This window comes from Gordionus sp. m RMFG-2023, chromosome 3 (genome assembly GCF_954871325.1).
Source record: "Gordionus sp. m RMFG-2023 chromosome 3, tfGorSpeb1-WG-v2, whole genome shotgun sequence".
Lineage (NCBI taxonomy): Eukaryota > Metazoa > Nematomorpha > Gordioida > Chordodea > Parachordodidae > Gordionus > Gordionus sp. m RMFG-2023.
Window position 1 is genome coordinate 12,912,499 of NC_088777.1, and position 288,358 is coordinate 13,200,856.

The 288,358-nt window shown below is 26.0% G+C and overlaps 9 protein-coding genes and 6 long non-coding RNA genes across 16 annotated transcripts; 9 read left to right on the forward strand and 6 right to left on the reverse strand.

Moving 5' to 3' along the window:
• The first annotated feature begins 451 nt into the window (after positions 1-451).
• On the forward strand, positions 452-50,677 carry LOC135926740 (uncharacterized). The gene is made up of 21 exons (XM_065462670.1): positions 452-594; positions 2,738-2,846; positions 18,675-18,882; positions 21,020-21,124; positions 21,632-21,733; positions 22,176-22,331; positions 32,441-32,574; positions 33,252-33,590; positions 33,788-33,892; positions 34,135-34,275; positions 34,692-34,779; positions 37,850-37,940; positions 39,844-40,096; positions 42,022-42,214; positions 42,521-42,787; positions 43,125-44,561; positions 45,150-45,314; positions 45,468-45,651; positions 45,997-46,073; positions 49,144-49,288; positions 50,498-50,677. Exons 1-20 carry the CDS (start codon positions 452-454, stop codon positions 49,266-49,268), a joined length of 4,422 nt encoding a protein of 1,473 aa, XP_065318742.1. The 3' UTR covers positions 49,269-49,288; positions 50,498-50,677.
• LOC135925734 (uncharacterized) lies at positions 4,592-5,183 on the forward strand. Its single transcript, XR_010571721.1, has 4 exons — positions 4,592-4,629; positions 4,667-4,799; positions 4,842-5,090; positions 5,133-5,183. It is a non-coding gene; the product is annotated as an uncharacterized LOC135925734 (long non-coding RNA).
• Positions 6,355-7,131, reverse strand: LOC135925731 (uncharacterized). Its single transcript, XR_010571719.1, has 3 exons — positions 6,864-7,131; positions 6,713-6,822; positions 6,355-6,668 (listed from the first exon to the last, which is right to left on the reverse strand). It is a non-coding gene; the product is annotated as an uncharacterized LOC135925731 (long non-coding RNA).
• Positions 6,943-7,774, forward strand: LOC135925733 (uncharacterized). The gene is made up of 3 exons (XR_010571720.1): positions 6,943-7,265; positions 7,307-7,416; positions 7,461-7,774. It is a non-coding gene; the product is annotated as an uncharacterized LOC135925733 (long non-coding RNA).
• Positions 50,678-74,740: 24,063 nt separating the features above from the next.
• LOC135926741 (putative uncharacterized protein DDB_G0282133) lies at positions 74,741-142,858 on the forward strand. Its single transcript, XM_065462671.1, has 32 exons — positions 74,741-74,848; positions 90,146-90,263; positions 90,617-90,669; positions 92,658-92,730; positions 93,245-93,473; positions 102,409-102,992; positions 103,928-103,996; positions 107,246-107,467; positions 112,087-112,293; positions 115,324-116,108; positions 117,981-118,122; positions 119,545-119,796; positions 119,951-120,039; positions 121,409-121,568; positions 122,282-122,447; positions 131,941-132,144; positions 132,634-132,829; positions 132,938-133,607; positions 133,827-133,964; positions 134,058-134,116; positions 134,167-134,265; positions 134,318-134,510; positions 134,828-135,015; positions 136,450-136,586; positions 136,675-136,859; positions 137,275-137,973; positions 138,070-138,241; positions 138,296-138,643; positions 142,019-142,299; positions 142,386-142,522; positions 142,681-142,805; positions 142,840-142,858. The coding sequence occupies exons 1-32, from the start codon at positions 74,741-74,743 to the stop codon at positions 142,856-142,858; spliced, it is 7,107 nt and encodes a 2,368-aa protein (XP_065318743.1).
• A 35-nt stretch (positions 142,859-142,893) lies between these two features.
• On the forward strand, positions 142,894-144,476 carry LOC135926322 (uncharacterized). The gene is made up of 3 exons (XR_010571835.1): positions 142,894-142,950; positions 143,677-144,149; positions 144,402-144,476. It is a non-coding gene; the product is annotated as an uncharacterized LOC135926322 (long non-coding RNA).
• A 224-nt stretch (positions 144,477-144,700) lies between these two features.
• Positions 144,701-148,836, forward strand: LOC135927198 (uncharacterized). The gene is made up of 3 exons (XR_010571985.1): positions 144,701-144,805; positions 148,369-148,633; positions 148,682-148,836. It is a non-coding gene; the product is annotated as an uncharacterized LOC135927198 (long non-coding RNA).
• A 5,339-nt stretch (positions 148,837-154,175) lies between these two features.
• On the reverse strand, positions 154,176-155,108 carry LOC135926351 (adenosine 5'-monophosphoramidase HINT1-like). The gene is made up of 5 exons (XM_065462193.1): positions 155,002-155,108; positions 154,817-154,957; positions 154,670-154,774; positions 154,476-154,551; positions 154,176-154,391 (listed from the first exon to the last, which is right to left on the reverse strand). Exons 1-5 carry the CDS (start codon positions 155,056-155,058, stop codon positions 154,300-154,302), a joined length of 471 nt encoding a protein of 156 aa, XP_065318265.1. The 5' UTR covers positions 155,059-155,108; the 3' UTR covers positions 154,176-154,299.
• A 7,054-nt stretch (positions 155,109-162,162) lies between these two features.
• On the reverse strand, positions 162,163-169,414 carry LOC135925762 (uncharacterized). Its single transcript, XM_065461232.1, has 4 exons — positions 169,350-169,414; positions 166,907-167,052; positions 165,886-166,069; positions 162,163-162,568 (listed from the first exon to the last, which is right to left on the reverse strand). Exons 2-4 carry the CDS (start codon positions 167,040-167,042, stop codon positions 162,427-162,429), a joined length of 462 nt encoding a protein of 153 aa, XP_065317304.1. The 5' UTR covers positions 167,043-167,052; positions 169,350-169,414; the 3' UTR covers positions 162,163-162,426.
• Positions 169,415-172,297: 2,883 nt separating this feature from the next.
• Positions 172,298-195,195, forward strand: LOC135926219 (organic cation transporter protein-like). 2 transcript variants are annotated; one of them, XM_065462008.1, is made up of 12 exons: positions 172,298-172,565; positions 179,791-179,894; positions 182,885-183,011; positions 183,148-183,344; positions 183,411-183,599; positions 183,971-184,075; positions 184,262-184,393; positions 191,868-191,953; positions 192,319-192,436; positions 193,801-193,873; positions 194,176-194,332; positions 194,787-195,195. In XM_065462008.1, exons 1-12 carry the CDS (start codon positions 172,314-172,316, stop codon positions 195,038-195,040), a joined length of 1,794 nt encoding a protein of 597 aa, XP_065318080.1. In that variant the 5' UTR covers positions 172,298-172,313; the 3' UTR covers positions 195,041-195,195. The 2 variants fall into 2 exon arrangements, with proteins under 2 accessions (XP_065318080.1, XP_065318081.1); XM_065462009.1 differs by lacking the exon at positions 172,298-172,565 and adding an exon at positions 173,790-174,115.
• An 18,636-nt stretch (positions 195,196-213,831) lies between these two features.
• LOC135925778 (small ribosomal subunit protein uS19-like) lies at positions 213,832-214,778 on the reverse strand. The gene is made up of 4 exons (XM_065461251.1): positions 214,733-214,778; positions 214,596-214,681; positions 214,318-214,552; positions 213,832-214,028 (listed from the first exon to the last, which is right to left on the reverse strand). Exons 1-4 carry the CDS (start codon positions 214,733-214,735, stop codon positions 213,915-213,917), a joined length of 438 nt encoding a protein of 145 aa, XP_065317323.1. The 5' UTR covers positions 214,736-214,778; the 3' UTR covers positions 213,832-213,914.
• Positions 214,779-220,992: 6,214 nt separating this feature from the next.
• LOC135927440 (phosphatidylinositol 4-kinase type 2-alpha-like) lies at positions 220,993-237,820 on the forward strand. Its single transcript, XM_065463415.1, has 10 exons — positions 220,993-221,044; positions 221,101-221,327; positions 222,381-222,581; positions 228,689-228,820; positions 231,451-231,607; positions 231,652-231,870; positions 232,006-232,139; positions 236,358-236,417; positions 236,489-236,825; positions 237,173-237,820. Exons 1-9 carry the CDS (start codon positions 221,035-221,037, stop codon positions 236,792-236,794), a joined length of 1,446 nt encoding a protein of 481 aa, XP_065319487.1. The 5' UTR covers positions 220,993-221,034; the 3' UTR covers positions 236,795-236,825; positions 237,173-237,820.
• On the reverse strand, positions 226,805-231,877 carry LOC135927441 (uncharacterized). The gene is made up of 3 exons (XR_010572089.1): positions 231,429-231,877; positions 229,146-229,320; positions 226,805-226,969 (listed from the first exon to the last, which is right to left on the reverse strand). It is a non-coding gene; the product is annotated as an uncharacterized LOC135927441 (long non-coding RNA).
• A 985-nt stretch (positions 237,821-238,805) lies between the features above and the next one.
• Positions 238,806-240,223, reverse strand: LOC135926548 (2-aminoethanethiol dioxygenase-like). Its single transcript, XM_065462461.1, has 2 exons — positions 239,370-240,223; positions 238,806-238,882 (listed from the first exon to the last, which is right to left on the reverse strand). Exons 1-2 carry the CDS (start codon positions 240,157-240,159, stop codon positions 238,824-238,826), a joined length of 849 nt encoding a protein of 282 aa, XP_065318533.1. The 5' UTR covers positions 240,160-240,223; the 3' UTR covers positions 238,806-238,823.
• A 2,797-nt stretch (positions 240,224-243,020) lies between these two features.
• LOC135927284 (cytosolic purine 5'-nucleotidase-like) lies at positions 243,021-275,875 on the forward strand. Its single transcript, XM_065463244.1, has 20 exons — positions 243,021-243,084; positions 246,997-247,138; positions 247,586-247,659; positions 250,380-250,497; positions 250,730-250,825; positions 250,971-251,059; positions 251,283-251,340; positions 251,541-251,634; positions 259,279-259,358; positions 259,667-259,724; positions 260,526-260,558; positions 261,135-261,245; positions 269,050-269,116; positions 270,378-270,600; positions 270,868-270,928; positions 271,287-271,344; positions 273,808-273,926; positions 274,057-274,138; positions 275,066-275,322; positions 275,428-275,875. Exons 2-20 carry the CDS (start codon positions 247,005-247,007, stop codon positions 275,710-275,712), a joined length of 2,097 nt encoding a protein of 698 aa, XP_065319316.1. The 5' UTR covers positions 243,021-243,084; positions 246,997-247,004; the 3' UTR covers positions 275,713-275,875.
• The last annotated feature ends 12,483 nt before the right edge of the window (positions 275,876-288,358 follow it).

The window sequence follows — 288,358 nt, forward strand, 5'->3', positions numbered from 1 at the left end:
AATGATTTGATAGTTTATATCAATGATATGTTGTTATATATATCATTAGCTTACATGAATTTATGGGAAAACTTCTTGATAGAGGGAGAATGTTGAATAATTCGTTTCATATTTTTGTATTGAGCATTTCTTATTTTTGTGTATTTGAATAATTGAGCTTGACTTTATTTTTTTTATTTTTATAATTTTTAATTCTCTGTGAAGCTTTTAAATTGTACAAATAATTTTTGTAATGATATGTTTTACGAAGCAATATATATTTTAGAAATAATATAATAAAATTATTGATCCACCATCATTTAGCTCTCTCAATAATGCATTATTATCATATATTTATAAGTGACCAAATTAATAATTATCGCGCCTTTCTATAGATCGCACTATATTCAAAAGATGTTGTTTTAGCAAACAACTGATTTGAATAGAAAAAACGTAAATGTAAATATTAATAATGAGGAGAGATAGTTTAGTCTTGTCACAATTATTTGAATCATATATAAACGCCGATAGTTTTCTGGAAATTATATCTGTTTATAGGGAAATATGTGAACGTTTAAATTTATTCCCTAAAAGAGGCATACCATTTTATCAAAGGTTTACAATTTTGTTTAATATAATGTACTTTTACATTATAACTAAAAATAATATTAAATTTTTAAGCAATATTTTTTTGAGAGTTTATTGTTGCCTTTTCTGGTTTATAAATCTAAAAAGTACTTTTCAGGTCATTTTAGTGTATGAATTTTGGATAATTATTAAGGGTGGATAGATATCAATGAAAAAAATGCACAATTCATTTTGGCAATAATTAATATTGCTGAAAACCTATAATTAATATTGAAAGACAAAAACTAAAATATCTTTGGATTTAGCATTTTTACAAGTTATTCATGAGAATTATTTATTACATACTAGTTACATTTTAAAAGTTAGTTAAATTTCAAAAGTGACTTGTTGCAAGTTACTTTATAAATAATTTAATTTCATTATTTTATTATATAAAATTTTTACAAATTTTAATTACAGGAAATTAAATCAAAATTAACAAAAGAGAAATCATTCTAAAAAAATTTACCATATAATTATTTGCATTAAAAAAAATAATAATGATCCGCATTGAGCCTAATTTTTTGAGCATGTCCCAAAAAATTTATCTAGCCCGATCCCAAACATATTTAAACCTAACCAAGACCAGCCTGAATTTTTTAAAAAATAAGACCTTACACACCCTGAGCCAAATTATTTTTTACAGTTCTTCTAGCTAAGATTTGCAGATCCTTAAAAATATATAACACATAATATTTCTTTTTTTAAAATAAAAATATCAGCTTTGTATTTTTAATCTGACTGTAACTAAACTATTTTCAAACTTTTTGTCTAAATGTATGTTAGTTTTTCTCCAAAAATTATCTTCTCTAGACTAAACACATGTTTTGCAGGAATGCTTTATCTAGTAAGGCATTATAATAAATAGTGATTTTTTAAATTTGGCAAATCTTATAAAGATTATAAATGACATATATGTATCCATTATTTAACATATTTTTAAAAGTAACTTGAAAATAATCACTTACTACTTGAATATAAAAATTGTATTGAATCGGAATCTTATAAGAATTTTTTTTTACGATATTTTACCTTAAAAAATAATTTGAAAATAATATTTAATTTTGAGCCAAACTTGAATCAAGTTTAAACAGTTTTTTTCAATATTCCAAACAAAACATTAAAATTCTTGGTACAATCAAAATGCTGATATATTTATTTTATTAATATTATGGGTCATTTCAAGTCATTGCTAATCTGACTCCTTGAGATTTTGATATAATTTTATATGTAACCAAGTATGCTTAACTAACAGTGTTTATAAATTTTAAACTCATGGTCCTTATATTTTTGCAGATATCAAGTATCAAAGTATGAAATTATCCTTCATTAAAAATTTACTAAAAACTCCAAATAATATTAATTTTTTTTAAAAATATTTTAAATTTTTCTTAATATGGTGGTACATTTAACACCATTCTAAAACAAATCTCACTAAGCCCAATCCAATTTATATATATATCTATATAAAAAAAAATTTGAATGTCCAGACTATTTCATGAGGAAAATCGATAAAAATAAAAACAAGGTTTAATAGATAGGGTTAGAAAACTATTTTGGAAAATATGATATAATAAGATGTTATTTACTGTTTTTTAATAATTTTTTACCAATAAATATAATTATAGATTCTTAACTATAATAAGAAAATATAAAAACATTATAAATAATATTAGAACAATTGATTAAAAATTATGCTAAAAACAATATTTGTATTTTAATGTTTATATCGATTTCTTTCAACCATTAAAGTAATAACTTGGCATTTCAAAATTTTTATACAGATATAGATTAGTCTTAGTGATATTTGCTAAATTTCTTAGAAGAATCCCACTATTTTTTTATAAGGATTTCAAGCGTTAGAAAGGGGTTGAATAGACAGCCATAATAAATAAAAATTCAAATTAATTTTTCATGCTTTGATCCTTGATATCTCCAAGGATGCTAAAATTTTACAATGCTTTCGTTACGAATTAGTTTATATACAAAATTTCCTCTAAACTCCAAGTGATCCCGCCAAAATTATGTTATCTACTAATCGAATTCACATATAATACCCATATTTATCACGTTTTTTTTTCGAAAATAGATATAAATCAATATATTTTTAGATTAATTTATTTTTTTATAGATTGAAAAGCAAGATTAAATGCTGGAAAGCTTTAGCTCTATGGACGAAGCTTGATAAAAAATGTTCTCAAAAAGTTTACAGGCAACCTAATAGCTGCCAAAATATCAACGTAATACAATTTTTTTTGTGCAATTATGATTTTAAAATTTCCCTAAAATAGGAATATTTCTAATAATTTAATTTTTTGCTGATTTTAAAATACAAACAAATAATCACATAATGCTTCTGCATGTCAATATCATTACTAGAATTTTTTTATATTTATTCTAATTAAAATGACTTGAAATGCAAATTCTTAAAACAAATTACATTACCATTTAAAAGATGTCAATATCATTACTAGAATTTTTTTATATTTAATTTAATTAAAATGACTTGAAATGCAAATTCTTAAAACAAATTACATTACTATTTAAAAGTATAAAGGTAATATCCAATTATTTAATCCATATTAAATTTAGACAAAATTATGATATTTTGATATTGCCCACAGTTTAATTTAGGGATGTGTACCCTTCGGCAAAAAAATGGTTTAGGTTCGGGTGCAGTAAGAAAATTTAAAAAGGGTCCGAGTTCAGGGAACATAAAACATGACTCGACTTTTTTCCATTCATTCATTTTTATACTTCACATTCATAAATTACAAATAAAAAATTTAAAAGTGTGGCTAGATTTCCTCCAGAGGTTAGAGTTAGAGATGACTCTGGGGTAAAAGATACCATTGATCGTTCTCAGGCAATTGTTATAAAAGATTGGATGCGTCTTAAGTCGGTTTTGTTAGCTTCCCATATATCACCTCCGTATAATAAAATGGGGATGATCGTTGAGTTGAATAGCCTCAACCTCATAAAAACTGATATTTCTTTGGACTTCCACATTTTCATATACATGTAGAACGCTTTTTTCGCTTTTTGTGTTCTAATCTTCAATTCCTCCTTGCATTCGCCTTTGTAGTTGAGCGTCACTCCGAGGTATTTGATTTTGTCTACTTTTTTGATTACGTATTCACCTACCAGAAGACTTTGGAGTGGTGGTGTATTTGGCGAGGGGAGAATAACCGTTTTGTTGAAGTTTATCTTTAGACCAACTCTAAGGCTTAGTTTTAATCAGAAAAATCAGTCTCGGTCTCTTCAATGTTTTTTGATATCACGACTAAATCATCGGCATATGAAACAATCCTATTAGCAAAGTGAAGTTTTTCATTTGACCCGAGGTCTGCCAAATCAGCTGCAGCATTTACCTCTTTTATGATCTTATTTATTATGATATTGAAGAGAAGCGGTGATAGAGTACAACCCTGTTTTACGCCTTTTTTTGTTTTGAAATAGGGGGATACTTTATCATTTATTTTGATACACGATGTAAGTTTGGAGTAATGGTTCCTAAGGTGAAAATAATGTTCGATTCAATGCCGCAATCGGATACTGCTACCCATAACCCTGAATTCATAGTGAGAGCGATTGCTATCGCGATTTAAGTCGCGATTTTGCAGCGACTGATCAGCTGGATCGATCGCAGCGATTTACATTCATAGTTCTAAGCGATTATATTAATTCACAAAATGAGAGCCGCCATATTATTTCTCTTACCCTGAATTCATAGTGGCGCAATTGCGATTGCGATTTAGACGCGATAAATACAAAATACAGTAAATATGATATCTCATTCATAGTTACCGATCGCGCGATTTGATACGCGAAAGTAAATCGCCGCGATTTTTTCAAAACACAAATCATTTTGTGTTTATCGCGAAGATTTTGAAATATTGCTTCGTTAAATACACATTTTGGTTAATTTATCTTAAAATTTAAGATTTAGCGCTATTTTTAAATTATTTGAAATGAATTCAATGGTTACATTTTTTGATGATGTAAAATCAAAGAATCATCAAGGTAAAATTATGATTTAAATTAAAAAATTTTTTTTTAGAAAATAGATAAAACAGCTTTTATAGTATCAGTTAAAGAATATGAATGTTTTATAATAAACAATAATTTATATAAAAATATTATATACAAGAATAATATTTGGGAATTATTAGCCCACCAGTATAATATGCCCAGTAATAATTTTGCATATATATTATATTTATAAACCTTTTTAGATTCATCTCTCAAAGCTCTTTGGAAAAATCTAAGAGATTGTTTCATGAGAGAAAGACTAAAAATGACCAAACTTAAGAGTGGGTCACAGGCAGACCATCATATTTCATGGCCATACTACCAGGATATGCTATTCCTGGTATAAACTGTAACACCAAGGTTACAGTTATCCTCTTTAGATATGGGGGAAGGATCTATTCCAAAAGATGTAAATAATATCTTTAATGAAATTATTGGGGAGACAAATGAATGTAAAATATAACATTTGAATTGGTAATATATTTTTTATTTAGTTGATTGTATTGATAGTGATCTTATAATAGATACTATTATTCCTAAAGGACCCCATTACAGCTTAGTAATGAGTGTGGTAATTATAAATTTTAAAAATATACATTATTTATATTTAAGAATCTATTTTTTCTGACTCTATTATTTCATCTTGTAAATATCCTAAGAGAAGGAATAATGATATAGGTAATTTATATTTATTATTTACTTTATAGAAAATTTTAAAATAGATGAAATAAAAACTTTACTAAAATTAGAACATGAAAAAACGAAATTGGAATTAGAGATGACTAAAAATAGATATAATGAATATGCAATATGTCATGTAATGAGAGAGAAATTAGACAGATGCAGTATTCAAGAGAAGAAAGATCTTTCTGATCAAATGTATGATCTCATACGCAACTTTAATTAAATAAAATTATTTTGTATATATTTTTATTATGAAATAGATATTTTGTGTATATTTATATTATTTTAAATAGATATTTTGTATACATTCATATTATTTGAAATAAAATTATATACTATTGAACAGAGTTGGGCAGGTCCTCTGGAAAAAGAATCTAGATACAGATTCTTTGTGAAAAAATGAATCTTAGATACAGATACTACTATCTTTTTCAAAATATCAAAAAGATACAAGATAAAAGATACTTGTATCTTTTGCCTATTTAGAGTATCTTAAATATAAGATACTTTTAAATTATCATTACCAATTAAGTTAGAATAGTTTGTAAAATACAGTTTTTATTATTTATTTGTGAAGAACATAACATTACCATAATAAGAATAAATATTTGCAAGAATTAATAAAATATTTAATGATGAGTTGATTATAATAATCAGGCATTTTAATATTAGTATTAGTCCATTCTTAGCATAGATAGGGAAGGGAGACTAGTATTGGAGTTGAAATATTAATTTGCAAAAGAGTATTTAAAATAAATTCATTATTTTATAAGATAATCAAATTTTTAAAATATTTATAATTAGACCTTTGCCATTTTGGCATACTTAACATTGTGCCAAAACTAAATAACCTTTCAATTGGAGCTGATGAAGGTATTGCAATATTATATTTATAAAAAATTTCTTTAATGGAAGGATAATAATTAAACATTTATTTTTATTATAATATGTATAAAATACAAAACAAGATATTTATATAAAATAAGATTTGATTAAATTTATAAATATCTATAATATGGGATTTTTATATAAATATAAACATAATAAATTTCTATTAAACTTTGCAATATTTGTTGCTGATTTAATAGATTGTTGATTAAATAAGTGAATTAAAGGGGATAATTTTTTTTTAAGGTTGATAGGAATATATTTTTCCTTATCAATTATAAAGTTATGGAGTAAAGTACATGTTTGTATTATATTTTCTGTTAGCTGTAATCATATGTTGGGTCACCAAAGTTTGCCATATAGCTTTGCAAGTGGTCCTAACAATTTTTTGGATTGTAGATATTCCCATTTTGAATGAATAAGCTAAGGTAGGATATCTACAGCCTGTAGCTAAATATCTAAATAAAAAATATATTTAAATAATAAATTGCTTTATTTTTACCATAAACAAACCATTAGCTTTTCTTCAACACTTATTGGATATTTTATAAAATTTGTGGATGTTGTAAGCAATATTGGTTTTACATGCTCAAGTATGTAATAAAAGGTTTCCTAAATTAAAATGATTTATAGATAAAATAGAATAAAATTACTTTGGTCATCCTCATATAATTGAAAAATTTAACCTTATTTTATAAGAGTTTAGGAAAGAGAATGTAAAATTCGCCCTCTTTTCTTTTATTAATATTAAGATTGTTTAATCTCCTCCTCTTCAATATTATTTTGTATAACCCTGAATTCATAGTGAGAGCGATTGCGATCGCGATTTCGCAGCGACTGATCAGCTGGATCGATTGCAGCGATTTACATTCATAGTGCTAAGCGATTATATTAATTCACAAAATGAGAGCCGCCATATTATTTCTCTTATACAAAATAATATTGAAGAGGAGGAGATTAAACAATCTTAATATTAATAAAAGAAAAGAGACATTCTCTTTCCTAAACTCTTAAAAAATAAGGTTAAATTTTTCAATTATATGAGGATGACCAAAGTAATTTTATTCTATTTTATCTATAAATCATTTTAATTTAGGAAACCTTTTATTACATACTTGAGCATGTAAAACCAATATTGCTTACAACATCCACAAATTTTATAAAATATCTAATAAGTGTTGAAGAAAAGCTAATGGTTTGTTTATGGTAAAAATAAAGCAATTTATTATTTAAATATATTTTTTATTTAGATATTTAGCTACAGGCTGTAGATATCCTACCTTAGCTTATTCATTCAAAATGGGAATATCTACAATCCAAAAAATTGTTAGGACCACTTGCAAAGCTATATGGCAAACTTTGGTGACCCAACATATGATTACAGCTAACAGAAAATATAATACAAACATGTACTTTACTCCATAACTTTATAATTGATAAGGAAAAATATATTCCTATCAACCTTAAAAAAAAATTATCCCCTTTAATTCACTTATTTAATCAACAATCTATTAAATCAGCAACAAATATTGCAAAGTTTAATAGAAATTTATTATGTTTATATTTATATAAAAATCCCATATTATAGATATTTATAAATTTAATCAAATCTTATTTTGTATTTTATATAAATATCTTGTTTTGTATTTTATACATATTATAATAAAAATAAATGTTTAATTATTATCCTTCCATTAAAGAAATTTTTTATAAATATAATATTGCAATACCTTCATCAGCTCCAATTGAAAGGTTATTTAGTTTTGGCACAATGTTAAGTATGCGAAAATGGCAAAGGTCTAATTATAAATATTTTAAAAATTTGATTATCTTATAAAATAATGAATTTATTTTAAATACTCTTTTGCAAATTAATATTTCAACTCCAATACTAGTCTCCCTTCCCTATCTATGCTAAGAATGGACTAATACTAATATTAAAATGCCTGATTATTATAATCAACTCATCATTAAATATTTTATTAATTCTTGCAAATATTTATTCTTATTATGGTAATGTTATGTTCTTCACAAATAAATAATAAAAACTGTATTTTACAAACTATTCTAACTTAATTGGTAATGATAATTTAAAAGTATCTTATATTTAAGATACTCTAAATAGGCAAAAGATACAAGTATCTTTTATCTTGTATCTTTTTGATATTTTGAAAAAGATAGTAGTATCTGTATCTAAGATTCATTTTTTCACAAAGAATCTGTATCTAGATTCTTTTTCCAGAGGACCTGCCCAACTCTGTTCAATAGTATATAATTTTATTTCAAATAATATGAATGTATACAAAATATCTATTTAAAATAATATAAATATACACAAAATATCTATTTCATAATAAAAATATATACAAAATAATTTTATTTAATTAAAGTTGCGTATGAGATCATACATTTGATCAAAAAGATCTTCCTTCTCTTGAATACTGCATCTGTCTAATTTCTCTCTCATTACATGACATATTGCATATTCATTATATCTATTTTTAGTCATCTCTAATTCCAATTTCGTTTTTTCATGTTCTAATTTTAGTAAAGTTTTTATTTCATCTATTTTAAAATTTTCTATAAAGTAAATAATAAATATAAATTACCTATATCATTATTCCTTCTCTTAGGATATTTACAAGATGAAATAATAGAGTCAGAAAAAATAGATTCTTAAATATAAATAATGTATATTTTTAAAATTTATAATTACCACACTCATTACTAAGCTGTAATGGGGTCCTTTAGGAATAATAGTATCTATTATAAGATCACTATCACAATCAACTAAATAAAAAATATATTACCAATTCAAATGTTATATTTTACATTCATTTGTCTCCCCAATAATTTCATTAAAGATATTATTTACATCTTTTGGAATAGATCCTTCCCCCATATCTAAAGAGGATAACTGTAACCTTGGTGTTACAGTTTATACCAGGAATAGCATATCCTGGTAGTATGGCCATGAAATATGATGGTCTGCCTGTGACCCACTCTTAAGTTTGGTCATTTTTAGTCTTTCTCTCATGAAACAATCTCTTAGATTTTTCCAAAGAGCTTTGAGAGATGAATCTAAAAAGGTTTATAAATATAATATATATGCAAAATTATTACTGGGCATATTATACTGGTGGGCTAATAATTCCCAAATATTATTCTTGTATATAATATTTTTATATAAATTATTGTTTATTATAAAACATTCATATTCTTTAACTGATACTATAAAAGCTGTTTTATCTATTTTCTAAAAATTTTTTTTTAATTTAAATCATAATTTTAACTTGATGATTCTTTGATTTTACATCATCAAAAAATGTAACCATTGAATTCATTTCAAATAATTTAAAAATAGCGCTAAATCTTAAATTTTAAGATAAATTCACCAAAATGTGTATTTAACGAAGCAATATTTCAAAATCTTCGCGATAAACACAAAATGATTTGTGTTTTGAAAAAATCGCGGCGATTTGCTTTCGCGTATCAAATCGCGCGATCGGTAACTATGAATGCGATATCATATTTACTGTATTTTGTATTTATCGCGTCTAAATCGCAATCGCGTCACTATGAATTCAGGGTAAGGCGTCATGGTTTACGTTATCGAAAGCCCTGCTAAAATCTACAAAGCTACAAATAGCGTCTCTTAACATTCATGGAATGAAAAACAAATTGGCGGTTCTCCTAAGGATGTTAGCAGCCGAAAAATTGACTTGGCATTCAGGAAACACACTTTCCAGTGGCAAATATGGCTACTTTTAATGACTATAAAATGTTCGTGAACCACCCTGAATAGCTGGACCGGTATAGCGTTCCTTATAAAAAAACGCATGCAGAAACACATAATTAAATTCGTTCCAGTATCAGAAAGATGCGGACTGTTATATTTGAACACAAATTTCAGGCCCACACATTGTAAATTTATATGCCTCCCCCCCCCCAACAGGAACGAGAGATCTAGTTTCGTTGATTCCATGATAAACACGATACTTTCCCTACCTGGAAGATATAATACAATCATCTTAGGAGATCTTAACATGAAAATCGGCAAAGAAGATGAATATGTAAATAGTAATGTTATTGGACATGCTGCCATATGATTTCTGCAGAAACAAAGACTTCAAGGTTGAAAACACCTTCTTTAGCCACCGCGAAAGTAACACATACACTTTCGTGAGAGCTCGGCAAAAATTTCGAATCGACTTTTTCATTTCTAACGTTAACCAGTAGTTTGATGATGTAAAAGCATTAACAAATATTAACGTATAAGATCACAGAATGCAAAGAGTAAACATTACCGTTAAAAACTTATGGAGTTACCATAATGTAAGTAGCCAAACTCCAATCGGTCCAAATTCTCATCTCTCACGAACACTAATAACACGTAAACCAACTAAAGTACAAACACCAGAAGATGTGAGACTTTTGATCAAACATTAACCAGGAAAGAAGCTAACTTTGTAAATGCAATCAGACAGGTAAATGTAGAAGAATGTTGGAAACTTTTTAAAATAGATCTCACAGAATCATACAACGTTTTGCCAAACGCGCTCCTTTTGCTTGGAAAGAATGGATGGCTAGAGACACCTATAAAAAATAAATCAATTAAGAAGGGAGAACACCTCGAACAGTGATCTATGGAAGGATATACAGAGACTACTACGGAGAGATAGACGTATATACACGGCGAAAAAAGCCTTCGATATAGATAAAGATATGAAAGAGAATAGAATCTATGATGCCTACAAAAAATTAAAATATTTCTGCAAACCATGCAGTTTTAAGAAAATCCCCTCATTTGTTCTAAGAAACGGAAAAGTAATCATTGACCAGGATGAGCAAATAGCTTTGTGGCTCGATCACTATATGATGGTATTCGACTCGCGAAAAGCAACGTTACTCACAAATTTAAATATAAATATAGCCGCACCCCAGTCGGGTTTCTCCATAAACGAAATAGTAAAAATAGTAAAAAAAATTATGGAATAATAAAGCTCTGGGGTTGGATAATATTACTGCTGAATACCTAAAAATAGCACCCAGAACAACATCTTACTTTTTATTAGCCCTTTTCAACAAAATTTGGGAGTGCGGAAATACCCCGGAGGAATGGAACAAGTCATTTATATGTAATTTCCCCAAAATTAAAGATCCACAGAAATTCACTGATTACCGTACAGTCGCCCTTACGTCCTGTATCTCTAAGATTTTTATGGTGCTCTTAAAAAACAAAATCATATCATCCACGCCCCATCTATTTCCTAAATATATTTGCGCATACCGGCCTAATAAGAATATTTTAGAACCCGTTTTAGCGTTGAAAATAATAATGCAGAAATGCTGAAGATATAAGATACCATCGTACTATACCTTTGTAGATTTTAGCAGGGCTTTCGATAACGGTAAGCCATGACGCCTTATGGGTAGCACTATCCGATCGCGGCATTGAACCGAACATTATTTTCATCTCATTATTCCAAACTTTCATCGTGTTTCAAAATAAATGATAAAGTATCCCCCTATTTCAAAACAAAAAAAGGCGTAAAACAGGGTTGTACTCTATCACCGCTTCTCTTCAATATCATAATAAATAAGATCATAAAAGAGGTAAATGCTGCAGCTGATTTGGCAGACCTCGGGTCAAATGAAAAACTTCACTTTGCTAATAGGATTGTTTCATATGCCGATGATTTAGTCGTGATATCAAAAAACATTGAAGAGACCGAGACTGATTTTTCTGATTAAAACCCTTAGCCTTAGAGTTGGTCTAAAGATAAACTTCAACAAAACGGTTATTCTTCCCTCGCCAAATACACCACCACTCCAAAGTCTTCTGGTAAGTGAATACGTAATCAAAAAAGTAGATAAAATCAAATACCTCGGAGTGACGCTCAACTACAAAGACGAATGCAAGGAGGAATTGAAGATTAGAACACAAAAAGCGAAAAAAGCGTTCTACATGTATATGAAAATGGGAAGTCCAAAGAAATATCAGTTTTTATGAGGTTGAGGCTATTCAACTCAACGATCATCCCCATTTTATTATACGGAGGTGATATATGGGAAGCTAACAAGACCGACTTAAGACGCATCCAATCTTTTATAACAATTGCCTGAGAACGATCAATGGTATCTTTTACCCCAGGGTCATCTCTAACTCTAACCTCTGGAGGAAATCTAGCCACACTCCAATAAATATTACTTTAAAAAAACGTCGGATTCAGTTTCTAGCCCATATTATAAGGAATTCCTATCGCAACCTTGCACATGATGCTATCGTCTTATACACATACAAAGGGAAACAGTATACCAAATATAAATCGTTATGGTATTATAAAGCTATAAAAGACGTGATGGAGCTAAACGTAAACATGAAACAATTCATAAAGCCTAATAATTGTAAAAAGTCAATCAGGAAACTCTTTATCATCAAAGAAAGATACTTCAGATGAAAATGTTCCTTGAGTTTTTCTCGATTCATATTCTTACCTCTCTATTTTTGATTCTATCGGATTTATTCTATATTTAGAAGTATTCTTTTTCAATTTCCTAAAAACAACTAACATTAATACAGTAAACTTTAAAAATCATCCATACCCACCTTTAAAGTAATTAAAATTTTTAAATGCAGTTCTTGGGTATAGGCTCTTTTTTGGTCCCTTCCTTTTTTCCTTAAAGCCCATATACGTTTAAGCATCATTTTTCGAAATGGTTCGCGTATACGTGCGGCTTGCCCACAAACGTGTGGAGGGCTCCTCATATTTTTACTTTATACCCAAATTAAATTGTTCCAATTAGATGGAAATGAGGAAAACCTAGCGTAGCTCTGTTGAATCTTCAACGTTAGAGGGCAAAAGCGCTATATATCACGTATCACGTAAAAGAAATAATGAAATAATTTATGTTTTAAATTTTTATTCAATCGCACAATCATAATATCTTCTAAAATATCATGAGATTTCCACGTAAATTAGACAATATATTTCAAAGATAAAAATCCACATTGTTCTTGTGTCGCCGGTACAGCCATGGCGATTTTAGACAAGATATATATTTCTGGATATATTGAAGAATTTTCTTCCTAGAATTTTAAATACTTGTATATTTATTTATTCTCTTAAATTGTGAGAACTTTTCTATTAAAGATAAATAGGCATTTTTTGATCCTTCTTTCTACCTGATGATAATTTTATTTTATTTATCTAAAACTAAAATTTTAAGATCTTCAATGTTGCTATCATTATCATTATTATAACTACAACTTGTAGGTATTATTGTCGTAGCCTCCAATATATTGTAAATAATGGAGTTTTGCGTATGCCATAAATCCATAAGATGGCCTTTAGCCATTTGTATTTGCTCAATACTTAATAAAACTTGATATTGAGGGTCTAAATATATAGAAGCGTATACAACACTATTTTGCAAATATTGTTGCTCTTGAATTTGCATGTTTTCTAATATTTCATATGAAAAAGGACTAGTAAATCTTTCCACATCTAATTCATATGCCATAAAAATCAGATAAACATATTTGTTCTGATTACAATCTTATATTATTAAAGGAAGTAATATACTAATAGGTCCTTTATTGGCACCAATCATCTTCCGGCAAAATGACTTCACATGCTCCTATAATAAAATCATTGCAGAAATCGTTCAAACTTAATAATCGTTCTACTAGCATACAAATTGAGGACCAACGTGTTGCAACCTAATATTGTCTTGATCTTTTTATTGATTTTAATATGGGAGTTCTTAAATATTTTACAACATCCCTTGCTTTAGCAATGATGGTTTTAAAGTGTTTATTTTTTAGGCAATCATTAATAGCCAATTATAGAGTATGGGCTGCACATCTGATGCAATATATATTTGTGGGGAAATCTTTTAATAAATTTACATAATGAAATATTATTACCTACACCAGAAAATAATTTATTATATCAATTTCTAAATAAAATGGAAGTCCAGGAAGAAAATTGAAAGAGAAATGTAAATATAAAATAAATGATTCCAAGAAAAAAAGTTAATAAAATTTAAAAAATTTAATATTATTTTTTAAAAAATATTGGGTCCTGGTTCGGGTTCACATTCCTGGTTTAATTTCGATTAAATTTAAAACATTTCCTTTCAAATACCACCTCCTTCCCTAGTTATGGCTTTGGTTGATATTCCCCTGAATTCCAATTATAACCTTTTTTGCTCGTATATATTTTTGCATCTGGTGACAAAATATTAAGATTATGTTTATATCATTTAAAACCAACTTATTTAGACGTCAATATTCTAAAAAGTTTTGTTAAAATCTTAATAGCTAGAGAAGATTAAACGTCGGTTCCATTATTTTCACGAATTCGAATGAAGCTTTACTTCCGGCGGGGGGCATCAAATATACTAAAAACGGGAGCAACGAGCTCGGGTAGGATGTATACCCCTTTCCCTTAAATATGACAATCATGCCTTAAAGACCTGCAGGCCCGATCCGTATATATTTTTATACAAATATAGCCTGGAAGGGCTTAAAAAATTATGGGAATTTATTAAAAATAACAGAATTTAATCTGAATTCATATGTTTTTTTATATTTGAGCTGCACGACATTGAGGTTGAAATATTTGAATTAGAGCACATACATTTACAAAGTATAGACTTGATGCATTATTTTCTTTATTTGTGTTAAAAGCGTTTTATACTTGGTTCAGAGTAAAGATAAATCATCTTCACCTGAAAAAATAATAGGGAAAACAAAGGTAGGTTTGGAAAGTTTTGTTCAAGCCTGAATAAAATTAATAATATTAAACTAATCTGAATAAATAAGTTTTATCAATTCTCAAAGAATAGGCCATTTGAAATAATTAATATATTATTTTATTGAAACTATACATTTATACAAAATTAATTTGAAAAATAAAATATTTTGGGCCCAACCTTGCCGTACTCTGGGTTCGTTGGTTCAACAATAGGTTATAATTAGTCCAAAGAAATGATTGTCTAAATATAAAAATAATTATTTTTTTTGATATGATTACTAAAGATTTTAAAGGATATTAATTTATTGCCAATATCATAATACACAATAATTAAGTAAATTGAATGGAATAGATTTTAAGAAATTTAGGAATTTTTATAAAAATTATAAATATTATTGGTTTGTTATATTAAAAATTAATAATCTAGATTGATAAATATTAATTGAAAATTTATTTGCATTTTAATCAAAATGAAAATTATGTAATAGTTAATAGGACCAACCATGACCCAGCCCACTAACTTTATAAATATAAAATCATATTAATCTATGTTTTATGATTCTGAAAAATTGTCAGATTGAAAAAAAGGTTTTAAACTTTCCTATTAATTTATTAATATTTTAAAAGCTTTATTTACAAATCTAAACGAAGAAGTTTGCAATTACTTTTTGTTACTTTGGTATGCTAAAACCATTTTCTGTAAAAATTAAAATACTAAATTTTTAATAATTTTTTTTTAGCCAATCACGTATGATGTATTAATTTATATTATGTGGTGTTGTTAAGATGGCACTAAGGTTTTGGTAATATTTTTCTGGCTAGAATATTGAGTTAGCAATTTTAAAAAATTGACCCAAATCGAGCCATTTAACAACAATGATATTAAGCATAAATTTCCAATATAATTGGAGTGACTGACGTTCCCCTGTACTTAACGTGCCCCGGTTTCTTCTACCATTGACATTTTCTTTATAAATGTTAATATTAGAGAATGTAAATTAACATACCTTGATTTATTCAATATTAATTAGAATAGCAATCTTGATTATAAAATTCAACAACAAAATTGTAATATATAAAATTTAAATAAAGAATTTTGATGGTTGATCTAAATTAAAAACTCGGCTTAATTATTTATAAAAATTAATTTTTTATATTTTACAAGAAAAAATTTAAAATTAACGTTTTGAATAACCGTTACTTAGAAAAAATAAAAACATTACTCGTTACTCAAGTAACTAATGTTCCTTTTTTTCAAAAAAGATAATCGACATTACTTCAGAGAAATTTAAAAAAAAATGAAATAAAATTTACCTATCGCTATAAATAAAATAAACTAAGCATTGAGGTGCGAGTTTTTTTTATATTCTAGGTTGACCTATTCCAAAGCCGAGGTTAGTCTTTAACTAAAAACTTGGTTAGCTCTTCCCCGACCCTGATATTATTATGTTTTACTTCATATCTATGATTTTAATTTATTTATAATTTTGGGAATTTTTTTTATATTTAAATTCCTCTCTACTAAAAATTAGCCACCTTCCTCCCTAATCCGGCACCTTCAAGGGCGCCCGCGGCTAATAGGCCCCTAATAAAATATTTTCTAGTCTTTGGTTTTTCAAAAATATTTTTAATTAGCTTGGCCCTAAAATTTTTCTTATCTTAATTTAGTTTATTTAAAAACAGTTTTGCAAACAACGATTGCCTAAATACACTGAAATATTGCTTATTCTCATTGAATACAATATATTAAATTTTTAAAAATAGAATTTTTCTGGGCTAGGGAATTTTTTAAATATTAAATATGAGCTGGGTCGGGCTAGGGCCATAAATTTTTTTTATTACCTGGTCCGGGTCTGGTCAAATAATCCAGGCTAATGAAAGTCTGCCCCAAATCCAATTATTTCTTAGTCGAAATTATATTGGAAAAAAAAAATTTTTCTCCAATTATACTTATGAAAAAATATATTTGTAATCTTTTTATCAAAAAATTTTTTTTACCGAAATATGACATAGTTGCTATGTCATATTTGTTAAATAATTATATAAATTATAATTACATTTACATTATTAATATAATGGAGATAATATTAATATATAATTGGTTTATCCTTAATTTTTTTATATAATATTTTGATAAAGGGGTGAAAGCATTATGTGAAAAGATTAAGTAAGTAAGTAAAGAAATATGAAATTTTAATAAATGAGAACAGGAATTAATGAATGAAATGAAAAAACAATGGTAAAAGAAAGGAATAAATAAAGATGAAGACCAAAGATACAAAAGGAGATAATTATTATTAATCGTTCACATTTTTATATTTTTTTTGGAAGAAATTTCAAAATTGAAATTCTTTTAAAATCAGTTAGTTTTCTTGCGCAAATGTTTTTACAATTGTTATTTAGCACCACAATACATTCATTAGTAAAATTAAATCATAAATTTTCTTCCATCATTTCACTTAATAGCTTAAAATAAACTAAAGAAATTTTAAGCAAAAATGTTTTGAAGTTCACAAATTGGAGATTATTTTAAAAGAATATTAAGATATTTTTTTAAAAAATGTGATCATGAAAGTTTATTTTTAATGCATAAAAAATTACAAAAGACTTACTCGTGAAAAAATTTTAATTTTAGGGAAAATTTAAATCAAAAATATTCTTTGAACAATCTCAAATAAATCTTCATAAATATTTAAAGATTTTTTAGCATTTAATTTTCTACATAAATTGTGGATATTTTTATCCAATTAAAGTTCTAACTAAAATAAAATTCAGAGTATTTTTTATTAAATCTCTAAAAAGCGTTTTTGGTCGCGCGCAACCATTCTTATTTTGTTTCTGATTATTAAATTATGTAAATTTATTTTTTCCCATATTTATATGCTAAATCATATTTTTATAAATTTATTTGAAATTAAACATTTTACCTTATTAGTCGAGCGTTAAGGAATGAAGAAATATTTATTTTTAAAAAAAATAGAATAATTACGGAAGGAGAGAAAGAAACGAACACTGCATAAAATCTATGAATTATTTTAAAAAAAAATGGAAATGATGATTTAAAAAGAATTAATAGAAAATTACCCAATTCGAGAGCACATAAAAATTTTTAATATTGTAAATCATGGCGGATTTTGATGCATCTCCCAAAGTCGAAATTGAGCCTTTCTTTAGCCGAAAACTATAACTTTATCCTCGAGGGTTTTATCTTAAATATATCTCAATCTCGAGGAACAAGGCCTAGGGGTTTGGTAGGCACCTATAAATCGAACAGAATTATCTCATTATACGCCACACCAACACTAATTTGGGATCCTAGAAGATTACTTTTTTACTTAAATTATTTGCCATTTAGGGGTTTGCATTTTTTAAAAAAAATGTTGACCAATTAATTATAAAGTTGACAATTTTTTTTAAAATTATTAATATTAATTAATAAAATCAAACCTTTTCTCAGTTTTGTTAATTAAGTGTAACTGGGGTTTGTGATTATTAATAATAAATAAATACAATTTTGTAAAAGGTTCGAATCTTTGTCTGTTCCTCCCTTGGCCACTAATCTTTCTTTTCCATTGTAAAAAGTAAAATTTACCCGCCTTTTTTTTAAAAAAAAACTCGAATTACTTTTACTGTTGTAAAATTCAATGAACCTTATATAATAAGATATGAATGTTAAAAAAACAAATGTTTGCTTGAATTTAGGCTCTGGTGATAGGTGCAGGACCTTGTGGCTTACGAACGGCCATCGAGTTAGCCCTACTGAATTGCAATGTGCTTGTTGTCGAGAAGCGAATCCAATTCTCTAGGCACAATATGATACATCTCTGGCCCTTCGTCTTGCACGATCTTAAATGTCTCGGGGCTAAAACATTCTTCGCTCAGTTTTGCGCCGGTTCCATCGATAACATAAGTAAGCCATTTTTAAAAATTTCCTCTTCCATCTTTATTTTCCTCTTCTATTTTTTTGTTTCATTTACCTATTATTTATGTTCCTTACTTAATCATATTCGCACTTTTTTGCGGTGGAGGGGGGTGAGGGTTAATATAACCAATTTTTTTATCTTTTAAACTTTTATTTTTTTAGATTAGAGATAGGAGTTAACAAAAATTGTAAATTTTTTTAGAAAAATCGAAAAAATTGATTTAAAAAAATTTAAATAGCGAATTTAATCAAATAATAACTAATATTTTAATTAAAGGACTATGATTGGTCGCTTGAAAAATTATTTTTCTTACGATACTATATTATTACCTTGCAAATAAAGACTTCAATAGAACCGGTCTTATTGTAAAAAGACGCAAACTACGATCTAATTTGATATTTGCCAACCAAATATAAGGCCGAATGTCAAATATATAGCAAATCTAATCAGTCGATTATTTGTATTTTAGTCAGAAAAAATGTGAGTCAATATTTTTTTGCTAAAACGAGTTCTATTGTGGAATTCCCTGATGCAAATCAAATTGTTAAAATTTTAAATTATTTTTTTTGACTAATAAAAAAATAATTATCAGTCGAAGTATTAGCCCTATTTAAAGTTGCTACACTAAGAGAATATTTGTTATGACAATTGTTTATAATAAAATATCTTCTATGTTCTAACCCTAAAATATGTTTCACATTTAACTACCAAGGAGACAGTAATAGCATTGAAACACTTTGCAAATTTCTATACCCAATAACACCAATCTTTTATCTATCTTGGTAAAACTCCAAGCTATATGACTCATTCAATTACATTTTGTTTTCAAATTATAAAACGAGTGGTTTTTGCACAAATAGTATTTAATACTTGATTAGAATACTGTAAAAATTGTAAAAATAATTATTTACATAATCAGCATCAGTAGTAAAAGTATTTTTATCATTTGGAGTGGTTCATTTCAAATTGAGGAATCGTTAGAACTGAAAAAACAGAAAAAATTATTTTTCTTATATCAACGATTAAATTCAAATACCAATATTATATTGCTTGTAATAAAAAATTTGACAAATAAATTTTAATTATTCATAATTTTTTTTTTAGTAAATATTAGAATTACTAATTAATTTTTGAATTTGCCAATATCCGCCAATAATTTTTTTAAATCAAAGCCATTGTAATCATATATTTTATATCTCTTGCCACTTGCGGTTAGTGTTGTTAAACGGCTCGATGTTTAAAAACGAGTAACTTAATACTTTAACCAAAAAATTACGCAATCCTGGAGATTTTGCATAGTGGTAGAAGTGAACATTTATTAACAATATTTCGAGGCTTGCGTAATATTATTTTAGCTGATTTAAAATTGGCTAAATCGAGCCCTTTCGCAACCCTCCTTTGCTGTTGTGATTTTTATTTTACTGAAAAGTGACTTGTTTTAAAAAACAAAATATAATTGTTAAGATTATGCAATGAGAAGGAGGATCGTATAATAGGGTTCTTCTACATCTTGTGAGAGTCTATTTTTATATAAACACAAATATGAATTACAAAAAATAGAAATATCTTTAGGAAGAAACAATTAGGAAAACTTTATACCCGAAAGAATAGCTTATTTTTATATTTATATCTGTTTTTTTTAAAAATCGAATTATTCATAATGTATTTAGATTGGTACGAATACGAATTATACATTTATTCGATTCATACAGATACCATTACTACGAATCGAGTACGAATATTTTATTCGATTTTCTGGAGATCTAAGTTTGTACAATGACAAAATTAAATAAAATAAGATAAAAATAAGTCAATTAATTACATTTTTTTTTAAAATAAACAAATGAGTAATAATTACTATTGCAGCAATTTGCTACATTTGATTTTGAAAAACATATTAAATTTTATTAAATATTTTGGTCAAATTAGTTAGTCAAATAGTAGTAAAAATATGATTTAAATCACAGATTAAAAAAAATAAAAATAAGAATGTTGATCGCGATCTTAATTATGTAGAATTTTTAGCCAATCCTAGAAGCAGGTCGGCTCGAACCAACCCGTTGAAGGTTTTTAGAGAAAAATATTTGTTTAATGCATGACCTATATTATTTTTTTAAAAATAAGGTATTCGTAAGATGCAATGCATTTTATTGAAGGTGGCTTTGTTACTTGGTGTCAATATCCACGAGGGAGTAGAGTTTTTAGATACAGTTGAGCCCACAAATCAAAGTAAATCTTTTTGACATTTTATTTTCTCTATAAAAAGCACTTTAGTAAATGATAAACAATGCCATTAAAATAATATATTTGCTTATAAAGCATATGCTTTTGGGATGAGGTGGGGATTTTATTTTTCATGAATGGTAAAAGCTGAAAGTAAATCCCTTTTCTAACTCAATTTTGCCAGAAAATTTAGAATATGACGATTATTGAGCTGGAGATTTTATGATTGGTGTTTTTATTATTTTTTTGGTAGATGGTATGCTAATATTAATAATTTAAACAAATATTAAATTCCTACTAATATTTTGGTATAGTATTTGGATGATTTGTAATTTTAAGTTGTATTCAGTCATATTTATTTTATTGTAAACTAGAGGCAATAATTCTTTTAATTAGACTTTATTATAACAACCAAACTAATAACAAGGAGTAAATTATTTGAATTTAAGTTTCCGAATAAGTCTAATGAATTAAATTTTTATGACCAAATAAACGCCATTTTACATTTATTAGGCGGAGGATGGAAAGGAAGATTCGAACCTGCTGATCACACTATCAATCAATACGAATTCGATGTTTTAGTCGGAGCGGATGGTAAAAAGAATACTTTGCAAGGTAGAGACATTATTTTTTTTTAATGTAATATATTTATCTATTAATGGTAAAAATGATTTAAATACAGGAACAAATATAAACCTATAAGGCATAATAATTAAATGAACCTCATGTTGAAGTTTACGCAAACCAAATTTTACCTCCTAAGGTTCAGCTTACCTAGATATTTGTAATTAGTCAATCCCTTCTAATATTTTAAGTTCATATACTTTAAGAAGTTAGAAAAAACCCAAAATCAATTTTAAAAAAAAATTAAATATTACTTAATTACTTGGGTCAAAATTTAAAATTATACCAAATGATTTCTTTACTACCCATTTCTTATCTAAAAAACCCGAATAATTTGCAGTCTTTAGAAAAATATGCATTGCGATGTGATCAATTATAAAATGCTTAATATTGTAATAGAGATAGAATACTTTAATGTTTATATCTTCCACAGGTTTTAATCGCAAAGAATTCAGAGGAAAACTGGCCATAGCTATAACTGCCAACTTGGTGAATCACAAGACTGATTTGGAAAATAGGCTTGAAGAAATTAGCGGGACTTCTTGTATTTTTAACCCTTCCTTCTTTGCTAAACTCAAAAATTTTACTGGTAAAAAAATTAACTTTTCTGTAACTTTATTTTGGTGGATTAAAATTCAAATATTTTTGATATATTTTATTAGACTAAAATTAGAGCGGGGTTTAGTTTTTCCTCGGGAAAGGGATCAAATTTTTATTTTGCTATTTATTTTTCCCTTATAAGAAAGAAAGTTGCGAAAAAATAATTTATATATTAATAAAAAAATATTGCCAAAAAAATATATATATTAATAATAGTGATGACTCGCAAAAAATTATTTACAAATAATTTCCCAGTTTTATCACTGTTTAACAACTTTCCCGGTTTAACCGTTTTCTATAAATTTATATATCACTGATAATTTCCCAGTTTAATCAATTATAAATTTAAATTTTATTTCTTTATATTTTTCTTTACTTTTATTTCTTGAATATATATTTTTTTCCTGCACAAGATGAATAATAAAAAAATGAAAAATTGATAAAATATGATAATGATAAATCGTTTTAAATCTATAATATATATTAAAGCCTTGTCACAAAATCATGTCACACTTTTCATATCACACTAATATATATTCAAAAATCGTTAATTTTGAAAAGTGCCTATGGCCCAATCGGGCAAGAACTTCGCTTACAAATCTAGATGGATTATTGGACTTTGGTTCGAACCCCGGCAAATTTTTTTTCTTCTTAGTCTGGTAAAATATTTTTTTTTCTTAATCTGACAAAATTAATCTATAAGATATGTTAATAAAGTATATATTTAGTAATTTTAATTTATGTGTACAATTAAAAAGTCTTTTAAATTAAATTTTTATTCATTTGTATTTTATAATCTAAAAATTTATTATTGCTTGATGAGAGTTTTATGTTAAAACCCTTAAGAAGGATCCATTCCACATTGAATTTTATACAACTTTATATCTCTAATTAGGTAATTTTTATGCATAAGTAATATTTGCATCTCTCTTATCTTTTCTGAAATTGGCCTTTCTACATGCATTCCATAGTTTTGTATATTTTCTCATAACTTCATAATTTAATTGTAGAATGTATATTTTTCATAACTTATAACATTTTCGATTAAATGTATAACTTTTTTGTTTTACTTATATATAATTTGACTATGATTAAAGTTAACCTCCTATTATATGTTAACTTAGAATATCTTTTTATTTTTTCTATTGTAATTAAATAACAATGTCTTAAATTTATATTTTGTAACTAAGTAATAAATCATTTGCAAGGGTGGTGGTTTGTTTAAAATTTTAGGATGAACATATTTTTAGCTTGGTAGATTTAATTCTTATAAACCCCTACATCACACTTATTTTTCTGGATCCAAGGAAAAAATAAATTATTTTGAGTTTTCCTGGGTTTGGGAAATATTTTTCACAATTAATATGGGCTTGGAAGTAGATTGGGAAACATTCTTTAAAATTAATATAGTCTTAGATTCCTGAAAATTTTTTAATTTTAAATATGGGTTAAAAATTGGCCTGAAAATTTTTTTTGGAGGCCAGGCCTGATCAAAAACCAAGGCCCATGCAACTTTCATATTCTGATTCTGATTGTATTTTTAAATGCATTGTGACTTTTTATATATTTTATTTCAGTTCTCAACTATCAAAATTATTATGGTCTTTTTGCGAAAATTTTCCCAAGTGCGAGGACCTGGCTTGTGAATTTTTTTAATATTAGGCATAGATGTAATATTTAACACAGAATATTTATATGGCCCTCAGGTAAAAGCTAATTTAAATATATTTTTATTCAAAAATAGTATTCATTCTCAGTATTAATGGGTTGGCATTTGTCTGAAGTAGGGGTATAAAAAATAGATATGGTTTTTAGAGATTTACCTATCTCCCGGGTTGGGAAAAAATTTTGAAAATTACTATGGGTTGGCCAGGCTTGGGAAAATTTTTTTTATAAAATTTTTATAGGTTGGGCTGGGTTTGAAAAATATTTTTATAAATTATATTAGGCTGGGCTTGGGGAAAATTTTTCAAAAATATTATGAGCTAGAATGCTCGAGAATTTTTTTATTATTAACTACGAGTCATTGGGCTTGGCCTGATAAAAAAACCTAGGCCCATGAAAATCTGATTAACATTATGATTATTTAAATATTTTTTTCAGTTCTCAACTACCAAAATTATAATATTCATTGGGCTTGGAAGAATTTTACAATATTATTATGATTTTGTACTTTTTAATATTAAATATTAGGTATAAATGATCAGTAATATTTAACAAATAATATTGGTATTATTAAGTAAAAGCTTTAAATTTAATTTTACTAAACCATAGTATTTACACTTAGTTTTAATGGATTAAACCTGGCCTGAAAGGGGGGGGGATTAAAAGAATAATGATTGGATATTATTTTCAAATAAGAGGTATCAACTATCATAAAAGTAAGAAGAAAATTCTCATTCCCCGTCATTTTTGACGGGCTGTCTTCTAGTTAGTTTTTATATTTTTGATAAAAAAATAATAATGATATTGCGAAAAAATAATTTATATTTGAAAAAAATATTGCCAAAAAAATAAATTTATAATAATAATAATGATGAGCAAAAAAATATTTACAACATGCCCCCATTAATTGAAATCAAATGTACTATATATTTTTTTGAAAATACAGTTATTTATTAATCTCATAATACATATGTTTTTAGTTACACATAAACAAAAACAAAATTATTATGTTGGAAAATATATATTTTTTTTAACTTAAAACAAATCATATATATATATTTTATTATCTAATAAAAAAATTGCACGCCAAAAATAAAATTAAAAACTGCCTTACTATCCCCCTAACAAGTCCTCCAACTCCTCGACCGATAGATCTACTACCGGCCATTCTTCCAGATATCCTCCTTTGAGATTTATATCCACTGTTGACTCATGTGACGGCTCCACTACCGCCACTGGTCGATCGGTCCCCGTCTCCCCTGAAATTATCGCTTGCGGATTTTTCCTCCTTATCAAAGAGGGTAACATTGCCCGAATTACATGCCTTACCTCATGTCTTACTATTGCTTCTTTCTCTTCTATGTCCCTGATGATATCGTCTTCGAAAATTCCCTCTCGTTTTTGCATTGTTTGGCCCACGAGGGCATCGAATTTGTAAGTGATCAATGACGCCACAAACATAACACAATCTAATTCTCCTCAATGAACGTATCTCAGTATTGCTGGGTTTTGGCAACTCAGACTCGTGATCCCGTCCATTAGCCATTTCCATACGAATCTTTCATCTAACTCTAGGTTATGAGATTCAAAGTATTAAAATAAACCTAGAACAAATACCATGCTAAATAGATACTTAACATGTAACAGGCTAGGTTCAAGAAATATTAGATGAGTAAAGATTAAGTGAATGTATACTGGATATATTTTACAAATTAGTATAAATTTTATATAAGTTATTGTAAATTTTTTTTATAAATATATTATATGATTGTTTATTTAAAAAAGAATATTTAGCCTGCTCTTGATTAAAAAACTATTATAATTCTATATTATGTTAAAAAGTTGTATATTTTATATTCATAAATTTAATTTAATTTTTAAGTGGTCCTTTAGCCATTTATTCTATGACGTCATTTGGGGTGGGTTTAATATTTCTGTATTAGAAGAACCAATCCATTAGTTCTCGCCTGACCAGAGGTTGCCCTCATATAGCTTTTAAGTCTAGTTAATGGAGAAAATGACCGCTCATTAGTGCAAGTGGTGATAGGAAGTGTGGTGGCCAATATTACTAAAAGCGTTTTAATATTGGTTAAGTTTAAAGTGTGTTGAAATAATTGTAATGCATCAACAGGATTGCTGGGACGCTCTGATGGAATGATAGCACTTAAATTATAATACCAGGGTTCGGTATCTGATTTTAGCTGCTCATAACCTCCGATAATGTCGGATTCATAATGCTTAACATTTTTTTTATTGGTAATAACCAATTGTTGAGAGGATGTTAATAATAGAAAATTGAAATATTTATTATTTTGCTATACCCAGCAAATTTTAATTTAAAATGAGTTATAACTGTTTTTAATAATGGTAAAATAATTTTTTTTTATAATGATCACATATTGATCTCAAGGCTAACGTGTCATTAATGTAGCCTAGGTTTATCAATGTTATGCACCCAAATTAAACAACTATTAAATATTGGTAGAAAAATGTTTGTGGCATTTACCTCAGTATCTTCAAATAATTTAAGAAGTCTTGGCTTCATATTAAATTAAATATATAAATATAAAATATACACTTTTTTAATATAGTATTGAATTTATAATAGTTTTTTTAATCAAGAGCAAGCTAAGTAATTTTTTTAAATTAGCAACCATTGAATTTATAAATTTTTTATAATAGCTTACATAAAATTTATATTTTGTTATATTTGTATAAAATTTTTTTACAATATTGCATAAAATTTCTATTTTATTATATATTTAGCATTTGTAATATCTACACAATTTATATGTGTAATATAATAGTAATAATTATAAAATATATCATTTATAATTAAGCAATATAATATTTGTATTTTAAATAATCCCTCATTTTATTAATAAATTGATTTTTAATATTTAAATCGTTATAAAGTAAACCTTAATCTATAACAAAAATTATTAGGTGTCGAAATGTGTTATTTTAATTAAAATGAACAATATTTCTATGAATTTTTTATTATGAGAAAATGAAATATGATTTTCAGGCTTTTACTTGTATCGGCCTCCCAAAGAAAATCACTAGCTACATAGCTGTGTTTACCCCTTAAGGAATGGATATCCCCAATCGCTGAATCCCAAATCTTCTAATTAAGGGTAGAATCACCAAGATAATGGAAAACCATCTAAAGGCTTCTGACAGACAGAAGAAATATATTTCAGAACTAAAAAGATTGATTCAGTGAGCGGAGAAAGATTTTATAATGCCTATAAAAAACTAAATTTCCAAACTCTCAATCTTTAAATTTACCTAGACTTAAAATCAATTATTATTATCTATGATACAGAGGAGCAGATGAGATTATGACTAGACCATTAGATGTTTAACCCTGAACGACACCAAATATAAACAAGGACACATGTTTAAAAATTAATTATACTTTTTATTAATTATTACGCCATCTAATGGATATTAATTCATTAAAATTTTAGATTACAATGTTAAAGAGAAATTAATTACCGAGTATGTCATATTTTAATAATTATGAAATTAATTATACACGTATTTATCTTGGTATATAATTAGAATTTATTATATTACCAACGATAGTTAATTTAAAAACATGGTTTTGATATAAAGAAAGGACGATTTAAAATCAATAAACAAGATTCCATCACTAAATATATTTTTTTACATAATTTGGTAACCAATACCTTAAATCGTCGCTTGAGTATTGGAGTGCTCTATTTGATATTTTTAAAATTTTTGAGTTTAACAATAAGATAAAAGCTGATATCTTTTGATTTTGGCTGGTTATATGTTAATACCGCAAATGTTTTGGCGCGAAATGCATTATTATGAATGCCTTGTCGCGAATTTCAATTATCCCATAAAGGTTAAATTAAAAATATTACCAAGAGAAGATATGTGATGTGCCATGAGAAGAATTCCCGAATTCTCTAGGAAGTGGAATATTCATCTAGTGAGTTTTAAACAGACTTCGAAATGCGAATTTAATATACCGAATCAATGGGCTACTTACTACCTTTTGCATCTCAAAATCGATGAAATATGGCCTTAATTTCGCAAGGAATATTCAAATTGGCTTTGATTGTTAGATGTTATACTAGTAAAAATATAGGATAGATTAATATAATTACTACATTAATTATATTTATTATTTAGATAATTCACTAAGATCTCAAAGTATGTTTTGTGTTTTGCATTAAAATTTATAACTACGAAAAAAAAATTTAAAAAAGGCGAACTTCCGGCAATATATAGGAAACCCGTCTCCACATTTTTAAATAGGGTTTCTGGTTTTTTGAAAAGGTTTTAACCTGTTAAATGAGTTAGTATATAGCAGTAGAGAGTTTAAAGAATTTTTTTAGAAAAATAAAATTATAGGGTTGTCACTCCCTGAAGGTAACAAAATTATAGTTTCCATTCGGAAATATTAAAAAATAGAAATATTGATGATCTCCTTTTATAAAGTAGAAAAAATGTACGTGTAACAAAAGATTTTATTGGCCGTATTTTAATTTTTTAAATATACCTAGGGCTCGGGCCTAATTTTTTTTATTAATACCGGCCCTAGCCTTATATATTAAAACCAAATATTTAAAATCGTCATTATTAACTATAAAAATTAAAAATAAACATAATATATTTTAAAATCCAGGCCGGGGCGAGAAATTAATTTTTAAAATTAATCTGGGCAGACCGGGCCTGAAAATATAAATCCGGGCCTGACCGTGTAAATGGTACCTCTGTAGGTCTCTGATATTAATTATATTAACAATTTCTCAAATATAAATTAAAATTTATGAATTATTGCATTCGCGATAATAATATTGCTGTAATGCATTCGCAATATTATTTTCGCGGTAATACATTTGCGATAATGCAATCGCTATAATTCACTCGCAATGTTTTCGCGGTAATGCATTCGCTATAATGGATACGCGATATTTTTTTCGCAGTAATGCATTCGCTATAATATCTGTTAACGGTAATGCATTCGCGATGATTTTCGCGGTATTGACTATAGATACCAGCTGCTATATTAATCAAGGGATTTCTAGTTCAATTTAATCTACGCCTAAACTAGCATCATTATAAACAAAATCATCTTTTTGGGTAATTGGGGTTCAAAAGGTATTAGACCTGACAGTAAGCTATTTCGACCCGGGTTCAATCCCTTGCTTGGAACAATTTTAAAAAATAAAAACAACCATGGACGCGTTAGTTTAGGAAAGATGGTAAGATTTAAACCAAAATGTTTGAGTGGATTGGGGTTAATGAGAGCTTATTTAGTCACATAATGTCTTTTCTCAATTATGTTTTTAAAAAAAATGCAATAGTTCTAAACTTATCGTGAGATAAAAAAAAATTTAATGAAAAAATTAAAACGAGTATGGTTACTAATCCGCTAAAAAAATTAACCGGGTTCGGTTCAGGGCAATATTTTTTGAACCCGCGTTTTGATTTACAACCTTGCACGAGACGGGGGAGTATTTTTGAAAAAATTAGAAGCCCTTATCATATAATTGAAATTTATCTATTGAGTTAAGAACTATTCTTAGAGGTTCCCTCCATCCCTTTTTTCTTATAAAACTCCACTTTCACTCACTCTCAAGCATATGTTTTGAGACTTTACTTATATCGATAATTTAATCTACCTCCGCCTCCCCCACCCTCACACAACATTTACGATCCACCTGGAATTGCTGAGAGAAAGAAGTCTAAAGCACATTTCTGGTAATAATATTCATCCCATAAGTCGTAATAACTTCCTGTTCTTTACATCCACAATTTCAAGATCATTTAAATTAAACAAAAAAATAACCTTTGAGGTAATACCGTTTAATTTTTAATTTATTTAAGATTTATGGCCAGTACTTTATGACGGCGAAAACTTATAATAATACTCTTTTTCGGAAAAATTTAATATAGTTTTTATATATGTATTGTTTTTATTTTACATATTTTTTATATTCTATTTTGTAATATAGTTTTATATGTGAATTTTTTAAAATAATAAAAGTTTTAACAATCTCGCACTATCTTCTTTTACCTAATCTCCATTTCCTTATCAATATTAAATTTTATTCCCCCTCCCACCTCTGAAAAAAAATTAATCTTCACATTTACTCACTCTGAACTCTTTTTCGCCCCTCTTTACCAAATATTTACCTCCTTATAGAAATTTTATTTTGCATTCCCTATATTATACCCAAAGCCCACCTTCATACTTTACACACACTTTTATTTATCCTAATATCCTTTCTCCCTTAACTGAATTTATCTATTTAATTTGACACTGAATCATAATAATGCCCCTTTTCATTCTACCCATAACCCAATTGGATATTTATATTTGACTTAATTATTGCTAGAATGACTCCCAAACTCGATAATATTGTCAAAAATATATCTTTTCAGTTATATGGATTTTTTGATCCATAATGCGTCAAAAATATAAAAAACGAACATTTTTGACGAAAAAGGGCTTTTTTTAGAACTATATATAGTATTATAAATGATACATCTAAATGTAAAGCTAAAGATTATGATTGAATTAAATTGTTATGAGAGTGTAAGATTCTAGGTAAAATGAATCAACATCAATAAATGGATTTTTACCTGTATTTATTAGATCTTTTTAATTAACGATTAGACTATTAACTACTCAAGTTGGTGTAGAGAGATATTTTTCAACAAAAAAAATGGATACTTTATATAGATGTAATTTGACTGAGGTGGATCTAGAAAATATTACAATTCTAATAATGTAAGTTTGTTTACAAAAGAGAACCCGTTTTTTAGAGATTCGAACCGAACCAGAACTAAACCGTTATTTTATCTGAACTCGATGAACCGAACCGATATTCGGTTTGGATCTCTTGTTTTACCCTTAGAATAGAACCTAAATAAATTTTTTTTTCACCCTTACTATACTATAACTGACGACAACGTTATATATATACTTTTCAAAGCTGGTATATAAAATCATTTATTCTAAAAGGAAAACTTTTATTAGCCAAAATTCATTTTTTTATATTACTGAAATTGCATTTAACCAATATTCCTGCCCATAAAAATTGGAGTTTTAATAAGTGTAGAATTTGTTTAGCTTTTTATAGAATATCAGAACCCCATCGAACGTTATTTGTTATCACCTGAATTAAGATTAAGGAATCACTTTAGAATGATAAATCTTCAACACAAATCTCTTAATATTTTTTCTGACTTCTGTGTCCAATAGTTTGATCTCAAACGAAACGTTATAGTTGAAAGTGGGAACTTTGTGTTATACAAAATACCAGTTATATTTTTATTAGCATAAAAGATATAGCGAATATTGCTAATATGGAATTGTTAATGTAGTCAATATTTCATATCTTAAGGGCATTTGGATTTAAGGTGATTTTTTATTGTCGATTAATTTTTTATTATTTCTTTTTTTTTGTTAACATTACATTTTTACAATACTATCTAATAACTTAAATTATACATTTAGATATTTTTTTGTTAAATTTATTTTGATTGATTGAATCAAGTTAAAATTTTTAGTATATAAGGAAAATTTGATTTAAAAAATAGAATGCAATAAAAATATTTAAACTATGTGTATTCTATCCAAGAACTACAAATTCTCATAAGTACTTGATGGTACAATACTCTCAACATCTATTTAGGAATAGACGGTTATGATTATTTCGCACTTCCTATAGTTAGAGGGTGGTCTATGCAATCAAATCATTTTAGACTTAAATAGCTAATTTAATATTGCGACTAAATTGTTATAATAATTCTAGAAATCATATAAAACTTAGTTAATACCCAATAATTGATTTATCTATTCCTACCTAATTTTATCAAGATAGATTAAATTATTTTTACCCTTTAAATAGCCTATGAAGTCAGTAAGCATAGTGATATTAAGTTCACAAGAAACTTATAATAATTCTTTTCCAGCCTGTAGAGTTAATTTTATGCAGTCTCCTTTTAAAAATAACCACGATTTTGTCATCACTAAATCGGAAATAACTCTTCTTGTAATTGGCATATACCGTAATATTCGCGTTAAGCTCGTAAAATTATGTTGATATAAAAAGCTATTTATTTTGGAAAATAAAATTGAAGTGCGCTATATAGCGTTTAAATAAAGCTATTTATTTTGGAAAATAAAATTGAAGTGCGCTATATAGCGTTTAAAAAAAGTTAGAATATGAGACCTCTAGTTATAGTTATAAGAACCTAATGTTCTATTCTGCCACTAATTTAAAAATATACCTAATAACAATTTTTAAGTTTTTAGCAATATTCAAAAAAAAAATAATTTTAAATGTTCAAGTTTTTATTTTTAAAAATATAATTAAACTAATTCCTACAAGTACTATGTAGTTTTCATAAAATTTATTTTGTTTTTTATATTTATCATATAAGATAATGGGGAAACGGATGGTGGCAATGGAGGACAAATAGACCTAGAAAATTTGGTATATTACAAAGACGACACCCATTATTTCGTCATGACTGCTAAAAAACATTCTCTCTTAAGCACCCGAGTCTTGAAACAGGTTTTTTTAAATTTCATTTTTTCGCTTTAAAAAACCAATTTTATTTTCATTCATCATTTTTCCAATACTGTTCCTCTCTTTGATTACCTCCAAAAAATGATTCGATATTTATAATTTTATATTTAATTCTATTCATGATAATAATTTAAGAATTATTGATTTTAATAAAGAAAAATTGATTCTCATAAAAAGATTTATAAAATCGCTCAGCTGTTAAATCAGTTCGGATCAAACCGTGAATCCCACCTATGAGGTAGGCGATTCTATATTCTGTTTAACAATTTTCTAAATAGTTCGAGGTTTTTTCGACGATAAAAAAAATTTGAATATATTTTGCTTGCTAGTGGTATGGCTTCGCTTAGCTCTTATTATTTAAGCTTTTCTAAGAACTCGCATTATTTTTTAGACGTGCTCAAAAAATAAATTTTATTTTAAAGTCGTTATAAAAATATGAATCAATTGATTTCTTACTTAGAGAGGGAAGGTTCTAGGTCCTTGAACAATTTTTCTTCTACTTATATTGTCTTTTCATTCATTTACTTTACTCCTTTATTTATTATGTTTCTCCATTCATTTATTTTGTTTTTAGCCTATATCTTATTATCATAATTGATTTTATTTAAGGTCTAGAAAATATACTTGTAAAATATAAGCATATTGTTATGTGTTTGATTCAGGATTATTCGGAACCTTCTAGGCTCCTTTCTCCGTCCAACATAGACAGGTCAGCTCTTTTATCGTATGCCTTGAGAGTTGCCCACTTTTGCACGGACGGAGTTTTACCTATCGATAGTAGGGAAGGGAGTAGAAAAGACACTTACAATTGGAAAGAAGAAGTAAAGAATGAAACGAGGAAAAATAAAGAAAGGAAAGTTTGGGCAGTCAATCATAAAGGGCAAGCCGATGTCAATGTTTTCGACTTTACAAGTATGTTCCAAGCCGAATCTAGTCTGAGAATTATTGAAAGAATGGACAAATTATTGCTCATTGGACTTGTGGGAGACGCTTTACTAGAGGTATATAAAGAAGGGATAGATGAAAAAAGGTTATCAATATTTATACTAGAATAGAAACTAATTCATAATATAAAAAAGAAAAACATTGTAATAATATGGATAATAATAGAAAAAGGGGAAATGCTATTAATCTATGAATATTATATATCAATTAATTTTAGTTTTTATTTTATTATAATTATGCAAACGCTCCATAGCCTTTTTGGCCACTAGGTACGGGTTGTCCTAGAGGGTTTTTGAGTTCAATGGATATGGCCTGGACTGTCAAACAATTCGCTTCTAACAAATATACACCTCTTCAAGTTAATCGTGTTTTCATTTTATATTTTGGAACTGAACATAAAAAGAATTTGCCACTCCTAAAATGTTATAAGAGCAATTAACATAATATAATCAATTTCCTTTAAAAACATTATCTTTTTTTTATTTTTGGTCGTCTTTCTTTTTATTTTCAGAATTTACTTCATTATCATTTTTTTTTCCTTCTGGTATTTGTGTTAAAAAAATTTATAACTTAAATTTGTTGATGATTTCACCTAAAAAGTTATTGGCTGAACGGGAAAGCGTATACAAATTACTTAGTCAGACATCTCCCGAAAATACATGCAAGAACCTAGCACTATACTCTATTCACCCCAAAACCAGATATACCAATTTGGACCTGAATTTAGTCAAGCCTTTTCAAGTAAAGTATAAAACTTAATTTAAAAAAATATATATTTCTTATATTTCAAAAAATATATTAATCCTCTAAATAATTAGTTCTTAAAATGAAATCCTATTTTTGATCATATCAATATTATGTTTTTTTTTAAAAAACAATTATCAATAAAAGGAATTGCCAATTAAAGTTTATAAATTAAACGCTTTAGGTTCATATTGAGTTAAGGCAAACTATCTTGACCACATATTTGATTTTAGATATGTTTTTATGTATGTTTTCTTTTTTTTAAAAAAATGACTCGTGGATCCAAATGGGATTATAAACACCACAATAATTAAGGGAATTAAAAATAAGCAATCTTATTTTATTTTTATTTTTATTTGAATTTTTGTTTTAAATATTAAAAATGCTTTAAAGGATATTGATTTTTATATTAGGTGAGACATTTATACGACACTGAAAGCCAGAACGGGAATGCCGAAGATAAGATTATTCAAATCATTCCCAAGAAATTCCGAAAATCTGGTAAACGTTTTTCTTTTATAAATAGAAATATTTATAGGAATGTATAAGATAACGAATAGAATAATCTTTTTAAAAAAAGTTTGGTCCCCCTCCTTGCTTCTGTCCAAAAACTGATTTAAAATGTTTTTACCTCAAAATCTCGTTTGAGACTTCAAAAGAAAATTATAACAAAGGCCTCGATTATAGTAAACGCGTTATGTTCAAGCGTTGCGTTATTACAAAATTAAGCCAATAAATAGGAATGAATTTATAAATATAGAGCGTTATTATGATGACGCAATGATAAAATTTGAAAAACATATGTTGCGATACGTTGATAAAATGTATGCGATACTAATAACGAATTCGATGAAAAGGTATTTGATTTTTCTTAAATATAATTCTTTATTATAGCTTTATCATAAATTAGTTTTTAAAACTGAATCAGCTTTTAACGCAACGTTTGAAGATATAGCATTTACTATAAATGCAGCATAAGACAAAAAATATCCTTCAAGAATCGATAACTAATATAATGACTAATTATTGGGATGCTTTTGCAGTTATTTTCCGGTATCGGGCCAATATAACCGTTCCCTGGCATCGATACTTGAATTTGAGATTTTTTTTCGCTTTTGGGATTATGATCAGTTTAAAATTTTATTTCTTAATAGAGGGACGAAAAGCAACAAAAAAAGTAAGTTTTAATTAACTTATAAGTTTGAAAAATAAATTTTTTTTATTAAATTTAAAAATAAGTATGAAAATACTAACAATGATTAAATAAATTGATGGAAAAGAGCAGCAAAAAATTTATTGGGTTGAACTAGCACATGGTATCTGCAAATAATAAAAATATGTTGTAAACGAATGAACTTTTTTTGAAAAAAATGATGAATGACGTTCCTTTTATTTTTGGCGAACTTTGAACGTGAACTCGTTTCTTTTTTCTGATGAACGGGTTCGATTTTTACGTTCGTCCAATTTAAAAATTTTTTTTTTTATTTGAAAATAAAAAATATTAATTTAATATATCCAAATTTTTTAATAAAAAAGGGTTATTTTTTAATCTGCTGTTTCCTTTATCACATATAAAATTTTTTAACCAGCCGCTATTTCTGTCTTATAAGTATAGTTTATAAACTTGAATATTATTATTTATAAATTAGCGTAAGCACGGATGTTGTTATTTTCTGAATTAACATTACCATGGTCTAAATATAATAAATAATAATAATACATCATATATTCAATAAACTAATTCCATCTTTCCCAAATGTAAAACATGTCCGATAAGTATAATATCGGTGTCAAAATTTTCAAGTTCTAATTTAAAGAGATACCTGATTGTAATATTTATTATTTTCTAATAATTTATTTTAGATTGTTGTATTTCATAGGCTTGTTAAATTATGATGATTATTATTAGATACGTTAAGTAAAAATCATTAAATATATATTATATACATGGCTATAAAATAGTTAGCATCTTTTAGAATTTATTTATTTTTAATGTTGACTATTTGAAATTTCGTTATTATTTTTAAGTATTTATTATTTACCAAGGGTTTTATATTTTAATAGTTGAACTCAATTTAAAGTATTATAAATTTTTATATTTTATAAATAATTAAATTTTATTAGTGCTGTAAACATTTTTATAAAAATCGAACGCGTTCAACGTTCATTGACAAAAATCGAACACGTTCACGTTCAAATTAAAAAAAAGGAACGCGTTCAAGTTTATGAACGCGTTCATATATTCAAAATTTTATGATAAATTTTTTTTTAAATTTAATTTGATATAAATAAATGCCTTATATTTTTCAACACAATATATTAGCCATGATAAAAAATAATAGTTTTATTTTGATAATATAATTATAAATACAATATAATAGAGCGATAAAAAAAGAAATTTATAAAAAAAATTTCTTATTAATTTTTAATAATAATTGCTTTTCAAAATTTTCATCTGATAGGCATGAATGCTTGTCAGTTAATACAGCGTTAGCTATACTAAAAACTCTCTCAACAGGGGCAGATGAAGGGATTGCGGGGTTACACTTGATAAACAATTCTTTTAAAAGGGGGAATTTATTAAAAACATTTAATGTTTTATCCATTGTTTCAAAAAATTGAGCTATGTTATCATCTTCCAATCTGCCTTCTTCTTCCTCGTCAAAAAAAAGGATATCTCGGAATTGATTTTAAAACAGTGAAATATTTTTGATATTTGAGCCATGGTAATTCTAATTCATCTAATATTGAATTTTGATTTTCAGAATCTGATGATGAAATATTTATATCCATGCAAATGCTAATCTATTAAATTAAAATATAAAATATTCAAATTAATAAACTTTAATCTTATCTTCTCTAGCAGTAGCACTATGGTACGTTAATTGCAATATGAAAGAGGAAAAAGTAAAAACAGCTGATTAAAAAATATAAGACTTTTTTGTTAAAAAATGCGTAATTTTTCAAATAAATAAAAATAAAAAGTGTTTTTAAAATTGAACAAACGTAAAATTGAACAAACGTAAAATTGAACGCGTTCATCAAAGAAAAGGAACGCGTTCACGTTCAAAGTTCGTCAAAAAAAAGGAACGCCGTTCATCACCTTTTTTCAAAAAAACGAACTTCGTTCACGAACGCGTTCTGAACGCGTTCGTTTACAACACTAAATTTTATATACATATAAAAGTTTTTATATATTAAAAATTAATAAGAATTATTTTTTTAATTTAATAAAATATTTATTAATTTTAATGGCTAATATATTGTGTTAAAACAATATAAGTTATTTATTATATTAAATCAAATACTAAATGAAATAAAAAAAAATTTTCATAAAGTTTTGAACAAACGTGAACGCCTTCCTTTTTTTGAAGTTTGAACATGAACGCGTTCGATTTTTGTCGATGAACGGTGAACACGAAAGCATGATTTTTTTTAAATATTCAACACTAAATATTATTGATACTTCGTTAGGCGTTGTTTAATTAATAAAAAGCAATTTAAAAAAAAATTATTATTTATTAAAAAAAATTTTTTAATAGATTTTTGTTTAATGTATTATATTAACTAGATGGTAAAATGAATGATCTTTACGCGTCAAACGACCATTACGACATTGATAAAGAGAACAATCCTCCTATCTACGAAGAGGATGATTATAGGTTTTTTTTATAATAGTTTGCTTTATTGCGCATCTTTTTTTAAAAAATATCTTTAATATTATTAGTAAAAAATTGTTTTCTTTTATAAACTTAAGAAAAATTTGCCCTTTTTAAATATTTGCTTTAATATACTACACACTTTTAACGTAAGTTAGTTTAAAATAAAATCTTAATCCCATTTTTTGATATTCTCATTTGAATATAATTATAGTGAAATATTAAATGATGAAGTATAGGTGTCGAAAGCGGTTGAATATTAATGAATAGCCATTGTATTTAATCTTTCGTTGAATACAATTTGGGATGTAAAAATTCCTCATTAAAACCATGACAAGAAATATTTTTTTAGACGTAAAAATTGCGAAAAAAAAGCCACAATTTCCCAAATTTTTAATTGTGAGTACATGATGCTGGTCTGTCATATAAAACATATGGATAAATATTTAAGCGCGCAATTGCCGCACCATGACTGAATCAATAAAACTGGTACAAATGTTGATAAAAATACCTTATTTTCTATTAATAATTTTGTAATATTTATTTTATGTTTTATGTATTTTTATATTTAAATTTAACATTATATCCAGAATTTTTAAAAAGTTTAAAGGCACGTTTTCTAAGAATGCTATATTAGTTAAATCAATGGAAAACAACCCTACGTCTTTCCTTATTGAAAATATGACAAGTACATTTTTAAAAAGTCTCCTGTTATATAAATTAAATTAAAAAAATTGTGCTACTTCAAAAAATAGCAATTTGGGTACCTTTTTTTAAAAAGTAGCCGTAGCGCACTATAAAGTAGCGTTTAACAGCAATGGTAACTTGCCCTATTACAGTCAATGAATGACTAATAGATAGCGTCACCTTTAAGTTGGGATACATATAAAAAACATCCATTTCATATCTTTGATGGCCTAAAAATGGACAGATATTTATTACTACTGCAAGCAAAACACTCTAAAAAACAAAGGGAAATAGCTCCACTATCAAAACTAAAATAAGTTTCACAATTCCCATTTATCTATAATACCCCCACTCCACTGCATTCAACATAGCCTTATGCTTTAAGGTACATAGGTAGTAATTGCAAAAATCTCTGACATTTATTAGATGGTTATATAATATTATGCAATCCGGAACAATTATTATGCTGATAGCATACCACCCAGATTCAGCCCTGAACAAACGATCTAACACTAAGAATACGCTAGCCTCTCACCTTGGTTTAATATCATAAAAACCACGAATATTCCCTCCAGCCAATTGTAGACAGGATGGATGCTATATATATTGCTATATTATATTTACGTGCAAAATAGTGATTAGTGCCTCTTCATTTTAAAACTTTAAAACGAATTTATCTGAGACAACTCTGATATTTTATTTATTCCATTTTAATGCGAATTTTTACATCCAAAACTTAATTATGTAAGGCAACTTTATAGGACATTACTTGATTTATGTGAAAATTTGCGTGATTCATTTTTGCTATATTAATTATCAGAGACCTGCAGGCCCGGCCCTAAGCTCGGATTTAAAAGATACCCGAGCCGGGCTTAAAATTTTTAATTTTTATAGTTAATAATGGCGATTTAAAATATTTGATTTTAAAAAATCATTATTAACTATAAAAATTAAAAATAAATGTAATATATTTTAAAAAAATCTGGGCCGGTTCGAAAAAAATCCGGGCCATGCAAAGGTCTCTGATAATGATATTAGTTTATGATAATTTTATTTGTAATAATGAAAATATTAAAAATGTTTTGTTCTTTGAGTTATTGACTCTTAAAAGCTTTCGGCACCCATAATTTATCAAGCAGGGTATATATCTTTTTTTAAAAATTAAAACATAAGATGTAAAATATTCTCTAGATATAATAAACTATTTTTTATTGTGTAGTGGGTGCACTTTGCGACGTACCCATCTTAGGGACCTATCTCCATTTACCAATAAGGTTGTGAGACCTATCTCTTTGAACATATTGCCTTCAACGAATTTTGGTTCAATTGAAACGAATTGTGGTGTGATTGATGATTTAAAAAAGAAGAAAGGTAAAGATGATAATTGGAAAGGGAAAAAAAGGAATGAAGATTCTTCAGTTAAACCTCTGTTCTATTCACCTCAACATGCAACTCTGTCCTTGGTTGAAAGAGTATGTTTTATATTCAATCTAATATATTCTTTTTATTATATTAAATTTTTTTTTAAAGCTTACTTCTATGAAATACTTTTAAATTGATATAAAGTTTTAAAATATGGGATTAATTTTTAATACCGTGATCCAGTTCAGCAGGGGCATATAGTAGCGAGGGAGGGGGCAGTCCCCCCTTGTAGCAAAAAATGCTGATAAATTATTTTTGATTCCTTATTTTTTCAGAAGATTTGAGCCTTCCACATGCATTCTATAATTTTGTACATTTTAATTACTCCATAGTGAATCAAGATTCCTTGAGTTTAATAGTGCAGAAGGACTATTTATGATGGCAATTAAACAAAGTGTGGCAGGTACACTTGATGTGCCTTACTAATATTATTTTGTTTATTTCATTTAAAGATAAACATTTTAAAAAAATCTATACTAACCATCATTATTTCATTAATAGATCATCCTCATCCTAAAAGTCATTGTTAAGATCATTTAATTTTACACTATATTCAATAAATGACTTGACAAAATTGGATACAATATGTAGCAATTAGTTTATCAGAAATTCCATACTCTCTAAGGACTTTTCCAATAACTAATTTTATCTATCAAATGAATGTGTTCCAAGCATTCATCTACATGCCAAGTATCTTGTCTTGATTGCCTTTCAAGGTTTTATCGTGTTTTTTAAAAATAATATAATACCCAGTTAGCTGATATTCTCATAAAACTACTGGTTTTTGTAGACCACAAATCTGCCGAAGTGCAGATATTTGATTGTGCCTTTAAGATATCTTTTATAGTATTTACTTGACTCTCAGAAATTTCCCCTATTCTTCTCTCTAAAGACCTCCTTAAAAATATTTCAAATGATCCAACATTACTAAGAATATCTAGAATATCTTATCAATATTTATCTATATATAAAAATTATATGACTATACATCAATGTAATTAATTCAGGCTGCTCAAATAGGCTCGGTGTAAACCCTTGACAATAAATGTACATATCAACTTATCAATTTTATTTTGTATAATTAATAGTTTTATTTTATTAATGGCATTAAATGACGCTGATATACTAAATTGAATAATTTTTTATGGTGGTGGAGTTTTCTGGGTTTCTTCTATGCTCTTTTAGATATAACATATACTGGTATAAATGTCTAAATGACATCTCTAATTTAAAAAATAAATATATAATTATATTGTAAGATAAAATTATCATATAAATAATAAAATTTAATAAGTTTAACAAAATTTGTAGAGGAGTTTGTTGAACCCTTTATCATTTCTTATTTTGTACAGGTTTGACATTCAGCCAGTACATTGTCTTTTTTGACTTGAATTATTTTAAAACAATTTCCATCTAAAATTTTAAGATTGGGATGTTGTTATTTTTTATCAGAGGGCCGGGTATTTTAATTTTTTCGGGTCGGGCCGGGGCCATTATTAGCTATAAAAATCAAAAATAAATATAATATATTTTAAAAAAGTCGGGTCAAGCCAAGCTTGAAAATATAAAACCCGGGCCGGAAGAAATTTTTGAAAAAAACCCGGGCCGTGCAAATGGTACCTCTGCAGGTCTCTGTTTTTTATCTATCTATCTTGATGTTAGTTATAAATTTTTCATAATTTTGGTTGTCAATATATTTAAAATATGGCGGTAAAAAAATATGTAAATTAATACAAGATTCGTAATAAAATAAGGTTATATTCTGTTCTTTTCAGAATGAAGGATTTTAGATACAGATACAAGTATCTTATTAAAAAAGTCGATAAGATACTGAGTAAAAGATACAAAAGGATCTTGTATTTTAGATAAAAGTATTCGCGGTACTGCCCAACTCTGCCTTTAGGTATCCCAATTGTCTATCAACACAAATTTATTTTTTATTTTTCACATATTTTTTTAATGTCAAAAAATAAAGTTGAACAAATTAAGGCAATCTAGCACCCCGAACTCTGTAACATCCAGCAAAAATTCCCAATGCCATTTTTGCTCGCAAACAATATATATGCTCGATATATATAGGTTAGAAGGAATTTCTTTGCACAAAGATTGCATGAAATGTCAGCTATGCCAGAAAGCGCTCAATCTCAGGAATTACAAAACATCTATAGGTTTGTAAAAATAATGTTAAATGATACCCTGGCAATGGCCTGTAATAAGAGGACCGAACATTAAAATTGATGGAGGGTGGGGGCAATCTAATAGGTTTTTCTTCCTCCTTAGAAAGATCCTTCTAACGCCTAAAACTAAACTATTCGCCGGAATAAAGATTTAGATTTATATAGGTAATTTTGTCATAATCTATTTAATTTAATAAAATATTTCAAAATTTTAAATAAGGATATAGAGTAGACAGGTTCCAATATTCGACTGACGATATCATATATAATTACTTCTTCTTTCTTTTTTTTTTACAGATTCTAACGCTAAAGTCATATTCGCTTGTCGCGATAAGTGTCGCAAACTATCCAGAAAAATATCCAGCAACGAAAATATATTTGTGGGGGATATTTGTCGAGACTATTTTTCTAGAAATGAGGATTTATCTAGTGACGTTTTTTCGTCTGGTGTTTGTAAAAACTTAAAAGAAAGGATCTACAATACTCAGGGCTTAGTCAACGAGACTAAAGATAAATGGGAACATCTTCTCAGTTCACCTAACGCTTTCGTCGATGCGAAAAAAGGTTTACGAAATATTTTTTTACAGTATTGTCTTTCTTTCTTTTTTTAAATGTTTATTCCTTTTATTTCTTCAAATTTTATTTTTGTTAAATTATGCTAAAAGTTATAGAATAACATTTTATTTATTTTTTAACTATATTTTTTTCAATGTAAAGTTGCTTCATTCATTTGGAAATTATTAAACTTAATAAAATGTAAATTTAACAAATATTTAGATCAATAGTTTTCGTGTTAGTGATTGGTTTAGGATATCGATTCTAAAAACAATAAATAACAGTTTAAAACTTTATATTACCACTCATTGAAAATGTGATTATTATTACAACTTTTTAATTTTAGCCCAAGAAAAAATCAAAGGACCTTATAATGATATTTTTGATGATGATTTATATCAAAATGACACCAAATTCCAACACTACTCTTTATACAATGATTTAGGTAATGACCAAAATATTTCATCAAAGACCATAGAAAACAATGCAAAATACGCTACAATTTGCGAAAATAATAAAAATTATGACAAGATTTACCAAGATATCACATTCAAAAATGAAGAAGCCGGCAGGGAAATCAGTGATTTAGCTCAAATTTTAAGTCTTTCTTATCAAATTAATAACGAAAATCCCGAAAATTCTAGTAGTGAAATTGTCAATAAACGTTATTCCATGAGACGCAGTTTATTAAAAAAGAGGGCGCTATTGTGTCTTAATCGGAAATTTAGTAGTTACAACCACATCCGTCCTCATACGAATGTTTACTCTTGTAATGTGAATATAAATAAATGCAAGGATAAAATTTTGATAGATAAGACAATTTATGAAAAAACTGAGAACGAAAGTGCAGGATATTGTAAAGGTAAAAAGGTTAAATTTTGCAACGAAGTCATAAACGACACCAACAGTTATGAGAGTTCTGAAAGTTTAAGTGATCATCATTTTAAATGTAAAAAAACTTATCGACACGACATCAGATCTAAAAAACAAAAGCTAAGAAAGACTAAATCTAAATCACCCCTTAAGCAGACTTTTGGGTGTTCCAAATCATACTGTCCTGATACATATAGTAATGATAACTGTATTCCTGTGTTTGGTACCCAAAATGAACCCCATACATTACCAACCCTTCTAAAAGATTCTAAATTACACGCTAGAACACCAACACAAGATGTACCTAGTACCATTTTTACCAATTTTAATTACGAACCACACAGTAATATTTCCGATTTGCACGTGGATGATGATTTAGTTACAGAAATTTTAAACTCCAATAGCGCATACAAATACTCTCCGAGAGAGGATGGAACTTGCAAATACAAATCAACCAGGGCTAAAATGCTTCAACCTAATAACATTATGCTAAACACCTTACCATTAGCTACTCTGGCAAATACAGACTCCACCATTCCTGTTCATAAATCAGATGGGAATCATTTTTTTACTACATTATCAACTGGCGAAATAAGTGAGATTAAGGTTGAATGTTCCACTAGTTTAGTGAAATCCTTAAAATCAACCCATGACGTCACCATTTCGAAAAGTGGGCCCAATAATATGAATGCCAACCATTCGAATGGTCACTTTATTACGAGTCCTATAAAAGTTTTAAATACTAAATTATGGTTGCCGTCGGATCATTATCTGCCACCTGAGTCCTTTATTTCCCTATCCGTCCATGAAAACAACTTTCAGGAATGCGAGCGGGATTTGATTGAGGTCCGGACTGTGTTTAACGAATTTCTTGACAAGATACAATGTTTTTCGAAGATTGAAAACGAAAGTAAATCCTTATTAAATACACTACATTTTATGGGATTAATCATATTCAGTTAAATAAACTATTCTCAAACGCTATTTATTTTAGCATGAACCTTTCGGCGGTAATTTATCGAAGAATATTTGAGATTGATAATATCATTGCTGCTAAAAAAATTTTTGGATTTAAACCCAGCCATGGCCAAAATTTTTATTTATTCTTAAGCCCGGCCTAAATGCTCATTTTTTTAAAAAAAATTTGGATTCGAGCATTGGGCCGATTTAGAGGCATACAGATGCCTATTCGTTTTATTCTACAAACTGAAATCGGTCGGACATGAACATTTTAACTACTTTCTTTCCAAGGAAAACACCATTTTTTAATATTTTCTTAAATTTTTTGAAAATTCATATTTTATTTCGGATTGGATATTGTTCGGATGCAGGGTGTGGAAATAAAAATAAATTGGTTATTCTTTTAGATTAATTTTTAAACATAATAATTTGAAAAAATAAGTCTTATTTTTATGCAGGGCTCCAATATATAAGTTTAGATGATATACTGGATATGCCAATTTCTGACATTTAAAAATCATCAATTATGACCTTACAGATCAGTTAACTATTCCATTCATCGATGACGTGATTCCCGATGGCATAACGAAAGATTCGAATCATAATCACGCGATTCAGACTCCATCCCTGGAAAGTGATGCTACAAAGGTTCTCATTGAAGTTCTCGAATATGTTTGGCGCAATAATATGGATTCCTTTATAGGTAACATTATTAATTTTGTAATTAGGTTAAAGCGCTTGGCACAAGACTTTCTGCATTTTTTCAAGATGGCGCTCAAATTCTTTATTCATTTTTATGTCCGAACCCGGCACATTTTTTCTACATAAGTTAATTGTTTTTAAATATATATAACAGATCTCTCCAAATCTGCCTCACCATTTAACCTCCCACTGATTCCTTATGAAATCAGCATAAATCCTTTGTGCCAGAGTCTTACTCTCAAAGTGCAGAAAAGAGCCATCGAATTAGAGTGCCTCAACAGACATAAATTAAAAATGGCTGCCAATCTGGCAAGGGATAATAACGATACTTTACACGAGTAAATATTAAAAATAGAGACATTCATTTTAAAAAAAATATTTATCTTAATATTGTAAAAAAATGGGAGAGAATAAAAATTTGTTTATTATATATATATAAATACTCTATATAATAAACTATTTTTTGTTAGAATGTATGTAAGTGATAAAAATTTAAGCCTAGTTTAGGGGTAAAAATCACTATTAATATAATATTATGATTCTCTTACTATTATGAGACGGATTAATAATTGAGATAATATATAATCGTTTTTTACATTATAAAATATTTAATTACATAAATAAAATATTTTAATAGATTACCATGTCATTGTTTTCTCTTTTTTTCCTCACAATTTACTTAGATATGGGGGAATAATATTGGAATGCTGCAAAGGATTTGTTAAGAGAGAAATCAGGATTTTACTGGCATCCGTTGAAGGTTTTTTTTATACTATTGATAGAATATTTTCTTTTTTAAAACTATTTTAATATCAAATTATTTTCAACTCTAAAGCTTTTAATAATTTTCAAAAATCTTAAATGCCACATATTTAAAAAGCGAGAAAATTAGAAAACCAAATAGAAGCTATGGACGTTGCTTTAAAATTGAATGTTGTTACATTTCGTTATACTTTTTGCTTTACTTGTTTTGAAAATTAACGCCTTTATATTGATTTTAAAAATAATTTAAACTATTTTAACGGTGATAACTTTTTTCAAAGTTTTTAAGATCGTTTATTTCGCAGTGCCTCTTTTGCTGTCTGAACCGTCTAATATATGCTGAGGATGATGGCAGGGGGTAGTTTATATTTTGTAAATTTGGTTTTAATGTTTAGATTGTAAGGTTTTATTTTCTAAAAATATATTTTTTTTCACTAGAAAAATGTTGATAATTCCTCATCCGTTGTATCAGACATATCTTCATCCGAATAAGGTGTCTTTATTTGTTTTTTAATATCTTTCCTGAAAAAAAAAGAAACCATGTACTGCTTCTTTTATTCGTTTGACCCTTAAGATAATGGTAAAGATGATTTACATAATATTATTCTTACTAGAACTACTCTCAAATATAATGGAAGTCATCCAATATAGACCAATAAAATTAACAACTGAAAGAAAAACTAAATGAGATATCCTTATGATTTGTGCTAAAAACTCAGTTTTACTTTAAAATAACGAGTAATGTAAAACGTAACTATTTACTTTAATACGTTTATCTTTACATAGCGCAGTTACCTGATTATTTTTTGAAAAGGTAACACTTACCGTTAGTATTTACTTTTGTAACGCAATTTTAACACTTCATGAAAGTGATTAAATCAAACACTAATATGTAGGGATAAGAGAAATCTATTTTACTAAACATATTATTTAATATTTTTTAACTTTTTCGAAGCCCATTTCTTTCACAACATTTAGCTAATAAAATTTTTGGGCAGTAAATTAATCAAAATGGACGGTATTTTAAATTATCAAAATAATCTTTTGGACTAAATTTATCAAGATAGGCAGTATTTTTATTATCAGAAAAATAAATAAATATTTAATTAAAACTTGAATGATACTTACAACATGAGCCTTTTTGAGTATTTATTCAAATATCTTTTTTATCAAGTATATAATATGAATACAAATATAAAAAATTAGTGAATTAGCAAATAAAATATCAAAAATGAGATCCCTTATGGAATTGCAGTTTATATTTAACATTGTGTCATTGAGCAAATCCAAAAAATGGAAAATAATTTATAAATGTTTATATAAATAATTACATGCTACTGTACAAGAGTCTTAAAAGGCAGCATCTTCAGAATTTGATAATAACTATATTTTAGTAAGCTATTCTTCCAATTTGCCTAAACTTTAATAAATTTTTAATTGATCTATTGAAGGTATTATTAAAAAAATTGTGAATTTTTCCAATCATTTAGGTTTGATGAGGCCATTATAAAGTTTCTATCTGTAATTTTACATCATAAGGCATTTCGAGAATTTTAGTTTTAATAAGTTCATTAGTATAATAAGATGTGTTTAATGGTACATATTATCATCATTAAAATTATTAAAAAAATAAATTCTTGCTGCACATTGTTATCCTCCTTTTTTAAAAAATACTAAACTGCATCTAAGGTAAATTTTCTTACAGTTTCATGTATCATTTGTATATGATTGTTCCCAGGAATTACTATTTAGATATTGTTGTAATTCAGAATGTATAAAGTGTTTCTTTAAACCAGGTATATACTTAATTTTTTACTTTTCCATCCTTACTATTACCAGATTCTTCATAATAATCAGATGAATCTGAACAATATTCCTCAATTGATTTCAATACAGTCGAGTTAATTAAATCCATTTTTAAAGTTAGTGTTCAAAAAAATTAACCCCTCAATGGGCCTATTCAAAAACGAATACGAATCAAATAATGCATTATTCATATTCGATTCGTTAACGAATGGAAAAATTTACTATTTAAATTCGAATAATTCGTTTTAAAAATATTAAATAATTCATGCGAAAAGATATTGACAGAATTTTTAATATTTTATCAGGGGCGTCACTAGTCTACGATCTAATGGGCTCAAAAAATTTATTAAAATTATTTTCAAAATTACCTCTTTTTTTAGCTAACATTATCCAAAATTACTTTTTTTTCTTAGTTATTATTATCTAAAATTACCTATGTTTTTTTAGCTTAAAGTGGTATTAAAAAAAATCAAAATTTTTAGGGGGCTCCCCTCCACTAATGATGTTACTGTATTTTTTTATTGCATACCTAATTTTAAACAACAAATTATCATAATAATCTGATAATAAAGAATTAGCGAAATTAAAATGCATGGCATGTTAATTAAATTTATAATGCCAAACCTTTTTAAGGCAAAAGATTTTCTTATTGTTGCTTCTTTATAAGACATGAGATTTATGCTAGCAAATTAGTTCTAACTATAGTTTATTTATAAATGTTAATCACATTACACATTAGATTGTTAGGAATAAAATTACAAATGATTATGCTTTATTAAAAAACATATTTTATTATTCATAACAAATATTCGATCAAATAATTCGATTCGAAAGTCGGATTATTATATTAAATTTACTATTCGTATTCGTTACTATACGATTCGAAAGTCGGATTATTATATTAAATTTACTATTCGTATTCGTTACTATACGATTCGAAGTATTCAAAGGGAATCTAATATTCGATTCGTTTTTAAAGGTATGTTCCCCAAGTATATATTAAAACTAGAAAATTATTTAACAAACCAACAATTTAAAATACGTCAAATCATACCCAAATTAATAAAACGTTAAAATTAATTATTAACTACCCAAAAATTTAAAATACCTATCAAATGTTTTTCCTAAGCTAATTAAAATACTGCCCATTTTGATTAATTTGACTGTCCATTTCTTATCAAAAAAAACTGCCCAAATAATTTGCCATCTTTATTTATTCCATTTCTTTCAAATAAATTACATTTATTATTTTATATTTTTAGATGATAAGAAATCTTTAAAACAAGTGATTGAACTCAAATTATTGACGAACATCCTGTTAGAAATCAATGAACAAACCGAAAATGTGAAAAAAAGCATACAAAATGAAACACCCAAAATTCAATAGAGAATAATAGAAAGTGTGAGGTTGGTTTAAAAATAACATATCATGGACCTAAAACACAGGCCATTTTGGCATTCCGTTCCGGTCAAAATAATTGTTCCGTTCCAGTCTTCGGAACGTTCTTAGTTTAAATCTACACATTTTAATTAATCTTTATTTAATTATTAAATGAACCAATTATTACATCGAAGCTTCTAAAAGGTTATTATTTATATTGGTTCTCTATGGTGTTAGTTTTAATTTGAGTGCCGAAAAACAACGTATAACACTTACCTGGCTATGGATGATATTTTATTATTAGCATTAAATTAAAAAAAAGCAGTTAAATAAATTTTCCAAATTTGATAATGTTTCCCCTCTTCTTAATTTTTTAATCTACTACTTGTTTGCTAATTGTTACCACTTTGTTACTATTGTATAGTTTAATATGATTAATGATTATTTATTATTATTTTAAAAAAATTATATAAAAAAATAAAAAGAACTTATTAAATATGCAACTTCTTTTTTTTTTTAAATATTCGACTTTTTTATTATTTTTAAAAAAAATATTATAAAATAAATTATATAATTTACAGAGGATTAAAAAATATATATTAAAATGTATAAAAAAAATATATATATATTTTAAAAAAAGGTGGGTATATATCATCCAAGAGAAGAGTGAATGCTTAAAAAATTAGACCGGCAAATTTCCAGGGAAATCTGCTGGCGAAGGTAAAATCCTTCATTGGGGTCCCCTGAGATCTGTCTCATTTTTTTCCCTATGATTTTGATGAAATTGAGGGCCTTTTCCAAACATGCCTTGGGTATTGGTAACGATAGGAATGAACAAAGTGTTGGCGAGGCCAGCGTATTTATTTTTTTTAAGGATTTCTGCCTTTTCGATAGCAGAAAATTAGAGGTTAATATGCAACTTATAGATAAATTAAATTTTTTTTATTTAATTAATAGAAATAAATAAGAATTTTGTATATATTTTTAGGAAAGTTCCGGGAAGTTTCGGTTCCGTTATTTACTCAAAGTTCCGTTCCATGTTTCTGCATTAATTAATATTTATCATATTGTTAAGTATGACGGAATGTTACAGCGGGCAAAAATATATTTTACTAAATTTTGAAAGTTGTTAATCTGAAAAGGGAAAGAAAAACTAAGTTAAAAATTGTTTGAATTTAAAAATTCTGATTTTCAAGTGTATAATGAATTTCTTCTTTTGTATTTATCATTTCCAGATATAAATGGAATAAACTGACATTTTCAAGCTGCCTACCGCATATGGAAAAAAATAATCTCATATAATTGTAATATTTATTATTCTGCATTTCATTTTTATACAATTCTACATTAAAATTATCGATAGTTTTATTTTTTCATATTCCTAGGGATCAATCATGTCAAAAAAAATTATTTTATTTAATATACGGCATTTATTTATTGTATATAATGATCTATATAATAGAGAAGTAATTTCATATTAAAATCGTGTTATTTATCATATATTTTTTTTATAGTAAAACATAATAACTTTTGATAAAAAAAAATTTATACTCAAAAACGGAATATTTTACGAAATCTCAAATAAAATATTTCAACAATTTTGATTTATTTATTATTTTAGGACTATAACTATTGGTATTAACCAGTGATCTTTTCTAAATTTAATTGTTTTATGATTAAAACGCATGTTTAATTTAAATGAATCAAACCCTAAGAGGGGCAGAGACAAATCAGAGTTATAAATCTTTTACACTGTGGCCACAATCTAATTTTTCAAAGTAACCGCTTATTGCATTGTTTTTATTTTTATATGAGAAGAAGGTATAAGACCGATCTTAGTGTTTTTAATTAAGAGGGCCAACCGGTCAGACTCATTTAGAGGATTTAATCGTACCTCTGTCTGAACCGAATAATAATATTCGTTATTCGAATTAACTTGGCCTGAATTTTAAATAAATCCTCCTAATAAGTCGTACTATTTGCTCGACACGACTAGTTATTAAACACTAACCGAAAATTTTTTATCTTGTTCGTCTTGACTATTTAGAAAAAATATGTAATGTAATTTCTTTAAAAATTGTTAGTCGCAATTATCTATTATACATTTTAAGAATCTGTTATGATGAAATATTTTTCTTTCCGGCCCTAAGAAATAGGTATGTATACCAATTTAGTATATGGTTTACTTTACTTTTTGGGTTTTAGTATATTATTTTATATAAACCAATTAAACATTATATTTTTAATTTTATAATTATTTAGATTTCTAATTGTAATAATTTACGACTAAAGCGTTTACACAATATCATTTATGGTATCATGACAATTTGGCATGGCGACAATTCTGCGCATTTTATTTAATTAAAATAAATATAAAAGCTTTAATACAAAAAGTTTAAAGAAAAATTATTCTCCAAGATTTTGTAATATTTTACCTTGAATTATGATAAATTTGTGAGCCATAGTATATTAATTATATAAAATAAAAATATTTTATTAATATCACCGAAACTAGACATGGGTTATAGGTGTCGTCATGGGTTATTTATATATATATTAGTTAAAATATTGGGCTTTTAGGATTTTCCTCCTATTTCCAAAACTATAGGTTTAAATACTCTGATCCTTTTAAATATAATTGTTATTGAAGAGCTATAAAAAAACTAGACGAAGCAAATTTTACAAATAATTTTAATGTAGGTTTATTCTTCACATTACCGTAGAAAATATAATTAATAAATTAATATAAAAATTTTTTGAAAAATAAAAATTTTAGAAATATGAAAAATACTCGGGGGTGCTTTTAAGCCTTTACCGGTGCTTGTTTTGCATCTCTTTTTTAAAAAATTTTTAATATTTTTTATCGAAAAATCTAAATCAATGAAATTACATTATAAAATATCTTAAATGTACCAGGGACATCTATTTTATATATCACCTGGTACAATTTGTTGCCAGTTAGTATTATAATTTACATTAAAACAAGTTACCATCTTCATATAATTTCGGGCCCTTATAAACTCGTGGCTTCTGGTGTTAGAAACATTTAAAAAAATTTATATGCATGTTTAAAAAATAGGATGCATTATAGAGATAATATTTATAGTGAATGTCATATCATTGTAGTTATTTTTGAAGTAATATAATAGAACTAGTAACTGGAATTACTTATAACTAAACCAGATTATAAATTTGGACACTCTTTTTAGTCAAATGTTAATAGATATATAAAGCGAAAATATCGTTAACTAAGCTACAATATTATTACCTATAATGACCGAAAATATTTCCAGAAGTAGGTGTTTTTAAGGGGCTAGAAATCAGAAGATACTACCAGAACCAATGATTATTGGTTATTATACTCTGGTACTGGGCTAACTTTATTGGATCCTTGGATAATAAGATGTATAAATTATGTTGATTAAATTTCAAGAAATAAAAATAACTAATTTAAGGAACCCTTTAAACAAAAATTATTCTATTCTCTACCCGCTATTAAATTAAATTTTAATTTTTATAAAAATCTCAAAATTATTGATTAATAAAAGAATATTACCGAGAAGCACCAAAATACTTTACCTATTATCGGAAAGAAAGTATAAATAAAGTGTATCATAATGAATACATTGAGCATTTTGTTTAAAGAATCTTAATTTTAAGTTATAGGAGGCTAGCAAGCGCTTTATTTATGTTTTAATTTAAATATATACGTAATTTTTATATATTCTTAATGGCTGGTTAGCTATAAAGTTTAGATGAGTATCGATTTAATAATTTAGTCTTAAAAATTTTGATTCATTATCCTTTTAATATTAAAAAAATATTTGAAAGATTTAATAATATAATTTTTTTAAATGGTTTCTTTTAAAAAATTTTAACGCAACAAGTCCCTTTGGGATATATCAGAAGCGAATATCGAAATAAAATTTATATTTAATTTCGATCTGAATCAAATGTACCAATTATTATGACACTCTTTTTTTATATCATTGGCTAGAGTAATTATGCACATTTGACCGTTAGTAAAAAAATCCATAATATATCATATTTATATTAAAAAACAGACATAATTCATCAGTATTATCATTTATAAGTTATAATTAATTTATAAGATTGAAAGAAGTAGGAATAGGAACAAAAAATTAAGTACCTGTTTAAAAATTTTCATAGCATAATTGTTAGCTAATCATTTTTATTTTTAAGTATAAGTTATAATTGAAAGTTATTGACCCTCATATTTTTGAAATATTTTTCGAATGATTAATTTATAACCTGGCCTGGGCAAAAAATGAAATTCAGAGCGCAGGAAATATTACTTTTTTGGAACACGGGCCTGAAAATGGGTATATATCTGCAGATCTCTAAATATTTGACTATTACATTCTAAGCTAGTGGATTTAAGAATATTGATATAGTTTAATATTTATAGTGGTTATTGTTCAGCAATACACCTTTAATTGAAGAGTTAAAACTTATAAGTAAAAATCAAATCCATATAAATACGGCTGGATTATTTGATGAACAAAAATATAAATAAGAAGGAACAAAAAGTTATAATATGAAATGCATAAATAGGATTCAATTAATTAGCTAAGAATTCTAGTCGGGTTAGCCAGTAAGAGAAATGTAATTTTTTTCTAACTGCTTTATAATTGCAAAATAAATAAAATTTGGAGAAAAATATAACAGATGTCATTAAAATTATCCAAAATTATCTTTTCATGAATTTCCCGATAATTGTAAATATTTTGTCAATCGTCAAGCAAAAAAATAAATAATTGTACTACATAAAATGTCAAAAAATAATTTAATCATTTTAATTGGTATTTTTGTCAGAAAAAATAAACATTGAAAGTGGAAAAAAATTTATTGTAAAAAAAAAATATTTTTTAAAAAAGCGCGAAAGAATTGGAAGTGGTACCGAGTGCCGTGTGTGCGTTAAATCGTTAAATCAACTCATTCTCAATAATCCCATAGGTTAAAATTCTCGATTTTATTTGTTTGTAAATGTTAATTTACCTGTGCTGAAATATAAAAATTTGGACATTTTAATACATTTATATTCATTTATGACTTGAGAAGATTAAAATCTATGTTCATAAATAATAAATTAAGTCATTGAGAATTAATTGATCGAGATTTTGTCATTTTCTATTTATTTTTTTGAAAAGGCAGACATTTTAATTTTTTTTTTTTAAAAAAATGCAGAATTCTCTTTTTTTAAATGTGATAATTATAATAAACTCTCTTTGTATGTTTGCGAATTTTTTTTGTTAAAGACAACTTTTTATAAAATTAAATATAATTAAAAAAACTGATTTGATGAAAAGTTTAGATTCGTCAAATTAAAAATAACTAATGAAAAATAATTTAATTAGATAATTTTATAATAATTAATAATAGTATTTGAAATTACTGTAAAAATTTTTTTAAAAAAGTAAATAAATGAAATATGAAAAAAGACGATTGCAATATTCTGAATGGCAAATCAGCAAATTGCCTTTATAAAATGATATTCGTGAGATGCCTCGAAGTAAAAAATAAAAATATATGCATTTCAAGGCTGCGAACCCGAATCTTCAATCCATTATGATTTTACTGAACCGAACCAAACCCCTTTAAAAAATTTACGTTCCGGTTTTGGTTCTAAGAATTATATAAGACAATTATGAAATTTATTAAAGGGATGATCTTAACATTAATAAATGGAACCATGATTAACACTGAAAATTTTAAACAGCATAGATAGTTTCAAATACTTAGTAAGAATCCATAACCACTCAATATTATGGCCTAAAACAAAAAAATAAGGTTAAGGTTGTCTCCTGGTTCGATTTAATTTTGATACTTAGGAAACAGCTTTTGAACTAGGACCATATTTTGGTTTGTTTCAAGTATTTGGTGGCATTGTTATTTTTCATATTATTTTTTTACTTTTTAAGCTAGTTGAAACTATATAGCTGCTGTTTAGTAATAAGTCAAACCAGGACATGACCTTAAGGATGGATTAGGTGGGATGATGCAATGACAGATTTTGATGGAGGCATATATTGTGAGAATATTAGGGATACAGGGATCATTCGAGCGCTTAAAGGGAAACGTCTATAAAATCAAAATTATACTTGTTAATTTAAAACCAATATCTCATTTTGTTCCAATTATATTTATTTGACTTTGATGGTTATATTCAGGGATCCAAACCGAAACTGAACCGAACCGTTAAACCGCTAAAACCGGTATTTTTTATCGAACCTCAACCAAACCTAAACCGTTAAAAAATTCTAGCCGAACCTGAACGAACCCCTATAATGTCTCTGAACCGGTTCGAGCCTCATGATTTTATATTTATAAAACAATATGCAAGTTATTATTATTAGTATATTGAAAAAATTTCAATTACATTCAAATTATTTTAAAGATTATCATCAATCACATTTGATTGATAAGTGTCGGTCATAATTTTTATAAACTTTAGTATATTGTCATTTTACAACATTTTTTTTAAATATTTTAAGCTTGTAAGTTATAATGCTTAGAGAAAAATTAAATCCAAAATATTATTATAAATGACCCATCAAATCTGATATCATATTTTGGCAGTGCCGGCTACCCAAGTCAGTGTGGAAAGATGCTTAATTAAATTTATACTATCTCCTCATAGTTTAATTTGAGTGAGACGAATTTTGAAAATTTAAGTTAAAAAAAGTAAAATATTGTTCATATTAAAATTAATCATTGATATATATTCTTATTCTTATCTTTATATTTATAAATTTAATATTATTTTATAATGAGCAACTTTGTTATAGGATAGTTATTTAACTTTAAATATAACTATAATTTGATTCTATCATATATTCACTTTCCAATTTAAATTATTTAAGTATTTTTATTTTACTTAATATAATTACTAATCAAATATTATATTCTAAATCAATTAATAAAATATAATTTATTTTAAATCATTATTATAATTCACTAGGCCTATTCAAAACGAATTCGAATCGAATAATTTACTATTTGAATAAAATCTACTATTTGTATTCGATTCGAATTATTCGAATTAATTTTTATAATAAAATAAATCATACTCAAATATATTGACAAATTTTTTTATTAAAATTTGATTTTAAACAGAAAAAATTATAATAATATGTAATCAATAATCTGATAATAAATAATATATAATCAAGTTATAAACTAAATTAAAATGTATATTATTAATTTAATTTATAATTTAAGCCAATTTTTAAGGCAAAGAGTTTTTCTTTTATTTTCCTTATATGACATGCCGTTTTTGACAATAAATTAGTTCCAACTGAGAAAAGCCTTTCACAAGCAGTTGATGTTCCTTGTATAGATAGATAATCCCTTGCCATTTTCGAGAGCATGGGGATCCGATATGCATTTGCCTTCCACCACATACGAATCATTCTAATAATGTTTCTTAGTTTTAGAATTGAAGGATCTAAAATTTTTAAAATTTCTTTGGATATTAAATTAATTACATGGGCAAAGCATCGGATGTTCCCTATTTTTATTAATGGATATTTTAAAGAAAATGTATCAATAAATGTTTTATTATTAGTTGCATTATCTAAAGTTATATAAAAAAAATTTATTCTCTAAATTATAAATTTAATTATTTTAACAAAGGCTTTAAATATATTTTCACCTGAATGTATTTCATTTATTGAACTGACATCCAAAATTATGTTATTTATTTTAAAATTGTCATAAATAAAATGGGCTGTTAGCCCTAAAAAAGGAACCTGTGTTGCTGGTCCAAATGTCAGATGAAAAATTAATCTGACTTTTATTTTTATATTTTTTTCCTTTACCAACTGTTCTTTTTCTGCAAATATATTATACATGTGCAATTTAAGAGTATTGGAGCATATTGATTTTACAGAACAATCAAGATCACTTATAAAATTTTTAAAATCATTTGAATTAATTATTTTAAAAGGTATATTATTATTTATCAATAATTTTAATAAATTATCCTTAAAATTAATTTTTTTTGAAGAAGTAGACTTTAAAAAAATGTCAATTTTATTATTATTTTTACTAAGGTGTGAATGAAACCTATTATAATGATTAATAAGAGGAGATGTTGTTTTGCCTTTACATTTTATATAATACTCTTGCAATGATTGCAAGCAGCCTTTTCACCGTCTTTAAGGATTTGATATTGATCCCATATTATTGCTCTCTTTTGTGAAAAAATTTTCTCATCTTCAACATCAAGCATAATTTTATCAGAAGCATTCTCCTCTAACATAATTAGGCTAGCTAACAATAATTATTGTAGAGATGTAATATATTTTTATATACCTCTGGTTTATGTAATTTTTAATATAATTTATTATGAGATTCAAAAAATAAACTTTTTGTGAGATTCAAAAAATGTGGCAAATAAAAATTTTAATTTTCACTGGAAATTTTTGAATTTGTGCTAGAATTTTTATAAACACAAACACATCACCTGTCAGATTGGCAAGTCAACAAATAGAAATGACAAATGTTAGATTTATTAAACAATTTATTAAATATTACGAATAATTAGTTTTATTCGAATAATTAGTTTTATTCGAATAATTAGTTTTATTCGAATAATTAGTTTTATTCGAATAATTAGTTTTATTCGAATAATTAGTTTTATTCGAATAATTCGTTTTATTCGAATCGAATAAATGATTATTCGTATTCAAACAAATAATTTATTATTCGTATTTGTAATTATTCGATTATATTCTAATTATTCGAATCGAATTGAATCGAATCGAATATTCGAATTATTTTTAAATAGGCCTATAATTCACTATAACATCTTTTATAAACTTAAAAATACATATGTATAAAATAAATTAACTACCAAGCTTGATCTTAATCCTTGTAATCAAGTTCAAAAAGATATTTTATATTTTTATTTAGGTTTTGGATTTAATCTTTTCCAATCCTCAGAATATAGATGATTATCATGTTAGAAGAATATTTGGGATGAAAAATATATATAATATTTTCTAAAAATAGTGGAGGAAATAAAAATTAATTTGAAAAAGCAGGAATATATATAAACTATTGCTCATATTTGGTCATCACTAACCAGGAAATTTATGGGAGTTACAGTCCATTGAGAAATAAATTAATATTTACTGTATCGTATATTAATTTTATAAATAGATATCCAAGACAATTTAACACAAATGTCTCTGGTATGTAAAAATTCCTAGTTCACATACACATGACTTAATAGCCAAATATTTGGAAAATATTAATAATAAATTTGGATTATAAAATTATTGATACCATAACAAATAGCGTAAGTAATTTGTCAATTCTTTAAAATCTTTGATGTGAGCTTAAACCTAGATGAGAATGATGAAGAAAATAAGGATGAAGTTAAATATAAGATGTTAATATAGCTTAAATTGTCTCTTATGATTTATTTTTCTGATAGAAGATGATATTAACAATCATACCATTCTCCCACATCATCTACGGTGTTCTTTTCATACATTAAGTTTTTGTGATAAGTGATATTAAATGATAAAAATACATGTTTCTCTAGAATTTATGGAATAACAATGCTTATATGTGGAAAACCATGAAAGTGTGGCATAAACCAAAATCAGAGATTTTGATATATATGTTATGTGTGCCTTGTGTTACAAGGTTGAATTCAATGTATAATCCTTAATAGATATTATTCGGCATATGTTTAAATTAAACTTATTATTTGAAAAATTATTATCAAAAAGTATTCTCTCGAGATTATAAAAAACAATCAATCATGATAATTTAAATTTGATAGTTTCATTTCTACCTCAAATCCAATAATAAATGATATTGAATTTGAGGAACTTACTTACCTAAAAGTGATAGATGTCATATTAATGTGTTGGAAAGAAAGTTTTCCAACGATTAAAGAGGTGTCTTAGAAGTTTAACACATTGTTTTTCTCATCAGCACCTCTAGAAAGACTATATAGCTTTTAACTTTGCTAAATAAATATAATAGAACTCGTTTAAATAAAGAGCTGTTTGAAAATTGATACTTTGAATAAAAAAATAAACATTTTTTTAAAAAATTCTAGTAACTATCATTTTGAGCTAAAAAAAATCCCCCACCTTCCCTACACAAACCCCTCTCTCCCATTAATTGCATTTCTTGGAATGCAACGACAAAAGGAACTAATTACTTTCCAAGGTACAAAATGTATATATATCATATGTTCATATTCAATTTAGTAATATACTAAATAACGAATAAATTTTATTAAACCATTTTATAATTTTAACTCTACCCCCTCATGCATTTATTAAACAATGGCGTTTTTATTTTCATAATCTTACTCATCGGCGTATGATTTTGCGGGGGAGGGGCATTATTAGGTGAAGTTTTCCCCCATAAATTTATTGGCTATCTTTAAGTCCACTTATTGTGGGCCATTGGCTATATTCAGGCGCGTACACAGGAATTTGGTCTGGGGGGAGGGGTATAATAATTTTTTTTAAGAAATATTATTGTTAATTAAAAATAATAAGCATAAATTTATTAGGACTAATAACTTTTCTAATACACAATTTTAAACTAATGTGAATTACAAAAAAATTATATATATAAACCGGCATTGAAAAACTATAAAATAAATGTGAATTATAAAATATAAAGTAAATATAACCAGGATATGAATCACTTAAATGACCCAAAATTGAAATTTAAATTTTTTAAGCTTTTAAAATATATAAAGTATAAAATATTTAAATGTTGGAAATATAAATTAATACACAAAAAGTTTCTTAGGATTAATTGTATTTTGTATGTTTTGAGCTAATTTTTTAATTATCTATCCTTGCTTGGCGTTAAATGCCTATGAATATTCAAAAGATCCAAATCATTCAATCTACTTTCAGATGTTGTATTTCATAGGTATGTTTTTCACAGACTTTTTATTTTTACCCGGGCCCCCGTAATTTTTTTTAAAAAAAAACACCCGGGCTGGGCCTGAAAATTTTCTTAGAAAAAAATATCAGGGCCGAGCTGTATTTAAAACCAAATATTTGAAATCGCCATTATTAGCTATAAAAATCAAAAATAAATAAAATTTATTTTTAAAAAATTTGGGCCGGGCCTGAAAATTTTATTTTCAAAAAAGCCGGGCCGAAAAATTTTTTTTAAAAAAATCTGGGGCGTGTCCTGCAAATGGCACCTCTGCAAGGTTCTGTTATTCTTCTTAAAAAAGAGAATGTTCTCTCATTAGTTTACTAGTGGGAAGAGTAGCTAATATATATAACCATTTTAACATTGGGAATATAATCTAAAATGTGTTTGAAATAATGCAAAGCATCCATAGCATTTTTGGGACTGTATCAACCATAGTTAATCTTTTAATCATAGTTATTCAGCTAATAAGGCACATAAGATATTTTAACATCTTCATGATAAAAATCTAACAAATATTTTTTTTTATATCACCATATGAAAAAGGTTGGAAAGGCTTTTGTGGAAGTAATATTTGAGGATTTGTAAGTGCTGCATGATGAATTAAAAACCGTTCATTTATTTGGGTTATAAATGTATCTAAGAGAGGGGGTATTTGATTTATAATACTCTTCTACTGATCCTATATTAATGTTTTGACGATGAGCTTGCTTGCTGCAAGTCGAGGGGGACATATATTAAAACGTATAGTTCTGCTTTTGACTCAACAATAACATATAAAATATGAAATTCTTCATCAACATTAGCTCTAATTTCCTTGAGTTCTAATAAAATGCTCTCCGCTATTCTCTTAATCAAGTCAATGTCATGTTTTTGAAAAGTATTGCATAAAATAGTTGTATAATTAAATAATACATTCTAATGAGAAAAAAAATTTGGAATAAGTATTGAATCCAATAATTTTATTGCTTCTGAGGAAATATTTCTTTCAAGCCCTTGGGATATTTCAGTAATAAAATTAATAATCGGCTCTTCTAACTCCATAAAAGCTGTTACTGCTTGATGGCGGAGACTCGATTCGTTGGACAAGCTTGCAATTTCTCTCTCCCGTTGGACAAGGAGTTTCAGAGAAAATTATTAGTATTTAGATAAATATTACGCCAGTAAAAATTTGAAAATAATGGGTAAATTACTCCAAGGAAAATTTGAAATCGAAATTAACTGATAAAATAACTTAGTAGATGAATGTGATAAATAAATGTAATTAAATATATATATATATATGAGATAGGAATAAATATTAACAAATATAAATTAATATTAATAATAATATTTTTGAAAAATATAATCCGGCATCTGCATTTTTTATGGGGGGGATTTGTCCCATTGCCCCTTCCCCAGCTGCGTACGCGCCTGGCTATATTATATTTTTATAAAGAATTTTGGGTTTTCACTTTTTTTTCATATCTCTTATCTTATCTTATCTAGCACGTTGGTCATAGACCTGCCCAAAATGATTTGTTTTAATATAATATAAATTTTTTAAAAGTTAGTTTTTTTTTAGGGTTAAAAAAATCGTATTTTTATTTCACTGCACACTAATGTTATATCAGGTAAAAAAAATAAATAACTATAATTAAATATTTTAAGAATAGGATGCCAGCGATTAAACTTAGCATCCTACCATTGCATGTCTCCCCAACTAATTTAAAATTAATCAAATTTTTATTAAGTCATCTTTAACTGACAGTATCAACAGTTTTAAACGTATATTTTAGAGGAACTTTTGAAATTTAATTTTCTTTTTCCTAGACTTTACGTAATTTAACAAGATAATTTAAATACGGTAAAGACTGGCAGGCAAAGAATGATCCCAGTAAGCAGGTGCTAAATCCTTTTCTCAAAATTTTTCTTTTCCATATACATATTACATAATTTTTTAAAAAAATATTCTTATCTCCTGCATTTATACATATTATTTTACATAGTAGATATGATTATTTTTTAACTATTGAATTCATATCGAATGATGTATAAAAATTAAAATTTAATTCATATTATTGTAATACCCTTATTTATTTTTTTAAAAAATATTATGCAATAACTAAACGCTTTTTCAGTTAGGGGAAAGAAAGGGGGTTTTCAGTATAGCAGAAAAGAAATAGAAACATGGAGGATGATTTAAATAGCAATAGAAATTCTTTAAAGGTAATTAATTTAGTTCGAATTTTATTAAAACTTATAAAAACATTTTTTAAATTTATTTTATTAAAAGTATAATATATCTTTGACGTGCATTAATTCAATTACTAAAAAAAATATAATTGGTTTAAGGCTGATAGTATTATCTAATCTAATGACTCTTAAAATTTTTTTTTAAATTTTAAGCACTATTATGCTTTTATATCACTATATAAACTCTATTTATAAAAAAATCTTTTCCTTTTTTTTTGATGGGTTCAATAAATTTTAGATCATTTAGTCTAGATAAGAAGATTTAAAAATTAAAAATTAAAAACTTCAAAATAAAATTATGGTTTTTTTTTGAAGAATGAAAAATTTACATGTTTTATACCATTATTTAGATTGTTTGGCGATAAAAAAAATCCAACATGAATAATATTTATGTAAACTTCTATTTTTCCATTTTTCGGGTTATATTAATAATCAAATTCGGAACTAATTATTTTGATCAATTGAAATTAAAATTGGATCTTATCGATTTTATAAATTTTGATAGTTGATTTAATTTTGTCTGGTCAGCATAGAAAAACTTAAAATGCAAAGACATTTATGATTATGTAAAAAATAATGGCATTCGCTAAATTTTATATTATCAAACCTGATTTAATCTTAGTTTTTTCTTGGATTATTTTTGAAAAAGCGATATTACTAATCGAATAATTTTTTCGTTAATAAAAACATTGTTCGATTTGATTCGAATATTCGATTCGAAAATTAAATTCTTTAAAAATATTTTCAAAAATAAAAAAATATATAAAAAATTTTTTTGATTTTTTTGTTTTCTTCTTGAAAGATTTCATATGTAATGAAAGTTATAAAAGATTTTTTATTAAACATATTTAAAACTTTAGGTAAAATTTTATCAAAGTTTTTTTTTCTAAGAAAAAATCTTCGAAGATTTTTGCTAAAAGATTTTTTTCGGAAAAATAGTGTTTTATAGATGTTAAAATAGAGTAAAAAAAATAATTGCTTAAGGAACAGGTTAAATATTTCCAAATTATTTTAAATATTTATAAATTTTAATATTTACGTATAGTCTCAAATATTTACTAAATGTCGAACATTTACGATAAATTATATGAGAAATTTCAAATTATACGAATAATTTAATCGAATGATGGATGAAAAATTATTAACGAATAATTTTGTTAATGAATAATTTGTTTAAGGTATAAAAACGATTAATAGATTTATAATTCACTCATTGCACTTTGCATGGCACAATCCTGCTACAATTTTTTTTTTAACTCTTAATTTCTAACATTAATAAATATTATTTTAAAAATAAATATAGAAATATTATTTACAAAAAATTTTTTATAAATAGTAACTTCTAAGAGTCTAAAGATAAAAATAATATAAAATTATTAATTATTGTTACTGTAAATGTTACTTCAAAAAAAGCTTACTCGTTATTCGTTACATTTGAAAAGGGAACGTGTTACCTTTAATTGTTGCCTTGTGAAAGGAACACTACTCGTTATTCAAGTAACGAGTTACTCATTACCTAAATAAATACAAAATATTATATATAAAGCATTTTTAAATGTTATTTTCCGATTAAAATTATGTGAAAATAATATATTAAAAAATAAGTTCTTTTTGCATTAATTTTTTATTTTATTTGTGTAAAAAAAAATTCATATTGGGGTCAGGGCAGTGTTAAATTATTTTCACCTGAAGAAATAAGTAGGGTGAAAATCCGAGAAAAAGAATTAATGTAAGAAATTTTGGTTAAAAATAAAATTTATAAAGGCACTAAGAAGAAAAAAATTAAAATATTAGGGAGTATAGTAAGGTCTACTCTGATTAGTTTAATACTGTGATATTAATAAGATAGTATTCCTTTCACCTTGGGTATTATGCTCTTTATTAGCATCCGTAACAAGAGTAATTATGATAAAAATAGCATGTATCAAATTTATCGCTTAATTGTCTGGTTGCCATTTTAAATAAAATGAAAACACATGATAAAATGGCATAAATATTACATGTTAAAAAGCTAGATTTGCTGATTATTAAAAACGGCTGACGCAAAATTTTAGCCATAAAATAATGCATAAAAGCCAAGATTTCTAATAAATGTTCAAACCTTTGTGCTATTTACGCTTGAGTAATATTTTTCTGGCTAAAATATTGAGTTAGCCTCGGTTTGCCGTTTAACACTAGTGTTAGGACCATTTTAGAATTACAAAAGATAAATATACTCATAATAAAATTTATTGTCAATTTTATATAATTATGCGCCTATAATTTTTGCTAATTATAGTTTAGGAATTTTATTTGTATATATAAACATTGAACATATAAGCCTAAGCAATTAAGCTTATTTTTATTGGACAAATAAAAATTTTACGCTTGAAAAAATATTTTTATTATTGAAATCGAAGGTAATAGTAATACAAGTTCGGGTTATTATATCTAAAATAAAAATGGATGTTATAAAAATTTCATTTTTTATATTAAATTTATGTCTAGTTTTATAATGATGATTTAAATATATAATTTTTTTTTATCATTTCAAAAATTCATAAACCCGAGCTAAACCCGGAACCAAACCCGAGTTCGAAAATTCCCTTAAACCGAACGAACCCGGCTACAATTTTTGCCAGGTTCACATCCCTACTTCCAAGCCTTGACCCGAAACGGACACTATGGGAAGTTGTTTGATTTTGGCAGTGTGATGCGTGATTTCTTTCTCTAAACGATTTATTCCCATATGATCCAGGCAATTTCAATTAGAACTCTTAGTTTAAGTAATAAAATTCAATAGGATTTCCTTTAAAGTTTTAAGCCTAAAGACGAAGAAGAGCCAGATCCCTCGAAACAATGAGGCCAATGGGTGTTGGGTATAATCGGGATAAAAAGATTGTATAACAAATTACGATCATCGTTTTAAAAAATTAATTTTATATCATATCTTTAAAAATGAGGCTCGATGTCTCTGGTGTTTGATACTTTTATAACTTAATGGCGGCTGCATAAAAGTAGTCAAAGGGATTCTTGGCATTTTTGAAAGACCAAAATAAGGATTGGTTACGATGAAAATTGAAAACAATTACAATTTTTGAATGATACTTTTGTAAAATAATACTTATACTAAGTATTCTTTTACACTTGGAAATAGAAAAAATCAAACGTCGATCCTATACAAATTATACCGGAACCCTTTTTTTCATTTTTTAAATTTATTTATAACTTTATATTTCTTAAAAAAGTTAAATATTTCTGTATTTCTTATAGTAGTGTTATATTCGTATATTTTTTTAAATTTGTTCATTCACTTTCTTAAATAGAAGAAAAAAATTTTGAGATGATTTTACAGAAATCGAAAATTGAGGAGAGGGTTTTATCAATTTTGAAGAAATGAAAGCAAATATTCGTCTAGATATCAATAATATTACAGAAATTTTACCTTACCATATTTTTATAAGAGAGAGGGTGGGGGGGGGGAATTTGTTTTCCTTCATCCACTTCTCGACTATGATGATTAAATATTTTCTTCATAAAATCAGATTTTTCAAATATTTTTAAAAAAATCAATGATTTAAAGAGATGAAAAAAAAATTACAATACTGGAAAAAATATATTGATGCTAAGTTATTATACATTCTAGCCAAAAATAAAAGGATGTTCAAATGGAAAAACATCTATAAATTTTATAACTAGAATGGGACATTATCTTCATTTCTATATCTAATGAATGATAAACTCTCAAACTTTACTTAAAAATAATTCCTATTTTAATAATTTATAAGAAATTATATGACTGTAGAAATATGATATTTGAAAAATTTATTAATCATTCATATATCATTATAGTAATATAAGTTTATTCTATTCTAAAGGCACTATAAATGAAAATAATTAACTATTCAATCATATCATATAGCGATATAATTAAAAATTATGAAAGCTATTATATAAATTAAAAATATTGTTTTTCTAATTACTTATTCCGAGTCTTGATTAAATTTGTATTATTTATCATTATATATAAAATTGTAATTTATAAGCAAAATATATTAGTCTCTAAACCCTTTCCTATTTTTGAAGGTAGAATATTTATATAAAAATGATCAAATTTGCGTATAAAGATATAGTATTATGCATCACAAGAGATTTTTATATAATATTTGATTTTATAATAAATGGAATTATAATTGATTGACATTATCTACTTAAGTTATTGCTGAATATTAATATGTAATGCATCTCATTTTGCTTTTAAGGATATAGTATTACACATATAGACACTAGAGTAGAGTCCAATCAAGCCAATGCCCATCAAGTCAGCCCACTCGGCCCAGTCATCAATAACAAGAGATTAGCCGGTCATAACCCTAAAAATTATAATCAGTTTCGGGCGGGCTTTGGGGTGAAAATAAAATCGATTTTGCAACTCTGTAACTTGGCAAAAGGAATACTGTGAAAAAGGTACAGCGTTAAAAGTAATGCATTTGAATAGAAGGTTAATTAATTTATATAGATTACTTAAACATGAATTATAAATTCAAAATTGCATTATATTATAAGATTATGATATATAAAATTATAAATGAATTAATTTTAAATAAATTTTATATTATATAATTATAAAATGGCCCCAAAACTATTTGAAGCGATAAATGTAATATATTCTTTTTATCATTCATAGTTATTAAAGTTTATAACTCTATTATTAAAGCTTTACATTTATATGTGCATTAATACATAGAAGAAATCAAGTTTATATATAATTTAAAAATGACTATTTATTATAGGCAAAATATATAAAAACAAATTTTAAAAATTTTAGACGTATTATAATATTTTCCAAGAGTTGTTCGCTCATCCTCGATCTATGCAGTGAAAGAATGAATTTCAAATGTGAAAAGATCTTTCAACGCTAATATTAAATATATTTATATGAAAATATGATAAATTAACTTGGGTTGCAGGAATAACAAATAAGATTTTGGATAAAATATATAAATCAGGTGCTGCAGCTTAGCAGAAATGCAGAATATTTTTCTTCTTATCCAATCTTTTAAAATCGCCATCAATAATTATCGTTCCATATTTTCTCTGCAATCGTTGACCCTCTTTTAAGTATTTTCACCTGCCTATAATATTTAAGTTGTATCAATCTCTCTAAATCAACCTGTTCAGTAACTTCATCCTAACCATCATTAATTACTTGTAATATATAACGATTTATACCATTTATATTTAAATAAATTGAAGAAAATATTAAAAAATTTCCCTATATGATTAATATTTGTATTTACAATTTTACAAATATCTTAATATATAATTTTTAACAATATTCACTGAACCCGGTTGAATCTGAGTCAAAAAAAATTCCCGGGTTCGGTTCGGGTTTTTGAAAATTTTATAAACGGCTCAGATTCGATTCGGATTCAGAATTTTTTTCAAAAACCCGGGTTTTCTTCTCCGGATACGGTTCAAATCCCTGCTTGGAAGAATTCGCCTCTTCACAAGATTACGAAGACCAGAATTGCCTTAAGCTCTTCCCACTTTTGGACGATCGCCATATAATGACTAAGGAAGGAATAGCGAACCAGTACAAAGGCCTAACTGAACCAAACGAGAGCAAAAAGACCAAACAGGATAAACAATATTTGGATTGAAGAGACAAAGGAGAAGATGATTAAGCAACCAAAAGGAAGAATAAGCCGATGAGGCAAAGACTTTAGATGCTTAGGGTTCAAGTGTTGATAGATAATAAGAAGTTGGTGAGAGAAAAAGGCTAAAGGTCCAAATATTTAAGGGGAAAGTTAAGTAAAAAAGGGTGATATGTTGAAATATTGATAACCTCAACATTATTTTAAAGATAAATTTTAATATGCCTTAGGGACATTAAATTTCGTGTTGAACATATTAGATTGATATGTTTAATCTACGATAACGTTAATAGATGTAATTTTTGGATATGTAAATTGACAATTAATGTTGACTTTGAATAATGGAAATAGTTTATTTTGAAAAAGAATATATATATTATTCTTAAATATAGCTTCAACAATTTTGTTAACTTTTATAAGTATAGGTTCTACAATTTGTCTTTTAAAATAAAAGTAAAATAAACACTAATAGTTTCAGCCGATTTCTAATCGGTCAAAATTTATTTAAACTTTTATATGCCAACTATACTATTTAAAGCATACGGCACTAATAAAGCAAAATATTAGCATAGATTATTGAATTAGTGCTTCCAATAGATGATGATATTGAGATGTTACATATTTTAAAAAGCGAAGAAAAATAATCACGTGAAAATCAAAAATACCTAATCAGAAATTTTCATAGGCAGGCCCCATTGAATTCCGGGCAAATGTTAATGAGAAGCGAAGCTCACAATTTTTTTTAGCACTTACTATTGTAGGTAAAATATTGAAAAGAGAAAATTCTACAATTATTATACCAGAAATTTTTTTGAAATCATCTATTTAAGAATAAATAGTAATTCATGATTTTTTTTACATAAATTTAAAATGAATAATATATTGATAAGATAAATTGCAAGGTTTCAAAGTTTAGGAGGAATTTGTCAAAAGCCGCTTTTCTATTATAAATTTACCGATTAAAAAACTTTTAGAATAATTATCACACTTCTTTAAAACACTTTCCCAAACTATAGCAAGTAATATTAAATTAATTTTTTTTTTAATAAAAATTCTTGTGCATTAATTTCTTAGTGTTTCAAACATTTTAATGGATTATGAAAATCAATATACAAAAAAAGAGAAAAATGATAATTTATACAATGTTAATAGTTCCTACTAAAATCAATTTTGTATCAAGAAAAATAAACAAAATCTTAATATCTGCACTTGCATCGCGTTATTGGGAATGAGGGATAAATCAGAAAAAAATAAAAAATATTTATTATAAAAGTTGTTTTACCAACAAAATATTCAAAATGGCAAAAAAATAATTTCAGAAAAATAGAATGATAATAGGGCTTAGACCTTAAGGCTAGACAATATAATATTTGATAATAACAATATCAAAAATTAACCATGATATTGTACAAGAGAATTGAATCGATATGCAAGGGAAAATAATTAGTTTTTATATAAAGAAAAGGTGACTATAATAAAATAAAGTGCCATTAAAAAATTGAGGTTGAGAGTTTTATCAAAGGTTAGGAAACCTAATTTCATAGTCGATCCTCTCTTTCATGTAAATTTAGAGGGCACAGGAAAGAATTTAGGGGAGACCGGGGTAAAACGATAGGCATTTTGCATATTTACCATAAAAATTTTAAACAAGAGTCAAACACAACAAATTATAGATCAATGTGTAGCCCCATCCCTCTTCTACAAGATAAAAAAAAGTGTAGCCCTCTATCTATAATATTGTAGGAGCTATGATTTGTTATGTAAAACTACTCATTTTCGCCATTTTACCCTGGGTCCAGGGTAAAATGGATAAGCACTAGGGTAAAGTGGTTAAAATAATATTTGACACATATTTATTGTTTTATTTAACAAATATTACAAATTAAAGATTTATTTATGATTTTTATTTAAAAACTAATCGATACAATAAGGACATGTAAAATAATTATCATAATTAGCACATTTAGAATGTGCCCATTCAAGGCACATTGTACATTTTAGCCATTCATCGCCCTCGCGACTATTTTTATAGTTTTTATTACAAATAACACATAAACAATTATTTTTTGATATCTTTTTTTTTCTCTGAATTAATAATTTTTTTTTATAAGGTGTAGATGTTAATATTTTTGAATTCTTTTTTTTAGATATTTTATCCGATGAAATATTGAATAATTTTGGAATAGGTATTATAGATGAAGGATTGAATACTTTATTATAATTTTTTGAGCATGATGGTAACATATGATAGGGTTCATCAATATCATCTGGAACATTTTCGTTCAATAATATAGATAAATCACTATCATTATTTTGAGTCACTGTAAGATTTTGAGTCGAGCTAGCATTTGAATTATTACAGCAGATATAATCTTGTTCTGTAAATATATTTGGGTTTAAAGGAAATATGCCACATGCTAAGAACCCATTTAATATATTATTTGGTGTCACTGCCCTTGGTATTTCATTTTTTAACACTCCTGGAATATCATAAATCTGAAATTGTTGCCCCACATGATTTCTCATCCATGTGTCAATAGCTCCATTATAAAACTTTTTCAATGGCCCATAAACTGCTTTGTCTAATGGTTGGAGTTTATGCGAGCAATGTGGTGGAAGTGTTAGAATAACAATCCCATTGGAGCGACAATAGTTTATAACGGAAATTGAACAATGAGAGCTATGGTTATCTAAGATTAATAAGACATTTTTCTCATTGGATGCACTGGAATATTTTTTAAAGTGTTCCAAAAAAGATAAAAATTCCTCCTCTTGCATGCAACCCGATGTGTTTCCCACACCCTTAGATTTAATAGGCCCCATCACGAATAAAGTGATCTTTGTATCGTTTTCTTGGAAAAATAAAAAATGGTGGAATGCTATGGCCTATAGCATTGATGGCTAAACATATTGTAACTAACGTTCCTCTTTCTCCTGACGTTATAGAGCCGACTTGTTTGGCACCCTTCTGTGCTATAATTTTTGAAGGAGTTTGAACGGTGGTGAAACCACTTTCATCTGCATTCCATATATTATGTGGTTCAAAGTTATAAGAATTATATAGCTTAATTAAATTTTCAAAAAATTTATTGACATTTGTGGATTGAAGCCATATGCTCTTGCTAGACTAGTAGCTTCAGGGGTACGAATCGAAAGTTGGGAATGTCGTTTTCTAAACCCCATAAACCAGTTCTCTCCAGCCATACCATTAGTTGTCCAGCTTTCTGGGAAAGATTTGCCATATTCTTTAGCAAGCTGATATGCAAATCCTCTTATCTTGTTTATTTATAAAATAAAACTATTTCATTTTAATAATTAACAATACCAGTTCCATAGAGTTAAAATGATATATAATTAATTAAATAAATTGAATTAATTTCATAATTTTAATAATGCTCAATTGGTAACTTTAATATTAAATATCAATATTTATTTGATTATAATAAATGAATGAATGAAAAATTTAATGTGAATAATTTATATTTTAACCGTTTTACCCATAACATTACCCCTAGGTGACATATATTATATATATCGTTATTGCGTGACTTCTAATATAGCTAAAGATGTCAGATAAATTTTATTTTATAGTTAATACATTAAGGAACATGTGTGCCAAATTTTGAATCCTGAGGATATGTAAATTTTACTAAAAGCAAAATATACTAGAGATTGATTTTTATATTTTTTGGGTAAAAAACAGTTTTTTGACAAAATATATAAAACCAGGTAAGTTTTTTAAAAGATGAACATAGGTAAGAAATTAGATATAAAAATACATCTTCACACCAAATTTAAGGTCTTTATACTCAATGGTTAAAAAGTTATTCGCGTTAACATTGTTACCCCGTCAATCGCTTTACCCCGGTCTCCCCTACATTCCACGATATATCATTTTTTAGTAAAAAATAAATTGAACATTTTTATATACTTGTTAAATAAACCTGGTGAGACGTCAGAGGAAAGGAACATTTTTTAAAAAATTATATATTATTTCGGTCATATTCTTTTTGTTATCTCTTTTTTTGATGGGTTAATAATATTAGGTGCTTTAATAAGCATACATTACAAAAAAATTTTAAGGCAAATCTACTATACAAATCTCACTTAAGTAACTTTTCAACATGATTTAATTTATATTAATCAAGAATATTTTGGTAAATAAAAATAGCATATAATATTGAGTATTTTGATATTTGAAAGAGCAGTTATAAAATAAACTACCTGGTAAATATCAAAGAGCTGCCAGACTGGTCTGAGCCAGTTAAACCTATCGGTTCTATGTGGAAGGACTTATTATATGAGAAAATATAATTATATTTATTTTGGTTAAAGGGGGGGGGGCGAGGGCTGTATCAATTTTTGTTTGCTTAAATAAGTATTAAAGAAACTTTGCAAATTTGTAAAATGGACCCACCCCCCTCAGTTATACCTAAAATGGGTAACCTTAGAAAGTTTATTTTGTAAAAATTGATATATGAGATTATTTACCCAATTATGATATTTCATGATTTAATATATAAATAATCACATAGTATTTCTCCTTATTGATTGAGAAAATATTTGATTCTTCGGGTAATATATATACCTTCTAAAAGTTGTAATATGGAAGATTTAAACCGAACAAAACCTTTTAAATAAGTAAACTTTTAAATAGGTTTTAATTAATCGTTATTATTTACAAATCCTAATCCAACCTTAACCGTTAAATAAATTCTCACCCTAACCTGAATTATAAATATTATATTATTCTTTCAAAATTTTAACCTTTCAAGACAAATAGTTATAAAGTTATAGACCATCGCTAGTTTCGTTAAACGGCTCGATTTGAGCCGATTTTTAAAAGAACTCAATATTTTAGCCAGAAAAATATTGTCTAAGCCTCAAAATATCGTTAATAGATATTCCAACCTTTGTGCCATCTATGAACTAAATAGGTAAAATATTAAGTTAGCCATTTAAAAAAATCAGCTCAATACTAGCTGTTTAATAATAATATCAACTACTGTTTAATGCTACTTATTGTTCAGGCACAGTTTCCCGTAAAGCGTTTATTTCCGCTCAGATCCTATGCTTGAATCATCCATTAATTTTATTTTTTGAATAGGATCTTTTTAATTATAATAAAATTGATTTGGAATCCTTATTTTTTTTTGGATAAACCAAACATATATTAACACGATTTCAAGGATTTTACATTTCCATAACGTGTATTAAAAAAGAATTACCTAAAGATGTTTAATATGTTTATAAATTTTAATTAGCATATTTATGAAATTTAAAATGTGTTATTAAAATCTCGCGTTAGATTAGTTTTATTAAAAGGATGAATTTCTAGTTTAAAAAAAACAAAAAGAATCATCTTTTTCTTTATATTAAATATTTTTCGGAAAATTAAATGAACAAAATAACAAGAAAGATAAAAATAGTTATATAAAGGAAATAAAGTAAAGAGATATAAATGAAAAAGGGAAAGAAAAAATAATAAAAGAAAAGCAAAGGTTTATAAAGCGTTTATTTAAACCATGTAGAACAATCGAGCTTTGTGATGTCTTACAATATATATTATATAAGAAATCATTGAGTGATTTTAATCTTTATTTTTCTTTAGTCTGCAAAAAGAAATTTTAGATCTAACTTTAATACTTTACATTTGATGGGTTTTATTGTTTTGTATGGATACATCTATCATTTCCATGAATAAGGCTACGGTCATGCCAGAGCGTTCTAGTGCATGATGTTAAAAGATGGCAAAGCCAAAAATCGAGTGTTGCAAATATAATGTTTTCAAAAATTATGCGCCAAAATTTTCATGATAAATTGACATGATATCAAATAAAATAATGACCCTAAATCATACTAGAAAACACCGTGTTAATAATTTCGCAAATAATTTTTAAAAGCAAAATTTATCATATAATAATTTAATTTATAAAATATATTTATATGGAATAATAAACTATTCAAAAATAAAATATTACGGTTCAAATTTTTCTCATGGTCCAGAAATTTATCACATAAGAAAACTTTTAAAAACCAAGAAAAATTGTTAGGTTATATAAAAATTCTCAGCCCTAAAAACGGAAATTTATAAGCAGGTTATACTGATACTACATTGGAGATGTGTGTGGCTCGAAGATATCACGGCGCAAAAATTTCGGGGCCTGGCAACTTGTGTAAATTTTCCTGTAATTTAAAGAAGAAAAAGATAATAGATTGACAAAAAAATAAGTAAGGGCCTGGTCGGATTCAAAATTAAAAATAGAGCTGGGCCAGGTAATTCGAGTAAAATATTTTGGGCTGGACTAAAATTATTATACTCCAGGCCGAAAACCCCTTTTCTCCACGCACCGCATCTGGCCGGGTCATGCTGATGGTTACACTGCATACTAATTCAATATTAATTATATTTTATAAAACAAAAAAAATATAACTTTAATTTTGAAATACAAAAAAAATAATATAATTATAACAACATGACATTTACAACATCGATTTTTTTTCCCCGAATTTTCCTATATTAAATGTATTTATTTTTTTTGGATTTTTAAATTTTAATTCGTCCTCTTTATATTTTATTTTTGTTTAATTTAAAAATTAGTAATTTAATTTATCTATTACACGATAAATTTACATTATATTATGACATACCTTTCTAAAATGATACGACATTCTTTACAATCATCATCGGCAACTCCTAAATCCAAAACTCAAAATTTTAACGAATGCGAAAATTCTAAGGCTAAAACTATAGCCAAATATAAAAAGGTAAATTATGTATCATATAAAGTATCAGCAGTATAGTTTGTTTTAAAAAAAAAAAATTTGTAAATTTTTTTTATCTTACCATTATTTCTAAATTTCAATATTTTTTATTTGTATAAATAATTAATGACTTGAAATGAAATAAATTGAATTGAATTGAATCTTCATTAGGGGTTTACCTTAGTTAACCCTAATTTTTGTTTTTCCCATTCTTTAATTATAAATTTTAGGTGGCCATATTTTCTATTTGATCAACAGTTTTTTTTCAGACCACAGGTTAACTTTGTAGTTAGAAGCAGGAAGCTCCCGTTTTCTCAATCTAAATATAAACCAGAGACCGGTTGGCCGGGCCGTATTTTAATTTTTTTAAAATATACTCGGGTCGGCCTGAAAATTATTTTAGACTCAATATTTCAAATCGCCATAATTAGCTATAAAAAAATAAATGTAATATTTTTTAAAAATTCGGCCAGAAAAATTAAAAAAATTCTGCTGACTGGCCGTGCAAATGATACCACCACTTGGTATAAACCACAGCTAGTTTCTGTTTTTTGATATGATCAGCGGGTCAGTTCAGTTCTTTTGAAACGAGTTAGATATTAGACGTGGATCCCTCTATAGAGATGATAAGGGATCCTCATAGCTCAGGCCTAAATTATCAATTTGATTTAAGTGGCGGAACTCTGCAACATACATCAACAAAATATCATGAAAAAATACGCTGACCGGGACTATCTAAAATATATTAAATACATTAATCTTAATCCTTCCCACCCTCCAATAAAATACTTGGTTATGGGGCTAACTAGATGACTCTCTTTTAAATTCAGATAATTTAATTGATGATATTTAAGAAGTTTAGAACAAGACTCAGATGAAAGTGTCGAAGTAAATCTCTTCGGCTAAGTTCAAGCCTGTAACCTCCTGGGCATTCAAATTAAATCTAGTGAATAGGAAAGGAAATATAAAAAGCTCTATATCGTTATAATTAATCAACCATTTCGATAAAGTGTATATGTCATACAGGTTTAACAAATCTGGGTTTTTAACAAATTTGTAAAACCTAAATCATTAATAGTATGCCTTTTTAATTTTTAAAGACCGATTAAAATCTTATTTCGGCATGGATAAAGTACTTACCCTAAAAATTTCAGATTTTGCAGGAAAATTTGAACTACTTTTAACTTATGTACATTTAATTTGCTAAAAATAAAGGTCAATGTATAGACCCGAATTTACTAAATCCTTACGACATATTGTATATAGCAGTCCTATCCCTCTCTCTGTAAGGTAGACATCTTCCCACTCTCATAAAATTATAAAATTATGCTAACTTTTAATCAGCTGTTTTTCTTTTCTTATTCTCGTAACGATTACTTTTATCTTGCTCATTACCCTTTCGGCTGTGCCAATGAGTTTGTTAATACATAATTATTTAATTAATAAATTCGAAAAGCCAGATAAGTACAATTAAGGGTAAGGTAAAATAAAAGAATGGTTGGTTCAGTTTATCTTCAAATTCTCTACCACTAGAAGCTAGATAATGTAAAAATATTATCATGATGAATTGACAATTACGTAAATGACATCTTTATATTTGGATCGTTTGAAATTTAATTTATTTGCACTTAAGTTTAACTAAACAAGAACAAAATCTTTAATATCATTTTTATGCATGTCTTTTCATTAATCCCTTTATAAAAAAAAAATCCGTTTCAGTCATATTATTAAAACATTTCGGTATTTATAAAACACTTCCATTTTATAACTTATTTAAAGTCAAAATCTTAATAAAAATTATCGTATAATAATGATTGGTTCATAGAAATCGTTATTTTTATTAATATTTTCCTCTCTGCTTGTCTCTAAACACTATTGAAATATATATTTATCAATATTTAATGTATCTTTAATCTTTTATAGAATACAGTATCTACATGACCTGGAAGAGGGGTAGGTAAAAATGTCCAAATCTTTGAGGGTAACAGTAGGCTCAGGGTAATGTAAAAAATATTTTGTAGGTTGGGGATAAATGTTACATTCAATTATTTGAAGATGCTGATAGATTTTTTAATAATTGCTTTGTATCTGAATTGTAACATATTTTATAATTTACGTCGTGTTGGTATGGAATCTAGGGTGATTCAGAATCTTTTAATTTTACATCATTTACTGAGGATGATTTTTAAATTAAATTTAACGGTCTTCCCTATGAATTTCATATATTTTTGCCTTAAACTTTTGGGTGTTATTTAATTTATATGAAAAGTCCATTTAAAAATTATAACAAATATTAAAATAGTTTAAAGTATTATAAAAGTTAAAGGTAGAAGTCTCTGAAATTCACATTTGGCTAATATATGCAAGTCAGAATGTATTTCCTGTTCCCATGCTTATCATATCTCATTACGACAAAAAAATATCTACCTTAGCCCATGGCTGGTGCTTTGTTTTTTAACTGCTATAGCGTCATACTCTATGTCTTTGTTTTCTAATTTTCATTAAATTTTATTATTTTCATCAATTTAAAAAATTTATAATTATATATAAAATGCTAAATATATGTTTTTTAAAATTAGAGATGGGTGGGGCAGGAGGGGGTCCTTTAAATGATTATGATGCTAAGATTCATACAACCCGACCCCCCATACGATTCTAGTGAATTTATTGTATTATACCCCCACCGTGATAGAGGGCATTGTATATGGTATTTTAACTTCTTTTTTTCTTAAATAAATCTAAATTTATTTTTTAATAACCAAATATTTTTATAAAAAGTGTCTAAAATAAATTTTCCTAAAAAAAGAGGGAGAAGAAAAACACAGGAAAAAATCAATAAACTATAAAAATGTATTAAGTTTCACTTTTTATTTGCTCGAATTTATATTATGATAAAATACTCCACATAATTTATGCTTGGTCAAATTTTTTTTGATGAGAATTGATTAACGGAAAATCAAGAGAGTGAAGGAGAAGATTTGAATGACTGATAAACAATATTTTTTCTTTCATATTCTTCTTTATAAGAAACTCGTTTAGCCCTTAAGATCTTCATACATTTATTTCCATGGTGTCCGATCTCGATGTTTAACATTTGTAAACGATTATACTTAATCGCTATTTTCAATTATCGTTGTCAGTTTTATTATTCTATATTTTTGATTTTCCAGCTATTTTTTTTTATATATGATATCTTTATATCAACTCCGTGGCTCAACAATTGGAAGCACTTAATTCTAATATGCCTTTCGTGCTTTATTGGTGCTTCTTTAAAAAAATGAAATTTTAAAAAATTAGCTTGAAAATCGTTCTTATAAAGTAGGTAAATTTATACCCTAAGCAAAATTTGCTAGAAATCATAGGTAGGAGATGCAAATAAAATAAATTAATGATGTACCCCGTTTTAAAAGCGAAACTATTTTAAAAAATGAAATGGAAAATCTTATGTTGCTGATAATTCAACGGATATAGTTTTAATTACTTTTAATTAAGAAGGTAGTAGATATAAAGCTTAAGAAGTTTGTGCCAGTATTAGCGGTTACCTATTTACTTTGAATTTGGGGAAAATTGTCTTATTTAAGATTTTACCAAAGTGATAGTCATAAAATCCTAAAATTTAAATTCAGGATTTTAATAAATTCTGTTAAAGATATGGAAAAGATATTCAATTTATAAGTTTGAATATTTTTGCCTAAAAAATTTAACTGGGGTTTACCGCTGACTAGAGGATCTAACTTACTGAATTGATAGTATGCTTTTAACCTTGTCTAAATTTATTTTTATGTATTACTGATATTTTTTTATTAAAAAAATATATTTTATGAAAGTAATTTTTCGAGTCAAATTTTAGCCTATTAAGAATTAAGTTGGTTACTTCATATGATTTAATATAAATGGTTAACAACAGATAATAACTATAAAATTAGAAGTAATTAAAATAAGAATGTTTTACAATTTAAATTAATAATTTAGTCTAAATATTAAAATTAATTAAAAATCAGAGACCTGCAGATAAATCATTGCTCATTTGCACGGCCCAATTTTTTTTTTAAAAAAATTTTCGGCCAGACCAGGATTTTATATTTCTGGACCCGGCCATGTTATATTTATTTTTAATTTTTATAACCGGATATTTTTTTAGAAAAAATTAGCCCGGCCCGGGTATTTTTTTAAAAAGCCTAATTATAAATTTTTTATTACAAAGTAAAAATTTATAGTTATCACAGCTTATATATTAATCTTATTATAAAAAAGATAATAGCTCTTAAAAATAATTTTTTATAGAAGGAACACTGAGAGTATATACGGACGGACAATGTGAAAAAAAAACAATCTATTTTAACTTTATACTGATAATATAATGAATATGAAACTATTATCTAATAATATAAATGTATTTATTTCATTATTCTATGAATGTGTAATAAATTATATTTCTTTATAAAAAATAACAATATTTATTTTTATATTATATTATATAAACGAGAAATGGAATTTTTTTAGATGGTCACACAAAGCTAAGATTTGATGGGTAAAAATAAAGATTTAGGGTGAAAATAAGTTTATATAAAAAAATCAATAATACTTTCATTAGATATTTGTGGAACTGTCAAGTTTAAGTGGAAAAACAAAACTAAACAATCGAATTTTCAATGTTAGATATAAAAGCTAACTTTAATTCTCTTTCAAAAATATTATATACAGTGGCGTAGACAAGGGGGGGGGGGGGGTTTCTCCTAAATTTTTTTTTTTAAAATTTTTTCTTATTGAGAATAATTTTATTTAAAAAATGTTTTCAATTTAAAAATAAAATATACGGTATGAAACTGAAATATATTTAAAAAAACAAATAAGAATTTTAAATTTTAAATAATAGCATGGTTTAAAAAAATATATAAATTATATGTAAAAATATTAAATAACAATAAAAATATATTGTAAATTTTTTCTGGCATAGTTAAATTAGATATTACTAAATTTAATAATAAAATTTATTTTGTTAAACTAATTAGATAGTTTTAAAAATTTTAATTAAATTTTTATAATTCTTAAATAAAAGATAAATCATTTAATTTGGTAAATATAACGAGAAAATAAAGGTGATCTAATATGTTTGGGATTAAAAATTTTAAACCTAGAGTAGTTTCTAGATAGTCCAATCGCTTAAATGTTGATGCATCTACGATTGAGGATTTTTATAAAATAAATATTTTTATTCCCCTTATTGATTCATTTTTATTTCAATTAAAAGAAATTATTAGTCACAATTATATTTTTAAACAGCTTTTATTTTTTTTTGCCGGTTGATTCTGATTACACTTGAAACGCGAGAGAATATTAAGAAAATCTCAGTGTTTTATTCTGATGAATTATCAGGATCGTATGATAAGTTACTTTGTGATGTCGAATTTTGGTATAAAAATCTTGACAAAATAAAGTGCTCTTTGAATGCTTTACAGGCCCTTTCCATGTGTAATTGTACTTTAGATTCCCTGCCTAATATCAAAACATTGCCTTTTATTTTAGCTACCTTATCGATTAGCATCTGCACTAATGAAAGGTCTTTTTCAACTTTGAAAAGGTTAAAAACCTATTTAAGAAATAGTACCGGTGAAAGCCGTTTAAGTGGATTCGTAATATTAAATATTTATAAGGAGATTATTCAAGATAAAAATTTGATTCTAGATGAATTAGCCAAATCTCAGAGAAAAGTAGACTTCTCTTTATAAATTCAAATCATAAAATTGCTATATGATTATAATATGTTCTTAGTCATAATTTTCTATATTCAAAAATAAATTTTTAGTCATAATATTTATATATTATACTATTTTTAATAAAAATATTGCATTTACAATAATATTTAGCGATCTGCATCGGGCCTAATTTTTAAAGCCCTACCCGAAATTTTTTTTAAAAAGTTTTGACTGCCCAGCCCGAATTTATTTAAATATAGAAATTCCTTTTTATAATTACTCAAAATAAAAGATATATGTTATAATATGGCGTCTAATTTTTATAAATATAATCAAATATTTTTATTTTATATAAAAATATTTAACATATTTATTGATATATATTTAGATATATTTGAAAAAATTTCCAAGGCCCGACCTAACCCTGCCCGAATTTTTATTAAAAAGTTTTGACTGCCCAGCCCGAATTTATTTAAATATAGAAATTCATTTTTTAATTACTCAAAATACAAGATATATGTTATATGGCGTATAATTTTTATAAATATAATCAAATATTTTTATTTTACATATCAAAATTTAACATATTGTTATATATATTTAGATATATTTTAAAAAATTTCCAAGGCCCGACCTAACCCTGCCCGAATTTTTATTAAAAAGTTTTGACTGCCCAGCCCGAATTTATTTAAATATAGAAATTCATTTTTTAATTACTCAAAATACAAGATATATGTTATATGGCGTATAATTTTTATAAATATAATCAAATATTTTTATTTTACATATCAAAATTTAACATATTGTTATATATATTTAGATATATTTTAAAAAATTTCCAAGGCCCGACCCAACCGTGTCTAAATTTTTTTTAAAAATATTAGGCCCGACCGAGCCCGAACCCGATTTTCCTACTTTTGCAGATCTTCTAATAAGATTATTTTTGTTTTGTTAATACACTCATTTGTGGTGTTGTTAAATTATCTAAATTTAGTCAACTAAAAAACAGTGCAGCCATGTTTTTATTTAAAAATATTCGAATCAATCTTTAAATTTAGACTCAACTTAGAGGCTTAATTCAATTTTTTAGGCTAAAAGCTTGACTAAACACAATAGAGATGGTCTATGCAATTTAACAACACTACTATTATAATTGAGGTCCGTGAAGTTGGCCCCACAATTTTTGATTTTCAATGGTTTATCAGTTGGTGTGATTAGTACCCGATTTGTACCGTTTTCAGTTCGATTTGTACCATCACCGTTTTCCAGCTATTGACCGTTGAAAATATGGCGCCAAAAATAAAAAACACTCAAAATTTATTTCTTTTAAAGTTTTTTAACGTACAACGGTAGAAAATTTTTTCTCTTCCTAATGATGCCTCAAATTAAGCTTTATCTTCATTATTTATTTCGGAAATCAAATTTTAAACCTTATATTATAGCGTGAAGTTAGCTCCCCCCCCCCCCGGATATTCAAAATTTGGGATTTTTCAAATTTTTAAAACGGGATTGATTTATACCCGACTTGTACCGTTTCAAACTCGATTTGTACTATTACCGTTTTCCAGCTATTGACCGTTAAAGATATGGCGCCAAAAATAAAAAAACACTCTAAATTTATTTTAAAAAAAAAATTTTTTTAACGTACAACGGTAGCGAATTTTTTTCTCTTCCTAATGTTGCCTCAAATTATGCTTTATCTTTATTATTTATTTCGGAAATCAAATTTTAAACCTTGGCGCCATATCTATAACGGCCAATAGCTGGAAAACGGTAATAGTACAAATCAAGTTTGAAACGGTACAAATCGGTACATATCGGGTACAAATCAATCCCGTTTTAAAAATTTGAAAAATCTCAAATTTTGAATATCGGGGGGGGGGGGGGCTAACTTCACGCTATAATATAAGGTTTAAAATTTGATTTCCGAAATAAATAATGAAGATAGAGTTTAATTTGAGGCATCATTAGGAAGAGAAAAAAATTCTCTACCGTTTTACGTTAAAAAATAAAATAAAAAAAATTTTGAGTGTTTTTTATTTTTGGCGCCATATCTTTAACGGTCAATAGCTGGAAAACGGTAATAGTACAAATCGAGTTTGAAACGGTACAAATCGGGTACAAATCAATCCTGTTTTATATCGTGGGGGGGGGCTAACTTCACGCTAAAATATAAGGTTTAAAATTTGATTTCCGAAATAAATAATGAAGATAAAGCTTAATTTGAATTATCATTAGGAAGAGAAAAAAATTCTCTACCGTTGTACGTTAAAAAATTTAAAAAAAAAATAAATGTTGAGTGTTTTTTATTATTGGTGCCATATCTTTAACGGTAAATAGCTGGAAAACGGTAATAGTACAAATCGAGTTTAAAACGGTACAAATCGGTACAAATCGGATACAAATCAATCCCGTTTTAAAAATTTGAAAAATCTCAAATTTTGAATATCGGGGGGGGGGGGCTAACTTCACGCTAAAATATAAGGTTTAAAATTTGATTTCCGAAATAAATAATGAAGATTAAGCTTAATTTGAGGCATCATTAGGAAGAGAAAAAAATTCTCTACCTTTGTACGTTATAAAATTTAAAAAAAAAAAAATTTTGAGTGTTTTTTATTTTTGGCCCATATTTTCAACTGTCAATAGCTGGAAAACGGTGATGGTACAAATCGAACTGAAAACGGTACAAATCATTCTCTATCGACCTATTCACCTTTTATTTTTAAGTTCAAAAGTTGGGGGGCTGTCGTGAAGTTGGCCCCCCATTTTGTTCTTTGAATATCTCAAAAACGGTGATGGTACAAATCCAACTTAAAACGGTACAAATCGTTATAAATCGGGTACTAATCACACCAACTGATAAACCATTGAAAATCAAAAATTGTGGGGCCAACTTCACGGACCTTTATGATTGTTAAAATAGATTTTTAATCGTACAATAATTGCTCATATTTTTTTTAAATATATTTATTTACAAAAAATATTTTAATATAATCTGTATAGAACTTCTATATTAAATTTATTTTAAAAATAAATACATAGTTAAATAAAAAGCTGTTATTTATACTAAAATATTTTAATAATAAATAAAATCTATAATGAAATTCTCTGCAAAATGTTATATGCAAAAATTTTATTAAAATAATTATTTTTAACATAGAATAAGATATATTGAGTTATAATAAAAATGGGAGGTTTGGGGGGCGATTATTTTCTTCTTTCTACACCTGGATTGAATTAATTTACAATTGGTTAAATATTGATAAAATTTTCAGAATAATGCTTTCAGTCGCGTATTAATCATAAATTTGGCCAAAATTTAGTTACTAATATTTTTTTCATTTATGCTGGCTACTATAGTGGTTAGATACTAATAAAGCACAAAATATTGGAAATTTTTTTACGCCACTGATTATATACTTGTTTATAATGTTGTATATGTAGACCTGTGCACCTAGACACTATTGGCGACCGGCGCAAGTTTCAAAAATGTAATCGATAGCCGGCGACGTGCCGATTTTTAGCCGCCATCGAGTAAATCGAGGAACCATTATAAATTTTTTATAACATATATTTTTTTAAATGCTAATTAATTTTTTAAGAAAAATTAAATTAAACACTACAGATATCTCGGCATATTTTTAGATTTTTTTTGAGAAAACTCATTATAAATTCAAAATCGTTTTTATTTAAATTTTCCAGGCATAATGATGGTCTACTTGAATCGTCAACTGAGTGGTAGAGAAAACTCTTTCACTTAATATGCTATTGCCGGAATACAAAAATTTTTTTTAGATAACGTGAAAAGATTAAGAAGTTCGATCCTCTTTTCTCTCCAGTAATTTAGAGCACCCATTCTTGTGAAGGGTATTCTTGTTCTAAATCAATAGTGTAATCATAATTTGCACTTATTATTGAATGTTTAGTTGCTAATTTTGTTAAATAATTTGAATTAAATATTTCCTCTTGATTCTCAATGGTTATATTTATTACCCTAACATTACCACTCTATACGAAGATGTTAATAAATTCCGATGCTGAATAATTTTCTATTATAGACTTTGACATAATATCTTGGATCTAGAAGAGAAGCCAACACAGATTATTTTTCAAATAAAAAATAAATTAAATAAATGAACATACTTATATATTATTACTCACAAATTAGAAACTAAAAATCGTATTGTAAGTTTTTAGAATATTTTCCTAAAGAGAAATGATTTCTGAGATCATTTACTATTAAATTTGTTTAATTTTCACTTCTAAAGAGTGATGCAAAGTTTAAGGGAGTCTTTTTTAAATTTGCTTGAGCCGGCCCGTAAAAATTTCGAAAAGTCAGGCTTAGCCCTTTAAAGTTTTACGAAAAGTCCGCCCCTTTCCGTTTAATTTTTTTGTACGAAGTTTCCGGCCACATTTTAATACCTATATTTAAATTTTTCCCAAATGTCAATTTTAAGGCTCTTTTTTCTGTCTTCTATGTCTATCTATTTATCAAATATGCTTGATATGATTATATCATAAATAAATTGTCAAATATTTTTGCGAGTTTACTATTATATTTATAGACTTAGTATTTTAGTTATACAGTCTTAAAATACAAAGAAATAGGCAAATTGTAATTTATATCCAATAATATTGATCAAAATAAAAGAAAATAGCTTGGAATTCAGAAAAATATATCAAAATTTTAATGCCCTATCTGACCTAATAATATTTTACAAAAATTAAGAGATTTGTGAGGACCTACCTATTATTTTATGTATAAATGCGGCCCGGCGCGAAAAAATTTATGCACATTGTCTGTCATGTTAAATTTTTTGCTTGACCTAGTCCTTACTCGACTCGCGGGTCGGGTTTTGCCTATTTATGATTTAAATACTGGCATGGAATACTTATGCAGGCTATGATTCAGTCATTAAAATGTACCGTTGAATGCAACTGCTGGTGACACCATTATTGTTTTATAAGAATTTATAAATCTATTAAAATTTTTGAATATTTTTCTTCTTAAAGTTTACATAAAGTTTTACTATAAATTATTTATATCGAAAAACCAAAATTTCACTATTAGCTATATATATTGATACGCATTTAATGAATGAATTGTTAGTCTGTGTAGTATTATTATGTCATTGAATGTAACATAAAGAGATTAGAATATCGGTTTATTTTCTACCATGAATCTGATAAACTTATAGATATTTTAAAAATATTTTAAACAACTTTGATGCAAATACCCCTCCCTTCTATCTTTTTTAAATTCTACCGTAATCTATATTTGTGCTATAGAAGAATTGAAATTGTGTCATAAACCTTATTGAGACTTATTAAATATAAGGAGGGGGGCTCACTCCTGTCCATATTTAGTTTAAACAGATAATTAGCAAAAAAAATTGACCTGAAATATTTTTGCTAAAGTTTAGATTATATCTGTGATGATAGAGGTTTTCTAAGTTTTTATTTTTAAAAAAAATTTATTCTTTCTTTCTTAAAATTATATAAATTTTTTTCTTTTTTTATTAAATCAAATTTTGGAAGGTTTTTTTTAGAGAAAGAAAAGAAATATAATAAAAATTATTATGAGAGAATTTAAATAATAGGAATAAAATTTTATAAATAAAACGTGTCAGATTTTATAATTTAAAAAAAAATTGAACAATGTAAGAAGTATAAGTTTACCGCTAAAAAAAATTTACCAAAAGAAGGCTTTAAATTAGAATAAATTATGTGATATTTTAATTTTTAAAAAAAGGAGCAATGAAGTACAGAAAGTAGTGTTGTTAAACGGCCCGATTTGGGTCGATATTAAAAAAATTTTCTAAATCGCGAGGCTTACATAATATTATTTTGGCTCTGATCATAATCTGGCCGTTTTTAAAAATCGACCACTAACAGAAAGGTACATTTGTAGATTAATAGTTTTTTTTCAAAAATTTTATTTTTTATTTATTAAAAATATAAAACCATTAAAGTTATTTTTCGGTTAAATTTTTTAGTTAAATTTAATTTACACTCAAATGTAAGTTGCTAGAGTTTAAATTTTATCTAAAATGTAACTAGTCATGTGTAGCTATCTATTTTAACAACACTACAGTTAAGGTGATAGCTAATACAAAAAAAATCAAAATTTGAACTGGTATTAATTAGAGGTCTGCAAATTGCAAAATATTTAGGTCCAATCCTGTTGAGATTTAGTTTTGATCGGCCCGGTTCCCATTTTTTTTAGCCTGGCTCGACTCACCTTTTTAAAATCCAGAAATATATCCTATGGAATAATAATCAGTAATGATTAGGTTCATTTCCATGATTTTATAATTAAAACAATGAACGCTAAATATAGGAAAAGAAAATTGAATTAATGAATGAATGAAAACAGCAGCAGGGTCATTTAATCATTAAAATTATAAACAAAATAAAATATAATATTTTAACAAAATTTGACTTTGGAAAAATTTTCTATTTCCTATTAAGCGTGCCAGACATCATTACTTTTTCCCTACAGTCAGGTCCGGTCTATTAATGGCACCGGGTCGGACATTGCATATCTCTAATCTTAATGTCTCCCAATCTTTCATTTATTTTTGCAACTTTCTTAATAAAAACAAATTTTCGATTTTCTTAAAAATTAACCATTTATTTAAAATTAAATTTTAAGGCGGTATATTTGTTTGTGTAAAATCTAAATAAAATAATAGGAACAACGTTCATTTTAATATATAATTATATTGGCCCATTTAAATCTAAAAGGAAAAAAAATTTTAAATTATTAAATCGCAAATTTTTTGAAAATTTACCTGTTTATTTGTTTAAAATAAATTTTTTTTGCTATACTCTACAAATAAAATAAATAAAATGAAATTTTTTTTTTATTACACACCTTAGTATAAAATTTTTTAATGACTATTTTTACCTTTATAGAAATAAAGCCGGAAACTTTATAAACAAGGTATATATTCCTTATTTATCAATTTTTTTTAACGATAAATAAAAATATATTTAGGACTTTTCTTCAAAAAAAATCTCTGACCTGGGGCCTTATATTTTCTAATCTAAAATTTTATTTATTAAAAAAATGACCAATTATTATTTTTTATGAATTCCTAATATGAAGGTAAAATATTGACATTTCCTTTATTTATTGAATTTATATTATGATTATACACAAGAATACTATAAAATATACAAAAAAATTATTAAGTACTATTCATTCGAATAGTACTATGGAAAAAAAAATTTAACCATTAACATAATTTCAAACACTTGCAAGTTGCAATTGTATACTAATTTCTTTTAATTCTTTCGTTATGTTGTGACAATTACTTACAAAAAATTTATAGTAGTAATAACTTATACATCTCTTTACCCTTGATCCATAGCATAAAACGTTATTAAAAAGGCCCGTGTCTTGGTTCGCCTTATTGAAACTTATTTCTGTTCAAACCAGTCTATTCAAATTTTGATTTGTTTTTTTAAAGTGTGTATAATTAAATCTAAAAATATTTTAATAAAATTTTAATTAAATATCTAAAATAATTTTTTAGTATGAAATCAGATATAGACATGTTATTGGATTTATAGAAAATCCATTTTTTAATCCTTAAAAGCTTCTTTTTAGTCAGAATCGTTTTCCAGCAGGTATGGAGAAGGTACATACCTAGTGAATTCCAGGTCTTTTTGCCATAAAATTGTTGTTGAACTACTTTTAATTTATAAACATCAAATTTTCATACATATATCCCGGTTTAAATTTTGATTTTTTAAATAATTAAAACTTAGTGTTGATAAACGACTCGATTTGAGCCGATTATTTAAACGGCTAACTCAATATTTTAGCCAGAAAAATATTGCTCAAGCCTCGAGATTTTGCTAATAGATGCCTAAACCTTTGCTATGACCAAACTCATCATTGCATAATGTTTTTCAGGATAGAATAATGAGAATAATGAGAATAATTGGCTCAAATCGAGCCATTTAACAACACTATTAGGACTGTACGTGCCTTGATATTTTATCATACTATTTTATTACCCACTTCATGCCTAACCTAAAGGTAGCTAAATACCAATAATTTATTAATTTTTCCTTTTCCATTTTAACTATTAATAAATAATTTTATTTAAGTAATTGTTTTTTTTTAGAATTTTTTTCTTATATAAATCCATTACAAATTCTTAAAAATCGAAATGAATATTTTTTTAAAAAAATTAAAAAATAGTCATTTTTTTAAAAAAAACTAGATAAATCAAAAATTGGATATTTTCAGTGAATCAGACAACGGAACACGCGATGCATGAAAGCTCCTTTGACTTCAATTAAATTGGGAATTTCATTTAAATAATTATTGATCTTTGTGCAAAATTTTGGTCGAGTTGATTAATTAATGTACGCAATCAATTTGGGATAAAAATACACAAATGTTTATTTCGAAATCATATAAATAAGAAATTCACAGGGTAAATACCCTTTACTTATGCAAATTCGAATATAATTCTGGCCAAAATCATTCTTTAAAAACTAAAAATTAAATAATTTAAGTTTTAAAAATTTTCTAAAAACCAGGTTAAAGCCTAGCCTTGAATTTCGCTACACCCCTACAATATATATAGTTGTAGAATCATGTGTTAGATATCATTATCCCTTTATTTTTAGCCTTTTCTAAAATAGATATACCCAAGAGTTTTTAGTCATAACTTAAAAATGGTTTATACATGGCTAATTTTTTAATAAGTTTCCCGTGACCTAAACGGGAATTTTTCCAAAATATGAAGAATTTTATATAATAGCGGCATAATATATTAACAAAGAGTATTTACTTTTAGATAAATATTTTTATCTATAAAAAATATATTTGTTTCTGGGAAAAAATGTTTTAATCTTGATCTGTTAATTTTTGATTATCCCAAATTGATTGTGTATATTAATTAATCAACTCAACCAAAATTTTGGATAAAGATCAAGAAATTGTTACAATGATAATTCCCAATTTACTAAAGTTAATAGCGCTTTTATGCATCGCGTGTTTCGCTATCTGATTCACTAAAAATGTCCTATCTTTGATTTATCTAGTATTTTTTTAAAATTTTTTATTTTTTTTATTTAAAAAAAACTATTCATTTCGAATTTTTTAAAGTGATTTTATATAAGAAAGGATCTGAATTTGCAAAAAAAAAATTATTTGAATAAAGTTATTTATATACATTTATTGTAATAAAGTCAATATGGAAAAAGAGAAATGAATGAATTCTTGGCATTTAGCTACCTAAAGTTCTGGCATGGAATGGGTAGTAAAATTGTATAATTTAAAATATACAGGCCTGTACAGTCCTAATTATTTTAAATGACAATTTTTTAAATTATTTCTACTACATAGTATATCATAATAAATTTAACAAAAATATGTGTGGTTGTAAGTATATCTAACTATATTCAATTTCATAAAGAATACCTGATATAAAGTTGTTTTTTTTTCAACATTTGATTCGAATAATGCATTTCTATGGTATACTATAATGCCTTTTAAAAAAATATAAAAAAACATATAAACAAATCTTCGAATATTCTTGCAATTTTTTAAACTGCTTTACTTTCTTTTATTTATCTTAAGATATACACTGATTGGGCAAATCATTACCTGAAAGAAAATAATAAATCACGGTTGGTGGTTGATCTACAGCAGGAATTGCAGGATGGAATCTTATTATCAGAAATCATTCACGCCATCAGTAAATAAAACTAAAGCATATGTATTTATTAATCTATTAAATTAAGATAAATTCTGTTCAGTGTATGTCAATGATGTATAAATACTATGAGATTGGCAATTCATTAATTAAAAGTGTACATACACAGGAGTCAACTGTAGGGTCATTTAATGTTTGCAGTTCGACTAATTGTTTTATTAATCATTAGCATATTAAGGTTATTTAATCCATATGCAACCACCAAATGGTGCTAGAGGTGACTTCTATGTATGGACTCTTATAAAGGTATTTAAAGAATGATTGATGTATGATTAAGGAAACTTAGGATTTTAAATTATTAGCAAAAATTTTAAATAACCAAATAATAAAAAAAGCGAAGCAAAAGGTGGAATATATCGATCCTCAACCCAAAGATGAAAATCAAAAGGTATTGCTTCATTTAATTAATATAATTTTCATATAATATAATTTTTAATATAATATATCTTGCTTGCTTGTTTTACGTTTCTTGAAATTATCCTCTTCCTTAATCTAAATAAAAATTCAAATGAGCTCGGATGATATATATAGTAAGAATATTATATAACTCCGCCTTCTCTTATTTTATTAATTCAAATTTATTTATATTCGTCATTTTTTAATTCGCTTTAATTTTACTCAAAATAAGATTTTACCGGCTTCATATTTTACAAATCCTTTTCATAACTAAGGTAAGAAGCGTAAAATTTTGATTTTAAAGTGAGTCCTAATTTTATTTAAAACCGTATCATTCGATGTTCAAAAAATTATTCCCCAGGCACAAAAAAATTATAATTAGTCCTAAACTTTAATGATAACCAATGTTATCACCAGACTAGTAAGTGACAAATGCACATATAGCCAGGATCTAGAGCAAACCTGAAATTTATTTTATATGGCAAAAACGTTTTTTTATTATGAACACGCGCATTTATAAAAAATAATAACATTTTTAACGTCCCTAAATAAGGATTAATGAAACGTCATTGCGTGTTATGATGAATACAAGGCGATTTAAAATAATTTGATAACAAACTATTTGGTCTATTTCGATTATTAATTATCAGAGTTTGGAATAAAAACCGTACAAATATAACATTGAATGGAAAATTATATCAATATATCTTGAAAAGTATTTATATAATTTAAGACTTTTCTAAAATATCTTTTGCCGTTAACACACTAATTTTAAAATTTGTTTTATAATATGACAAATAATCATCATTTAAATTTATATAACTTTCATATGCTAAACATGACAAATTATTTAGTTCTCAATCTCATAACATCCCCAAGCATAGTGGCATTCTTCCCGGGTATTTCTAATCCTTTCCCAAATTTTTTTTTCGGAAAAATTAATATTATGGTAGAAATTATCACATTTATTTTAAAACTAATATTTTATTATTATAAAAGTAAGGATAACAAAGTAAAATATACCTATTTTTGATTTTATTGGTGTTTATTGCAAATTTACAAAAGAGCGCCACCCCCCCCCCCTTCCCCCCCCCTCCTTTATTACGCCAATAAAATAAATTTATATTATATTTCATTAAATTTATATTAAATTATAACATACATACCATTCTTTAAATTCAAATACTTCCTTTCTTTCTGTTAAACTCTTCTAAGGTTTAAAGATTTTAATTAAATAAAAGATCTATAATAGTCCTAGCCTCTAATTTAAGTGGAATTTTAGTATTAAGTGATTTCATTATCAGATTATGATTTCTTATCATACAATATTATATACTATGTCTTTTATAATCGTCATCTTTTAATTTATATAATAAGCAACCAAATACCCGTAATGCATCACATTATTAATCTATTGTAAAATTTATTAATTGACCTCGCACAATTTAGTGTATTGATTAATCCATAAAGCGCCTAATATATTGAATATCTTGCCTTTTAAAATTTAATGATCTTAGGCCGTTTCTTAGGTCGACTTATTACTTAATAAGGGGCTATTTAGTATCCATTAAATCCAAAAGGCAAAAGAAAAAATTTAAAAAAAAGGAAAAAGAAAGAAAAAAAACATAACAAAAAACGAGAATAATAAAGGAAATATAACAATGCCACCAAATACTTAAAACAAACCAAAATAGGATGTCCTAGCTCAAAAGTTTTTTAGTCTAAAAACAATTAACGTATCCAATCGACCCAGGACACAGCCTTAGTTTGATAAAAGTGGAAATAAGATTGTTGTCAACTAACTTCATAAAATAACATAAATTTAATATAAAAATAGAAATCTTTTAATATGTTTTGTAACCAAATAAAAATTTGATTGTCCTCGTACATGTTTACTGAGGGTAAAATTTTTGATGATTATATAATTAATGTGGGTGTAGATTCAACAAATATTACACAAAAAAAAATACAAAACGAAAGCTTTCCAATATCCAAAAATGTTTACGATTTTTGGAAAACCTCGGAATCGATGTCGCAAATTTCCCCGCAAAAGGTTTACAATATTTTCACAATTTTCAAGATATTTTTATAAGTATATATATAAATTAAGTTTATTCCAATCGATTTTAAAATTATCATCGACTTGAATTTATAGCTAAGAAGAAATTTAAAAGATTTATTATATTACACCACCGGATGCTTTTATAAACACATAATTTTAAATAACCAAGCTTTATACTTAACAAAGGAAAGGGTTCTTTTTATATTTTATGGTTAATCAAGCTGATAAATTAATTAGCAATATAATTTAACATAACTATAATTGGAATTTATTTTTAAACAATAATATAATTATGTTATTAATTAATAATCAATAACTACGGAAGATTTTTGTTTAATAATGAGTATTAATTCAGATAGAAAATATGTCATTTTTTTAAAGAAAAACATTTGATCTCCACACACTTCAATCCTTTTTTATCATTATCATAACAAATTAATTAAAGAAAATATAAAATAATTTATCGCTTTACTAAATAAATGATTTTAAAAATAAATTATTCTAGATATCAATGAGGGCAATCTGAAGGCTATTCTAGGCTTATTTTTCAACCTTTCCCGTTACAATATTTCTAACATCGACGAGTCATGTAATTTAGAACCTAAAAACAATTTATCTGACAAAAATAATGGAACTTCTCATGGGACTTCAACGGTTACTCGGTCTAAAATAAAGCCTCCATCTAGAGCACCAATTGCTAAAGCTACTAACTATCTCTACCACGGTAATCAAAGGTATTTTTAAAAAATATCTTTTTTTACAATTTTATCAACCCCATTATTCACTATTATAAAGTTATTCATTAAATCCCAATATATATAACAATATTTTAATTAGCTGTTAATTTTAATATTAACTATTTTATTTACCATAAAAATAAATTATATATACTTATTAATTTGTTTTTAAATCTAAATAATAAACGTAAATTCTTTTTAAAAGGATCAAACGATCAATTTGAGTTGAAAACCAATCAACTTGTGTATTTTACATGTTGAGAATTTAAAGGCTTATACATTTTTTTATATTGAAGAACTTTGCTAAACATTAAAATTGGAAATTGCAATATTTTTCTTTTTATATTTGCCTTTTTTTATATTTCTAGACCTGTTTTATCCCCAAATTCGGTCTCTTAAAAATGCCACTACCAGCATTACATTTAATAATAATTTACCTCGTAAGTTCTTAAATAATAAACTATACTTATTGGCGATTAAGTAAGTAAGAGTTAACTTAAATCCTGGCCTTTTCTCCTGCAATAAAAAATATTTTTCCTCTTCTCTCACTTAGGTTCAGGGTTGTAAGTATGTCTGGGCCAATTTTCTTCCCGATAATTTTATCCTCATACCTCTTCAACATAAATTTGCCAATTTAAAAAAAAATCGCTTAGTCTACTACACATAATAATTCAAATAAAAGTTTGTGATTATATAAAAAAAATAAACAACCTCATCAAATAATAATGTGTTATGAACCTTAGCTCTAAACTGAATTGTGATCTTAATCTCAATGTTTTAACCTTATAGCTTGATATTTCCAAACCTTATTAAAATAGGTATAAACTCACTCTATAACGAATCTAATTTCAATCTGATTAAACTAGCTATCCAGAATATTGCCTGAACTACTCCAAACTTATTTTTAATTTTAATTACACATCTCGTGCTACTTGAAAGTGATGAAAATATAAAAAGTAGAAAAAGTTAAGTCTCTTGATTTAAAATGAGACGTATCAAAACAACTTATTAGCCACAACACACCATCGTTTTTTATTTTAGACATGTTAATAATCCTAACATCAAACTGAACTATAACTTTAATCTTTTTCGGCTAAACTTGAATAACTTTCTAAGTCGATATCCGCAAAGTCTAATATTAGTAAAAATTGGTATTAATTATATCATCTATAATCAAAGATGATTTAACCTATTTCAAATTCCAATAATAGTAAAAATCGGTATTAACTATATCATCTATAATCAAAGATGACTTAAACCTATTTCAAATTGCTGCACTATTCAAATAGATATCCATAATTTAATTTGAAATAGCAATGGAGCCTAAAACACCCTCATACCAGGAATCTTTTCTGCATTTTTCCACTTCCAGTAAGGGTCAAGGTTGACGGGACTTAATGAACATAATGATTAACATATTTTTCTAACTCGGACTCCTAACTATTGCACGATTCTCAATATTTAGTAAAAAAACGTCGGTATGATTGGATAATATATAATTAATTTTTTGAACCAATTCTAAGTTAGAGATTCATGATATGATTAATTAATAGCTCTATCATTAAATCGATCTTTCAACCTATTTTTTTTAGTATCTCATTTATCTTATAAATTGTATTTCTAAATAAAATATTCACTTGGGTTCGCAATATAGGCTTCGCACGCTATATTCTTCGTGAAATAGATTTCGTTATTTCACTATAATGCTTTTTCTATAAAACATTTTTCGCTTAAAAATTTAGCTGTTTTGCATTGGCTCTGAAAAGCTTGCGCTAAGAGTTTAGCTATAAAAGAATTCGCGATATTTCATTTCGCGATATAGTCTTCGCGGAAGAGTATTCGCGAATGTAGATGCACCATAAAAACTTAGTTATAATATGACATCAGGTTTGCCCTTGCCTGTTCTCGTAAATATTATTTTAAGCAAACAAAAATTTCCCACCTCACCCTTTCACACCCACTCTCCATAAACATAAAAATAGATAATTAAGAATTACCATTCTAACACATACTTTATTTATATAAATAACCTACAGATGAGAAATGAGGAGATTTTAGTGTAGGATTCTTTTCGTATGCTTTGTATGAATAATTATAATTCAATTTATTTTTATTCTTCTATTTTTAGTGGTATCTAATTATAAATTCTTTTACTTCCTGTGGAAAGTTCAATTGTAAAAATAAATAAACTTTGATATGCTTATAAATGGACTTTTTGATTTCTGGTAGTGGTGAAATCATTTTTTAAACCTCAAAATTACGTTGATTTTAGTCACAAAATTATGCACTTCAAATTATGAGATTTCAAGCGTTGATATTAAAATCTAGTTTAAACGTCTCTTGATAAAATAGTTATAAAAATTGTTTTCTAGGACCATAAACTAGATTTAGTGTAAAGATAAAAATATGTAGAATCTTCCATTTGAATTATCAAGAATTAAGTTTGTTTTATGAATACTTATGAATTTAACATTAAATTGTAGCTTTATTAGAAAAACATTTTATCAAAAAAATGGTTCTTAATTTAATTAGAGAATAAATTTTTAAGATTAATTTATATCATTATCTAAAAATCATTTTCATAAATTTGATTAACATTTTTTAATTCTAATAATTTATAACATATAAAACTATAATAAAATAGAATATATACAAAAGGAAATATTGGTTTTTCTTATTTCATTTTGTAGTAAAATATTTAAGGTAGTTAACCGGATAAAAAGTTCTGAGCAGTAGAAAAACATTGCAAACTTTTTGGTAATAGTTTAAAATTAATAGTGACAATCCTCTTTACATATGAGAAAAAAGTGAAATTTTTTAAACAACTTTGTTGGTATTTAAACAATATTACAAAACTGTTGGAGAATTTTAAAATTTATTTACTATTTGTTTACTCCACGGACAATGGGAATTTTTAAAATTTTGGGCTTGGACCGAATAAAATGCTTTAATTAATATTGCATAACCTTTGGGAGGAGTTATGAATACAATTTTTATTACTTCGTGAGACAGAAACGTTGAATATTTAGACAAAATTAAATAATTTGGTAAAAATTTAGATTATTGGCACTATAAATTCTAAACTACTTCTAACTGTTTTGCAATACTCTTCTCCTACGTTAAGCTTTTTACCCAGTCAAAACCCCAAATTATTTAAAATATTTCACTTTTTTGCCTTATGAGGGCAATTCATAATACTCTTCTCCTACGCAAAGCTTTTTACCTAGTCAAAACCCCAAATTATTTAGAATATTTCACTTTTTTGCCTTATGAGGGCAATTCATAATACTCTTCTACTACCCAGTTCCTTTTATTTAGCAAAAACTAATTTTTTTTTAAAAATGTAAAAACTTTAGCACCAACTTGCGTTAGAAATTATATTGCAAAATATATAATAATAATAACTTTTTGTATATTTTTAGTTAAAACTAAAAGATATTAATATGAAATTTATAAAAATGATTTTTAGAGATAAAGATGATATAAATTACTATGAATTATTATTAATATTTCTAAATTTATTTTTAAGTTAAAAATTTAAGATCCATTTTTTATTAAAATATTTTTTCTATAAAGCTACATCGGCTAAAATAAATCAACTCTCACAATTACTAATATCCCACTAAAAAGATCAATAACTTATTATAATAAGAAAATAGTTTAGTTTTTTTAATTTTTCATTTATAATAAAAAATAATGATTAAATGAATGTCTATGTATAATATAATTGCAAGTGCTTGACTAGGTAAGAAATCTTCGACTAGATTTTATATCTTACTGTTATTTTATCGTTGTGTTATTATATTATTAATTTATTCCTCATTAAGATGCTTAGTTTGCATATGACCTAACTCATCTTAATTATTATATAATTATAGAATGATCATCTACTGTATCTTGCTCTTTTACACAAAATTAAATGATAATTAAAATTAATTTATGATTAAAAGCAATAAGCAATTTTAATAAAAATTTATGCTCTATCAGACTAGGCTCAGGCCAATGCAGGGCTCTACTACCTACCAATATAGTGTCTGCCCTATTTTAAATAATTATATCCTTATGAAATCATACGAAGAACAATTAGCTAATAATTATTTAATGATTAAAACTATAAAAATTAACTATAACATTATCTATAGTTAAAAATGAACCCCTGACAGTCATTTTATATACAATTAAAATTTTAAATTTTTCGGGGGATATAATCAAGTCTTGTAGATTAAAATGACAATTAATACCTTGGGTCAAAAAATGGGGAATTTATTTGAATCTAATTAATGATTTTGTTAATATGTGCAAATAAAAATTCTGGTATTAATTTATCATCAATGGCGTAGCCAGGATTTATCCAAGGGATGAGGGGGGGGGGTATGATTTTTCTAAAATAATCTGAATAAGTATTTTTGATTTCCCCAGTGTTATTTTTTTATCTTGTTTTTCAAAATAATAATATAGGAGCTAGAGATCTGCAAAGTTAGGCCCGGCCCGTACCCGGCCCGAACGGGCTTCGGGCCTGGCTCGGGCTTTATTATATTTAAAATAATCGGGTTCGGGCCGGGCCTAAATAAAAAAATCGGGTTCGGGCCGGGCCTAATATTTTTATAAAAAAATCGGACCGGGTCGGGTCGGACCTTGGAAATTTTTTTAAATATATCTAAATTTATCAATTTTATATTGAATTTTTTATGTAAAATAAAAAATTTTGATTTTATTTATTGAAACTATACTCCATATAACATATGTCTTTTATTTTGAGTAATTATTAAAATTAATTTCTATATTTAAATAAATTCGGGCCGGGCCGGTTAATTTTTTTAAAAAATTTTCGAATTCGGGCCGGGCCTACAAACTTTTTTAAAAAAAATTCGGGTTCGGGTCGGGCCGGCAAAACTATTTTAAAAAAAATTTCGGGCCGGGCCAGGCTTCAAAAATTAGGCCCGATGCAGATCACTAAGGAGCTACTAGCCAGTATAAAGGAAAAAATTGTTGGGAAAATTTTGGCCAAACTTAAGATTAAAAAGTGACTAAAAATATTTATTCATAAAATTTTATCGAAAATAAAAAAAAATTGACATTATGCCAGATTGGAAAATATAGAACTAAAATCTGATTTTCTCTAATGTTTTGACTAGTAATTATTAATTCCTCAATTAGTTGAGAACCACAAAAAAAGAAATTATAAACAAATCGAAAACTATGACATCATGCTTATCCTTAAAGTGAGCCAAGCTTTTGGAAACACTATGGGAATCTATTCCAAACAATTAAGTAACTTAGTAAGGCTAAATTAGTAGAGTAGACCGGGAAAAGTTATTGCCACCCTAACAATGTTAACGCTAACCTTTTAACCTTTGAGCATAAAAACCTTAAATTTGGTATTGAAGATTTATTTTTATACCTAAATTCTTACTTATGTTCATTTTTTCAAACACTTTCCTGGGATTATATTTGCCAAAAACCTATTTTTTTACTCAAAAATTATAAAAATCAACTTATAGTTTATTTTGCTTTTAACAAAATTTATAAAAATTAAATTTATATACATGTTCCTTAAAGCCATAGCTATAAAATAAAATTTATCGGTAGTTTATAACTTAACTAGAAGTCATGCAATAACGATTTATATAAATTATCACCTTGGGGTAAAGTTGTTAAAAACGGTTAAAATGTTGCCCCTGTCGGTCAATTGATCGAATCGTATTTGATCGGTCAAATACACAACCCTGGGTTTAGTGTTTTATTTTATTTATAATTACACATATAAAATTGCATTTAAAATAATATTTTTTTAATTGTATGTTAATTCATTATATTGTAAAGACGAATGTTTTGTTATTCAAATTGAATTTGGTCCACTAGTTTACGTTCTGACATAAGTAGAAGTGCTTCTAATCTGTCCCGTCTAATACTGGCACGCAATCTATTTTTTATTGCTTTAAATTTACTAAAACTTGGCTCACAGCTTGTTTGAGTAACTGATAATGTTAATATAAATTCGTAAGCAAGTGTATGCCGCAGTATGGAGACTGTAACTATGTAGATCATACATACAAATTAGACAATCTTTACATTTATTAGTTATTTGCATATATTTTAGTAAAAAATTAATTCTTGTCGCAGTTCACAACTGGGGACTGTTACTACATTATGTCTAGTGATTCTTTGATACCCGCGTTATTCATATGCTGAAATTTAATATCAAACCTCTCATCAAAATTTTAATTATTTGTTTTATTGTAGGCCGAAACGCCGCATTTCTATAGATCAATAGGGTAATTAGGTCGTTCCTCTACTTTCACCCGAATATATTCCTTTTTTACGACTATCTATTCTGTGAAATGGTATTTCAAATTCCATGACAATATTTTCAGGATTGATTGATCAGTGAATTGTTCATTTAATTTGGGTTGTCATATTTTTTGCTTTACTTTCAATTGAAATAAAATCCAAATTAGGGATTGAAAATTTGAAAACCTCAGCCAGGATCCATGCAGAAAGAATATCAATGATTTTATTTAAAGATAGGGCAATAATAACCCTATTTTTTCTAAATTTTAAAAAAATGTGTGCTGTTAATAATTAAATTTTAATAAATTTTCAATAATTGATTGTGCCCCAGAAGAAATTTTAACTTCAAATATATGTTATTCTATAATATATTGTAAGGGTATTAAGGATTCTCCACCATATACCCATATGGCAGCTTTTTCTCTAGATCACCATCTTATTTCCCTGATTCTTTAAAGTGTAAATTTTTTTGGCTTACAAAATTATTTCTGTCCCCCCGCCATATTTATAGGATTCTCCAAAAAATGTTCCAAGTCTTTAAGGAGTCCAAATAAATTCTTAGTTTCAAGATTATTGTATAAATCACTTACACAGAAATTAAGGATACTATAGCACCATATATACACACAGTTAGGAACTTTTTATTTAATATGAGCCTGTAATCCTTTAAATCCACTGTTTATATCTGCAATTAAAATTTTTTGTTTGGTATATATATATATAAGATATAATAAATATTTTCATAATTATGATTTTTTTAATATAACATTTCTTCAATAGGCCTCCAAAATTATAGGTAATTTAATCGGCCTATAAAACAATCTGTAGATCAATCGGCCAAAATATTGATATTTTAACCGGTTGTTCCGGCTCTGGGCATTTTCGTCTCTGAATATAGAAGTAAAATAATAAATCTCATAGTCCTAGGCATGATTTGTTAAACTTTTGAAAGCAATCATTCTAAAGCTAAGGTCAATATGTAATGCTTAGCTAGCAAGCATTTTGTTTAATACTTTAATCCGTTTGGTAAACAGAAATTTAAAAAGTGAATCACAAAATGGGAAAATTTTTAAAATATATATCAAGGTTTGAGATAAAACTAGATATATTAAAGCAAATATAATATATAAAATTTAATAACGCTAAAAAATTACTATCATCATTATTAAAAAATCAACTTTTTATTGTATTTAAGTTTGAGACTCAATATCTATGGTTTTCGCTTTGATACTTTTATAATCTAGTTGACTTGTGGCATCTTTGGAAAATGTGATACCAAAATATGAATGGAAAAACGATTACAATAGATAAAATTTTTTACCCCTAATGCTAAGATTGAGAGATAATTTAGTAAAATATTGTTAATATTAAATGCGCGTTTTTAATTAAAAATAAAAAAGATCAAATGTCGATCCCATTCGAATTTTTGTTAAAATTTAATTAAAAATTTGAATGGGTCAATAATAATGTTTATTCATAGATTTTCGGATTTTGCAAGCACTTTTTTGAATAGGAGAAACAATTTCTGATTTTATTGAAATAGAAAATTAAGGAGGGGAGTTTAATCAATTTTTATTGATATCAATATAAAAGGTATTATAAAACATTAAATTTTTACTAATCATATTTTCCTTGGTACACCCTCCTGTCAGCTAAAATAATAATTTAAATTAACAAAAAATCTAAGTATCTGTATCTTAAATTTATTAAAATAGAAATACTTTTCAAAAATTTGGATCTTCATGACAAGATACTTTTAATTTTTTCATAAAAGATGCAAGATAGTTTTGTACCTAACCCTGACTACAATCATTTATAATGTTAAAATCTTAAGCACTAAATAAAACAAGCTTATTCATGAATGTTAAGATAAAAGACCTTTTTTGACTCTTTGGCTTCTTGAGTAAACTAAGTATATGTGTATCTATAATTCATACTTCACCCCCGATCTCCTCTAATATTTTATAAAATAAATTTCAATTTTTAAGAAATAAAATTTTTTTATTAAAGAATTAAAGACTGAATTGAATTTACAAGATGAGATGGGGTCACTTGTATTGCTATATAAAATCGTAAATAGCAATGCAACGGTTTTGAAAATGGTGATCGAAAGGCTTACTTTATGTAGAAGGTTTCAATAACGATCACCAGTCATTTCGTTTAATTCCCTACCTAATAAGTAATTAATTTTATTAATTCCTCACCAAAAAAGAAAAACAAACACCAAGAATATTGGTGACAAATTGGATAAATATTACATTCCCCATTTCAAATAAGCGAGCAGCGACTCTAAATATTTTTAAGATGAAAATGTTTTAAAAAATAAATAGTATCTATAAAATAAAATTTGTATAATTGAGGCCAAACCTTTTTTTTAACTTTATTTATAATCCACACAATTATAAAAAAAATATTTGAAAATGATAGCAAATGATTTTAATATTATTTTATTTACGGGATTAATATATGAATGGTGAGATTGTTGTAATATTTAAATTACAATTTATATTGCCCTAAAAAAATTTTCTACTGTTAATTTAATCTAATCAATCATTAAAAACAAAATCGAATTTACTTAGTAAATTGAACAAATTAAATATTTATCCCTATTTACCATTTTTTTTATTTAATTTTATTTTAGCGATATTTTAGCATCTTCAGAAAATAAGAATGATTACGATTCTTCCTCCAATAGTAGATCTTATCAAAGTCACATTAATCTTAATAACAAAAATATAGCTAATAATAGAGTTGACAAGAGATATAATAAATTTCAAAATTCATTTTCGAAATCTAAAACGATAGATAAAACGTTTAAAAACCATAAAGACAATGAATATAAATACGAAAATCAATGTGCCACCAAATTAGATTATAAGTCAAAAGCCGAATATAAATTTTCCAAATATTCTATACAGGAAAGTGTTCCTTCTGCTACCAATAAGCTTTATAAAGATGAAATTCAGCTCAATAATGAAATTGTGACCTGCAGCAATATTTCCCTTGATTCTAATTTATCAAACAAATCAAATTACTCAAATTTATCGAATAAATCACATTACTCTAACGTATCATATCATTCATCAGAATATTCTAAAAATTTTAAACCTAGCTTTCAAAATCAAAGCAGTACCCAAATTATACCTGGTAGCACACAACCTACTTTTGTTTCTTCCACCAATTATCGTTATCACAAAACATCATTTCAGTCACGTAATATACCAAGTAATAATTTCATTATTTTTTCCAAAAAAACTCGAAATATATATGGGGAGAATTTAATAAAATTCTCTGGATTTTGTTTGTTCGTTCACAGGGGCGGAACTGGGAAACCAAGGGAAGGGTTTAACAGGGGCCCATACTTGAGAGGGAAGCTTAATAATTTCCCCTTTGCGCAACAAGATTTTTTGGAGGTGCTCACAAAGTTAAATTTTTAAGAAACGCGGGTCAAAAATACCCTAATTTTTTTTTAAAAATATTGTATGCTTACTTAAAATAGGAATTTAAAATCACTCCTTTAACCAATTAAATTATTTTCTAAAATTGGACTATTTTATTTGTAGGGGATCTTTTTGTCTGTGAACATTTTTCTCCAGTGTCTTTATGTCTGTGATACTTTTGTCTAGGGCATTTCCATTATGAACTCCAGACTAACTTACTAATAAGGAAGATAATTATCTAATTATTTTTTGGCCATTTTGAAAAAATAATTAAATTAAAAAGAATTAAACAAAAAATAGATTAAGATTAAGAAGAAATAGATTAAGAATGAATAAAAAAAATGCATCATTGAATATAGTTTATTATAATTCCACATTTTTTATTAAATAATAAAATTGTTTCGTCCGAAAGATATAAATATTTTTTAGCCAAAGTTTGATAATCCCTTCCTTAATTCATTAGCAATATATTATTTTGAAACATGAATAATTAAAATTCAAATAAATATTTTGTAAATAAACATCAATAATAATCTATTTCTATACTAAACTTACCTGTTTAATTTTTTTTTTAATGTTCCATAAAATTTTATTTTCTTTAAAAAAATGAATTTGATAAAAAAATATTATATATAATTTTGTCTAAATAATTTATAAGTAAAAATCGTTTATTTTTTTTTTCGTAATTTTTTTATGGTTATTATTTTTCAATGCGATCAGACACAACACAAGTTACGGCAATTAAAGAGCTTGATGATGGAAATCATGTAAAAGATGCCGCAATTAAAGGTAAACTATTATTAATTAACTTTAAAAAAGGATTACCTTTTATTATATACTTGATATGTAAAAATCATGTCCACCAGGTTGACATCGACTTTTTATCTCTCCAATCAGCACTCTGCCGAGACTTTTGGAGGCCCAGGGCAAAAAATAATTTGGCGGCCCCTTAAAAAAATTTAAGCTTTTTTGATAATTTTTCGAAAAGAACTAATAGAATATATATACCCTATTAAATTTTAATCATAAATGAGTAACGAACAGCACATTATAAAATAAATATAATCATAAACTAAAATATTGCAATTTTATATATTCTCCTCGCCTTTTTATATGCAAAAGAGGATAATGTCAGTGTAATCTAATGATGATGCTATATCATTTTTTATTGAAATTAAGGTGTGATTAACAAATCGATAGCTGCATTCTTCGGATGCTAAAGCAGTTTGAGAGGGTTAAAGTATTCCTTAATATAATGGATATATTTGGTAGAGCCTCCTTTGACCTATTATTGCTAATATAGCGTAAAATTTCCATTGGAGTTTTTATGGGATACTTGCTTAACATATTCACTAAAAAAATTTTAATTTCAATTAGTATCTTGCGGATTAATTTAGCTTTCTAACGTATCCTAATCTGTAAACAAAATATATTTAATAAGAATCCAAAATGACCTTTAAAGAGCTTTAACTGCTGGAAACGTTTCTCCAACGAACTTCTCGCTTGGTCTAGTAATGCATTAAAAATTTAGTATTATATTCTTTTTGAAGATTATGTATTGGCATGTCACATCCTTCATAAGATAATAGTTTCTGAACTTTCCGTTTGCGAATTAATTTATTGAAGGAAAGCACTGCTCTTCTAAGCTCATTTCCCGAGCTCTTTCGCTGAGTCAAGGGAATTCTAAAAGCCGTTTTCTTAAAGCGATCTAAAAAATATTGCCTACTTCTATAAGTGTAATGGCTCTTTCCAACTCAATATTGTCTCTTTGTATGACCTAAGGTCAATATATCAATACTGATGACAAAGCTACCAAAAATGGAAATTGTTTTAATTCTTTAGCCAATGAAATGGCTTCTGTATAGCATTTAGAGTCAAGTCTTTTCAGATAGGTTTATTAGTGCATAATAAATATCATAAATATCACTAACTTGATTTCTAATGGCATTTTCACTCTCCACCTTATACTCCCATCGCGTTTCATGTAACGGGTTTAACATAAAAATATTTATATGATACTTCAAATTTTGCCATCGCTTGAGTCGAAACAGAAAAGAGAATATATAATCCTTTTACAACTGAAAAAATTATTTTGCAACTAATGATGAACGTGCCATATCATCAAGTAACAGATTTAAACTGTGACAACCACAAGGCACTCTCCGATTTATTTGTAATATTCGAGCTTAAACCCAATTATAACGTCCTCTCATATTTTATTCATTGTAATAAACTTGTCTACGACATTTTTTTATGTCTAATCCCAATTTTTAGATAATGATAAAAATAATTCTACCAAGTCCTAACCATACAGGAATCGATTTTTAGAAGGCAAACAAATAGCTCATTTATTTTCAAATGAGTTTTTATTAAGTTTATCTTATAACGGTTAATTTTTTAAATGGCTTATGCCTGATATACAGTCTAACATTACGGAAAAATATATTGCGTTTTTAATAGCATTAACAATTTTTTCTACGATTTATCTCCTATCAAGTTAATGGTAACTCACTGAAACTTGGGGAAATTTTTAATATTATTATTTTTAAATTTTTTTTTTTTATTAAAAATAATAAATATGCGATCGCACAAATCTTAAAATTTAATATTTTTTCAAGTTATAACGATCTTAATGAAAATGACTATGATCATTTACACGGTCAGTCAATCACAGAAGAAACTTTTTAGACTCAAATGATATATCGACCCATACTTAACGTGTTGAGCGTTTATGGAGGGATCATAAGGCGAACATTCCTAGAACTGGAAGAAAATTTTCCTCTCATTTATATATATGTGTGAATATTCTTATTTTCTTAATATTAAAAATATGTCAAATTTTAAGTAAATTAATTAAATTTTTATAGAACTATTTATGTTTTTCCTTAAGATTTTATATATATCTATATTATCAGTTTATATATTATGTTTATTCAAATAATTTGCTTAATTATCTAATATAAAACATCTTATTTTTCAAGATGCTAAATAATTGAGTAAAATTACAAAATCTGTCGGGCTCTAAAATTGTTTAATTTCGGCTCCCCTCCCCCTTTCCCGTTTGCATGGCCCTTCTTCGAATATCATAATAATTATAAGTTTCTGAATTGAAGAGCAATTCCTTTTATAACTTTCGAGATTTTCTTAATGATCAAAAAGTTTATTATTTTATTCTAAAAAGTTAGTGAGACTCTCCTAAGAATAATATACTTTGTATTCTGTTATAGATCCTATTACATATGCGCAACCTGTGGCGGGGTTAATATGTTTAAAATTTGTCAGAGAACATTTATTCAAAAATTAAAAAATCTTCAAAGATTTTGATTTCGGAAGATTTTTTTTTAGAATGTTTAAAACAGGATTTTTGATAAAATTTTACTAAAATTTCTCTTACATGATGAAATTATAAATATTTTGTGAAAGATTTTTGTTCTTTTTCTTTAAAAAAATTCTTCCTTTTTTTTATTTGATTTTCAAAGATTTTGCACAAAATTTTCAAATGCTCAATTTGAAGATTTTTGTCAAACCTTTTTGAATATTTTTATTCAACTTTATATTTTCACATTTGTTTCAGAGATGAAATAATCATTTTTTATATCTTAGTTTTGAAGAATAAATTGTATAACCTTTTGCATGATTTTCCGTATTTGGAATAGATTGCAAAACCTAATAGGGTTATATAATAAAGTAGAGGGTTCTGAGCCTGATAAAATATCTTACGATACAATTATTTCTGACTTATTTTTTAAAATATCTAATGTAACTGATTTATTTGATTGATCTAGATCGCCTAAGGGCTCATTTAGAGGGCGTACTAGCTAGCTTTTTATCCTCAAATTTTTTTCATCCTTTTGATAAAAGATAAGTTTTGAAATTTTGATCATATTTTATTTAATTTTTAAACAGCTGATTATAAAAAAATATAATTTTTCCGTAGCGTTAATAAGATATAAATTTAAATCCTTATATGCAATTTAATAATACTTTATGTTAATTTATCTATGTTAGATTTTATATGAATCATTTATTTTATTCAAGAAAGTAACCTCACAAGTAATTCTACCGACAACGACTCTCGTATTCCATTGGTACCACCCACTACGCACCTTGAAAAGAAAACCAATGCTAATAATACTCTATCTTCTACTTCCCATTTAAGACCTCCTACAGCTTCCTTTAAAACATCAAATAACTGTAATTTCTCTACCTTGAGTCGTCCCAATAACAAATTTTCAACTTCTACGAAAGAAGGAAATACAGGTTATAACTCTTTTTATTCTATAAACTAAAAAATTTTAATAGTTTTTTTCTTATCATTGTTACCTTCGAGTCTACTTATCCTTCTATATTATTACGCCCCATTTTTTTGAAATATTTTTACAATAAAATCAGCTATGCATTATATGTATACTACTTACCTTCCTTATTTGGAAATACGAAATAATGATATCCTAAACATCTCGCCATTTTTATTAACATTTTTTTTTTAAATAATCGATGATATCATTGCAAGGCATAATTACAAAATGTTATAGAGGCCGAATCCCTTCGTTTAAACTCTGTCCCATAAAGGTTCTTCTTGGCTGGACGTTTTTTTAAATGATAAAAAAAAAATTAACACAGTTAATAAGCTTATAAACATTATTTCTACATTCGTATTAAAAAACGTAATATCTATAAGTCCCCCAATGATGAAGAAATGCTATTTAGAAAAAGAAAATCTTACTTTTCTCTCCATAATATAAAATTATTTATATTTTGTTGCCAAATTATGTAGGTTTTTTAAAAAAAATTTTCGTTTTTTCCTCTATTATAATTTGAGGTAATTTATATATAGGATTATATTAATTTTTATAAATTAAATGGGCTTATTTGAATTTTATTCTCTTGTATACTATGTATTTTAATTTATATAAGAAAAATTGGAGTTTTTAGTTAATTTTAATTTTTTTTAAAGGCTTTCTTTGTCCAAAATATCAAAAAATGAAACTCGAAACTTTCAAAACCTAAATGAAAATTTTATATATAAAAATAAAAACATGTCCAAAACTTAGTTTTAAGAAAATTTTATTAATTTCAAAAATTATTCTTTTTATTTAGGTCTTAATTACGCTCGAGGTTTAACAAAAATCTTCAAATGTCGCCCAAAATTTTGAGCAAAAATCTTTAAAGATCAAAAAAATTGAAATCTTTTCGTAAAAATAAATTTTGAGCAAAATAAGATTTTTGCGCAAAATGAAAAATGTTTTTTGTAAAAAAATCTTCCTAAAAAATTCCCAGATGTTTTTTTAAATAAAATAGCATAGAAAGAAAGAAAGAAAGAAAGAAAGAAAGAAAGAAAGAAAGAAAGAAAGAAAGAAAGAAAGAAAGAAAGAAAGAAAGAAAGAAAGAAAGAAAGAAAGAAAGAAAGAAAGAAAGAAAGAAAGAAAGAAAGAAAGAAAGAAAGAAAGAAAGAAAGAAAGAAAGAAAGAAAGAAAGAAAGAAAGAAACAAAGAAACAAAGAAACAAAGAAACAAATTTTAAAAATCTGGGAAAATTTTTTTCATTCTGTTTTAAAAAAAAGCATCAAAGGGAAAATCAAAGAAGATATACTCTGCTCAGAATTTTTTTTAAAAAAATCGTCAAATTTTTTGATATTCAAAAGCGCAAGGATCTTTGAAGATTTTTGAATTTTGAGCAAATGTTAAACACTGGTTACGCTATGCTAACCTCTATTAAGAATATATCAGTTTGTTTCTTGAAAATGCCATAATATTAAAAATACCCACAACATTTTAAAAAATAAATCCATTTTTCATGCTTTTTTTGAAATTTTTGTAAATAGTGTCGAAAATGAAGCCAAATTGCCAATTTTTACTATAAAAATCTTTTTAGAACATGCCTTAATCAAATTTTTTATTAAATAATATTTAAATATTAGAATAAACCTATTTTTAAATATTATTATATTTTTAATAAAAATTGTAAGAATTAAAATTGGCGCTTTTGCCTCCAGAAATGTTTGTATCCTAAAAAACCCATTCGATAAAAATAAATCAAACTTTTCAGAAACATAGTTTAGCACAAAATTGATGCTACTGAAAGAAAAAGTGGGTTACCATATATTTTTTTGCAGTAACAATTTAAATTCGCTATTAATATTGAATTCTTTATGTAATTTTATTTTTATAAATTTAAATTATTAATATAATAAATATAGATGGAGTTAAATATTTTATGGTAATTATTATTTATAAATTTTACCTAGGATATTTATTTGTTAAATTATTAAATTTTTATTATATTTTATTATTACTATCCCAAATATGTTTTAATAATGACATTTTTATTAACATTTAATATCATAATACTATATAAAACAAGAGAGAACATATTGTGATTTTTTTGGATAGAAGTTAATGATGTAATAAAAAATCTCTATGGAGTATTTTCCCTTTTAACTGCTAAAGTATTCGAATTTAACTTCACAACAATAAACTATGTTTTTCTATATCTTTGTCTTTATGGTAAAAATACAAATATTGACTCATGTTAGAAAAATAATCATTATATTTCCATGGATAAACGACATACTATAATGCGGACCAAGAGAGCTATGGCAAAAGATAAACAAATGAATCGAATTGGTTGATTTGGTATAGAAACTTTGGAGAAGCACTAGAAGGCTAGGTCTTTAGCCTCATGGGATATCTCTTAAGGGGGATCCCGAAATTGAGAGCTTTCATACTTATTTTAAGTATTTTGAATAATGATATTCTTATTCTTACAAATATCTTTCAAATAGGTGTTCAGTGTATATAATTTTTTATTTATTATAAAATATCATACAATTAAATGTTTTAAAGATAAGTTAATATGACATTCACATATGGATATTTAACATAATAGACAATTATATAGAGTATATACTTAACAAATTTTCTAATAAAACATGTTCCGACAAAAAAGGGTCCCTATTCTTAACTTTAGGCCCGTTTATATGTAAAATTTTTGTAAGGTGCCATGTGGATTGCAGAGTTTTCTGTTACGCCTCCATTTGTATACAATATCTTGAAATGGACTTTTTGAAATATTTAGTTTATTTCTTGAAAATTATTGATTGCAGCTGAAGAATATAATACGGGAATTGGGTGAAGATTTTAAGTGATTATACATAATGCATATGAATCAAAATGGAACCGATTAATAAATTAACCATTGGGTTTTTTTTATGAAAAGCATATGTCTGGATCGATTATAATTATAAGTAGCTTTATTGCTGGGCAAACTTGCTTTGAAGGCTTCAGAGAATTGGACAAGCAAGATGCGTGGTATTGGAATACTAAGTCGCTTATATGGATGTATGTAAAAAATTTATCATTACCCAAAACTAGTGTTGATAAAACAACTAGTAGTGATTAGTTATCCCAAAAATAGCTGTAGATAGTTACTTGAAAAAAATCTATCTATTAACTGTAATTTAAAATAAAATTTGAATCAAAGCTCTATTTATAATAGTTTATGAGCTATATGAGGTTATGTAAAAGCTATTTTTCTGGCCAGCTAAAATATGATATGTATTGACTGGCAATTACGAAATACTTGTAAAAGAAAAGACCTATGTCAATATTTCTTCATTTTTAGGTATAAACTTCTCAATTTATCATCATCTATTTAATGATAATATTTTATAAAATATATCTTAATTATATTTTGTTAAGCATTCTTAAGTTTGTTCATCATTTGAAATTTCACCAAATGTTCTTTTGCGTGAGCTTTTCATTTTATTATGAATGTGTGAATCTTTGAATTGTGGCCAGTCAGTACATGGCCAGATAATACTCACCTGTTTATTATTATTCAGCGCCTTTATATGTCTCGCAAGCTCTAATTTTTTGTGAAATAATGCGAAATGCCTAAGGGTAATATTTATATAAAATATCAGTAATCTAAATGAGTAATTTTTAAACTAAACAAAAAAATGATTTTTCTAAAACAGTTTATTTAAATTTTTATATTAGATTGATCTATTCAATAAATAAACTTAGGTAAGGTATATATCATAAATATACATATTTTGACCAATTTTGAGAGAAATTGGTCCAATAGATAAAAAGTTAAAGGATGATGACCAGTCTTCAGACATGGCATTCTGGCACATCTCCCCTATATATATATTAAAAAAAGATTTATTGAAATTTTCTTCAAAAAACAATTTCTGTTTATTACACGTTATTTATCTTGAAAATTTCAGCCAATGTTCATATTGAAAGAAAAAATACTTATTGAGGTTTTCACTAAAAAATTTCTTGTCAATTCACGGAATTATCTTGAAATAATTCGGCCCTAGAGTGAATTTAAAGAAAAAACATGAAATTTTTTTAAATAAATATGCAAAAACCTCCCCCCCCCCCACCCGCCCTATTTAATTGCTATGACAATTTAATTTTTTTTTAATATATCATTTTACCTTTTTAAGGATGTAGCAGTAACTAATTACTTTTCGAAAGAATAATAACACTAATTTTTGATAGGCTGGCACATTGATTGTTCACGCTCCATTATTGATCATACACACTTTTAGTTTATAATTCGCGAAAACTAATATTCCGAATTTTTGCTTTAAGTTCTTCCGCCAGCTTTGTTTTTCATAATTTTTTTATGGCTAATAAACAATTGATTTACCTTATAAGAAGTTTTAAGCACAAATTGATACAGTATGTTTTTTCGAAAAAATTAGATTTAATAAGCAAAAAATTATGTATATTCATTCTGATAGTTGAAGGATATTCCAAAAATTCCCTCATGTGAAATGGCGTTTATATTATTACAAGGGAATCATTGAATAAATGAAATATTTATGCAATATATTATTGTCTCTTAAAAAAAATTAAATATAGCTCCAAAAGCCATTTCAGACTCTAAGGATAGTAATTTGGCCCATGATAATTTGAGCTTCACTTTACCCCGCGGTCATAAAAACAAAATACCTCAAGGGACAGAAGATCACTTGCCAAATAAACACAAAAAAAATGACGATCTTGAAATTAAGGATAAAGATTATTATAATACCAATAAAACTATAGCAGAGGATACATCGGATAAAGGTTAATAAAATTCATTTAATTGACTTGTGAATTTATATAGTATAATATTATGATTTTTTTTGTCACTAAAAAGACAAAACTTAAATTATTTTTAGGTTATTAATTTAATAAATTTATATTTTTTAAAAATATAAAATATATTTAGTGTTGAATGAGTTAGTATATATATATCATTTATATTGTTTATCATAAAATATTTATGGCCTTCTTTAAATAAAGCACTTATTCTTTGTTTTTAATTAATGGTAGATAGACCTGTGTGCTGGCTGGTCTAACATTCATAAAAACCCGCCTTTATTTTTAATTATTAATTTAATATTTTGTTTAAATTTAATGATAAAATTAAAAGCTTTTATTGTGAACATTTTTATTGGTGATTTCAATGATGACATAATCAACAGTACTCAAATAAAAACATCGCAACGAGATAGCATAGTCTGGGACTACTGAAAATGATTGCTATGTTTTAAAAAGAATTGACATATTATCCTAAATCTTTAAACTATGAATGAGAAGCTATAAATCTTTCGGCCAAAATTTAGGAATTTTTTCATCACAACCTTATTTTTCAGGAATAAAATAGAATCCCAATTAAATTTTTTAATAATAACTTGAACTCGGAGATTATTCCACATAAAGAAATTATCTATGCTATAAAAAATTTTTAAAACCTCTGGGCATTATAAGACTATCGATTTCATTCAAACGTTATATAAAAATGAGTCGACTGAAAATATTATAAATAAAACATTTTAAACTTATTAAATTCAATTAATAACTAGAAATTAAAAGCCAACAGTATAAATTATCTAACACAGTTAGCAAGTAAGCATTACACAAATTTTGTATCACTCCGAATAACTCGGAACAAAAAATCCTATATTCTTATATAGAAAAAAAACGTCATTCGCATGATATGTATTTTTGAATTGAAAGAAGATCGAATTTCCACATCCTCCCACGCTAGCCAAAGACTTTTTACATGCTTTATCAAGTAGCCCGCGTTGTGAAATAGTTTTCTATAGAAGTTAGCTTAACCTAAAATTAATGGAACATAATTATTCTCCAAAAATTTGAAATAAATTATTTATTATACTATAAAATTATAATTAAATTTTCATTTCATGATAAAATAATATATAACAGTTCGAGTACCTGATTTTACTGCACGCCTATTTCTTTTTCTTTTTAAAAATAAAGTTTTAATTTCTTCCCCTTACTCAAAAATTCTTTACCAAGAGAATAGATAGTGAAAAATAATTTAGCTCAATAATAGTCATCTCGTTCGAAATATTTATGATGTCTTTGTCGATAGTCTTAGTATCATTTTTTTTTCTCATTATAAAATGATAATTTAATACATGAAATTAACGTTATGCATTTATAAATAGATTGTATAATTATGATAAAGTCAATGAAAGGGGATATGAAGGGCTTGTAAATCAGATAATATAAAGGGAGTATAATTTACATAATCATGACCTTTAATGGCTATATTATCTATATTTGCTTATTTTTATATTACTTCCAAAAGTAACGGTATACAGGTCATTCATATTGAATTATTATAATGACGATGGCAATAATCGAGTTACCTTTGTACGCATTATTATTAAACTCGTTATTTTTACTTTAAAGGTATTTTCCATGTGTTGCAATATGGCTATTATATTATATTTTTTTTAAAAAATAAGGTATTTATTGTTCAATTCATAAATCATATTTAAATTTAATTATTTTTAAAAACATTATCACGATAAGTTGCCTTTTCTTGTTTGTTTTACCAAATAATTATCTTAACTTTTATTGAATTTCTCTGGAATCTATCAAAAAAAATAATATTAACTTTTTTTTAGTTTTCGTAAACTTATAATTTCTCTTAAATTTTTTTTATAAGTGTATATTCTACAATTTAACGAGTAAAAAGTAGAAGAAAATTTACTATCATTAAATTTCTTTAAGATTTTATAATTAAAGAAAACCATATGGATGGGATATTAAATATTAATAATATTTTGACCCTTTTACATTAGTAAATTAAATATCTACTTTATATATACTCATTCTCAAAAATTAAAAACCATAAAGTCAATAAATTAATTATTTTTAACTTTAAAATTTATATAACATATTTAAAATTAATGGAATTGTATATACATATAAAGTATCTAAAATAATTGACTGTTTTTTTTTCATGTGCCGCATATTTTTTTTTTTTAAAAAAAGGGATAAAAAGGAACTTATAAATTACTGAATAACAATAAATCGATATAAATATTAATGAACCCTATTCGTGGCTAGAGGTGTTGTTCTCGCTATCTCGGCCAATACCTCTTCATTCTTTTTACTTATTTATTTTATTTATTTGTTCTTTATTTCATTCTTTTTTTTATATTCATTTGTTTTTTATTTCATTCTTTTTTATTTGTTTCTTTTCTTTTGAAAAAATCGAAATTGTACGTAACACTGTACTTGTGTGTGGTACGTAATGTTCATACCTTTATCAATAAATAAAAAAAATCATTGTCAATTCCTTTATAAATAACTATTTATAATCATTTGATTGCGATTATAAGCTTAAAAATATTAATATGATTTATTTAGTTATTTGATTTTTTAGGGAGTTTCTTTTTACAGTTATTTTTTTCTCTTTTATTCTTAACTTTTTATAGATTTATTATTTATTTAACGGTAAATGAATGGATATAAATTATTTAATTGTTTTTTTTTCTTTAATCCCAAATTTTCGAAATTTAGTATTCTCTTCTTTTAAAATTATCTTAATTAGAGAAAAAAGCCCACAAAAAAAATTAATAATTTGAAATTTAGTGAAGCACAAAAAATATAATAATTGAAATTTTTTTTTAGAGGCTAAAAAAAGGGGATAGGGATCTCTGGAGAAAAATAATTTTTTAAATATTGATTTTTTCGCCAGCCCTTAAATGATATAAAATATTTATTTGCATTATATCATTATAATCTAAAAAAATTTATAAGTAATATATATTTTTCCTTTCAATTTATTTTAAGATGTCAATGTTGTGGAAGTCGATATTCATGGTAATTACTTAAATAGTGTCAAACCATTAAAAAAAGTGAACCAATCTGGAAAAAATAAAAACCTATTGATTAAACCGAGCACTATACCCTATTCTTCAATTCCATCGCTAATTGCGCACTCTAATCCATTTAACAAAGTCCCATTTTCTCGAAGTTATTACCTTGAAACGGACAACAAACTCGATTTAAAACGTGATAATAACACTATAATAACTACTAATAATAATGATGATGCTACTCAATCTTGCACCAAGGCTAGCCTTATTCACAGCAGCGTATACCTATCGAAATCAACCAATAAACACAAGATCAAGGTAACGCGTAAATCTAGTATTAAGCGTTCATCTCACAAATCAAACATGAATACGGATTTGAATAAACATAAATCAGCTGAGAGTTCATCTGAAAAGTTATTTGTATCCAAGAAAACATCGATTACTAACAACATTAAGTGTATTGATAAAGTTACCTCAGAATCCTTAAACTCCAATCAAGGAAATAATAAAATAGAAAACTTTTCGAAATCCAATCCTTCGATTCCCAACTTACGCCAATATTCTCCTTCTCTTGGTTCGTATCATAAATCCAAAACGGTGAACAACTATGTTCATAATATTACAGATGAACGCAATAGATCCACCGGAGAATTGGCATTAAAGGAATCTTATACTAAAGTCGGGCTTAACGCTAAATGTGATAGTCTAAGCGGAATTCCCAAACCAACCGCTGCCATTAAAGGCACAGCAAGCAATACGGTCAGTAAATAATTATAAAAATATACATTATCGTTTGTTTTTTCTGATTAGTTAAAAAAAAGCTTGTTATTTCAGTTTTTTTAAAACAAATTAGTTTAGTGGGAAAATAAATAATCAAAATGCTACTATTAATATTTTTTAACCATTATCGACTAATTTATTTTAACCCAACTCAAAAGAATTATTTACATTTCAAAATTTAATAGTAATAAAAAAAAAATATCTTCCTTTTTTTAAAATAAATCATTTCGAGGATTTGCCGATCTTGGAAAAAAATATATAACTCAATTTATCGTAATGGCGTTTATAAATTTTTAGTCACATAGTATACCCTTTTCCAATACTAATTAGGTTTAGAATAGTGACTGTTGGCAAAAGGACACTACGTGTTTGCAACTGGGCACTGAGATAAAAGCTATAAATCGTTGGTGGTGTTAATAGCTTTATTTATGGAATAAAAATAATTAACATCTATAAGCGACCTTTATAATAATTTAATTAAAACTACATTTATTGTAAGCGTTAAAAGCTTAACACTCGCGGTAGTATTTCTAAATTAAATCCTGAACTGCAACCTTATCCGTCTGAATCGTTTGTCTGATTTCAGCCCACAAGACCGTCCGCTGATTGTTAAATATAGCTTGCTTAAATTCATTAAAATATGCAATATTTAAAAACAAGAGTAAGCTCGTTCTATATCCCTCCTTTCAAATATTTAGCTAAGCTACAGGTCCATTGCTTAAAAAAATATTTTTCGCCTGTCTGTCACCAATTGTTTAATTTTTTTATCTCGGTGGGTGGGTTATAAATCCGCCCATAACAGACCTTTAGTTAGTCTACATTATTTTTATTAAAAATATCAGCTTATTTCGTAAAAAAATTTTAATTAATTTGCCCCTTATTTTTTGATAAATAAATAAAACTCAAATTAAAATTTGCCTCATAAAGATAATTATCTCATATTAATAATTATTTTATTTAAAGTAATTAAATATATAACGTTTTTTTAATTATATTTTATTAAATTTTGTATTTATAATTCTTGGGTGATTGATTGATTATCAATTACCAGCTATGGATATGAATTTAATTAAATTTTCATTGAAGGGAAATAAATATGGAAAAAGATAAGGAAGAAGCTTCTAAATATTTTATCAATCGAAATTTTCTTTCATATTTTTTTTTCCAGTAAACAAACATATTAATTTAAATGAATATCGAAATTGGACGCACGTTTTTTAACGCAAATAAAATTAAAATATTTGCCTCATGCGATTTTTTGCATGAACAATAAATAAATTAAAGGCCCTTTTTATTTATTCTTCAAATTTATAATAATTTTTTTTCCCCTAAATATATATCATGGTATTTTTATTTTATTCAATGTAAATTATATATATAAATAAAGTTAATCAATATAATATAATATAATTTAAGAAATTGGGTTACTTAACTTATTAAATCATTATCATCTTCTAACGAGTTTTAGTTATCGAAAACTTAAACTTGGATTTTTAAAAAAATATGTTTTTTATTGTTATCATTAAATATGTAAATGTTTTTTCAAAAAATTATTTATACTCAACCCATCTTCATCTTATGTATAATGAAAGAAAAAATTCATCATTTACGCCGTCTATGAATTAAGTTTTGTGTTTTACAATTTGTAATATTATGTGATAATTATTATCTTAATATGTTTTAAACAATGTGTAATGTTTAAAAAAAAATTTAATTATATATATAAGAAGGAAGAGAAGATATAAAAAGTACATTCACATAAATCTTGTTCTGCATTATATTTTAATATTCGAGATGATATAATATAAAATTTACCCTCAAATCAACATCTATTTTTTTTTCAATTTTAAGAATCCCCCAACACCCAGTAATACTATTTTGAATGATGCCATAGCTATATATTCAAGAAACGTACCAAATTATTCATCCGCCGAAAAAGAAATCAATTTTAATAAATCTAAATCATCTGCCACGAAATCCGACATTTTACCAAGTTTACATTTAATTTATTATTTCTAAAAAAATTATTATATTTTATTTAAAAATAACTTAGCTAACTTAGTTGATAATTTTAACCTTTAAAAAAATCATATGTAAATGCCATAAGTGTTGCCTAATTGAACCCACCCCCCTCTCGGCAAAATAAACAATAATTAAAAATAATAACGCTCTCAAAATAATTTATAAGGGAAAAGTGACACAAACGCCCCTCTCCCCTTGCTGAGGGAAACTCCTATCCTGGGTAAATATCCCTGTGATAAATTTTATCATGGCTTTTGTTCTCATATATAAAATTTATCTTTTGTTTATAACGTAATATCTTTTTTTCCTCTTTTCTTTCTGTGAGAGATCTCTTATCTTAATTCGTAAATAATGATTGGGATATTTAGTTTGTCGTTGTTTTCAAACAGAAACTCTTATTATGAGAGCTCAAAATACGTAAACATTTTTTATATTTTGTTCTCATTCAATTCGAACATCGTAAGAAAAAAACTATATAAAAATGTTATTATATCCCTATTACCATTCTTCCAATAAATTCTCATTAAAATAAATATTTGTTAAAAAATATAATTTTTACACTAAACTTATAACATGAATATCTATAAAATTATTTAAAAATTTCTAAATAAATTTATTTTCTTTAAATAATTTTGATGATAAATGATATTGCATAAAATGAATCGAAATAATCATGAAAAAGTGCGTTTATTTTGAGTATTTTATAATATGTTTTTATGCAATACCAATGCTACATAAAATTATTTTAAATAACTTTATTTAGAGTTTTTTAAAATAATTTTATAGATATTCAACTGATTTTTATTGAATGAATTATAAGTTTAGTGTAAAAAATTATATTTCTTAATTACTCGTTTTAAAGCGAATTTGTTCGAAAGAATGGTAAAATAGGGTATTGTATTGGTATTTTTTAAAATTTTTTTCTATGATGTTCGAATTGAATGAAAAAAAATATATTAGTTAATTTAGTCCTCTAAATTTTTCACATTTTAGCATGAAATTGCATATTTTTATTTATTTCATAAAGCCGATCGATATATGCAATTTCTGATCAAAATCCCTAAGATAAAATTTCTAGTTACGGGCCTATTTTTTGGTATTGCTATAGGCCGATAATGTATTAGTATAGGTTTTGGTATCGATATCAAAAGTGGTGTCGGACATATTCTGTACAAAATTTATTTTGTTTAAGCTTTTTGTGATTCCCAGACTATATTTTTAATCAGATCGGCAGTTAATCAGAAAAAGTTAGTTATACTAAAAACACCCCTATCCTTCTTATCTTATAAACATTTTTTTTTAACTCATTTGAATTTAAATTTAAAGAAATAACAATTTTATTAGATTTTCAAATTAAATTTAACAATATATTTTAAAAAAAATTTTTTTATAGACAAATTAATAGCACCATCGACTTCGAATAGAAGTTCTAAATTAACTCATCAGAATCTTAAAAACCTAGAAAATCGATTAAACAAGGAAAAAACGCAAGAATTGTCACCGCACGTAGAACAAATGAACCTTATAGACGTTGACTCTCATTTGTACACTGTTCCTCGCAAGATTTCTCATCTCCATTCCAATAATTCATTTGCCAAATCTCATCACTTACCTTCCGTTGCCTTGGTGTCACCCATGACCAAAGGTACAATCTTAATAACCATTTCTGACATTTGTAAATATAAATACGGCAAAAATTATCTTAATTTGCTTTCGCTTAAATAATCAATTAAAATTGAATTAAATTTAAAAGTATTCGGCATTTAATTTTGTTTTGATAATTTTTATTTTATACACAGCAGAAAAATCGAATAAATCTGAAGTCAATGTAGGCATAAATAAACCATTATATTTTTTTGGGGAGGCATTCAAGCAATCCAATAATCCGGTAACTAATTTTTATAAAAGCAAAAACATATACATACCATCCCATAAAGCTATTGTATCATATGAGGGATATAAAATATTTTAGGAAAAGTAATATTGCAAAATTAAATCTAAAACTTTAAAAAAAAATTTGATTTAAAATTTCTAATTAACTATAAAAATTAGTAATTTTTACCGACGAAAAAATTATCCTTTGATTTTCGATTTGTCATTGATAAGGATTGTATTCTTCTCTATCCAATAAGTTGTTTTCAAAAAATTTGATTAAAATATTACAAAACCAAAAAGGATGTGTAAATAGATAAATTTAATTTTCGGTTCTCGAAAATTTTGCAAATTTGAGACAACATTTAAGTTCTGTACATGTTAAAGGTAAATAATTTTCTAATAAACAAATAATGAATTTTTTCAAAAAAGCAATATTTTATAAGTCGTTTGACAGATATGTAAGAAAAAGTAAATAAGCACAATAAATCATAGCCTTTAAATGTTTTTATAAGGATTTGTAATGAAAAATTTATCTACATACTAATTATGGTTTGATATAAGAGATCTGCAAAGCCCGGCCCATTAAGAATTTTTGCACAAGTTGCATGGCCCGCTAAAATTTTAAGAAAAGTCATGCCCGGTCGGTTAATTTTACGAAAAATCCACTCCGATTTGTTAAAAAAAATTTACGAATTTTCCGCCCATTAAATTTTTGATATCTAAGTCTCTTATATCTTTCTCTATGTCTATCTATTTTTTTCTACAACAACCGTTTCATACACTTGTTTTTGATATCTTTATTGTATTTTTTTAATTTAATGATATTTTAAATTGTAGAAATTTTTTGAGTATTTTAGTTAGATACCTAAAATAAAAAGAAATAGGCATACTGTAATTTATTATCAAATCGCATATCTTTTTTATTTACGAATTTCCCAGCCCGTTATAATCTAAAAAAACATGACGTGCTTAAAGGCGGGCCGGGTTTTGCAGAATTCTATTTGGTATTAATTAGTAACTATTTAATCCGAGCCTATAAATAATCTGATCATTTGCTTGATATGTATGCAGTTCCAAAACAAGGTGTCAAAAACTGAACCTTTATAGTTATCGGTTCGGTACTCTGGTTAAAAATCATTACTGATAAGCTTGCAACCCAATATAGTTTTTCCCAGTTACGTAATGTCCTTTTCAGAGATTTCCTTTTTTGAAAAACATAATGTCCCTTTTTAAGGTCTTAAAAAACTCACTATGTCTCTGAAAGGCTATATGAGATAGTTAACACGCAACTAGAAAACTAACAGAACTAAAAATATAATTTTATACCTGTATTCTTATAAATTGAATTAAAGAAATTAATAAAATGGGAAATGTAACATTAGATTTATGACGCACAGCAACTATCACATCCCCTTACAAAAGATATGGGCAATGAAATAATGGGAACTACTAAATTTACGAGAGGTTTATCTCAAAGCCCAAAATATCCTAATCATTATAAAACTACTGGGAATGGTCTTAAAGGTCATTGTCTTCAAAATGGTAATAGATATCATTTTATTTAAAAAAAATTTCTTTTGAGTTTTAAAACTTAGTATATCACATATAGAGTGTAATAAAGAGTATATATAAAGAGTATATATAAAGCTTTAAAAGATCCGTCTAAGTTGGTTCTGATCAAACTTGTATCGGTCGACGAGTTTGACAATGATTTACAATTATTTATTTGGGCCGGACTTTAAAGGTTCTATGTCTGACAGAACTCGGATCTCATCAAAAAAAATTTTTTTATTATTTTGTTTTATTAATATTTCTTTTTCGACTAAATTAGCTACGAATTTCGTATTAATGTTATTAGGTGCAAGTGTTTAAGTTGCGTGACTAAAATTCGTAACTAATTTTCGCTAACTTAATTTTGTAATCATATGTTATTCGTATAATATATTAAATGAACACATACGAGTTATGTGAATTTCATTTTAAAATGCTTGGATATATGAATAAATTAGTTCATTGAATTCGTAGCTAATTTAGTCACTAGGGCGAGGTATTAGAGAAAGAAAAAAAAATTAACTACTTTCCGCTTAACATCGGGTCCGATTGATTCAGATAGAAAATTTAAAAACTTTTCTAGATCAGGGTTGAATTTCAAAATATAAATCATAGGCTCTTAGTATTCTCATTTTGTTTTAATAAAATATAAGAAAATTTTATTTTTTATTATGATTACAACAACTATGTTTTTAATTTTTAAGGTTATCTGTCTGATGGAGAAGCCCTTAAAATGAGTAAAAAGCATCGTAAAATGATTACATTGATGCAATTACAAAATTGTGAGAATATTCTCTGTGCTGAAAATGACTCGAACAATGTTTCTCACGAACATAGATCGGAGGGTTTGAATCAAATCAACTATAACAGGTTTCTTAAAAATATTTTTTTTATATCTAAAAAGAAAATATGATAAGTTAAAAAATTTTTAAAAGCTTACAAGATTTATTTTTAAATTTTTACATTAACTTAAATTTAGACTTAGGTATATATAGTTTAATTTACTTTTATTATCATTAAATATTTTTAGAAGTCTGAAAAAATGCAGATAAGAATATTTAAAAATTTAATTAAAAAGAATTTTTCAATAAATGAGAATACAAAATTAAATGTTTAAATTCGTATAATAAAAAATATTATGGTTTGTTGTTTAATCTAATTTAAAGTTTCGATTATTTTTTATTTTATTCATTATATTGTTTACCTGAGAATATGTATATAAAAAATTTTAAGAATTATGGGACTATAGAAGGTGAAAAAATGAAATAAATATAGGTTGTATTGTTCCTTGCATTCTATAATTGGAACACTCGATTTGCACATTTAGATTAGGCGTAACCTGATATAAACCTTTTTCATTCAAGCCATTTAATAATCAATATAAGTCTTGGGTAGGAACAGGACCTGAATCAGTCCACTAGGCGATTGTATACTAAGATTATTATTATTCCAAAAGATGTCTATATAAAACTCAAAAAACCAGAGTTGTTAAACGTTACTTTTAAAAATAGCGCGCTACCGCTATCGCTATTTGTCAAAAAAAGTAGCTCGCTATTAGTTTCTATTTTTTAAAAGTAGCTTTAGCTACTTTTTAAGCTACTTTTTATAAAAAAAATTTACAAATTTTTTAATTGTCTATAATGTTATTGTATAGTAAATATATAAAAATCAACATTTATAAATATTAAAATATAGTTAGTTTTGATTATAAAAAAATTTATGTAATAAAAATAAATATTTATGGTAATTTGTTGCATTTTAATAATAAAATCATTACAATATTATCATCCCCAAATCTAGAGCGACTATCAAAAAGTATAAGTTTTGCCTTATTAAATAATCTCTCCACTAGCACTTGAGGGTAAGGGCGTATTTAATCTTATATACATATTTTTAATATAAGATAAATAATTTTATTTGCAAGTACATATATGTCTGGCATCCTATTATCATTTTGAAGGCTAATGCCACAGATCTTCTTTTTAAAGTTCTAGGGTCTAGTCAATGGCCTGTGATTCCCAAATAAGCTTAAAAATATTTAATCAGATCAATTTATAAATATAAATAAGTTTTTACCTTCTGTTATGTGTTCAACTATTTCTATCTCTGATAACTCTACTATTAGAGCATCTTTCATCATAAGGTTATCTGCTATTTTATTCATTAGTGTCTGGCGGCATAAAATTGTTGTACCAGGAGATAGAGTTTTAATTATCAACTAAGGACATTGGCTGAACTGTATAAATGATAAAATCAACAATAACTTTATCAGCCAATTTCTGAGAAATATTTTCATTTGCATTATTAATTAATTTGGTTTGAATTGAATTAGTCTTTTTGGATGTATAGTCACCTATACCAAAATTATTTAGATGTCTCTCGATTTCCTTAAAACTCATGAACAGTCTTATAAAATAAATATTATTAGAATGTAAAAATGACAATTTACCTTTAGCAGGCGCGTAACCAATGGGAGGGAGGGGGGAAGGGGGAAATCCCCCCCCCCATCGCAAATTTGACTGTTTTTATATATATCTTTTTAAGCTAATAAAAATTTTACCCCACCCCTCCTCACCCCCCCCCTCCCCCAATCAAAATTTTACAAATATTTGAATATCAATTTTACAACATATTATTCAAAAATATTAATAAAATGGAAAAATATTTAGTCAAAGAGATTGAAATCAAACGATAATTTATTTTATTATTATATATATTTATTTTATTAAATTCAAAATTATTAGTGAGTTAGAATTAATAAGTATTTTTAATAATATTTTAAATATTAATAAATATCTATAATTTTTTAAATATTTTTCATTTTTATTTCCATTTTGTAGAACAGAAGAAATAGAAATACAAAAGTTAAATAAGGCTGAGCTTGAAAAAAAGTAATGTGTCGTCAGAAGCGATATCATTATTGAATTCAATTGATCAATCAGAGTTTATCATTGCTGCAAGTTGCATCAATAAATTATTTTTAGCTCACTACTTTGTAGAAATTTACAAAAACCAAATTTAGATTTCAGGTTATTGATTTGGCGGAAAATATATATGAACAGGTAGATACAATAAGAATGAATGTAGATAAATATTTTCATAAATTATCTAGAAGTTGAATCGAAGGCTAAATTTTATGATATAACACTAATTAAACCTCGTCTAGCACCTAGGCCATTATTGAAATGTAAAATAAATATTGGCTCAACTGAAGAATATTATAAAATATCCATTTTCATTCCATTCTTAGATACTTTTATATCGTAAATAAAAGTACAGTTTTTAGATAAAAAACAAGTCTTTAGCAATCTTCAAGTTTTATTATCTAAAGATCCTTCTTCGTTTTCTAATGCCACTATTGTTAAAATTAAATACTTAGCAAAATTTTATTCCTATGAGATTGATACTGAAATAAATTTAATAAGTGAATTCGAATTGTGGTATAAATATCTACTACGTTTAGCTATTTTACCTGAGCATGCTATTCATGCGCTCAATTGGTGTAAAGAAACTTTGGCTCAATTTCCTAATATTTTGAAGTTGTTTTATAGTCTTGCATGCCTATTACAATACGAATGAAAGCACTTTTTCCAACTTGAGAAGGTTGAAAACATATTTACGAAGTTCTGAATCTCGACTAAATGGGTTAGCTTTGTTAAATATCCACAGAGATTTGGTTCTAACGACAAACGAAATTCTTGATGAATTGGCAACATTCCCACGAAAATTAAAAATCACATTATAATTATAGAAAATATTTTGTATAATATTGTATTTGATAAGAAGTTAAAAAAAACTTGTTAATTTAATTATTTTCTAGTCAATATTTTATACATTCTACTATTAGTATTTTAAATAAAAAAATTATATTCTACTTATATTGTATGAGAATCTAAGCTGAGGCTAGTTTTTAAAGCAAATTTTATAAAAAAAAATGACATTACACTTTATTTCAACTTTACATTTAAAAAAACTTTAATAAATATAATATAACTAACTTGAAATAATAAAAAATAGGCTTGTAATATCCATAAGCAAGAATTAGTAAATAATAGTTAAAAATAGAAATATGATTATTATTAAATTGTGAATAATTTAATAGAATAGCTAAAACATAAGACCCGGACGAAGGCCGGGGGAAAGCTGGCCGAAGGCCAGGCTAAAGGGGTTTGGAGGCGAAGCCCTCAAAAATCCCTCCCCACCCCCCCCCCCCCCCATAAGAAAATCCTGGATATGCCACGGACCTTTAGGTGTTTCTTGAGGTTATAGCTACTGGATTGATTTGAGGAAATATTTTTTTTACATTTAAACAAATAAATTTGAAACCAGTTTTGGTTATATATTTATTTAAAAAAAATTTCAAATCTAGGGAATGGGAAATTTGTATTATAGCTATTAAGAACATTTTCTTCCCTGGTATCTTCCATTTCATTAATATCATTGTCTGAATCACTTTCAACTATTTGGATATCCATAGGCGATGATATTTTAAATTATTAACACGTGATTTAGGTATATAATACAAATGAAAATATAAATTACAAATTGAAATTATATTTTAATTTCAAAATTAAATAATAAATCTTAAAAACTATAATTAATTAAAATATTATATTTTAATTTTCATGTTTACACTTACCTTCATTATATTTTTTAAAAGTAGCGAAGTTGCGGCTACTTAGATACTTTCAAAAAAAGTAGCGCGCTAAAAACTTACATAATTACAAAAAAAGTAGCCGCTTTAGCTATAGCTACCAAAAAAATTAGCGCACTACTTTAACTCCAAAAAACTAATAATATTAGTTATATTAATTGAATATAATTCAGGAATATTCCGCATATTATAATATCATTAGAGTAAATTTAAATAAATAAACATAGACACTGATTTTTTTATTCCATTGTATAAAGCCAAATAAAAATTTACTAAGCCCAATTTTATTGAAAATATATTATATAGAATTATATATTTTTCGATTCATATAAATATTACATTGTATATATTTCTTAGTGCAATTATTTCTTCATTTAAATTGTATATTTAAATTCCTTTGATTAAAATGGTAAGAAAAGAAAATTCAAATAAGAATATTTTTAAAAAAGGTTGACAACGGTGTACGCCGTTTTAGTCAAAGTATTCATAGAAGGGTAAATAATTTTCGTATATGAATTTATGAAATACCTCAAGTCTCCTAACCTATAATAACAAATTATACCTCAAATTCCATTTTAAGGGAAGGGAATTTTTGTCTCAAACTGAAAATCATTTAACATGATCCCTTTTTTATAATCTAAAATATAATGAATAATAAGACCGGAGCTAAACAGAATAAATACAAGGCACGCTAGAAAATTTTACTTTATTTGAAGAAAAATAAATCAAAGTTTAGAGAGTGAAATTAAATTTCACATTATAGACAATTTTGACATAAATCTATGACAAAAATATTATATCTCTATATTCAAACTTGGTCTACTTTATGCTGTGTTCAAAATTCTTGTAATGATAAAAATTAAAAGTGAGAATTTTATTTCCTATCTTTTAACATCCCCGCCCCCTTGTCTATCCACTGAATGAAATGATGAACTCTCTTTCATTATATACAACATATATTTTATCATGATATAATTTTAATATTAGTTATATTAACTTATATAATAAGTGACATTAAGGGCACGTTGGGGCATTATTTGTGTCTATCTTATATATTTTTTGCAATTTTCTGTTCACACTCAACATTGCGATAATATATTAGGAAAAAGAACCATATATTTTGTAGATGCTGCTTATTAAGCTTTATACACGAAACATTAAAATAATTTATTATTAATAAATTTTCATTTATACTTGTTATGAAATAATTAATTTTTGAATCATTATTTTTTTAATATTTTAATTCGGCCAGGACTCTATTTTAACGTACCCTGGCCTGTTCTCATGCTGATTGCCTTATTTTTTTAGCGTACAAAAATTAACAAATTAAAAAATATCAAATATCGAAAAGAAAGATATTATATACATTAGGTAGAAGAGTTAAGAGACTACCGTTTGAGATTTGTATCGATCATTAGTCAATGCTTATATATTTTAGACATTTTTACAAAATCTGTTTTTTGGTCTTCCCCCACCAAGATATCCTACTCATAGAAATTCTATTATTTTAATTTGATGATAGTGTTAAATCTTAAGATTCATAAAATAGTATTTTCATTAATACTTATTTTATAAAGATATCCAATTGAATGATATCCTTTTTGTTTTAGCAATAAATCTATCAATTTTAAAAATAATTTAATAAATCTTTTTAGATTACGAGTGGGATAAATTATCAATGTGTTATTTCATTAAATTCTATCACCAGTGGTTAAGTTATGCAATTCGAACTTCTCAACATGTAAAAATTCATTTTCTATTAAACTTAACATCAACATTTAAAATTAATTTGTGTCAAATGTTGCATTAGCAATCGATTGGCTGCAACTTGTTTTTTCTCATTTAAACTGCAAAGTACATCCTGCAGATTTATCGGTGAAGTAATTGTAAACAGTTATCCATTTGTGAGCCAGGTGAAATAAACTAACCTCTGAGGATATTTTCGAAGAAGTGTTTACGTGCCAGACGGGCAGTCTTATTCGCATTTAAGTTCTAGGCTTGTTTCTTTTTTAAACACTTAAGCTACAGCTCTTTGGATAACCATAAGTACTGAAGTTTACGAAATAACTTGACGAATTGTTCTATTGGTGTCAGGTGGGACTTCTTGGCTCAATACAAGTGTTTCAATAGAATTAAAATTTTCCATAGTACGAGCTATGCGTGGTCACCACCATCTTATTTTGTGTTGATCCGGAAGCATCCAATTTAGCAATCAATTGATTAAAGGCTGTGATAGACAATTCTGTTAGGAAATTCCTTTAAAAATCTTTTGGCTCCGTAATATTTTTCTTGTTTTAAAGTTTTAATCAAACTCAAGTCATCTTTAATGAAAACCATTTTTTGTTATCGTTATAAAAAATAAATTTTTAAGTGAAAAGTTCTAATTTTGTTTGTCCAACTTTGAATGGGTAAAACTTTTACTCTGTTGGTAGAATTTGAAGATGTAGATTACATTGATAATTTATCCTTCTCTCAATATATAAAATTTTATTGCATTAATTTGGAATTGACAGATTAACTGCAACGGGTATCGGTTCAATTAGAATACAGTATATTTGTTTAAATTAAATTCAAAATCCATCTTAAAAGAATGAATGAGCAGAACCCTTTTCAAGGTGATGCTTAAACATTGTTATTTAATAACAACATTCTATTGCATGTCATTACTATAGTAGCTAGCCTAGCACAACCTATTTAGACTATTTGAATAATTTCCACTTTTTCTTTACTTCATGTGACTAAATAATTAAACCCTATCTATATTTTAGATATATTTTTATTAAAACAATAAATAATAAATAAGGAATATATAAATATTTTCAAATTTCTTGTTTAAAAAGTAATATAGACGATGATAAAAAAACTTTTTACCATATAATTTTTTTAATAGTTGACGCTAGAAAATAATTTGGTTACTTGTCGGCGTAAAAAGACTCCTTGAAAAAAAATAAGGTGAAGCATCATAATATTGTTTTTAATAAGGTTCTTCTAACCCAAAGTAAAACATGCAGAAACATTATATTAAGTAAAATAATATGGGGAAAAAAAATTGTATAAATAGCAAAAAAATTAATATCATTTATTTTTTCTTACATAATTCGTCACCTATTATAAAGTGTAATAAAATTGTAGAATAAATCTTCATTAAAATTTTCAGTTTAAATATTAATCGATTCGATATTATTAAATTTAATGTTTTCAAGAAAAAAAATCCAAAAATTGTTGTGGATTGAGAAGATGCTTTATGAATACAATTCTACTCAAATGTGATATTACATAAGATATTTCAATCTCTAATTGTTGTATCATTTTTGGTGAAGGTTAACCAGAACTTCAAAAAAGGTGGTTGGCAGCTATCGATCGAGTTTAGAAATCATATGGAATTATAGTTATTTTATCTGTCAATCCGCCCAGACCAGAAAGATACATAACTAGATTCAATTTCGTTTATAAATTCGATTTAAATGCAGCTAATCATTTTTTAAAAAAATTTACATATGAAGCGGTGTAAACCGGTCCGGTTGACCTTCATTAAATATTTTTATTGTACAAGTTTTTATAAAAATAAATAAAATAAAAATCAAATTGGAATCAATATTAAGAGTTTTTCCTCACTTAAATCTATCTATTAAGGGCCATGCGCGTTTCAAGAATCAGGCCTGGCCAAAATTTTTCTTCTTGAACTAGGTTGAGCAAGATTCAGCGGAGTTTGGTCAAAGATTTAAATTATTTTGTTTTTCGAATGCTTAGATAAATCCTTTTTTTGTTTAGTTTTGTTGGGTTAAACTCGGATCTTAATTTAAGTCGGGTGGTATAGAATTTATTTATAAAAAATTAGCTTGGATCAGATTCAGGCCTTCGTATCTAAAGTCTGGTCAGATTTGGGGTCAAAAAAAGAGGATTGGGTTGGTCCTGGGAAAATTTATCTTCCACAAAGCAGGGTTCTATTATCTTACAAAATAATTTTGGTTTGTAAAAAATAAAACTTATCTTGCTCTATAAGATAAATATTATAATACATGATATAAAAATATTTTAATTTTACGATAGTTATATAACCTTCATTGTTAATTTATTATTCATGATGATATGAATGCTTAAAGATGAATTTAATTTTAAACTCATAAATATGATACAGAGTTATATATTTAAAATAAAATGATAATTTACGTGTAATTTTATTCATTTTAAAAGTATTAAAAAATAATAATTTGTTATTTATTATTAATTATTAAACGATGTGGTAAAAATGTAGAAAATTTAAAATCTATATAATATTATATTTAATCAATTATCAACATAAAAAGATTTAAATCTTTCCTATAATTAACGATTTCTTTAATTGAAATTGCTAACGGATATGACTAACGACAATGCTTTACAAACTTTAAATTTTATGTCACTATTTTGTATAAGAAGTCTGGAATTTTTGTGGGAATTATTTATAGGCTTTTGGAAAGCGTATTCCTTATTGACCTATAACGACTTTATTTGGTTTTTCCAATACATTTTCACGGTATCTAGCGGAGATTCAAATTTGACTGAAAAATCCTCTTCTAATCAACCCTTTGATGAAACTAAAAGGGAATTGATTACGTCAACAGAAAATAATTATCGCGAAAAAGTTATTGAAGGTATTTGTAAAAATGATCAACCGATTGAAAATGAAAAAGTATTTAATATTAAGTCTTCGATGACGTCATTGCATATACAATCTATAACTGTTTGCGAAGATGTTAATCATATAAACCCACTTTCAAACATTCTGAAAGCGATTCATAGAAAATGTTCTAAAATAGAGGTAAAGTTGATAAGGTAATTTAAAACTAATACTAAATATATATTCTAAAAAAATATACTTAATCGTACCAATCAAAGTATTCATCATTAAATCAAATTTAACACGGTTCAATTGGGTTAAATATTTGATATATTTTATGTTACCCACTTTAAATATATCAATGTGAAATAAAGTAGTTTAGAATGTTGGATGGACTTTTTTCCTTAAATTTTATTAGAAGGCTTTAGGCCCATTTATTTAGGTCGTTTTTTTTGAAATAACACATTTTATCCATCATTTTTTGGAAGGGGAGGGGCAATATTTAGGGGGTAATTTTTATTGACCCAATAAAGTGATATTTACGGACATCTTTAAATTTACAAAAGGGGAGGAGCGTTAACCTTTTTTACTCCTCTTAGCTGCAACTATGCACTTGAACCTGAATAAGTTTAGATTTACCTATCGGTTGCCTTTTTAAGGTAATTTTCCCCTATCCTATATTTATTAAAATCATCAAATTTTTCTTAAAATAAATTTCACCTTTTATATTGTAAATATATTTAATATTTTTATGCAAATATATTTTTTTTCTCTTAAATATATATTGATCATTATTTAATAGAGAAAATGTGAATTTTGATGGTGGAAGATTTTATACCCACAAATTTGAATGTTAAATTTTTTGTAAAAAAAAATAATTATGTAATAGAAAAAAAACGATTTCCCTTTCTCATGCAAACCTTTATATAATATATTTTTTAACTTTGATTCTTCGTTCTGATTCTAACCTTACTAAGAAAGTTTAACAAAAATTTATTATACAATAAAGGTAAAATAAATTTCATTAAAATTTGTAACTCAAAACACAGCATCCAATGCCTATAACTTAATTTTATATTAATCATTGCATTTGATTGATATCTTTTTAGGGTAGAGGATATTAATCCATATTATGCAAACACTAATAACTTGTTAACAAAAGATCCATATTATGCAAACACTAATAACTTGATTACTAAAGACGGTTTTCACCGCAATGATTCGAACAAAACTTTACATCTCAATGATCACGCTATTACTGCCGATATGAATAATGGAAATGGAAAAAAGGCCTACAAAATGGAGCCTAATAGGTAATTAAATTAAAAATATAATTAAAAATTGACAGGATCGTATTAGTATGAGTATTAAAAACTTTTTTCTTTTAAAAGGGTCAGAATATTTTTTGTATGTAATATTGTAAAATAATGTTTCCTCTTTCGCGTTTTGATATCGGGTTTACATAAATCATAATTCGCCATGTTTCTCTGTTTAAACTTTTTATATATTTGGTCCCTTGACGGAAGTATTGTTAATTAGCTGTGTAGAGCCAAACGATCCTACACATTTGGAGGAGCTAGTTATAAAAATCAAGCCCAACTTTACTCGAATAATGAATATTATTATTTTAGTATAGTCGAGGTGATTAAATCCTATAAATGGGCACAGCCGTTTGAATCGATCTGATTAATTTATAACATCACTTGGCGGTATATATCAATAAAATAATGGATTCCTTCATTTAAATAATAAATCTAAAATGACAAATGTAAATATATTTTAAAATGACATATAAAATTTAGTTACGTTTCTCATATGAATGGAACGTCAATAAATGATATATACCAAAATTCCCAAGCCATAATGAACCGAGAGAAAAGTATGGATCTTAAAAGTGAACAAAATGCGTCCAAATTAACTAACGCTGTTAATCCATTTAATAATAAACTGGCGGAAAACCCATATAAACAATCGAATTCAAATACATATGAGGGAAAGGTTTAAAGTTAATACTTCTTTTTTTAAAATTATATATCAATTTATTAGGAATAGGTTTAAAATTGAAATGATAATCCTCATATTTTACAAAAAATATATTTACTTAAGGCTCCCATCTTACCACTTCGACAAAATCTTATTTCCGATTTTTCAAATAGTGGATTCGATTCAAAATACTTTTATGGTGCCACAAAATCTGGGCATACTCCATCCGTCATTTCATTTAAGTCGACACCGCCGAACTATCTCAAACACTCAAAATCGCGCTTCAAAGTTCATGATTTTCAACTTACTACCGGTTTACCTTTTATTAAAAATAACAATGACAATGTCACTGAAGGAGAAAGGGAACAAGATGAGCTATTATTGAACCTAAACATGGGACTAAATATGCCTGGAACTCCTAAATCCTCGTTGGGTCGCCATCAAAACCAGTCAAATCCAAATGATTATGTGCATACTACCGACTTAAACGATGATGAGTCAATAATGCAAGCTCTAACACGTCAGTTGGATCTCTTAGATCGCGAATTAGGCCCTGGTTCTAAAGGAAATTTATCTGCCAATCAATCTACTGGTAATTATCACACGTTAAGTACTTGGCATGACCCTGGACTTTCTCGTGGTTCTCATTTGAGGAGACAGAACACTCAACACAGAGCAAATAGCTTGTTCGATTACAAACTTTCCCGGACAGATTCACGATTTCTTCAACAACAATATCTCCATTCACCTAATCTATATTACAACCATCGCACAACCCCCCTTAAAATTACACGTAAATTCATAATATTCGATTGATTAAAACATATATAAACCTGATGTTTTAGTGATTTTTGTTTATCCCCATTTATTTATATATACATACCTATTCACGAAACATATAGGGTATTCGTCTAAATTTCCCCTTACTGTATATTTTTAGATATACAACTTTATTTAAAATATAATATTTTACCTCTAATAATATAATGTAATTTTATATGTTTAATTAAAGGAGGACATGGAATATGTCCATTGACACCTAAATTGCCCATACCATCGCTACACGATGACAAATCCCAAGATTTTATTGAAAACAGAGATATCAGCAAGGTCACTGAAAGAAATAATCCCTCCGATTTATTGTTAGAAAGTTAGATAATATTTAAATTTTTGGAATACATTAGTTACAAACTATGAATATGAAATGGAAGAATATATAAATGATCTTATTTTTTGCTTATAGCACCTATCATAGGATCAACACTCTCTCTCTACTCCAATGTGTCATCTCTATATTCAACTGTAAGTCAATCGTAAATTAAGTTAACTAATATAATTTTTGCAATATATAGCCCGAAGAGAAGTGTACCTACGAGATTATGAAACTTAAAAAGGAATTGGAATTCGCACATGATAAGGTGTATTCTTTGACTAATCAACTCAGCACCAATGTAAATTTTGTATACTTTGAAATAATTATATTGTTCACAAATAATTTTTAAGGCCTCGGTAGTGGCTGCTTTTGAGCAAAGTTTGATGAACATGACTAACAGATTCAAAGATTTAAATGCCACTGCTTTGGCTAAGGACGATGAACTTAATTTTTTGAGAAACACCATTCAAGCGCTTAAACAAAAATGTCAATTAACGAATGTCGAACTCCCCGGGCTGAATAAAAATATCTCCATGACGGAAGGTAATCCTCAATTGCAATTTATTTTTAAAATTTGAGAAATTCCCTATAAATTATGCTTTTTAAATTTATTGCGATTTGAAATATTTTATTATCTGCTCCATGTGAATTTTTTTTTAAAATTGATATTTCTTGACGAGAATAATAATTTATTTGTTCTATCTCCATTTTTAAATGCAAATAAATGATTATTCTAAATTATATTTTAATCTTTTTTGTTGATTTGGAAGAATGGATTTTTCGAAAAAAATGTCGATATTATAGAACTTTAATCAGACGATTTTTAAATATATACTTCTTCTTTTATGTAAATTTACAAGCAGATAATACAAAATGTGATTATTCAAATGACAAAAAGATGATAATGAATGACACACTAAACTTGGAAGCAAATTCTAGTAGTTTGAGTAGCAAATCAATTTCACGTCATTATGAAAGTGACGGCAACAATGATAATGATTTTAATTCTCTTATAAATGATAAAAAGGTCAAAAAGAAAAAAAATTGGGTAATTATTTATCATTTTCATTTATTTTCCAGGTATTCTTTTCTCTCCCCAAAATATCAAACTCCAAGTCTGTATCCTAACTCATGACTCGTCTTTTTCATTTAAAATTCTAAATAATATGTTCTGAATAGTAATTTTTTTTAAAAAATAGGAATAAGTAGACTATTTAAGTATATTTAAAAAAATATCATCATGTCAAAATCTTAAATTTAAAAAAAACCAAAAAATAGTGGGCGATCTGCTTTTCTGAATAGAATTATAACAATAATTAAGTCAAGCTAAGGGTTAATTTTTATGAGACTAAATTTTTTTTTTTAAAAAAAAGGACAACTATACAAATTAAACCCTAAAAAGTAATTTTTTAGAATATTATTCGGACAAAAATAAAATTATCTTGAGGCCGGGCCGTACAAAATTTACGATCCGGGCCGAGGGTTTGATAGTAAACACATTTATATCGTTTTCCTTCATAAGACATTAATATGGCCGAAACCCCCAATTTTCCAGGCTAGTTATGGTCGACCTCTATCCTAAAAAATACGATTGGGAGGCCCAATCCGTGAGAATATTTCCCATAAAATGCCCAGCTCGTACAGGTTTACTAAGTAAGGCAAATAACGCATCTTTTATTAAAATAAACTGGCGTATTTAAAATTTATTGGCATTTGCGTTTCCCAATAACTCCTGCCTCCCCTACTTAAAAAATGTATAAAATTACTTTTATAATTACTTCCAAGTCTTTAAAAATGAAATTGTGCACCTTATAATTATTTTTTAAGCGCTCAGCCTACCCTAGGCTAAAACCAATGTTTGTCTTTTTTTTATGTGGTGCATCTTGCATTTTTCATAGAACGCGAGCTGAAAATCTTCTGATTAGATAAATATCTCGCTTGCAGGGCACTTAGACCTACTAACATAAATTCTAACTGTCATTTTTAAAAAAATATCCAAGTATGAAAGTATATCATTCCACCTTCGGAATAGTGTGCTTAAAAAGATGTTACCAAAGATTTCCAAAATAAAGAAGCGGTTTAATACAGTATAATTATAGATTAAAACAATATATATATATACACTATACTATAATGTATAATACTAATTTAATTTTCAATAGTTATTATATCATACTATAAACCTATCAAGATGACAATTCATTTTATAATATTTTTAAAAAAATTTGTTTTATGCTTGCTACCTCAAATGAATAACTTAAGGATGAAAAATGGGTAAGCATTAATTTATAAATGAATGTCGTGTAAATGTAGTGTATGAAGTATAGGATTAAATACATAATTATTTTGATCAAATAATTTAATTTTGAAATCATTTTAAATTTTTTAGTGAGGTTGATTGCAAGGTTATTTTTTAATGTTCAATATTTTCTGCTAAAAATATAAGGACTGTATATTTTAATTCTATATTATAATGACTTAGTTAAGAAGTTCATTCACCAAAGCTTTCTCCAGAAACAAAAAGGGAAAATTACAAAATAAAGCTACATCAACTGTTGATTATAACAATCATGATAAAAATGATAGAAGCACGGAGACTGGCAAAAATTGCTCGACCTGGTAGATGATTTTATATTATTTTATAGATTATCTTACCTTTGTATTATGAGAATTGTAATTATAAATATATTTCTACATTTCAAAATAGGAAAGAAATTTCCAATAATTGCGATAGCACGAGTTATTCTTATCGATCATCAATCTTATCATCAAATTCAACTCATTCCTCTATAGCCACTCCCTCAAAAATTCTTATAAACGTTAAAAATAGTATTAATGCCAATTCGCACGTTGATAATGTGTGCTCTAAAAAAGCCATTGAATCCGATATAAGTAAATTTAGATTTAAAATTTTTTTCAGAATTATATTGAATTATCATGTTTTTTTAAGAGTTATCGGTTCGAATTCCAATTTTTGAAAAAAATATAATCGGACCGGACAAAAATTTTAATTTTTTCCCAGGGTCAGGTCGGATCTGAAAAGCAGCGCTTTAATTATTATCAAACTTTTATCATTTGAAAATATCAGTGGAAAAGAAAGAGAGAAATACGTTTTTTATAGTGGATGAACTGAATCTCATATATGGCTAAAATAAAAATACTACTAATAAAAATATTTAATGGAAAAGGAGTTTTTTCCACCAAAGTCTATCTGATTACCGCGAAAAAGATGGCCTAAAAATTATAAAATAAATATTAAAAGTTTGAATTTGTTTTTTAAAACATAAATTAAAATTAAATATTTTAGCTAACGATAATAACAACATTTCCCAAATTTTGTCCCAGTGCAATTTTCCTACCAAGCAAGTAGAGATGTCTAATAATTTTAATCAAAATATATCAATGACCGATCCTAAAAAAGGTGTAGCTTATGTGTCACCATCTATCCTTCAATGCCCTTCCTATAATAGCTTCTTCGCAACCCTAGTTAGCCTGGAAATTTCTAATGAGTCTGCCATTAAAAAATCGATTCCCATCGGTTATTTGCGAATCGCAAATAATACGCCATGGGATCTCTTAACGCGGTGTTTAAAGACACTGTTTAGAGAATACCTTTTAGCCTTAACATCTTATTCAAACGACCAAGAAAATACAAATAATGAAGTATCTAATAGAAATGATGGTCAGGACGTGAATGGCATATCGTTTTATGCAGCTTTCGGTCGCTATTTTCCATCTAGTGGCAGGAATATATCTTTTTATAATCGTCGTTCGAGCGTAAACTCACCAACAGACTACAATCTAGACCTGAGTCCCGAAGAGAGTCTTATTAAATTTAGCCCAGGGCACTCTCAGAATAATACTAATTTCAGATATTTTAATGACGCTAATCAATTGGAAAATAATGAAAATGACATTACACCTTATGATTGGTTAAACGATTCCACTGAATATGATGAAGGAGTAAATGAAAACAGAGTTCGCAGGATAGATTTACATCTCAAAGGTTTCTTTTTTATTTAATCGTAAATAATAAACATAATTTTTCAAACTATTTGCATATTTTATAAAAAATTCTATTAATATCAATATATTTATACAGATAGCAAGGTAAATGCGCTAGATTCATTCAGTGCAGAATTGCTTATACCTAAGAAAGTTCTACAGAGATATACTATTGATTTAGTTCAGTACAAATCTATGGCCTTTATAGGGCCCGTAGCTAGTAATAAGAGCAAACTAGCTTTTAGAATAGCCCAATACACTGTTAACAAGTAATATATTTTTATAATTAGATTATATAAAACCTAATTATATCAATATTGAAGGTTAAAAAATAAAGAAAATGGTGATTTAAATGTTAATCTTGAAGGCAAAGAAAATAATTTTGACGATGATATAGCGATAATTGACATGAGTCATCGAGATATTGATTATTTACATCGATATCTAAGTTCCGTGAAGGAGCACACATCTCCAAATTTAATTCCACGAATAATAATTGTCGACAATTTAAGCCATCTACAATTAGGAGCATTGAACGGTTGTCGTTTTGGGGTATCAACAAATAAATCACCCCTTTTACTATTTACAATTAATTTAAACGCCACGCAACAAGTAGACCCTTCCTTCGATACATTTTGGGAAAAATTAGAAGCGCTTCATTTGGATTTCAAGTTCAATTTTTTAATAATTTATTATTTGTAAATTAATTTCTTGCAGTGGTCGATCATTACAATAACCAGTTATTCTTATATGTAATAATTACTGGCGTATCCTGTATTTTCGTAAGGGAGGGGAAAGAACTTTTGGGTGGTATTGCAAAATTATTACTATAAACTTTATTTTTAAGATATGGTTTATAACAACGTATTGTATTCATTTTTTATCTTGGATTGGGGGAGGGGGGGGGGTATGTGTAAAGTTTTTACCTTCGCCAATAAATATAATACTATTAAATCTATCCTGCTACAAATGTTTACACTAAATTGTAATGTACATTATTTAAATATTGATAATATAAGTGATTTTTTTTAAAAATTAATTTAATAATCGAAATTATATAAAGTAATTAGAATAACATGATGACAACATATTTAGAAAAAGAAAAAAAATTATGTTAAAAATAGTAACCCTCCTCTGAAGATGGCCATGAATACTTAAATAATTTAAAATTATAACGTAATATTTCGAAACTGATTTTTTGTTCAATCAGAAGGGCCCCTGAAATTATTGTTTTATGGCTCTTATAGCTAATTAGTTTGATTAGGGATTTCGCCTCTTTCCCAAATGAGCAGCTTGTTGTAATCACAATGGGTATATATATAATTTTGCCGGCAAGAAAAAAATATTTTTGGAATTTCCTTTTTTTCGCTATACCTTCTGGATCCTAATTATTATTTGATGGGGCGAAAATGTCTATATATGTGAAGTCCCAATACATGTGTTTTCCTTTATCCCAGGAAATTTACGTAGGCCCCTCAGGGCATACCTTCTGGATCCTAATTATTATTTGATGGGGCGAAAATGTCTATATATGTGAAGTCCCAATACATGTGTTTTTCTTTATCCCAGAAATTTACGTAGGCCCATCAGGGCGCGAGTTATTAATAACAGAAGTATCCCGAGGTTCGAGGCGTAAAGGAATATCGGCTTTGAATAATGAATTATTATATTAATCCTTTCGTTTATGTCAAATGCTTTTATTTTTAAACAAACCTCATACATTAGAGATAAAAAATTTCTTTATAAAATAAAAATTTAAGAAATTTTTTAAATTATACTACATTACATAAATAGATGAAACCACTAATACAGGTATGAATTTGATATCATGGTGTTTCTAAGGCTTTCCATTTTAAAATAGTAATTTAATATAGTAATTTCAATTAATAAAAAAACGATTTTATTATTTTTTTCGACAATCAGACAAATTTTATCATGGATCACAGCTAATTTATATTTTATGTGATTTTTTTTATATTAAATCAAAAATAACTAAAAGAGTGGAGCTGAGAGCATCTTTTAAATTAGACGTGGGGGGGGGGGGCACAAACTCTCTATTTTCATCTTCCTGTATTAATAATTATATTGATGTAACTTTTCATTTATTTGGAATTTATCCAATATGCTGAAATTATCATAAGAAAGATAAGACTCTTATTATTAACAAATTGTAATATTGACCCTAAGTTTATTTATATTTCGTGAATATATAAAATAATCAAACTTTTCCTTTGTTTGTCATGGTATTTATTTCTTTTACATAAAATAAATAATACATGGTCAAAGACAGGTTCAATTATTTATTTATAAATATATAATATTTGTTATTTAATAAATCAAATATAAAAATGTGTATCGAAAGAAACAGAATGAGGCTTTTAACTAAACCCTTTAAATACTTTTAAGACAGCACATTGAATGTTTTCCAGCATATGAATAATAATAATATGATAGACTAATCCAAAAAATATATAAGCCTTCGAGATTTCGATAATAGATGTAAACCTTTGTGCTATCTATGAGCTAAATTTTCGAGCCTGTGTATTTTTTTTTCTGGATAAAATATTGAATTAGACGTTTTTTAAAATCGGCTCAAATCTAGCCAACATTACACAAATGTTCGAGTAAAAGTTCTCAGAAAATTTAATTTTCGACAAAACAAAAAAAAATCAATAAATCAGATGCGTATCAAGCGGGGAAAATCCCCCATTCCATAGCAAGAATTTTTGAAAAAACATAAAAGGGCTTTATGAATTGTGAATGCAAAGCACTTTATTTCAAATAAGTTATATTCTATTCTAAATATTACCAAAAAGTTAAAATTAATTTAATATTTATTTCTTGTATATTAATATTTTAACTCACGAAAATTTATAGTTTATTTTCTTATATTTTGATGGATATAAGAAAATTTTATCAATCAAATTCTATTTAATTTATCTCTACCAATAATTATGATTTCTAGAGTGTATGAAATGCTCAGATATCCAAATAGACAAAATTTGCTGAATATAATTATTTCTGGAACTTCTTGTGCCACAGAAAAAAAGAAACTGCAAAAAGGCTACACGGCAATATGAAGCCTTCAACATCAAGCTGTTACAGCATTTTTTGAATCTAGAAGAGCCTATTTTGTATGTCCTTGGGAAGATATTAGAATAACCTGAAACACATAATGGATGATACATTATTAGATTTTATATAATTGTCGATTTTTTTCATTGGAAAATATTAATAAATTATTTCTTACACAACAATTTCAAAAAAATTGACTTGGCTAAGTTATGAGAATCGCGAATATTATTATACAATAACTTAGAAGATTAAGAGATAATATCGACCAGGAAATTATAGAGATTTATGTGATTGTTGAGTTGAAAGCGAAATTATATGATTTTGAGATTCACAAGCCTTGACTTTACCGGCATGCAAATTGTTTCAATATTAACGTGGACTCAATTGCGGATCATTATAAAATAACCATTTTTATTCCTTTTTGGAATTAATTTTGATTCAAGTCAATGAACGATCAAATGGCTATATCCAATTTACAAATTTATATCATAACTTCCTCTGGTCTGATGATATATCAAATCTTGTTATTGAAATTAAATATTCAGAATTTAAATGAGATGAAAAATTTATTTTTGTAAATAATCCTCCAAGAAATACAGTGAAAGCATTGCATCTTTTAAATATATTTTATAAGTTTTCCGAATATATTAAAATTATGTATATATGGCAATGATACCAAATTAGAACAAGCACAAATGAGAAGACCTTTTCTTCATTTATAGAAAAAAACCTTAATCAATACTCATCGAAATTTAATCCCCAACAAAAACAAATTATTAAAAAATTGGCGCAATCGCAAAGAAGATTTTCATTTATGAAAGATATTTTAATTTTTTTTTTAAATCATTATAAAATGTATAATTTTATATTTTATTGGTACATACCGGTTTATATAGCTATGATATTTTTTAATCGTATCATATTCGCTCCTAATATTTTGTTTTTTCCAATATTCATAATTAATAATTTAGATGGGTAATCCTCAAATCAAATGAAGAACCTTTGAAAGGAAGTCTTCATAGGCATTTAACTCGCAGAAGAATTATTTCACAGACCAAACTAAAATTCTTACAATATATTAAATCAATAAATGCGATCTCGTTAAACAGTAATGATGGAGGGAAACGAGATAAAGATTTAAGCATGGACACGACTCTATTTGATACACGAATATGTGAATGGGTTTGTACTGTTTGGTGCAAAATAAACGAGTGTTTAACCATTATTTATGGATCTATGGATTCCTGCATAGGTATTATCTTTTTTTCAAAAGAATAATTTTAAAATATTATATGAAATGAATGGTTATCCAATTTTACAATTATAATATATACAAAGGTCCCAAGTATTTTATGAATTGCCCATTGCATGAAGGCACCAATGATTACAATTATCGCGAGGCGACTTATGAAAAAGGAATGATTTGGTTTATCACATTGTGGGATAATACACTTCACCCTCATATATCTACCACAGTAATAATTTACATTTAAAAATAATATTGGAGAATGGAGTTGCTAAAAAAAATTCGATAAAATTTGTAAATATAAAATTATTTTTATCAAATATTTTGGTAAAATAATCTTTTAAATTCTTATTTCAAATATAAATCCGAATTACATAAATATTAAAGATTTTATCGAGTAGCCTTGACGATCTACCTGATTCCTTTGATATGAAAAAAGCGTTGGCCAAGGAACTTATTTTGTGGATTATACAAACAAACCCTTGGGACTCTAATCATGAAATGGAACAAACGTATGACTTAAAATATTCGTTGAACAATTTAAAGAATTTTGAAGCTTTGGTAAATAGACATGATAATAAGAAAACAACGTTTGCTCAATCTTCGATTAACTCACTAGTCATGGATAATGAAGCCCATTCTGAAAATGATCCCTTGGTATAATATTAATGTTTAATTATAGAATTTCAGTAATTTTAAATTTGCTTTAGAGATTAAATATCATTTTCACTCAAGAGTGTTGATACTTAATTCAGATTTAATTTTTAAAAAATTAATCTTGAGAATTTTTATTAAATATAGTTTATCGTATTCATTTTTGTAAAAATATTTCAACAAAAAAACGATGTCGATAATATTAACAAATTTTAGCCTATATAACGTTCTGTTTAAGTTTTTAATTTATATATATTTCGATATCCTAGAAGTAGTATTAATTCCGTCTTATCTTATTGTATTTTTTACCTTATGGAGTATCATCTTAAAAATTGTACTAATTCTACCCTATCTTATTGAGATTTACCTGATCTAGTATCATCCTTGAAGTCATAGTACTAATTTTGTTCTTACTTATTGTTTTCTTTTACCTGATAGTCGTACAATTTCTGCCTTATCCTTTAACTGGTATAGTATTTTATTTGAAATCATTACTCGCTGTCTGATCTCTTAGAGAAAATCTTACTTAAAATCGTCTCGGCATATGATAACTAGAGAAAATCTTACTTAAAATCGTCTCGGCATATGATAACTAGAAACCACTTGATCCACTCACTTTTTGACATGAAAATAATTATTTTATAATAGTGAACACATTTCTTATAAACCTAGTAGTAAAAAAATTTCCTTTTTTTTATATTTTGTAAAAATTTACAATACAAATAAAAGTTAAACATGCTACTCCATCTTAAAATGGCGACCAAGTACAATCAATCCCATTCAGATGGATCAAAAAAAATCGACCGAATAGATGAAAAATCATATACAATTAAAGATGAGCCTTATAACAAAAACGACAATAGTCAAGAACATGATATGGCAAACTTTGTCGTTTTGCAATCTGACATAAGCGATTAACTATTCTATTTTTAAAACCTACACCTTATCGATACCGACAATCTTAGCATCAAAATGATAAAATATTTAATTTGAAAATTGATTTATTGAAAAGAAACATTTGTAGTGCCTTTAATTATATATCTTTAATTTTATTTGATATATTATTTAATAAATATTTTTATAATATACATTATGGGAGTAACGATGGGCAAATTTAGGTGTATGGGAGCCCGGGAGTAGTTGATGCATGCTCTTACCAAGGGTTGGAAAATTTTCCACCTCATCGGAATCTGCTTGTTCTTGTAAATAGAATTTTAAGCTAATAAAAAATTCCCCCGAACACCTCTCCCCCCCCCTCTAGCTCCTTTTCAATGTATAAAATAACACCTCACCCTTCAAATTTTTTAAATATCATTTTAAACATAAAAAAGCTCTTCGCCTTTTTTTGCTATGTGTTTTTTATAAATAAATATTAAATAAAATGTGATATTAAAAAGCTCTCAACGATAAAAAAAAATTCACGTCTCTTTATATTGGTTATCAATATCCAACAGGAAAATAAAAAAATCAAGAAATTTTACTTATACTGTTATTGAAGTCGATGTTGAGAAAGAGATGGAAAATAGAAGGTTACTTATTATTTATTTATGATTATTTCTAGTTATAACTATTATAATAATTTTATTGTATTGAACCATAACAATATATAAAACAGATATTTGGCATCTGAAATTTAAAAAAATGGGTCCTACATGTGGGTCTTACGTCATGATTCAGTTTTTAAAGAATCGGAAGAGATAATTCGTAGTTTTATATGAAATAACTATTGGCAAAATAAAAATGTGTCTATTAAGTTCAATAGATCAATCGGTGTTTATCTTTGCTATGAATTGTATTAACAAATTATTTACTTATACCTATTATGAAGAATTCTACAAAAACCAAATTTAGGGTTCAGGTGATTCATATATTTGAAAATAGTGTTGTTAAACGGCTCGTTTTGAGCTGATTATCGGCTAACTCATTACTTCATCCATAAAAATATTACGCAAGCCTGAAGATTTTGCTCATAGAAGGAACAAAGGTTTAGACATTATTATCGAAACGAGGCTTAGGCAATATTTTCCTGGCTATAATATTGAGTTAGCCGTTTTAAAAAATCGGCTCAAAATGAGCTGTTTAACATAGCTATTTGAAAACAATTAAAATAGGGTGATACCAACGGTTGGTTCAAACCTAAATTTTTTAAAAATATGATATATAACCATATGTAACTCCCTGTCATTTGTGAATTGTGACCTGCTACCTGTCATTATATGTAAAAACAAATGTGAACATGCATTTAAAATAATATGACAGGTTTTATTTTTTGAAAAATGATTGAACTTAAATTTAGGGCTTATGTAATTTTTCGAATATTGATGACGATGATTTACAGAGAGCCTTTGACGTTTCAATTGTTAGGGACGCTGCATAAATTTCATATGCTTTTTAAAAAGAGGAAGAAAATAATGAGAATGACCTTATGGAACTAGATTAGAACGTCTCTTACAGGACCAATTTTAAAATCCTAGTATTTTGGATTAAAAATGGCTTGGAACTATAAAATAAAATTTTGTCAAATAGTTTATTATATTTATAAGTCAGTTATAATGCTTTAAAATGGCAAAAAAAGTATACATTATTCGCGATATTTTTTGAGAAAATCAAGCAGCCGCGCTTATTAATTAAATTATTAGAAAAATATTAAAAGATTTTTTTTTAAATTAGCTCCAAGTCATTTTATCTACTATTGACTGAGTTATAAATATAAAATTTGATATTCAAATTGATTTAGTTTTTAATTAATAGCTAATTATTCAAAAATGGATAAAAATCAATTTTTGTACCTTAAATCCCCATTATCTAAAAAATATAATTAAGGTAAGATTTCGTTTTTAATCTTACTAGAATTTAAAATGTGCGTACAAATATTTATCGAAATTGACATCGCATCAAATGTTTAGTTAAATTCTTTTATAGGGTCTACCAATACAGAACTAAAATATATTAGTTAAGCATTAAAATTGGCAGGTTTCAGTATGAATTGATTTTTTAAGGTGAAGTTACCCATTGTTTGGTTTTTTTTAAAGTAAATAGATTTTATTTAAATCAATCAATTTCATTTTTTAAAAATGACTAAAGCTTTGAATTTCCAAATATAAGAAAATTAATCAAGTTCGCAATTTGATGATAGATAATTATATATATAAAGAATTTTAGTTGCATGGTTAGAATCATTTACGAACAATGCACAAAGAGTATTAAAAATGAGGCATACTAGAATATGTATAAATTGTAATTTTTGAAACTTTTTAAACTCGACTTTTCATATGTTTAATCTACTTTAATGTTTAAGGTAAAAGGTGAAGTAGAAATAATTATGCTATTGCTCTATTAAAAAGGCTCGTGGTAGAAGAAAACTAAAAAAAAATGTGGATAGTTTTATAAAAAGTTATAAATATCAGCTTAAAATGTTTAGTTGTTAATATTTTAAGGCTGTGCCTATAATAAATATCGGATCGGTCCGATACCTGTAAAAACCGATACTATCTTTTTACTTTTCTTTTTTTGTTATGTATATTTATTTTACATTGTTATAATATTTTTTTTTATCTATTATAATATGATTTATTTTTATTTATAGTCTTAATTATAGAAATAAAAAAATTCAATTCATAATTCAATTTTTTGCATAAAAAATATAAATTTCTTAATTACATTTGGTTCAAAGGGGGGTGGTGAAAAATTAGTATAAGTATCGGATCGGTTTAGAACCAATATCGGATAGGAGAAAAATATGCGGATAGGCATAGCTCTAATAATTTTAATCATGAATTGTAAGAAAAAAAATCACCAAACATATCAGATTGCATTAATCAATGAAATAAATGATTGGCTCATCCTTTAATAATTTAATAATAAATCTGAAACGTTTAGTAAAATATTGCTTTTGCCCCATATTAAATAATGTCTTGAACCTTTAATGTTATGGAATGCAAAATAATATTTGTTACTTAGTGCTGTTAATGTTACTTAAAAATAAGTGAGCTATAACATGATTTCCAAAAGACTAGAATCATTACATTAAAGCTTTCTCAAAAATAGGGCGATCAGTACTAATTTTTTAAATGTAAAGTTAATACTTAAGTAGCTACTCGAAAATGATGACTATATTATTTTCCTTAAGACCTGGTAAGATATTGCAGTGCCAATTATAAATATTTTTTAATAATCGTAAATGAAATCTTTATTAAAATTTAAAAATAAAATATGAATTTTATAAAAAATAAGATTTTCATAATAAAATAATAAATACAAAATTTTAACTAAGAGAAGATATCTAGCAAATCTTTTAATCCACAAAAAAAACATTATTTTCCTTTCCAAAACATCCTTTGCTAAACTAAATAGTTTATCAAGATGGGAATTTGGTAAGATAAGGATTTTACAAAAATAATTTTGGGTTTTCACTTTTTTGTTAATGTAAATAAAATATTTTATAAATTCTTAAATTGTTATATTTCAAACTACACAAATCTAGATTCCCCTTTTGACATAGCACAAGCCTTATTAGACTTAAATTCAAATATTTATGGAAAAAATAATTATAATAAATTGCATTAATATTATTTTTAATTAACTAGAGGCTCGTTTTGTCAAGAGCCAAAAGAGGAAAATGTTACTCTTCTTTCAGAACTATCTTTCACTGTCAAAATATGGATATTATAAAATATCGTTGTAGAGTAGCTGATTGTCATGCTAAATGTTTATTTGATGGTGCTTATATTGCCTCGGGTATTCATGATCACCCTTTTGAAATAGGGACATTCGAGATGCTTAAAACTAAAGTAGCACTCGAAAACATAGTAGCTCAGAATCACCTTGAGACACGCTTAAACATTTATCAACTAACTATGGATAAGAGATGTTTGTAGGATCCAGAAATAGAAAACTATTCTGAGGCGATACCATCATTTATATCTTTGAGGAGTCACATAGACAGACTCCTTATGAAATATCGGTCCCCTATGCCTCAACGATTTTGGATATTGAGTTATCAGCAGAATATGCTATGACAACTCGCAATGAACGTTTTCTAATCCATGGAATAGGTAACTTATACGTTTTTGGTACTGATTCCATGTTGCGTTTGACCGAGGGTTCTGAAATGATCTACATGGATGGAACTTTTCATGTAGCTCCTACCTTATTTTATCAACTTTATACCTTGCATGTTATGTATGAAGGTGTTATGATACCTATCATTTACGCTGTCCTTCCGGATAAGACAAAAGAAACATATATCCGGCTTTTTCAAATTATTACTAATTTTTGCGCCGAACGCCAGAAAGCCTTTAATCCTTGATTTGGCCAAACAGACTATGAGGCAGCTGCTATATCAGCTCTCAAGTTTGTATTTCCTTGCATGATTATAAATGGTTAAATTTATGATTTATATTCTAATATAATTTTGTTTAGGATGTTTTTCCCATTATTCCCAAGCGTTATGGCGAAGATGTCAATCTTTAGGGTTGGTAAGCTTGTACCTGAACCACTCCAATGTTCACAAAGTTGTTAGGCGCATGACAACTTTGCCTTTTTGTAAGGAGGAAGATGTATCTAGGGTAAGGCAAAATTGTTATATTATGGCGTCTGAAAATCCCATGCTCATGGGTTTTATGGAGTATATAGATACGACATGGCTAGGCCTTAATGCCATATTTCCTCATGGCATATGGACAAGGTATTTAAAATATAAGTCATTAATTTTAAAAATTTTCATATAATTTAGATATAAAGTCGATGGTCCCAGCACCAATAATCAATTAGAGGGGTTTCATCATGCCTTAAAGAGAAAAACGGCACACGCTCACCCAAATGTTTATATTCTTATCATCAACATTCTAACGACCTCAAAATTATCCAGATCAATAATGGATCTAGAGGGCGGCGAAGAAATAGAAAATATGAAAGAATAGATGAGCATATTACAAATTTAACAGCCATCTATGAAAGAACGTCGCAAATTTCTGAACTTTTGGATAAAATATCTTTTTTAGTAAATTTTAAATATTAAAATTATATTTTATTTTACAATAATAAATTTATAAGTGTTGATTTTTTTATACACAAATAAAATATATTATCAAAAAATATCTGATTTATTAGTGAATTTTTTTTAAAATCACTTTGATAGGTTAAAGACAAAAAGTTAAGAAGATAACAATGATAAATTTATAAACGAATCACTGTGCAATCTTTTAATAACATTGAACGTTTTTACTTTACTCCAAACTTTATATTTAAACATTCCGCTTATTTGATTGTATACAAATTTTTGCCGAAAATACATTTAAGAATAGTGAAGGTCACGGTCCGGTCTTTGGTTCGGACCGATACCCTCGGACCGGACCACGGTCCTTAAAAAAGATCTATCCAGACCGTGGTCCTAAATAAAAAACATTTTTTTTAACCTAATTTAATTTGTTTTATCATTTTATTAAATATAAGAGTATTATATAAACAATATAAAATTAATTATGAATAATATAATAATTAATACAAATATTTAATTTAAATAAATGCTAATGTCTTTGTTTGTAGAGCTTCCTTGGAAGGAATTAGAAGAGGGACTTAATGGAGGCGGTAGATCTATTCCATTCTTTAACCAAGAGTCCATACACATCAAAGCTTGTATTGTTTTGTTTGAAAGCCTATTCCTTTTTTTAGTGACAAGATCTCCTGCTTTCGAAAATATTTGTTCACAGGGGACAGATGTTGCTTGAATTGTTAAAAAATTTCTAGCTGCTAATGAGAGGACTGGAAATCTATATAATAAACTATATTGACTATTTAAAAAATATAAAAGACCTTTCACTATTGACTTTCCACCATACTAATGTCATCCTTTAATGAAACAAGAGGTTCATTCAAATAGGTGTGAAGTTCTGATATATTTTCTTCAATGATTTCTGCCGATATATAATCCCCTTCTGAATTTCTTTTTTGGTATAAAATTCTTTCTAAAAAACTAAATTCATTGATTTCCTCCTGGCACAAATGTTTGAAAATTAGGATTTAATAAATAAATATTAAAAATATATCTGAGAATCCGTTATTCCTGTATTTTTTTTATTTCTATTTTCCTTAAATATTTTAAAAATTTGGTCATATACTCTATTAAGAGTATTAGGCATGTAAACTTTAATCTAGGATCCAATAATGTTGAGACATATGATTCATACAGTGGCGTAGCTACGGGGGTGGTTTTCGGGTTTGGACCCCTCCCAGAGCAAATTTTTTTTTAGATTAAACGTTCAAAAGACTTAAAAGTGACTTTATATCAAATAAATACCATTAATATTTATATTTTTCTGGTTTTGATGTTTGTGGAAGGATATTATATTACTATTGAAATTATTCTGGGTAGTGTTATTATAAAGAATAACATATTATTCATGCATTTTAAAAATATATTTATTATATATTGTCGAAGATGTGGTTATGATTTTTAAGATAAACCCGGCCGAAGGCCGAGCAAAAGAGCCGAAGGCCCGTCAAAGGAGCTCTGGGGGCGAAGCTCCCAGGATTTTATATGTATGGACCCCCTCTAAGAAAAATTCCTAGCTACGCCACTGGATTCATAGCAAAATAATTCTTTGAGATATTTCTGCATTTTAACCAGATTAAGAATTTCTTTTCTTGTATTGTTATTATCCTTTTTTATATTATTTAAACATTATTTATATTCTCCATATATAACATGGAAATCCCAACTGTAGGATATTTGGATCCTGATAAATCAGGGTGGTTTTATAGAAGGGCCTTAGTAAATCTATACCTCTTTAAGGTCTTCTTTTTCACAATCAGTAAAGAAAACCCCTTTAAATTGTTTGTAATTCAAAAAAAGTACTTCTTCTATAGCATCCATGTTCTAAAAATTAAATATTTTTTAAAAATAATTGGATAAAAATGTAAATACCTCATAAATTGTATTCATCATTAAATAGGAGCTATTCCATCTAATAGGGATATCAGAAGGGATTTTAAATTTTGTAATACCCTTATTTTCACATATTTGTACATATGCTTGATTTATTTTGGGTGATTTATTTATAGAAAATTGTCTCTACACTTTTCTAGGATAGTTATAATATATGATAAACCTTCCTGAGATATTAGGTTTAGAATATGGGCACAGCATCTAAAGCCTTTAAATTTTTGTTCCTTATAAATATTCTGCAAAATATCCATGCTTTTTAATGTTATTAGCATTATCTGTAGTACAGGCCAGTATATCCTCCTCCAATTGATATACATCAATCACTTCTTTTATAGCTAAGGATATTTCTTCAGAAGAATGAGGAAATGGGATATGATTTATATCAAGTAAAATATTTTTTAATGTAAAAGAAGAATCAATATAGTGTGCAGTAATGGCTATAAATGAAATTTTATTTATATTGCTCCACATACCTGTGGTAAAGCTTATTAAAGAATTTATTTTATTTAAAATATCTTTTAGAGAATTTCTTAGTTTCTCAAAATTAGCTGCATAAAAATTTTTAACTTTGTTTTTTGACCAAATTGTAGCAGTTGAGTTTAAATATTTGATTAAATTATGAAGACCTGAACTTTTAAAAGTCGTCATTTGCAGAGAGTTTATTATTACCCATTTTATAATGAGTTGGTTCATATGATCTGTTTGGAATTTATCCAATGGTATTGAAGAAAGTGATTTTGTACTTGTGGAGGGCATATTTAAATTAAGAGTAGATTGTGTTTTTGAGATATTTTCATTTTCATTATTAGAAGTATAAATTTTATGTTTTATCAAATGTCTGCTTAAGGTACCTAATTATTTTATTAAGAATAAGGTTAAATTATTTTGACAATGAATTATTCAGACAGTTTCTTAAGAAAAAATAGATATATAAATAATAACCAAAATATTTTAATAATATTACTGCTTATTTTGATTAATTTATTGCTTAAAAAATTATAAACAATTATTTTGTTACTTGTTGCTGACGATATGTTAAATTTGGTATTATAGTAAACACATATTCTATGTTTTTTATTAGGACTATAAGTAAAATGTTTCTTGGACAAACTTATGGTTTTCATATTGTAAAAAAAAATTAACAAAATCTAAAATAACTCCTCTAGATAAATATCATAAAATAAAATATACAAAATTATATTAATTGAATAGTAAAGTAAACTTAAATATTAATAAAAGACCGGTCCGGACCGTAAAAAATAAAAAGACCGGTCCGGACCACGGTCCTCAACAAAAAGATCGGTCCGACAATCGATCCGGTTCCGGTCTAAGACCGATAGGACCGGACCGTTGACCTTCACTATTTAAGAACGACTTTAGAAAAAAATTAAGAAATGCGGCTTTTTTATCCATAGGAGGACGCCGTTTTAGTCGTCTCACGAATAGGAATAAAAATATATAATGTTTATCCGGCTACAATTATTTCCCCTAGAATAAATAGAATATATTTTTTAATATTTCATCATAATGTTCTCCAATTCGAAAACAGAATATAATATAAAAAATTTATACCCAAAATTTTCATCCACATCTCTATTATTATCGGTAAATCATTTACTATATTTCCAAAATTTCGAATATGATTTCCTAAAAATTATTTAGATATCCTGGAATAATTCCTAATATATTCTCGAATAATTTTATATAAGGATTTTATTTCTTTTTAGCGAATACTAGTAAATATAACATACAATTTCTAGTTACTAAAAATGATTTTTATAGGAAATTTAATTTTCTTTTCTTAATATTTTTAGCTAAATTGACATTTAATTTCTTACATAGTCAATGAAGAATATCATGGATAATATAATAGATTAGGAAAATGATTTCGAATAATTTGATGCATATTTTTTTTGCTATTACTTTAATATTCACTTCAAAGCCTCCTCTCAACAAAACAAATATCGAATAAGATCTTTTATGAAATTTCTTTTTTTAATATTTATTATTTTATTTTACTTTAATAATCTTAATTCCCAATTTTGGAGCATTTTTTTTAATGCTACCTTTATAATATATTAATTCCCAATTTTGGAATATTTAACTTTCTTTATTATACCTTTATATTATGTCAATTCCCAATTTTGGATATTTATCTTTTTTTATTTTACCTTTATAATATATTTTCAATTTTAGAATATTCATCTTTTATTTTACCTTTATAAATTAACTCCCAAATTTGGAATAATTTGCCTGGCTTTCTCTCAGTCCTTTTAATATAAAGAAGAATATACCACACCTGAAAAAGTGATCATTATGCTGCATTGATGATAAAGTAGTAATTACATTGCGAATTGCATAACGTATTTCTACTTTCTTTATTATAATTTAAAACGTTCAGCAACATTTATTACAAAGAAATAATCATCATTTTCTTTATTTAATGTTAAATATATTGATGTTATAGTTCGAACTTGTTTAACTCTGGTATATTTAGGGCTCCTAATATATTTTCAAAGTATTTTTTTTTATCATTTGATTCAATCCATAGGTTCTTAAATGCCAAAACATTCTTATCATGGGAAAATATTTTGCGTAAACCATCTTATTAAAAAGATACAAAATTATTTTCAGAATAAAGGATCTTAGATAAAGATACTAGTATCCAATTAAAAATGTCAAAAAGATACTGAGTACAAGATACAAAAGGATCTTGTATCTTAGATACAAGTATTCGCGGTACTGCCCAACTCTGGCAATAACCATTATGGAACATTTGGATATGTATATGTAGGTAAATTATATAATTTATTATACTTGTAATAAATAGAAATTTATATGTATGAATATGAAATATTTATTACCCATAATTTAAATAATTTATATATATATTTTATCTATTAATCCTTCTAAATATATATTCAATATGTATTATTTATTTAATATGTAATATTTATTAGACATATATATTTAATTATATATTTTTTTTTATCTATTCATCCTTCTAAACATATATTTTATCTATTCACCCTTCTAAATATATATTTAATATGTAATATTAATTACACACTATATATTTAATTAATTTATATATTTATTATATCTATTAATCTTTCTAAATATATATTTTTTATTTTTCTAGTGGTAACAAAAAGTGAGTATGTTTATGCTATTTTAATTAATGTGATTTAGACTTGAATCCATATTAACATTATTAAAATAATATTTATAAAACAGACATATCATACCTTCTTCCCTCACATATTAGTCATACCAATAGATGTTATTTTAATATAGCAAATTTGTGTTTTATTATATCTCATAATTAAATGAATTTATATAATATTTCTCTTTTTTAGTTATAAACATTTATAATCTATTTTTGTATAAGATGAAAATCTTTTGTATCACCCAGGAGGCCATCCCAATTGTTTACCTCCTATAACATGGATATGCAAGTGCATAACAGATTGACACCCATTTTTACCTTGATTTATAACTAAAATATAATAAAAATAAAATATTGAATAAGTATATTATTTATAAATTTAAATTTTTAACCAATAAAATATTTCATTTAAACCTATTCTGTAACCATCTTTGAAAATATTTTTATTCTTTGCTAGGTTTTTACCAACATTTATCAAATGTCCAACTAACTGTATTGATTTTTATTTAGTAATTAAATTATGATAAAAAGGAAGGCGTAATTTATTATCTTAGTAAACAAATTTCATTATAGATCATAATTATTTTTAAAAAAATATGAAAATTTACTGGTTCATCTTCTTCTGTCATATCATTTATCCCAGATAATTCCTTTTTTGGAATAACTAGAAAATGCACAGGTGCTGCAGGAAATTTATCCATTATAGCTATGCACTAATAAAATTATCTTTACATATTAAATAAATATAATAAAACTTTGTCATCTTCATGTATAATATCAGAGGGTATTTCACGATTAATAATTTTAGTAAAAAGGGAGGCTTCATTTTTATTTTTAGGTTGAGATGCAGCTATCTTGGCTTTTTCAACCTCCGAAGACATTTTATAATAGAAAATCTATAATATTAATTTATTTAACGCAATGTATTATTTTTTATAACTGGTCTGTTTAATATATTAAAATTTTTTGTAGCTGGAAATTTTAAAAAACGTGACATACATACATAATTCTTAGAATTTATGTAAGAAACACGACCAAACTTGAGTGAAAGTGCATGTTATGTCAGATGACATGTGTCATTTTCTGGCCCTACCTTTACCTTGTTTTGGTTAAATTGAAATAAATTATTCTATATTCATTAATATTCGCCCTAATATATTTGTCATATTTATACAACTAAATGACCATTAAATAAAGTTTTATCGAAATAGAAATATAAACATATAATTTGTACATAAAATACCAGGCACGGCTTCGCTAATCTCTGATTTCTCGTAAAATTTTAATTTATTTGAATTACAAACTTATATTTTGATTTTGATTAATACCATTTGAAAATATATTACAATATGCTTATTACATTGTATTTTAAGAGCTGTCTAGCTAATACTAAATCTATAAATAATAATATAGGAAATAATTTTATTTACAATGATGTGTGAATTATTACAATTATTTCAATATTTTGCAATTTTACCCCATCGTTGCGCTTGCAAGTTCATAGAAGAATTTTACATATTTACATTATTATAGCAAACAAACGTTAGCAATTTTTTAAGCAAAATGTGAAAGAAATATGTTAAGAACAAACAAAAGTTATCAAGTTTATTAAACAGATTTAGCCAAATGACAAAATATATCAAAAAATTCAGATAATTATAGACGCAATATGGACAAATGTAAAAAACATTCACGTTGATGCATTTTTAGTGTGCCAACTCAAGGCATATTTTACATGACTTATTCCTACCGGTTAGAAACCTATTTAAGAAATAGCACCGGTGAAAGCCATTAATATGGATTCGCAATATTAAATATTAAGGAGATTATTCTAGATAAAAATTTGATTCTAGATGAATTAGTCAAATCTCAGAGAAAAGTAGACCTCTCTTTATAAATTCAAATTATAAAATTGCTATATTATTATAATATGATCTTAGTCATAAGATTTTTATATCCACAACGTAATTATAATGAATTCTTAGTCATAATATTTATGTATTATATTATTTTTAATAAAAATATTGCATATACAATAAGAATTAGTGATCTGTATAAGCCCGCCCCTACCCAAAATTATTTTAAAAAAGTTTTGGCGGCCCTAACCCGAAATTTTTTTAAAAGTTTTATTATAGAAATTCATTTTTATAATTACTCAAAATAAAAGATATATGTTATATGGCGTCTAGTTTTTATAAATAAAATCATTTTAATTTTACATAAAAAATTTATCATAAAATTGATATATTTAAATATATTTAAAAAAAATTCCAAGGCCCGACCCAACCCGGCCCGAATTTTTTTAACAAATATTAGGCCAGACCCAGCCCGATCCCAATTTTTCTACTTTTTCGGATCTCTAATAAGAATTATTTATGTTTATTAATATATTAAGATTTTTTTAAATACCGCACAAGAATTGCTGATATTTTATTTTAATTCTATTTTTTTTAAATATAGTTATTTAGAATAAATTTTTAATATAATCTGTATAAAATTTATACATTTTGAATTTATTTTATTGTATAAATAATAAATAAAATCTATAATGAAATTATCTGCAAAATTTTGTTATATGCAAAAATTTAATTAAAATAATTATTTTTAACATAGTATAAGATATATTGAGTTAAAATTTTCAGAATAATGCTTTCAGTCGCGTATTAATCATAAATTTGGACAAGATTTTGTTACTAATATTTTTTTCATTTATGCTGGCTACTATAATGGTTAGACACCAATAAAGCACAAAATTGGCAAATTTTTAAAATGCGGTTTGGGGGCGAAGCCTCCCCAATAAATTTTAACCCCTCCCCCCATGGATCAATCCCGGCTACGCCACTGTCTATCGTATTTAACTTGAATAATTTAATAGTTGTAAATGCATAAATAAATATTTTGATTGATTAAAAAAATATATATTAAATTTTAATGAAATACATGTTTGTTTGTGCATTGAATAGATAGTAGGATATTAATAAGTATAAGGTGCGAAATCACACATTAAAGTTAGACTCGTTTAATCCAAGTTAAAGAGTTCGTTGGATCCTCATATCGATCAAAAAGGACTAAAAAAATGGATAAAATTCTAGCAAGTTTTCTAAAAAAAATAATGATTTAAAGTTAAGATTTTAAATACCCTGAAATTCAAATAAAATGTTTTAATAATAATAAAGATCCATCTGTTATAAACAAATTAAATTATTTTGAAAAATATATTTTCCTATTAAATAATCATTGGGATGGGTAGTGAAATAACCCTGCTGGGATGCGACCCATCCTACAAATTAACGACGGACGGTATCTGCAACGATCATCATTAAATACAACTTTAAAAAAAATTTATAAAAATCATTTATTTTTATTAAAATTTGTAAATAAAAAACCATTATAATTCATAATCTATAAGACTAAAAATCGATATAATATAATAGAATAATAGCTATTTTTCCAAAATTTAATTTAAAATTTTTTAACCATGTTTTTTAAAAAGGCACTTTTTTCGACGATCATAAAATAAATTTTAAAGAAGTCCATCACTACCACAAATGCAGAAAAGATTATCTATTCTTCATAAATTGAATCTAAAAATATTATAAAATTTTAAATATATTGAAGTTAATAAATAAAATTTTTGCAACGATTTCAGTTCTTATTTTTATTTAAGTGACCAGTTATGATAATTCACAAAAAGGTTACTGACTATTTTTATTAGTCAGGCTGTGTCCTGGTTCGAATTAATTCTGATGCATAATTGCTTTTTAGCCTCGACTAAACAGCTTTTGAACAAGGACACCCCATTTTAATTTGTTTCAAGGGTGCATTCAAGTCGAAAGCGTCAACGACACGACAAAATACACATGCGATTTGTATTTTGTCGTGTCGTTAACGCTCTCTAATAGTGCGCACAAATTGAGCGTTTCAAGCGCAAATAATGCATTTCAAATGACCTCGTGCAAATTGGTAAAATTAGAGTTTGGCGTTAGCAACCATTTTAAAAAACGCAAATAGGTTTGCTTTTTCATTACTTTTTATTATTATTCGCTGTGTAATATTATATAAAATGTAATATAAATATATTACTTATATCCTAAAAAGGAATATTTAGAAATTAAAGAAATAAAAACGCAGACGATAATATAATTTTCAAATGACAAATCCTTTATATCAATTAATATAGATACAGGAGAACAAATTAGTACATTTTTTATAATTTTATATTTATATCCATTAAAATACTAAAATAGAGTTTACAAATTACTACTTATATAGAAACACAGGAGAACATATTAGTACATTTAAATTATAATTATAAATTTATATCAATTAATATAGATACAGGAGAACAAATTAGTACATTTATTATAATTTTATATTTATATCCATTAAAATACTAAAATAGAGTTTACAAATTATTACTTATATAGAAACACAGGAGAACATATTAGTACATTTAAATTATAATTATAAATTTATATCAATTAATATAGATACAGGAGAACAAATTAGTACATTTATTATAATTTTATATTTATATCCATTAAAATACAAATGTTGCGTTTGCAAGGCAGCGTTTGAAACGCTCAATTTGTGCGCACTATAATGCACCTTAAGTGCTTGCTGGCATTGTTATTTTTTGTATTTTATTCTCGTTTTTTTTTTAAAAAAATACTACAGCCTGCTGTTTAGTAATAAGTTGACCCAGGACTGAAATTGGATAAAAATCTCAGTACAAAATAAAACCTTAAATTTATTTTTGCATGCAATAGAAATTTTTACCGTTCTCAATAATTTCCTAATTATCTTTTTATTATTCATGCTGTAAAAAATGTTTTCAAAAACTTTGAAAATGTCTTAATGTAAAAAGAAAATAAAAATGTTTAATTTTTGGATGAAAATCCCGAGTTTTTCAGGAAAACCCCTAATATTTTTCTGTTTTTTACAAAATTTTATTATTAATTATAAATTATGAATAATATAAATTAACAATATTGTAAGTTATTACTCATTATTTTAGAACACAATTAATATAATATAAATAATGTGTTTATCTGTCATTTTTAATCTAACAATATTTTGCTGGAAATTTTTCATTATCTAATCATTATATCTCTCATATTTTGTTAAATTTGAGTTTATTTTTTAAAAAAACTTTTAAGAAAATTAATTTTTTTGCTTAAAATTTGGCAAAATGATATTTAAGTGTGTTTTATTTCTTTAAGAAAATAAATTTTTTACTGTTTCAAAGTTAGTTATCTTTAAGCATGTTTTGTTTCTTTCCCCTTTTTTCATGTTTGAAAGACAGTTTTTTATTATTTTGTTTTTACATCTCACAAATTTAAGGTTATTTTGCAAGTATTATATAATTTCTTTAATGTAACTGATAATAAGGATTTAGGCCCTAAAAAATTGGTTACTTATTGAATTGTTTCAATGGATTGTATGATATCGAGTAGAGGACTGCCCCGCCCACGTCCGCCCATCCAAGTGGGCAGGCGGATGGGCGGGTAAAAAATTTTTCGAGAATGGGCAGGCGGGCGGGCGGGTTAAAAAAAATTTAAAACTATGGGCGAGCGGGTTAGAAAAAATTTAAACTATGGGCGGGCGGGTTAAGGAAATTTAAAATTTTTGTTCAAAAACAAATTAAAAAAATAATTGTTTAAAAATGATCTATAACAATATTTCTTTTTTTATTGTACCAATCGTTTTTTTTAAGTGAAGAACATTCACCTAACTATTATGTAATAAACACAATAATAAAACTTTTTTCTTAGAATAAATAAAAAAAATTATCTTTTATGGGAATGTAATAAAACTTTTCTAGTGCTTCTTCCGAACGCGGATTTAGCATTGCTGGAAGATTTTTAGAACAAAGAAGAACATGTTTAAATCCAGAAAATGTCGATTTATTATTATTTTTGCATTATAATTACATATAATATTAATTTTACATTTATATTTTTTCATAAATATTCAATTTGATCAAATAAATTGTCCATAATTTACATTGATTTTTTTTATACTTATATTAATTTCCTAAATTATAAACTTTTTGTAGAGGTGTAATGCTGAAATATTTTTATTAGATGCTTAAAAAAATGAAAGAATGACCATATTTAAATTTTATAAGCGGGCTTGGGTTAAAAATTTTTTATAAATAATAGGTGGGCGGGTAAGGAATTTTAGACAATATATTTCTTTGAAGACTATGGACGGGCTGGGCGGGAGGGTTAATTTTTTTTTAAACATTGGATACCCGCCCAATGCAGACCTTTAATATCGAGTTCCAATCTATTTTAAATTATGGTTAAAAAATCTATTCGTAAATATCGAATCGAAAAATCTGAATATAATTATGATTGAAAAAGTGGAGCAGAAAGAACGAACCATAAACCTGGAATGAACCGTTATCATTTCATGAACCATACAAAACCATTAAGCCAAAATTGCAAAAAGAGCGAAATGAACCGTTAATTCTTTGAACCAGTTCAAAATGGTATGTTGAGTTAATTAAAGTGATTTTTCTTTAATTTTTTTTTAGTAAATCATTTTAGAGATTAATCAGGTCATCATCTTATACCATTTTTAAATTGTTTTAATTAATCATAATTGAATTTGACCTATGTTATTTTATACTTTTTTAAATACTCGTTAATTTAATTTAAATATAATCAAACCGAAGCGAGACGAACAGGAATGTTATTAACAACCAAGTCAGACCCCTTTTTAAATTATACCAGCCGGCAGATCTCTGAAATATATAGATAAAGTTGAATTTAAAAAAATAATATTTATGCACATTTATAAAAGAATCATTCAAACTATAGAATAATGTGGGTCTTCTTCTTAAAATCTGTTACTACATGTCGATATTAATTTTAACACTTTTATAAACATTGCTTTTCTAATTACAATAAAATTCTGAAAATTTTTTAAAGTAATTTTAATTAAGAATGTACACGAAATCGGGTAATCGCAGTTGAAATTGAGCTTAGAATTTCAAAATGGTCTTTGTCAAATTTTTAAAATTCTTGTAAAATTAGTTTGAAAATATAATAATTATTAGTTGTCTCGAGAATTTTAAGTCAAAAGATAATACATGCCCAAAAGCATTTCTTATAATTGAGATCCAATTATTTTATAAGGTTCAATTATTTAATTTTTACTTTAAAAAAGTCCAGAACCTTTTCGTATGCTAAAATTTGTTGTAATTCGGTTACTCTCCGGTTATTGCAAACCCAGGTAGGGTCTAAAATAATTTTTCCCTACAAGGTTCGGGTCAGGTCGATTTTACCAATAATATTATATCAGTTAATCCTTTAAAAAATTATACAATGGATCATTTTTTCAAAACATTTCACAAAATGCATCCAAAATTATTTTGAATAATGAAATTAAAAAATTCGGGCCGTGCAACAAAATGATAAAATATATGGACCGGGTTTAGCCATATTTTAAAAAAATCCAGCTCCATTAGATTTTTTTTATATCCAGGCCGTTTACCGTAGTGATAATTTATGATCGAACCTTAACTATTACTAATGAATATATATTTTAAAAATTTAATGGCCACCAATATTTTTGAAGCGATGAAAAATATATGACTAAATATTTCACAAATTAAATGGCCGCCAATATATTTGAAGCAGTGAAAAAAAATATATAATGAATAAATATTTTACAAATCTCTTAAAATTCAATATGGTATTGATTCTACAATAGCAAAATATCACTATGGTATTGATCTACAATGATAATATAACTATAATATTGAAGCTACAATGAGTATTGATTTCACAGCCTAAACCGGGCTTAAAATATGTTTTATTTACGTCTTTGATATATTTCATATAAATTATAATTTAAAACAAATATATGAACACATAGTTATATATATATAATGTATGTCTAAATTATTTATTAAATTTCTTCGATAGGAATGAAAAAAAGAAAGATATTATTCTAAAATATTTGTATTAAATAATATATCTATATATTTGAAACATGATTAAAGTAAGTTTTCTTTAAAAATCATTATATTAATATTCAATATGAAATAACCTCAAAATTTGTAATAAATAAATTTAATACCCAGAAATTTTAAAGGACTATATAGGTGATTTTCTTAGAGCACCAACCAAATTTATTTAAAAAAACTAATAAAAGAGAGAATTATAATGTTTTGATTGAAGCCATTTCGTTGATCAGATGGTGGTTAAAATAATGTTGTTTAAGTGTGATCGTGAAATATTTTTTATAATAAATAATGGAAATTATATTTAAAAAAAACTGATATAATATTAATTGACCTTTAAATAATTATGTTCCAAAAAAGATACTCAGGAAAAAGGGAGAATTGCATGATTTATTCATTGGACTGCTCTTCTTGTTTAGAGGGAGGAATGTAATTTTTGGGATGATGTTGAATATGATTGACGGTTCGTTGATTGTGAATATTATTGGTCAAGTTAGTTACGACTCTTCTCACGTTCCCAGATGGGTCAGGTCTTCAAAAATAGATAATAATTTTCAGCCAGTAGTTAATATTATTGTAAAATTTAAGAATATAAGTTTAAAAAATTAAATATATTTTTAGATACTTTCATTATATATTTTTTAAAACGTATTTATATAATCTCTATAATCAAAATATGATCGTTTTCGTATCATCTTAACGTTAAAATAATCATTTTCGTATCATCTTAACGTTATTCAAATTTAAGAAGACTATATAGTGGTAATGTTAATTTTTTGCCATCTACCACATCGAACCACAAACCTTCCGGTTAATGATGCTTACTACCAAGTGAATGTATGGAAATATTCTAAATACCAACCTAATTTGCTAAATACCGACCAAAATTTATTAAAATGTAATAAGACCCTTATTATTTAATATATTATAATGGAATCAAGTGATCGAGTCCGGCCTCCTATATATCATCCCCCCACGGATGGAACCACCAAGTTAGAATAAGAAAAAAAACATGATCATTACCGGGATTCGAACCCGTGACCATGGGATCAGTAAGCGAAGCTCTTGCCGACTAGGCCATAGAGGCTTTTCAAAAATCAGGATTTTTCAAATATATATTATAAATATATTTGATAGTGCCTATCCAAATGAAAAATAAACAAAATTCAAATTTGATAGATAGTACCTTAAGGTAGTATCATTAACCAAACCTTCCCGTTTCAAAAGTACACACTTTACGCATGCATCAACTTGAAATATAATTAAATTTATAATATTAATTATATATATATTAATACAACTACTCAATTGCCGTTAGTATAGCTGGTATTTTTAAAATTTTGCCATTTGTCTTAAATTTAATTTTATATTTATAATAAAATTTAAATTTGTGATAGAAATCATATTAGATAAAATTTAAAATAGAGATGCTTGAAAATATTTTAATTATGAATATGGGCTAGACATTGACTGAAAATATTTTTGCAGACATGGCCAGCCTGATCAAAAAACCAAGCCCCATGCAACTTTCATAAAAAAATTTCCATTAGAATAAAATTTAAATTTGTGATAGAAATCATATTGGGTAAAATTTAAAATGGGATGCTTGAAAATTTTTTAATTATAAATATGGGCTAGACATTGGCCTGAAATTTTTTTTACAGACATGGCCACGCCTGATCAAAAAATCAAGGCCCATGCAACTTTCATATTCTGATTGTATTTTTAAATGAATTATGATTTTCATATATTATTTCAGTTCTCAACTATTAAAATTATTATGGTCTTTAGCGGGCTTGAGAAAATTCCCAACCTTATTAGTGCATGAATCTGGCTTAGGAATATTTTTAATATTAGATATTAGGCATAATATTTAACACAGAATTTATATGGGTCTCAGGTAAAAGCTAATTTAAATATATTTTTACTCAAAAAATAGTCTAAAGCATATTTAGTACCATATACAAAAACTAACTAATTAACCCTTAACCCCGTCATTTTTGACGGGTTATTGCTAGTTATAATATATTTAACAATCATTCAACAATTTTTAATGGTGAAGTATTCATTAAGAGCTTGATACACCCGATAGAGGGTTTGGCAAGCCGATTAATTGACAAATAGAATAAATGACCAGTCAAATACTCTAGAATGTATAAATGTGTTTTTAAAATATGATTATCAATTCAATTAAGTTGTAATTTATTTTAAAATAAACTTGCATAACTAAATGGCAACGATTTAAGTATAATTTTACCATTAATTAAAATATAAAAAACAAAAATTTTATTGATCTCAAAAAATAAGTTTAAAAATATATATAATTAATAGTTATGGCTTGGTTTAAAAAAAATTACCAATTGTTAATTAATATATTGCTATCTACTTTTAGTTATTACCAAATTAAGTGCATACCAGGGTGTAATTTAAATCATTAATTTTTTACAAAAAAAATCAAAAATAAAATTTTAAAAATTCAAATCAGATTTTTTTTAAAGTGGAATTTTAGATGGCCAAAAATAATAATTGGGTATTATCTTACAACTTTTGATTATGATAAAAAAAAATTCTATATCCCTTAAAATTTATGCATATAATTAGTTACTTAGTTTGATTATTACTTTAAATGAATTTATAAGATTTCGCGCTAAAAATTTACCAACATCTTCCCCTTGAAAAAATTAAGGTTCTATTTTTGGTTATAATAAGACAATTTCAGTGATAAATTTTATAACAAATTTAATTTTTGGCGCAAGGTAATTCCTATTCATTTCTAATGGCGGGTCGTAAAGAGAATTTTATTTTAATTATTTTAAAAATGAGGTTAAATTAACAGTGGGTAAAAAATAAAAGTAGTGTGCAAAAAAAAATGAATAATCAAAATAGCTGCTAAAAATAAGGAATCCGAATGGTAATTAAAATAATAAATAATCAAATATGAGCTGATTCTCCTTTACGTTCGATTTTAAGTTTAGGTGAATAGTTAAGATTTCCAAAATTATAATAATTACATGTTCATGCTCACTCCAAACATTGATAAAGTTTAAATCATTTTCTTACCTATGCTAGGTCCAAAATATTTTTTTAAAAAATTCGAAAAGTTTTAAAACTTACAGAGGTTTTAAATTTTAAATAAATCGTATGTTAAATTTTTAAATTTTTCTAGAATTATATCTTAGATAAGTCTTTATTTTTATACTTAAAAAAAAGCTTATTTCTTCTTTTTTCGATGTTTGCGAATCAAATTTTTAGATATTTTGGGCATGCAGCTTCAATAAAACATTAAAAAATTATAGGATAAACTTTACGATTGCTTAAATACAATCGAACTAGGATATGAAAATAAAAATTAATTTGATTTAAATCATGATTTAAAATAAGTGATTTTAAAATAATAATCAAAGTTCGTCACCACAAATCGCTTGCATTTTAATACAAATACCTTTTGATTATTATTATTATTTAAATTATTTCTTAAACTTAAATATTATATCATATAAAATTTTTTCATAAATTAAGTAATTATCAGCTTTGACCTTCATTCTGTCAATTTCTGTTTGCCCTTTTAAAATATTTATCTATGATTTTTGGCTCCTCCCCAATGATCTTTTCGTAGTTTAATACATTCCTTTTTGTTTATTTATTAAATCCTTCCATCCGTAGACCTGCAGAGGTACCATTTGAACGACCCGGCCCGGATTTTTTTTAAATTATTACATTTATTGTTTATTTTTATAGCTATTAATGGCGATTTAAAATATTTGGTTTTAAAATATCCGGCCCAGCCCGGGCATATTTAAATTAAAATACGGCCAGGCCTGCAGGTCTCTGTATTATCTAATATTATACCGATGATTTTCGGCAATTTCCCCTTTCGACCTCCCCTTTCCGCCCTTGTGGGCAGCGAACATCTCCTGACGTGCGTCAAGTTCAGCTAATGGATCATTTTGATAAATTTCTTTTTCTTCTAGATACTGGGAAACGCCATAAGGGTGTTCGAGTCTTTCCACGACCAACATTGGTAGAGCATCCCCTTATATATTTTTTTGGTATGTATTTATCTAATCCATAATATAATTAAATTTCCTTGTTATTTTTTATACTTAAAGTTCATAATCTAGGGTAGAGCTTTGCATATTATAATTTTAACCTATAGGGTGTCTTAATGTATGTAGAGGTGAAAATATTACAAATGGTATATAGTAATAAAACTTTTTTTTAATCTTAAAATGCCAATTCCATATTCTCGTATGAATTTTCCAGGGCTAAGCCGATATATTTAATATTGGCCTAATATGTACCCCTTTTTTAAAAACGGTTCGTGTCTATATTTAAAAAAAATGATTATTTTATAATTTTAAATATATTTAAATATTTTTCATTTTATAAATAATTTCCTAAAACCAAAATTCAATTTATTTATATATTTAATAAAATTGGATTATTTTAAAAAGAAAATATGGCTAAAAATGTGATATTATTTTTTGTCATCTTATTTGCAATGGGAAAATCATTTCAAAACATTTGGAGTCACATTTAGTCATAAGCATCATTCATATTTATAATGAGATGATTATTGGGAAATAAAAAATAAAATAAATTTAACAATTTGTGCCAATGTCCCAAGCATTGCCTTGGATAGGAAATGAAATTTTAAGTTTCGTGTTTTATGCATATTTTAGAGTTAGTTATTTTTTGTGTAGAAAATCATTGACATTAGTTTAAGAATAAATGGTAAATAAAAATCAAACTAAATATCAAAAAATAATGGATCGGATCCATGAGAAATTTTACAAACACTAAAATTTTCTTTAGCAAAATATAATAGTATAAATTTTATTGCTTAAAATATGGAAAAAATTCTTTAAACCTTCTTTGAGCAACGTTTTATCTTGCGGGAGTAAGACCTCTTCCTTTCTATAAGTATCTGCCGCCACATCAGTTGTTCCAATATAGACTGGGATCGTATGTTTATGAATATTGCTTTTATCTTTTGGAGATGACATATGAAATCTCCTATTTATCAAATATTCATTTAAGATAGGGATGAATCAGAACCAGGCACATAGCTGGGAATTTTCTATGGGGACGGGGAATATTTTTAGAGATTGAAATAATTTTTTTGGAACATAAAATCATTATATTTACAAATGACAATTTTGAACAGAAATAATAAAATATTATTAAATACGAAATATTTAAGAGCGAATAAAACATTGTTAAAAAATATTATAACTACATAACCCAGTAAGTAAATCACAATAAAATATAGTATTAAGCATTTATATGATTATTTAAAAATTAATAAAAAAATCATTCATAAATTGAAATTTAATTTTCATTGCAATGGGATCCAATTTTTCAATATGTTTTATAATTGAGGATTAAATCTTTATCTATATGAAGTAAGCTACTTCATTCAATCGATTTTCTGATGCCATCCTTCTGATATAGGTTTAGATTCTCAGTAATGAAAAAATGGTCCTCTCATTCATACTTGTTTGCTGCCAAAATATACACTAATTTTAATAGATTTGGAATTACAAAATATATTTTAAAGTAAACAATGCTTCCATGGCATTACTTAGTTGATTATTTAAATTCTGAAATTAATTGGTCATCAGAAATGGCATTCAGATACATTTATATGTTTACCTAAGACGTATTTCTAGGCAATAGTATTTTTATAAACAGCCATTTGATAAATCACAAATTGTTCATTGATTTGAGTCAAAAATATATACATAAGTGGAATAAAAATGGTTATTTTACTGTAATCTCCTTGATTGTTTGCCTAGGTGCAAGTCAAGGCTTACGAATCTCAAAATAATATAACCACTCTTTTGCTTTATATTGACATAAATCTCTTAAAATTATTGTCAATATTATCTGTTAGTCTTCTAAGATGTGATATAATAATATTCTAGTATCCATAGAAAAATCTAATTATATAATTTATTAATGAATTCCAATGAGAAAATAACATTGACTGTCCTATTGAATCTAATAATGTATCTTCAGAAGTAATGTCTGGTTGCTATTCTGATATTTCTCCAGAGGAAGTAAAAAAGTCTAGCTTCTAGATTCAAAAATATTGTAACAGATTGATTTCAATGGCTCCATTATGTCAGGCATGCTTTTTGCAGTTTTCTTCCTGTAGCATAAAAAGTCTTATAAATTATTCTATTCAACAAATTCTATAACCTCCTGAAGACCATATTTCTTCATTATCTATCTTTTTAGACTCTTCATTTTGTTTAACAATTTTTGGGGAAAAATATTAATATACAAAAAAGAAATATAAAAATTAATAATACTTTTTGCTAAAATTAAAAATAGAATATAATCTATATGAAATATAATATTTATTTAAAATAAATCACTTTACATTTTACACTTCTTAAAACCTTTTATATTTTTTCAAAAGTTTTGCTAAGGTGGGGGGGGGGGGGGGGGGAGTTGGCTATGCGCCTGATCAGAACTATAATAAATATTGGTTTGGCAAAGTAAAAATAATAGTTCATAGCTCAGATTTTGTTTTTAAAAATAATATTGATTAAATTTGAACCTAGAAAAACTGGTTCAACAAAGCATTAGAATTATGTAAAGAAAAGCATATATTTTTATATTTTATCACTATTCACTAGAAAATAAACTTGAGCTGTATGTATGCAATTAAAATGTTATGAAAATTCTATATTTAAACTTTATATGTAGTTAATTGTTTCTATTAGGTCTTTTTTAAAAGTTAACATCATAAAATACATATTAGTTAAAAAGTGGTTAAGTTTAGAAATTAATATATAATTATAACAAAATTAAATTATCATTAAGAATGCATAAATAATTATTATAAACTATAAGAAATTTAAAGAACAATGAATAATTTTTTTTTAACAAAATAAAATTAATGATTATATTTTAAGATGGTAATATTGGTAAGTGACAAATAATAATAAAATGAATTTTTTTTATTAATTCATAAAGAAAATTTTTTAAAAAGTAAACAACTATATTATACTTCATTTTTAGTGTATAAGAGTATATACCACAAATAACAAATAGTAATCTCCTATAAATACAATTCCTAAAGTAAAGATATAGATATAACCTATTACTTTTATAAAAGAAAAATGTTCCAATAAACAAGATGGAAATGGTTATCTAAACATAATTATTAGATCCAAACTATAAAAAAAAATTCTAAAACAAAATTTATAAATTATTATAAGTTTTATTTAAAAAACATTGTATTATTATCTATAATTACATTGGAATACCAAATTTGTTAATAAAATGCAAAATTAACTTACTAATTTTTCGAAAACAGTGCCAAGGTTTTTAAAAATTTGTAAAGAAATATTCCACTAAAAAAATCTTATAATAATGTTAGTAAATAAGATTAAAATCAGTTATAAATTATAGAATAACTAATATTAGACTATACAACTCATTGAAAATTATTGAAATAAGGTTGGTAAAATAAGAATTATTATTTATATGGTATTATTCTCCATCTATAGCAACTGACACCCTCTTATTGATTAATATATGATTAAAACTGCCAATTAGTCAACTTAAAATCAGTTCGAGTTATCTTTAGTTTTGATCAGCGTCTACATGAGCTGGAGGGGTAGGAACAGTTTGCATCCTATTTTTTAGAAGGGGGTAGGCTGCTCTAATGGGGGTAGGATAAATTTTTTGGGGGGTTATCTATTAAATTTTGAGATGAAATAGGACAAAATTTATTGCTGTAAAAATTAATACTTTTATTATAGTATTATTATAAAACAATCTATCGACCAAATATATTTCAAACAATCATACACATTGTTTTCCAAATAAACTTTCCTTTTAAATTATTTAAAAGGTTTAGATATTTTAGCAAGCTCATAATGCCATCAATGGAGGTTTTAATTAAATTTATTATCTAAAAAATAAATTCTTTATATTCACAAAATATCGATAGTTGGTAGTAGAGATAAATTAATTTAAGTTATCCTTTATAAATTCTTTGAAAAGAGTATCAATAAATAAGTGAAAATAATGATAAAGAGACACCCCCGCCGAAGGCGGTGATTTTTTTGAGGGGTGGCTAAGGTTTTTGAAGGGGGTTTGCATCCAGTGAAAATCCTGTCATGTAGACGCTGGTAAGAGGGAAAATAGGGGTATAGACGTAGCTAGGATTCTTTGCCTCCCCCCAGTAAATTACATTGGAGGCCTTTAGAAATTATTGAAGGTTTTTATATAAATAATTTTGGTTTGCCATTTTTTTTATATGAATTTTTTCTATAATTTTACTCTTCGTTTTTATCATTATTTTAAAAAGATTTTTATTTAATTCCTTTTCTTATAAATTATTGTTTATAGTGATATATTATTATGTAAAACAAGATTTTTACCTAAAAATAAAATAGAAGAAAATTAAAATTAAATATATATTCTAATTTCTTTGTTAAATTATATATATATTAATAAATTATAAATTAACATAAAAGGAAAAATTAATCAAAATTAAAAGAAAATAATATAAGAAAAGTAAAAAGATTTAAAAATTATTTGTGAGATAGTAAAAAGTGAATAACTCCAATTGTTAAACATTTAAAGTATGAAAAATCTACAATTATCACGCGTTTTCATCTCATTTACATAGACTGTATCTAAATAATAACTTAATAATTTTAATAAAACATTTTATTTGTTTTAATATTATCATAATTTGAATAATGCATTTTTTTGTAACGCAATAATACAACAGTGGTAATATAAAATAGGATGGAGGTAGTAATGATGTAGGATATAAATTACAGAGCTTAAACCATTTGATCTAATTTTTAAAGACACCATGATATTAAGATCTTACCTAATATAGATTTTACTATTATGCATTTATACATAAAACTATTTTGGATAACTAACTATTAAATTTTATAAAATATTATTTACTGTTCAATTTGATAAATTTTTGTAAGACAAGATAGATATTATATTTAAAAAATATTATAATTAGAATACGGTCTAATTTTTATAGGAATGTTTGAAAGATTTTTTATTAATCCATGAAGTTTTATACGCATATAATATATATATATAATGAGGACCATTTAGCGAGTATTGTTAAATCAAGATACTTTAAGCCCATTTCTGATATAAATTTACTGCCCAGAAGAACTTGTATCTTGGATAAAAGACATTTGGCAAAAATATTTCCGGACAGAAATAACTATGATAGTTAAAAAAAAAATACTAGGCAAAATATCCATATTTATATATTATATACTTAGAAAATGTAGAATTTATTTTAAAAAAATTTCCCCACACTTAGATCTCCAGCATATTATATTTAGCTTTAAACTCTCTAACCCTTAGCTAACTCCTCGTGCTCGCTAGCTCTAGAAAAGTAAATTTTTAGTTACGAGTGACACTATGTGAGGATGACAAATTAATAATTTTTTTAAGAACTGCATTTATTTTAATTTTCTGTTAACAAATAGATATTTCGCTTGTTTTCGTTCGAGGGTATATCTGTCCAGAGTTATTTTGTCTTGTGCCAATTCGGGGTAAACTTCAACTTATCTTTTTGATTCGTATTTTAATATATTAATTGGCAGTCTGATTTATATAATATTATCAGCATACTATAGAGACATTTTGAAAAACTCTAATACTAGTCTATATATGGTTTCATGGTATCATTCGAAATTTTAAAAATAGATGTCCAAGCTTTGGCAAACAAAATCTCCAGGCATACATAATAGTATTTTGGCTAAAATCTTAATCGGGCCGTTTTTAAAATCGACCTTAAATCGGGCTTTTTAATAACACTAGTAAAAAGTAACGGAAAAATATATTTAAAATAGTTAAAAACATTAAAATTGAATACCTAAAAAAGAAAGGATAAAAGACTAATAAATAAGAATGACTATATGATTATATTTATCTTTAATAATAACTGATCGAACAAGAAAAAATTAAAAGAATATTGCATTTTCTAAAAATATCATTCATTCTTAATCATATGGAAATAATATGAAAATTTTAAAAGAATATTACTTCTAAAAAAATTATCCATCCTTAATCATATGGAAATAATAAAATTTTATAAGAATATTACATTTTCTAAAATTATCATCCATCCTTAATCATATGGAAATAATATGAAAATTTTTAAAATTTTAAATATTTAAAAATTTAATTCGATGACGTTAGATAATATCATAACTACATTAGGGTTTGGTCCATACCAACTCAAGAATTATATTTTAGCTTCTTCTTTAATGCTATTCCAACCATTGCAGATGTTTGTGATAATATTTATTGCCAAAAAAATGCCTTATCATTGCAATATTCCTGTAAATGCTTCAATTAATGATTGGATCCCTCATAAAACCCATGATTCTGATCCTGCCAATTATGAAAGCAATGGAATTATTTATTCTTCCTGTGATATGTTTTCAACTAATAAAACCGTTGTTCCTTGCTCCAATGGATGGTATTATGTTAGAAGGGAGGAATCTATAATAGCTGAGGTAAATTCTTATAATATGATATATTTTTTATTATATCTTGTTCAATTTTTTCTCTTAGGCACTAAATACAACTAAATTTAAAAGAAGAAAGAGAATAATAAATGGAATAATTAGAAAGGGGTATAGATTTTTGAAATTGTCTACCTGTAAATTAATTTTGTACAGGTTGTCTAGCTAGCTCAACCCATGATAATTATTGTGAAGGAGAAAGACCTAAGTGCCTAATTGGAAGCTTTATTTAAGAAATTATTGAGCCATAAAGATATATCACGAGTTACCTGGCCCATCCTGAAAATTTTTTTTTGCCCATTGCACCATAATAATTATCATATAAATTTAAGTATGATATCTTAAAAAAAATAATATAAAGAAACAGAAATAAATATAGACACAAATATTTATATTCTATCCTATAATGGCCATATTTTTTTTAAATTGTCATGAAAAAAACAAGAAGACATTTATACCCTCCATTTGTTTTTTGAAATCTATATTAATATTATATTCATTATTATTCAAGTTATTACTTTTTGTTGTAAGAGCAAATAAGACCATGTTAATGCCAATAATTTTTTCCCCATTATGATCTTACTTTTTATAAGAATATTAATCATTGAACAACAGATGTTTTAAGTATTATATAAATCATTTCTATAAAAATGATTTTTCTATTTTTAAAAATCTTTACCTTAAAAAATCATATTATTTTTGTTTTATAATTTTTATTTATTTTAGAAAAGTCTCCTTTCTCTTAAAGATGTTGATTTTATAATATGTCATTCATTTTTTTTAACTTTCTTCTTTTAAATAATTTATTGATTTAATAAATCAAAACATAATTCATGCTTTAAGCAAAGCTAAAAATATTTTTTGAAGACCTTCATTTTATGTTACCATTATTGTAAGTAGTTATGAACTATTAAAAGTGCTAGATGCCAAATTTTGATGCAATAATTTAGGTCATTTAAGCTTTCAAATATCTATTGAGGCATTGAAAAGCTTTGAACAGTCTTTTAAGTACTCTTATAAAAAAATTTATTTATTAGATGAAATGGCTAAATGTCCAATGTAAATTAGACTGAAAATTTAATTTTTGATATATATTTTTCATCATTTTTTAATCAGTATGCACCATATTTATTTATTTTTGAGTTATTTCTTATGATTTTTATATGCAATATGCTTTTTTTTGTACAATTCTAATTTTTTTGATCCACTATATTTTTAGCTTTGCATTATTTATGCAGTAATTTTTTTTATACAATTCAATTTTTAAATTGTATCACGATATTTAAACATTTTTTTTATTATTCGCGATTTACTTCTTAATATAGTTCAGCATTATTTTTAGTCCTTTTCGCATATTTTTAGGAGTGTAGAATTAACTACTAAATCTAGTTATTTACCGGAAACTACACTTCAGCCTGGATTTAAAATTTCTTTTATAGCTGATTAAAAAAAAAGCGATATAAATTAGTTCTGCCCTAAATGATTTTCTTAAGGACATACCTGTAAATAAACCGAATTAGTCATTTTTCAGCCATTACGAAGTTTATTGATTAATTATTGCAATATAATATCTATTTTTTTTAAATAAAACTCGATTAAAATTATATTTTTTTTGTTGAATCTGTGATTTTTGCATTTAGATTGAATAGATATTCAATTATTAATTTCTTTATTATATTTTAAGTGCGCAAAAACTCATGACTGAAGGCGCGAATAAACATTGGACCTCTGCACAAAAATTCTGGTCACGCCACTAAGATCAATCGAATTTAGATTATTTAAAATTTTAATCAACTCTTATAAAAATAGTAACATTGAGAATTAATAGATAATTTTTCGTTTTTTATACAAATTTATATTTTTAAAATCCAAATGGTGTGGCAAACATCAATATAAAATAAAAAAAATAAAAAAACGGCAGCACCTATGATCGTGAACTTCTATTACACAAATTATGATTATTATGAAAATTCATAAAAAGTGATTTTAATTTTTTCCGATTTTGAAATCGTTTTGAGTAGTACTTTACTAAAAAGTGACTATTTCATGAGTGGTGCATTTTTTTGATAAATAAGCAAATTTGAGTAACTTGAAATTTAAAAAGTTACAACTATATTTTAGAAAAGTCACATTTAGACCACCTAAAAATAATTAGTTTGAATTAAATTTCCTCCCAAAAAGTAGGTAGTCATGGGTAATTTAGTTCAGAGACCATCATGGGCCGGCCCGCAGGCTCATACCCGGCCCATCTAGCAGGTCTGGGCCGGGCCTGGATTTTTTAACTTTTTTTAATGGGCTGGGCTTGGGCCTAAAATTATTAAATTTAGATTATTTAAAACAGTTGCTAACTTTAAAGAAATATTGCCTTTTTTTCTTCTAATAATAATAAATTTCAGTATTGTAAACAAAATGTTGCCTAAATATATTTAAATATAGTTTATTTTCATTAAATAAAAAAAAATTAAACTTTTGGATGTGGGCTTGGGCCGGGTTGGGAAATTTTTTTGAAACTTATCATGGGCTCCGGGCTTGGGAATTTTTTTTAACATTAGACCGGGCTTGGGCCTAAAAACAATTTCTACTGTCGGCCTGGGCCGGGCTTGGTCAAAAAAATTAAGGCCCATGAAGGTCTCTGATTTAGTAATCTGTTAATAGTTAATTTAACAACACTACAGTTAAAGTTATAATATTTCTAAAATTTCACTAGTAACATTAACTAATCTAGTTGAGCAATAAACTGACGTTGCATTATTACGAGTAATATTGTTAAATAATCAAACTGATGGAAATAAGATTTTTAAAAGTTTTAAATTTTAGAATAAGTAGTAAAGAATGCGAAATATATTTTTTATTATCCAACAATATCGGCGATACTTTTGAAATTTCAATGTATTGTCGTTATACCTCATATGCATTTTAATATCGGTATCAAAAATAGTCATTATTTATTTTTTTATCTTAAAATTAGTTAATTCTATTATTTAAAAATAGTTTATATAATACAATCTCTTCCATTTACCGACTAAACTACAAAGTAAGATATTTGATAGGCTTGCTGACAAGCGCATCTTTCCATTTACCTCTCCCAGTCCATAGCATCATCATATCTCTATTAAATTTTATTCTGTTTTTTAAAAGGAACATTTATATTATTAGCTCAGCATCCGGCCTGTTATAATTTTGAGATAGTTTTAACTGTCTGGAGCGTATTTTTTGCCCTGCTCATAAAAAAAAATTGGACCAAATTTCCCTAGCCCATGATCATTTTTTTTTCTAAAGGTAGAAATCATATATTTGCATTCTAAGTTTTAACAAAAAAAAGCGAATTTCTGGGTTAGCCGGGCCTGCAAAAATATCTAATACAAGTTCAGCCCTGAAAAACATTTTACGTAAGTTACCCTGACCGATTTTTTTTTAGTTCAGTCCAGGCAATCTTTAATTTTTTTTATAGATTATTATCTCATCATGGCATGGCTTTCAAAATGTTATCTAAATTTAAGCGCACTAAAGGAATAATTAATTTGTAGTCAAATTAAGAGCTTATTCACACGTATTAGTAAAATTATAACAATTGAATGTTTAAATAATTTAAATTCCGGTTACAAAACTCGAAATGGTTGCAGATGTTTCGATATATAATATTTTTTGAGTGTCAAACAAGCTGAGTAAATATCTATTTTATTTTTTATGGTTTTATTCTGAATTCATTTTTTATATAGAAAAAAAGAAAAAGAAAGAAAGAAGGAAAAATAAGAAATATTAACAATCATAGGCGTATCCAGGATTTTTTTAGGTGGGGGGGGGGGCTATTAAGTATGATTTGCACCATTCTATTGTAGACCTTTGGTTATATTAGATTTCATTAAAATAAATTTGGATTTTCCTTTTTTTTTTATAAAAATGCTTTTTTTCTAAAAATTTCATAGTCTTAATTTTAATAAGTTACTAATTTTTCTTTAATTCTTCTTTAAAGGGAAAAAAACATTGTTAAAAATGGCGATACTCTTTAATTTAAAATAAAATATTTGATCATTTTAAATATTTAAATTAAATTATCCCGTCTCTCGTTTACTGAATGAATTAATTCTATAAGCGGTTTTCTTTTTCATCTTACTTTCTTTTTTATCTTAATAGGTAGCTTATAAAGTGGGAACTTTTTTGTGTGTTGGATTTAATTAACGGTCATATATATATTTCTATTTTCTATTAATTAATATCAATTCACATCTGAAAAATTATGAAATAATTGGATTGGGGTAGGAGGGGGGGGGGGGGGTATTTTTTAAAATTTTTCCAAGTTTTATCTTTTGTATAGATAATTCTAATTGGATTTCCAAAATCCGGTCCGATCGGATCGGGCTTGATATTTCTTAAAAAAATTTTGGTCGGGTACCGGACTTAAATTTTTAAATATAATATTCAATTTTGTGAAATAAATTTATACATTTTATTTTTTTTGCAAGAAATAAGACGCCATTATTTTTTATTTGTAGAATATTATTTATAATTGTAAAAATTTTATACATTTAAATAAAATCGGGCCTAGTGGGCAAATAATTTTAATTTCGGACCGGGATTTTCTGGATAAATAAAAAATAGATTCATTCGATATTGGCCGGACAAATTTTTTTTTAAATTTCGAGCTGGGCTTGAAAAATTGAGCCCAATGCAGATCACTAATTCTAGTTTATAACTATAAATATTTTTAAATTTTTTTAAAGCCAAAATAAACATTGTATTTTTTTATACCATATAATTAATTTTAATTTAATATTGCAATATCACAGGTATAACATTTTTTTCTCGTTAACTAAATTTTGTCTTGTAATTATTACCTTTTTTTTATCTGATAAAATTTTTACAAATATTATAAAATAGCAATTTCGACTTAAAATTAAATAAATATATAAAATATTTTGTTTGAACTATTCAAAATAAACAATTAATGAAATAGCTACCAAATATATATGTTGTTTAACAACACTACTTTAAAAAGGTAATGCGTTATAGTTATAACTATTTCCTCAATAAAATAGCTTTCTCCTGATGCACTATATCTGCATTTCTTAATGTAATGTCGCTACTTAAAATATGTCTTATTTTTTTCTTAAGAAATAATATTTCAGCCCCAATTATTGTATGAATAATCGCTAATGAAATTCTTTTATTAAATTTGAAATATAAACAATTCTAATACAGAATAAAAAATTTCCAGATTTTTATAATACATTATTAATTATATATGATTCTATTTAAATACCTGCTAATTTGACTTTATCAACTTGCATGTTATTTTTATATAACCACTAAAGAACGCTTAATGATCTAATTTGACATTACAATATAATTATATAATAAATTCAATTTAATTTTCAGGTTAATATATGCTCTTGTATTATATTAGGTTTTAACTTTTCTCCATTTTTATGTTTCAATTTTGGCCATATAAACGTTCTATTTTTTTAAGTTTTTATGATATACTTTCTATTAGTAGTGAATTGCAGAGTTGTTAATCAGTAGCGCGCTACCGCTATCGCTATTTGTCAAAAAATGTAGCGCGCTATTAGCTACTTTTTATCAAAAAAAAATTTAGAAACAAATTTGTATTATTTTTTGCTTATAATGATATTGTAAAGTAAATATATAAAAATCAACATTTATAAATATTAAAATAAAGTTAGTTTTGATTATAAAAAAATTTATGTAAAAAAAATGGTAATTTGTTGCATTTTATAAGTTTTTACCTTGTGTTATGTGTCCAACTATTTGCCATATCTCTGATAACTCTACTATTAGAGCATCTTTCATCACTTTAAAGTTATCTGCTATTTTATTCATTAGTGTCTGGCGGCATAAAATTGTTGTACCAGGGGATAGAGTTTTAATTATCATGGTAAATGATGAATTATCAACTAAGGACATTGGCTGAACTGTATAAATTATAAAATCAACAATAACTTTATCAGCCAATTTCTGAGAAATATTGGCATTTGTATTATTAATTAATTTGGTTTGAAATGAATTAGTCTTTTTGGATGTAGAGTCGCCTATACCAAAATTATTTAGATGTTTCTCAATTTCCTTAAAATTATTGGCATGAACAGTCTTATAAAATAAATACTATTAGAATGTAAAAATGACAATTTACCTTTAGGTGTTTCTTGAGGTTATACTGGATTGATTTGAGGAAATATTTTTTTTACATTTTAAACAAATAAATTTGAAGCTAGTTTTGGTTTTTATATTTATTTTAAAAAAATTTTTAAATCTAGGGAATGGGAGATTTGTATTATAGCTATTATGAACATTTTCTTCCCTGGTATCTTCCATTTCATTAATATCATTGTCTGAATCACTTTCAACGATTTGGATATCCATAGGTGATGACATTTTAAATTATTAACACGTGATTTAGGTTCATAATACAAATGAAAATATAAATTACAAATTGAAAATATATTTCAATTTCAAAATTAAATAATAAATCATAAAAATTATATTTAATTATGATATTATATTAAAATTTTCATGTTTATACTTACCTCGCTAAAAAATTAAATAATTACAAAAAAAGTAGCCGCTATTAGCTATAGCTACCAAAAAAGATAGCACGCTAAGTAGCGTGCTACAAGTAGCCCGCTACTTTAACAACTCTGGTGAATTGCATATAGAATCTGACAAATTTATTATAATGCTAGCATTTTTAGTTCTAGTTTTTGAATGTAGGCGCCCATAGATGTAAAATAGAATCTGCTGTGTTTACAACATATTTAATTCCTAAATTTTAATTGCCCCCCCCCTTTTTTGTTATCGCAAATGACTAGCCATACAAAATTCGAAAGTGAAAAACAAGTATCATTGTCAAGCAAAGGCTGTTATTTTATACAACCACATTTTCTACCATATTAATATATATGCGTAGCTAAGGGAGTTGTATCAATTCTAAAGCACCGGATTCGTTGATTAAAAATGACACATTTTCGATGTTATTATTGGCTTGGAATATTAGCACACATAATCGATAAAAAAACATATAACGGAATTAATTGTAGATAAGGATCTTTTTTACTTTCCACTTACAGGCCATGCTTGACTTTTCGTAAAATTTTAACCGGTCCCCCAGGCAAGAGTGCAATTTTTAAAAAAATGGATAATAATTTAAAACATATATATTTTCATTCCAGAAATTCATTTAAAAATTGTAAAAAATTTTCAGTGGGATTTAGTGTGCCGCCTAGACTATTTGGTTCCGTTAGCCGCTTCCGTATTCATGGGTGGTAGTGTTCCGGGAGCTATCATATTCTCTATCCTTTCTGACAAGTTTATATTTTAACTTATTCTTTATTGAATTGAGGAAAATGAATTTAATATTCGAGTGAACTATTAAATACTAGTGTTGTTATAACTGTTAGAAGTTAATATAATTTAGATTTTAAGAAATACTAAATGGCTGCTACTTTTAAAACTAAGTCCCATTGATTTATTTTTATTAAAACATTTAGTTCTCTCAAAGTTGTATTGAAATGATTGTTAAAAATAAATTTTTACTATTCGAATATATTTGATCCCTGAGACCAATCTGAGCCTGATTCTGGCTCCGATTTGAGCCTTTGAAATCGGATTAGATCTATCGGACTACATTTCTTGTTCTGAAAGAAAAAAATAGGTTGAATGCAAGACTCAGCGTTATATATCTTCTTTTTTTTGTAAGAACTTACTTTTCTCATTTATTTATAGCTTATTATTTTTAGTAATTAAGAACTTTTCATTTAAAATTATTTGTAAAAATGACATGTACAAAAACTATAATAAAATAAAGTTAAAAATCCTAAAATTTTTATTTATTTATGGATTTAACAATTGTGTTCCCAAATAGGAACCATAATTATATTCAAAAATTTTGATTTGTATTTTTTGTCTTAATACATAAAAATTCTTTCGCTTCCTTGGTTAAATGTCTAATTTTACTAAGACTTTTTAAAAACTTAAATGTTATAGGCGGAAAAGAGCCGCAAGTGATATGACTATTTAGAATGAAAATAAAATTGTTGAGATCCTTATGTTTTTTTGGTTTTAGCTTTGGTAAGCGGGTTGATATTAGTGTTTGAGGGGAATTAAGAGACTCAAGTATAGTCTCTTATTAAAGATTACCGAGGACTTATGAGATTTGGCAACCCATCAGCTTTTAATTTTTAACTGTAAAATCAAAATTAAAGGTTTCATATTTAAACTTTTTTTTAAGATTTAATAAATCAAAAATAATATAAATATTGACTTTCCTAGAAATTGAATTTTAACCAATTATCAATTTTAGATGATGTCTGAATTCACAGTTTGCATGAATATGCGGCGAAGTATACAAAATTCGCGGCTAATAATACAAAAATACAACATATTTTATATACATCACCCCGGGTCATACTAACTGTGAATTCAGGGTAAAGCTGAATTTTTAAGATCCACTTTTATCAAATGATTACAATATTAATTATAGATGATTGTGACTAGGGATGTCAATACCAATAAATCAGATATTGTATTGATTTTTAGAACCAATACCAATAGCTGATAAATTAATCAAATAGTAGTAATATATATTAGTCTAAAATATAACACGATTTATTCGATATTCGATTCGTATTTTACAAATACGAATAACGAAATTATTCAATTGAAATGACTTGAATACGAAAAATATATTATTTGTTCGAAATTATTCTTATTACTCATAAATATTCGTAAAAATTTGATTATTCATACATATATTTAAACATTCGAAATTATCACTAAATATTTGAAATTATTTAAATGTTCATAAATATTTAAAATTATTCTTAAGAGATTTAACATATTCCTTGCGAAACTTTTTTTTAAATTTTGTTCGCATTTTTGAATTTTAACAATCCATTTTTTCATTTTTCCAAATATTTTTAAAGAATTTAATTTTCAAATCTAATCGAATATTCAATCAATCAAATGAAACAATGTTTTCATTATTCGAAACAAACAACACAATTATTTTATTCGAATATATGAATCTAATAATGCAGGTATTAGTTTCGTATTTTTGTTGATTAATTAATACAAATAATATCTTATATTTTTAGATTTATTTACTGAATTTTTTAGTTTTATTTTTTGGATAACGATATAAATATTTCCTTGTATATGTCTAATTTACCAAGTGATATTCTTTAGTTTTTAATTTACCGAAAAATATTTTGGTGAAATTATTGATGCAATAATTATTACTTTAAAATGAGTAAAGAAATATCGATCTCGCTTAGCCTATTTATTAGCAATTGTTTTTGTGTATTTGGAAATACATTAATACCAATTATTTATTTAGGATATTTTAAGTGAAATCAAAGATATAGAGAATCAAAGCAAATAATACTTACTATGCAAACATTCCGATTAAACAAGGAATCATCCATCTTTCGGTCGTTTTGAAAATGACCATGTTTATTTTAAGCACAATCAAGAGTTTTAATTATAATAAAAAAATAAACAATGAATATGGATAATAATCATTAAAACCAATACCTAATTAACCAATACCAATAGCATTACAATAAGGGCTGTGAACCAAAACCCTAACTCTGAACCAGAACCTTAAGAACCCTCAATATTTTACTGAAACCCGAACCCTTTTTTAAAATGTAGGGTTCGAGTTCAATAACTTTTTTTTAAAAATATTAAATTTTTATTTATTTTAAAGGATTAATAAAAAACACATATAAAACACAATTTTTTTTGGTTAAAATTATTGGAATTCTTTTATTATATTTTACGCTCCATTTTATGTGAAAATTTTACCTAGATATTTTGTAACATTTTTTTTATAATAGATAATGTTTAATATAATAATATATATTTTGGAAATATTTGTTTTTGTTTGTTGGATTATTAAATTAAATGTAAGACCAAAGAAAAGAACATAATAACAAAGTAAAATAGCTATATTAAATGCAAGTTGCAATGCACTGTCAAAGTTAAGCAAAAAATATCGAAATTTTATTTTTAGCATCTTGATTTTAGAAGATATCATGATAATCCGCTTATATTCTAATTATACTGGTAAATTAATTTTATGGTAAGGGTTAAATATAGTAAAAATAAAGTTTATAAATAAATTTACTAAAGAAACCCAATTTTTTTTAAACCCCGTTGATATATTATGTTATATTTTTTGTATTCAATTATAAATGTACTAATATACCGATTTATAGTATTTGTTTGAATATTCAAATGGGGCTGCTATAGTTTATATATTTACTAATGCTATATATTTTTTAAAAATAAAACAGATACGGAAGGAGATACATGCTATTTTATTCTACTTCCTTTTACTCTATTTCCACCATTTTATCTTCTTTCGCTCCGAGATATTTTATCTTCGTGACACTCCGCTTTATTCAGGGAATAATGCATGCCGTAATTTTTTGATTTATACTAAAGGGGAAAAAAATAAGAAGGTAAAAGGAAAGTGATAAGATAAAAATTAAGAAAAAAAATAATGAAATGAATTATTTAAAATTGAATTAAAATGTTATAAATTTAATGTTTAAAGGGAACGTTCGTTATTCACATTGTAATACTCACGGAACTGCTGCCCAAAGAGAAAAGATATTTGATCCCGATCTTAGCCACATTATGTATGAGTATTGGTTGTCCACTACTCGCTCTCGTATCTTTTATGATTCCGGCTTGGAGAAATTTGCAATTAGTAGCTGGGCTTATGTTGGCCCTCTATGTATTAAGCACTTTGTAAGTTTTTATTTTTTTTTGTATTTCCTTTGATTTTTTTAAAAAACCTATCCTATTTAAAATAAGCTTTTTAGACGAATCTATATATTGGTTAGCAGACAATGGCTACTCTCATCGCGCCAAATCTCTCATCATAAAAGCTGCCAAATGGAACAAATGCCAGTTGCCTCCTGATTTTGAACGGGTTTCAATAGAAGTATATTCGAAAAATCACGAAAAAGATGGTGGATTGACTGGATATAAACCGAAAATAGAGTTATTTTATTCTACTTGTTATTTTATCTCTCCTATGTTAAAAATAAGTAAATATAGTTAACGTGATCAAACACGTGGCATTTTTTGCTTGCTTAATTATAAAAGAAAATCAACACGCCCACAGATTTTTTTATATAAAAAGAACACATTTAGATTGGTTTGTAAATCAGTCTGTAATCACTTTATACAACATAAAAGTAAAAATACAATTGTTATTTTTATGTAGATTTTTTATGATCATTGTAAGGAGGAAGTTATTTTAAATATTTTTCGCCATTTTGAAAAGAAATAAAAAAGAATGACATAAGGAAATAGTTAAAGTAAGAAGGACAATAAAAAAAACAATTATAAATAAATATATTAAAATAAAGGTATGAAGACAGCGAATTAAAAAGCGAGCCTAGAATAGCGGTCTTTAAAGATTTATTTACCCATCCCGAACTTAGGAGGAGGAATCTTCTTATCGCCTTTGGAACGTAAAAAAATAGCATTATATAATATTGAAGTGAAAAATATCTATTCAGGGTAGTTTTAAAAAATATCAGGAGATTTATTAACTTTTTACGTTTTTATTCTTTTTTTTTTACTAATTTGAGGTCAATTTTTATCTACTAGGAACATATGAGATTTTTTAGTACATTTTATTTTATTTTTTGTTATAGGTTTTTCATGTCGCAAGTATATATGGGGTTGACCTTTACTACTAATGTACTTCCGGGAAGTATTTATGTCAATTTCACTCTTATCGGATTGACGGAACTTCCTGGAAAATTGCTTTCATTATTTGCCATCAAGTATACTTTGTATTCCATTCTTCTTTCTAATGTCAATTTTCTTTCAATTCTATTCTTATTTTTGTTCTCTAAATTTTCCCTTTTATTTTATATATTCTTATATATTTTATAATTATACTCTTAAAAAGTGAAAAAGCCTTCTTTGATTTGAGGCATTGACCCATATTAAAGAACTGCTTAATATTAAATCTCTATCTCAGCTTTATGGGCAAAATTGGGTTAATGGGATTAAAATCTTTCAAATATTCAGGCTCATACGCAGGAATTTGCTATGGGGACTGGGGGGGGGGACTGTTTTTTAGTAACTTTAGGAGTTATTTAGGAATATTTTAAGTTTCAGAAATTTAACAGGACTAAGTATTATAAAATATTAACCGTTTCTAATACACAAATTCAAATATTCAGGGTTCTCCATTCAAAAAAAAAAAAATCTCAGTCATAAAAGGAAAAGATTCAATCAAAAAAGGAAAAGGTCCGATCAAAAAAAAGGAAAAGTATCAATAAAAAAGGTAGTCAAACAAAAAAGGAAAAGGTTCAATCAAAAAAGGAAAAGTGTCATTCAAAGGAAAAGTGTCTATCAAAGGAAACGTCCCAAAAGAAAAGGAAAAGGGAATTCCCATTTTTTTGAAAAATCTATGAAATTTTTTTCTTGTTAATTTTTCTTAAATTTTTAGATTTCTTGTTTTATTTTATTTCTAACTTTTTGAAACTCTTTAAGTTCTTTTTAATCTTTATTTTTCTTAATTATTTCTCTTCTTATTTTTGATCATTCTTTTTTGTCTTTTTAAAAAGGATTTAATTTTATTTTATTTCTCATTGGCACATAATTTTTTTTATTGGTATTTTTTGCATATCAAATTATTTAATTACAATTAAGATGTATAATATCGAAACAATAATTTCCCACTTCTATATTTTGGAATATAGGTCTCCATATTGCTAAAATAATTCTTTGCATTCTCCTCAGATATTCCTTCACCCTATTAAACGAATTAATTCCTACTCGTTATTAGGATTTTGATTTCTGACAAAATCCTTCTATTAAAAAAACACATTTTTAATGGGATTAATATAAGGACTTTTTGGTGGTAAATATTTTAATGTATATTCTCTTCTTTACATCGATTCTCTAATTGTATGGTTATGGTGAAATGGAACATTATCCATCACAAAGATCATATTAATCATGTTATCTTCTTCAAAATGATTTAGTATTTCATTCACAAAGTTGCTAAAGTATATAGAGTTACAGGGGCTATCAAGAACCTCGAATCTGAATATTCCCGCAATCGTGATAGCAGGCATGATAGTAATTCATTGTCATTATCCCTTGAACATGGCTTTTTATTTTTTTGTAAATATCCATATAACCGTTTTATCGATATTGAAAACCCGCTCTCATCGATAAAGATTTTTTCTTTCATATAGGCTACATCTTCAAACTAATTCGTGTATTCTTTGCGAATCTCGATATTTGATTCTGTATTTTCTTTCACTGAACATAGTGATACCCTTTTAAAACTATACCTAGATCTAGACCTGTGCGCCGCTGGTCAAATAAGCTGCCGCCTGTGATTTTTGACCACGCCGCCGTCCAAAAGGCTTTTGCGCTCAACACGCCACCGCCGTGACGGCATGTCGGCGGTATACATATTTTTTATTAAAAATAATATTTATTTTATATATTATTTATGAAGAAGAAAAGTAATATTAAATATTTTTTAAATTTTTAAATTCGATTCTATTTTTAAAATAAATAACATTGTTGCTATTAAAACATTTGATTTGTAACAAGTTGATATGCTATTATTTATTAATTTACAGAAAAGGTATTGATATATTATTATATATTTTATTCTTTATTTTTGTTGTTTCAAATCCTTTGTATAAGACCATCACATCAATTATTATAAAGTAGTAATACAATATTTTCTTGATGCAATCTACAACTCATCATATAAAATTTATTTTTTATCATAAAAGGGAATTTTAATTATTGATAAAGATGGTGAGGATAAAACTAATTATTCATTTTCAGAGTAAATTTTTAAAATATTTTTGAATTTTTTAATTAGTTATCCAATCAAATCTTTTTCAAAAATTATCAGCATCAAACATAATAAAAAAAAACTTGACAAATATGACTTATCATGTAAAGAAGAAATATCTAAACAAAATTTAAAATTATTTATCAAACCCATGTAAAAGATGCAACTAACCCAATAAAAAAAAAGTATCTGGTAAGGAATTATGTTCTCATGTGTTGCAAGGATTTAATGCCATTCTCTTCTATAAATATTACTGGAATGCAAGATTTTCTAAAGGTTATTTGTAAAATAATTATAATTTTTTTTAGTGCAATCTTAATTTTTATTTTAATTGTTAAAATATCTAATTATTTTATTATAGAATATTTAAATAAAACTGATCTCATCCCACATTTATTTTTAAGTCATCATGTTTTTATTATTAACTTTTTATAATGTAGAAATATGGCATCTCAGATACAAACTTGGCCGGAGTGGATTGATGATGTGTATTTATCAATGAAAGCATACACATGTCAACAATCCAAAATTTTATGCTATAACTTTTGATACGTGGGCCGACAAATATAGACGACGAAATTATATTATCTTTACATTTCACGAAATAGATAATAATTTTATTTTTTACATTGACTACACATTATGTCACTCAAAAACATACCGCTGAAACTATTCTTTCCGAGATAGAAAAATTTGATAATGAATTTGATTTAGGGTCCAAGAAAATTCAAATGGTTACGGATACAAGACCCAATGTAAAGAAAAGTGTTCACCTAGGAGATTATGATCATCATTTAGGTATAGGATATGGATTACATAATCTAGTGATAGTCGTTGTAATAAAAATAGTTAATAAAATAGAAAATCTCATTTAAAAAGTGATTGCCTTAAAATTCAAAACATCGGATTTTGAAAATGTAAAAGATATCGAAAATAGGAAATGTTATGAATCGATATCATTTACATCGGATATTTTAGATTTGGATGATAATGATCCTTTTTATGGAGATCGTTTTGGGTTTGATGATGATATGCAAATCAAATATCATATGAGAAAAAACAAAACCTTAAAATTAAATATGCCTACACGTTGGCTCCAGTATTTTAAAAATACTGAAAGGTTTGATTAATAACAAAAATCCTATAAATATTCTATTAATTGGAATGGAGAAACCGGACCTCAAATTATTTAACTCCGATTGGGACTTGGTACATGAACTTTTAAATTTCTTAAACTGTTGAATTTTTATCCGCCCAAAAAGGGTTTACTATAAATTTATTCTTATTATTTCGTAGTGAAATTAAAAATCATTTAATCGTAAAAGAATATGATAATCCTCACATAGCATCCCTTAAACAAAATATCCTTACTAAATTTGATAATTTTATCATAGATTTCCAATAACCGATCTTCAAATAGTATTTTAAAATACATAAATTAGTTTTTTTATATTATTTCTCTTTGTTTTATTTTTTACTTAGGTCTTTGGAGCACCTTTGGATTCTCGTTTTCAATATATAAACATAGTAAATGAATATTTAAAGGAAGAAAATATTACTCCGGTGCAATTTTTATGTAAACACTCTACCTCTCTGTTGCCTTGGACAAATTAACCGAATGTGAAACGACGGAAGTTGTTTCAGAATTCGATTATCTTAAGTTATTGGCTACCAAACATTCATATATTCATAACAATAATCTGGAACAACAAGAATATTTAAATAGTCTAGAAAATGAGTGTTATTCATATTTTCGCCTTATAATTTAGAGATAAATGATATCTATATTTTTGGAAGATAAGAGCATTTCCTAAACTTTCAATATTAATTAGAAAAGTCCTGTGCATTCCAGCTATGAGCACACCCAGCGAGCGTGTATTTTTCATAGCTGGGTACAATCTGAACTCTCATTATGTCTTATAAATCTAATTAAAGTAATATTTATACATGATAATTATAACTTAATGAAATCGTTAAATTATAATTATAAACATAATAAAGGATAAATTTTATTTTAAAAGTGTTTCCAAAGAGTTTATAATTTTAATTAAAAAATTTAAGTTAGAAAAATATTCGATTTTTGTGACGTCGTCTAAGTATTCGCCGCCGCCAGCCGGTCGTTTTAAAAAAGGAAACGCCGCCGTCGATAATGCAGCCGGCGCGCAGGTCTACCTAAATCCTGATAGTAACCTTAATACCGTATTTTTTTATATTTCTACATCATATCTTTCATTAATCATTTTACATAACTTTTTTAAGGATAAAGTGCAATCCAAATTTATACAATTTAATATATATTCTTCCTGTTTTTGATTTAATTTCTTGCGTGCACGTGTTGGGTAAACTACCATTTTTAAATGGGAGTATTTAATATTTGTCTATAGCTTACTTTAAAACATGATATTATCTTTTTTTTAATGCGCCAATTATTAGTTTGTTGCACTGTTAATGTTTTTTCCCTTATTGCTATCATATCTTCATGTTTTTATTTTTTAATCAAAAATAAATTCTTTTTAAAATATATACTCATCAAATGAAATGAATGGCAAAAAAGGCTATATTTATTTAGATTATAACATTTATCTCATTTTTACGTTTAATTTTTTGTAAATCAAAGAATATAGTATTAAAAATAATTACAAAAAAATTATTTACTTGCTCAAAAGTAGTGAATGCTTCTTGTATAAATATTAAAATTTTAAAAATTATTATATATGATTACATTTTATTAATTCACATGTCGTTTAGTATTATAGTTCAAACTTATTCAATTTTAAAAAGGTACATTATAACCTAACGATTAATTGAAATTCAGCAATTGGAGTTTAATAATTTAATATGCAAAACTAATTTTAAAAAAATTATCTGTCAATGAGAAATAAAAATTAAATGAAAATTATAATAGATAATTTTCAAAAAGACAATAAAGTATGATCAAAAATGAGAAGAAAAAAAAATTGAAAAAACTTAGAGTTGCAAAAAGTTAGAAATAAAATAAGAACAAAAAATAAAAAATCTAAAAATTTATAAATTTTTTTTAAATATTGAAAAAAATAACGATTTTCTTTTTCGAGTGGTAATTTTTCTTTTTTGATTGATACTTTTCTTTTTTTGATCGGTCCTTTTCCATTTTTGTTTGGATCTTTTCTTTTTATGATTGACCCTTCTCCTTTTTTGATCATACATTTTCCTTTTATATTGATACTTTTACTTTTTAAATTGGGATTTTTCTTTTTTATATGGGAAACCCTTATAAGGGTCAGTTGATATTTTAAAATAAAATTCTCAATCTCCCTCTTGGTTTTTTTTATTATTTAAATCAAGGTTCTTGATTCAGCATAGTACTAATCTATAAATATTTTTACCGCAGAATCCTTCCTAATCTATTTCAAATCTGGATAGAGAAAAAAATTAACATTTGGCAGATTTTCATTGTGAGGATATTAAAGTATCCCATGAAGCATACTAGCTAAATGCAAACTATGGTATAAAAGGTTAACAACAATTGATAAGTTCTTAAAAGGTTAACAACAATTGATAATGTTCTAAAAAAATTTGTAGAATCTTTGCATAATTTCAAACATATTTTATATTATTTTCCTATAACAAAATCTTTACTCATCAGTACTTCCACCCATGAAATAATTTTATTTTCTTTAAGAGGAATAAAAACATGCTTGAGAAATACTACACCTGAAGATAGATTAAATGGGTTAGTTCTTCTTAATATACATGGGGAGTTTGCACAAAGCGCTGATTAAATCATTAAAAAATTAGCTCAGTCACAGAGAAGATTGAATTTCGTATAAATTTATATTTTGCTTTTTAATTATATTTTTTCCCAATTTTTTTGATGAATACTGTGTAAGTTTAAATATATAAAATAATTCTTAGTATTTTTTTGCCTTTAATCTATATTTACAACATTTTTTTAATATATATATAATTTAAATTTATACATAAAACTTTAAATGTTTAAAAAAATTTATATTTTTTGCAAAGTTATTTTTCGAGACATTTATTTAATAGATAGTCACTTGTGCTAGTCCAATTATTTCCCCTTCCCTCATCCAAAGCAAATTTATATGCACGTGCCTCTTATCTTAATATAAATAATAAATTATTATTGTACTATGAATTTTATCAATATTTTTAAAATATAACAACAGGAAGAAAATGAAATTAATATAAAATTCATCAAAAAATAAAGTTAAATGAGTTTTTTTTAAACAAAATTTTAAAAAAAAATTCTGTAATTGTCAAGAAAATGAAAAAGATACAAGATTTTTTTTGCAAATAAAGTGATTTAGTTAAAGATATAAACCTTATTAAAAAGTGTCTAAAATATACTGAGTACAAGATACAAATGATCTTATCAATTATTCGCAGTACTTACTGCACAACTCCGAGTATTGTATAAATCTTTTTACTACTAAAATGATTGCAACGCTTATATCTTAATTCAATTTGAGAGCCCCTTATTTCGCTTAGTGACAGGGGTTTGAACCGAACCCGAAGAAGAAAACCTTGGTTTTTGGGAAAATAATTTGAAACCGAACTTGAACCCGGAGAAGAAACCCTGGTTTTTGGGAAAATAATTTTAAACCGAATCGAACCTGAACCCTGTTTATAAAATTTTCAAAACCCCCCGGGAATTTTATTTGAACTCGGGTTCAACCGGGTTCAGTGTAGTGTTTAAATTAATATAAGATATTTGTATAATTGAACAAATATTAATAATTTACTTGACATTTTATAATATTTTCAAATTTCCAATTAAATGAATTGTCAAAAAATTTTAAACAACCTAATTCATTTACTTTATTTGTAAATTTTTTTAAATTTATTTTCAAAGATTCCTTTTGGATTGTAATAAATTTTAAACAATTAAATTCATTTACGCCATTTATTTTTAGTTTTTAACTTTTTCTCAAACATTATTAATTAGAGGAAAATGAAAGTGAACAAGTCAAAGTAAAAATTATTATATTGGATATTGTTAATTTAAAGAAATACGACTAAATAAAATTTTTTAAATCTATACATGACTATGCTTTGTATTTTTAACTATATTTTATTTTATAAATAAAATAAAAAATTTATTTTTTATACCAAATTTATGTCTGGTTTTTTAATTATGATTTAAATATAGAATATTTTTTTTATCAATTAAAAAATTATTAACCCCGAGCTGAACCCGAAACCAAACCCGGGTCGAACCCGAACCGAACCCACTTATTTTTTAACCTTGAACCGAACCCAAGCTTAACCCGGGGAAAAGTTTTGCCGGGTTCGCATCCCTGGTTAGTGATATTGATGCGTATATTATGGAGTTACCATATTTATTGTTGTATCAAGGTTTGTAAAATGAAAGTGGTAGATTATGACATTTTCAATTATATATATATATTTTCTAAATATTGCAGGATTGGCAGAAGAAAACCTATATTTTTGCTTAATTCACTTTCCGCTCTTTTTCTGTGCTGTCAAATTTTTCTGCCGCTCTTTGAGGGTAACACTTATATACTATTAACATTTTCCTATTTTATTCACAAATATGCCCATTATTTCTTAATTTTTCGTTTTCGGCTGGTTTTCTTTTAGTCATTACGAGTTATTTATGAAATCCAGAAGAAATCCCGCCCATCATAACGATTTTCATTTTAAACAGCTATTCGTTTGGTTTAGATTTATAAAAATTAATTTTAAAACATATCTCTTCTACAGTATTTTCTTTCTCCTGTAGGAATGATAAAAAAAATGGAACGTTTAAGGCAAAGCTTACATATTTGGACAATAGTTATATCTTAATTTCAATCTTTATCTATCTTTCTTACTTTTCCTTACATCTTTCATACTTTAAAATATTGCAAAAAGAAAGCAATGGCAAAGACATATTAAACATAATCTTATTCATGACTAGTCGAAGTCTTATAGGAGGTTCAATCGCCATCATTTTCGTGCTCATCTCGGAAGTATTTCCAACCTCTGTCAGGTACTGTGCTTAATTTTTAAATGACTAAGGAGAGGAAATAAAAATTTCTTTTTTAAATGTCCCTAATTATCAATTTTACAGAGTGGGTGGAACTTTTTTATATTAAGTTTAAGGAGCTTAATTAACAATAAACGCAGTTATTAAATAAGGGGCAATAGTTAAATTAAGTCAAATTATTAATGAATTTTGGAATGAACGTTATATTACGTTCTCCGTGTCTATTTTATTAGTGCAAAATTGTTTTTAAAAAAATTTATATAAAAATCTATAACATTCGTTATTCTCATACGTTGGAAAACTTGGAGTCAGAACTATCTAATATTGTAGTTAACACTTTAGTAGACTCTGGTGGAATTTATAGGACTCCAGGCGTATAAAAATTAATATTAATTTAAAACGCATTCATTATGAACTCAGATTCATTAAATTTATCCTACAATAATATTTATCGGTAGTGGTGTACCCATAAAGCTTTTAAGCAAATAAGCTATTTCCAATATAAAGAGCCAAGATTCAATTTATTTTGGTTTATTAATTTTTAAAATAACTTAAGGAATGAGACCTAATCAAACTCACAAAGGGTAAATACGCAGGTTTTTTTTTTATCAAAATAGATATGTTAGGAATTTTGTTTTTAAATAAATGAACATTAAATCTATGAAATGTTTTTAATTTTATTATTGGACAATTTTTTTTAAAATACGATTTTATTGTTTAAAGAAAAATTAAGTATTTTTGCAGATTTGACGTAAATTATACTCAACATTTTATTTTTGTCTAAGCTGATTAAATTTTTTGGAAAAGTGATTAGGCCACTACGGCCAATATTTTAAACTAGAGTTTAAAGAAAATCTTTTTTTCGCCCAAAATTTTAGGCAAAAAATCTTTGTAAATCACAAAATTAAAGATTTTTTAAAAAAAATTTTGATTTCACCATGAAGGATTTTTTATACATAAAAATCACAAAAGATACTTTAAAAAATTTGGAATTTTAAATCTAAATTTGATTAAAAATGCTATTTTCTCATAAACCATTGAATTTCTATTTTGAAGAGGATCTACCTCTGTTTTAAGCAATATCACAGTTATTGTGTGGTATCGCCTTGATCTAAAATAAATGTTTTACAAAGTTCAAGATTTAATTTATGATATATATATGATCAATTTGAAATTGCGTTTACGTCTCTATTTCTTCATCAGAGTACTGAAGAGTTAATTTCCAGTTCGTATAATAATCATAAAAAATATATTAAAGAAAGATAGAATCAAAACAAATTAAATATTAATATATTTTTAAAAAGATATTATTTTTTATAATATGATTTTTATATATTAGAAAATTTAAAAAAATTAATTGCGAACAGAAATACCGGATATGGGCTTAACAATTCACTCACTCGTTTGGGATTTTTGATTTCCCCTTTCGTTTTTTACCTCGTGGGTACCTTATAAATAATATTTTCAATAGTCAAATCTTACTAAAGGTAATTTTAAATGAGAAAAACAGAAATTTATCTAGATTATCGAATGCTAATGAGAATGGCGCAATATACGTTAAATGAATAATTGAATACTAATGAATCACCAAATCAAAATTTAGACTAATACTTTTAAATTTTTAAACCCTTATTTTTTGGGAAAAAATAAGTGTAGCAAATTATTATTAGGGCCTTTAATGTAAACACAGACGAGAATATTATAACCTAAATGTAAATTAAATATTTTATTTTAACTTACAGCAAAACATTAATGTCGTATTGTTACCTTTAGTAATGGCCGGGTTAAACATGTTATCGGCTGTTTTAATTTCGTTGCTTCCGCCTACAAAAGGCATCCCACTTCCGGAATCATTAGATGATTTAGACAAGGACACATATAGGCTACAACCAACTTGCTGTACGAAACAATATATATATAAGTGATAAGGGGCAGAAAGGAATCAAATATAAACAAAAATAATTGAACCTATTTTGTTATAATTAAAAAAAATTTAAAGGATAGAAAAAGTTTAGAGTTTGGAATTTTAAGAATTAAATTTTTGGGAAACGAAGAAGAAAGCATGATAGATATTTTTTCATTGAAGCCTCTAATCTAACCCCCTCAACTTAGTTAATAAGAAAACCATTGTATCTTTCTACCTTCAAATAAAAATTTCGAAATGAAAGAAAAAGTGAGTAGAAAAAAAATATATTCATATAGGCATTAAAACGGTACCATATATGACGACTTGTGATCCAAAAAGGCCGACTTGTATTTGAGAATTTGAAAAATAGTATTCCTTAAAAAATTTGTTGAAGTAAAGTAATCAAGTTTAATTATTATTTATTTTTTTATATAAAACCCCGAAAAGGTTACTTGTTTCCTAAATATGGTGACCAACATTCCCTACCTAACACTCCTAATCAATCTCGACGACCGTTTATCGAGGATGAGAAACCTAAGCAAGTCACATCATTTAGTAGCGAAGAAATTAATAATTCTTTAAGGCAGGGTCAAAATTCAATTTCAGACAATTCTAGACAACCAGTATCATATACTGGTGCCGATGGTTTTGAAGAAGGGGAAAGAGATGAACCAGGAAATAATAAAGAGACTAATATTTAGAGTGTTAACAACACAAATATCCATAATATAAAAGTGAAGGGCTAATATTCACCGTTTTCCAAATATTTTCTGTAGTTCTTTCTAGTCAATGGCCTTTAAATAAAATGTACAAATTTATAATTATTTTTAAAATGATATGAATCGGGGCAATATAAAGTTCGCATTTTAATATTATTTAGTTTTTAATATATATATTCTAAAGAGTGCATAATTAAAACTGTAATTGTTGGGTATTACTCATTCATTCCTTCGCCAAAAATAAATGATAATTTCCTTAAATTGTTTTTTTGTCTCCAAACTTATTATATTTATTTATTATATAAAGCATTCTGGGGACGCTAATATATTTAAATACTCACTTTATTTAATAACGATATTTTACTATGAAAAATAGTATATAACAGAGTTGGGTAGTACCGCGAATACTTGCATCTAAGATACAAGATCCTTTTGTATCTTGTACTCAGTATCTTATTGACATTTTTAATAAGATACTAGTATCTGTATCTAAGATCCTTTATTTTGAAAAGAATCTTTTTCATTTTCTTTAAAAAGATACAGATACAGATTCTTTTTAATATTCTTGTTTAAAACATTTACATATCACACAATGTAACTTTATTTTCTTCGTGAAATCTTGTATTATTTTCTTTATATTTTCCCGCTATATTTTAAATATATTGATAGCCAAAATTAGTTGGAAATGTTATAGGTCACAAAGATAGATAGATTAAAAATAACAACACCAAAACTAAATAAGAGAAGGATATATTTTATATGTAATATTTTTTAATTTGTAAAACGTTTAACAATCATAGTAGTGAAGATGAAATTATGGAGATGGGTTCTCCTGAATCAAATCTGAATCTTAAAATTCTAGATGGAAAATTTTATAAAGTAATTCATGTGAAAAAGAACAAGGTACAAGCTGAATGTCAAAATTGCACAAATAAAAAAGTTATTAACGGTTCAACAAACTCCTTTACAAACTTTGTTAAACATATTAATGTATATTATATTTTTATTTTATAATTATCAACATAATAATACCTCTACTTAAGTCCCTCTTAGATAATTGTTATTAAAAATTTTTATAGAAGATGGTTGATTACAAATTAAAATCATTTTGGATATATATTTTTTAGGGGTGTGTCGATACCACTTTTTTGAGGCCGATCCGATATTCCCGATATTAAATTTATATCGGCCGATTACCGATCCGATATCATATCTAATTTTGTATTCTGTAAATATACCAATGGTTTTAAATTTTAATATACTTTTTATTAGTATAACATCTATAATTTAACTATACCATAACTTATGTCTTTTAAATATATTATAATGATGAGTTATAGTTTATATACAATTCAATTGCAATTCTAAAAGTATATAAAATATTTTTATTATTAAATCACTTTTATATAATAAATAATAACATTAATCTATATACATAATAAGTAATAAACAATTATATTATGAAATTTGAAATAAATATTTAAAATAATATTTAACATTAATATAACGAAGATTTCTTTTTAGAAATACCAATATTTCCAATTTATCAGAGGTCAGCTTGCGGCAATAATAACTGTCAATATCACCAGCTTCACTAAAAACAGATTCTGAAGAGAATCTCGCACACCTTTATTAAATGCGCAAAAAAAATAACAATATGGCAGAATATTTATTAATTAATTAATTATTAAACATAATAATTTTCTTTAATGCATTTTAAATTGATTAAATTTTGTAAATAAACACTGTAATGTAATTTTACTTATATCATAAATAAATAAAAGTAACTAATTAAGTTAAATTATAATTATTTTATTAAGCGCCTTTTAAAATTATCTAATATTTTTATATATCAATTGTAGCTTAAATATTTTCTCTAATAAGAACTTGCTAAAATAATTATATATAAAATATATTAGGGATGTGCCAATTTTTTTATCGGATCGGGCCGGTTTCACTCATTTTAAATTATCGGTTATTCGACAATATTATAAAATTTGATCCGATATAAAATGGCTTCTTTAACAAAAATAAAATGTTATAAAATTTTAAAAAAAATTATATATAAAATCATTTATTTTTATAAATAAAATCGAAATCCATTTTTATGTATATTTTTTTAATAATATATGTATTTAATAATTATAATATAAAGTTGTACATTATTATGATATTTTTTATATATAATTAATGATTTTGCAAGAAATATATAAAAAAAATTTGAAAAGAGATTTAAATGATATTTATATAAATGATATTACAAACGCAAGAATTAATAAGTCATATTGTATATTTTTTTAGAGATGCCATTTAGCCATATACTCCGAATATAAACTATATTTAAAACAACACAGAAAATAACCTGCACATTCTTATAAATCATTTTATTTTATTTTTTTCTTATTTGCAAATTTTCAACTCCCATTAAATATACTACTCTCCCCTGTTTAAGCTATTAATGGGCAAAAACTAAAATTAAAATCCCTGATTATTATAATTAATTTATTAATAAATATTTTATTAATTATTGCAAATAATTCTTATATGTGTATGCTATGTTCTTCACAAATAAATAATAAAAACTGTATTTTATAAACTATTCTAATATAATTGGTATTTATAATTTAAAAATATCTTGTATTTAAGATACTCTAATTTAGTAAAAGATACAAGTATCTTTTATCTTGTATCTTTTTGATATTTTGAAAATGATACTAATATCTGTATCTAAGATTCATTTTTTTATAAAGAATCTGTATCTGTATCTAGATTCTTTTTCTGGAGGACCTGCCCAACTCTGGTATTATACAATTTATATTAATCTTTGATAGTAAATCAAATGGATAAGATACATTTTTTTATAAATAATTAAAAATAGATCGCAAAATTTTTCTAAGCTTTTATTTTTAACAAATTTTTTCAAATAATATTCTGTTTTTAGATTAGTTTTATCTACTTTTACTATTAATCAATGACTTCTATGTAGAAAAATTATTTCAAAATTAGCAAAAAAAAAGGAAGAAATAACGTATCAAAAAAAAATCAAAGTTGCTATAATAATAGCGTCATCTCAAAATTTGATTTTCTTTTTAACAGAAAGTGCGTTAAACGTGATTTCTATATATATCCGAAGGATCCTAACATATTTTTTTTGTAATTTATCTATTTTCACCCAGAGATTATCCATATATTTTTTTATAAATTAAATATATTTATATTTATCTATTATAAATTTTAATACTATTATATATTAATAATTTGCAAATGAAAGAAAATAACAAAAGTGAAAATATGTTACATATTACAAAACAAGAGCGATTAATAAATACTAGGGGTGGGCGCGCAGTGACCCCTACAACGGGGGGGGGGGGGGTCCGAAGCAACTGCTTCTATAAATTTCTATGGGAATACTTTTTTTTTTAAATTTTTTTAAAAATTTTTATGGTCGATGTTTAGCAAATTAGTTTGTTATCCGATATTTCTTATCATAAAATTATTTTTCCACTTTCAAGATTTGGCGCAAAATTAAAATTTTATCAAAGGGAATAGTAAAAATTTAAATATTTAATCTTATATATAATCATTTATAATTTCTAGATCATTGTCAAATTATGCCCAAAAATATTAACCAAAAAAAATATAAATGCTTGATTAAAAATTAAGATGGCAATATGATGAGCCTTATTAAACTTATTGCAGATTCTAGCCTGTTCTTAAAATGTATATACAAGATAATGAAGAAAGAAGAAGTGAGAAAAAAATTAAGGGATTAAAATCTAAATTATATTCAAATCTGTTATCATATAATAACATAAATATTCTTATTGAAACCATGAAAAATATGGTTATAAAAAAATTCAAAAGGAGATTGAATTCAACAGGTGCTATTCAATTATAGATGATGGCACATATGATGTATCGAAATCAGAAGCAATAGCTTTGATAGTGAGATATGTTGAAAATAGCGAGACACCTAAGCCCGTTGAAAGGCTGATTAGACATTTATTGTACGGGAAATACAACGGGCCTCGATATTAAAAAGAATATAATATCCAAGCTTGGCTCCATTAATCTACCCCTTGAATTCCTAGTGGGGCAAAGCTATGATAGCACCTCAAACATGAGTGGAAGAATTAATGGAGTGCAGGCTTTGATTAGAGTGGAGGCGCCAAAGGCAGCTTTTATTTGGTGCTATATCGATTAAATTTAATAGTTGTTCAATTATGCCAATCAGTAAAAGAGCTGCGAAATGTCTTGGGAATATTAGACGAAATTTACGTATATTTTAATGGTGTTAAAAGATATGAAGTGCTCAAAACATGTCAGAGTGATTTACTGACAAAATCACATAGATTTTTACGCATCAAGAATACCACTCGGTAATATTATCTTAATTGTTTCGCTATATAATGTTTATTTTATATTTATAGAAGCTGGCTAACATCATATAAGGCCATTGTAAATTTTTTCCTACTTTATGATGCTTTGAGGGCAGCTTTGGCAAATTTAAAGGATTCTGAAGATCCTGCCACTTCCACTATGGCCAGTGCTCTAGTCTATAGAATAGAAAAATTTTATTTTATTTTATCACTATGTGTTTTGGATAAAATATTGTTGATAACAAGCTTGGCTTGTACAAAATTGCAAACCATTTCGAAGGATATAGGGTTTGCAATAAATCAAATTCAATTGGCAAAAGATTGCCTGATTAATATAAGAAGTATAATTTACATTATTATCTTTTATTATTTTATAATCCTAAAATTGATAATAACACTGAATTTTTGGATGTCTTTTCAAAGGCCCAAGATTTTATGAAGAAGAGAAATTTACCTTTTGATTTTGAAAGTTCAAGACTTCAAACATTACAATCCAAAAAGGAGAGGTATATATATACTTTCATCATTAAATATAATATTTTATTTTAGCTTTAAAATCAGTGTGTTTTATGCTGCACTTGATTTAATTATTATGCAGTTTAGTGAAAGATTTAACGATGAATCGATAAAATTTTTGAGTCAAACATCATTTTTTACTCCAGAGGGAATGGCGGAAAAGGCAATTGTTAAAGATGATATCAAGGATATCTGTGAATTTTATCAATTAAATACAAGTCAAGTTTTTGAGGAAATGTTGATGTTTAGAAATATTTATAAAATGGCTAAAACGGGGGACGTAATTATTACTCGAAACCTAGAGATTAAAGAAGATTTGTCAGATTCTGAGAATTGTAAATTTATTTAATTAAAATATTTTTACTAATACATTATTTAGCTTCTTCTGATGATGATAATAATTCTGAGATGAATGATTTAGACTGGAGAAACTATTCATTTATTTTACCTTATCGTCTGCTTATAAATTTTTCTGCTTTCCCAAATTTAATAATTTTATATAAATATTTATTAACTATTCCTACTACATCATGTACTGCCGAAAGGGTCATGAGTAAAATTAAAACAAGACTTCGTAGTGTCATGAAAGATCCATTTCTTAATTGATTTAACCATTTTATCAATGGAAAATAATTTATTTAAACAATTAAATATTGATGAAATTATAAATTCTTTTGCTTTCTCTTCCCCTAATTTATCTAAATTATTAATTTAAAAATAATATTTTTAAAGCATATATTTTTTACATTATATTTATATTATAATAAATATTGATGCAATAAAAATTATTTTTGAAATTTATTGGTGTCAAAAAATAATTTACAATGGGGGGGGGGGGGGGGGGTACTTTAGGGGGGTATTCTGCTTCTATCCCTCAAAAAGTGTAGGGGTCACTGGGCGCGGGCCTAATTTTTTATTCACGTCCCGCCCGCTCACGGTGGCAATAAAAAAATTCACGCCCATTTACGCTTGCTAAAAAATTTCGACCCTACCCGCCCGCTCTTGAAAGTTAATATTTTGATTCACGTCCGTCACGCCTCAAAATTCAACGTGTTTTTAAATTTTTCAAAACTTTATTTCTATATTTTAGACTTTTTTGTGATTATTCTATTTATTTTCTCCAATTCCATAATACATAATAACAAAAAATAAATACAATTTATAATCGAAATTTATATTTAGAAAAGAAGAATGTCCATGTTTTTTATTTCAATTGTATACGCCTTTTCTCTAATAAGCGATTGGCTAAAGGAAATAACCTTTCACTAGACCGAACTTGTTGGGACTGAGAAAATTTTATTTGCTAATTTTCTCAAAAAAGGAAATGAATTTTCCTGCTCCTAAAACTTCAAAATATTTTCCTGCTCCTAAAACTTCAAAATATTTTCCTGCTTCCAAAACTTCAAAATATTGTCATTGTTATTTGTCTTATGAGCGATGAATCTTTTAAGTTCACCCTTACAGCTTTCATCGGTAGATGTTGATGCTTCATCAGAATCATCTAGAAATTCTCTAAATATTTAATTAAGAATATACGGTTTTTTATGAGTAATTTTATATCATTTAGTATTTTTAGGGTTTTTTTTATATATATCTTCCTTTTCTTCTTCTATTAAAAACTTAAAGCTGTTGAAATCGGATCTAAAATTAAGCTTACCTTATGTAGTAGCTGCATAATAAATCTTTCTTTTAAAAGAAACCTTGTCATGTTTTTTGAGATTTTGATTATTATTATATCACCCTCAGAAGGTTGACAAAACTTTAATTTTTGTTTCCATAGATAAACTTCATTTATTGTGGGACGAGAGTCTGCGCTCAGATTATTCTCCTATTTTTTAGCTTTAAGTTTCATTGATAATGTACCTTCACTACTCACACATAGCTTTAAAGCATTTATTAAAATTAATAAAAAATTAAAACTTATAATGATTTTGCAAATATATTAAAATTATGATTTAATGCGAAGAATTACATTTTCAGGTAAAATAATATATATAATAATAACAAACTTAGAAGATCAACATATACATGTAAATAAGTTTGAAAAATTTGAATTGAACATATAAATTTTAAAATTTAAGCCAAATTTAGCAAAAAGTCGCGACAAAATACCTAAACATAAAAAAAAGAGTAGAACTATCGAGCGGCATGATACAGGTTGTTACTTATAAAATGTTGAAAGATTTTATTTTCAATAGTTATTTTTTTTTAAAAAAAGAACTAAATTAAATTAGAAAATATATGTTATAATTATAAAATTGCAAATTTATATTTATAAAAAAACAATTTTAAAAATTAAAATTTCCTTGATTCACGGAATGTTCAGTCCCGATCACGCCCGGAAAATTTTTGAGAAAGCCCGTCACGCCCAGTCACGTTTAATAATTTAAAATTTATTCACACTCACGCCGTGACCAACCGTGACACGATGGGCCACGCTTAATTTCACAAGTCCACGCCCACCTCTATGATTACAAGGCATGTAACCAAGGAGGGAGAAATTTCAAACACCTCATCATAAATTTTCTTCTCGTAAATATCATAATATCATTTTAAGCTAATAAAGAATTCTCCCATAAACCCTCCCCAATAATAATTTATACAATATGTCACTAAACAATTATTTAAAAGAAAAATAAGTAAAATTTAATAATTTTTTTAAAATAGCCACTATAATTCAAAATATTTAGATAAAAAAGAAGTGGAAAATCAAAATTATTTTATAAAAATTTAACAGGGCCAAAGATTTGCAGTACGTGAACTTAAAGACATCCAGTAAAATACATGGTGGAAAACCCCATGTAATAGTGCGCCTCTCCCCTTAGGAAAATCCTAGATACCTCTACAAAAATGCCTATAAACGATTACCAGCAATTTTACGATATATTGCAAATTAATGGTGAAATTTTTAAAGATACAGTGTTATTAAAGTAGCGCGCTATTTTCAGTAGCGGTATTTGTGCGCTATATTTTTTATAAAATAGCAATAACCATAACTAGCTACTTTCAATTTTATATAATAAATGCATATAAAATTCAAAAAATATTTCCGATTCCATAATCAATTCTAAAAATCTTTTTAATTTTTAAATTGAAATTTATTTTATGAAATATGCATTATAAATCTAGTTTCAAAAAAATTACAATAGAAATTGGTTCTGAAGATAATTTTGGTATAGATCATATCGGCAAAATAATTTCCCTGGAAAAAGATGATAATATGGAATTTCCTTTTCCTAAATTCGCAAAATATTTTAATTTCGATAAAAAATTACAAGGTTAGGGTTGTTAAAAAGCCCGTGTAATCTACGAGATTTGGCAAATAGAGATCCAAACCTTTCTGTCATCTATAAACCAAATCTCCAGGCTTATATAATATTATATTCTTTAAATCTTATTCTGATCGTTTTAAAAATCGACCTGGGGCTTTTTAACAACCCTATAAAGGCTGTAAATTTCGTTGTAAGATGTGCCAGAAGGTATTATATCGAACAAGACTAATTACTTTAACTCGGGAAAGCATTTAAAAGTAATATATCAAACAAATTTAATATTAATGTTTATCCCAATCCTTAATCTTAATAAAATTTGAATCAAAGCTGTATCTATAATAGTTTATGAGCTAGATGAATTTACGTGAAAATTGATTTTCTGGCCCAGTCTAAACATGGTAAAATTCATCTGGCCATAAGATATTCTTAGAGTTATATTATAAATTAAAAATTGCAATGATTAGTTAATATCTTGTTTTATCATCAGACTCATCTATTTAATGATAATATTTTATAAAATTATTTCGATGTTAAACATTGTTCATCCTAGTTTCAAGTAGAATTGGCTAGAGTTGTTAAGCCAACCGCCCGATTTAAGTCTATTTTTAAAATCGGCCTGATTAGGATTTAGCTAAAATAATATTTATGTAAGCCTAGAGATTTACCAAATAGAGATCCAAACTCATCATGAGCAAAATCTCCAGTCTTACATGATATTATTTTGACTAAAATCTTAATCGGGCCGTTTTTAAAAATCAACAAAACTAAAAATGGCTATATGTAAATTTGATTGAATCCTAAAGGCAACTCAATAGACTAATGGTAACATTAAATAATACTAAACCAAACTAAGGTACACTAGTCAAATAAAAAACGTCATCAAATTTTTGAAATAAATGATAATAGTATTGAAAATCCTTTAAATGCATTTTTTAAATCTAAATATACTCAAATGAATATTTTTGATGATTTTTTGGATATAAAAAATGTGATATTAAATTTAATACTGCCTTCTATATTTTCTGATCGTCGCTCTAGACTAATAAATGACAAGTATAGAAATGTTATTATTATTGAAATGCAATAAAAAAAAAATTTTATAATATTTGAAATGACAGTCAAATTTTTATATCAATATTTTTTTATTTGAGGAAATAGAGATACGTAAAAAATATTTTAAAAAATTCCAAAATAGCGTAAAGTAACTAATAGCAGGCATAGCGCGATAAGTTTTGAAAAAATAGCGGTAGCGAGAGCGCTACTTTTTAAAGAAATAGTGGTGCTATAGCGTTCTACATTTTTGAAGAAATAGCGGTAGTGATAGCGCTTTGAAGAAATAGCGGTAGCGATAGTGCGTTACTTTTATTAAGAGTATATACAAGTGAAAAGGGACAGGTAGCAGCAACATTACTAGGTTAGATTAATTTTATTTGTTTGATTTCACTTAAGCTAATATAGTCTATAAAAATAAATGCTTGGTGAAAAAATATATATAGATTTAAATTGAAGTAAAATATTTTTTTTATTTATAATTTAAATAAAAATTTTACATGAAATTTTTTATTTAAAACCTGCACAAAAACCACCCACTTATTCAAATATTAACTATCAGTAAAAAATTAAATAACCTAGTATCAAATTATATGCAATAAACCTGATAATGTAGGAAATATTTCTGGTAAAAACACAAGCACGATAAAATTGGAGGAGCTAATTATGCTTCGAGTCATCATAGACTTTGCTATATTCATAATATCCATTGTTTGACCTAAATCTAAATATTTTGAATATAATATTACCTTAGGTAAGGCAGCAAGGAAAGTAAATAGAAAGAGGTATATATGAGGGAGGGCGGAAAAGAGGATAGTATGAAAATAGTAGTAGGGAGGAAAGAGAGGGATGGAATAAAATATATATATATAATTTATACCTCTTAGTAAATGCAACAAAATTTGAGATAATAGGAATATAGCACCTAAAAAGATATAGGCCTTCTTCTAACGTTTCTAAAGAAATTTTTATTTCAGAACTTTGACCATAAAAGTAAGGTCTTCTTCTAATTTGAGAATAATAGGAGAAACTTGTCTATAAAGGAATTTCTAAAAAAATTTAATTAAGACACTATAATCTTCCCGATAATTCACTTTTACTTAAGTTGGAGATAAAAAAAATATATATAAGAGAATTTTCATTCTTTTAAGAATCGAATGATATAATAATATAATCTATATTAAATGGAATCAATATAATTACTTTGTGACTATAGACAACATTTTTCTAGGAATGTCAGTCAAGCCTAATATCGTGAAATTGAAGTAAATGCTGCCAGGCAGAAGGTGAACAAAGAAGACCAGGCTCATAACTATTTGTGACATGAATAATTTGTGTATTTATGAAAACCTATTATTATTATATACGATTTTCCTTGCTTATAGATCATTAATATAAGAAAGTCAGTTATTCATAATGATAAATGAAAATATGAAAAGATAGAAGAACAAATAAAGATTAAAAGCAAGGAAAAAATTATTTAAATTTGAAAAAAAAAATGAGAATAACCTGGCAAAATTGATGAAGAATGAGTCCCTTGTTAGTAAAGAAGTCCTTGAAGCCAGTTTGTCTCAACAAATTTTTTTCCCCATATACATCATATTTTTGATTAGATCTTAATTTTTAAATGGAAAAATAAAAATAAATTTATTTAAAAAAATTAATGGTAAAAAAAATAAGATCATAAAAATATATTTAAAAAAATGAACTAAAAAATCTATATAAATGATATAAGAAAAGAACGATAGGGAAGAGAAAAAAGTGAAAACTCACTAAGTTGCAACAATTAGCTCATAACAATTACAGTCACCAATTATAACCTAGATAGGTATGAGATGAGCAAAAAGAGCAAATGGGCAATATTCGAAACTATAATTTACTGTTCCTAAGATAGGGATCATAAATCTCTTATTCTTTAGCAATAGTCCACTAATTAGGACTAGGTAGATAAGGAAACTTCCCTTTTAAAATATTTATAAAGTTTATTCTTATAATTATATCTCTTCAATTATACTTTTATCGATCCAATCCTGCTATTTATTTTTTTAAATTACTTTCCTTCCATACTTAAACCCCACCCCTATCTTTCCAATCTTATTTTTACGTTTCTTTTATTAAGGATAATCGGATTTATAGGCCAAAATTTAAATAAATACAGTAAAAATGAATATGAATGAGTCAACTCAATCTCAAACGAGATTAAGCAAATTTAAGAAATTCGAATAATGATATGAATACATTTACTCTGGTCCTGTTTTGAGATTTAAATATAACGGTTAATTCTGGTTTAGTTGTTTGGTTCTACAAATAATTTTAAAAAAATTTAAAATAAGTTTTTATTAGTTTAGGAAAAAAATTAAATTAGCTTTATTCTACTCCAAATTATAAATTAAACTATAAACTTAATATTATTGAATAGGTCTATCCATATTCATTATTGTTGTTGTTGGACAAACGGGTCCCATCGTCAGGGAAGGGATGATATTGACGGGATTCGAGGGTTCGGGAAGGTCGATAATGGGGACAGGGGGGCCGGATTTGGATATTACCTTCGTCATGGAATCCCAGTAACTAGGACGATTTTAACAGTTAATCCATAAGAACATCAAATTCAAAAAAAAAATAAGTAAAATTTTTGATGATCACAATTCGTTTTTCGAGGTCTTTATATAGTCCCCATTTTTTTCAGAACAATAAAAAATAATATTAATTTCATCCTCGTCCATCTCGAAAACTGGCTATAACCAGTTTTGAGGATGAAATCAAAACAGGCTCGGTATAAGTGAACAAAGAAAAATATAAATGGTAATATACGAATATTGTTCAAACAAAGAGAAAAATATAAATGATAAACAAGTTATATCATACAAACAAAAGGATAATAAAAATTATAAACAGTATTGAAACACAACACTCCTCCCCGCTTAATTTTTACTACCGCCGCACCACCGGATCAGGGCAGATTGCAGGCCTAGATAAAAATTCATTTTACAACCCAAAAAAAAGAACGGCATACGCCGTATTGCTGAATTAGAGCGGTGTTCAGTCCTGAGTTCATTACCTTAGGCACATAAAAACACTAAAAAATTAAACGGCATAGCCGTACCTCGGTGTTAGGGCGGATTTTTATCCTAAGTTAATTTAATTAAGCACATAATCAATAACCAAAAAAAATAATAATAACGGCATAAGCCCTACCGCTGAATTAGAGCGGTGTTTATCCTAAGTTCATTTACTTAGACACATAAAAACATCTAACAGAAATAAGGGCATTGCCGCACCCCGGTGTCAGGGCGGATTTTAATCCTAATAATATAAAAAAAACTCGGAGGGTGGGGGGGGGGGAGAAGGTATATAAAAAAAGGTAAAGTATATAAAAAAACAAAGGGGGGAAAAAGGGGTTATAATGCGATAAAAAAACGGTGTTTGTTGGACTTCTATTCTCCTCCCCGCTTAAATCCTGCTACCCAGGGGAGGGGTTTCCGATGGTCTTGCGAGTTCCCTCTCTTAGATTGTTGAGCCTGGTTAGGAGTCGCTACGGTTTGCCCCTTAGGTCGGGGGAGTAGAATGGTAGGATGTTGCAGGGAAACTGTTGTATATTTGTCTAAGTGGGGAGGCGATTTGGTAATGTAACAAGTGGGATTATTATTACGTTGCATATTCTGGTGTTGTAGGTATTGCGTATTGTTATACCTTGCGGTTATATGGTTAAGGCTATTGTGAGTTTGGTTCCATGAATCGTTTTGGCTCAGAGATTCCGCTATCTCCCAAATTTGGGCTATTTTTAACTTTCTCTTAAACGTTAAACTATCCGACGTAAGTACTCGGCGTCGAATTCCAGATGATTGAATTCCGGCTCCGAATTGGTGGCATGAATAGATCCTAGCTGTGGTCTAGGTTGCATTGCGTGGCTAACGTAATCAAAGCATTTGTATATTCGATAATGGTTTCCCCATCCTGTTGTATACGATGGCGAAGTTTATCAATTGCTAGTCCTTGGTTACTATTATTGTTGCCTAGAATAACCTTGATATCTTGCGCCATGGATTTTGGAGCATATGCCAATTTTATGTTTGCAAAACCAGTGACCACAAGAAGATAAGAATACTGCTAAAAGATTTTTATCCGTCTGGTTACGGTTGATGAGCATAAACCGTTCGAGGTATTGGTCTGTGGCCTCTTGATCGTAGGGTGAATACACGTTGGGCGCCAGTGTTGTTGTTGAACAGACGGGTCCCACCGTTATGGAATGGATGATATTGACGAGGTTCAAGGGTCCGGGATGGTCGATAATGGGGACAGGGGGGTCGGATTTGGTTATTACCTTCGTCATTGAATCCCAGTAACTAGGACAGGAAATTAGTGAAACGCGTATTTTATTTTAATAGTTAATCCATAAGAACATCAAATTCATAAAAAAAAACATTCATGATCAATTCCCCATTTTTTCCAATCGTACAATAAAAAAAAATTAATAATTTCATCCTCGTCCATCTCGAAAACTGGCTAGAACCAGTTTTGAGGATGAAATCAAAACAGGCTTGGTATAAGTGTACAAAGAAAAATATAAGGAATATTGTTCAAACATAGAGAAAAATATAAATGATAAACAAGTTATATCGTACAAACAAAAGGATAATATAAATTATAAACAGTGTTGTAACACAACACTTATGTTATTCGTATTTAATTTACCCATTAATTATAACCAGGGAAAAGGAACAATAGCATTTTTGCGATACCGTTCAAAAAGAATTGTTCCGTTCCAGCTCCGTTTCCTATAGAAATATTTAAATATATTTTTTAAATCTACACATTTTAATTAATCTTTATTTAATTATTAAACGAAACAATTATTACATCGAAGCAATAAACTATTTTGGTGTTAATATAAATTTGAGTGGCGAAAAATAATGTGCAACACTTACCTGGTTATGGATGATTTTTTATTATTACCAAAAATTAAATTGTTTATTTAAAATTTTATAATGAAAAAAATTAATTTTATAGGAAAAAAACAGTTAAATAAATTTTATAATGTTCATCTCTTTTTAATTTTTTTAATTTACTACTTGTTTGCTAGTTGTTATTACTTTGGTATTGTAATTACTAGTTAATAACCCGTCAAGAATGATGGGGTTGAGGTGTAATTAGTTTGTGTATATGGTACTAAACATACTTAATTAATATATTTTATAAAAATATTAAAATTTAGGCGAAAAAGAGGTAAATTTGTGAATCACACTTCATAAGATATTCTTAATTTCTGATTCATCTATCATCGAATAAGAGAGAAAAGTATGATGACCCGTCTTTCTTGAAGGGCAAAATGGAAAATATATAACTAAGATTACAGAGCTCCCGTTAGTCAGCATTGTTGAGTCTGTCAAAAATGATGGGGAATGAGAATTTTCTCCTTACTCTTATGATAGTAGTTACCTGTTATTTGAAAATAATATCCAATTTTTCTTATTTATAACCCCCTCCCGCCTTCAGGTCAGGTCCAATCCATTAAAACTAAGTTTAAATGCTATGTTTTGAGTCAAAATATATTTAAAGCTTTTACTTGATACCCATATCAATATTATGTTAAAATATTATTGATCATCTATGCCTATTATTTAATATTGAAAAAATTCCCAAGCAAGGTCCAAGGCCATAATAATTTTGAAAAAATTTCCCAAACCCCAACCAAAGATCATAATAATTTTGGTAGTTGAGAACTGGAATAAAATATTTTAAAAAAACATAATGAATTTAAAAAAACAATAACGAATTTAAAAATACAATTAAAATCAGATTTTATGGGCCTTGGTTTATTTGTTTTAGGTCAATGTCTGATCCATAGTTAATAATAAAAAAAATCCCAAGCGTCCAAGCTGAAAATAATTTGAAAAATTTCCCCAAGCGTAGCCCAATACAGCGTCTACATGACAGGATTTTCACTGGATGCAAACCCCCTTCAAAAACCTTTGCCTACCCACCTAAAAAATTCTCGTCCCATTTGGCGGCGGTCTCTCTTTATCATTATTTTCACCTATTTATTTATTGATACTCTTTTTTATAATTTTTAAACTTTTTTGAGTTTTTTTAAAGTAAATGGGTAAAAATATGTTTTGTAAACATGTTAAATTAGTATTTCAGTGAAAGTGTACTATAAAAAAGTGACAATTGTGATAATCGCTTTTTTTAAACTTTTTGAGTTTTTTCAAAGTAAATAGGTAAATATATATATGTTTTGTAAACATGTTAAATTAATATTTAAGTGAGTACTAATCTCTACTACCAACTATCGATATTCTGTGAATATAAAGAATTTATTTTTTGGATTATAAATTCAATTAAAACTTCCATTGTATGATTGTTTTCAATGTATAGATTTGGTCGACGAATTGTATTATAATAATACTATAATAAAAATATTAATTTTTACAGCAATAAATTTTGTCCTATTTCATCTCAAAATATAATAGATAACCCCCAAAAATTTATCCTACCCCCATTAAAGCAGCTTACCCCCTACCCCCTCAAAAAAATAGGATACAAACTGTTTCAACCCCTCCCGCTTATGTAGACGCTGGCCCATTATAATTTATAAAAATAATTTCCAAGCCCAGCCCGACCTATTATCATTTTAAAAATTTTCTTAAATCTGGCCAACCGATAATAATTTTGAAATTTTTTTCAGCTTCCAATAAAAAATATTATAAAAATATTTTCCAAGCCCAGCCCGCTCATTATAATTTTAAAAAATTTTCTCAAACTTGGCCAACCGATAATAATTTTTAAATTGTTTTCCCAACCCTGGAGCTTCCAATAAAAAAGATAAATATTGATATATTTAAATTACTTTATCGTAATAGTTTCATATATAAGAAAAATTGTATTACAAAATTAAATGTAGAAGGGGGGGGGGGGTGACTGGAAAGAACGTTTGTCTAAAGAACCTTAAGTTAGTGGTTTGAATCTCGTTGATATATAAAAAAAAAATTAAACTGATTTTCTTTTTAAAAAAAAAATAATTTAACATTAGAGGTATATAATCTCCTTCGATTTATTTAACAATAAGATGATAGGAAAGTTGATACAAAAAATAAAAATTAAGATTATACGAAAACGTCCATTTCTTGATTACGACGATTATATATATATTAGATAATTTAAAAAAATATAAAAGAAAATAAAATGAACTATGGATTAAAAAATGTTTTTTTAATTATAGAAATTAATGAATATTTTAGGGACGTTCTGAGGAGATTATGGAATACACGTACCGGTTCCGTTCAATAAATTTACTCAAAGTTCCATGTCCCTAATTTCAACGAATTATTCATAAATATTCATCATATAACTAAAAAAATATGTATTAAAATTAATGACCATACCAATCAAATATAATTGATCTTGAGGACTATGTTACGTTATGACATTTTTCCAAAATATACCTTTTATGAGTCTATCACCCCTCATTCAAGCGCAAATTTGCAGAGAAATTAGAATACAGTATATTTTTATACTTTGCTGTAAATTTGTCATAACTGTGAATTCAGGATGCGCCGCATATGTGCCCTACCTAAGAATGAGGGGTTACTTATTTACAGTTAGCATGAATTCACAATGAAGTATACAAAATATACTATTTTGCCACAAATTTTTTAGCAGCGAATTTGTGCTAACTGGGGACAGGCAGGAGTATCTAATAACACAATCGCCAAATTAAGAAAAGCAAAGTGGTTATCATGCCCAAAAAATTCTGGGATTTAAAAATATTATTAAGCCTTATTCCATAATTTTACCCTTATATCACTTTAAAAAATTAATATTTTAATTTGTGTTTAGAATACTGTGAATCTCAAAAAAGGAAATCCTTAAAAGGTAATTTTAATATATTCTCGTACTTATTAACAATATCACAATGGAAATATATGCCACTATCCTCCTGCCAAAAAATTGATGAGATTGAAACTAGAGGAACACAATAATAAAAAAACCAATAGGTACAGGAGTTATATATTTCATCATCTAATCTCAATATTTTAAAAATCACTTAATAAAATGAGAATATATTGTGTTCTTATTAATGGAGGAAATAAAAATAATGATATAAATATTGATTACATAAGAAATTTTTTGAGATGATGAAGATCAGATCTCATAATATTAGTTCCTCTTTTAAAACAATTCTTAGTAAATACAATACATCTATCCAATCCAGTTTTCCAGATTAGTTCGCCAACAAATGATGTTTTGGGTGAAAAAAATTGATTCCAAATAAAAATTTTGGAACTTCTCTTAAGGGAAAATATAAAAATTGAGCTATCCAAATAAATAATTATTAGGATTATTAAATGAACACATTTTTATACCTAAATCTGCTCTACTGGTAGCAATGCTTTAACTTTCTTCATAGATGTCAGTTCATATTTGAAAATTCTCAGGTGAACCCAGGGAAGGTTTTTAACTTAGGCAAAGATTATCCATCACCATTCATAAATTCAATCACACAAGTTTCATTAAAAGCCTCCTTCCTAAGGATCTAACTTAACTTTTTTCAAAACCTTTTTTTTACATATTTTATTTTTTTTATATATAACTTGTACAAACATTTATATTGTCTTAATATCATTATTACTTGTTTTAATTGAAATTTGAGTAAAAATTTAATTTATAATTGTAAAAAATATATAAATAGGCTGAAATTTTTGATTCATTAGCAATTAATGAAAAAAAATTTAGACAACATTTTTAAAGAAGATAGTGTGCTCCTTTTTTAAAGTCACATCAACAGTATAAGAAATCTATGGCACTTTTTATCATCTCACTAAAATATATCTGCCTTGATATATAATTCCCTCAGTTTGTAAGGGTATTAGATAAAAAGAAGGTATTTATCAATAAATTTCCAAACCCTTATTTGTAAATACAAAAATATATTTGCAAAAAAAAAATTATAGCATATATATTAAAATTTGAGAATAAGTTAAAATTGATGTCAAAAACTTACTCATCTTTCAAAACCAATCTTCCTTAGACTAAACAAACATTTAATAAGAATGCTTATGTATGTAACATTAATAAACTGTAATTTTAAATTGAAACATCATATTGTTACAATTAACTTATACCTTTATTTTAAAACTAATATAATTATGACTAATAATTTAAATAATAAAATAGTCTAATTTATATAAAAAGATTAAAAGAATGTCAGATCAAAAAATTTAAAAATAAATATTTTTTTGAATATTTCTAATTGCTCTAAAAAAAATCCATCACCTTTATTGGTCCATAAATACTTATTATCTGATAATGTTAGCTTAGTTGACCATAAGAACAAATTCATCAACATTATAGATTTTAAAAGATCAACTATGTAAAAACTTAAGAAAATATAATTTTATTACTATTTGTAATTATACTAATTTGATTCATTTTTAATAAATCTATTGTCCCCCCTATTAAATGTAAGATTTATATTACAAAAGGGCATATTTTCTTTAGGAACAGTAGTAAACGAACTATTTATTATAACAAATATCAAATAGGATCATATTTCTTAAAATCTGTTGATTCAATATTTCAGATTAAATAATACACTTTATTGTTAATTATATAAATATGACATATCTTAAAAATCAATTATTTTAGTGGTATAAATCTTGAAGAATGTGTTGCACCAATACCTGGTCTGCCATGCTTAACAGGCTTATATGTAATGGCAAATTCACCTAGATAATGTCCAATCATTTCAGGCTTAACAAAATATGTAAAATTTAATTAAATCTTTATAAAAAATTTATGTTAAAAATGTAGATATAGTAATAAGTATGGTTGGGTAATGGTTAAATGTTAGCTAATTCAACTGAATCTTTAAGAGAAAATCCATTAAGAAGGCACTTTAATTTATATTAGTTTCTTCCAAATGTGAGATGCTATCTTTTTAAGAAAAACCCCAAGGCCAAACGGTAAAAAATACAGTAATCACCCAACTATAGTAATTTTATTATATACGTTATAAATAAGTAAAATATGAATAACAAACTTTAACTTCCACTTGGGTATAGGATTTTCCATTATGGACACCAATAATATTTCCTATCATTTCAGGCAAAATAAGCATATTACGATAATGAGTTTTGACAACCTCGGGCTTTTCCAGTGCTAGAGCTTCTTTTTTAGCTTTCCTAAGTTTCTTTAGAAAGTTCTCTGCTTTTTTAGGTAAACCTCGATTCAATTTCCTTCTGGCCCTGGCTGTTAACAGCGACTTTAACTGATCGCTAAGTCAAACATGTGGAAAATAAAGGTAATTTATATTCTTACAGTGTCATATCTAGTAGCTGATCCAAATCTACACCACGAAAGGTATATTTTTTAAAGGGCCTTTTCTTTATTTGTAAATCTTGTTCCTATATTATCAATGCAAAAAGATTTTGAAATATACATAAAAATATAGTTACCATTTTGAAAGGAAATGTGAGAATGATTCGATATGCTCACTGGAGGATGGTGTATTTTTATAGGATATATATATATATTATAATCTTTAATATTTGATTAATATAATAAATCAGCACTGAAATGTAAAAGAAATAAGTATTTATTTTAAACAAATAATATTAAGGCTCAATTTTTTAAGTTTTCGATTATTGTTTTTTTTCTCTTGCACAATATATTATATATATATATATATATATATATACTTATTTTCACCTTTCTTATTTTTGGTTACTAAACTAATTTCTTTGTTTTATCTTTTCAGAAAGATAATTTATTTTTTAAGAATTGATTTTACCAAAAAAATATTTTGGAAAATATTAATAATTAAATTTATAAGAAAGAAAATAATTATTTATATGGATCTTACTCTATTTATATCTATTACAAAGATAAATATCAATTGATTGACAATAAAATTAATTTTAAACCAAGTATTAAAATCATTTTTTCTATTTATGACAAATAATAATAATCTCAATTATATGAAAAAATAACATTTCTATTAATAAAATAACTAAAATAATATACTCATGGTAATCGAAAATAACATGTATTTATAAATTTGTCAAATATTTAAACAAAAATTGGTAACATGGATTTTGAATAAATATGAATGTATATAATATGAAAAATTTCACTTACTATCATATTAACACTGTTATATATATTTTACACTATAGTGAACAAATATTTTAAAAATCAAACATTACTCAATTTGATAGCTTATTGCATTCCTTAATAAATGTCTTGATGTAGATATTTTAAAATCTTGTTGTTTTATTAATCTTAGTTTATACCTTTTTATTAATGATCAAAATCACATGATATATTTTTATAATATATTACTTACTAACATTTAAACAAATGGTATTAATTTTTTACTATATTGGTTTAAATAATTTTAGAAAATATTTAATTCATTCATTTTATTTATTAAATAAATAATTTTAAACGACCTTGAAGAGGAAAATCATATACAAAGCATTGGAGATAATAATGTTAATAATAATAATGATATAATTGAGATGGAAATGATTTTAAAATCGGAGATATTAGCTAAAATAAAAAGGAACGAATTGATATTGAATTTAAAGCTCCAGAAAACGGAAAAGAAAGATATCGGATATTTTTTTAAACTATTTATTATAAATATACCTTTCAAAATTAAAAATATACAGGTTGTAAAAACGTGATGTAATGTAAAACAGGTTCTACCAGTTTATTAAGACATAAATGTGCCATAAAAATACCAGTAATTACTCTAACCAGACAATATATAATATGTTTAAAAGACAAATGCCATACCACTTATCACGTTGTGACCGGTTTTTACGAATATTAGAATTATGATCCCTCAAATGTATGAATAATAGAATAAATTTTATTAAAAAACAAGAAAAAAAAATTTATAATTAAAAACCAAAAACAAATAGTAAAAATTTTACAATATTTCGCTTCCCTTTTATAGGGAAGCGCATAAATACAATTTCATAATGATTCTACAAAATTTAATTTCTATATCTAAAAATAAAATAAAGCAAAATATTAAAATACGGTTTCATAATGAACCTGCACAATTTATTTATTAATATACACGTAATAAATATTTTCAAAATTTATCAAATATGTCCATCATTCATGACACCACTCAAAAGCAGTTTTTCAGAAAAGTCAGTTATATTTTATTTGTAAAGATCCTAGCTATAAATGCAACAGAAAGGGAAGGATTTTATAAGCTAGGTAAAGTTAATAAATGTTGGTGTTACACTTTGACCAAAATATAAAAGATATAGGTGTGAGCCGAGAAACTCTAATTAATAATATAGCTCAAAATATACGATGGAATTAAAATTAAGATTAAAAAATGATCAATAATAATGAATTGTCCATAACCACCGATTTTTAGACGGATAACTATGAAAAAGTTTTTAACTATTAAAGAACTTATTATCAATAAAGATTTTGAATTAAAAACATTTTTTTTGGCCACAAGGGTAATGGATAAAAAAAAACAGGGTTAATATTAAAAGAAAAGTGTAGTCAATTCAATTTTAAAAGAATTACATGTAAGTAGAAAATTATTTAAATAAATGTATAGTTGTGACAGATAACGGAGCAAATCTTATAAGTGGATTCAAAGATGACGAAAGGCTACCATCCATATGCCATATAGTAAATAATATTATGCAATTATCTACCTGAAATAGCTTTAAATATAAATGATGTAAAAAAAATATATTACAATTTTTCAAATCTACAGCTAATAGCAAATTAGTATACTATTAAACAGTAATAACTTGATGGAACTCTTTATATATCATTATACAGAGTTTCTTAAAATCATATTATGAAATACAGGTATACTTGTTTAGCAAGCAAGAATTAATTAGATTAACAATTGATACCAGCATCATACAACAATTAGAAATTATCACTATTTAAAAAATTCTCGGAAAATCTGAGCGCAGTTTCTTGACCCACAATAAATGAAGTTTATCTATGGAAATAAAAATTTGTAAAATATTGTCAACCTTCTGAAAGTGATACAATAATAATCAAAACCTTAAAAAAACAAGACAGGATTTCTTTTAAAAGAAAGATTTATTATTCAGCCACTACATAAAGTAGGCTTAATTTTATATTCGAATTTCAAAAGCTTCAAGTTTTGAAGAAAAATATGATATTTATAAAACAAACATAATAAAATGATAAATGACATAAAATATGATATGAATAAGTCAATGTCAAGGTAAACTATTATTTATAACTGTCATAATTTATATTAAACTCCTGAGAAACTATATCAAATGAAACCTTATGAGGATTTCTAGATGATTATGATGAAACATCACTATCTACCGATGAAAGCTGGTGAACTTAAATTTATTGCTTATAAGACAAATAACAATAATAGTACCCAAAAATTAAAAATACGTATTTTTAATTTTTGGGAGGTAACGCCAGGCCTTAAAGGAGGGGGATGCCAGAAAAATAATTTAATAACGAGTAAGATTTTTGTCAGCCCCTGAAAGTTCAGCATCTAGTGAAAGATTATTTTCTAGAGCCAATGGCTTGTGAAAGGAAAGGCGTACTCAATTGAAATAAAAAACCATGGACAAGGACATTTTTCTTTTTTAAAATAAAAATTTCGATTTATAAACAATATACTTAGAGGACTTTAAGCATTTATGAAATACTATTAGCTGGTAAAACTTTAAATAAAGCTTTACTTTGGATTATAGCATCACTGAGGGGGGTGCATGAAGAAACTCCTCAAAATTTTGATTTATAATGCCAAATCTAATTTTCATATTTTTGAAAAAAATAAATATATACCCTTTACTCTCAAAAATATAACTTATCAATCCAAAATAATCCTTTCTAATAATATTAAATAAATATAATAAACATTACTACAATTCACCTTTATTCTTTTTTATATAACATATAAACATATTAAATCTTCCCCAATCAATCCCGTCTTCAACACTCCAAATCCAAACAAAGAATGTTCTTTTCTAACAACAACCTATGTGATGATTTCGTTTTCCTCCCATCCCTCAGGAAAACTTAATTCCCCTGTCAGAAAATAACTGACTGATGTATTATACTAAATTTATTTCTTATTTTTTTCAACAGCTACAATACGCCCACCCTTCACAAGCCCAGCGTCCCTATCTCTGTGGTGGTGTTGTATCGAATCGCTCCTTTGAATTGTATCGGGACGCCTTGAAGACGTTCAGGGAATTTATCGAATCGTCTTCTCTTATGATGATTTATAATATAATATCTCTTATACATTTCTATATATAATCGCGAAAACACATATTATCAATAATGACATATACATTGGGGTATCCGCATTTATAATCCATGGAACATTAATATATACAATGTAATATCAGCAAAGCAAAACATAATAATTCATTCATTTTAAGACATTTGGGTAATAGGAGCTTATACATTATTTGGGTATGATTAATGGTAATTAGGAAATAGTGATTTTACATATAATACTGAATGTGAACACATGGTCTATGTGTGAAATGCAATTTCAACACATGTAATTGTCCTTCTGTCATGTAAACAAAATCAAAGCTACATTTTTATAAATATCTCCTAAAATAGATATAAAAATCCATTTTTAGGTATTAAAAATAATTGTGAAAATTTGCCGCACAAAGATTTTAAATAAAATTACAAGACATATGTATAGAAATAAATTTAATATTTTATAGGTAGGAAAAATATATAATATGTAGAAAATACAATATTTTCCATCTAGGAATTACTCAGTATCCTAAGAAAAATATACCATCTACCTAACTCTGCTATCACAATTAGCACAAATTCACAAAAATGTAGAATGCAAAGTAACAAAAATTGAGAATGTAATGGGCTATGGTATATATGTAAAGAATTTTTAATATACCTTCACAGCATAAAATAATTTGAGTCTTTTTTTTAAAAAAAAATGTTCATAAAATAAATAGTAAATAGTGATGTGCTATAAAATTATTACAAAATTAAAAAAAATGTAATATGCAGCATAAATTTACAAAAAAAAATTTAGACAAAAAAAAACTTTCTCCAGTATGCAAACTAAACAATATTCCCACCTCAAGGTATACCCATCAACATGGGCTGACCTTATCTGTAAAAATATTTTCCCTTCACATCATTGCATACCATAAAAATAATATAATAATTGCAAATGAAACCTTTTATAAAATTTTATAATTTAAAAAAAATATATATATTAAATATAGAGATTTCATAATTTAAAAAAAAATATTACACATCATCTAATATATCATATAAATCTCTACCCAATTTATATATATATATCAAATGCAGACACTAAATCAAAATGACTATCCACATCTAACATTATAGATATTATTCTAACTTCATCATACTTCAATTCCTTTAAATTATCATTCATAATTAAATATAAATATATCATATGTGTAATTCACATTACACCCTATTTCATAAAAATGGTTAATTACTTTAAAATAAACAACATTAACTCACCCTCAATAGATCCCTTAATAACATATCAACCTTAATTGAAACTGAATTACATATACAACATATTAACATTAATTAATTATAAATTATCCCACACATGTCCATCCCTTTAAAAACCCAAAATGCATAATTATATAACACATACTTTATTACAAAAGTCCATTTCTATATATATTTTCATAAATTTCAAATATTTAAATATTTAGCAATCCTTTCTGTCCTGCTGATCTTGAGGAGGTCTTATCTTCCTATGACGGAATACCTATAACACAATTCAATAAGTCTTAAGGCGTACCAAATAATAAGACCATATCTACTGTCAAAATTGGATGTACTATATAGATCTAGACATATAATATACCAAATATTACTGTCTTAAATTCCTGGTCTTATTTTCATATTCCTGCCTAATACTCATTACATACTTTCTATCTTAAGCTTTGTAAGCTAAATATTTTAACAAACTTTTAGAATCACTTAAACTCACATCTTAATCTCACTTACTCCTGTATAGTTTTTAGTACTTGCGTTGTGGTTTCACAGTAAAATAAATAAATATATACCCTTTACTCTCAAAAATATAACTTATCAATCCAAAATAATCCTTTCTAATAATATTAAATAAATATAATAAACATTAGTACAATTCATCTTTATTCATGTACATATAACAAATAAACATATTAAATCTTCCCCAATCAATCCCGTCTTCAATATCTCCACTCCAAATCCAAACAAAGAATGTTCTTTTCTAACAACAACCCATGTGATAATTTCGTTTTCCTCCCATCCCCCAGGAAAACTTAATTCCCCTGTCAGAAAATAACTGACATTTGATGTATTATATTAAATTTATTTCTTCTTTCTTTCAACAGCTACAACACATATTGTTGGCTAAAGTATTTTTGAATTATGTTTGCTTAAAAGATGAATAGTTTGAAAATAATTTTGAACCCCTAAAATTGTAAAGACTAGTGAAGACCCTGCTTCAGATTCCAATTTAGATTTATGATTATATAAGGATCAAGCAAAAGAAATAACCTTTAGGATAGGTAGAAGTTTCTGATCTATCATTAGTCCATGCAATAAAGTTTTTATTAGCTAAAGTATTGAGTATCTTAATAAAAGGGCGTTCTATAGCAAATATATATTTATATAATAGTAATTACCATTCATTGATTAAAATTCAACCATATGAGACAAAATTATCGATATTCTTACTGACTTGATGAGAAATAGTAAATATTAGATATCTCATTATAAAATTGATAATTAGTGGTATAATATATTCTAGATTACATTGTTAATAATTCTGAAGAAATTAAGCCTTTATTGAATAATATCATGGACACTAATTCCCAACAAAATCTACATAATTATTCACAAGATAATATATTTATAGATGACCCAGAGTTCAATGAAATTATAAGGCAAGCTGAAGAAGCCATTGAAAATGAAGTTTTTCCAGAAAGAATTATACAGGGAAGTAGTGGGAGCTACTTTGTGAAAAATATTGATGGGGTAATATAAATAATAATCTAAGTTGGTTACCTGTATTAATATATGTTCTATATTTCTAATGAACTCCATTTTAAAATATTGAAAAACTGTGCATTAACAATTTTGAGGATTAATTTTAGTTGAAGATATTTAAATTCTTCAGATTTAAAGAATGATAATCAATTTTTTTAATCTAAAATTTTATTCATAAAGTTAGGTGCTAGCACTATATTCATGCCCAATGACTACTTTTTTAAGTCAAAAGACAAGCTTCTTATTCCTGAAGACTATTTTAAAATTAAAAAATTTTTTAAATGTGATTATTATTTGTATTTATTTCATTTTACCTTAAGTTTCCATTCATCAAATATTTTATTTACATAGTTCTACACTTATAGCATAAATAATTATTAAATCTTATGCATTTTTTACTATTAATGTTTATTTAAAAAGTAAAGAATGTCAAAATTTATTTTGTGTTTGCCTTTCCTCTAGTAATTGATTATTGACCTAAGAAAATAATGGTTTATTGATAGCTGAACTGGCTTGGGCTGACACATATTCTGGAAAACTAATGTAAATAATGAAATAAGCTTAAGTCTTTTTTAAAAATAAAAAAAATGAAATTGTGAATATTTATTCAATAATTTGTCCTAAATTTGTTAAATATAAAAAAAATAGTTAATACTAAAAATTGTTTTCAAACATATTACTTTTTTAAATTTCACTAAAAATTTCTACTCACCCCTAATCATGCTATAGTAATTTTTGAAAAACTTGTCATTTCCAATTACAAAACTTTCACCCACCTTTGATTGATAATATATTTTAATTACACTTTTATATTTAAAATTAATATTAGTTTTTTTTTCATAGTCATAAATATATTTTGAAAAAATATTATAAATAGTTTTTAAAATATTTATCATCTTGGAATAGAATTAGGGTAAGAATATTTAAAAGGAGTGATTTTATACAAATTTATAAAATTAATGAAATTTTTTTTATATAATAAAAATGCTCATAACATTCAAAAGTGAAGTAATAATATTTAATTTCTTTTTTAAATTAAAGAAAATAATAGGAGTGTTTAAGCCTAAATCTGAGGAACCTTATGGGCACCTTAATCCCAAGTGGACCAAATGGATGCACAAGCTATGTTGCCCATGCTGTTTTGGGCGGACCTGTCTAGCTCTAAATGAGGGCTACCTCTCTGAAGCCGCATCCAGTCTTATCGATGGGAAATTAAACCTATGTGTTGTACCCAAAACTAGGGTATGCAATAATAAAAAAATTGGCTTAATCTCTTTTTAATTTCATTAGCAATTCTTACTTTTTTCTTTTAATTCTTATAGTTAATTACGCCATTTTTAACTGGCAAACATAATGGCTAAATTTAATTTTTAGTTTAAAACTGATATCTTATAATTTTGTTGTTCCAAATGTAACTCATGAAAAAGCTTAATAAATTAACTTGCATCTCACGTTGAGTTGAAGATTTAAATAAATATATTTTTAGCCATTACCTAACTTATGCTTATTTTGCCATTTATTGATTTCTTTATTGATTGTCTTCCCAATTATTATACTATTTCAAGGTCCGCCACATTTTAGGTTTCCTGTATTTATTTCTTTATTTTGCTAATTCAATCTCGATTTCTTTTTTAAATTGAGTTTTTTTTTAAAAAATGCCAGTAATTCATTTTAGCCACAGGCTGCCAAAAATCTTAGCATGGCCATGGCTGGACTGGAAAGTTACTGAAACGTTTTGAAATATCATTACATAATTAAATATGCTACATTAATGGCTTATAAATTTTAGTTTTCTTTAACTTGAATCTAATTTAAATTATTAATTGTTTTGATGTAAAAATTAATATTTTTAAATGAATGGTATTTTAAACAGTCGAATTTTTATTAATTACATTGGGAAAAATGAACATCTTTTAAGAGAATACTATGCTTATTTAAGATGTAATTAATTATGGGATAAAAATTTGTTCATCAATTAAATAGAAAAATTTATTATTCTAAATTATATATGTCAAAATTCATCATTTTATGAGTTATTAATCAACATGATTTTTTTAAAAAATATTTTATCACTGTTTTTAATCGATGAATTCAGACAATCATATGTTTAATTGAATTCTAAAAAAAATTGATTTATTTATATCGATAATTTTTTTATAAAGAATTTGCTTTTAAATCTATTCATACATTTTTTTAGCCGATACAATTAAAAGGTATTCAATCTTTATATCAGCAATTAGTTTTTTTTCTTCGTGAATTATTAAAATTCATATTATTTTCTACTTCACGGATTTCAGAAAGGCGCCAGACAGAAAGGATAATGCAATTTTTATTATTATTACTAATTTATGAGAGTAAATATAGAATAAGCCGTGCGTTATTAACAAAATCAAGCCATGATTTATATATATGGAGCGTTGATAATATTGCTATGATAAATTTTGAAAAAGATATGTTGCAATGTTATGATATAAAATATGCGATACGTTTATTAAAATTATAGAGAAATTACCATTGTAAAGTTTTTATTAACAATTTTTTAGGAAGCAGAAGATTATTTTTTGTAAAATATTTATTATTAAGCAGAAGATATATTTTATGTTATCGCTATGAAGAATCAGCTTTCTTTAGCGTATAATAACGCAACGCCTGAACATAGCCTGTTTACTATAAATTCAGCTTAAGATTAATTATTAAAATTTAGGCCTGGAGTTTCGGTAAAAAATGTCAAATTTCTACCCATGTCACTCTGATTTAAATTAAATTGAATTCCCACCCTCACGCCCCTGGCTTATGTAGTAGGCTTGGTCTGGGATAATTCCTTAAACAATGTTTAAATCATTAACTTATATTCTTTTATCGATTCATTTTATTCCTTGCCTAAGCTAAAATAAGTCTACTATCTTTTTAGAATTTAATTTTTTTCCGGTGCCGAAAAAAACATTGGCTTATAATCATAGACTTGGTTTTAATTAAAATCTCAAATACGACTACTTTCTAGAGGTCTGCAATGGGTAGATTTTTAGCGCGCTTAAACAATGGGCGGTTAAAAAATATTTTTGAAACAATGGGCGGGTGAATTTAAAATATTTTTAGGGCCAAATGATCAGAACAGACTTCTATTTATTAGAAATCATTTTTTTTAAAATTTAATAATATTATAAAATAATTAAAAAGCTAAACCAACCAATTGTCACAACGACAGTCATTGTGCATCAAAACCTAAATATAAAAATAGAAAACAAATATATATATATAAAGGAAATTAATAATAATTAGGAATCACGAAATCATAAAATCAACTTTAAGTCTTTATTCAAAATTATAATAGTAAAAATCATAAAAAAAGAATAAAATAAAAGAAAATATAATTATAAAAATTAATAATTTAAAAAAAAATCAAAGATTCTTTGTATCGTAAAAATTTGCCTTTTTATACTCTTTTCAATCTTCTTATAACTAATCCTATTCAAATATAATCTTTTTATCACGCATTATAACAATAAATCCACAAGAATTCTTTATGCAAATTACATATAAAGTACAACAAAATCCAAAAGAAATCTTTATGCAAATTAAATCTAACATTTACAACACCTCCCTACTTAAATTAGACCCAACATTCTGCGAATGATCAATCTTCTTTCGATCTCGACTTATTCTTCTTAATTTTTGCTGTCTTCTAAGTTCTAACGAAGGCTTTGTCGCTTGAAATTTTTGAATTCTATCTGTCGCTTGTCACCCTGTGAAACGATCAGCTTTTTATCGCTGTAAGCCACTGACGAACTTGATACACGCCTGTTTTCCACTATCCACGATTGATAACGATTATCGATGACATCCAATTTCTTTTCCTCTCTTGTTTTTTGCTAGTCTGTCTTAATCTTTTTTACAATTTATCGTTATCGTAGCTTGTTTCCTATCCAGACTAAAGTCTCGGTAATAATTGGCTATTATTGGTCAGCGATTAACGATTGCAGCATAACGTCTTGACCCTACTTTCTATCAATTTGCTTGTTTTCCTCTTTCTCTTGTAATTGATTGGTCTAATTCTTGTAATCGTATCTATCTTTCAGACTTCCGGGTCTTCTACGACAGTTTGCCCTTGCTGAGATATCGGGTAATCACATCTAATCTACTTCTACCTAAAATAATCTATTTAAATAACTTCTGAAATATTTTATCACTTTCTTATATTTATTCTCAAATATAAACTACCTAATACAAATATACTAATAAAATATAATTATACCAACCTTATCCTAATGTCTACATTTATCTCCTCTAAACTAATTCTGCCTTTAATAAATGGCGTAAATTATACTAAATCTTAAATTTATAATACGTAGCAAAATATAATAAATTATATAAATATATCAAATTCTATCACCCCTCTCCCCTTAATGAAGCCTAGACCCATATTTTCATTGAAAAATAGCTATTGATCCTCATCTTCTTTTCAGCCATGTTACTAAATTTATATCTAAAAATCCTATTCTAAAATATATATCAAAACCTATCTTTTAAAAAAATTATCATTGTGTATTTATTTCCTCATGTACTCTTTGACACTCAAGTCTGACACTCAAGTCTTTAAAAAAAAAACTGCTGAAATATATAAATCTCTTTTCATACATACGTTGTTGAGAAATCAATGACATCTAATCATAAAAGTTTTCATACTTACGTTTATGAACAACCTCTTCTTAACTCATCACTATGGTTTTCACCCCACGTCTTTGAAGAACTTATGAAATCTAATCATTATAATTTTTCGCACAACCGTTGTTGAAAACTGATATGTATATTTCTAAAGCATGTTTTTCCTTTTGTATTATTAGAATAATATTGTATAATTCTTCTTAAATCTTATTCATGATTCAAAATAAAAATCCGATCTCAAATTGAGCTCGATTGTGGCATAAATTTTCTAATGACGAAAAGCCGATTCTCTCTATGAAGATTTGTTAGTCTACAACCTAATATACTAATTCACATTAATCCTTGAGGCTGTTTTATCTCTCACAGCCCTTAAAATAAAAGTTAAACGTAAATCTTCAATAAGAATTTAATCAACTATTTCCTAACAATAAAGTTATATTCTAATCTTATTCACCGAATTTTTTAATTATTATATCTCAGCAACCTATTAGTTAAATATTAACTTTCGCAATTTATGTTTCTATTTCTTTGTCAAAGTTATTTCTAGTGATCACTTGATAATAATTCTAAAATCTAAAATATCATAGTCTTTATTAGTTTCAAAATTCCAATGGTTTTTAGTTTACCAGTAACTTCTAAATATAAAATTCCTAATTATCACCTTTAAATAACTAAACACAATTATATCTTATCTACTATGAATGTTACCTTTGTCTTTAATTTTAGATTTTATATTCCTACATAAACATAATCTTAACAACATAATTTTTCCTTTTCATCTTTATTTACATATTTTTCTTACGTTCTTCTGGAATTTTTTTCTTGTATTAGAATACAGTTTGACACATCTCCTTGTTGTCCCACCGGTCACAATGCGTGATTTGCATTAGACTGAAAGTTGTAAAGGGTCGGTCTCCGCTCTCCAACTCCATTGTCACAACGACAAGTTTGTCATTGTGCATCAAAACCTAAATATAAAAATAGAAAACAAATATATATATAAAGGAAATTAATAATAATTAGGAATCACGAAATCATAAAATCAACTTTAAGTCTTTATTCAAAATTATAATAGTAAAAATCATAAAAAAAGAAAATAAAATAAAATATAATTAAAAAAATTAATAATTTTAAAAAAATCAAAAATTCTTTGTATCGTAAAAATTTGCCTTTTTATACTCTTTTCAATCTTCTTATAACTAATCCTATTCAAATATAATCTTTTTATCACGCGTTATAACAATAAATCCACAAGAATTCTTTATGCAAATTACATATAAAGTACAACAAAATCCAAAAGAAATCTTTATGCAAATTAAATCTAACATTTACAACACCAATAAAATAATTTTTAAACATAGGGTGGGCGCGCGGGTCAGACAAATATTTTAGATAAATAGGCCGACCGATGAATGAATTTTAAAATAACAAATCATGGGCGGACTAGCAGGTTAAATTTGTTTTAAAACCAAGTGGGGGTTGGCGTTTGGGTTAAAAACCCTTGTAGATCTCTACTACTCACCACCTCAAATATTGTGTTTACAATAGATATATAAATATGCATCAAGTCAATATTCTCCTTTTAATAAAGAGACTTTTATTTGGAATGGCTTCGACGAATAAACCGCATTCATCGCCGGTAAACCTAAATACTTCTTTGCACCCTATTTAGTTATCGAATAAGGGAAAGTTGATTCTAAAAATTTCAAATAAATCTCTTAAAATATTTTATTTTCATTTCCTATAAAAAAAATATAACAATTAAAATTTATATGATGTGAATAAAATTTTATTTGCACATTTCAAAAATTAAAAAAAAATTCTAACTAACCGTTATATTCTTTAATGGCAATCAAGTAGCGTGAATGTTTCTCTATATATATTTAAGCCTAATTTTCCTAAATAATGGGTCTATATATACCGAGGCATAGTAGGCGTTCTCGAAGGAGGGGGGGGGGGTCTTGATTTTACAGATATCCTCAAATTATATATTGGGGTCCGATAAGAATTTTGTTTTTTTCGGGTAGCCACAAAGTAATAAAGGTTAACCAGTACCTGTTTAAACTGCTCCACAATCTAGTTTTTTTTTTTTAAAATGGCCATCTACATTAAGATCGACTATTGAAACCGTGAAATACAGTTATCTATGAATGCCGCCCGTCACCTATTAAAAAAATTAGATTCTTTGGCAATCTGAACCTGGTATGGCTGACTTTCACTACTCCCATGATTTTTATGTTGCGCTTCAGTACATATATATTAAAAGTTTATAGTATTTTAATAAACTTATCATTTGTTTGAACGGCCGTAATAACGCAGCAATGTTAATGACTTCATAATCAATTACCTTAGGTTTGATATTATAAAATTGCTACGAAATAAAGATAGAGATAAGTAAATGAACAAGACGTATAAGGATTTAAAAAAAAACATAAATGAAATTTTGAAATCAAATAATACCGAATATTTTACCTCTTCCATAAACGTAGGAAGGAGGGAACAAGTTTTTATCTCTTCAAAAATATATAATAAAATATATATTATAAAAAAATATTATTAAAATGAAATATATTTGTTTTAAATCCTTTATCAAAATAAATAATATGGTATTTTTTTTATGAACGAAAGAAAACTAAAATAAATGTAAAAGATGTAAGTTAATCATATAATCCTTCTTTTTCTTATAGGTGGTCAAATTGGCTAGTAAAACATTCAACTATTCTGCCCTGGATCGGGCCAAAGCTCAAACCAAGAAAAATGTCATGGAAAAATTTCCAGATTTCGGCAAAAAATTTCACCGAATTGGATTGCCACTCAAAGTTTGTTATTTTATTATTTCATTTTATCTAATTTAATTTATAATATAAAAAAAAAATTTTTTTAAAAATTACCTTTGTTTTTGCAAGTGTTTTATTTATTTTTCTTTCTTTTTAATCAAAAAATAATATTCATGTCCTATTTACCTTCTTTTTATTTTGAGCGGCATAATAAAAATTAACAAATATTACAAAAAAAGAGTTCACCTGTTCTAATCAAAGAAGTATTCAAAAATCAATAAATTATCGATTTTCGCCAATTCATAAATTCATTAAAACAAGAAATAATTATAATTAAATGAGGATATTTAGGGGGGGGGGATATTACCTAAGCCTCGAGATTTCGTTTGTCCATCAGCCTTGCGTAGTATTTTTATGGATAAAATATTGTGTTAGTCCATTTTTAAAAATCAGTTCAAATCGAACCGTTTAACAAAATTTGCCGCTTTACAACACTAGCCGCAGGGGTGTACCTGGGATCTTGCTTCGAAGAGGGAAGGGGCCTTTAAAAAAATAGAGTTTGTAATTTGGATTAAAAAAACTGTTACGGTTTTGAATATAAGCGGGTTCTGATTCCTATTCTTAAATTTACCCACTCCAGGTTTCCTATTCCAAAATTCTGTTAAAAGCAAATCAATTTTTTTAAAAAAAAAAAAAAAGAAGAATATGAACCAATCACGTAAACATTTTAAACAAATTATATAAATTTGCACTTTTGTTAAAACAGATTTTTTGTAAATTTATTCCGTTTCTTAAATTTTAACTCGGTTCGAATTAATTTTAAAAAAAATTTAAACCATAAATAAACTTTGTTATAAATGAATCGCTCGACTTTTCTTTTTTTAAAAAAAATATAATATCATATTTTATTAACCCTTCAATACTCCGGTGGGGTGTAGGAAACCCCAGGCATGCTGGAAATGATATTGCATAAAAACGGTTAATTATCATGATCTGGATTCTTCAGTAGCTTCATCAAATATATCATAGAATCTATATTCCAAATTTCACATATTTTGGTTGAGTAGTTTTTAACATATAAGCATTTTGTGACTGCTTGGGGTTTGTGAGACCCCACCGGAGTAAATTCGTAATTTTTAAAAAAAATTTTTTTTTTAAAACTTTTATAATTATAAATATATACCACTATATTATAAAATTTATTAAAACGAAATTTGAATATAACATATTTTGAATGAGATATATGAAATTGAAAACACAAATATTTTTTCTGGTGGAGTTATTTTATGTTTATTTTCTCCAACAAACTCATTTTTTAAATTATTTCTATCATCTACTATGATTTTTGCAGATTCTGAAAGTAAATATAAAATATATAAATGTAATATTTTTTTTGAGGTGATTTGGATAATATAATTAATAGTGAGGATGAAGATTTTATGTATGATAGTGATCATGATACACAATCTGAATTAGATGAAGAAGAAGATATATTAGCTGAAACAGATAATAAGCATATGTATTATTTAGGTAAATATAAAATCATTTATCATAGTATATTTCTCTTTAAAATTAGCTAAAAATAAGGTGACTCAATGGAAAAAGTTGTAGGTTAAAATTATAATCAATATGAAAGTTCTACAAAAGAAGTTGATATAACTGAATTCAAAGCATTATTGGGAATTCTTTATTTAGCTGGAATTTTTAAATCTATCCATCAAAATATGTCTGATTTATGGAAATCTGATGGGTTTGGAATTGATATATTTAGAGTAACAATGCCTCTTAAAAGATTTAGATTTCTAATTCATGCAATGAGATTTGATGACATACTAACAAGAGAAGAGAGAAAGGTGGTAGACAAAGCAACACACATTAGAAATAAATATTTTTGTCAAATATGCAAAATAAATTTATGTTTAGAACACATTAATATTTTATGTAACAAATGTTTTGATTGTCAAATTTAACATATTTCAATGTTCAATATTTTTTTTATATTTGAATTTATCAGTGTAATTTTTTTTTAATATTGAAGAATAAAGATCCATGTTATGAATTATCAGGATTATATGATGGATAAGTTATTTTTTTAATTTTTAATTTCCAATTTAAAAAAAGTAAGCTTTTTTTTAGAAAATTTTGGCACAAATTATAATTATCCTCACCATCTTTAATCTAAACTTAAGAAATAAAAATAAATAAATATTTTATCAAGTTTAAGGTTAGTTCTATCTTATATTCAAATATTAAATCAAAATAATGAATATAACTGGACATATATACATTTGAAATTGGGGTCTATTAAACCCCACCGGAGTACTAACGTCATTTTTTTCACCGGAGTATTGAAGGGTTAAAAGAATATACGAAACTTTATATCCTCAAATATTTTTTCTTAGAATTTGAGTCAATTTTTTTGAGAAAAAAAAAATCAATTAAATTCCTTTCTTTAAAGTAAGAAATAAAAACTGACTGGATTGGTTCCCAATATGTTGGAAGGCGTTTGTTTTTTTTTTGAGCCAAGCTTATTATAATAAATAAAAAGATATTATTTGAAATTTAAATAATTAAATATTCTTATCTAATAAGGACAGGGCAAGAAGAGAGCGTAAGAAAGATAAAATAATGGAAGGAATTTTATTATTACCTTCCTTTTTTTAACAAAAAAGGTGGGCTCGTTTCAAATTTTCGTATCCGGTTATCGTAACGCTGATTATTGGTTGAGAAGGTTCGAATCTGAGCCCGGTTTGCTAGCACCTGTTTCCTCAGATTTTCAATCCGAATTTGAAAGACTCGTCATTCTTGATTACATCATAAGGAACACAGGTTTTTTTTTATTAAGCATTTCTCATTTTTGAATCTTGTTTTAGATCGCGGTAACGACAACTGGCTCATCAAATTAAGCGAAATCCAATCAGCGGACGCGAAATCAATCATTCCCATCGACTCACCGAAGAATGACGGCCCTGCAATCGACGGCGAAAAAATGTCAATTAATAGACAGAAGGCAAAACAGAAGAGAATAGCGATAGCTGCCATTGATAATGGCTTGGCCTTCCCTTTCAAACACCCCGACTCTTGGAGAGCTTGTAAATATTCTATGATAAATAAATGGATTTAAAATATTTATGAATTTTTAAATATCCATTGTTTATATTAAAGGAAAGAAATGGGATATTATTTCATATTTTAAAAAAGGATTATTATTTAACTTATTTTCTTAGACCCTTATCACTGGGCCTGGTTACCTCAAGCCAAAATTCCCTTCTCAGATTCGATCTCTGATAGATTGGTTCCTATGCTTTCAGATCTTAAATTCGTTCAGGATTTGTGCCAGGAACTTTTTCATCTGTTTAAAGTAATTTATCTGATTGCAAGTGAAGGAGGGGAGGGGGTGGGGTTCAGAATAGAATTATAATATATTGAATCTATAGAAATGTCAGCAAAAGAAGAAAAAAAATGAAGAAACTAATAGAAAAAATGGAAAAGAAATATTATGATTCAAAAAATTAAATTTTTTATATAAATCGTCCCTTTATAATTGAAGTAGCTCCTAAACGTAATTTTGATAAAAAAAAAGAAGTGTTAACATTCAGAAATAATTATTTCATAAATCATTTTAAAATATGCACTAAAATATTAATAAACTATATATGCAAAATTATATTTGTATTACAATAAACCCTAAAATTTATTTATAAAAAGTCATATATATATAAAATATCAACGTATGCAATGATACTATTGCTCTAATCGATTACTTTAATTAATTTCAAAAATAAATTAATAATAATAATTTAAGTTATTCAATGTTTCAGCTCTCTAAATATTTATAGCTAATACCAAAAAATATAAAAGTATAAGTTGGAGAAGAAATAATAATTAATTTTACAGTTTTTGTGTACTTTTGTTACCTAAATTATATATCAATTTTAGTTATTTTTTTCGAAAATTATACAATTATATTTTTCTACCAACATAATGAAATGCATTATTTTTTAATTAAGAAAGATGTATAGATTAATGGTGTTGCTAAATATCCCCATTTAGCCTAAACTGAGCCGACTCCCAAAAAGACTTTACCAAGTTTTTCCCAAAATATTATCATTCAGCCTCCCAGTACTTTTTTGAACCAAAAGATAGCTCAATCTTAAGGGAAGTAGATAAGGAATCAACTCGCACTTCAATTCTTAGCGTTTTATTTTTTCTGCATTTATTTATTGATTGAACGAGCCGTTTACACATTACTTCGGATTAGCCATCTCCTTTAAAAATTTTTGCGCAATCTGCCCATTCTGTTAAATTTTTGGCCAAGCGCGGCCTATTATAATTTTAAAAATTTTTTGGTTCGGGCTTTGCAGATTTCTACTCCAAATACATGGTTTTTATAATATAAAAATTTGAATTTCTTTCAATCTTATAAGATTGGTATACGTTTTTATTTTAAAATTCGATAAAACGCGAACAACAACGATATTTATAATGAATGCACCCCCCCCCCTCCCCATCATAGTTATGCACGAATCCGAGGCGAATTTTACAAAATATGCTGTATTTTTGTATTCTCCGTAGCGACATCGCGCTAACTATGAATAAAGGAACCCAGCACTCACATTTAGCACGAATACGCGTCGAAGTTTGTAAAATATGCTATCTTTTTGTATATTTTTATATACTTCGCCATAACTGTGAATGCTGAGCAAGTCATCTATAATATATATAAAAGCTGTCACAACGTAAATCAAATTTAGCTATTTTTAAAAAAATATTCGTCCAATAAAAATCACCATAGCTAATTCGGTCCAATGATAATATCATAATATATCAAAGATTCATTTAGTTAAGCTACCATTAGCATTAACACCTTATCATTATAAACATATATACTAGAATTCTTACAGGTGAAATATTCATTTTTCAAAAGTAAAATTTTTGCATTTTATACGATTAGATATCTTTGTTACAATCTTTAAAAAAATTGAAATTGGGCCAAGCAAAACTTGGGATAGGCAGTAACTAAATTCTCATTGGACCTGAAAATGTTGGTAGATGCATAGTAAAAGTGGCAGACCCATATCATTTATAAATGGATTCTTTGGGAGAGGTAAAATCCATTATGATCTGCTGTTTCCGATGTCATCCTGACTAGAGGTCTGCGATGGGCAGGTTTTGGTGCACCTGCCTGCTCATTTATTTAAAAATTTTGTTGCCTGTCTAATGTTTAAAAATTATTATATTGGTTGATTTGGCTCTTTATGTATTATTTTAATGTTTTTTACTTAAACTGTAAATTATTAAATAAAAAAAATAATATCTAATAATAAATAGAGGTCAGTTGCTCATTTTGCCTGAATATATATCAAATTCACCTTCCCATTGTTTTGAAATATTTTTAAACCCTCCCATTCACCAACCCAATATCTTTCAATCTATCCACAGAATAGGCGGGTTTAAGTTAGGCAAAACCATCATATAACAAGAATAAAATTTTTAGGTTTTATAGCAAATTTGTATAAAAATTCATTTAGAAATATTTTTTTATTGAGCACATAAATACAATTTGTACAGATTTTATGAAATTAATATAATGAAAATTCATATGTTTTGCATTTTATATTATTACTAGCTGATAGCCTACAAGAATGACAAAGAATTAGTATTTTCTCCTTAATTTGATGATGGATAAATCAGGAATAATCCTATATAAGGTGTGAATCAGAAATTTACCTTATTTTTATGAGTTAATTCCAAAATTTTTATTATTCTTTTAAAATATGTCAATGAAGTTAATATTTATACTTACTAGATGATAGCCTGTCAAGAATGACTGGGAATCAGAATTTTCTCCTTTATTCAATGATGGATGAATAATGAATTTTTTCTTTATTTGATAATGGATGAATCATAAATTTTTCTATCTTATGGATGTGATTTAGAAATTTATATTTATTTAGATGAGGGGTTATTCTAAAATTTCCCATTATTTTCTATTATGGTTATGAAGTACATGGTTACTAATTTTAATATATGTGCACAATAAAAAATCTTTTAAATAAAATTTTTATTCATTTGAAAATGTAAATAATTTAAAAAATATATTTTTGCTATTGCATAACTTATTTTCGATTTAACTTTGCCTCACAAAACTCATCTACCAAGAATATAATTTTTAAATTATAAATACAAATGAATAAAAATTTAGTAAAGTTTTTTTTATTGTGCACATAAATTAAAATTACTAAATATAAACACATTTTATCAAAAATAATGGAATATTTAGAATAACCCCTCATCTAAATAAATATTAATTTCTAGATTATAGGGCTATGCCGATCCACATATTTCTCGCCGATCCGATCCGATATTTATAATAATTTTTCACCATCCCCTATTGAACCAATTGTAATTAAGAAATCAATATTTTTTATGCAAAAAATCAAATTATGCATTTAATTTTTTTATTCCCACAATTAAGACTAATTAAAAAAAGATATATTTAATAATATATCCATTTTATGTTGGTATGAATTATAAAATTGTAATATTTAATATATAAAATTATAATATATTAGATTTTTTAAAATAAATATGAGAGTCTCTAGATTTTCTGGTAATAAGCTTCTATGTTATGGACTATCTATATCCCCTGCCGTACTGAAGGCAGACTCAGAGGATTCCGCAGATAACGCATTTTGCAAAATTATCTTTGTCTTTTGTAAAATATTTCCATAATTCAGATACCATATTTAAAAATTCTTTTATTTAAAGTATAAATAATAAAACAGGCGTTATTATTTAAAAAGATTTTAAAAAAATAAAACTTGGGTGTTCATTTCTATTTTTATAAAAAAAAATTTAAAATACTCTAAACTATTTTAAAAATTAATAAAATTTAAGGGGTATTTTACATTTGCATTATTAAAAAATTATTTAGAAAAAATTATTAATGTAAAATAAATATACATAAAATAACAAAAAAAAGAAAAGTAAAAAGGTCAGATCGATTTTTTACTGGTATAGGCCCGATCTTATATTTTTGGAAACCGCTAAATATCGGTGCCGATCCGATATTTAATATCGGCACAGCCCTACTAAATTATATCTCATTAGATAGGAAAATTTCTGATTTATCCATCATCAAATAAAGGTAAAATTTAATATTCATCCATCATTGAACAAAAAAGAAAATTCTGATTCCCCGTCATTCTTAACGGGCTATCAGCTAGTCATTAATAAAAATCAGAGAAAAGACTATTTTACAACAATAACTTCACCAAGAAAAAAAGCGTACTCCTAATTAGATCACGCTTAAATTATGTACTCACCAAAACGGGCTTTTGTTGATTACCTCCTCTCCGCCTTAGACTAAATATATTTAAAAAATTTACCAGGATTTAAACGCTGACATTTTTATGTTCGATTTATTTTACCCATTGAAAATTTTATCAATAAAATGTGTTGCCATTTTGAAAATTTACTCCTCGTATATTGATAATTAAATATTTATTATAGTCTATGAATAAATATACAAATCATTCCCAATTTAACGTAAAAATAATTATTATATGTTATGAAGACCGATAAAGGATTCGACGAAAAGCTGTACGAAAAACAAATGTCCGTTATGAGAGGACAGGTTATATATTTTCTATTTAAATTTTTCCCTACATTTATTGATTTCCAAATTTATTTATTTTTCGAAAATAGATTTTAAACCTGACGGATGCCCTAAAGAATCGAAAGACTCCCATACAACTGGTTCAAATGCCTACACAAATCGTAGAAAGGGCTACTTCTAAGGTATCCAGCGAAAAGATGGCCGCTCGACATCATCTCTTAACCAATCATAATTCCGCTCAAAATACCATTAAAGACTCTTTATCCAGAAAAAACTTTTACGAAAAATTGTACGATAGCACCGTCAATTGCAATTCTACGAACGCCGAATTGAATAATAATAACTTTTACACCCAAAGTTTCCACGAAAAAAGGCCGTTTTTCTCTTGGTGTTAAATACTAATTAAAGCGCGTGGATAAGGGGAAGGTAAAAGTTTAGAAAAATAGAACAAATATATGAATTAAGGGATAAATGAATTAAAATAACGGATTAATTATAAATGGAGAAATAAAAAATGTGCAATTTTTGTTTTAAAAGCCTAAACAAAGAATTAACTAAAAAAAGAAGATTAATGGGTTAAAGATGAAATTCGGTGATTTAAATGAATAAAAGAAATATTTTTTTGGAGGATATTAATTCAAATAAAATTAACAACGAATGGGAAAGAATAGAAGAGAAGGTATTTGAGACTGAAAATGTGAAGCGATTTTAGAAATAAGATGAGAATTAAATTAATATTTGATGTTTAATTATTCTAACCTAATCTATTTTAGGTCATAGGAACCATGCTTTTCCCCCTTGAAATGGCAAATGTCAGAAATGAACACTCTTCATTTTTTCTAATATCTTATTTTTATTCAATTCTTAATTTTTATTACTTTAATCCATGGTGTGTTTTACACCAAATATTTAATTCTAAACTCTAGAAAATAATATTGTCTCCATTTATTTTATTCATTTAATTTTTTCTTTCAATGTTATTTATTAAGTACTAAGTCTTTTCCTTGAAAAATATTAATATTGTGACTGCAAATTGTTTTGCTTATATATATTATTTAATAAAATATTATAAAAACCAGTCAAATCACATATTTATGATAAAATCAATTTTTTTTATATTATATATTTTATATATACATTTTAATAAGAAAATAACACCAACGAATGAATGTAACATTTTACTTTCAAAAATATTTACTCTACTAATTAGTATTATACAAAACTGAAATTTGCATCTTGGATTATTTTAATTAAAATATTATCTGAATTTTTTTTTACAAAGTTATAATGTTCTTATATTATATATCGATTATACCAAATATTTTTCCCCAATTAATTTTTAAAGTTAATTATTCTAATATTTTATAAAAAAATTGATTTAGCCAAACAAAAAAAAATAATAATTGCATGTAATATTTGCCCCATATATAATTATTGTATTATGTCATTGTTCATCTTATATACCATTTTTTAAACCATTGAAAACTCAAAAGAAAATTGTATTTATAACAGAATAAACAAATAACGTATCTTTTTTTAAAAAAATAAAATATAAATTTGTTAGGGTAAGTAGGACATCAATAACAAAACTAACAAATTTATAGCAATTCACAGGGAAATTTATATTTTGCATTTGTTCTTTTTTAATAAATCGAAATTATATAATAGTTTTAAATTAAAGGAAGGCCATTCTTTTTAGATCGAGCTCCTATAAAATTACAAAAATTAAGAATATCAATTAGAGTCCTTTATCGGACCTAATTTTTGCAACTGCGAACCGATCCAAACAAAATTATATCTGATTTAAACAAAAATCTAAAAAAAATTTGTCTACCAAATTCCGCTCGAAATATTTTAAGTTTGGTTAATGTTAAACAGTGCCAATTCAGTAAATTTACTAAATAACGACCAAATTTAAAAATTACAATATTGACCTATTCCTAGTAAATATATATATTAATAGATAGAATCATGAAATCGCTTCCAAAATACTATATATCATACCCAGTAGCACACAAGCACATAGCTAGTTTCAGAAAAAAAACTAATCCTTGCTGGATCTGAACCGATATGTGTGGTAAGTGATATTATACGCAAACCAACCAAAGCTATTCCAAACCTATAATTTTTTAATATTGTAAGTTATAACCAGGAGTAGTGATGTTATATGTATCAATTTAAACCTATTTATAAAAAAGGCTTACTCAATATTTATCATATTAAGCATGTTTCACGATTTATCTCATAGAAGGCACAAAGATTTAGAAATTTATTAGCAAAATTTAGAGGTTTAGGTAATATTTTTCTAGCTAAAATATTAAGTTAGCAGTTATAAAAAATGTGCTCAAATTGAGCTGTTTAATGCCACTAACTAGAGACGTGGAATGGAAAGTTCTAAACATTTGGGAATGAAACTTGGATGAATTATAGAATGTGAAAGGAATATGATCCAGGTGACATTCTCAGAACAGTTCTGGAGTGTTCTATAAAATAATATAAAATTTAATATTATTTTCCCCATAATTATATAATAATGGCTGATTAATAAATATTTTTTTTTTATTATATTGCTTTTCATAACAGGAGGCCAAATTGCCATTTATATTTCAGGCCAAAGGTCAGCACTAAAATATTTTTTTAAGAATATTCAAATTTCTTTCTCAAAAAAATGTTTAACCAAGTTTCTTCCATAATTTAACATTTTTGACATAGCAACCCTGTTCAGGGGTAAAAAAATTACATACATTAATTCCTGGTGTGATAATGAATAACTTATTAATAACAAGATAAACTGAAATATTTGATACTAAGTTATAAATTTTATTAAAAATAGAATTATAATTTAATATATCAAAAAAGGTAGTTTATATGGGAATTGGGATATATCATATATTTTTTTTATGAAAGGATATTTATAGAGTAAAATAGATTTATTATCAGTTAATCATTAAGTTGCAATTATAGGAGGACCTAAGTAGGGTTGTGGCTTACACCTATAATCATAAGGACATTCTGTTTCATTCAATATGTAAATTTCTGAGGTTTTATATCTGTCATCTTTAAAATGATTTTCATCATAATTTGCATATTGAGAAGTTTTATTATCAGATTTTATTGGTAATTTACATTGTATATTATAATAATGGCAGTCTCTTCCCAAATTTTCATTGTAAGGAGGAAATAATATGTCAAGAAAAGCCCCAGGAGAGTCAGAGGTTCTTATCTCATGTAAATTGTGATATAACGGGGAAAGAAGTAAGGCCTCATCTAAGTGAGATATGTTCAACACAGATTCTAATTTAGCTAAATGTTTAGTGAGAGGTAATTTTATATATAAGTTTTTATCGATATTAAAATGGGTATCAAGTGAAGGAGATGAAGTTAGATTTTGAAGAATCTCCGGCTTTATGTCCCTTTCAAGAATTGTCAAATTTTTAATAAGAATAGAACCTGATATAACTTTGATTAGTCCATGCATTCCTGGATGGTCATGAAGGGGTAGATAGGAAAAACTTGGCAATGAAAATACACTTACTGATATTTGTTCATCTTCATATATATTTATAAAATTGACGGCTTTACCTGAATTTGGCAATAAGCTATATTTATTTGTATGTAATTCTTTAAAATTAATATCGCTTGCATGTAATTTATTCATTTCTAATCTTAAATTATTTAAATGAGATTTACAATCAATAGAATGGTTTCTTAAATTTTGATATTTATCAATTTTATCATGAATTAAAGGACACATTTCCATGTGTGTAATGGAGGTTTCTCTAGCAATCTTAAGAAGCTGATTTATGAAAGGTAAAGCAAGGTTATTAGAGCATTTCATCTTATTATTTTATGGGTTAGATTTCTGAATTCATTCGAGTTTTTTTAAAATTTGGCATCTGTCAGCTCTCTAGAAGAAATGATGGTTTCAGAGTTGTACAAAAGATCTTTGAAGATTTTTGAGCGAGATCTAGCTCAAAAATTTGAGCAAGATCTTTGAAGATCTTTTTATTTTGAGCAAATGTACAACTCTGGATGGTTTAACTAAACTGAAAATGGAATGGACAATGACAATTGGAATGGACGAGTAAAAATTAAATTATTCGAATTTATAGTCAACAATTATATTTAAAATTAAAATGGTTTTATTAAAGTAAATTAAGAATTAATTATATTAATTGGTTTTTGGTGATTATATTTATTTTATAAAAACTATATAATAATGAATATCTCTATAATTATCAAAATATATATATATGATATAATTTAAATGATAAATGATAAGGATTATAAATAATATAATGGATGCTTTACTCACTAATTTGATTCAAATTGAATATATTAAAAATTTAAGTATGTGAAAGAACGAAGTAAAATGTATAAATACTATCTTACCTAATAATAATAAATATAATTTTAATCACACTTTTTTAAAAATGTTACTCGCTGTAATTTGAAGTGAGTGATTAATCTAAACCTGTTAAACTTTGCCTAATTTTTCGTTTACTATAAGTTTTTATTTAATTTATTTTAAATTGATATTGTCTTTATATTAACCAATAGGTATTTAACTTAAATTGTATTTATGTGATGGCTACAGTTTTAATGATGATAGAGTAGTTTTATATAAATAATTTGAATCTTGATAAAAGAGCATTAAAAATTTAGTTCAATAATAGGGGTTGAGCAAATTTTCAAAAATTTGTATTCGGATATAGATATTTTTTAAAATTTTGTATTTGATATGATAAATGAGGGGTTATCTTAAATATGTGGTTTGGTCAATATACGAATGAGAATAATTTAATCTATAGTCTAGTTGTTGACAGTATGTATTAATATTATAAGAACTTGGTAAGCGGTAGTATTGATTGAGAATATATATTTTATTGTTAACTATTTATATAATCAGAATTCTTTTATATATATTAAAAATTAAAGTTTTTTTATGACAAAGATTTTATTTGTTTGAATATCATTTTTAATCAAAACAAGTATCGTCAATAAAATAAAATTCAAAGTAATCTTTTCTATAATCTTCAAAAATTTATTTATATATTTAGTCAAATCTATTAATCGGTAATATGTTAAATTGACGCCTCAAAATAAAAACATTTAAATGGACATGCAAAATCAAAATATAATATGACATTAACGCCTTTATTAACATTAATCTTTAAATTGAAATAAAACATTCCAGTTGTTTTACTAAAACTGATTTGATAAATTCTACAGTATTAGGTCTATTACTACCATTTCATAACTTAGTACATTTGGCCAGGGCGGGATAATGAATTGAAATGGTAGGAGAATCCTTAATAGAAATGATAATGAATATGATTATAAATTATAATGTGATTTATAATAAAGTTATATATTATACTTTTGGATGCTTGAAAAAATTAGAGGCGTTCTTTACATTATGCAGTAATTTTATTATTTGTATTAGTATGTTGATGTTGAGTGACTAGAAAAAATTCTCCATTTAAAATAATTAAAATTTATAATTATATTCTTCTGTAGGAGAATCATTTTACGAAGATAAAAATATTATTCTATATTCTTCTTCAATCATTATTTTAAAATACGTCATAGATCATACATTACCTTAAAATATCTAAATTCGGATTAACTTATTCATTTAAATTCTAAAATAATATCATTTTAAATTTTAATACTATTAAAATTTACTAATATAATTTTTTTTAAGTACCTGTATCTTTTTGAATACAAAGTAGAATAATAACAGATACTTTTATATAATTTTCTTAGATACAAGATACTTTTCAAAATTTTAAAAAAGATACATATATAATTTAATATAATATATTTGAATAGCTAACAAGAAGATTAAATAAAAATATCAAAATAGTTTAACAAAAAATAAGATTACAAAAATAATAAGGTAAATTGAATAAAGATGATTTAATGAGTGTATGATATAAAATTCAATTACTGACAAAATATATAATTAAACAGTATTTTAATTGTTAATATTCTTATTATATAACTATATATAATTAATATTTTGTAAATATTATACCACTTTTCAGTTTTAGGAAAAAATTCTTTTTATTTTTATCTTAGCTTTAACCCTTAGCTGTAATTTTTATGTCTTATTATTTTATAATTATGTTGGAACATGTAATAAAGATATTAAAGATATTTATTCCTATTATATATATATATATATATTGATTATTATTATACTTATCTTTCTATTCAAACTATTCTTCAATTGTTACATCACTCTTGTTTATTACACTGCCCAACCCTGAGTTTATATATTATAATAAAATGATCAATATGTTCTATTGTTGATAAAGAAAAAAGTATAATTAATTAAACGAATATAATAAAAACATTAATTTATAATAAAACTAAAACTTTTCCAATATAACAAATTCATATGTATATTCACTTCACATATGGTTGCTTTTTAGTTAAAGCACATATATAATCATTTAAGTCCAGATTTGTTAAAGAAGTCAAACATAATAGAATCATCTCGTGATTGGGACCATTTTTAAAGTCTGTAATAATATAATTTTACTAATATTTCTTTAATAACTCCATAATGTCTCTTGATCTGTCATGTCATCATTTTATATTAAACATTGTGCAATCATTTTATTTTTAGCCGACCTTTGTGTTTAATTTTGGATGAATCTTTAAAAATTCAATCAATGTGAGCAATTTTTACTTTTAACACAAGAAACAATCATAATCAAATAATTTAAAGATTAGTATAAAATTTATATGAATAATTATTTAAATTTTTCATCACATTAAAGGATTTTTAAATTATAATGTTGATAATATGTGTTCTATTTAGTGTCACAAACTTTGCTATTATTAAAAATTTTCTATTTTGACCAAGTAGGGTTTTGAAATATATCATTTTTGAGATCTCTAGAGGTTCTCATTATCTGACCTGGGGTAAATTTTGAAGTTTATTTTTGATTTTTTGCTTGGCACACAGACTTATATCTTAAAATTCCTAAAGGGGCAAGGTGTCAGATTTTTTCTACACAATCTGTTTATTATATCTAACCCATATATATGATATATGCTTATTTTTATAAAAATTCCATATAATATAAAAGTAATTTTAAATAATTTTAATCTTGTTTACTTTCCAGTTCTGATTTAGGTCTTGTCTACTTTAATTTAATCATCTTATCTTATACTTGGTATTTTAATTTGTAAGTGTTTTAAAAAAAGATACAAATGTGAAATGTTAATTAATGTTTAAATGATTGATTATCTGATAACAATATTAATACAATTAAAATTTAGGGTATATCAACTTAAATTTAAATGTTTCTTACAATTTTTTAGCCCAACCCAGAATTTGGAACCTGGATAAATACAGCATCTCTTTTAAAATTTCTTAGAACCTTAGCCTATTTAAAAATGGCAGGTTTCTTTTTTTTTACGAATTATAAATATTAAAAAAATAATAGTTTTTTAAAATATATTTATTTTGCTTCATGCAATAAAATATTTTTTTATATAAAATATTTTGTTTAATTTTTAAAAAAATTAATAGAATATATTTTTTTTAAAAACTGATTGGAATTTCTCTTGGGTTAATTCAAATATTCATTTTTATTTTATTTAACTTTATAAATTGGTTTGGTTCATATTTTGTAAATTAAAAATACCTACTTTGCCTGCCTAGACATTAAAAGAAAATATTTGGGCTGGACCAAAAAAGAAACAATTCTTAGGACTCCAGAATAACATCAACTATACAAAAATTAAATATTTAGGCCTGAGCCCTGTCCTTTATACCAATTTGCTGGGTTTTATTTATTACATCAAATAATTATTTATATTATACTAGAAGATAGCCCATCAAAAATGAAGGGGAGAATTTTCTTCTTACTTTTATGATAATTGTTACCTCTTATTCAAAAATAATATCCAATTATTATTCTTTTAATCCCCCCCCTCTTCATGCCAGGTTTAATCCATTAAAACTAAGTGTAAATACTATGGTTTGGTAAAATTAAATTTAAAACTTTTACTTGATAATACCAATATTATTTGTTAAATATTACTGATCATTTATACCTAATATTTAATATTAAAAAAATTCCCAGGCAAAGTACAAAGCCATAATAATTTTGAAAAATTCTTCCAAGCCCAATGAATATAATAATTTTGGTAGTTGAGCTGAAATAAAATATTTAAATAATCATAATGTTAAAATTACAATCAAAATCAGATTTTCGTGGGCCTAGGTTTTTTGATCAGGCTGAGCCCAGGCTTGCATAAATTTTTTTTAGGCCAATGTCTGACTCATAGTTAATAATAAAAAAATTCTCAAGCATTCTAGCTCATAATATTTTTGAAAAATTTTTCCAAGCCCAGCCTAATATAATTTATAAAAATATTTTTCAAACCCAGCTCAACCTATAAAAATTTTATAAAAAAATTTTCCCAAGTCTGGCCAACCCATTGTAATTTTCAAAATTTTTTCCCAACCCAGGCAATAGGTAAATCTCTAAATTTTATTCTATTTTATTAAGACTGAGAATGAATACTATTTTTATAAAAATATATTTAAATTAGTTGAACCTGAGGGCCATATAAATATTCTGTGTTAAATATTACACCTATGCCTAATATTAAAAAAATCCACAAGCCAGGTCCACGCACTTGGGAAAATTTTCTCAAAAAGACCATAATAATTTTGATAGTTGAGAACTGAAATAAAATATATAAAAAGTCACAATGCATTTAAAAATACAATCAGAATATGAAAGTTGCATGGGCCTTGGTATTTGATCAGGCCTGGTCATGTCTCCAAAAGAAATTTTCAGGCCAATTTCTAACCTATATTTAAAATTAAAAAAATTCAGGAATCTAAGACTATATTAATTTTAAAAAATGTTTCCCAAGCTACTTTCAAGTCCATATTAATTGTGAAAAATATTTTCCAAACCCAGGAAAACCCAGAATAATTTATTTTTTCCTTGGATTCAGAAAAATAGGTGTGATGTAGGGGTTTATAAGAATTAAATCTGTCTAATATGTATATATTTTTTTTGCCATTTATATTATTGGGAAAATTTTTCAAAATTAGGATCAAATGAAGTGGAAATATCTGATTTACCTATCATTCTACTGGTTAGCTCCTGCCTGGTATTTATATGAAAACCATGAATACATATTAAAGTACCATGCTAAAAATATGTTCATTCTAATTTAAATTTTAAACAAACCACCACCCTTCCAAATGATTTATTACTTAGTTACAAAATATAAATTTAAGACATTGTTATTAAATTACAATAGAAAAAATAAAAAGATATTCAAGTTAACAAATAATAGGAGGTTAACTTTAATCATAGTCAAATTATATATAAGTTAAGTTAAACAAAAAAGTTATACATTTAATCAAAAATGTTATAATAAGTTATTACCTAATTAAGAGATATAAAGTTGTATAAAATTCAATGTGGAATGGATCCTTCTTAAGGGTTTTAACATAAAACTCTCATCTGCAAGTATAAATTTTTACATTATAAAATACAAATGAATAAAAATTTATTTTAAAAGACTTTTTAATTGTACACATAAATTAAAATTACTAAATATATACTTTATTAACATATTTTATAAGAATAATGGAAAATTTTAGAATAACCCTATATAAATATAAATTTTTTTCTGATTCATCCCTCATCAAATCAAAGAGAAAATTCTGATTCCCCATATAATGGTTTAAATTTTAAATTATACATAAATTCAATAATTAAAAAAGTATTTAAATAAATCTCGTACTCTTTGTATCATATCTATTTGATTAATTGTCAGATTAAGAAAAAAATATTTTACCAGATTAAGAAAAAAAAACATTTGACAGGGTTTGAACCCAAGTCCAATAATTCATCTAGATTTGTAAACAAAGTTCTTGCCCGATTGGAAAATTAATGATTTTTTGAATATATATTATAAAGTGTGATATGAAAAGTGTGACATGATTTTGTGACAAGGCATTTATATATATTATAGATAGATAATCAGCTGTCAGTCATTACTATCAGATAAATAATAATTTATTTTCTTTTTTGTTTGATTTTTGAATATTCAACTGAATATTACAAAATTTAAATAACAAAATAATTTCATTTATTTTTTATATCCTCTTTTAAAAATTTTGTAGCTTGTTTATAATTTGCTTTAATAAAAATTTACATGGATTTAAAATTTGTAACAAGATATGAGATTTATTTTATTCTTTTAAGATTTTTTTACATCGTTTAAGCTCTTGTTAAATTTATTAGAAGTTGACCCAGTCATAAAGGTCTTGTTAATATTCTATTACGTTTTTTGGCCAAGCCCATAATTATCTTTGAACTAAGTTGTCAGACCCACCCCATGATAATTATTTTTGAAGGAAACAACATAAATTTTCCTAATTATTATCACATTTAAAAAAATCACACTTTGACTTGGTCTGTAAAAAAATTTTTAACATTATCTGGCTCAACTTAAAAAAAATTTGTGGCATGGTTTGAGTCTGAATAATGATCCATATGCATTACAAATTTATTTATATTTTAAAAAATATAATCCTACAAACAAGAAATAAAAATGCTGAATCAACGAATGAGTCTTATAGATGGTAGAGTTAGTCCTAAAATGCCCAAAACAAATGCTCAAGATGATATAGATATCAAGAAGATCAGACCTGTTACAAAATTCAATAAGAGAGAGACGGGCCACAGGTTTCATATATTTTTTTAAAATAGTTTCTTATATTATTAACTTTCAATGATAACATTATTAAAATAACAGAGGTAATATGGGGTCTTTCTTATCATTAACTTATAATCCAATCTATCTAGATAATTTTTGCAAATTTAAAGCTAAAATTTTGCCACATTCACATCTTAAAAGTATAATTTTTAATATAATAGTTTTTTACTATCAAAAATTATTAATAATGTTATTAATAACATTTATTTATTAAAATATTGTTGGTAATTTGATTATTTTATTTATATAATATATTTAATTATTTAAAAAATCTAACCAAACATAGTATGGGGAATTTAACGCCCCCAGCCTAAAAATAAGGTTAATAAACTATAATTATATAGGATAAAAATAAAAATTTAAGAAAATTTCCAAATAGAAAATATCATTAAAATAATGCTATCAAAATATTTCAGAGTGTTTGTCAACAGGAGCTTGCAATTGGAAAAAGTCAAATTTTTTGGGTTTGATATGGATTACACCCTAGCCAGTAATATAATTTTTTCATAAAATTAATATAATAAATAATAATTTTTTAAAATATATTTTTTTTATTTATAATATTTTTCATGTACTATTTCATTATATATTTTTGTTTTATTTATATTCCTTTTGTTTTATTTGAATTATCTTTTCATTCTATTTTTAATCTTCTTTCATAACTATTGCACATGTTTTTCTTATTTTCTATTTTATTGTAAAGTCTTACAAGGCCTGCTTGTTAGTGTGGGCTGGATTGTTGGTCGCATTTAATAAAATATAGACTCATTCCTTGGGAAAAGTTATTGCTGAATATTTAAAATGAATACTAAAATAGAATAAATTAAATATTCTGAGTTTGAGATTTTTTTCCCCTATGTACTTCCCAGCTAGGCCATAGGCCAGGCTATATCTAGAAAAAATAATTGCTACAGGCCATGATGGGTTTGGGCTGAATAATTGATTTTATGGGTATCTAATTTATTATTTCTTTTTATTATATTTAATAATTTATCTCATATATTTATTTCCTTTCTAATTGTTTTTTGGTTATGTTTTTTAAGCTCAATTTTGTCATTGACTCTCTTTCCTTAACTAAAAAGGTGATAGAAAAAAAAACTGGAAGCAAAACCTCACTGGAGAAACTCCCAAAATCGAACATTTTTTAAAGAAATTTAGTACATTCAAAAGAATATATAATACCTAACCAAATTATTTTATATTTAAAATAATATTGATTTTGCATAGTATATATTTAGCCATAATTCAATACTTTTATCTGACCTTTAAATATTTTACCTCACTTTTAATTATTTTATCTAACTTTTAATTTTATTAGTTTAGAAATACCTATAAATTCACATATGTCTGATTGATTATTTTATATAGTCTTTATTTATTTTCGGTTAGAAATACCTATGTATCCACGTGTCTAAACTTGACTAAATTTTTTAAAATACAATAACTTTCATTTTATTAGGAATAAAATTTGTGTTTGATATAATATACAAATTTTAATTAAAAATAAAATACTCTAGAATGATAATAATTACATATGTCTACATTGATACTTTGAAGCAATTGCTCTGATGAAATTAGGTAGCTCTCGCACCACATAAAGATATTCTTTACTGTGTTTTCTTTAGATCTTGGATGATCATCTTCCAACATGCTCTCTTTTTAGTTTTATATAATTTGAGGCGGCAGTAAATTTGATTTTTATTAATAAATGCCCAGCAGATAGATTGTTGTGACGAGTTAAAAAAAACGATTATTCCTCACTTCACATTGACTAGTTATGGATTCTTAATTGACGTTCCGAATTCTAGGTAGAAACCAATGCGAAATTTGGCCCGTTTAGAATTAAGAAATTATTTTTTCTTTTATCACTCTTAATACTTCGTTGACACATTTCTTTTAATCAAATTATTTGAATATTTCTTGTCAAGAATAATTGTTCTTTGTTCATTATTGCATCGGTGATATTGCAACAATAGAACAAAATCCATGACATGCATAATTGCAAAAATAGAGATTTTCACATCATATTATATTGACTTCACAGCCCAAGTTTCTTTATTTTTCTATGTCTAATTTGTCATAGATGGTAAAAACGATTTGATGATCACATGATTTCCCTACTAAAAAAATAGAATGTAAATTTTTTAATAATTATACCAATAATGACTTTAACGGGCGTCATAGTCTATTTTTTTAAATTCTCATAGTATATAAGGCGAATCCTGGAATATTTGTTTTTTCGTGATATTTATACTAATATTTCTCCGACATTTTTTATTGTGTTTTGGGCTTTTATTCAGGAGTATTCAATAAACGGAAATGATAAAAAAGATTGTTCATTACTTTCCATGTTGCATATAGCAAGGAAAATTTTGGGAAATATAAAGAAATTGCCATCTATTATTATGAAAGCTGCTAAATTTTGAGTAAAAACATTTATATATGAAATATTAAAATTAATCATAAAGTGATGTGAACGTGAAAGATGGAATGAAACTTTTGAATATACCATGGTTTTATTGTATAAAGATGTTTTTTAAAAATTTTAATGGTTAAAAAATTTACAAGTTAATTATTATCGATGTCAATAGTGACGTAAAATCGCTCCATTTGAGCAGATTTTTAAAAAGGGCTAACTCAATATTTTAGTAAGAAAAATATTACCTAAGCCTCTATATTTCGCTAATAGATGTCCAAGTTTTTGTGTCATCTATTGAGGCTTACGTAATATTTTTCTGGATAAAATACTGAGTTAGTCCTTTTTAAAAAATTAGCTCAGGAGCGATTTTGCATAACTAGATATGAAGGATGGAAAGGAGAGTATAACATAGCTGCCTTATAATGTTTTACATTTTATATTTTTAATCATTAATGTAGAATTCTGTATAAATTTTTTCCTAGAAATTTTGTTTTATATCTTTTTGCTAAATCCTATCATATTATGGGGAATCATTTCTAACAGGAATTTCGGGATTACAGCCCAATCAATATTTTTTTTTAAAACAATTTAATTTTTTTCCAGAAAGCATTTATAAATATACATTTTAATAAAACAATGGTACATTTTAAGGAAAATAAAAAAAAATGAACAAAAATATAAATGTTTCTTTTAAAATTTATTATATTTTAGTTTTTTAAATTTAATAATTAAAATTATTATTAATTTTTCTCACTTCTTCTTCGCCATACTAATCTTTATAAATAAAATAGTGTACAAATCACCGGAATATGAATCTCTAGCTTTTGATTTGGCACTCAAAAGGATCGTGAAAATAGGATACCCAAATGAATTGTTGGAAGTTCAATATGACGCTTCTTTTCCTATGAGGTTTACATTTATTATATTTTGCTGTATTTTATTTAATTTTATATTTATATCTCTTAGTTTTCTATTCTAATTGTATAAATTGCTTTATTTTTTTTATTTTTAATTCAGGATTCTATTTAATTGAAATCTTTTCTAATTCAAAATTATATTATAATATTGTATTCTATCTTGATTATATTTTTTCTTTTTCTAATTTTACGATCACTTTTTAATTTATACATTCACGTTATAGAGGTCTGTGGTTCGACACATTTTACGGGACCCTTCTCAAGACTGACCCATTTGGTCACATACTATTGTGCGTTTCTGGGTTCGATTTCCTAGACCCGTAAAAATAAAAATTATATTGCTCTATCTGCAATCCTTTTTCTTACGCAAAAAATTATTTGATATAATAAAATTGATAGATGTGTGAATGAATGATAAAATCAAATTTTGAATATTTTTTTATATTTATGATTATATATTTTTAGGCACGAGATATCTAAACTTTACCCAAACAAATTCATAAATCTCGATGAAAATCGGTGTTACGTCATGAACACACTCTTTGATCTTCCAGGTTGATACTCGTTCATTCATTATTACTCTCAATTTTTCATTTCATTTTTAATTTATTCATTTCTCATCTAAAAAATTTTATTTTCTCCTTTTTATTCTCTTTCTTAATTTAATTTTTTTCCCTCATTACCTATCATTTTTACTACATTTATGTGTTCATTTATTCAACTGGTTAACTAAATAATCAATTTTATTTATTAATATATTACACATACGTTTTACAGAAGCTTACCTACTCACAACTCTTGTTAATTATTTCAAAAATAACCCAGATTATACCAGGTTTGTGACTTTTGTTTAAATTTTATTTTTTATAAAACGTAATTGAAGGGAAAAGAAATGAAATAGGAAGAATGAGATATGATAAAGAAGATAAAAAATTTAACAAAACAATAATAATCAAAAGGAAGAATGAATGAAGAAAGTTTAAAAGGGGGGAAGTTTAAGATAGTATAGATTACTAATTTAAATACCATTACAAGGGATGTGACCGGTGTTAAATGTGGAGATATCTTTATGTCCTATCAATCTCTCTTCCAAGATGTCAGATCGGCAGTTGATTTCATTCATGCGCAAGTAAGCTAAACATTATATATATACATCGATTCATAAACAATTTTTTTATGAAATCTTATTAAAATTATGCTATCTTTATGAATTTTTAAAATGAAATTAACATAATGCCAATAGAATAAATATATTATAAATGACAATATATATTTTTTGCATGAAACTCCCATTTTCAAATGCTTAATTTGCATGCTTAATAACTTTTATATTTGCAAAATGTCACATACTGCTTTTTTTTGCACTTATATAGCATGAAACTTTGCTTTAACACATTCTTCTATTATTGGATTGGCAGACCAATAAAATTAAAAAAACACTTTTCTATCTTATTAATGCTTGCAATGATATTAAATGCTAGCTAAAAAAAATGCTACTATATTTCAAATTCTTATGAAAATTTTTCCTTTTTTTGTTTAAGTTTTTATTTTTCTTATTTTAAAAAAAATAAATAGGTTGGAAATGTAAGTGACAAAACTCCGAAACAAAAATACATAAAAAAATATAGCCTTTTTCTTTTTTAATCACTAATTATTTACTTAAAAATTATGCGCCAATAAAAGTAAAATATTTTATAAATTTTTTTATAATTTTTAATCCATTTCACAGCCAATATTTTATAATTTTTTACTTCTTTCATTCCTATTTTTTTCTGCTTTTTTAATTTTTTCACTTTATCCTTTGCATTTATGAAATTTTTCTTCTTTATTTCTTATTTACAAATTTTCTTTTCTTATTGCATTATTACAAATTTTTACAAGAATTTATTTTCGGTGTTTTGGTTATAAACGCAACCAAGAGTTTTTTGGATAACATGACTTATTTAAGAATTATTTTTGATATTTTGAAACGAAATAAATATATTTCCTATTTTAAATTTTCGGCGAAAAAGGTAGTATCGTATCGATGCATCTCATAACAATTTGACAGGCACTTTTAGGAAATTCTATTTGCTTGTTTTATGTCTACTGGGTGAAACTAATTTTTATTATTTTCATATAGCGTCCCAACTGATCTAAAAAAAATTATACTCCATTTTTTTTGGGCCACCACCCATTCCCTATTTCGATCCTCTAAAACCCGTAAGCTAGGGTTAGACTGGATTCATAATGGGATAGGATCCGACATGATTTAGCAGCTGATCGATTTTTAAAATTTGTTTGTGATTTAAATTAATATTAATTTTATTTTTAACTCCTCTTCATGATAATAATCTAAGAATTATTTATTTTAATAAAGAAAAAATGGTCATATTAAAAGATTTTAAAAATCGCCTAGCTATTAAATTGTGTCTTATTAGATCTCACTATGAATTCAGCCTTGGTCTTTATAGGATTATATTATTTAGATCAGTTGATGGTATAAACGTATTTTACTTTTACAAAAGAAATTTTTTTGGGGTGTGAGGGGGGGGGGAAGAGGGCTATTTTTTAAATATTATTATCTTGACATTTCAAAATGTTTTCTTTTTCATTTTATATATACACTCCCAATCAGCCTTATATAACTGGTCTCATTTAGTATAAGAGTGTTATATGTGCTTCTCATTTAATTTTTTTTAAATTTATTTATCTCGTAATTGGCTGAAATGTTTGAGTATTATTTTAATGTTCCATTTCTATCATTGTTCATTTTTTTTAAGATTTAATTTAAATGGATTTAGGAAATAAATTAATTCATTGTTAACGCGTGGATTATTTTTATAACATGTTTAGCCTAGGCTATTCAGCCTTTGAGCTATGACAACCTATTCTGATTTGTTTTAAGTTTGTGCATTAAATAAATATTACTTTTTATTTATATACAAATAAAACAGGATCTATACGGGGTTCCATATATCTAAATAACCTCTTTCCTTTTTAGGCGGTTTAGAGGAAACGAAATTATCCGGGGGGGGGTTGACAATTCTTAGCGTTTTTTTCTCGTAGGGTAATGAAATATTTTTTCCCCGTAGGGTAATGAAATATGGTGTCGGCCATTATTAAAATTGCGACCTATTTTATAATTTTTAACTCTAATTACTAATTAATTAGTATTATTTTAACCCTCAATTAGTGTTGTTAAACGGCTCGATTTTTAAAAACGAATAACCCAATATTTTAGCCAAAAATATTACGCAAGCCTCGAGATTTTGCTCATAGATGGCAGGAAAGTCTGAACATCTATTAACGAAATCTCTAGGCTTGCATAACATATTTTAGGTAAAATATTTCGTTAGCCGTTTGTTTTTATAAATCAAGCCGTTTAACAACACTATCCTCAATCCTGATCTTAACCATTTCAAGGAGATTGATTTCAGAAAAGAAAAAAACTCCCAAATTGGTATCAAATCACGGATCTAATCTTCTAAATCTGCCATTTTAAAATTGATAAATAAGTACATTTTACTATGTTATCTAATATTTTATAAAAAACCAATGTAAACATGGCGAGTAAAAAAAATGACAAAAAATTAATAAAAAGAAAAGGAATTAATAATAAATCCTTGTTTTGCTAATGATATTTTTTCTTTCAAATGAATATATAGCACATAGAACCTTCTAATTCTAACAGATTAGAAATAAATATAAGGCTGATAACCCAATAATCAAACAATATATATTGTTTTAAAGTATCGATTTCGAGAGAGAGGCAGTGTGCTTAAATATCGTTTTGGTTTTGCGGCATTTATCTAATAATGGATTTCAATTTTGTATCATTCATACCGATAAGCGTTTTATTTGTTATTTTGAAATCCCACACCTATTGACTTCTTTTCCTCTGTTTAATGGCTATTTTCAGGTTTATCCAGGTCATCCCCGATGGGGAATCTTTATTTTTCTCGGTCCTGAGCATCACTAATTGTGAGATCCATTTTTCTCATATCCTGGCCTTATAAACTTTACCAACGTAATCTTGTCTTCTTCACGGCCTTGATCCTCTTACCTCCAAAAAGATGCATCTCTTTCCCCATTCATCTTTTATCTTTAGTTCCACATACCCACACCTCTATTTCTTTTCATAACCAATTAAATCGCTTCTATTTTCCATATTTTTCCCAATCCTTTTCTAGTTTTCTCCAGAGATTGCCCATACATTCATCTAATCTTTCTCAAGTTTTATAGAAAAACATAGCGCTAAACGCGTCTCCTCAATTTCTAAGCATTCATTAGAATGACTATAGAAAAATATAAAGTGGAATTTTTTTAAAAAATTTAAAACTTAAATCGGTATGACTAAATATTGCATTGCTAAAAAGCAATTAATCAAAATATTATTATATAACCTTTTTTTAAAAATAATTTTTTTAAATATTTTAATCAATTTTTTATTTAATTCAAATCTACTTTTTTTAATATGAGTGGAAAAAATATAACTAGCCTTTTACAACTCAAATTTTATTTTTCAATTTTAAAGTTTAATAAATATATCTCCAAAAGAGGGCATTAAATGCATAAATATGAAATGGTTAGCGCTTTTTTTATATTTGGGTGTAGATAAATGCGAAACCTAAAAATTAAAAATATTGATAGGATTCTCTGACATATAAATTATAAGTAATTTTATTATCGAAAAAAAAATCGCAAACTTGTAGGGCACTTATTGTTAGCGTTATTGATCGAAATCTCTTTATTTTTGTTTTCAATGCTTATATTTACGTGTAAAAACTTATCACAAATTTTTTTTTTTAATATTGTGATTTAGACGATTTCCGATCTCAAAATTGACCACTTACTAATTAAATTGCTAGTAATATCAATTGAAAAATGCTCATTTTTGTTTGCTTTTTTTGTTATATCTATTGAATCAAATGTATTCTAGTTTGAGCTAATTTAATAAAATTATCTGTTATTTCTAGGTTGTTGATGATATAATAGAGGGAAAATTAAATAAGTAAGCAGTCGGTTTTAAGTAGTGTTGTTAAACGGCTCGATTTGAGCCGATTTTTAAAAACGGCTAACTCAATATTTTAGCCAGAAAAATATTGTCTAAGCCTCAAGATTTCGTTTATAGATGTTATAAATCTTTGTGCCTCCTATGAACAAAATCTTAAGGCTTGCATAATATTTTTCCTGATAAAAGATTGAGTTAGCCGTTTTTAAAAATCGGCTCAAAATGAGCCATTTAACAACACTAGTTTTAAGTTCGGCAATCGTTCACACAATATTTTTAAATTTTTTTGGGGGATGATGCTTAATATGTATATATTCGTGTATAAAATAAAAATGTAGATTTTTCCATGGATAATCTGCATTGCAGTACTTAGTCATCGGCCGGTTTTGAGTCGGCAATCGTCCAAATCACAATATTTTTAAAAAAAATTTGGGATACTTTTTAAAGACTAACCAATAATTATTCGAGTATTCCTAATATGATAATTTTATTTATGCATTTAACGCCCTCATTTGAAGATATAATTTTTATTATAAAGATTGATGTAAAACGATTCAAATAAAATGTGATAGCTGTTTGGGAAATTGTTATATGTCGACCAACGCCATTATATTATCTTAAAATATCTAAACTCGGATTAAATTTTTCTTTTAAATTTTAAAATAATATCATTTAAAATTTTAATACTATTTAAATTAATATAAATTTTTTGTATCTTTTTGAATAAAGAGTTGATTAAGATAGATATTTTTAAATAATTTTATCTTAGATACAAGATATTTTCCAAAATTTAAAAAAAGATTAAAGATATAAAACTATCTTATATCAAGATACAGATATCCGCGATACTGCCCCTGACATTTAATAAAAATAGATTTATTTATTAATAGATATTTAATCTCTAATTTTATTTAATAAAAATGTTTCTGAAAATTATTTTAAAAAAAAGATTAAAATAAAATTATGATTAATTGCTTTTTAGCAATGCACTATTTAATCATACCCCGATATATGTTTTAAATTATTTTACTGCAAATTTGATGGGGATTAGTTTAATAGACTATATATGGTGAATTCCATATCAAATCAACAAAAAAAAGTCGATTTTCAATCCGACCCCCTTCAATTTTTCTTAAATTTTGTATACTGGTAGTATATACTATAACTAAGAAAAAAAAGGAAATTTTACCTTCCAACACTGTTTACCCGCTAAGATATGGCCGTTTAAAGCGCGGAAAAATGGTACATTTTTGACAAATTGCACCTCATTTATTTTCACATATCTCGAGAAATAATTATGTTGGAAAAATAATTTAAATTTTATTTTGTAGCCTAATAAAAGTTCTTTAAAATGACATAAAAATAAATAATATGGACATTTGATTAATATCGAAAACCGGATGTGTATAACCGGAAATGGCCATAGAAAAAAAAGGTATTTTTTTTTAAATTTTTTTTCTGTAGATAGATATCACACTGCTTTATATTTGTACAAAATTCTAGACTGGAATGAACATGGGTTTAGGAGTTATCACTCTTTATATGGCTAAAATTGAACAAATTTAACATTAATATCATCATATATTAATTTAATGAATAGTTATGAAATAATGTTAATTTAAAAATTATGTCTAAATGATAGGCCCTTACTTTTTTTTATCTTTATAAAAAAAATTTGAGAGGTGGCTGGGATAATGAGCTGTTTAAAACTTTAGTTAAATTTTATCTCGAAATTAAAATTACTTGACAAAATAATTTTAAATATTTTATTTAGCATAAAATAATCTACCAAAATTGAAATTCAACAATAAATTTTCCCCCATATATTCAAAATTAAAAGAAAGGCTTAATATATTATTTGGCCAGAATTCTATAGAATATAAAACATTCAAACAATGGATAGCAGTTGATCGAACTACCTCGAAACACTGACAAAATCCGCTGACGAATTTATAGATTATTTAATTGAATAATTAAACAATTTGATTCCTCATTTGTTTATAGCTTCACGATAATCATTAATTCGAAACTTTTTAAAATTCAATTTAAATGTTGGCGAATTCTTAGTTATTGCAAACTTTTCGGAAAACTATGCATTTGTAGTGCAGAACCACGCACAAGGATTTAATCAGACCAATAATCAAGCCACTATCAACTCTTTTATAATTTATTACCGTGAGAACAACATAATAAAACATGTAAATTTAGTGGTTATATCAGATTTTTTAAAGCACAACGCATGTGCATTTTATTTATTTTAAATAATCGTATTCTTGAAGGAAAGATTTAATAGAGTAGATAAAATTTATTATTTTTCTGATGGAGCAGTAACCAATATAAAAATAAAAGATTTCATTAATCTCTACAATCATAAAAATGATTTTGGGATAAAGGCTGAGTGACATTTTTTGAAACCGCACAAGGTAAAAGTCCATGCGACATTTTAGGGGTCGTTACTAAACGGTTAGCAGCTCGAGCAAGCTTGCAACGTCCATATGAACATCACATATTGACAACAATAGGATTATTAAACTATGCAAGAAATAATATCTATGGGGTAAATTATATATTTGTGAGCAATAATGAAATATGAAGATAGAAAGTCATCTTGAAAGCAAATTTTTGAGAGCAAAGAGAATTTCTGGAACACAAAATTCCAAGCTTTTATTCCCCTAGACGAAAACAAAAGTCATAATTTATTAAAACTCCTTGGATGTTTATAATATATGATATATTTTAATTATAAATTTTTGATTGTATTATATGTAATGCAATTTAAGGCAAATAAAGTTATAAATATGTTTAGAATTATTTTGTCATGTAACTTCTAGACAAAATTTAACTAAAGTGTTAAACAAAGCTCATTATTCCAGCCACTTCTCAAAAATTTTGATAAAGGTAAAAAAAAAGTAAGGGCCTGTCATTTAGACATAACTTTTAAAGTAACATTATTTCATAACTATTCATTAAATTAAAATATGATGATATTAATGTTAAATTTGTTTAATTTTAGCCATATAAAGAGTGATAACTCCTAAACCCATGTTCATCCCAGTCTAGGATTTTGTACAAATATAAAGCAGTGAGGTATCTATATACAGAAAAAAATACCTTTTTTCTAAGGCTTTTTCAGTTAATTATTGATGATATTAATGTTAAATTTGTTCAATTTTAGCCATATAAAGAGTGATAACTCCTAACCCATGTTCATCCCAGTCTAGGATTTTGTACAAATATAAAGCAGTGTGATATCTATCTACAGAAAAAAAAATTTGAAAAAAATAGCTTTTTTTTCTATGGCCATTTTCGGTTTTACACATCCGGTTTTCGATATTAATCAAATTCATTTTTATGTCATTTTAAATAACTTTTATTAAGCTACAAAATAAAATTTAAATTATTTTTCTTACTTAATTATTTCTCGAGATATTTGAAAATAAACGAGGTGCATTTTGTCAAAAATTTACCATTTTTCCACGCTTTGAACGGCCAATCTTAGCGGGTAAACAGTGTTGGAAGGTAATTTCATTTTTTTCTTAGTTATAATATATACTACCAGTATACAAAATTTAAGAAAAATTGAAGGGGGTCGGGTTTAAACCTTGGTTAATTTGATATGGAATTCACCATATATAAGTATTACCATTTATAAAGTTTTCTCTATCATTTTGGAAACTTTGTCAATACCATTTTTTTAAAGGATTATTTGCTTCTTTTTTATATGAATATGTGAGAATATTTTACCTTATGAATGAAGATTAAAATGTAAATTTTTTATAGGGGTCCTTGAAATCGTTGACAGTTCAGGACATTGAAAAGTATGTGCACAAAGATGAAAGGCTGCCACTCTTTTTGGAAAGGTTTTATTTGTCATCAATAAAAATAAATCTTTTTTTATTTTGAATTTTTTTTTAACTAGGCTGCCTCCAAAAAACATCAATAAAAATTATTTCGAAACTTTATCTAAATAACGTGAAATAAGCCTTTTAATAGGAAATTATGCCTAAACCCAAAACATTTGTGAAAGTTTTCTAAACTTTTAATTAAAATTTTTGAAACTCGAAACATTTTGACACATCCTTATAAATTTCTTTTATCTACTTCTTTTTTCTCCTACTTTTTTTTTTCTTTTTTCCTAAATAAATTCAATTACTTTTTTCTCAAATAGATTAAAACAAGGTGCCAAAGTTTTCCTGTTAACTAATAGCGGCTACGAATATACGGAAGTAAAATTTATCTAATATTTAACCTTATTCTTTTTTAAAAAAGGCACATGGTTAGATGCTTAAAAACATCGAACCTTAATAATAAAAAGGTATTTTATAGTTTGTAACCCCAGTTAAAACCAATTAAAGAAATTTTTTTTAAAAAAAGAATTCAGTTTCCTTAATTACGTGCATTAATACAATTAGGAATAACGCCGTATCCGGAATCATCTCTTTTTTAAAAAACTTATTTCTGTCTAGACCCGTCGATTATTCGGAGTATGAACTAGGAATTTTTGGTTTGTTTTAAGTGCCTTTTAGCTGGTCTTTTTAAAATAACCATCGAATAGTTCACTTATTTTTGAGTATGTCTTAACTGTTATTAATGGTTTTTTAAATATTAAATCGAAATAGAGGGAAAATTGAGTAATGAGTAACATATTTTTTTAATGAATCAAAATGTTTTTCTATTAATAAGAATTCTATATATTATTGTGATAAAGTTTAGGCTCTAACATTCATAATTGTGTTCATATAAAGGCTTGCGGAATCCTACTCCCTTCCTTTTAGAAGAAGGGGAATATCAGAAGGTACCTTGGCTTTTATAGCTTACCCAGCTCTTGTATTTGAAAAAAAAATTACAAGTATACGTAAAGTAATTTAGCACAATTAGTTGATTCTAACAAAAATATATATAAGCAAAAAACGAACGACAATAAACTTTGGAAAAGCTCATGATAATTTTTCAAAATTTTAAAGGGGCATAATGATGAATGTTATTTATATTTGAATCATTTTTTTATATTAAAAAAAATAATATAGAAATTGATGACATACCTCTTCGATCTTCCTATCGTAAGATTTATAATTATTATTTATTTTTATATGAATGAAAACATTATTTTGAAAGGATATTATAAAAAATGATTTTGAAAGTTATATTAATGCTACCCAATTGTAAAATCTAAAATAAAGATTAGCTTAGAAAGAAACTCGAAAAGAAGGGGAAAATATATATAATTTGGCCTTGGAAAATGGATAATTGCTTCAAAGCTTACCTATGATTTTTAAAATAAAGTGGAGAGGCATAAAAATATATAATTTGAAAAACAAACATAAAGAGAAAATGGGAAAGAAAGAAAAAGATATATTTTTTAGAGAGAAAGTTATACACGAAAAAGGCTTAGCTAAAGAAAAATTTTAATTATTTAACACCAGCAATTGTCTAATATTCCTCCCGGGAGAATCTCGGCCTTCAAGAAACATAAGAATTGATAAATTTGAGATAAATTAAACAAAAATTGTTGAAGTAAACTAGATACCGAAATACTGTATCAGAGAAGATAAGAAATAGAGAAAAAAAATCGTGAGAGATGAGATAAGTTATCTTTTAAATAATTAATCACTATCATTTTATAAATCGTTAAATAGAAGGATGGCAAGGAACACAGGAATTGGAAAACTTACTTCGACTACATTTTTGTGGATGCCCAGAAACCCGTTTTTTTCAAAGGAGGAACCATTCTCAGACAAGTCGATGAAGTAACCCCATAATTTGTCCATATAATCATTAATTCTCCCATTTTCTTGGTTTTTTTCTTCATCTTCCTAAAATTTATTGTCAATGTAAGTCCTAATTTGTTTATTGTCTTGAACAAATAATGTAATCCACCGATAACCAGAAAGGTTTATTAGTATCGCTATTTATTTTTATGGCGATACTTTGGCAGATAGCAAATTAATCAACCCTCTAAAAGTGACCAATGAAATCTTGCGCTATAAAAAAATTATTTTTTTTTAATAATTTATCCCCAAAATTCTTAGTTTTTTTTGAAACCATTAATTAATTAATTAAATGGGAAAAAAGTTGCCACTTTCGTGCTTCCTTTGCACATTTAATTTATTACCTGGTTTTGTTTTCTTCTAAGAAAATGAAAATTTTATTATTATATATTTTTCGCCTGATTGGCGACGTCCTCCTAAAAAAACCAAAATTCGAAAAGAAGAATAATTTTTATAAATATTTTATCATAATTTTCTTACATAGATTATTTATAAAATACTATGTATTTATTTTTAAAAAAAATTGAGAAATTGAAATAAAACATTTTCTTTATTGTTCAAATGTATGTTTTCTGTATTTTTTAACCTCATACTCATAGATTTTTTAAAATTGTTACTAAAAAACATGTTTTTCAATGACCTCCGGTGATGAATAAATGCTGCATTGCTAAAAAGCAATTAATCAAAATTTTAACGCAGATTCTTTCAATTACATATTCATACCAATCATTTGCCCCACTTCAACAAAATATGGAGATTTAGCTAAAAAGAAATTTAAAGACGTCGGCCACCAGATAAGGAAAAGTTTTGAGAAGCCCCGTGAAGGCTTTTCCTTATGGTAGAGGATCGTAATCGTCATTCTTAAAACTAATTATGCTTGTTTTATTAATTCGATCTCTCCTGTTAATTAGGGTTTTTTTCCTCATTAAGACGACTTCTCTTAAATTATACTTATTTTATTACTTCTGTGATACATAATTGATCGATATATATAATCAATTATTAAATTATATACTTGTTTGAAATTGTTTTTTTTAATTGAAAAATTATTTTTCTTTAAACATTTTATTTATTTTTTATTTTATAAATTTCCAATATAATTTATTATAATGTATTTTCGATAAACTTTTATTAAAAATAAATTTTCATTTTTAAATATATTTTATTCAAATTTTTATCAAATAAAAACTAGAGATTAAATATCTATTATTGTATAAATCAATTTTTATATTTATGGGGAAAATATACATATACTAGCTTATTACAACTCAAATTTTATTTATAAATTTAATAAATATATCTCCAAAAGAGGGCGTTATAAATATTATAATATCTTATTAGGAAACCCGAATGATTATTGATTAGCGCTTTTTTTATATTTAGGTTAAATACATAGGAAAACTTAAAAATTAAATAAAAATGTTGTTTCTTTGACATAATTTATAAGTTTCGAATCGAAAAATAACCACAAACTTGTAAGGCACACATTGCTATTGATCGAAATCTCTTCATTTTTGTTTTCAATGCTTAAACTTACGTGTAAAACATTAACCTAAAAAATATCGGAATTTGACCGATTGAACTGACTGATGTCTAAATTCTGCATCTGGTGATACCCATTGAAAATGTTCATTTTTTTGTTTTATATCGCGATAATTTTATGTAAAACACATTATCCCTAAAAATATTACTGCATTGCTGGCATTATCCATGGAAAAATAAATCATCATTTTTGTTTTATGTGCAGATATTAACCTTTTAAGCATTATTCTAAAAAGTATTGTGATTTGGACTGATTGTCGAACTCAAAATTTACTATTTACTAAATATTCAACTGACCGGAATAGCTAGTAAAATTCCATTGAGTATGTTCATTTTTGTTTTATTGCCGATATAATTACATGTAAAACATTATCCCTAAAAATGTTGTGATCCCGATAACCGATTTATAACAAGTCTAATGACTAAATACTTCATTGTTAGTATTATATATGATTCAAAACTTATTCATAAATTAGATATCAAAACCTATCATTTTTTAAGGGTTTTCACATGTATCTATACCCAATAAAGAAAGTGCTAACCAATATTCATTCGGGAATTTGTTTATTAAATTTCAAAATAGAAAATTAAAATTTGAATTGTAATAGCTAATAAATGTATATATTTTCTCATTAATTTTAAATAAAATTATATTTATATATAATAGATATTTAACTCTAGTGTTAATTTGATAAAAATTGAATAAAGGATTATATAATAAAATTTACATTAATATGATCAATTGCTTTATAGGTGACCTCCTATTTTATGATAAATTATATTTCTGCAAAGTTTTATATATTTTTAATAACCTTATAAATTATAAATAGTTTTTCGAACAAAATGCTAATTTTAATTTCTAAATTTAATATTTGAAAACTAGCATAATACTAATATTTATATATAACAGTCTAACCTGTCTAATTTGAGATCTTTGGAACCAAGAATTTTGCCCATCTTAGACAGTTGCTTAATTTATCAAGACTTTTAATTTTATATTTTGAAAATAGTTTACCATCTGTAATAAACTTAGTTTAGCAATAAGTGAGATTATTTCCAACCATTTCCAAATATTTTATTAATATATCATAATTTGGGGTAAAATTATGTATGTATACATAAACTTATGCGAAATAAGAAGGAATGAAATTATTATAAATGGTTGTATACAAAATAAGAAGGAAAATATAAAATAAAATAAGATGTTATCTTTTTTTATTTGGTTCAATATGTTTTATTTGCATGGATTTATGAATATTGTGAAGGTTTTAAAAATATAAAATCTTTTAGCACATTCTTTTTGAGTATAATATTTAGAAATTAAATAACTTACATTTTTTTTTAATTAACCGTTTTATTTATTTGTTTTGTTATTTGACCTGAATAGTTTTTAAAAGATGATCATTTTAATTTAAAATGAATGCAGCAACAACAAATACCCATTAGAGGTCTTACGCAAATGGTCAATAAAATTAAAAATTTGCCTTATTAGGTCAAGAGTTAAATAAAATTATTAAAGTTAATTCAACTCTTTGACACCCAATTTTTTAATAATTTTCTAAAAATTATATTCGTTAATGATTGTGAATATCATCATATAACAACATTTTTATTCTTTATATTATTACAATTACATTTTGATTATTCATATTATTATAAATTACATTTTAATTATCCATATTAAAATAAATTACATTTTTTCTTCCTTTTTAACAATAAAAAATGTTCCTTTTATATCTTTTTTAAAAAATCATAAAATAACCAATTATATAAAAAGAAAATGTTCGTTTAAAATTGAATTTAAATCAAAAAAATATATCAATTGTCAAAATAAATTGATTTTATAAAATAAAACGTTAATATAAACTAAAAATAATTTCGCCGATAGGTGTTAATGTTAAATAAAATAAAATTTTAAATCAACTTATTTAACAATATTCTCATAGATGCCCAAAAATTTTCTCAACTTTTATTTTTAAATATTCAGGTAAAAATGATGATGCAATTTGACATCATCAGACAGTATAATCCAAATAATTACAAATATTTATTTATTATGAAAATCTCTAAACTATTTTTGTATTTGTTAAAGCATAAATATATATTACATTTTGTTCTTGATAATGCATTTGTGCATAACTTGTATCTTTGCCCCGCGTCGCAGGCATCTGGCCAATCACCTATGCTGTCTTATCTGATATCAGATATAGACGCCATTATTGAAGAACTATTTTTTTAAATTATGTGTTCTTTCAAAGGTCTTCCTGCTTTTCTTTTACCGGCCTATAACAATACTTTAACACTATTTGTTTTAAATTGGACAAGCAAATTTATTCTTTTTGTCCTGGTATATTTGCGGCCTATACAAAAATCATGAATTCACCACACACATATCAATGAAATTAAAAATAAATCTCAAATAGAACCTTTTTCCTTTGATGTCTATTTGACAGTACTCAACAGCATATCATGTAAATTGACTCCTCCCTAACCTTCATTACATATTTTTATATATTTTATGCTACTTAGTGACCAATTTATTTATTCACTATCGGGTGAACACTGACAAAGGATTATATGACGTACGCAAACCTATCAAAGGATTATATGACGTGCACAAGCCTATTGTCATGCCATTTGACAATTATTATATTTTCTTTTTTATCAACTTTACATACATAGGTTACGGGACCTTCTTTTTTTAAGGCACTGCCACATTTTAACTTGCAATCTTTTATCCTCCTTCTAATAGTCCCTACTAAAAATATACCGATCTTTTTTAATATTTTAGCTAATGCTTTTGAAGAAAAGTAATTACCTCTGAATCAAATTATAATTTTACATAAATTATATTTTTTTAAATTGATTTTCTATCATTTATAGATGGCAAATAATTTAATACCAGCCGAGGGAGATATTTTAGATGAATCAGACAATGAAAAAGATATTTTACATACTCTTTACGATGATTCTCATTCAACTTGAACAACTCTAACATCTAATAATATTAAAATCGAGATAGAAGATCCAGAAAATAATGATAATATTTAAATAATTTAAAATAGAGAACAAGGTGATACCATCAATTGGGCCAAATTATAATAATACATTTTTCACTCCAATGAATATATTAACTCCATATCAATACTTTAAATTATTTATTTCAGATAATACACTAAATAATATGTATGAGAGTAATTTAATCGAATCTAGATATAAATAAAAACACTTTTTAATACATCTTTTTTTCATCTTTAGTTAATGTTCCTTCATACATACAATATTTGGCTTATATAATTAGTGTTTCCTTAGTTTACGGAGAATATGTAGAAATCTTTACATGACATGCTAGTTGAGTGCTATCGAGTAGACATTAAAGGAAAAAAGGTTTTACTTGAGAATTATTTTTCATCTCATTAATATGTGTGTGGTGAATTCTTGGTTTTTGTATAGGCGGTAAATATGTCAGGACAAAGAGAATAAATTTATGAAGCTTGTTCAATTTAAAACCCATATTGTTAAAGCATTGTTATATAATTAATAAAAGAAAAGCTCCGAGACCTTCGAATTAACCCATAATTTAAAAAAATAGATCTTTTATAATGCCGCCTATATTCGATATCAGATAAAACAACATAGGTCATCCGGATGCATGCGACGCGGGGCAAGATTCAAGTTATACATAAATACATAATCAAAAACAAAATGCAATGTAAATTTATTTTTTAACCAATATAGAAATAGTTTTAGAGATTTTCCTAAGAAATAAATATTTTTATTAAACTGTGACTGATGATGCTTTGCATCATTATTTTATTTTATATTTAAAAATAAAAGTTGAGAAAAATTTTGGGCATCTATGGAGTAGTTAAATAAAAAAAAATTCTAATTAAAAAGTTGGGCGTCAAAGGGTTAGCACAAAAATACTTTTTTATTTTTTTTAATAATAACCATTACATTTTTAATCTTTAATATTAAAATTTTCAATATCACTATTTATACTAATTATAAACAAATATTTACTATAAGAAAAAACATTTAATTAAGTATAATGCTAATTGACCAAGTTAAAGTATAAATTATAAATCAAAACCACAGACAATTTTTAAAAATTTAATTCTATTACAAGACTGCCAACGTATTAAGGTAGACAGTTGCCCAGTTTATTAAGGCATTTTCTAATAATATTATATCGGAATTTGATTGGGACTCAAAATTATGGTCAAATTGTAGGGTGACCCAAATTAGGCAGGTTGATTTGACTCTAATTATATAAAAATGATTGCATGTTTATTTAATATTTTTAGATACTTTTTTTTTCTCCCTTTGGTCTAGCTCACTGTTCATGGGGATCTTTATTGATTTAAGCTACCCTAGTCCTTATAAGTTAATCATGCGTCCTCTTTATATTTCTTAGTATCTTTTGTTCACAGTCTGCATCTAGGCACTTTCCCTTCCCAATATATGAATGACCTTGCCTATGACTACTCATCATTTTATTTCAGAATATTGCCTATAGAGAACTGCAAAATCGATTTTTTTTGGTCTAGGCCCTCTGAGATGAAATTAGGAAATATATTTACTAAAAATAATTAAATTTATATATTCAGGAATAACTGATATGCTGATATCTATTTTATTTTGTTACATTTGATTTGATATGAATATAGAATATTTATTTTTAATTTTAGAAAAAATCTTTTTATAATTGTAATATTTGTTCAGGTAAAAAAAGGAAGAATATTAAGTAAATGGAACATGTTAATATTTTTCAGCCACAGATGAGGTTTATATTTTATTGACGATGCTATGGGTCTTCAAACCTATCATATTTTGGTTAGGCCCTGCATATCTCTGTGTGCAGCAACTAATGGGTCTCACTAACCCGATATTTTTATTCATGATCATGAATCTCTGCTCATTTTTAACAACTTTTGTTTTTTTTCTTATAATAGTAATTTCTATCATCATTTTTTTCGATATGACTAAATAATATTCTGCAAAGACCTGCAGGCCTGGCTCAAATACACGGGCTGTGCCTTATTGTAATTTTTTAAAAATAACCGGGCTGGGCTGAATTTTTTTTATATTTTAAATCGCTAAGTTATAAAAATTAAAAATAAATATAATATATTTTAAAAAATTCGGGCCGGGCCTGAAAAACCGGACCGGACCTTGCATATGGTATCTCTCCAGGTTTCTTGATATTCTATATAGATAAATAAATTAGACTTAAATATTATTTGTTTATAGTTACCAAAGTATATGTATTCATATAAAAACTTTACAGGCACAAACTATAAAATTATTATCCAATTTATTAGGTAAGCCTATTTTATTTATTCAATGTTTACAAAATATCTAGACATATTTCTTAACTTATATATGTCACAATTCATTGGCAATTGAAAATTACAAATAAATAAAGTTTTCCTTTAAAATATTAACATTTTACCTCTCAATAGATCAGATCGAACAAGAACCCTGATTGCAAATTGCTGTCACTGGCAATATTGCGTTTTTTATTTTTTAGTTAATGCCAAGTGTAACGCCTCATTTATAGCACTCGCTATTTGCTCAAGCGATGCTTAATTATTCGCAGCATAATTTACAAAAGTTTATTAAAATAAAATTTTATTTTAAAAAAAACAAGGTTTTTATTGCATCTAAAACATTTTACCAATGAAATTTTTTTTTAAAAACGGTTATCAAGTTATGACGTGACATCTTTCTACATCTTAATGCATTTGTAATAAAATATATACAAAAGTCAAGTTTAGAACCTAGAAACCAAAAATATTTTCGATGTTTTTGTTTAATTTGAAAGACGATTTAAAATATTCAAAATATATAACAATTTTCATTTTTTTGAGCGAACCTTATCCTTATTTAATTGCCCCTTTTCTTTTTCAATTCGACATTTTTCTTATAATAGGACCTTTTTCCTTATGTAATTCGCTCTTTTCTATTTTCGATAGCCTCTTCTTAAGCATTTAATACTTTCCTTTTCCTTATTTAATTGGCCCTTTTCTTTATTTATCGGGAATTATTCTTAAGAGGCTTCAGTACCTTTCCTTTTTTTCATCGAACTTTTTTTGTTTGAGAAACCCTGTATCTTTTTTATCAAAATGCATATTGATAAGTTTATTCTAGGTTGATTTTCATTCTTTTTTAATAATATATATTTAGAAAAATACATAAATAATCTATTCACAAAATTCACTTTTTTTTATTGCAACAGAACACTGGAATATTGAAAATTGGAACACACGTTGGACCTTTAAGGAAAGGCTACATTTATTCCGGAGGTTTAATTACGTTATTTTACACCCCAATTTTACATAAAGATAAGGAAGAAAGTATGGTTTAAAATTGAAACTGAATGAAACGAATGGAAAGAAATAAGGAAATTAGAATAAAAGAAACAAAAGAGGTAGAAAGTAAATCAATATTTTAAAAAAAACAAGGAGTTAGGTTGTCAATGCATTATAAGTGGTAAGTGTTTAAAAATAATTATAATACCCTTGTCTGTTTTGTACAACTTGAATTTATCTAAACTAAATAGGCGCTAAAGCCAGAGAAGGATTACACATAGTAGCCTGCAAGTCGGCCTAAAGTTTGGCTTGGGCTTAAAATAAAAATTTTAGCCGAGCTCGGTCTAAAAATTACTAATATGCCGAAAAAATTGAATTTGCAAGACTTTAAGGATTAGTTAGTATGATATGAATTGGGTTAGTTTAAATGTATAAATTCATATAAGCGAAAAACTGGAAATAAGTTTTATGTCTTATATATTTTAGAAATCTTAAAGATAAGATTGTTAATGACATTGATAGATGCTAGGTATGGTAATACTTTTTTCAATTGAAATCTTCCCAATTTGGAGATTTTTATAGGGAATGTTTATTTAGGAATATCTATGAGACTCCATTTAATCGATTTCTATAAAAACTCAAAATGTAAGTATTTTACTAGTCTATTAAACAGCATTTAGCCAATTTTTTTTAAATTTTAGCCAAAATAATATTACGCAAGCGTTAAAATTTTGTTATATATGTCTAAAGCTTTTATTATCTATTAGAAAAATCTCCAGACTTACATAATATTTTTTTAACAAAAATATTAGGTTAGCATCTACATATTATTTTCGAGATTTCTAGAATTGTAAGAAATATTCTCACTTTTACGTTTTCCACGATTTCCTTCCTAAATTGTTAAATTGGACCTTACATTAATTGTAATTTTTTAATCCTAAAAATACGGCCAACAATCTTTTAATTGACAAAATACTACCTTCATTCCTATGTTATTCTTCAGGAAAATTTAAATATAAATGCTATATTTTTACACAGGTCTTTCTTTTGATTATATCCTATTTCAATTTAAGAGATTTTTTTTAAAAACAGACCTTTTATAGATTAGCTAAAGCCAGATAATAAATTATGGGAATTAGATAGTATAAAAAGTTAATGGAAAATGCAAGTTAAATAATTTAACTGACTCATGATAATCATTACAATTTTTTTATGATCTCTGAGTTAATCGATAAATTAATCATTCTAATGTAAGGATCGGTAGAGACCGTAAGTCAGCTAATGGGCGTAAAGGGGAAGGAGATTCTCTACGTAGGAGACCACATTTTCGGCGACATCTTGAAATCGAAAAAGAACTGTGGATGGAAAACGTTTCTTGTTGTTCCTGAACTCAGCAAAGAACTAGCGGTGTGGACTCAACGTTCGGACCTTTTTGATAAGCTCAACTTCACTATTGGTCAGTTGGCCGGAATATTCAAGTAATTTAAAGATAAAAAATACAAAAGAATAGTAGAAGAAAAAATATAATAAAATAGTATTAGAGTATGAATACTAAAAGAATTCTAGAAATTAGGGAATGGATTAGAATAACTTTCCTCCAAATTGGGAGAAAAATGAATATTTTAAATAGAGAAAAATAGAATAATTCAGCTAAGCTGGTCATATAAAATGTAGGGAAAGATAAAGACTATTGTTAAAAAATAGAGAATCTTTTATTAATATATTTTTTTTTAAATATATTTCAGAAATATGGATATGAGATCCCATGAAAGACCTGACATCAGAAACCTTCAGCACAGAATTCAAGTTTCTTAATATTATTTAAAACATATATTTATTGGATCATCCATCTACACCCACGTTTAAATTAGTTTTCCATACCGAGATTTTTATACCAACTCATAATTAAATTAAAAAGTAAATTATATTATAAAAAAAATATTTTTTAAAAAATGTGTGACTGCGCTGTGTGTGACAGACTTATTTGGATATCTAATAAATTAAACGTTTTACCAATCAACAAATTAAAATTTGGTACAAAAATCTAATTTATTGTAAGATTTATATCTAATTTTTATTTATCGAAATTTAAAATTTCCAATTTTATTGACAAGAATTTATTATTTTTTAAAAAATATAATAAAATGAATAATGGATATTATAGGAAACGGTCCACGAAATGGATACGGCTTACGGACTCTTGGGAAGTGTTTTTAGAAGCGGTAATATAATAATCAATTATTCAAACATGATAACCGAATGCCTTTACTAGATACCTACTGAACTGATTTATTTTAAAATCCGGTCTCATATCAGATTTTGTATTTTAAAGACTAATATAAGTGGTAATTATTGCTTTCGTCTTCTTAGGATCCTTTTCTAGGCTTACCTGGGTAAGCTTTTTCCCTTCTAATCCCGCTTCTCCATTTTCCATGGTGAGGGGCACCGCCACTGGTTAAACCTAGCCGCTGCAATCAGCTTGTTTTTGATCGTCGTTTGGATTTTGTTCTTATACTTCTCACCAACATATCAATTCAATCGTCCTTTGCATTTAACACCCAAACCATCTTAGTATGATGTCACGACATCACCTATTCCCTTAATACCAATCCTCTCATTTGCATGTTCATCTCTCTGTGAGATATCCCACATCTCTAACCATTCTAATCCGTTCTTTCTAACTTGCTCACGTCTTATTGCCATACATCATACAATTTCTCACAAAGCTTGCATTATCTTCCAGTCATTTCTTATTTTTGTCACTATTGCCAAGTCAACGCCTCTATTGGCGTTAAGTTTATTACATGGTAAAACTTCTTAATTTTTTGCAAACTTGTTTCATTTTCGTTATAAAATTCATTATTATTAGTAATGTTGTTAAACGTATCTTTTTGAGCCGATTTTTGAAAACGGCTAACTCAATATTCCATCCATAAAAATATTACGCAAGCCTAAAGATTTTGCTCATAGAAGGAACAAAGGTCTAGACATAATATTAACAAAATCTCGAGGCTTAGGCATAATTTTTCTGGCTATAATTGAGCTAGCCGTTTTAAAAATAGGCTCAAAATGAGCCGTTTAACAACACTAATTATTAGCATCATCTTGCACACTCTTTCACACACTTTTTACAAACAAATCTCACGTTTGCATTTATACTTATTGTGAACCCATTTTCGACAGCAAATACGATGAAGTTTCTAGTTACACCTTTCTCATATACACCAGATGTCCACATCCTTGTCTCCCTCTGAACCTATCCCATCATACAACACCTTTGTCCTTCCTTTATTAAAGGCTTAAGATGGATTCCGGATATAGCCCTACCTTTACCTTAAACAATCCCCTTGTTCGAACCATCGTATATCACCATTATGGCAGTTATTAACCATTTGTCCACGTCTGATTTATTAAGTGCTCCCTTTGTGGCCTTTCGCGGCACAATTGAACTGCATGTCATTCAATTCCATTTGGTCTCTAATTCTCTTCTCTAATGCTCGAAAACTTTCATTGCCTGTTACAAAAATTTATTGTTCTACATTGATCCACAGTCTAGAGGATTACTCTTTCCTTTATATATTATCACTCTTTTCCACCAGTTTTTATTGATGGAGAAAAGGGAAGTGTTGGAATTTATTAATGTAAATTTTGCTCATAACACATTTTTTTACTTCATATAGTAGCAGACTAATGGATTATAATATAAACTGTATAAGAATGATAAATGCTCGAGCAGAAAATATTTACTTCTAATATCAATATCATGAGCATACACCTCTCATCTTGTTCACAACAATACAACCAATTTATATTCAATGAAAGAATGTCCATGAATGTTTGAATGTCTAATATTTGTATTGTTAAATTTATTGTATTTTCAAATTATATTTAAATGATCGTGAAAATAAAAAATTTGCAATAATTATTATTATGGCAATAAAATATTTTTAAAAAAACATCCCTAAAAACGATTATATTTCACCCCATCCTCCAACTTCTTTGCAAGTTCTTGCTTTAGGTTTTCCAATCTTTATCTTCCCATATCACTTTTTGCTATATTTTTTCCATTCTTTATAACATCTCTTTTCCTTATCAATTTTGGCTACGTCAAGATTTCACCACCCATCTTTTTATATCGTAATCGTCCTTTTTGTCTAACCACAGCATTGGGACAAATTATTTTCTTGAACTCTCTTTATATCTTTCTTAAAGAAAGTGTTACATACCACCATTCCTTGCGTCACCAAACTCTAAATTCTCTCACCTTCAGAATCAAAACTAAATCCTTTGTGGACTCGGTTTCCCCACAGAGTTTCAGGCCCTTTGAACATCAGGTGTTTCTTTTTCACGTATTGTAGGCCTACTGGACATCATTTTTTTTATCGTTGACAGAGAAGTTCCCCCTCAGGATATTTCGGGCTGTATCCCTCCCATATTTCGTTTTACTGTTATTAGAAGGTTATGGAGCAAAGTTTTTGCTATCGGGATCCACTTGACATCAACCTCGTTTTATAACAAGCGGAGGAGATGAAGATTTTATTTTATCACTGAAAACCTTTTAAACCTCCATTGGCCGTCTCGCCTTGAGGCAGAAGGTAGGATTTTAGGAGACAACTATTGCCATCTATATATAATAGTTTGTATACTTAATGATTAAACGTTTTTATTATTATCTTTATAATAAGGTTCCCGCCAAACATTTTTCGCAAGTCAGGTGATGAGATACGCTGATTTGTACGCTGCCACTCCCATCAATCTTCTTTACTACCCACTATACTACATGTTCAGGGCTCCTGATATGCTCGTTTATAAACATTTCTTTATATATATATTTTTTTTAGAAATATTTATTTCTCACTTTTTTTGTTCTCTTTCATTTTAAATCTAAATAATATATTTTATTCATTTTTCTCAACTCTTGTACATCGATTAAGATGCCCCACGAACTAACTGTCGAACACCAGGAGAGTAAACTAGGACGCATATCACCAACAGCCATCAATGGCGACGTCAAAGGTAAGCAAGATACAATAAATGCAGGAATTAGGGTTGATATAAAAGAATAAAATAGAAATAAATTGAGGGGAAGAAAAGTAATAAAAATTCGATAGATGAAGGAAGAGAAGAAAGAAATAATTATTTATTAAAATTTAAGGTTAGTATATAGATATTCAATTAAGAAAAAAATATCGATTTTTTTAAAATATATATAATATCCCCTTTAAATTGTATTATATTTTTTATTATATATTAACCCTACACCATATCCTTCTAACATCTTTCTAATCTTTAACTACCTTCTTAAGCTTTCAGAAAAAAATGGCTCCCGCTGCTGTTAGTTTTAGAAAAAAAGGTATTGTTCCAAAATGGGAATTAAACAAGTGGCTTGGTATCTCAGAGATATACATATGTTTGGGCATAAAAGGTCACTGGTTCAATTCCTAGTTTTGAACATTTTTTTCTATAACCACAATAGAAAGGGAAAATAGTTTAATAAAAATTTTATTTTTACAATTTGGCGTGCGAAAATTTATATATTTTTTTCCAAAAAATTAGATAAAAATAAATTTAAATAATTCTTCTTGAAGCCCTAATTTATGTCAATGTCATTCATCATTAAACTGCAAATTTTATGGGGATTCTGAAATATATCTATATTTTTTAATAAATCAAGTTTTTATAAATAAAATATTTTTCAAATATATATAAAAAAATGTCTCAATATCTCCCACTTAGCAAATTGATTAACTTTCTCTCATCTCTCCGCCAACTCTTCTGAGTGATATATACCTTTAAACGCTTGAATGTATTCATGAGTTCAAAAATTTTATAACTAATTTATCGCTAATGTAAAAATAGAAAAGTTTTTCTCGCGAGAAAGCATAATTTTACCTAAAAATTCTTTCCTTTATTAATAATCCATGAATATACTACAAATTAAAGGTTTTGGTAATCTGTTTACACCACCTCCGCGTATCAGTAGCACTGTCGATGCTTCGCCACCCACCCGGAGAGCCATGTCCCTCCAGCCCCTACCCTTGGCGCCACCCTCGTCCAAATTCCATGGGTTCCATGATGAAGATATTAGCGAAGAAGAAGATGTGGGTAGTTTGAGCAGCGCCCATAGCTCCAATAGTTCCTCTAGTAGAAGGAGTTCTTGCGACATTTGCTTAGACAGAAAGCGGGCGTTTACATATAAAGTTTATTTTTATATATTTATTATATCTCTAGAGTAATTCATTTCTTTTTTGTTGTAATTCTTTTCTGATTTATTTTTCCATTTTCTACTCCTAAATTTTTTTTAGGTTGCCGAGTTGGCTAAAACAAATCCTGTTGCAGCGCAAGAATTACTTGCATCAGATCAACTAAGATATACTCGTCAAAAATGTCTCGTCGATCAACCTAATGCCATCCATCACCATTTCATAAATGTGAGCGGTACCAATCAAGATAATTCTAAGCCCGGGGATCTATCTAGTAAATCAGGCGCAGGGACCGAAACTGGGAATATAGAGATAGAGGGAGGTGATATTCCGGATGCCGAAAAGGGCATAGGAATTAGGAGAGGGTCCGCCATTTATAATGATTAAAGAAATTGTTTTTAAATTTTCGCTCATTGATATAAATAATATTTAGTGAATTTTTTTAAAAAAATTATATTTTCTAATATCATGATCTTGGCGAAGGGTTTTTAATTATGGAAATTTTAATTATTCAGAGGAGAAATGGTTTCAGATGTTTTCACAAAATTGTGGATAATACTATTGCAGTTTATACTGATAAATCTAAAAACAAACGCTTATATATCATACTGAAAAATTTTTTAAAAATTTTATTGTCGTTTTTAGAGATTATATTGGAAATTTTTTTCAAAAAAATGCATGAAATATGAATAGCACTAAATACATTTAATAACGATAAAATTATTATTTCATTTATTGGCTCCAACTGTTTAAAAAGAAATTTATTTAAGAATAATTTAACTCTGGGAATTTAGATGGCGCTATTAACCCAAAAATAAAAATTCTTTTATTTTTTTAGATGAAATTTTTATAACTTATGTAGTATGAGTCTCTTTAGATTATTTTATTTTTTATAATATTGTGGAATATAAAATAGCACAATTATTCTGAAAATATTTTTTTTTTAAAAAAGAATACATTTAATATATTTTAAGTAGTGTTTGGTATTATATTAATATATATATTTTAAAGTATTGTATAATTATTTTTTTAAATTGGTAACATTTTTTATTTCTCACCATGCTTATAACTGTCTATTGAAAAATTTAAACATTTCAAATAAATAATTTTTTAGCATTTAATTTTTATTTAGGTACAACTTTAGAAAATTTGTATATACTAGGATCCCTTAACATTTATAATTTATTATTAAAATAATGAAGATAATTCAAAACAGTGGTTTTCTAAATGATTGCTATTCCCTTCATCTTCATTATTGAAGATTTTTAATAATGATTGTATTATTATTTTCGTTTATATAAGTTCGAATACTATATTGTAATATTTTATTGTGTTTATAATCAATTTATATTTAACGCGAAATTAATAATCCATATTAAATTTTAGAATTTTTTCCAATTATATTTTTTTTCAATCTTATTTCTAAAATCACATATTTCATTATAAGCATCTCAATGTCTAGCGAATTTGGTTGTTAAATCTAATTAATTGTTTCAAACTCAAAGATTATAAACTCAATTTTAAAAAAGGTTCTTCATAATACTTAGATATACTCAAGTTACATGTAATTAATAAAAATTTGATATCTAAACAATATTGTTTTTCATTTCATGCATATATATTTTTTAACATGAACACCGAGCTCATTAAGAAAATTTAAATTAACCCATCATTACTCACGTGATGATATTAATTTTTTTATCCATCATAGATCAAACTTTAATATTTATAAAACATCTTTTTATTTTAATTTTTAATGCTTATATAAAATATATTGATGTTTATTGAAACTTATGCCAAAATTTTCTAAAAAAAGTTAAAATTTTTTAACTATTAATATTTAGTACAAAAAATATTATTTAATATTATAACCTAGACGTTTCATAAAGGTTTATTTAAAATAAAATGGTAATTAAAAATAAAATTGCCACTCTTGTGGGATCTGACAGACCTAAATCCTTTACATAAATAATTTATATTTTAAAAACTACTAAACAAACATTAATAAAATTTTGGACATATATTCTAATATAAAATGAATAACCCAATTGAAGATTTGAGTTCATAATAAATAAGCATTTTTAAGTAATATAAATTTTAACACACCGGAAATCTTATAGACCCCACAAGAGTACAGTAGGGTTGAATTTCAAATAGTAGTTAGTAAAATATGGGTATATTTTTGATTTTATACTTGTAAATGTGTATTTGGTGTCGTGATTTAAAGAAACTAAATAAAAGGGTTAGGCAACTCAACTAATTACTACCTTTTATGAGCCATAATAAAAATTAAAAAGTATGATAATCTAAAATTAGAGATTAAAAATCATATATGAAATATATAAAATTAAAAATAAGAGTAAAGATAAATTGTGGAGAGGAAGTGAGGAAAAAAGATAAATTTAAATGGAATATGCTTTGGAAATGAAATTTCGGATATATGTAATGAATTAATTTAAATAAAAAGATATTAATAGAATTAAATTAGAGGAATGAAATTTATAAAATAATTGATTTTTTTTGGAATTAGAAATTTATATGAATTAATGATGGAAAATGAAAAGAATTAATATTGATTAAGATGAAAGAACTTATAAAAATAATATGTTAAAATGAAAATATTCTCAAACATGAGAAGCATAATAAGAGGGTTGAGCTGAAGCACATAGCAAGAATGACTAAAGTTAAGAGGAAGTCATGGGTTAAATTAAAATTTTGAATATATAAATGAGTATATATGGTAATATTTTATATATGTTAATAGTTTATAAAGTTAAAAGAATTAAATTTTAAATACATAAATTTATTATAAGTAAAGTTAATTTTGAAATGTAAAGAAAAGTTGGTCCCATTTAAAAAGAGAGAAGAGGGATGAAATTGTGTTTGTTTTAAAAAAAAAATTTTATAAAAGTTTACAATAGTTAAATATTGTACAAATAAAAGATAAGATAGAAAGTAAGTATTTAATGGCTTCAATTGTCTTAATTGAGCAAACTTAAATAAGTAATAAAAAGTAAAACATGTGTTTATATTAGAGGTTGGTGATATATAAATGGAGGAACCATTATATATTAAGGTGATATAGGTTTACCTTTAAAAGTTTTTATAAATAGAGGAAGCATATATTGTGATAAAAGTGTACTTTTGAAAAAATTTTTGGAAACGATTGGATATGGTGAGGGTAATAATTTCTGTATTAAATGTTTTGATTTTAACTTTTAAACCTAGTGTCTTATGTTAATAAGTTTTAGAGTTTATTTTTTTTAAGGTTATTTTAGAGGTTAGTGATATATAAATGGAGGAACTTTTAATATATTACTGAGATAAAAGTGTACTTTTGGAAAAAAAATGGGGACCATTGGATATTGGGGGGGGGGGGGGTAATAGTTTTTGTATTATATGTTTTGATTTTAACTTTTAAACCATTAAGTTTTATTTTGAGTCTTATGATTCATTGAATGGCGTATAGGTATCCATCACCGGAAATAAAGACATCGCGTAATGAAGGACTTTTTTTGAAATATAATGTGAAGAAAAAAAGGAATATTAGCATATGAAATGTTTGAATAATGTTGTATATAAAAAAAAGGAGTGATAAATAAAATAAAAATTATGTGATGAAATAAAAGTACACAAATCCAAAATTTGAAAGTTAGAATTAAAAATAAGTAAAGTTAGATATTAAACATGTGCTAAAGATGGATTGAAAGTCAAGAATGGGTCATAAATAGTTCAAGTTTTTAAAGAGAAGAATAATATTAAAAGTCTATATATATACTAAGGGTAAAATAACAATTTTGAATTTATATGTATAAATATGAATTTATATATGTAAAGGATAATGATGAAGGGAGCCATTAGGTAATATTAGAATATTTTTTTATTTTTAAATTTTGAAGTTTATATAAATAAAGCAATTTGATTCATGTGAATATTGGGATCAGAAATTTTGTGTTTAATATCTGAAATTTAGAATTATGATTGTTAGGGAAGAAGTGTGTCTGGGATAATGTTAAAAGGAAAGAATAAAGAATACATTTTGAATATAATTTTTTAAAAAATATTTAACTGACTTACTTTTTGAAATATTCTATCCAATCAACTACAATGATATTTTCCAATCAACTACTATGATGCTGGATTAGTGATACCAAGCCTAAGATAGAAAGATCATGACTATGGATCAACCAAGCTATGACACAAATACTGACAATCAACAATACAATATAATCAACAACACAATGACAATTATATATGGTCAAGAAAAAAAATATAAAACTTCCTGGAACAGGAAAAAATTTTAAGAAAATAAATAATAATAATTTTTATCCAAATTTATGTAGACATTTACTTAGATTATATTTATAAAGTAAATTGTATTCTTTACCATAGTTTGATTTCTCAAGAAAGGGGGCGTGTTGTATCTGTCGATTTATAATTGACATTAAGGAAGTTTTTCAATATATTTTTCGAGTTATAAATTTTTCTTTGTTTTTAATCTTCTTTGTTTTTAAAACAGGCTGTATATTTGGATATATTATAATCATGGAATGTAATATTAATATTTATTAAAATTTATATGAAATAAAATGATGAAATGTAAAAAAAAATTTTAAGTAACTAGCTGCTAAGGGTCAGTGTTAACTTTTTTTAGTCACAATAATATAAATTGGAAAGCATTTACAAAATATTCAATTTAAACTTAATGTCTAGAACACATCCTTATTAATACCATTAAAATTTTAAAATTAAATATTTTTTAATCATTATACACTATATTTGAAATAGGAATTAATCAAATAATCAAATATGACATTTATTATTTTTAATTTATCAATGCTAGAATTTTTAAAAAGATAAGATTATATATTTTTAAGCTATAAAAATATCAATTTTGTTAATTAAATCATAATTAATATGATAAAGGTGCAATAAATGCAATATTCTTCTTTACTTAGTTTTTTTTTAAATTGCTATACCTCCTGATATGGCTGGGAAAAGTGATATTCAAATGATACTATTTATTTTTTTTAAATTTAATTACATTTTTTTATATAGATAAAAATATACATAACAAAAACAAAATTGGTATTGTTTTTCCGCATCCAAAACGATACTTTTTTTAAGTAGCGCTCTAATTTGCTATTATATTTAAAAATTTTATTTAAAAAAATGCGTAATATATTTTTATAAAAATCTGTGTTTCAAACATAAACAAAATATATCAAATTGTTCAGAATAGTCACTTGACTTGTATAGAATAATAAAAAAACGTTTTATTTATTACTACATTTAGCAAAGTCATTTCAATATATTAATCAAGTCTTTTGAACTAAATATAAGTTTTATTTGATTAAATAACCGCTCAACATGAACACTTGAGAGTTGTGGTGCTGATATGCTTAATTTAATAAATATAATTCTAAAATGGGCAAAATCGTCGGATATGTCTATGATATCATCTTTGAAGAAAAAAAACCTGGAGGATTTTTTTTAAAGAATTTGAATCTTTATTATATATGGTGACAACAAATCAATTTTTCTTGCGAATCATATATTTTAATCTTTCGATACATCTATTTAGCTGATTGATTGACTCAGGAAGATTAATGTATGGCCAATTTAACCTAAAATTTGAGTGAATAGTAGCAGCAAGTATCTTATCATAAAGATGAGAATCTGATAAATATAAAATAAGTGATTATAAATATATTTGTATAGGTTTTTGAGGGCGGGGAGAGGGTTGCCTCCAGTGAATATTCTGTCATGCATACGCTGATTCATGATCCCGAAAATAAAAATTTCAATGTGTGTGCGGCACATCAATTGGATATGGTTATTTGGATTTTAAAATTCAGCAGCTTTCGTATTAGTTACATTATCCGTAACTAAAGATTATACTTTTGTAGAATTTAACTCTTCAATTATATTTTCAAATTGCTAGGATATGTAATTTGCCGTATGGCAATTTTGTTGTAACTTGCAAAATACAGGAATCGGTGTCATTACCATAAAATTTATAATGCATTCATTTCGGATATCTCTATACTTTTGAGACAATAGATAATAATAATTTATAAATATATATAAAAATAACCAAAGTTGTTAAAGTACCTCTTGCAGTTTGCGAACATATAAATTAAAAAATAGATTGCATGAAATGTCAATCAATTTGAATATATTTATTTTTAGTGTATTTTTTATATTTATAAACATAGAAATTTTTTCTATGAAATTTGATGTTTTTGTAATGGTAAGCGGAAAATAATTCCCCGGAAAAAAATTCTCCAGGAAAATAATTCCCCGAAAAAAAATCCTCTGGAAAATAATTCCCCAGAAAAAAAATCTCAGGAAAAAATATCCCCTGGAAGATAATTCCCCGGAAAATAATTCCCCGGAAAAAAAATCCTTGGAAAATAATTACCCGGAAAAATATTCCCCTGGAAAAAAATTTCTCGGAAAAAAATTCCCATAGAAAATAATTCCCCGGAAAATATTTCCCCGGAAATAAATATAAAAAATGGGGGAAAATTAATCTTCGTGAAAAAAAAATTCCCCTAATAATTTTTTTTTTAATTATCAAAAAATAATCCCGCCGCTAAAAAACGAAAATATTTCTAAAAAATTATATTAGTATTTTCTGAACGTTGAGAGTATTTCTTTTTTAATTCCAAAAGGGCAATCTTTAAATGAGAATTCATAAATTGGTTGGTAGCTTTTATAGAATAATCGATTTCAGCATATTATAGGCCACAAAAAACCTAAGATATGTGAACTAATCAAAAAAATGAGGATGGAAATAGCCGTCGACATGGGCAAAATCGGCCAATGGAGTATTGGGACATACACTCCCAAAAAAAATCGTAGTTATTCAACGAAACAAAATATTTTAAAAATGTATTGATTTTTTAGAAGAGAGAAGGGACTTGCCTAATTTTCTCTCATCAATTGGAGAACATATACGTTCTAGAATTGTTTCATTTGAATAATATAATTTATTATTCCATATATCATTTAATAAAATTATAATTATTTCTTTTCTGTAAATTTAAAAAAAAATTTATAAGCAAAATAATCATTGTTAGATCTGAAAAATATAATAGTCACTACTAATATATTACCTCTTGATGTATTTTGATTAAAATATTCAGCATTTTTCATTTCTTTTGGCAGTATTTAATTAAAATTGGGCAGTAAAAAATATAATTTTGCAAGTTTTATATTGATTTTGTATTCAGTCAGTTAAATTCTTAAAGTAGGTAAATACTTCAGTAAAATAATTTTTATCAAATAGAGAGGATCAGCCTATTTCGCCACAGAATTTATAATTATATTATTTAATAGCGCTTATCCTTATAAAAACAAAAAAGGGCGCTATTTAAGAGTTAGTAAATTGTGAAAAGCCTCTTATCTATCTCCAATTGATATTTAAATTTTTAATATATTTATAAAAAAAATGATTAAAATTTGTGTAAAAATAATTTTTTTTTAAAAGTAAAAATTTGATTTTCAATAAATATCTAAAAGTTGATGAAAATGTGTAAAGGTGAACTAGATTTATTTAACTTTCGTTTTATTATTTAAAACCTCAAATCCTCGAAGGAATTTGACTTTAAAAAACATTTCTATTTAATTAAATAGTGCAGAGCAGATCCGGGTCAAAAAATGATATGAATTTATGCCGGGCCAAAATAAAAAATCAGAGCTGGCCATTATCATTACTTAACTTATAATAATATTTTAATATTATAGAGACTAGGTAATTTTTGAATTTATAAATCCGGGCCAAAATAAAAAATCTGAGCTGGCCATAATATTTTGCATAATATCAGAGAGACTAGGTAACCAATTCGTTTATTTTATAAATAATGCTTTGTTTAATTTTCACTAAACCTGGGTTCGGGAAAGTCCATAACATTATACATTATATTTATTAGTATTAATTAATAATTTAAGTTTTTGTTAGGTTTAATATTAATCACAAGTACTATTTTATTTTGAAAATTTTTATTTGGAAAAATTTTACAAGAATTTTTGACGATTTTCTCAAAAAATATTTTAGAGATTTTTTTTCCGGAGATATTTTTTCCTATATTATTAATTTTATAAAAATAATTTAATATTTTATAGGATTTTAAAAATGGGGAATTTTTTTCCGGGAAATTATTTTCTATGAGAATTTTTTTCCAAGGGAATGTTTTTCTGGGGGTTTTTTTCCGGAGAATTATTTACCTGGGAATTTTTTTCCGGGAAATTTTTTTCCAGGGGATTTATTTTCCGAGGATTTTTTTCCGGGATTTTTTTTCCGGGGAATTATTTTCCTAGATTCTTTTGTAATGTGGATTATTTTCTCCAAATTATTATTGGAAATAAAGGCTTGTAATAGTGTTGCCACGGTCCGAAGTGGGCGGAATTCACCTAAATAAACAGGTAAATAAACTATATTTATATATATATTAATTTTTAGTTAAAAATTAAATAAAAATTATGTAACGCAATGTACATTTAAAAAGAAGATTGAGAAATATTTTTTAATTTAAGGCTCAGGATAGGTCAGGATTTGTTTAATAAATAATATTTGAATTGTTAGAATAAGGATTTTTGTAAGATAATTTTTATAGGGACTAATAATATCGTAGATTTTATTATTCGTACGAATTCAAATAGTAAATTATTCGATTCGTTTAATAATGCACTATTCGATTCGAATTCGTTTTTGAATAGGCCTAGGAGTACAATATTAATTGTTGTACATTAAAAATTACATCATATTATATAAAGAGATAGGGAAAAAAATTTTGTTTATTGATAATTTTTGTAAAATTATTAGTTCTAGTTGAGAACATGCAATTAATTTTTTTTACCTTTTATATATAACACTACTAAAAGTTTTTTTAAATAGTGTGTCGACACATTTAAATTAAAGATGGGAGTCGTGGAAATTGTTTATATTTTTTAATATATAAATCGATATTTAAATTTTATGGAAATTGTTTATTTTTTTATTATATAAAATACTTAATATAAAGTAAAAAAGATTTATCTTGTAATGCATTGTTGAAACCTCATTTATGTAAATATTAACAACGTTTTAAATAGGTTATACTAAACTATTTATATATTGATGAATCGGACGTTCATTTGGGATATCTTTGTTTTTTTTTGTTTTGAAATTTATATTATGTGTGTACATTCAGAATGAAATCATATGTATTATGAGTAGATACATTTTGTTTTTAAAAAATTATGTTCGAAGTACATAATCACACCTAACCTATCAGCACAAATCTACATTATAAATCTGTATAAAATGAATGATATATAATGGTAAATTGTTTTTTTTGATGTATATTTATCGTCAATAGGTCTATCCCATAAATTATAACCTCAACATGACTATCCACTAAATTATAACATTAATATGGCTACCCCATAAATTATAAACATTTCCGGAAGAGTATATCATAAATCAGTATCAAAAGGGAAGATTCAATAAATATCATGAACTGTTCTAAAGCATTCCAAAAATCGATACAATTCAAATGGACGATTCGATAATAGTTGGGTCAATGACACTATTACGATAATGGAATGAATCCTTGGCTTAATAGGGACTAGGAAGAGATGGACACATGGCGTATCAAGGGTGGGTGTGTTACATTTTGCGAACATATAAATTAAATAATATAAATTAAAATAGATTATATGAAATGTCAATCAATTTGAATATATTTATTTTTAGTGTATCTACAGTACAAGTTTTTTCTGTGAAATTTAATGATGTTTTTATAATAAGTGAATTATTTTCTACAAATTATTATTGGAAATAAAGGCTTATTATAGTATCTTGTTACAACATGTGGTATCCATTACAAAAAATATCTGTATACAGATACTATTTTAGAAATACCGATATAATTTTGGTTATATTTTGATTTACTTTTTTTTATATTAAAAATAATAAAATTTGAATCATTTAATAATATATCCGAGTTTATTTTATTACAAAAACTAACCAAACAAATTTTATTTTACGCTATGGATAACGACAACATGGTAAATTTTATATTGGGATTTATTTTTTATAATAATTTAAAACATATATATCATAATTTTTAGATCAATATTTCTAGACAATCTCTGAAAAGAAATCAAAATTTTTTAAAATTTTTTAAGAACCCCTTAGATGATATAAATACTAATATAAGTTTTGACTTTTAATATATTCAATGATTATCTCAATATAAAATTGTTATTATAAAATATAACAACCACTCTGCCGTCGCCGTCAATTGCCGAAAAGTTTAATGTGACTTAATATATCCTTAATTTGAGAATGCTTCATTATTAAATAGAACAATTATTTATATTAATTTTATTTGTATTAATCTAAAAATCATTAATTTGATTTATACATAGATGTGACATAGGATCAATAAATGTTTGGACTAACTTTGAAATTTAAGTTTTAACAATAAATCTTAAATTAAGCATTATGCACAAGTTTTATAAATATGGGCGAAATGGTAATTGTATCTAGATACATTCGTGAGTTTTAAAACTATGAATATTTATCTAGATCCTTTTGTAAAGTACTTAACTATGAAAATAGCATAATAAAATACAAAAGTTCATTTTGTAGAAATGGAATTGGGATTAAAGTTCCTAATAATTAAGAATTATTATATTTTATAATAGTAGTTTAAATTAAAAAATAAACTTTGGGAAAAGTTAACGATTGGTTAAGAAAACTATATTTTTTTAATCTTGAAAATATATTTTTTTTTCGGCCATATCAAACCGGTGCACCGTGATATATTAATTCCCCTTGTTATATACCTCTGAGTAAAGATACTACCCTGATTAATTCAGTCCCCAAATGATAAATAGTATTAAGGAGGGAGTTGATTAATAACCAAGATTTTAATTACAATATAAATTAATAGAGAGAGTTAGACGATCATGCTCTTTCTATTATTGCTTAAATTTTTGTAAATTTAATTTTTGGAATTAAATTTTAATTTTATTAATCTAATTTGCTAATTTATAAAGAAATCCGCATTTCAATAGTAAACATATTTTTCAAAGTTTCAATGCACAGAAACGTTTAACTTAGCAGTTCTTATTATTTCAAAACGCAAAGTCTTTATTTTTTTTATACCTTTTTTTATTAATTTCACAACAAGGATTAATATCTCGTCTTTATTTTTTTAAAGAAAGAAGGATTTTTAAAAAAAAACAATATATAAAAAAAATATAATTATAATAATCATGAATTTCCACTTTTTTTTAGTTTATATATGATTGTTTTTAATTTATAAATATTAAATTATTTTTACATAATAAATATTAAAAATATTTATATAATAATGTTCATGATGACTGCGCGAAACTTTAAAAAAAATATTAAAAATAAAATTCCAAACAAAAAAAAATATTTCATGACTCACACAAAAAATTTTATTTAATATTAATAAATAAAACTATTTATAACACGCCCCCATTAAATGAAAACCCTTAAACATACAAAAAAAATTAAAATTGTTGTTTAACAAAGACAAACAGGGGGGTTTTGTACATAAAATCAAAATGTAATTATTTATTATTCTCTACAATGTTAACATAAATAAAAAAAAACTATATGATGTAAAATATTTTAAAAGTTTTACTACATATATTAATATCGTATTTTAATTATTCCAGAAAATCTATTAAGGAAAATGATATTTAAAAAAAAATTGTTTTATTATTACAAAATTTGTAAAATTTATTCTGGTCCCATTACATCCTCCAACAATTCCTGAATCTCAGAGGCCGACAAATCAACCATCGGCCACTCTTCAGCGTAATAGGCCCTGGGACTCGCCTCCGCCGTTTCTTCTCGAAACGGCTCAATAATCCCCACCGGTCGCCCCATCGCAGTTATGGATTGATCTTGTTGCGGCATTGCCCCTATCGTCAAAGGCGGCAAAATGGTCCTAACTGGGCGTGCGTCGCTCCTTCCCGGGCTTCGGCTTCTGTGGCTCGTCGTTTCCCTATTATCATTTAAGTCTTGCCTACGATTTGGCCCACGGGGGCACCGCATTCGCAAATGACTAGGCGAACCACACAAGTAACAAGAACGTCTCCTCCTCGAGCGCATGCTGAGGTGCCTGGGCTCCAGTATTTCGGAGTGATCTAAATTATTCGTTATTATCCCGGACACTCCCCTTTGGACCGGGGGCGATCTACTGCTCCGGCGTATTGGAGGCGAATGGTCTATTATGTTTCGGTAAATCGAAGGCGAGATTGGTCGCCCATCCTCATTAACATATCCTCGGTAAATACTTATTCTAATGGTTAAATTCTCCCAATATTTACACCGATGCCTCCCCGACATTCTTTTTTAAGAAAAAGGTATAATATAAAAAAAATTAATAACAGTTTTCACTCACTTTACTTTTGGGTCAAAATGAATAAATACAGGAAAATTTTCATTAACAAAATTAACAATTATACAAAAAAAAAATATAATTTTGCATTTATAAAATTCCCCTTTTAAAGCCCAATTATTGGAACCTTCCTTGTTTTGTGTCTCGCTTCCAACTGTCATTGCCGAAATCTTTTCCGTGTTTCAGTCCAACTTGGAACCATTTTATATTTGTTTCCTAGTCCAATTGTCACTCCTTTTTATTCTATTCTCCAACTATATACAAGTTCTATTTCCAACTTTTTATTTACGATCCCGACATCTCCCAAAATTATCCCTTACTTCCGGAATTGCGGAGGTATTACTAACTTGGGTTATTTTTTTTAAATTTGATCTAATCTCGGAATTGCGGAGGTATTCCCATCTTGGGTTAATTTATATTTATTTTGTTTTTTTATTAATGTGATGTAATTCCGGAATTGCGGAGGTATTACTAACTTGGGTTAATTATCATTATCGATTTTTTTTTTTTAAATTAATTTAATCTCGGAACTGCGGAGGTATTACCATCTTGGGTTAATTATCATTATTAGTATTATTATTTTCTATGTGCTTTAACTCGAG

Excerpts from the sequence above, each read along its gene's own strand:
- LOC135926548 (XM_065462461.1), bottom strand. The coding sequence starts at position 240,159 with ATGGAAATGTGTCCTTTAATTCATGATAAAATTGATAAATATCAAAAT. Across the intron at positions 238,883-239,369 it reads TAAGCCACAACCCTACTTAG|AACACTCCAGAACTGTTCTG; the intron begins GTCCTCCTATAA and ends ATTATTTTATAG.
- LOC135927440 (XM_065463415.1), top strand. Across the intron at positions 231,871-232,005 it reads CCCCGACTCTTGGAGAGCTT|ACCCTTATCACTGGGCCTGG; the intron begins GTAAATATTCTA and ends TTATTTTCTTAG. Across the intron at positions 236,418-236,488 it reads TGTCCGTTATGAGAGGACAG|ATTTTAAACCTGACGGATGC; the intron begins GTTATATATTTT and ends TTTCGAAAATAG.
- LOC135926741 (XM_065462671.1), top strand. The coding sequence starts at position 74,741 with ATGATACGACATTCTTTACAATCATCATCGGCAACTCCTAAATCCAAA. Across the intron at positions 120,040-121,408 it reads TCAAGCAATCCAATAATCCG|ATTTATGACGCACAGCAACT; the intron begins GTAACTAATTTT and ends ATGTAACATTAG. Across the intron at positions 133,965-134,057 it reads CTCCGATTTATTGTTAGAAA|CACCTATCATAGGATCAACA; the intron begins GTTAGATAATAT and ends TTTTGCTTATAG.
- LOC135926219 (XM_065462008.1), top strand. The coding sequence starts at position 172,314 with ATGCTATTCCAACCATTGCAGATGTTTGTGATAATATTTATTGCCAAA. Across the intron at positions 183,012-183,147 it reads TTCAGGGAATAATGCATGCC|GGAACGTTCGTTATTCACAT; the intron begins GTAATTTTTTGA and ends TAATGTTTAAAG. Across the intron at positions 192,437-193,800 it reads GTATTTCCAACCTCTGTCAG|AAATACCGGATATGGGCTTA; the intron begins GTACTGTGCTTA and ends AATTGCGAACAG.
- LOC135926740 (XM_065462670.1), top strand. The coding sequence starts at position 452 with ATGAGGAGAGATAGTTTAGTCTTGTCACAATTATTTGAATCATATATA. Across the intron at positions 595-2,737 it reads GGCATACCATTTTATCAAAG|ATTGAAAAGCAAGATTAAAT; the intron begins GTTTACAATTTT and ends ATTTTTTTATAG. Across the intron at positions 21,734-22,175 it reads TAAAAAGAATACTTTGCAAG|GTTTTAATCGCAAAGAATTC; the intron begins GTAGAGACATTA and ends TATCTTCCACAG.
- LOC135926351 (XM_065462193.1), bottom strand. The coding sequence starts at position 155,058 with ATGTCACGTTTTTTAAAATTTCCAGCTACAAAAAATTTTAATATATTA. Across the intron at positions 154,958-155,001 it reads TTAATATATTAAACAGACCA|ATTTTCTATTATAAAATGTC; the intron begins GTTATAAAAAAT and ends TTAATATTATAG. Across the intron at positions 154,552-154,669 it reads TGACAGAAGAAGATGAACCA|TTAGTTGGACATTTGATAAA; the intron begins GTAAATTTTCAT and ends AAATCAATACAG.
- LOC135925762 (XM_065461232.1), bottom strand. The coding sequence starts at position 167,042 with ATGTCATCTCCAAAAGATAAAAGCAATATTCATAAACATACGATCCCA. Across the intron at positions 166,070-166,906 it reads TAAAACGTTGCTCAAAGAAG|GGGATGCTCTACCAATGTTG; the intron begins GTTTAAAGAATT and ends AAAATATATAAG. Across the intron at positions 162,569-165,885 it reads GAAATTGCCGAAAATCATCG|ACCTGACCCATCTGGGAACG; the intron begins GTATAATATTAG and ends CTATTTTTGAAG.
- LOC135925778 (XM_065461251.1), bottom strand. Across the intron at positions 214,553-214,595 it reads CAGCTACTAGATATGACACT|CGATCAGTTAAAGTCGCTGT; the intron begins GTAAGAATATAA and ends TGTTTGACTTAG. Across the intron at positions 214,029-214,317 it reads ATACCCAAGTGGAAGTTAAA|CCTGAAATGATTGGACATTA; the intron begins GTTTGTTATTCA and ends TATTTTGTTAAG.
- LOC135927284 (XM_065463244.1), top strand. The coding sequence starts at position 247,005 with ATGCTGAATCAACGAATGAGTCTTATAGATGGTAGAGTTAGTCCTAAA. Across the intron at positions 251,635-259,278 it reads TTGATTTCATTCATGCGCAA|GGGTCCTTGAAATCGTTGAC; the intron begins GTAAGCTAAACA and ends AATTTTTTATAG. Across the intron at positions 275,323-275,427 it reads AGCGGGCGTTTACATATAAA|GTTGCCGAGTTGGCTAAAAC; the intron begins GTTTATTTTTAT and ends AATTTTTTTTAG.